General features: G+C 42.0%; 2 protein-coding genes across 5 annotated transcripts; one reads left to right on the top strand and one right to left on the bottom strand.

The window, feature by feature from the left end:
* Positions 1–17,047: 17,047 nt before the first annotated feature.
* GRM3 (glutamate metabotropic receptor 3) lies at positions 17,048–120,838 on the top strand. 3 transcript variants are annotated; one of them, XM_066550955.1, is made up of 7 exons: positions 17,048–17,739; positions 55,889–55,996; positions 75,060–75,663; positions 88,525–89,380; positions 109,736–110,802; positions 114,307–114,481; positions 120,292–120,838. In XM_066550955.1, exons 3-7 carry the CDS (start codon positions 75,166–75,168, stop codon positions 120,363–120,365), a joined length of 2,670 nt encoding a protein of 889 aa, XP_066407052.1. In that variant the 5' UTR covers positions 17,048–17,739; positions 55,889–55,996; positions 75,060–75,165; the 3' UTR covers positions 120,366–120,838. The 3 variants fall into 3 exon arrangements, with proteins under 3 accessions (XP_066407052.1, XP_066407053.1, XP_066407054.1); XM_066550956.1 differs by having other exon boundaries at positions 55,889–55,986; XM_066550957.1 differs by lacking the exon at positions 55,889–55,996.
* Positions 120,839–125,966: 5,128 nt separating this feature from the next.
* Positions 125,967–227,117, bottom strand: ELAPOR2 (endosome-lysosome associated apoptosis and autophagy regulator family member 2). Of its 2 annotated transcripts, none has more exons than XM_066550961.1 (22): positions 226,829–227,117; positions 175,692–175,812; positions 161,089–161,284; positions 159,852–159,999; positions 157,225–157,311; positions 154,780–154,885; positions 153,985–154,137; positions 152,632–152,720; positions 149,195–149,375; positions 148,343–148,471; positions 147,306–147,396; positions 146,276–146,378; positions 145,319–145,456; positions 144,365–144,628; positions 142,410–142,583; positions 140,761–140,950; positions 137,313–137,409; positions 135,485–135,586; positions 133,078–133,204; positions 132,090–132,268; positions 131,208–131,373; positions 125,967–128,489 (listed from the first exon to the last, which is right to left on the bottom strand). In XM_066550961.1, exons 1-22 carry the CDS (start codon positions 226,970–226,972, stop codon positions 128,430–128,432), a joined length of 3,045 nt encoding a protein of 1,014 aa, XP_066407058.1. In that variant the 5' UTR covers positions 226,973–227,117; the 3' UTR covers positions 125,967–128,429. The 2 variants fall into 2 exon arrangements, with proteins under 2 accessions (XP_066407058.1, XP_066407059.1); XM_066550962.1 differs by having other exon boundaries at positions 175,692–175,808; positions 226,829–226,972.
* Between the last annotated feature and the right edge of the window lie 26,615 nt (positions 227,118–253,732).

The raw sequence follows: 253,732 nt of genomic DNA on the forward strand, positions 1-253,732 counted from the left end.
TGTCCCTAATCTGCCAGCAGAGGGACAGGGACAACGCATCCGAGCAACCAGCACTTCTTGCAGCAAGGTGTAATGAAATCCACTGAGTCTAACACACATCTCTCTCTTTTTCTTCTCCTGGTTATAGAGTGAGGAGTTTGCAGGTGTCCCCCTTGCAGGCCAGCATTTTGCTGGAAGTTAAGCTGAACGTCCCTGCTGGACTTTTGTTCCAGCATAACTGACCTTCAAAGGGCAGGGAATCTCATCATATGGAGCACTATAAATCAGACTGGGGAAGGTATCACCTGGACAAAATAGCCTTGGGGGCTGCCTATCTTTCTGTCTTTTCATTCTTTGTGGTCATAAATCAAATTCAGACTTCTACACTTGTCTCTGAATAATATATAAGGACTGGTTTTAAAACATATTAAGCATTTCTATTCATGAAGGGGTTGAAATTTGGCCAATGTAAATTGTGACATCTCCAAGAATATTATTTCCTCTCTCAACTTATTCCTTTATCTCTGAGCAGATTTCATGGCACAGTTCTTTTCAGAGTTCTTTAATTTACATTCCATGAGAAGAATGCATCCTTCCATTCAGTGCATCCTCTGGGTTCAGTGTACCTTGAAAAGTCCAGTCTGTCCGAGCACACAATGTATTTCTCACCATGGTAATGTATTTGTTTATTTAAATGCAATTTAAATTTCTGTCTCCTTTTGGAGTCACCAGATTAGCTTTATCTGAAAAAATGATGAGCTTGCAATGAAGTATTAGTAGCTATCCTGTAGTTAATATAATTTTGTCAATGAAGGAACAGACAGGAATGCTTCTCTTCCAATATCATTCTTATTTCCTCTTTTTTTTAAATTTATTTTGGAAAAATCTCTAATTCAGAATCTCATATCTGAATAATCCTTGGTGCATGGGATGCTAATTTGAAAATGCCACAAATTGAACTCCTTTTGTCCATTTATTGGTTGGCTTGTTACATAACAAGAAAACTGATAAGTTTAATTACTTTTATGAAAATGAAAGGCAACTATTAAAATTTTGCTGAAGTGTTAATAGTAGTGCCACTTTAAACTAAACTAAAGCATGCCACAGGCTAAGTGACACGCTTGGTAGGAAGCATATCAAGCATTGGAAGAAAATTCATATTTATTAGGACAGCATTAGCATTTTATGGTACAGAGATTGATTACCCCACCCTCATTTGTTTGTTTCTCACCTGCCATGCAGTTCTCCTTTAGGCTTTTGCATAATTCTCTATTTCCCAACAGCAATAATAATTATTTGATTCAATGATAGATTGTGTAGTCTGTATGTAATCAAGAGCTGGTAGCAATTAAATTCAAATTTAAAGACTTTTAAAAGAATGTTTACATGGTAGATTGACAATTACATGGATTAAATGTCATGGGTCTCATCCCTGAGGACAGAGAGGGGAATTTTTGTTTGTGTTTTAATTCTGTAAGGAATTAACTATCATTCATATCATGCATATTTTATGGATGAGTTATTAATCAAGCTTCTCCCTTGTTAGTACCACAAATTTCTTTTGCCCTCATTAACACTGCTGTCCAGGTGCAATTTAAGAAGTATTTTTGCCTAGGGTATACTCCCACAGAAATGTAACTTACTTGTGTAGTTCAATTAATTGGCGTAAGGGTTACTTCTGACATCACACCATTAGAAGTTGGAGGGAAATTCATCCCAGAGACTTCTCTGGGAACATCATCTGTCACCAAAATCTCCACTGCTCCTTCACCACAGGTCTAATTTACGCAACAGGTCAAGGGAAAGGGGAATCAACACCATCATATCGCATCCTAAAATAAATTTGAAGGCCATTTTGAATTTGGGTCATGGGAAGCAGTTGGGCTTTTAACTGTCTCTGAACATTTTTAATGGCACAACTATTCTTAGTTGCTGCACAATTTAATTTAGTGCTTGTGGAACTTAAGGTTGAAAGATACAGACGCAGCCATTGTCTTCTTGCTATATTTGAAGTCAATGATCTAGTTAAGCTTTGGGCATTTCCCCATCAAGTCAACTGGCATGAATTCATTGATTTTTGACCAAAGGCACAACAGTTTATATAGCTGAAGATGAAGCCAAGAGTTGGACCTTAGATAGAAAGAGATGGGTAAGACCTTTTCTCCTTTGCTTGCCTGAGATTTTTTTTTGAACAACATCCCGAAACCAAAGCAAAAGCATCTACTCATTTCATTGCTAAGAGAACAGCAGAAATCAATTTTTGTATTTATATAATGGTTCTAATTTGTAGAGGTGTGCACAAGGATTCCTCTTGACTGAGCTCAAGGTGAGTCATATCTGCAGGATAGAGTGAAAATCAACTGAACAAAAAACTGTAGAATCCTGACTGGTTTCTAGCTGCAGCTCCAGAGAGCTGTGGGCCTCTGATAATTCCTGTGTATTGTAGATATGCAATGTTCAGATGCTCTGGGGCATCTGAAAGGTCACTCCATGCCTGCATTTAGGTGACTGACACCCCAGGTGCCTACATTCAGAACACTTATCTAATCTACCCTCCCAATCAAAGGAGGTCATGAAATCAAAATAGCTCATGAAGTCAAGGAAATGAGTCCTCCCATCATTAAGTTCTTCAAATGGTCAGAAAACACCACTTAGGAACTCATCTCCTCCCTATAAACAGGCTGCACAATCAGGTGTAGCCATCCATGCTGGAAACACTGAAAGCTCTCACTCTTCCAGCTTGGGATGCTGCTGACTGCAAGCATAGCAAAAACAGCCTCTGGTAGTACAGTCCATCTCAGGAGTGAAGGACCTGATACAGGTTCATTCTAATGAATGCTCTAGAAAAATGACACTTCAGGCTTTGGAATAAAACTCAGGAAATAAGAGTTTAGGTGCTGGCTTTTTCAGACACCTCCTATGAAACCTCTTGTACAGAACAGGGGATTATTCATACACAAAGCTGTAAAGTCAAAAGTGTCAAGAAGCAATTTTACAGATAAAGTTGTGTGCTGGTATTTGAACACAGTAGTTTTTCTGTTGAGGCCGTGAGGAACAGCTGCCATTAACCATAAACAAAGCAGGGGAAAGGACAAAGTAGAAATATGCTTCAATTTGAACTAACGCAGTTTGTAATCCCAGACTAAGTCAAATTGGTGTGGCCTGTACATTCCAGCAGTAGGATCAGAAAAAGGTCTTAAGATGAGGTGAAGGAGTACAGTAGCCTCCTCCTTATCTTCTTTGTTGATTAGATGTCATTATTAAGTTGCCTGATTTGATTTAAACACAATAGTTCCTGTCTGCAGGCAGAAATAGGAACCAAAAAACTTCTGAGGTCACTTTGGAGCTTATTGTCTGCAGGATGTTTCATGGCTGTATTTCCACTTGCCTTTCATAATAGAAATATTTGGGTAATTGAGTCTTCTTGGGATGCCATCTTGTCCAACTAATTTTTGGGTAATTTAGTCTCCTTGGCTGCCATCTTGTCCAACTTACCACCACACACATTTGTGACTAAAAGGATGAGTTGAAATTTTCTTGCATGTGAAAAATAAACACAGGCTGCTCCAGTGCAGCAGCACACAAAGGCTGTTTACTTACAAAACACCCAAATGTTTTATATCCTTTGAAAGTCTGTTTAGCCTCTGGGCCAGATCTAGGAAAATGTTTACCTGCTTGCATTCCCTCTGAGAGAAATAGAAATCAGGCATGCAAATACTTTGATGTATCCATTGCTGTTTGTGATCCACTGGTTTATATAAAAGAGCCATTTTTTTGTAGTTCTTCCACCTCTTGTACTCCTTACAGGGAAGGCTGAAAAACTATGTTTTCAGGCAATCCAAGGGGATTTGAACAACAAGCATTCAATGCTTAAGTTTAAAGTGCCAGACCTTAAAGGCAAGCCTCAAAATTCTAGGTCAAATTGGATCATCTTGGGACAGACAAGGAAGGAAAGAGGACACCAAGGTCCAAGACATCGAATCAGGCACTGAAATATAGTGGCATCTGAAAATTCAGCAGCTACTGAGTGGCTAAAATATCTGTGCAGTTCTCAGGTGACTCTGAGCAAATTGGAACTACCACACACATCCTAGAATGGTTTGGGCTGGAAGGGGCCTTAAAGATCATCTGGTTCCAACCATGGCTGTGGGCAGGGACAGGTTCCACAGCCTCAGGTTCCTCAGAGCCCCATCCAGCCTGGCCTTGAACACTTCCAGGCTTGGGGCTTCCACAGCTTCCCTGGGCAATCCTGAACACAGGAGAAATGAGCCCATTTCTGGAGAGAGGGGCAGATCTGATCTGCCTGCCTGCCTTTGCAGGAAGCACTGATGCACATGAGTAACCCTGAAAATGTGAGCAGCCCCACAGAGTGACCCACACACAGGAGAAGAGATGGATCCACCTCTCCTAATCCTGCAGGACAGACATTTTCACCTGAGCTGGCTGCCTGAGGCTGCCTTTGGAAGCAGTGGAGAGGAAAAGGCACCCTCAGAAGTCTCTTCACCTCATCCTTAGGCAGACATATAGACAGGAAGATTCAGGTGAGTAGCTCACAAATATGCCTCCATTATAAATATCTGTCTTTAATCAGATGAATCCTGCCTATCCTCACAGTGTCCTCAAGCAGAAGCTCAGACCCAGGGACCCAAGAGAAATCAGATTTTGCACCTCTCAGTGGTGTGGGAGCTGCCATCCCTCTGTCTGCAGGATTTGCAGGAGCAGAGGGAACATGCCACAAGCTCCCTGTAGCATCCATCGGGTGTAAAAAGCCCTGGAGAAATGGATTTGTGAAAGGTCACAGGCAAAGCAGATTTGGATGAGGTTTCACAGCTAAGGCAGGAAATGTTTAGCAAGCAGATAATTATTTTCTTTGGTGCTTCCCCATGAGGTGGAGGCTGGCTTATTCCACGCTGTGCAGCAGCAGGTTCCAGACACATCCAAAATGAGGTGCAGTGAGATGAGATTTTATGAATACCAGAGGAATTTGCATTAGATAACATTTGTATATCTTCAAAGACTTAGTATCTGCTTGCAAATCTCATCCCCAAATCCCCCAAACACACAAAATTAATTTAATTTGAATAAGTCAAGGCCTTTAAAACTTAAATAGTTAGAAGTCTCCTATACTAAAATAGCAGGCAGTGATGCAGTCACCAACCCTGGGGGCTTTTGAAAGATGTGCAGATGTGGCATTTGGGGACATGGCTTAGTGGAGGTCTTGGCATTGCTGGGTTAATGGTTGGACTCTGTGATCTTAGAGGGCTTTTTCAACCTAAATGATTCCATGGAATAGTAAATTTTATCATAATATCATACCATTTTACCATGTTTCCCATGGTAGCAACTTCCATGTTAAAAAAAGATAGTTAAGTATGAAACTGGAAGGACTTGTGCAGGGGAACATGTGTAAATAAACATAAACAGGGTAAAATGGGGCTGTGCTGGATCTTGCTTATTTATGTTTGACAAAACTGTAATTCTGGGAGCAGAGAAATAAGTGAAGAATGCTTATTAAATAGAAAGTCACTTATTTTTGAGAAGAATTCAGTTTTATTTTGCTGTGTTTTCTGTATAAGGAGCATCTCAGAGGTTTACAGTACTGGTGTATGAGAGAAACTTATTAGGAAATAGTGCAAGTGAAAGGCTGCAAAGTTCATTTTCCATGCAGTCACCTGCACCCGATCTCACTCATCTTTTATCACAGATATATATTTAACATAATTATTTGACAGAGTTTTAGCACTGAAAGAAATAACATAAAGAGAATTTATTCACAAAAATATGTTTTTGCTGAGAGAATGGCTGATAGCAACATTAAAATTTGAACATGTGTCAGTCAGAGCAAAACAGTACACAAAAATATTTTCTTCTATTTCTCTAACACTAATAAAACAAAAATAACTCGAAAAAACATTCTATCTGTAGCTTTTATTTCCCATTTCATATTATTATTTCCCATACTTCCTATAGAAACATCTACTATCACATGGAAGTAGATTTTAGATTTTACAAACCCGAACCAGACTTTTTTTTTTTATTCTCCTTTTTTTTTTTAATTAGACTTATAAGTATACAATTCAACTTTACAGTGCAGACTTTTCAACTTCCAGCTGGCACAAAAGGATTAAATACATGACAACAACTAGGATGCCACTCTATAAATCAAGGTGATCCTGGCGTGTCCATTCCTGCAGCCCTCTGCTGCCCCGAGGCAGAAAGCAGTGGGGATTTTCTTTATTCTTTCCTAACCCTCTCAGTTTCAGTGACTGACAGTGCTCCAGCACTGCAGAGGAAAGGAAGGATCCGTGGCTGTGCTGTGGGAGCTGCAGGCTGGGAACCATGGGGCTGCTGAGGTGACATGAGGGGAGGATGGGCATTGCCACAGGGAGCCCTCTGCAGAGCCCTCTGAGCCCTCCACCAGGGGCATTTGGGGCTCAGACACTTTTAGGACTCAGATAGACATCATCAATTGCAACATCTGCAGAGGTGTGCATCAGGCCAAATGTCTGGGGTGCAACCAAGACTCATTTCACAATTAGCAGAGGGAGACAGGCGGCTTGAGGATGTGAATCATCCAACACCCTACATATAAAAAGAGTTGTCAAAAATGGGTAAGAACAATTACAGATCTTAAATTAAAACAAAGAGAAAAAATAATTGTTGCTTCTCTCCGTTGAGTATAGCCAATGATCTGCAAGTGGCCAATCCACTTTGCCTATTTATGCCATAGATATTTCACACTCTTGAGGTCTTATTTTCTGTGCCACAACTCACAGCTGATGTGTCTAAAGGTTTTCAGACCTTTTTCATTCTGTCTCAGTTGCTTTCATCATAATCTACAGCAAGTCAAATCTTTCCTTTGCCTGTCTCATCTGCTTCATCAGTAGCAGGTGTTATCTAGACTAGCAAATTCAGAAAGTTAAAGTTATTCTGACAGCCACCCTCTGAGCGTGGGGCTGTCTCAAGTACTCAGCAATATGTGTTTACATGCTGGGTACAGGTAGTTGGTGTTTGTAATAAATCTGTCAGGCCTTTTGCAAGCACTTGGTGCCAGTTTTCTTCTTTCTCTAGTTGAACTGTCAGCAAGTCCCATTGAGTTGAAACTAGAGGGAAGTGTCTTTTTTTTTGCAGATGTCCTCAAGCCTTTTTACTCTTTAGTATGCAAAAGTTTCCTTTGGGTCTGCCTAGACTGAAGTAAAGAAAGTTAGTTGTAAGCTGAGAAACCACCTAAGCCAACTTCATCTTTCTACTGTAGTTCAAAAAAAGACATATATTGATCAGTCCGGTGTAATAGGTTAGACATTTCACTTCATATTCTCTTGTTTTGCTCCCATAAAAGCAATTCAGGAAATATGAAACAGAGAGAGAATCAAAAAAGGGGGGTTTTACTGCAAGGGTAATATCTCTGACTCTTTTAATATTTAGAAGTATGACCAGAAAGGTGAGGAAGTCAGAAATGAAATTGCCAGTCCAAGAAATAAGAGTTCTTTTGAGCAGTGTCAGCAAAGTATTTCCCATTTACTTCTCCACAAGACTTTCCACAGCAAGCCTTGACAGCCACATAAGAATTGATGAAGTAAAACCTCTGGACTGCTGGAAGAGGTAGCTGCAAGGGTACTTTGATATTCCACTAAACTGAACTTATGAGTTCTGGTACCTACCTCACACTTATACAAGTCACTTCAGATGCCATCCAAATGGCCACAAATATCCCTGTCCTTACAAACATCTGGGAAGTTCATCTTCAGTATAGCTCATTTACATCATTCCCTCTTCTTGCAGTCTTCTGCCTATTGGTCTTAGAGATAGGATTTAGGCAATTGCTTTATGATCTATAAAAGCTTCAGTGTCAAACATTAAACAGGAAGGAGTTTTGAGGTGAAATATGGAAAAAAAAGCACAACTATGAATGGCTTTTTTTTTTTACTTTACTACCTCAGAAGAAAGCTGGCAGAGTTGGAGGAGCAATAAATAGCCCAGGTATAGAAGAAGCACTGAAGGATGTTAAGGCTATAACAGAAAACACAAATTATTTTTTTGCATCAGTGTTCACCATAGCCTTTCTTTAAAGGTGATTTGTCTCAAATCTAGCTGTCAAGAGCAAGAATATATAAAAAAAAGTGATAAAATGAACAATAAAAACTTTGAGTCCCAAGCGATAGAGGCATTCAGATACGAAACTGCTGATCTGTGATCTGTAGCCTCTTTCTTAATTCAGCCCTGTTACCAGAGTAGAATAAGTCAGCTGTTGTTTAATAGTATTTTGAGGGTGATCTGGAGAAAAAGAGATGAATAAGCCTGTCTGTCACACCAGAAAATTGCTAAGAAACTAGTGAGGAATGGCCTTTGGTAATTGAGGGAAAATCTATTGGCAATAGGTTCTCCCTATGGGGAAAGCTGTGCTGCACATGGCTGCAGGAGCACTTTGACCCTATAAGATACACGTGACTTTTAGTTGGATCTTTGCAACATTTCTGACAAATATCCTCATAAAAGAGTCTCAATGAAACTCAGCAAAGACAAGAGCAGGTAGAAGGTTCCTGAAAAATGAGGAAGCAAAGGGAAGGGATTCATATTCTATTTCCATTATAAAGGAAAACCTCCCTCCCCAGTGAGTTCCCCAGTTATCTGTTCTGGGACTGATATTGATTAACACAGTCTAGAAAGATCTGGAAAATGGTTGACTGATGAGACATGAGACTTACTTATACAGAGAGATATTCAGAATAGTAAAAAAACAAACTAGCAGCTACAAGGCACAAAATGTTCTCACAATATTGACTGACTGGACAATAGAATGGCAGATGAAAATCGCTGTCATTGAATGTGAAAAACTGCAGATTAGACAAAAATAAACCCTAGCTCTGCATGTGATACAATGGCCTCTAAATTAACTACCACTCCTTATGACAGTTTCTCTGAAAATGCCAGCTCAGCTTTCCTTTGTCAAAATGACAAAGAAAATGTTAGAACTTTTTAGGAAGGAAGAGGAAAAAAAAAATAGAATGCCAATATCATCATTATGAGACTGTAATAATAGGTATTTCTCCCACACCTGGAGGTCTCCAAATGGTGGTGTGCTGATCTCACAAAAAGGGAATGTAAAGCTCAAAAAGAATAGAGAAGGGCAGAAATGTGGAAAGAAGCAAATCATGAGAAAGGAAAACTGAATAGTCTGAGATTTTTTTTATCTTTTATACAGGGGAAGGGTATGAAAAATGTCTAAAACCCTGAATGGATTGAAGAGAATGAGGAAGGAAAAAGTATTTGTGGTTTCCCAGAACACAGTAGATCAGGGTTCTTGCTGAGGCAGGATTAAAATTAAGAAAAAAATGGAAGTGCTTTTCACACACTGACTATTTTGGTGAGGGAAATCCCCACAGTAGGGTTTTTGTAAAGGCAAACAGAATAATGGGATCAAAAGAAGATTAAAATCCCTAAAGCACAGGTTGCTGGAAGCCATAAGTGGTATATCAAGAGAAAAATGTTCTATTTTGTCCAGTCCCCAAGTTTTTCTAAGTACATGCTACTGACCAGGATTAGACAGAAAATACTCTCCTTGATGGACATTTGATGTGATCACAAAACACTGTTCTGTTCCATGGCCAGGATCTGATAGCTGTCACCACATGAGGTGCTCCTTCTACACCATAAGAGAGCTACCAGGCCAAAATCCACCTAGAATCTCTACTTTGGGGATCTTTTCTTTTTTCTTTTCTTTTCTTTTCTTTTCTTTTCTTTTCTTTTCTTTTCTTTTCTTTTCTTTTCTTTTCTTTTCTTTTCTTTTCTTTTCTTTTCTTTTCTTTTCTTTTCTTTTCTTTTCTTTTCTTTTCTTTTCTTTTCTTTTCTTTTTTCTTTTCTTTTTTCTCTTCTCTTCTCTTCTCTTCTCTTCTCTTCTCTTCTCTTCTCTTCTCTTCTCTTCTCTTCTCTTCTCTTCTCTTCTCTTCTCTTCTCTTCTCTTTTCTCTTCTCTTTTCTCTCTGTTAGAACTCCAGGATTAATACCAAGCAGTAGTCTAATTACTGAGCATTTCCCACGATGAAGCTCAGCTTACAACAGTTTACAGCCCTGCTAAAATTTTGTTGTTGAGATGGACTTTCCCATGTTGATTCTCTGCCTCCCTGCATAATTTCACACAAAAAGATTTAGTTACTTATGAGAATGAGTCTAAGAAAACCATAATGTTCTCCTAAACAAACTCTAGGACCAGATAAAAACCAACAGCTGGGAGAACAAACTTAATATAAGGTGAGCACCAGCCACTGCTTCAAGGTATCATGTAAGCTATTCTGAAAGTGTAGAGCTCCTAAGTGTGAAAAATCAGATACTAAGAAGTCACTAACACTTTTGGGTTTTAATGCATTTGTCTTACCTGGGAAACAGAAAACCAACATACGAGCCCTACCTCAGGAGTGGAGTAAAAACTAAATGAAACAAAAAAGCTTCAAAACACTTGAATGCTTTTTTCTGAAAAGAAATGGACCATTCTCCCTGTAATTCAGAGGAAGATGAGTGCACAGTACACAAAGAGCAAGGCAGAGTCACCGAGCAGTGCAGGGAAATCAAATTATTGACAAAACCCCATTTCTTTAAGTTGTTGAATGTGTCAGGATTTTCTGAAAGAGAAAAAAAGATAGTGTTAAACCAATTGAAGAGTGTATCCACATGCATGAAGGAGCTGAATTAAGATTCCACTATCAATGTTTGTTCTCATTGCTTTGCAACTTTTAAGTTATTCTCTTAACCACATTTAATGGTGTGCAATTTAAATAGAACAAGGTGAAGAAAAACATACAGATCTCACAATCTGCCTGTGTTTCTTGTCTTTTCTTAAATTAGAGAGGACAACAGCATTCTGGAAGGGAAAGAAAAAAAAAAGAAGAGACATTCAATAACAGGCTTTTAAACAGCTCAAGTGCTATTTTTGTTACCATCTGCTCAATTATATTTTGTGTTACTAGCAGTTTTCCAAGGCCAGGTATGTCTTTCCTGTTGGAAAATGGTTTGTCTTTGTTAAGGGAAAGTCAAAATCCTTAGCTTGTGACTGACTTGGATTTCTTGGTTTTTTTGTTCCAGTCTCATTTCCAGGAACTTCATTCCTTTTATTTCAGCTTTCTAATTCTGGACTCACTGTTCCTTCCAGGGGTGCTAGCAAAATTAAATGGTTGGGAAAAAGAATAAAAAAACAACACAATAAAAACCAAAATGCCACTAATAAAAATCTAAGCCAAGATAAACTCTAGAATATCTTTCAGCTGAAAAATACAATAAACTTCCTGTTTATAAATTTATCCATTCATTTTTAACTAGTGGCAAAGCAGAATCTCAGCAGGACACTTTGAAAGTAGTATATCCAGATGGATTCTCAGTGTGAAAGAATTCAGAAATAAACTCACTGACATAATAAAAACAGGGTTTCCAGGCTGGCAAAGCAGTAGTGTAGGGACTGTGAGTAAATTTATTTCACAGGAAGCCTGGATCTTGTGCTAATGGGAAAATGTAGATCTCTTACGTTGCTCTCTGTGTGGTAGGTCATAGATATGATGGGATTATAGAGGAAATGGATCTGTGTGCCACAGCCCCTGACAGCACTGTGCTACATTTCCTGGCCCGTGCCCTAATTCAGAGTCACAAGTAATCCCTTCTGTGAGCCACTCAATGCTTTAAGTGGTTCACAGCTCGACTGTGTCACATCAGCCCCCAGGGGCAAGGCAAACCTGCCAATAATTCCTAAGCACCTTGAACAAAATATGTAAATGCAGTAATTCCTACAGAGAAGAGCTACGGGTGAAGGGAAAGTGTTTCACAGAGAGGAAGTGTTAGGGGATTTTCAGGGAGGAGGAAAAGTAGTTTGAAGAGGCCAGACTGCTAGCAGCTCAGACACTAATAAAGAGAATAATAATGCACAGAAACATAAAGGTGACTTAAAAGCAAAATATGTAGGAAATTCTGGTATCTGGTACCCAGTTATTCACACAGTAAAAGAGATAACAGTCAGTATTCTATAGAATGGAGTCATCTGTTCTATCACTTTAAATATGGCAGATATTGGAATGTGCTACTGTGCCATGCCCTGTCCCCTGCACCACCTGGGAAAGTCTAGAGCATCCTCTCAGAAGACAAATACGACAAGTAAGAAGACAGATAACACCTCCTATATCAGAGACATGGAAGGATGGAGTGAGGAGATGCAGAAGGGTGGTGGACCTTGGAGCCATAGTCATGAGCTGGTGCAGATTTAAAGTGTCCTGCACGTGTCAGGCAGATCCTGTGTTATGTTCATCCCTGCACCTGCACAAACTGCAGCAGGATTTTGGCTAGGGAAGGGCTAGGGAGGATGCAAGTGGAGTCTGTACACTTGTATATCTTGCAGGGACCCGGAGGGACCCTTGCTGCTCATGTATTTTTATGAAGGAGCCCCATTTGGACAACATCTGGATGTCACGTGTGTCTCCAGCAGTATGTTGGGAAACCTGATTTCTGAGAAGGAAGCAGAGGTGGAAAGAGGGCAGCTGGTTCCCACAGTGAAGCCAGAACTTTTTGCCTCTTGTAGCTGATGAAGATGAACAACAGCTGCTGGGTTTTTTCCATCGAAAGAGGTTTCTTTGTGGAAAAAGGGCAAGGAGAACTTGGGGTTAACTGGAGGCATGGGTAATAGGCATGAGCAGGCAGCCAGTTATCTGAAGAGTAAAAGAGAAGAAGGTGAAAAAGGCAGAGGGAGACTGAAGGGAATGGGAAAATTCACTGGAGGAAAGGTGAGGAGAAGAGACAGGTAATGACATTGATGGTCATGGGAGATGGAGGCAGAAGGGAGGATGCTGCTACATGCGCACAGACTGTGAAATGAAGTCTTTCTTCCTTGTGCCAGACCATACCACATGAAGCACAGGTTTTTTATTGTGTTGAGCCTTATAACCAGAGTTGCCACTGTCCTTGGGCATGAGAAAGGCTCAGAATGCCCCAAAAAAGCCTGAGCATGCAATGGTATATTCTTCCTTTTGGTACTAGGCCTGTATCCCTTCAGCCAGCTAAGGAAGACATCACAGGACATCTGACAGGGAATAACAATGTCACTGAAGGCCCAAAGGGATGCCACATGAATCAGCCAAAAGAGGAACAGCACAAGAGGACTTTCTGCACCATGTGTATTGACCGAAAATCTCTTCAAAGCCACTTAACAATGAGAAAGGAAGACATTCCATTTTGATGATGAGCTTCATGACGAAGACCATCAGTGTTGTTTGTTAAGAGAAAAGGAAGAGTCTATTTTTGTTGTATTTTCTACACCCTGCCCAGCTGAGGAAGTAGAGGGGCTTTGTTGGGTGCTGGTGTCCAGCCAGCAACCACAGCAGTGCATAATTTTCCACAGCAATCCATGAGGTCCTGGAGTATGACAGAGCAACACCCCTTACACTCTTCATTGCTGTGGATCTTCCCTAGGGATCCCATATTCCTCTGAAAGCCAGGTGCCACTGGATTGTTCCTTTGGAGTATGCCCATGTCCCTCACAACTGGCAGGTAGGGATGAGTCAGAGAGTGTGGGGTTTTGTAGATCCCTGCATCAACCATTAGGAACATTTTGCCTTTCTGTCTCAGGAGGCAGAGACTGACATGGCTGTAGGGTTGTGGAGACACATCTAGATCCCTAGACTTCTACCATCCAAAGAGGGTTTTGCACCCTGAGACTGGCAGACTCCCAGGAGAACATGGTATCATCTCTAGGTGCTTCTGATGTGTGCCCCAAACCACAGAGGTAAGGACTGGCCCTAGGGTGATGACCTTAGTTCAGGCAGAGCCACAGAACAGGATCCTGCCCACTCACACGTCACTTCCACACAGGAAGGACATGCAGAGCTGTTGGAAATCAGGTGGCAGGGAGCAATTTGCTGGAAAAAGCCTCATTGATCTATGGCCCCATTCCTGCCCATTTCTGTAAGGTCCCCAGGAAGGGAGGAAAGACCAAAAACCTCATGAATTATTCAGGTAGGCTAGGCCCAATCCATAGGTCACTCTCTGGCTGCACAAGCAAATTTGCAATTTTTCTAAAGCTTTGCTTTAGTCTTTAATCAGCAAATAACTGGAGTGTGTCCCAAAACAGATGCTTACAGCAAGTTAGGGAACCCTACAAAGTGTTTTGCTGGAACAGTATCTCCCTATCAAATATAAAATTGGAAAGTTCCCATGCATACAGTCTTGAAGCTCATGCTAAAATTCTGTGCAGGAAAAGACATGCATCTGTTTATTTGTGGTGATAAGCCTGTTAATCACATTCACAAATTTTATAAAAACAAATTCTTCAGCTCATCAAAGCTTTCTATGAACTCAATTTGGTGTTGTGTGAGATCTGAATTTGAAAGAAATAGATCTTTCAGCTAGATATAACTACTATTGCACTAATAGATAATTCACAAAGGCAAAATATTCCTATTTCAGAAAATGTAATGCTGCTTTACCATCTTTGTTTCACAGGCAGGAAGAAAATAAACACATTTCATATTAAAACCCCTTCTTTGGATCCAGGCCATAGACACTGAGGGCTGTTGGTTGTTTTCTCCAAGCTGTCCCCTGGCAGAAGTTACACAGCCTCATTTCTCTGTCTAACCGTGGGTGTATCTACAATTAAGTGTAGCATGAGGGGCTCAGTTTAGCCTGAAATGAATGATTTGCCAGTGGCACCCAAACACAGCTTATCCCAGAGCTTCCCTGAGATCTTTGTATTGCCTTGCACTGTCCCACTGTGTGTACCTGTAATCCTGAACCTCTGACAGACGGAAAGCACACACTCAGTACACGGCTGCATCTTCAGATCACCTTACACAGATGCACCACCTGCTATCCTAAAAGAGAACCGAGGCACAGTTGTGTTCCCTACAAAAATACACATGGTTTTCCAGGGTCATTGTCCTGGTTTGAAAAGGAAGTGAGTTTTTTGGGAGGTCTCCTGAAATCCTGCTTTAGAAAGACAGGGGTAGGGTGTCTTATGGCTAAAAATGAGACCCTATTGTGCCAGGAAAACTGGCCGAGGAAGAACCCTGGAAAAAAGGGGGAATTAAACCCTTCTGCCTTTGCCTACATCTTGTTTGCCTGCTCAGGTTTATTTTCCTGTTTCTCAGTAGCCATGAAGTAGTAAATGCAAGTAGTAGCAACGTTAGGGACTTATACCAGACACTGCACAGCAACAAGGCATGAAAAGGGAGTGAACCATGGGTACCACTGATGTTTTTTGAAGCACAGAACAAATGACTGGGCCACCTCCCCTGCTCTAAGTGACCTGCTGCAAACCAGACAGCACATCTCAGCCAAATTTCACTTGGTGCCTGTGGTAGCCAATTTCATACACAGTGGGTTTTACATCCTACCCAATGAAAAAGTTACTTTCATACTCACTTTGAGACATGATTGCTAGGTACAAAGCAATGCAGAATCAGATCATTCTTTTCCCTTGTCTTTCCTGACAATCAGCCTGCAGGACTGTGAAAAAATTGTATTCTGAACCTATTTGTCAAATTGTGATATGATTCAAAGGACATGAGACTGATTTCCTATTCATTCCAGTTTACCCTTATGTTACAGCAATGTCTCATGTACATTTGGATCTAATCTAAAGTAGGGTAAACCTGAGAGAAACTGCTGTTTTTCATTCTGCTCCCTGCTTAACTTCAGTCCTTAATGAAACAGTTATAACAGGCACATCTCTGCAAATGTCCTTGGCTTCCAAGAGAGAAAAAACTCATAGGATTAGCCAAGTAGCTCAAATATAATGGTAGATCACAAAAGTAAGCAGACGTTAAATAACTAAACATAAAATATTACAAAGAGAAGCAGATTTTATTTTATTTCCTTTCACTTTGGTTTAACTCCTTACTGGAACTGTGGCTGCTGAAACAACAGTGGCCCCATGTGAGCTGCTGGATTGCAGCTCCTGACTGCAGTGTCTCTTTCCTTGCTTTAACTGAGCACTGGGGAGCTGCCTGGGGTTAAGTCCAAAGGTGGAGGGAAACATTCAGGGAGAAGTGGACAATGGGCTTCTACCTGCTAAAGAATGAGACATTCACATTCCATACAACTGGAGCTGTATGGAAAGGAAGGTATTGGGATTTTACAGACATCCTCTCCATACTACACCCAACCACCAGGAAGCAGCTGCTCACTGTCCCCCATAGCAGAGAAAAAGCAATGAAGCCACATATAACACCAGCAATGCCCCATGCAGCATGGCTTAAACTCACCCTCTCTGAAGTCAATGCATCCATCCTCTCTGACTCTTACAGCTCACTCACCTCACCGGGTTTAATTCTTTCTTTAGGACCACAACCTTCTGTTAAAACTCCAGCTGATGTAAACCTATGGTTCTCAAATATATACAAGCCAAAAAGTTGCTTTCTTTTTCCCTCTGCATCCAGCTTTGCTGCACTCTGAAGTGATCTTTTCTCAGTAACTATTTTTCTGCTCTCTTCCCATATAGGAGTCAGAATATAGAGAGATAAGATAAAGACTATGGATAATACATATACATGTATCTGTATATACAAATGCATATGTGTATATAGGTATATTTGTGTGCATATATTGGTATATTTTCTATCTATCTATCTATCTATCTATCTATCTATCTATCTATCTATCCATCCGTCTATCTATGTATCCATCCACAAACATACATATATACATACATACATACATACACACACAAATACATTCTTTTTCTAGGAGATGTAGAGCAGAAGCAAATTGATCAAGCCAGCTGGAAGCGAGAAGGCAGGAGGACGGTGCTACAACGCCCTGAACTGCCTCGGCTCTCCCGGCTGCTCTGTGCTCACCCTGCCCGCTCCCGGCTTTTTGAGGATGCGACAAGTCGCAGTGCCGGGGCGCAGCATCCTCGGAGGAGCGCCCGTGCTCCCCCCGCCCCGGCCCCGTCCAATCAGGGCGCTGGGGGAGGGATGCTCGGGGCAGGGATGCAGGGTTGCCAGGCGACAGCAGCGTCCCCGTGTCCCGTCCCCCCCCAGCCCCGTCCTCCCCCCGGGGCCGGGCTGCGCTCTGCCCGCGCTGCCGGCGCAGTTAAACAGCCGCGGGGAGCCCCGCAGCATGGGGCTCGCCTCCTTCCCAGGGCTCCTGCCACAGCCCCGCTCCCGGCCGTGCCAGGAGCGATAGCCAGCTCCGGAGTGAGAATTAGGAAGGCAGTCAATGAATAAATGGTAGGGATAGGGTTCAGCCGGCCCCTCCGCGCAGCGCCGAGCGCCGGGGGAGGCGGGCTGCGAATGCCAGCCAGCTCCCACTCCGTGTCTTTGCAACTCTAGGTCGCCTCCTAATTTAAAGCTTTGCACCAATCCCCTTTGCCCGGAAAGGAGAGGAAATCTAGAAAGATGCCAGGCTGCGAAAAGGGACCCCAATTGACAGAGCCGGTCCCAGGCGCTGCCGGGCTGAGCAGAGCCAAAGTTGGTCAGAGGAACGGGAAGCGGGTGCTCCAGAGGAGCGGGGAAAGGAAAGGGATCATCGCTTGGTGATCACGACCTCTCCGTCCCGTTGTCCCCTTCTTCTCCTTCCCTCACAGCTTACCTCTGACCACTTAGGAGGCCTTGATGAGTTTCCATCGGGATCCGATCCAAGGCGGGGGGGAGAAAGGGTGATTGTTCCCGGAGGAAGCGGCTCACACAAGTTTGGGGGGTGAGACTCCCCGGTGGATGTTTAACGAGCACATCGGGAAGCCCGCGATGCCCGGGGGCAGCTGGAGACCCTCACCAGGACCTACCCTCATTGCACGGTAAGAAGCTGGGCGCTGCTATCCCGCGTCCTGGTCCCTGCATCCCACATCCCCCCTCTGCATCCTGCGTCTCGAATTCGCGCATCCCGGTCCTCACATCCCCGTATCCCGCATCTCAGTGCTCGCATCCCGCTCCCTGCATCGCACACTTTGCAGCCTGGATCCCTGCATCCCGGGTCCCTGCAGCCCACCCCCGCCCCATTCTGCCCCCTGGACCAGACGCAGCCGCTGCCCCGGGGGCTGCGGGTTGTGCAGCCAGGAAAAAGTTTGGAGCGGCAAAATGCAAGGAGGTTTCCTGACGGGATTTGGGGGGCAGGAGAAACTGGGAAGGGGGGAGCAGGAGGAGAACAAAGGTTTTTACACTTGCAGAGCAAGGGTAGGGTTCAGGGGCACCCCTGTGGTCGACAGCTAGGGGGTCGGAGCAGTGTGCAGAAAGGAGCTGTGTCCAGATGTTGCCCAGAGGTTCCTGTTCCCACAGGCTTTGGGGGTGAAGGGCTGAGATTTTAAGCTTGCCATCCTATGCCCTTTCTTATCCTGGGGTGAAAAGTGCCAAGCCAGCAGCTGGGAAAGCTGTGCTGAGTGCCCAGCTCATCTCCCTCGATCTGCTGCTGGGAGAGAGGGGGAGAGAGGTGGGGAACCCTAAAGAAATTGGAAGTGCTTTGCTCCTCTGGGAATATCCCCTCTGCAGGGACCTGGCTCGCTCCAGAATCCTAAAATTGGATTTTTTCAAAAAGGAAGGAGAGATTAGCAGGGATGATATAGCCATAGTAACTCTTCCTCAGATATACAATCTGTGTGTCCATGTGAGTACACAGGAGCTGTGCAGGGGTGTGTGTGCTTCTGGAGCTGTCTGTGCCTGTGGATGTGCCTTGCCCATGTCCCTGTGTCTCTGGGTGTGCAGGTGTGTCTATCTGTGCCTATGTGTTTGCTTGGATTCATGTGGATGTTTTACATGTCCAGGTTCATGGGAATGTGTTTTTTATTCCCAGATAGGGTTTATCTAAGCCTCTGTAGACCTGTATTCTATAGGTACGTACCTTCCATCTGTGTGTGTGCCAGCCACACATGTGGGTGTGAGAAAGTGAATCTCTGTGCCAGGGTATAGGTAGGATTTTGGGGGGAGAGTTGGATTTTGGGGGCTTTATCCCCCCATGATATCACAGAGATTCAATGGATCATTTTATGTACACATCTGTGTATTTCAGCAATCTTGATAAAACTCAACCAATTGATAAAAAACTAGGCAGGCATCTCACCAATACTGCATTGAACTGAACTAAGGGTTTGCTGGTAGTTTGTGAGTTCTTTGGCTTCTCAGTTTATGCCACCTGCTGAAGATGATTTTAGTTCTTTTTGTTGGTGGTGGTGTTTTTTTTAATTAGTTAAATCAGCTTTAAAAAACATTCAATTGAAAGACTGTGAAACAGAACAGCCTGGGACACAGACTGGTACCTATTTCAGCTTGCATAAGTATATGTCTCATGTTGATTAAATATTCATGAAAACAATTTGAAAATCACACAATCCACCTGATCAAATACATATTTTAGAAAAATTATGGTTTTCATTTTGTTGAAATACACCTAAATCATGCTTCATTCTTCTGCTATTATTTATGTTGATAAATGTATTCTAAGAAAAGGTAACTACTCCAGTTGTATTGGGAAAGATTGCACATTAAGCTAATTTTATTCATAGTTAAGGTAATAGAAAAATTATACTTCTGTAATGTTCATCCTTTGAGTGAAATCAGTAACAATTCATGCAAATCCTTCTTAATGAACTGATTATTTGAAGAGCAATGCAAGCTAATCTTTCCCTACTAGAATATTTCATACTTTAATTTCAGTGAGTTTTTTCTTGTTTGTTTGTTTGTTTGTTTGTTGAGGGTTTGTTTTAAGAATACTGCTCTCCACTACTCTCAATATCTCTAGAGCCCTCCATTATATATAAAACATAAAACACACTCCAAAATAGAAAAAATATTGGTTGCTTTACTGCTCTATAACTTGAAGACAAGTAAAATGGCATTGGTATCAAGTACATTAAAACTAGACTTTCATCATGGAGCCAAGATGCTTTTCTAGTCACTGTTGATGTTTGCCTGGGTTACTTGTGTTGATGACCTACTTATAAGCTTCTACAAATAAAGGAATAAAGTTTTTTTAGGCAAATGTTGACACCTTGTCTAGGAGTAAGATTCTAATTTTATCATTGGAAGACTGGATCTAAAGCAAGATGCAGGGATAAAGTATCTTTCTGGATTCACATAATGTTTCTACAGTTAAATAAATGTGACAAAGCAGAGTACTAAATCAGACTGGAAAGCCAAAATAAAAGAAATACATTACAAACCATGCTATCATTCAGTTCAGTGGTCTGTGTTACATAAGTGGAGCTGAATTTGGAAATGAAGGCAGCGTAGGGGCATGTAGTGGCATTAAAGAAAGAACAATTTGGATGTTCTTTGTGAACACAACTTGCCCATGGCAATGTCCTACAGAACATAAGTTGTCCTGTGGCTCACCGAGTCCTGTATGGAATACTCAAAGACATGAAAGACCTGATTCTAATGTTGCTTCTGCAACGTTATGGGGTCAAATTACAATTTTACCTTTAAAGCCATGGGCTAAATTCTGTTTGCCTACAAGAATTCAGGTGGGTCACATGAGGTGTGCACCCACCAAAAGTCTGGTTTAGCAGTGCAATTTGAGAATCCAGCCTCAAATTTCACAGGGTGTGAGAACCTGTCTTTGAGGCTGCTAAATTTGCCAACAAGACCCTACTGAAGTGACTCCATTCTCTGATCAGTTCTTGAAAGCTGTCTCCAAAGTCCTATAAAGTTTCATCAGGATTGTTGCACCTTGTTTGCTCCAGCTTGTTGTACTATAGTTATTGATCAGTTAGTATGAATTTTTGTCATTGGTAAAGTCACTCTCAGGATGTCCCAGAACACCACCAAGGTGTTTGACACTCTCCAGGGTCAGATAGCATTACTATTCATGTGGGAATGTGTATAACTATGGCAAGCTACATCAGCTGTTGTGAAGATTGTGTAACATTCACTCTTGGGGCATTTTTTCCTGCTTATTGGTATAAAACTGAGAGCTGGTTTAAAGCTTAATCAAGAACTTAGTCCAGGTCAGAGAGTTAAAGAGAAAGTTTCCCTCTTGCTCTCTACTAGTATGGAGAATAGGTCTGTGCTTTAATCCCTGAGTGGGTTGCATTTGCAATGCAGGGGTATCCACAGCCAACAAAATGGGGTGACCAGAGGGAGGATCAGCCACCCTGCCCCTGCAGAGTAAAACCCTGGTGGACCTGGGGTCCAAAGGTGGCAGGAAAGGAGGGCAGTATCCTTCAGTGATACCATCCTCCTAAGTCTCTGCCTGTGAGTGTTTCTTGCTATGAGTTCTAGCTAATAATTCAGCCCTAAACTGGCAGAAAAAATTTTGGAACATATTTCATTTTATGAAAATAAAGATTGACTGAAAATCCTGAGTTTAATTTAGCAGTAAGAGTAAAATGACAAAAAAAATTCCTCCAAGGCACAATGCTGCCTGGGAATAGCCTCAATGCAATTGTCATGTGTTTCCACTGGGACAAAACCACAGTTCATTGTTAGAGTGCTTCAGCTATTGCAGATTAGTGAAATTTCTTCAGGTCTCTTTCTTCAGGTAAGCCCAGAATGCCATATGTGATCTCAATGGATTTGCTGGTTTATCTATTGTCTTAAGAGGTTTTCAGGGATGCAGATTTTAAAAAATACTGCAAGAAATATACAGTCTTGTTTCCAGCTGCTTTTTGAGAGTAATACAGCAAATATTCATAGGGGGGTAAATCACTGTGAACCTATCAAAGCCAAAAAGAAGTTACAAGATCTACAGCAAGTGATACCCAAAAAATGGCTATAGAAATCTATTGCTTTTATCTGATATTGGTCCTCTAATATAAAATGATGCAGTTGGAACAATTATCATGCTTGTTTTCATAGCTATGCTAAGAATATGGGAGTATTTGCATAGTCAGCAGTGATACTGCTTGTGTAGGAAATATGGGCTCCTCCTGCAAATCAACAGGCTTTCCCAAAAATATAAGAGTCAGGTTAGCAGCTTTGCCAAAGTGTCTAAGACCCACATGGAAAAGCATGGCCTTAACCCCAGTTACTGAGGGAGCCTTCCTTCAGAACACTTTAAAGTCTGGCAAGAGGCTTGAACTTGATAGCACTGATGACCCTGACCTTCAAAGTCCCTTTCCCAGTGCATCCAAAGGAATACAGGATGATCACCAAGTATAAAAACTAGATCAAATATGCATCAAGCAAGGTGTGGAGAGAGGGAATCACTGATAAATTTTTCACGGATGAAATGGGAACTTGGGCTTTTGGTGGATGCTGTCAGACCTTGAAATTCTCCGTTAGAAAAGTGAATAGAGGAGGGAAAAAAGTTGTGAAAACATAAAAAAAAAAAAGGTTGAGGAAAATAGCTCTGTACAAGACAAAATGGGAAAAATAAAGAGAAGCAAATTGCTTGCTAGAAAAGGAAAAAAATTATCAGTAGAGACACTCAAATGACTATTCAAGTTGGAAGAGAAGTAAATTAAATGATAAGCCAGTTGTGGGAAGAGATTTTAAGGCAGATGAAGGTGGTGAAGTCAATGGAGACATTGTCAGATTCCAGAGGAAAATCAAGCAAGTCTGCACAAGAGAGAATTAAGTCAAAAGCTAAGGGGGAGACCACAAAGCCAGCAAATTCATTGGAGAGAACTGTAGTAGGAGAAATCATGGGATAATTGGTTTTTCATGTGAAGAAGGATGAACATGTTAGTTTAGAGTACCCTTTAAGGAACAGGGTACCTGAAAGAAGGGTTGCTCAATAGGTGAGGTAGAGTATGCCAGTGAGAAGAAGCAGAAATACTCTTGAGAAAATGAGAAGTGCTTGAGGAGAGAACAAAGGGAAGAATGAAATAGGAAAGCAAAATGAAAGGATTGGGGACTGGCAGGACATCAGAAAAAAAGCACTGACAAAGGCTGGAAGAAGGGATTGACAAAAAAAAGAAGAAAGAAAAGAGTATCAAAGGGTGTGGGAGGTACAGAAAAGTCATCTCCCACTGATTCAGAGGAGGATCTGGGGCCTGGGCTTGCCAGGAAGAAAGAGCTGAAGGGAACCTGAAAACTGAGAAAAGCCTTTGTCTAGAGCATGACATGCTGGTGGAAGACAGGGAGAAGAGAAAATGTGCAGAATGCAGAGAATGACAGCAACCTCAGCTGAGAAATACAGTAAAACATATGTTAGCTTCCACTCCCATGAAAAGCTCCACTACCAAGCCCACACACAAACCAGGGACAGTTTTTGTGTCACCAGAACAGTGCACCTGGAGAAGGGACACACAACTGCACGAGCTGGGGCTCTGCAGAGCCTCGGCCCCAGTGGCTGTGGTGCTGGTCCTCCAAAGGACACATTGCTGAGCTGACAGAGAGCCTGCCCTGTGCTCTGGCAAGGAGGATGCTGCAGGCAGCTCACCGGGTCTGGGACTCAGCAGCTCTGGGATTCTTCTCTGGGATGAGCCCTGCAGAGAAGCTGGCTGAGATAAGTGGGCAACAAGGGGCTGTCTGATTATATTGAGAGATTCTAAACTGCTTCCAGCAAAAATAATGTGTCAGATGCCAAATCTAACACTAAAGGGACATTAACGGCTTGCAACAGGCTTTGAACACTGTGTAGTCAAACACATGGTGAGGTGTAGGATGGGATGCAAGAGGAAAAGGGTTTGAAAATCTTACAAAATATTGTTTCACACCTAAATTCCTAAAATTTATCCCCAAATATATTCCTAAATTTTTTCAGCCCCAAAAGTTCCTAAATATTGTTCCATCAGTGGTGTGACTCCCTGCTCCACAGACGTGTAATAGCAGGGCTACAGAAATTGTCTCTGTTATAGGAATGCAGGTTAAACACACTCCTTCTCCCTGGGGAGGAAAGAAGCCCTGTGGGAAGATACTCTGGGGTTCTCTGAAAACCTCCTAAACCTTTTTGACCTTTTTGACCTTGAGCTGTTAAAAGCACAGCTCACCTGGACATCAGGATGGTTATTTTCCATAGCACAGCTATGATTAAGTGTCCCTAGATCCCAAACTGTCCCCACGTTGTGTGTGCCAGCCCTCCACAATGGGGCACCTGCAGCTGTGCTTGAGGGAACATTTCTACATGTGTGTTTTGTAAGAGATTTTTGGCTGAGGTATTTTTGGATCCAGTACTTACTGCCTTGCAAATCCTGTATTGCTTTATAATCATTATGCATTATATGGTTATTACTAATTAAATTCACATTGATTGCATCATCTAGTGAAGAAATTGCCAGGAAAGCATGAGAAGACATGTTCTGCTAGTGTTTAAAAATATTACATTTGTAATGCTTAGCAGAAATTGGCTGCCCCTACTGTTAGACTCACAGACCAAGAAATGTGATAAAAGTCAAGAAGCAAATTTTGGGGAGATTTCCAGAACTCATAGAATGATTAATTTTTCCCTTTTATTTATCTGTATTTTCATGAGAAGAGAAAGCAGATAAATAGACAAAAGGATGGAGGAAAAACAAAGATAAAAATATTGTGCAGTAACACATGTAGGATTCAGTGCTGAGATATTAAAAGAGTATGTATGGATCAGCTCATGTGGCTAAGAAATGTCAAAAATTATATTTCTCTGCAAGATCATTTAAAAATTGATATTTTTATGCCAAAAGTATAATTGGTCTTGTCATAACAAATCAAAAAGTTTTCAAAAATCTTCCTTAAATTTTTTTGTGATATTATGTGTGCATTTTATTGTTCAGTGTCACTAGTCAAGAATATGACCATGGACTTCTTTGCTTTTTATCATAGATTTTTAGTGGCATTTTTACAAAGCTTTAGTCAGTCAAAAAGACATCTTCACTGTGTATCAACTGAAACTGCATTTGGTTCCTTTGTAAAACTTCCAGATGTTTCTGTAATACCACAAATTGTCTTGATTTTACCTTGTAACATATTTATTTTACCAGTATTTAACTCTGCCTTGAAAAAGCCACCCACATGGGGCATCAATGTAGCAATATTGGGTTAAACTTTGGCAAAATCATGTGAAAAAAATACCTTACAACACCTAATAGGCATTACAGTGCATTATTTGCATAGAGACTATTAAATTTCTTGTTTTCTTTCTTATGAAATACTTGTGTATAAAATAATATTTTACTAGAAAATCTGCAAAGTTCATAAGAATCTTCTTAGATATTTTCCAAGCCCTGTAAGAAGACACTAAAGTATACTTGTTAAATCTATCTTGCAAGCATTTCATTGTGCTCCCTTGGGATCTCTTAATTGTGCTGCTCATTTTGTTCCTTGCAGCCACCATGGCTTTAGAAGAGCCCAGACAATACCAGAGATCAGCAGACAATGTGTTTTATTAAACAGGAGCAGGTTCATCCTGCACTGACTGATGATGAGGTTGAGTTATCAGGAAAGTCTTTGCTTTCAGAAGTTGAGGAAAAGGAGTGTGGGAATGGTAGAGCAACATTCAAGTCTGTTTTAGCAAAATACTCCCAAACCATACAGCTCCCAAACCATAAGCTTCTTTATTGCACCATTATTACAAAATGCATTTACCTTAAAAAAAAAAAAGGCATTTGCTTCATAACCAAGAAAAGAAATAAACTGTCTACCTCAGGTCTTAAAAGCAGAACAAACCCCACTGCTGTTCCAACAAAAGCAACCTGCAGCCCATGTCTTTTTCATCCATTCACTTGACTCTGTAGCTGTCATAAGGTGCATTTACATATGGCAAATCCCACAGCTGATTCATTAAGATGATTTTAAGGGTGAAAAGAGAGCATGACTTAATGGAGTCACTCCAGGAATACAAATAAAATCAGATAATTTTCAGACGATAATAACTTTCCTTTCTGAAGTGGACTTTAAATCTCCAAGAAGAGAATAGCTCTGCTTAAAGCAATCTTTGCTTCTTCTCTCAGAAGTGATCTCCAAATAATTGTGCAGTTTAGCTGAACTTTGCTTTCCTTGGTATCCTAGGAGAAAAGCTCTGACAGACTGGGAATTTTAACTTGTTTATAATGTAAACTCAGTATACTGGTGGTGCTTTTTCAACACTCCAGAAACTGCTTGGGAGGAAAAAGAAATAAATAAAAAGGCTTTGATCCTCTGAGCAAACAAAGAGGGGAGAAGGAGGTTAAAAGAACCATCATTTGTTAAAGGCAGAGAAGGAAAATGTGGGAAAGGTGTTTCTATTTTAACAGTTTCAGAGACTGAAAGAAATATCAGACACTTCAACAGCATTAGAGGGTTCTGAGGAATAAGGTTTGATGCTTTAGTTTTATTGTGTAATTGACATTTTTGAGATTTCTAGGGATTATGAAATTCTCAATAATATCACTCATCTAAACACGATTTTTTTTCCCAGAAGCAGATATCCAGGACAAAGCTTAGTGATTAATGCTAATACCTTGAGTATCAAGCTCAGATAAACATATTCCTAGTGGCATTATTCAGCATGGAGAAAGGATGAGTTTAGTCTGGAAGTAACAGCAGGTCCTGGGAGCTGAGATTTAATTAGTATATCAGGTCTTTGGCCAAAGGGTGGAATGCAAATTGAAGCTTGCAGTAGCAAGGAGGGGTGTGACCCAGCTGTGCCCTGTTGGATGCTTATCTCTGAGAGATGCTTCCACTCCCTAAAACGTAGGTATTTCAGCCAGTAGGTAAGATGAAGTCAAGTCTTACATTACTTCTACTTATCTGCTTGTCTATTTCACATTTTCTTAAGGAAGGAAGCAGACAAATAGTTCCACTTAGACCTAAATACCTTAAATCAATGTCCAGGGAGCAGCTGCAGAGTAATAGGGTTTCTTAGTCCTGTGATTTCCTGGCAAGGGCACAAGGTTCCAATTAGAACTTATCCTGAGAGAGTGCAGTGTCCATTAGGGTAGAAATGGATGGAAAGAAGCCCTTTTTATGTAAGATTCTTCATTTTCAAAGACTGTACACAGTGTTCCCTTTGCCTGAACGCAGCATTTAGAGTTCCACAGATAATGACACCAGTAAGGACCTCATCTGATCCATCTCCCCCTTCAAAGATTGCATAAACTGTCCTTAAGTCTTTATTAACTGATACTTGTTGAATGATTTCCTTAAAATCTGCAATGACAGACATTTCACAGCCTCTTGCAAAAGCAAATGTCTTAAGTGCTTCACTGCTCTTATGGACAGAAGGTCTCCAAAAGTTTAACTGAATCCCACTTTTTGCAACCAAGCCTATCACTCTTATCCTCTCTGCTATGGAAATTTGAAGCAATTCAGTATTTTCTTTTACATTCCAGCCTTTTATACTGCAAAGGGATTAGATTTTGGCTGTTAAATGCTCATTTAGGTAATGTTCCCCTCAGTCATCTCCTCCTGACTCAGTGAAATAACTGGTTTTCTTTTGACATTTGCTTTTTTAAGTAGCTTGTTTTTCTTGCTGTTTTCCTTTTTTGCCTTCTCCAGTAGCTCGTCTGGACCCATACCCAAAAGATGAGTACAGACAATGAAGGGCTTGACTTCCCTTGTCTTGAATACAGCATTTCTCAAAGAAATCTTTTGTACCATTTATTCCTTCTGCTCTCCAAGCCTCACTCCAGCCAGCATTTTGCCCACAGAACCCTCAGGAGCTGCACAGAGACATAGTGATGCCCTTGTCCTGTCCTGTTTCAGTTTGGTATATCTTTTTCTTGACCTTTTGTGGTCATTCCTGGTTTGCAACCACATCCACCTCCAACCAACTGTCAGCCCTCACATGCACTTTAAATATTTCAGAAGAAAACTTTTTAAGGCACTTTGAACAACCTGTTGCTTTGTCTTTGCCAGAAGGGTCTGTGTGGCCTCTCTTGTCTCAGTCACTGCTAAAGAGAGGAGATGCTTGGATGCTCCACTGTCTACCATGTGTCATGTGCAGGAGGGGAAGCCTCCAGACCAACTCCAAGCATAAAATATACTGATGAATATTGCAGAGTGATGGATACAGGTATGTGGTGGGTACTCCTTTGAGTATTCCAGCTGTAGGCCCATGGAAAGGCAGAAGATGCTCAGGTTTCAGGCTCAAAATCACAGAGCCTGGAGGTCTCAAATGAGATGTTCAACCTTGCTGCTGACAAACCCACAGAGTTTATCTACATTAAGCCTGATGAATGTGGCATTAGGCAAGAATCCAAAACTTCATGATGCCTAGACACACTTTGTGCCTCACTTGTTTAATTTCTCTTCTTTTATTAAGACTCAAACTTTTCCCTGGCCTAGAATATTTCCGAAAATGTCCAGGACACGGATAATGTCAGAGAGGTCCTAATGAAGCTGTCACAGGCACTTGCCCCAAAATCTCCTTAGAGAACCCTTTACATCTGTTAGGTTCATGCATAGGAGAGTATTAGTTACCACTAAAAAACAAAACAAAAAAACCAAACAAAAAAAAACACAGAAAAAGAAAAGAAGAAGAAGAAGAAGAAGAAGAAGAAGAAGAAGAAGAAGAAGAAGAAGAAGAAAAAGAAGAAGAAGAAGAAGAAGAAAAAGAAGAAGAAAAAGAAAAAGAAAAAGACTCAGGAAGGAAAAAATAAAAAGCTTATGTATCTGTAGTAATTCATGGACCACCTTAATATTCCAAAAAAAAAAGTTCCCTCTAGCCTTCAAATTAATCAACATGCTGTTTTAATATACCTCAGTGAATTAAAGCACATCCAGTCCAACTCACTTTTTCCTGACCATTAACTTCCAAGCCTTGAATTCCCCCTGAACAGGTAAGCAGCTGCTTTGAAGATTTAACTGGCCTGACTCTACCATAGCACAAGCCACCATTATGTATGAGGGAAGTCCCTTTTCTCTGTCTAACTTGGTCACATTGGACAGCTAAATAATCACTCCTGGGATGCACTGGGTGAAAGGGAAGATTGGTGTCCATGTGAGAGAGAAATGTTTTACAGTCTGGGGTAGAGAGACACAGAGAGGCATATTCAGGCAACCCATGAATGCATCTTGATGGTTTTTTTCCCTCCACTTGAAGTATAGAGAACCCTAAATAATCATCTGATATGTTGGCTCTTGAACCTAGATCATATTAAATAAATCCAGTACCTAAGATACACTGTCTGATCATGGTCAGCAGGGCCTAGCATTGTAGTGGCACTTATTGAATGGCCAACAGTGTGTTCCCAAGGCCTCAAAAACAGTTTCCAGGTAGATTCATCTCTATTTAATCAACAGGACTTATCTCACTGTATTTTAGAGTGCTGCAATTTTTTGCAACACTTTTTTTTAAAGTGCCAGGTAATAGGTCCTCTAGCACGTCCCATTTTTGTCCATTGTCATTTATGAGATGGTTTCCATGCCAATGATTATAACTAAATATTAATATAAATAGTGTTCAAAAATAAAAGCACATTTGGAATGATCCATGTTTATCTTTGGAGACTAAGAGCAGCAAAGACTAATGGATTGAGAGGGATTAAACACAAGGTTAATTGTTCATTAGGCAACCTAAGACCAATTAAGTGTGCTAATCCATTCAATATTTTTTCTAGCTATTTCCATTATTATCCATGTCCAAATTATTTTGCATGTATTAATTCACCTATGCTTATTTATTAATAACAAAACCTCACTTGAAATGCAGGTCTTGCATCCTATAGTACTTTCTCAAGCCAAACTTCCATGATAGCAGTAGCAGAAGGAGTTCAAGATGTGACTGGAACTCTCTGTACTGCTCTTCTCCTAAAATAAAATGTAAATTCTTTCAATAAGATTAATGTGAGTGCATTCTCCATCTGTATTGATTCCAGATACTCCCCATGTTTAATTAAGACATATTTTTATGCAAAATTATGCATAGCTCTATGCAGTGTTCAATGAAAGTGGTCCAGACTGTACCTGACCAAAAGAATTGATCTAAAATTTATTGCTGATTGCTGACTATTATTATGTATTTGTTTTTACACTATTTTGATGTGTAATTGATCATCTGTTTGCCAGATAAGTAGACAGAGAGTTATTGATAGCTAACTTTTGATCATCATGTCTTCCAAGTTTTAAAAAGTAATTTTTTTTTTTTCAGCTCAGTTGCACATTAATATTGTCAGATTCTGGCTCCCAAAATAATCCTTGGAGGAAAACAGACATCATAAAATTATTCACAAAGATGTTACCACAAATATGGGAAATGAGCCACAGGCCAGGTAGCAGTGCAACAGGAATAGGTTTAAAGCTATGGAAGTTCAGAAGCAGAACATGACTCAACACCATGGTATCATATTGCTGTGGAAAAAGGAAATTTTCTGCTAGGATTAATTAACAGGAATATTGTCTTCAAGATACAGAATGTAAACATCAATTTCTACTCAACACTAGTAGGGCCACTTTGAGAGCATAGTGCCCAGTTTTGAGAATTATGTTTTAAGAAAGACTATAAATCTCTTGGAGTGCACAGAATATCAACATGGAGAATTGTGTGGAACAAAGAGATTTGTCACAGGTAAGTAAAAGGCTTAAGCTGTCACACAGAAGACTAGACCCCAGGAAAAGCTTTTAATTGTAAGGAATGGGAAAGACAGAATAAACTGCTGGGAAATCAAGGAAGTTCCTGTCACCAAAAAAAAGTTACCCAAGACATGAGTTAGATTGGACATAAATAAAATTGATCTTGACTTGGGTAATAGCAAAGGAAGATCAGGATCAGGGGTTTCAGGGTCCCTTCTAACCCTCTTCTTCTCTCAGTGACCTGAACATAATTCAGGGCTCCTATCCCAGGGTCTGTGTTTTGCAAACATCTCGTGGTGAGGTGCAGCAGAGGCAGTCAGAGCAGGGACCATCACACTCCTCCTGGGGAAAAGAGGGGAAAAGAGCAAACAAGGTTGTCCTGCAAGAGAGAGGCAAGCTCTGCCATGCAGGGGCAAATCACGTGTATGTGCAGGGCAAGAATGGATCACAAGTCTCTGCTTAGTTCCCCCACAGACTCCTTATGAGTGACTTCAGTAAAGACAGACACATCATGTAAAGACCATGAGGAGCCTCCCCTCTTACTCTAGGGCCTGTGCAGAAGTCCCTGTGTGTCTGCAGAACCAAGCACTAAATGAGTTCTAATATTAGGACAACAGAGAAAGAAGAAAGGAAGGAGCAACATGACTTGTGCTGTCAACTTTAAAGTCTACTCTGCGTGTTCACAGGCTTTGATACCTTCATGTGTAGGCAGCACGCTATAGAAGGTTATAAACTTATCTATGTTTCTGGAATATTTGCATAAGGAAATGAATGCAGTAAATCTGTTGACGTCGTCAATGCAGAACTACCGTAACTCTGAAGCTTTCTGCACTGCAGTGATGATTATGAAACTAGTAGGTAGTTTATGTTATTAACTCAAGGCTTCATCTTTAATAAATACTCATAAAGCACATCAGCAAAAGCATAAACTGCAGGAACATGAGTAGGAAATTTGTGACATGCCCTCTATCATAGCAAAATTGTTAACACTGCTGTTCTGTAATTATTTAATCAAAAGCATACTTAGGGAAAATCTGAAATAACAGAAAGATTTCATTTTTTAGACTAAGAGTCCTATCCTCATGTTATTTACTGAAGCAGGGTTATAGTATATTTTAATAAAAGTGTGAGATGGTATTGAAATTCAAATAACTCCTTTGAGGTTTTATGGCTCATACAAAATGCAAAGAAATTCAGAAAGAAAATTTTTTCCAAATTAATAATTCTTTCTTAAAGAGAGATAAAGAATTAGATGCTGTCTTCTAAAAGGACACTATGTTTCATCGTGAGTTTGTGAAAAAATATTCATGTCATGGATTGGAAAGATATGTCATTTACACTACACTCTTTCTTTTCCATCCTGAAGTTTTCCTTCCATTCTAAAGATACTGTATCTTTCATCATTCAAGGCCTCTCTGCATTGACCCTAGAGAATACTGAAATATTCCTTTTATCTGCCCTAAATCAGGTGAACAACAAAAACATATTGATTTTTCATACAGTATAAATAGTTCACAGATGTAATAAAAATTTAATTCAGAATTCAGTGGGTCAAATACTAGATGGTGATAAATTAGCAAGAAACAGTGGAGCTGGTCTATGTTACAGCAGCTGGCAGTGCTGTTCAATTTGTCAGCAGTGCTGCACTTCCATCATTTAATGGCTTCAACAGATAATAACATCTGCAGTTTTGGGTCTTCAAAGTCAGCTCCTTCCTTCCCTTACTCAAACAGTAGAGAGGACTTTGCAGCAAAATCTTTACACTGTAATAAAACATAAAACATCTCACTTGCCCCTCTCATTGAGAGTGGCTGCTGCACTCTGAGCTTGGCCATCACCAGTAGGAAGCTGCTGGGGAGCTGATGGCATGAGAACATGAGTCATGAACGTGTCCCAATCCCCTAACTAGTGTAAATCAGTGTAACTGCACTGTTACAAGCTCCAAGGACAGAGATAGCTTGTAAATACAGGAAATATAGGGGTTGTGCAACATAAATAAAGCCAGAAGAGACAATTCAATCTCCTGCCCCAAAGCAGAGTCAGTGTTATTGTGTCACTTCTGGAAAAAAGGTTACTTTTTCTTGAAATCTTGTGATGGTAAAGACTCCACATCTCTCCCAGACAGCATGTCCCTGTGCCTCAGTACCTTTATGATGAGAACATTTTCCCCTAGTGTCTAGCCGAAATATTTATTTTTACACTTTAAGTTCATTTCTGCTTTAGCTAATGACTGACACCAAAGTTCTTTCATCCCAATTAATTTCTCACACCCTGAGCTTGATGCAGCTTTGCTTACAATCTGGTCTGGCCACAGCTGTGACGAACCTGAGACTGCTGATTGGATTTGGAAAACTGTGAGTCTCAGGCTGGTGTATCTATGCCTTCTCTAGAGGTCTGAAACTGGCACACTTCTCAGCCTGAAAGATCTTCCAGTCTGCTGAACTGGCCATCAAGCCATGAAACATTCATTGCCTCTGGAAAGAGCCAAAGTAATGCTTCTGAAAAAAAAAAAGAGTCCTAGGATTGTTTTTTTTTCTTTGTCACCTATTACATGAACATTCTGTTAGGGTTTTTAACATAACAAATAGATACAAAGCCATGTTTTAGACTGTGTGATTAGTACAAAGGAAAGTACTATCTCATCAGTGGGATAATGCTTTCTTTCTAAGTTGTAGCACCTCTAATCTTGTGCTCTTTAGTGAGATGACAAACGTCAGCCTGCGCATTAAGTGGTTTTAAATGGCATGGAGTTTTTGTTGCATTATGGTTCCAACTAATGCTTAACATTATTATCTCTTATGCTCATTAAAGGAAATGTTTAGTTTCTATCAAAGTAAAGGACTTAGTGTTAGGTGAAGAAAATAGCATTGGTTTGAAAATGAAATAGAGTATAAGTAAAAGAAAGAGCTATTGCTGGTGAAAAGGGCTTTGATGAAAACATCATTGAGAATGGCAGAAATGTCTTTTTCTCTGATAATTTCTTCTCTATTAATGGCCTATTCTGCTATGATCAGTAAAAACTCCTTCAAGGGTCACAGTGCTTCCTAAGCTGATTACTGCAACAGAAACAAATTGGTTCAAAGCTTTCCTGAGTAAACAGTTACTGATAACACTTTATCCCCCCTGTTCATTGCTCTTCACTGGGGCTTGGTCTTCTCTAGCAAAGCAGCTGGAGACAGCAGCCTTGGCTAAACCTCAGGCTGGGGGGCATTTCCACAATGAGAAGATTCACTGTGGCATTTTCCTGGCCCCTGCTCAACCTCACTTGGTACCAGGATCAATTCACTTCCCTTCTTCTGAGATGGAGGGAAGGAGCTTGGCATTGTCTGGTGGTCAGAGATGACTTTTCCAAGGCTCTCGTCCTCATTGCTGACTATCAGCCATGCTTTAGGGTCTGGAGCTCTTCCTCTGTTTGTTTAATCTTCCCATTCCACTGCAGAACCCAGGAACACAGTTTAACAACATCCTTCTGGTGTCTCTAAGCCACTTTCCTTCCTGAAATTTTCCAAGAGCCTTCAGAGAATGGACAGATTCCCTAGCAAGCTCCTCTTTGCCTCCTGCATCTTTAGGGGATGGTCCTCTTGAACTTCTAAGACCCTTGTTGACTTTTTCAGAGTGGCAGCGGGCAAGAATACCTGTTACAAAACACTGCTATTTTCTCAGCTCAAGCACATTCTTCTGGAGTAAAATTGCAATGTCTCAGAGGACCTCTGGGCCTGTAGGGAGGATCTGGACTGGTGCCTGGCACGTAGGCAGTGATCTCCTCACTCTTGCCCACAAACCTCCTGCTGTCTGCAGGCTGAGAACCTTGTGCCCCGAGCCCTTGGGGTCGTGTGTTTCTCCAGCCCAACAAAGTGTGTGGAGAGCAACTGCAAAGGCTTAGCTGGTTACACAACTATGTTAATCATTTTGCCTCTGAGTCTCTAGTATCTTTTAGTTTTCCTGAGAACTCCTCACAGTTAACCAAATACTTGCAGCTCATCTCAGACACTTCAGACTTACACCACATAAAAACCTTTGCTAAGCAGGCAAGTAATTCTTTCCACTTCAAGGCAACTGAATAGATTTCTGTTGGAGCCTTTTGCTTATGATTAACACCAACAGTGAAAGTAATATTTAATTTGCCTTATGTCCCTCTAAAAGACCAAAACTCTCTTAACTCCCACTCAGATGTTGGGAACAACAAGCAGCCTCTCACCATTGCCCTTTCTATGAGATAATCTTGCTTTTTGAGAAAAAGCTTGTGAGCTTTAAGGGACAGGGGGAGAGAGAAGTATTTGTAGTGACTTCTTGTACTTTTCACCATTTCTGTGACTACCAAGGAATTGGTGCTTCTTTTGGTCATTTCATTCCACAGCCTCATTTTTCCATACAAAACAAGGGGGAAAAAAACATTTGAGGGTGGGATTTATCTCAGCAGACATAACCTGCAGCCACAGTGTGGAGGTCTACATCTTTGGAAAGTCATATTTCATTATGATAAAGAAGAATTACATTTTTAAGGAGGGGTTCAAGTGACCTGTTTAATCATCTAAAACATCTAGGAAGAGAGAAGTAATGTTCAAAAATTGTTGTGGTTTTTTTTTTTTTTTAATTTAAATAAAGTGACTATAAAAGGGCCTTTAAAGAAGCAGATCACATGCATGACCATATAATCTGACTGTTTCATTAAAAGAATCTTACCTAAATGTCTAGGGTGGGACTCCAGCAGTTCAGGCTGTTTTATCCATATTTCTCACAGGACTGGAATTTTAGTCATATCTTTATTCATATCCTGCTCTGTAACTGAACTCAAACAAGGTGCAATGTCAGCAAGAGAGGAAAACATGGTGCTGCTGGTTTTTTCTCTGGTCCTTGCCAAGTTGTCCTCCCTCATTTATTTCCACAAGAGTCTGCTCTGTTTCTGTTCCAAAAAGAGACACTTTTCTCTCTGCAATGCATAAGAAGAAAGCAATATGTGTCTGAGATCCCAAAATGCCATCTTTATTATTTGGAGATAAGTTTGTCTTGTAAAATGAATTTTCTCTCCCAGAATTCAGAGTTTGCCTTTCCACTGAGGTTTGATTTTTTAACCACACATGAAAGCAACAACTTGCTTTTGTTGAGGGGGATCTCTTGCACTGTTTTAACTATGCTTCCTTAGGTGCACACAGATTACCTCTCTCAGAGACTGAATAATGGCAGACATGGGCTACAGGAGCCTTTGTTTTAACCCAGTGCAAAGCTCCCTAAGTTCTTAGTGCTAAACTGTAAGTCTTGAAGTGGGAATTAATACAGGGAGGTCTTTTTGGTTGCATTATACAAGAGGCCAAGCTGGAAAGCCAGTTATGGCCCCTGTGCCTTTAGTTAGTAGATATGTGAATTAGCCATCCATAATCTTCAGGGATGCCAAATTAAAACTCTGTTAAAGTGAGAAGGAAACATATTAGGAAAACCTAGCAAGCATTCAAGTCTAAGCTCACTGTTCATCTTGATCTTGTTGATTTGAAAGATTTGCATTTCAGACCTTTCAGAAAACATTAAGTTATTCTTTCAGTCATCTCATAGTGACAACACACTGGTCCCATATTAAGGTACTCATATATGCAAACTCTTCTCAGTTTATATACTATGCATATGTGATAACTTTCATCTTGGTTATAATAAAGACTGAAGCAACAATTTCCTAAGCCAAAAAATTTAACATTCTTAAACTAAAACACTGTTTCCTGTTCATAAAGTTGATTTGGGCTCAGAGCTTCTGTGGTTTGAGTGTGGAGGAGGTTGCACTGCACAAATTAAAGCAAATACATTTCCTTCCAAGTGATGCTGTCAGAAAGTCACTTCTGCTAGACTGCAGTTTTCATGTAGAGGCGTTTGCAGTATCATAAATACCTGTTCTTCCTCCCCACGTCAAGAGCCCCTGAGACCTCGGGTTCCCTAATTTCCTTTTTGAGCACAGATTCCCTGACAGGGTTCACCAGAGTTTAGTTTAGTTTAAATTTGGTGCCTGGTGGGTTGAGTTCTTTCTTTTCTTTCTTCAGCCTTTGCTGCCTTCTGTTAAATCTGTCATGCATTTGAAGGTCCCAGATTAAAGTCTCAACTTTGCCTTTTCTGCATAAAACAGCAGGAATCTGAGTCCTAAAGCCCCCAGGAGTGGATTCTCATGATTTCCCTCATGTACTCCCTTCTCCTTCTCAAAGCTACCTTTTACTCCTCCTCCTCTGGTGCACTTTGCAGTGTCTCTCATTCTGAAGCTGGCTCAATTAGAGTTAGGAGAACTCATTCCTGGTGTTGTCAAAGCTTCCTGGAGATTCCCATGTACCATAATCTTGGAGAGATTTCCCCACCTGCTGGATTGTCTACTTGTTCACCAAGTCAGCTAACTTTTAGCCCCAAAAGACAGGAAAACTGACAAGATCAGGACAAGGCCTTTATAACATCCATCTTCTGTTCAATGGATGTGATTTTGGCTAAAATAGTTAATTCCTTTACATGTTAAAATTGTCCTGCTGCTTAGTTCAATATGTTCCTCTGGCTTTGTGTGGCTGAACCAGGTAATAGCAACAATTGCAAGGACATTCCTCTGCTGAACCTCAAAAGAACACACCATCTGCTTTGCTCCAGCCTTACCGCCTGGGTGTGTCAAACTTCAGGGTTCAGGGGTTTGGGAAATTTCTCTCCTTGTACCAAGGGTCTATGATCACACACCTTTGCCCCAATATCTGTTAATGTGGCAGAGGACTAATTACAATACAGGCAGCCACTGCACCTACACAGGGACTGCTCTTAGCCCTGACCCTGCTACATTCTGTCCCCAGGACTGACCCACCAGGATGTTGCTGTTGCATTAGTGTTTTTGATCATTTGGTTTTTCCTAATCTAGAATTGAATTACAAGAATTGAAATTTAATATTAACATATTCCTGCTGTGCCCCAGGAATGCCATTTTTTTTTCCTGTTTTTACAGCTGAAAATATATCTCTGGAATGAAATTGAAGGATCTCCACTGATTTTCACTGAATAACTTTTGAGTTAAAGCACCATAAATATCAGGGAAGCAGACCAAGTTATTCTTTTGTACCATTTGAATTCACAAATCCACCAGTACCCGCCCTCTTGTGATCATAGCTGCAGTTAAGTAGACTAAGAGGGCTGTTTTTATTGATAAACCTTTGTTTATGTCTCACCAAGCTTCATATTTACTGCTTAAATCAGTCAAAAAGTACTCACAGAACCAGGAAACAACTCTCCTTATGACTCATATATTACTAGGTTCAAACTGTTCTTAAACTGCTCCAGCCCAGAGTTAACATATTTTTAAAATAAATCCCAACTGTCAGTGGATGACTAGAGGTACAGAATCCAACTCTAAAAATTATTCAGTTCCTAATGTCACGTTGTGTCAAAAAAATTGTGAATTAGGCTAGGCATTTCATAATTCTGGACATCTGTCTTTGACAAATAAATATGTCATAGTCAAGCAAAACAACCCTAGTAGAATATTAAAGATGTTACTATATTTTTAAAAAGAGACTAGCATAACTAATTGAAAGAGTTAAGGCCATGTTTTCCACAAATACAGATGAACAAGCAGCTAAAGATTATTAAGATGACAGCAAAGGCTGTAATTTCAGAAAGTTTTATCTGTAGCTTGTATCATACATCTGAGCTCTGTGATTTCAATGATCCTCCATGTGATTTACCCAAAAATGTGGATTATGCCTCATTGTTCCTGTTGATTGTGTGTTTTATCTGGTCATTTGACACTCTATTTCCTGGATGATTTTTTCTGTAGTTTGGTTTGGTTCTGAGAGCTGAGAAATGCTGCAGATATTAAGCACGGTAGGACTTTGAACTCTATTCCACCTGCTAATTCTCCATTGGATATTCAGCACAAACTTCATCTCAACATGTAGGAAGTGAGGAACAGAGACAACACCGAGGAGAAAGCATTTTCTCTTTTTGTGAACTATTTTTACCTCACAGACTGTTATTCCACGGAGCAAACTCAAGACAGGCAAAAGAAAATGCACTTTGCAGGCTCATCGTGGATCAGCTGGAATCCTCAATATCTTTAATGTGCTCACATTTTTACCACTTGGCTGGTGATATTGTGTCTTGCAGATTGCTGTGGCAAATCCAGCAACATTTCTTCTATAGACCAGCCATCCTGCTGCATAATAAAGAACCCTCAAAATCTGCATTTTACTAAAATAGATGCCATGATTATCTAAGAACAGCCTGCTGGGAACTTGCAGGGTTCAATGCCACTTTTTTATTTTCTGCAATAAAAATGGCAGTCTGACTCCAGTTCAGCACTTTCCTCACTACTCTGTGGACAATGACAGTGTCATTGTTGACATTATCATTGATTATCACCATCTACCTTCTCTGCATTTCAATCTTTCCTTGTACAAGGGTAGGTGATATTCCATTAATCACGGTGTTGTCATTAAAAAAAAAACACCCAGAGGAATCTTTATCAACTTTCTCATATTGAGCTCAAAAACAACCCTTTGTGGTTTTCACTCCTTATTGCCAAAACTTTCCTATTCCTCCCTTTGGAAGCAGAGTCTGCTGAAAATATATTAATAAAATAATTTATTAATAAAATATATTATCATTAGGATTGTGTTTCTCAAAAAAGTAGAAAAGCATAGATATCAGGAAGTTAATCATGGACCCATGAAGAATCACAGACCCACAGGCTGAAAACTGAAATTTTACTGCTATAAAAAAAAAAAAAACCAAATCCAAAACCTTACAAGCAGACTGATAGCAGAGCTATCAGTCACACACTGAAAAACAGCATTTCAGAGGGATTTCTGGCTAATGCTTTGGAAGAACAGACAACTATATGGATTAAGTTTTTCTTCACCTAAATGCTTTTCTGCAGTACTTTCTTCTACATTATCCTATTGAACTGTGATTTTGCACTCTTGGCTCCCTAGGAATGCGCCTCCAGCCAAAGGATTTACCCAATGCCTCTTTATCACTTCAAAAACCACCATCAGCACTATTTATGATGAAGTGTATCAGTAGAAACATATCTCACTACGATTACACACCCTTCCTGTGTTCTTAGCTCAGCAGGTAGCTCCCATCTTTTTCCCATCATCCTGGCAGCTACATCTCCACAATGCCAGTGTCCTGACACAGAATATGGCCTGATTTGGGATTGCTGGGTGGGATGTCCTACACATTTGTCCAGTTGATGCCCCCAAGACTGTGTTCAGTCCTCATTCTGTTTATTACTGGGAAAAAATGAAGTAGATTTCCCTTTCCTCATTAGTGAAAGGATTCCCACATCACTTGACAACTTTTTTCAACCTGTTAAAGCAGAATGATGAAGTGGCATGAGAGGGTAAAACTCCACCAGTTTGTTTGCCTGACTGAAGATCTGTGGCAGGTCTCCTGAAACCCCTCTTGATATCAGCTCACACAGGGAGCTTCCCCTCAGCTCATGCAGGCACACAAAATGTTCACAGAGATGATGTATAGGCTGTTGAACACCTTGATGAGTGTGTGGCTCAGCTTCCAACACCTCAGATCTGGCAGAGGTTTTCCCATGCAACCAGTGGAATCCATCAGCTGCCTCTGTGTAATTAAGCCAAAAGAATTGTTCTTACCTCCTTTTTGGAATACCAGAAACTACAAATAGTTCTGCTAATCTTAGGCTGGCCATAGTGACCTGAGGTCATTTTTCAAAGCAGCTTTGGGAAGGGGGAAGCTCCCAAGTGTAGCTGTTGGAAGGGTTGGACTTCCTGCCTACATAACACCAGATGAATTATCTCCTCCACTTCAGGGAGAGCCAGTGTCCCTGCTTTTTAAGCATTTTTTCTGGGTTGGGATGAACCTGTCTCCCTTAAGGTCTCTGCCGTTCTGCACTGCTGACAGAGGGAGCTCTGTTAATACACATGGCTATGTTCCAGGCCTTTGAATTACTAAGATTAAATAGGATTAAGTTCACCCATTTTGCTTATTTTTTTCACCTATGGTAACAATATACTGGAATTGCTGAAATTACCTAACCCTTTTTCTTCTCACTAGAAGTTTGGAGGTATTAATTTTTTATCACTTTAAAATTTCAGATTTTTTTAGTACAAACTATAATGTATATTACCAGTGGAAATATTTTTATATAGTAGGGACTTTACCACATGCTTCAGTTGTTTTTATATCCATTATTGCTGTGCCATTTTAATGCAATTTTCCGCAGACTCCCGTGTTATTAACCTGCATTCATCATTTATATCCCTCTCCTGAGGCTTATTGTAAGACTCTATAGAAAAAGATAAACAAATTACAGATACAGGAATTAATTGTTGCCTGACTGGAGCACCCCTCCCAAGGAACTTTAGGAACTCTGCTTGGAATGAAGCAGCCCATAGGCCACACTGATGGGAATGGTAGGAAGAAGGTTGAATACAACTGGACAAAACCTTATAAAGGGAAATATTGTAAAACAAAGGCAACTCTAACAAAGGGGAGAGAATGATGCATCTGACTCCACTATCTCAGAAGGTTAATTAATTACTTTATTTTACTATACTACATACATTTCATCTAAACTGAATCTGCCAAGTACTCAACTCTGCACACAACTGCACACACTGCGCAGAATCCTGTGACTGTCAGCCAACAGTCCCAACACACACATTTGGCCCTGATAGGCCAAGGAAACAAAACATCCTCACTGTGGATAAACAATCTCCATATTGCATTCTACTTTGGCACAACACAGGCACAGCAAGTGATAAGAATTGTGTTTTCCCTTTCTGTGTGGTTCAGAGAATGTGAAACCCAGAAACATTCTTGGGAAAAATTGTGCCTTGTTTTTCTCTGTGAAGAGAAATGTGGCAACAGGGAAACACACAGATTAGAGCAGATATGAGAAAATGGAAGGCAATGAAAGTGAACAAAATTACTGCAGACCTCCAAGTTATGAGGCTCTGCAGATCAGACATTAAACACCCCTCCCAGCCAGGTTTGCTCCCCATTGCCCACGCAGCCCTTTTCTACAAGCCATGCCACCTCTGATGAGCTCTGCCTCTCCTTTCTGTTTAGGTCCCTGCCCACTGAGGTTCAGGCATAGGAATCCCTGTTCCCTCAAAAGGGAGAGGAGACAGAGTGGCTCAACTCTTCCTGCAGATCCCGGGTGTCCCCTGGTCCCAGCCCCATCTCCAACCCAGGACAGCTGCCCCAGGCTTGGCAGCACAGCCCTGGAAGAGGGCAAGGGGATTGTGGGGAAAAGGAAGAAGGACTACAGGGCTGAGAAGGAAGACATTGTTAAAAGAACAGTAGAGAGAAGAAGAAGGGACATGAGGGTGAAGTGAGTTCAGAGGAATATGAGGGCACATCAAAGAGATTGTGCCTTTTAAAGAAGCATATGGTGCCTTGAACCTCAGGGGAGCTGTGCTGTGCTACAGTGGGTAATGACAAAGAGTGACAGACTGTCCTTTTCCCTGAGAATCCTGTGGTTGAAACAGATAAAATACACAGGAGGAGAGGTGAATGAGTGGCCCAGTGTCCAGCAGGAGCTCTGCACTGGAGCCACTGGGAGCAGCCAAGCAAAGCCCAGCCAGGTGTGCCAGCACTGCTGCCCTCGAGCACAGGCAAAACCTGGGGGACAGAAAACTGTGAGGAGGCAGAGGGTATGAAAAGGGCAAGGGAAGGGTGCAAAGTTTGGCTCCAGTAAGGTTTGCTAGCCTGACCTCAAGTGTACACAGAGCCCATGAGAGAGTGAGAGCATGACTGAGTTCTTTGCTTGGAGCAAAAATAGCGGCTGTGAAAGGAACGGGAAAGAGGCAGGCAGATACAAAAGAGAAGAAAGCTGGGGAAGAAAGGAAAAGAACATGAAAACACTATCCTCAAAACAAGGCAGACATGCCAACCATATTAATTTCCAGTACAAATGCCCTTCCTCCACTGTAGCTCAATGAGGGATCTGACCACAGTTAAGTTTATGTTGTGTATTTTCAATAATTGTAATAATCACAACAAAAAAGCCAAAGCTCAGAATTAAAAGTCAAAGGCTCAGCTTAATTCTGAAAGAGGAACAGAAGGAACAGCTTTGCATGGAGGTGAATGTGTTTTTCTCTGTCTACAGAAGAGTTTTGTGGGTGGTTTTAAGAAGTTTCAGTGGTGGAGATGATAGTTCTAAGGAACAATCTCTTCTGGTATATTCTACAGTTATTTTTTAGCCACAGCTGTCAATCACACTGCTTTTCAAATAAGGGAAATGTCAGTATCTCTGCTCTGTAGAGACAACACAGAGATGAGAAACAGCTTGCCCAGCATCAGTCAGTACAGTATCTGTGAGGCAGCCAGTACCAATAAGAACCCCACCAAGAATCCCAGCCTGGCCCACACCTCCTCTGTGTCCCCTCTGTGAGGGCTGGGGGAGGTTAGTGTTGATCTGCTGAAAAAGTCCTGCTCCTCACTCAGAACCACTGGGTAGATTCCCATTTGCCTTGACTGCTGTGTGGCCAAAGGAGAATGGTCATTTCCATGCCACATCCCAGATTGTGGGGATCTCTACTGGAAATAGACACTGGAATTACTGAATGCAGGGTTGGGAGTCAGGTTTTTTGGCTTCATTATAGTCATTCAGTGTATGACTGGGAGGAAGCAATTAATGTTTTGGGCAATGATCTCCAAAGCATGAAATAGATACCTCTGTTTAATTTTTGTGCTGTAGAAAGAAAATAAATCTACACATAAAAGCAGCAGCAATAACTGGAAATTAGGGAGATGTTTTCCCCACTTGTGGAAACATGACCTGTTCAGATGCTCTTGTACCTTCTCCTGCAGCATCTGGTGCTGGCCTCTCTCTGACACAAGATGCTGGGCTAGATTGGACTTGGGTGTAGTCCAGCCTGAAAATATCTGTGTTCCTAAAGAAGTTGTGAAGTTTTCTCACATTCTGTTCCTCAATCTGTACAGAAAAGCCCAAATAAAGCATAATCTTCTCCTTTGAGAAATCTCACATTACATACTTTCTTGTATTCTGAAGCAAAATTCCTTTCAATACTCTCTTCAAAGCACTTGTACTCCTGACAGGGGTTTTGTAGTGTGCTTATCAAGGCTCTGTTTTCCCAGTGGAGGGCCACAGCTCATTACTACAGTCACAGAGTCTTTGCATAATGGGTCTTAAAACACCTTGCCATCCTCAAAACTGTCTGGTAGGCTATTTCTTGAAATGACCACCCAAAATAAGAGAATGAGTAGAGATGATCTCTTTACTTAGCAGTTTTTAGTATGAGATTATTTAGCACCTTTCATCCTTCAAATTTGCAGTTTGTTAAACCAGAAAAAGAATTAGGAGATGAAAACATGGCTTTTGAATCTGAATTCAATCATGTCATGGAAAATATTTCTTTTTGTGCTAGAAGTGGAGGATAGATGAAAAACAAGTATTTGTTTAAAAACATGAGAGGCCAAACTGGTGTACGGATGAAATTGTTCATTTTCTCCTAAATTCAGATCAGCGCTCTTTTAATATAGTTTTTACTATTACAAAAGGGATTGTGACTTCTATTACACGCACCTTGCTTTGCAGGAGAAAAATGTTCCTTGATGGATGCCATTTCAAAAAAGCTGTGTGATGAATGTAGAAAATGCACTGTCCCAGGACACTGGCAGACAGAGTCCAGTATCTGAAACACAACATCTACAGGGATAATAGTAAGAGATGTGGCTGGTTTTCTTTGAGGGCCAGACACAAAGGTGATGCTCAATATAAGAAACTGGTAGATAATGGATCCAACATTGCAGACAGTGGTGAGCAGCCTGGGATTTCAGACAATTCTGTGGCAGTGATGAGGGAAAATTCAAACCCACATGACAATAGTTTTAGGCAGAAAAAAATGCCCAAACCTTTAAGAGGACCCTTAAGTTGTGGATTTCCAGAAGCTGGGAAATTTATTAGGAAAAAAAAATTGCTACATGTTTGTATTTTGTGTCATTCCATGCCACTTAGGGAATTATGAAACATACAAAGGAAGGTGACAAAGGAAAACAACCAAACCTCTAAATCCAAGTAATGAGACAAAACAGAGAAAGCAATCAGCCAGATTCATCATCTTCATTTCATCCAATTTACACCCACTGTAGAGTTGACCCCTATAGGAAAAGAAAGACCAGCCAGTTATTGCCCAGTCATGTTGGCTATTACAGTCCCTCCCCACAGACCACTAGTGGCCCATACATTGATTTTGCAATCAGGCCAAAAGCAACATCCTTAACACCACACTGGATTATTGCCCTGACTCTGACTCAGGGAACATTTCCTCTAGCTCTTGTGTTTTCCTTGGAGACCTTTCCATCTAAACATTGACCAAGCTCAACCTGTTTTAGCTTTTGAAATATGACAAGGTAATAAATCAGAGCCACAAGCAAGCAGGGCAGCTATGCTATTGCAGTTAGAGGGAAGGCTGCCATACAGTGCCAGGACAGCTTCCCATTTCACAGTGCCAGCAGCACTGTGTCCAAACCATACCCCAAGGCCAACGGGACCCTTCCTGTGATCCCACACTCCAGGGGGTGGTGGGGAAGGGATACAGGTAGCCAGGCCATGGTTTCAGTGATTTTCAAAATTAACCTTGATGCAACAGCCTTGTCAAACATGCCATAGGACTCTTTAGGTACTACTCTTGCCTCAGATTAGAAACCTGTCCTGTGCCCTGGGATGCTCCAGGCAGGAGGGAGGAGAACAGTAAATCCTGGTGTGCAACAGCACTGCACCACTGGCAAACCTCTGGTCAGTGCACAAGCCCCAGGATATAAATGTTAGATGTTAGGGAGAAATTCTTTATTTGAGTGTCACCCAGAGAATCCGTGGACACCCCATCTTTGGAAGTGTCCAAGCAAGGTTGGATGAGGCTCTGAGCAACCTGGTCTAGTGAAAGGTGCCCCTGTCCTTGGCAGGGCATGGGAAACAGATGAGCTTTAAATTCCATTTCAACCAAAGTCTTTCTGTGATTCTCTGAAGCTGTCCCCATGCTCAAAGATGCTGCAGCAGGTCCATCTCCTGCCCACCACAGCAGCCATTCCCACATAAACCCTGTGCTCCTTCCCACACTCCTCATTCCATTACAGCGCTTTTGAGGAAAAAGAAATTTGGTTGTGGAGGAGCCATTGGGAGACTTCCAGATGAGTTTAGGGAATTTTTATCCAGCACACGAGTATCAGACAGCGGAGCTCTGCTCCACAGCTGCCTCACTGCCAGACTCCTCACGGCAAGGCTGGCAGACCCCAGCTTCCTGCTGGAAAGAGGAATCCTCCTCCAGGCACTTGCAGCCAGCTTACAGCTGCTGCAGCACTTTTCAGGGAAATCTGTCCCTCCACTGCCAGCACCAATTTGTGCACATTTGCAGGTGTGACAAGTTTGCTTCAGATGACCTCTGGGAAGGCAAAAGCGTTGCCTTGAAAGTGTGGCAGTGATACCACTTAGCACATTTTCTACTTCAAAGTGTTCTACCAACACTAATGAAGTGAGCTTAAAAATAAGAGCTGAAAACACCCTAATAACATGAAAATAATGCCCTGGAACAAGTATATAAGCAAGAAGGCAACAAAGCCATTATAAAATGAGGACATTTTTATTTTTTTTCTTTAATGAGCTTTCTTTACCCAATCTAATTTAGAAGTAGCTCATCTGTTTAGCTGAAACCCTCCAGTCATTTTTTGAGAACACTGAGAGGTGGAATATAGCAACTAGAGATGTAAAATTTCAGTTCTGTGACCCTGGTGGCCTGGGAGAATATAGTATTCTATTTAGGAAGCTCTTAAATTACTTCACTTATCACTCCAGACTATTTTTAAGATACATGTAAATGTATGGTACAGAGTCCCTCAAAGAAACAGTCAGCCCCCGTTTTGAAGCTCTGAGACTGAGGGACTCAGCTGAGATTTGACCAGGAGCTGTACACAGTCACAGGTGTAGTTTTGTTCTGAAAGCATCATTAGGACACGTGTAGCTGTGAATAGATCAGAGAGGTTTGAACAAAGCAAGCAAAAATTGCCAAATCCAGGCTTCTCATAAGTTAGTCTCCCATTGCTTTTAATAGGGTTAGGATTTTGCCTGCTGGACTGAATTCCCAGCTCTACACTGAATCCACTGTAGCAGAAATCCCTTAATCTCTCTGTGCATCCTTCTCTCTGTGCTCTTTCCTATCTCCTCATCTGTGGATGAGAATGATACTAAAGTCTGCCTCTATGGGTATTATGAGAACTAATTAACTGAGTTTTCAGGAAAATTTCAGCAGCAAAGGCAAATTTCTCCTCTGGAGATAAAACGCATACATACACACAGATAGATACAGATATTTCTGTGTATTGATAGAGATACACATATAATCTGGTATATATAATATACCTATCACCTGCCAGACCTCTCCTAATGTCAAGGCTCCTCTTTTCTCTGCCTTGTCTTCCTTTTACAGTCCCACTATTTTTAAATGCTGTACTTTATTCAAAGTCAGTGTGGAGATGTCAGGCAGGTAGTTATTAAAAAAAAAAAAAATGAAAGAAAGAAAAAAGAAAAGCAGAAAAGCCTCTGCCTTCTCCTTATTTAATAGCATTTTTGTTCTGCAACCATTGTTCCTGCCAGTCAGAAAAACTGCTTGGTTTTTAATGAAAAATCCTAACAGCAACAAATTGTAGCCCTCCCTTTCAACACAGACATGCCCTTTGAATTTAATTATGCCTCAGGCAATGCATTACAATGAGCGTGTGATAAGTGACACCAAAAATCTTCCAACAAACAGAGCAGATATCCCCCACTGGGCAAAAATAGCTGAATACCAGATTGCCAGGTTTGGTTGGAACTCACTCAGGGCCGGAGTGTGCCCGAGTTCCCCCACCCAGGCTGGTCCCTGATCGGTCCCACTGATCCAGGAGACCTGAGCACTCCCTGCGCAGCCCTGCAGTGTGGGAACCCAGGACACCCCTCTGGCTGTCCAGGATGGCCAGGACCCCTGCCAGGGGGCTCAGAAGCCCTGGCACAGAGCCCAGAACACCTGTGGGTTTGATTATGACCCGTGGAGCAAATTACCAACCTTAGATGAAGATCTGCAAGCCACAACAGTTTAGGTAGAATAATAGTGGCATTATCATGAGGTGGAAAAAGTTGATTTTGGGGTTTCTGGTATGGGGGTTCAGGAGGCAAGATGGAGGGAATTGGGCATATCCAGCCTTTCTCCTTCTTCTTCTTGGCCTCCATCTTCTGCTGTGATGTTGGCACTTTTGGATTGGTTTAGAGTAGAAGCTCACTGTCTAATGTAGGTGATAGGGATTGGAGAGTAATTGTAAATATTGTATATGTAGTTTTAGTATAAAGACATAACACTGCCCTGGGGGCAGGCAGAGTGCCTAGAACTGCCCTGATAGACAGACCTCAGCAAAGCAAGAGAAAATTTTTTTATAGATAAGATACAATAAACAACCTTGAGACCAAGAACTGAAGAGCTCTGACTCATTCTTCAAGTGCCAAGCTGAGAAAAGAGACTTTCTAACTTTTCTCAGAGTCACTCTGACAAGTTAAACATCCCGACACTGCATCCTCTGCATCTCCTGCATCCCGGCTCCAGGAGAGCTCCAGCCTCCAGGGAGGGCTGCAGGACTCTGCCCTGGCAAGGACATTCCTGGAGGGGTAATTCAGAGCCCCCAGCAGGAGCCCAGAGGAGCCGGGGACAAAGGAAGTGGAAAAGTTTGGGAGGTTTCCTTTCCTCCCGGATTAATTTCTCACAAGCTGTGTCAACCATCCACAGTTAAACAAATACTTGAGATATCTATCAACATTTCCCATTTGGAGGGAGAGGCAGCACAGATTACCTTTGGTTTTGTTGTCTTGGGAGCTACCACAGCCAGCAAGAGGAGACTGCCTGGGATTTTTCTGATTGTTCACAGAAGAAAATTTCCTGTGAAAACAAACACCCACAGCCCTGCCTGTAATGCAACACCAGGGTCAAACTCTGTCCTTTTGCATCCTTCTGGATGCTAACTTGGGATAATGCAATGCCCCTGTGTTTCTTAGATATTCTGGGATGGCCAGTGACTCCCAAGAGGCAGCAGATCATAGAATCATAGGATCACTAAAGGCTGGAAAAGATCTCCAAGAGCATCAAGTTCAACCTTTGAGCAAATGCCACCACGTCCACTAAACCATATCACAAACAGACATGTCTACTCCATTTGGCAATATCTGGTAATGCTGGTGGTGCACAATGGTTGGGTCTAATTATTGGGATGCAAAGTATTCATTGCAAAGGGAGAAAAGTCACAGACACCTTCCGACTGCTGGTGGGAAAATATCAGGACAAGTTCTAGTTAACCTCAAAAGCCATATGGATGTAAACATAAAATGAAGCAATTCCAATCCTGCCAGAGGGTTTCGTTATTTCAAAGTAGCTGCATTGGACATGGTCTCTGTCTTCCATTTCCTTTCCTGACAGTACAGGTGCCTTGGCTTACTGATATTTTAAGAGAGTGAGTTTTTATTTTTTATACCAGATATAGCTGCTCTGGGTCTGAAGACCCTCTTGCTCATGTCAGGGAGCTGTTTCCCTGCTGTGGTACAGCTCTCTCGTGAGCTTCTGCAACAGCTGTTTTCATTGAAGTCTTAAAGATGAAAGACAGACAGAGCTTTTAAAAAGAGAGGGCTGGGATTCACAATCAAGTTATTGCAGTTTAATGTGTTTCTGTGCAGCAGCTGAGCCACACCAGCCAGCTGGGTTCACACCCTCAGCTTCAGTGAATGCAGGATTTAAACTGCACATCACCATGCCCTGAGTATGACTCTGGTCAGACATCCACAATAAATCATTCAATTTCTTGAGCACAGTAACACCGTCATGTAACTGAGTTCTCTAGATATTTAAATGCTTAATTCTTCCTTGCACTACTAACTTGCCCTGCAACCATGGGCAATACCACCTCCTTATCTTTCAGACTTCAAGTGTAAAATGAATATGAGGAGTGCTTACACAAAAGGGTAATATAAAAACAGAAATGAGAATCTATGAGGTGCTGAGATATTCTGGACACCTGGCCTAAGGGTCATTTTAAACACCCCATTCTGCTAAGAGGAATTGGAGTGGCAGTGCTTTGCTTTTAGTCACCCTCAGTGCTCCTCGTTATTTATGCAGCTGTGGAGCTGAAAAATGACTTAAAGTCCTGTCTTTTTCCTGCAGTAAACAGAGGCCAACAGGGCTGCACTGCTCTACAGGAGCTGAGGAGCTGCATTGCTTTGTTGCATGTTTTTATGTGAACCTGTGAGTCACAGTTCCTGTACTGAAATATTTCCAAGTGCATCTCCTTTCAAAGATAAAATTTTCGGAGCTGCTGTCATGTGTCACACATAAACAATGTGAAGCATAACATCAAACACTTGGAAAGTGTGCAAGTACACCAAAAGAAAGTCAGGTGATTCACTGAGCTTTAGTTCAATATAACTGCATGAGTTTTACACCTAGAGGACTCGGGTTGCTGTAACTGTTACCTGTGAATAAAGCTTCCTTCTGGCAAGTGATAATTAATTCTTAGATTTTAGAAGTTTCTGAATTTCAGAGACCCCTGAGCACATTTGTATGAAGATTAGACATTGTTTCTTTTCTCCTTTTCTCTTTGAAGTCTTTTCTTCAAAGATTGCAGCTCGCTGTTCAGACTGCATAAATCCTCTCTTGACAGAGCCAGCTTTTCTGTGCATTTACAGAGCTTTGAGTCTGACTCTGCTCTCCCTTACTCTGCTCTGTGCCCCATCAAAGAACAGAGAGATTGTCAGCACCACCTCGCTGCCAGTGGGGAGGAGAATCAAACCCTTTGCCAAGTACATCAAGTGAATTGCTCACCCCCTGTGGGGAAAATTTACCACCTAACAATGCAGTAATTGATATTGATGGTGTGTCTTGTTCACATTTCAATTTTTTAGAAACTTGTTTTCAGGATTGTGAGAAGCCAGGTTACAGTGATCAAAGGTCGAAGCCTTATTTCCCTGTAAAACAACTTCCCTGGGGCTATGCCTGATGTGGGAAGACATTTGTGGTTTTGGAAAGAGATTTATACAAGACACATACTTAAACTAAAAAAAGACCAAAGATACTAAATTACAGGAGTGGGATTTTCTTCTTATTTGCACACCTATGAATTGTAAGCAACTGCTCAGATGCTGGAGAAATGAGCTCATCCACAATTTTAGTAGGAGTAGTAAGTGCTGGGCCCATAGAAATGCAGCTGAATTCTTAATGTTCACACCTTAGTTGAACTTCTCACTTCTCTCTTCTCAAGCTGTGCTCCTCTGACCTTGTCATGAAACAATATTTTGCTACTTCTTTTCTAATGAAAAAAGAAAGGAGAAGTGTTTGCTTTTCTTTTCTATCTTGTTGAACTAATTTTGGGAGGGGAAAATGGAAGAAAAAAAAAAAAGAAAAGGGAAAGAAAAGGCAAATATTCATATAATCCAGGAATTCCTTTTTTTTTTTTACAGTTTGGGATAAATAACCCCCATTAGTGAAAAATTAGAAAACCAGTGTTCCACCTTTATAATTCACAGAATGCTCTAGCTGTGTGCAGAGCTGAATTTCAGGGTCTTGGTGTTAAATAGTACAAATCTTCAAATATTCCTACTGCTGCCTCTGCTCTCAGCTGCCCTCCCTCAGTGACCACTGCTGATAACCTGTGTGTGAGTTAGTGGGTGACTTCCTCACTGCTGAGGTGAATAAAAGTTTTACCATCCAGTCCAATTCTTGTACATTAAGTTTCTATTCAATGTGATCACTGAGATGACCCAAGACAAGCAATGGGATAAGAGGAAACAGTGTTCTACAGTCTGGTCAAAATTGACACCTTTCCATGTGGTAACATCATGGTTTTGGCCAAATCACTGCAAGTCATGGCAGAAGCCTTCACACTGAAAATACATGGCTGTATGTTCAGTGATGCAAATTATATTTTTCACACTTGCTCATTAGCAAGTGCCTTAAAAATACCCCAAACTCTCATAGGAATTGGAAAGTACCAGAGTAGTGAAGTGTCTTGCCCAAGACATCAGGGCAATGACAGAAGAGTAGAGGGTAGAGTTCTCTCTGGAGTAAAGCCTGGAGCACACATTCATCCCACCTTCAAACCACCCTTTATGTTACATTGCTTCCCAGTTTAGTGTCCCAACCGGTCTAGTCGTGCCCTCTTAAGCATTCTTGACTTTTATCTCATATAATTTCACAGAAATTTCCTTTCGTAGCCTGACAAAAGAAATATTTCTAACTCTTGATATGAGTCCTTTCTTTTTTTCCCCCAAAATATTCAATGCACAGACCCAAAATTTTGGGTTTCTTCTTGGAACTGGCCCTCTGAGCCCCGTGTGCCTCCTTCACCCACCTTGAATATTCCCAGCACAGCTCTGTGGTGGCCCAATGTGCCGGATACACAAGTGCAACTGCACCAGCAGAGCTCTCTCCAGGGGCCACAGGCCAGATGACAAGGAGCCAGGGAAGGAGGTTCACAGCTGAATGTCTTTGCCCAAGGGAAAGCAGACCAAAGAATACAAAATGTCGGCAGAGGGCATGCTGCCCTTGATTGAGCCCCGCTGGCTGGAAACCCAGAATTAACAACAGCAACAACAACAAGAAAATTAGTAAGGCTTGCCAGCTGGGGAGAGACATCTGGCTAGCGATCAGAGGGGCATGTGAGTCAATTAATCCATCTCCGAGCTGGATTAGCACATTGAAACATGCTTCCCTTCACTGCTGCAGAGGGACCTGTTGAATGAGCTGTAAAGATGAATGGAACTAAAGAAATTTCATTTAGATGAAGAAAAATGGCTCTGAAGTAGTGAGTGGGTGGTTTTTACATGCCTTATGTGCTGCAAGAATTAAGCACAACTCAGAGAATTTAGGGCATGAAACAGCCATTTGGATACAAAAGCTCTTGCATTTCAGATCTCATTGATTTAAAATTTGTATCTTGATATCTGCCAATTTATTTCTCATGTTTATAGCATATCCAGGAAAAAAAGATACTACAGCTCAGGAAAAATAACTCTTTCAGTTCATTCTTTCACAACTGTGGTAAATCAAGTTACTGTCACCACAGAAGCTATTCCTGGGCTCTTTTGCTATTAAATGGAATGGCAGGACTGTTGCTCAAGGGTATCATGCTGCATTTAGATCTGGAGAGATTGAGACTCAGTCTCCACCTTCTCTGTCATTGCAGATCTATGGGACATGGTCTTAAATACTTTTCAGATTGCCAGAGATAGGACCTGAAGGGATGAGTTTGGTCACTGAGTTCAGTTCTTGCTGTCATGAACCATCAGGTCATATTATCCCTTCTTTGGAATTCTTCAGCTCCCTCATAAATTTTGGGATTTTTTGACTGTTATTCCTGTAGTCAGAAAGCTTTTCCAAAACTTCATTCCTCTGCTGTTTAGAAGCTTCTTTATAATTTCCATTGTCTGTTTATTCAGGACCAGGTTATAGCCATTTGTTCTAATTCCAGAAATGTCTTTTACTCTCCTCCCTTCCGAGTACTCAGACCCCTGAGGTGTCCATGGACAGCTGTCAGAAACTTCAGTTTTCCTTTCACTAAGCTAAACATGTGAAGCCACATTTGTTCTCCCCTAAAACAGCCTCATCAGCCCCCTGTGTTTTGCAGTAGTCCTTCTCTATACCTATACCTACTTCAATTATTATTTTCACAATACATGGATCATAAACAAGTTTCAAATTATATCCTGTGCAATGGCAGAAACACCACCTTGCACCTGCAGAAAATACCATTTCTGTCTCTACTCTGGAAGTTGTATTCACTGACTGGGGAGCTTTCAACTTTAGGAAAGTATGAGGAATTTCTGTTAGCACCTGGAAGTTTATACTTGAGACCTGGTAGGAAGAGGCACATGAGTTTTCTCAGCTGGGGGATGGTGCCCAGGGACAATCTTGATGCAACTATTAGCAAAGCAAATTGAGTGCTAGGATACATCAGGAAAGATTTCTCCAGCAGAAGTGGTGGGGACTTTTTGTATTACTAATGAGCTAAACAGTGCCAGTGAAAAGACATTGACAATATAATCCTGATTTGCCCATACTGAGAAATAGCTTGAATGATCCCTGGAGTTCTTTTGGGATGTGGCATTGTTCTGAATAATTCATTGACATGTGTGGGGACTTAGCACATAGTGGGGACCATTCACCAGATGCATTTCCAGCGTGGGCCCCCTTTTCCAGAGGCTGGCAGAGGCAGCTGGATGAGTGCCCACTACTGTGGCCTAATGATCTCATTGCCTCAGGGTGGTCCCACAGAGGTTTGATTGGTGAGACCAGACACAGCCATACACATGAGGGTGCAGCTCCTCGTGTCAAGGACTGTGCACAGTTCTGTTCATCTGTACTGGTGGCAGAGGAGCTCAAAGAGTGCAGCTACAGCTCCTAAACAGTGACAGACGACAGAATATGATTGTATAATTTAATGGCTAAAACAGTCTTCAGCCACAGAGGTTTGACCAATTTAACTCTCCCAACACAGCTCCTGGGAAGAGGCAGGAGACCATCTTAGCCCCAGTAGTATTCACATCAGATCTGTGGGATGGAACCTTCTAGTTCTGGAGCTCCAGAGATTTTGAAATGGCACAGCACAGCTGTGTCAGATGGTATCCAGATCAGAGTGGTCCATGACCCATCCGATTTGCTAAGATCATTTCAGCCAAACTGGCTCAGATATACTGAAGAACTACCTTGGTGATCAAAAGAATCCAGAATTAACTCTATGAGAGCAGGAAAAACTGATTTTGAATGCTTTTGAAAAATCTCCTTTATACTCAAAGAGAGCTTTATGTACAGAAACTGTCCACAGCCCCTGGGAATTTGGTTCTCAATTCCTTTAACTGGAGCATGTCAAATAATTTCAGCTGTCACATGTCATGTCTGAGAGACCGTGAGCTTTGACACAATATGTGTCAAATACACCTTCAAAGAATGCAGCACTTCTCTGGGAGGTAATGACAATTGCTGAGCATGATTTCCTTCTGAATAAATATGAAAACTTCATGGACATCAGTCAAAAAAATTAACTCTCCTTGAAGCCATTTCATAAGAAATGCCTTCTTTCCTCTGTCTCTGCTACCTCTCTCCTCTCTCATGGAAAATGCCAAAGTGGATAAGTTCAGGACTTACCTCTCAGGAAAACAAGGGGACCTAGAGTACTGAAAGTCAAAACTCACAAATATCTGTACATAACTAGGGTTGTATGAAGCTGACAGACATCCTGTCCCTGTTGCTGCTGTGTCACTCAGTGTCCATTACTGGCTATTGACTGTTCTCCAGGAGACAGTCCCAGAGATAAAGAGGGAAAGACTCCCTCTTGGCAAGTGTATGAAGCCAATTGCAGGGAGCATGTCACCCCTTTAGGACCCCTGCTTACACTTACATATTGCTTACAGTATTTGTCAGACATTCAGTTATCTCCTCAGAGGGACCAGGAAGGAGAAGAGAAGCACTTCTCCCCTTTTTTCTTTAAGCACAATGAAAAGACTCAGACCTGGTCCCCAGTTCAGGACTTGTTCAGATCAGAGATTCAACAAAGCAAACTCCTCTTTGTTAGGGGACCACCAACAGTTCATTCAAAAGGAAATGTAATTTTAAAAGTGATCATAAATAGATATGAGTACTTGAAAATAAGAATTTCAACATGAAATGCCGTTAGATATAAATAGAAGACAATCTAAATTTGTGGACTTAATAAATACATCCAAACTTACGCTCAAAGCCCATGAATGTGGTGAAAGGATTCCAATATTTTTCTCAAAACTAGTGGGGAGTATGGGACTTACAGGGGCAAAAAAATGTCCCTACAATCACACTTGACAGAGAACTATGAATTCTATTGAGATTTCATGATCAGCAGACGATAAGTTAATCATGATGAGAGAAAAGAGTCAATTAGGACAGCTCTAGGAGCATGAAATAGATGTAAATATCCCATTATAGCAATTAAGAAATATTCCTTCAATATGGCACAGCAAGAGGCACAGGGAAAAGACCAAGGAAAGAGAAGCCTGGCCAAGCTGGTTGTCACCTATGCCAAGTGCAATTGTAGAACTGTTTGCTGCCAGCAAACACAAACCACCAGCAGTGGCTATCTCAGAAGTGAGAAGTCCCTGATTCAAGAAGACAAAAACAAATGGGTATTTTAAATTTACCTGCAAACTGTCCTGATTTTACTCATCTCTAAAATAACCTGTGTATTCTAAAAAGAAAGTGCTCTTGAAGAGAGATTTTTAGCCTGCTTGATAGGATATTCAGCAGAAACTCTGGGAATAATAAAGGAGTGTTTAAAGCAGATTGCCTGCCTCATTCAGCTGTGTTATGGAGCTGATCCAAAGACACCCAGGAACTTTAAAAGGTGCTGGAGCTGGCCCATCAGTTTCTAGTACTAATAGGAACTGAGCTGTTGGTGTTTTTGCATGACATCCTGTAAGGAAAATCACTGGCATTTGGCTTACTCGGGAGATTTCACCATCTGTTATTGTAAAGACCCAATAGTGATACAAAACACAAATAAGCAAAAAAAAAAAAAAACCCTAACACTCTGTCAAAGTTAGTGAGGTCTTAAAATATTCCTGCACAGGTAGAGAATTTGCTGGAGGAGAATCAACAGAGCACCGGGCTCAATTACATCCGAGTTTCCTGTGTAAGACCTGTCAAGCAACTCCCATCATCACGTCTGTAAGTGAGTGTGAGTAATGGGTTTTATTTAAATTCATGTGGTGTTTGCTACCTACACCCAGACAGACAATGGACAGATAGCAGAACAATAATCATTAAGAGGCTATCACTTAATTCTTGTTTTATTCTGCAGCTTGCCTGCCTTCATCTGTCTTCCCTTCTGAAGAAGTGAACACGTTCCTTCTGTCTCAGATGGAAATGCAATGGCCTATTATGCATTCATCACAAGTTTTCCATTTTCCATCCAAAATCATGACAGTGATACAAATATGAGAGCCCACAGAATTTGTTTCCAAAAGCATTCAGCTCCACACATATGTGTTTAGCTTTCTGCAATTGAATTTCTTATCCCCCAAAACACACAGTCAACTTCCTTCTAAGTGGCAAATATAACATTTAAGGAGTTTATTTGTCTTACTGAAAACAATAGGTAATAAGTATGGTGATAAGGGCAGAGCATCCTACAAAATATTGAAGAAATCTGTTGGCTCACTGCAGTTCTATTGATTTAAGAAACACAAAGGGAATATGCTGAACAAGATGAAATGGGAAATTAAGTAGCATCATGTGAATGTAGTAAAGCATCCTACATACTCTCATCACTGTCAGCTTCCTGCAGGACAAAAATGTGTGTTCAGCCTTGAAAACTATGTCCTTCCAATGCAAGTATTGGTAAGCATTCATTGCCCTAGCTATCTGAATTCCTTTGGGTTTAAGGAAGCTGTCAAAGCTTTACAAGTTGTGAGTGCTGTTGTGCAAGTAAAATTAATGACTCCTGTTCTGCTTCCCATATTTAAAGCTTTAAATGAGTCTTATTGCTGTGGAAAACATGAGGAGGAGCAGAGGGGCTGTCAGGATGGAATTATAAATCTTTTGGCATTTAAAATCTCAGACCTGATTGACCTCATGACGGTGCTTCAGACCAGTGTTTATCTTGGTGTTGTAAAGCAAGCAAATTACCTTTACCCAGGCATGAATCCCACTTTGCAGTCTGCTGTAACTAACTGGGGTATGAGGCTCAAGTGAAATTCTCCAGTCAAGCAAGTAAACATGGAAAAACAAACGAAAACATTTGCATTTGAGGAAGTATTAAATGTATTCATCATCTGCCCTTTGAGTCTGTGTAAGTGCTGGAGTAAGGAGACAGTAATACGAATAGTTGTAACTCAGTTATTAAATAAAATGGAAATACATGAATAATTAATACAAATAATAACTGGTTCTTGCCCAGCTGCTGTATGCTGAGGTTTTAGCTGGTGCTTGGCAAGGCATGATGGACTAAGGGTTGCTTGGGGAGACGGCTCCCTTGTAGCCCAGGTCCCCAGCACACTGTAGGCTGCAACATGAGCTCGGGGCTGGCTATTTTCAGTGCAGTGAGGAGCTCCCAGCAGCACCCTGCTCGTGGCTGTAGGATGAAGCCTGGCCTCAGAGAGCAGAGTCAGCCTGCCAAGCACTCTGCCTACGGTGTCTGCCTAAGCAGCAGCCCTGGCCCAGGGGAACTCAGACTCAATCAATAGGTGTTATTGACACCCTCATATTTCAGCTGGCTTCCCTGCTCTTCCCCACAGCCATTAGAAAGGCTCTCCAGAAAGCACTTTGGAGCAGCAGCCAAACCCACATTCTCAGAAAATCCCATGGGAGATTCCTAAGGAACATCCATGTGCCCAGAAAGTAGAGGGAACTCCAGAAAAACTGCTAGCTTATGGTTTTCTCTCTATGTGCTTGCAGCAGAGATGACCCCACATGCCCTATTGAATTGTTCTTCCACCAGTCCTTTCAGAAGGGAGCAGGTGATAAAATTCTGCAGAGAGTATCTCCAGTTCTACCAGTATGCCCCTAGTTCCTGCTTTACCCACCAGCATCCTCTCCCACAACCCAGAAGCTACCTTTCCTTGCTATGATATGTCACAGCACTGAAGTTAGGTCTGAGGCATGGTGCCAGCTGAATGGACCTCTCTAAAGCCTGGAGATCTGGGGATTCATCCAATGGGGCCAAATATCTGCTGCCATCAGAGGCACACCTAATTTACCTCCATGCAAAGAGGAACAGAGTGTACTCACTGACCCCGCTGCTGTGCACTGCGGGAGCGTGTAGAGCGTTCCAAGCATTAATCCTTAGGACACAACTGCAAGGTCACAAAGTAATATTATCTTCTATTTTCTATAGGTACAGAGAGGTGAGCCCAAGACAGAGATGAGACTGGAACCAGATTTCAGTGCTCTGGTTTATCTGCTAGACTGAAGCCTTTCCAACAGTTGGAAGGGGATTTTGTGTATTATATTTTGAACACAGAAAAAAATAATCTTGTGTGTTTTAATGAGTGTAGGAAATATGTCATGTACATGAGTTTTTCTGAGATTTGGGGAAGTCAGTTATTAAGTCAGATGATTGTCATACAGTCAAAATTGCTGAAGGGCATCTTCATAGAAAGTTCCAGGGTTTGCTCCTTCTCATCAACAACACAATGAGTATTCAGGGCACTTTAAATTGTTCTGACCTATTATCACAGAGCTCTTTTCTCTTGGTTCTGCTGCTGGCTATGCATTTCCCCACAGAAATTAATTATCTTTATGAACAAATTGCTTCGTAAAGGACTAGCACTGTGGCCATAGCTGTCTAGTTTAAGTGAGGCAGCATAGGTAAAGAGAAATGGGTACTTAGTGAATGTTTTTGAGGGGAAACAAATTAGCTTTGGATGATGAGGACCTGAAAAAGTGTTTTAGTAACCTATATGGTGTTTACTTTTAGCAGCTATATCAGTCTTTTAACAGGAACCATTTCTTCTTGTGTATGGACTGGGCTGCAATGAAGGTAATACCCCACTGCCTGCAGCTTCTTGCTCTCTTCATTGTTCTTAGGCATTCATGATCTCTGAGAGTTTTATGCTGACACTGGAAAGAAGTGATCTTTGCTTCTTCTGCCATTGATTCAGGCCATACTTTGTTTTCTCCACAGTTTCTCATTGCTAAAATACAGGGATGGCATTATACCCTGTAATAAAGGGAGTTGTAATTGTGGAAAAATACAAAATCCTGTTTATTGGTTCAGCTGCTGAAAAGGAGAGAGATGATCATAATTCCATGGGGAAAAAAAAAAAAATTCTGAGTGTGAGGGTTAGGCGTTCAAAACTGGAGAAAATTAGTTGTGTTGCAGGTTTAGCTCCCTGCTGCCTTGCTGATCCATCTGGGACACTCTCAGTCCCTGAGTGAAGATCATGCCATTACTTTGGACTCACTGCACTGAAGCACAGCTAATGCCCTCCTGTAATTGTTTCCTGAATGCTGAAAACAGCAACAAAGCCCACATGCATGCATGCACATATATGCTCACTGCTATGCTTAGCCTGATGGAAATTTTGTAAATTGCTAACCCTGTCTGGAATTGTATCACTTCCAACCAAACCTCAGCACATCGGTTTGGGCAGCAGAGCTAGGAGTCAAAAATGGGTTCTGTGGAACAGCAGGCTTAACAGCTGAAACCATCAAAGCTCTGAGCCTCCATGCTGGCCAGATGATGAGTTTTTAATTTCTTCCCTGTGGGTCCTGAGATGCAATAGACAAAATAGGAAAAAAATCATACGTCAGTTCTGTTGGCCTTTAAATGTAAATGGAGAAAATCTGCAACTTCTATCAGAAAAGAAACTAATCAATTGATATATTTCTGTGGACCTACAAAAGTTATGTAGCTCTCACATGCAGATATCTATCAAAACTCTCTGAATTTCTTAGTACACCTACTCAAATTCCATATACTTTGTACTAGATGCATAAAATCAGAGAGGAAAGGAGGAGGAATTTAATTTTACACTTGAAAAATTATGGATCTTTCATTTCTATGCCTCCCCACATTACACTCATATTTAATTTAAGATCTTAAGTGGTTCTAAATAAGCTTCTAAGATTCAGTTTAAGCACAAAATATCCATTCAGGATGAATGAATAATTCTGAATATCTGGAACAAGAGAACAAAAAGGGTTTTAACATTAACAATGGGACAGATCCATCAACAAGATAACTATGATTGACACAAATGGAGTTTCTTTCACTGGTACTTGATTTGGCCATTGCATTAGGCAGTGTTTTATTCCTTGTGATTAGAGTCCTAGATCAAAACAGTCAGTTCATACAGGAGAAGTTGTAGTTCAAGTCTATAATACCCTTGACCCACTGAACCAGTGGACCAGACAAAAGTCTCATAGTCAGTTGATAACTGACACAACTTCTTGAATTTATCTTGAAAATTGTACAAGTTTTCCCTGACTGTGGTGCCTCAAGGATTTCCCATCATGTGGTTGTCTCAAGCCCTAGGTGAGTGGAAATGTAGAGTGTTTTCTCCTTGAGGCTCAGTGCACCAATAACTTGGGAGAAAGAAGCTGCTGGCATGAAGAGGGGGAAGGCTTGGAAGAGGAACACAAAGAGGTCACAACTGGAAAAAAAGGAGAAGGATACACCTGGGAGCTGCTGAGAGGCTGAGCTGAGCAGTAATCAATGAAAGCAACAGTTCACAGACTGAAGAAATGGAGCTTTCAGCATTTAAAATGCTATTGTAGCAAACAAACTTCCTGCATGCCAACACCCTGACAGCAGAGTGCCAAGTTAACTCACCAAGTTCATGCTGGACTAACTGGGGCATGCTGTGAAGATAATAAGAGCATTTATCTGTCATGAATGCAAGCTTATGGATTGATAGATCATTTGATCTGTATGACTGTATTATGGATTTGCCATTAGCTTTTATCTTTAGCCATGCTGACAGAATCAAAAAACATATTTATTACACTTGGCGGGTTTTAATCGACTTTGCATTTTCCTGTGAGTAGAGTTGGAACACAGATAATCTGCAAAATACACTGACAATCTTCCAGTTTATTCTGGTTTATTCATATTTTTTCCAAAAAAACAACTGAAGAGCATATCACAGATGCATTCTCCTGTAAAAGCTTTACATAAGATTTGAAGGAGAATAAACTAGCATTAGCCACAGAAGGGAGAAAGATGCAGTGCAAAAAAAGCTTATCCTCTGGGCTTGATGAAGAAAACAGCTCAAAGCCAGCAAATCAATGATCCCAGAATGAAACTGAAACACTGCCCACAGAAAAAATGGATTTGCAAAATGTGAGTTCTCCCTATTTCATATGGTATTGCTCCTTTTCACAGAGGAGAGCTTTTAGTGCTATGGCACAAGGTCTGATACCACCAAGGTATATATATATATAACATCCAAATAATGTGACAAAGGGACCAAGCCCCTGCTACACTGAAAATCTGAGAATGAAGGGGAGTCTCTCCCATGGAGATGTCTTTGTTGTTGATGGCTCATGTGAGCTGAGTGACTATATGTGGATTTCATCAATATAGTCAATAGAATGCAGGGTGTCAATCAGCGTAAAATAGAAAGGACCTGGGGCTTCTGGGGCACAGCAAGCTGTCCATGAGCTACAATGTGCCCCAGGAGTCAAGAAAGACAATGATATCCTGGGATGCACTAGGAAAAGCATTGCCAGCAGGTCAAGGGAGGTGATCCTGCCCTTCTACTCACCCCTAGTGAGGCCACATCTGGATGCTGTGCCCAGTTTTGGGCTGCTCAGTATGAGTGAGAGGGTCCAGCAGAGGCCACAAAGATGTTTAAGGGACTGAAGCATCTCTCTTACAAGGACAGGCTGAGGGAGTTGAGCCTGTTCAGCCTTGCAGCAGGACAAGAGGGCAAAGGGCAGAAACTGATGCCCAGGAAGTTCCACCTGAACATGAGGAAGAATTTCTGTCCTGAGCAGTGACCGAGCACTGGAACAGATTTCCCAGAGGGGCTGTGGAGTCTCCCTCACTGGAGATAGTCAAGAACCATCTGGACACAATCCTGTGTTCTGGGATGACCCTGCTTGAGCAGGGAGTTTGGAGCAGGTGACCCACTGGTCCCTTCTAGCCTGACTGATTCTGTGATTCTGTGATTCTGTGAAATGAATTGCATGCCAACAACTTTTGGCCATGTTGGCCTCAGTGACTAAAGGAGAATCTAAAGAGTCCACTCCACCCAGGAAATTCCTTTGCCCAGTTCTACAGAACCTGTTCATTGCCCATGGAGAGAAGTAGATACAATAGTGTGCAATTTATTTCATCCCATTACAGTGTCTACAATATATTTGATGAATCACATTCTATAATTAACAAATTCCAGGAATAAAGCTGTGCTTGCATAACAATAGGGGAGGTTAAAAAGTTAACGCCTGAGACTCTGAAAGGATAGAGGAGTTCTTGCAGCATGCCCTGGTCTTTTGAAGGCTGTTTTCCTAAGGAAATAGGGCTTATGCAATTACATTAACTGTCAATTCCAATGAAGTTTGAATGCTAGCCAGTGTCACCAGAATCATACAAAATACAGACTTTGAAGGCATTAATTTGTTACAGGTTTCCTTTTTTGGGGAAAGGAAGGTGGCTGAATAAAGGAATTAAAAACGTGATTAAAAACCCTTGATAAAGAAAGGCTGAAGAGTGAGCTCAGCCACACAGCAAACACCAAAAACCCCTGCAGGAAACCACAGGAAAAGAGGCTTTCCACAGATAGGCTGTATCACTATTGTAACCTATCTTACATCAGCTGGAAACTGCCAGATGATGTATCTGTCTTGGAAAAAATAAAATGCCCTGGTCTTATCCTATGTCAGAAAGAATACACTCAAACTGGAGCACAAGTGTCACCTGGGGATAGCCTGTGTTTGAGTGACATCAGGGAAAGCTTGCCTCTGAATTCAGTAAACCCTGATTTCACGCCTTGCAGACTTGTTTTAGACAGGGAAGTTACAGGTAGGGCACAGTTAAAGCAGTCAGTACTTTATCCAAAGCAGTGAGAATTCCAGTGGTCAGGAGTATTGGCCATCTTTGACACCTTTTTATTGCAAATGTAGATGTCACTTCCACAACCTACTAGGATGTACCAAAAACGTGCAGCCTGTGATAAGAGTAGGCTGTTACTCAAGTGTTGTCTTCATTTTATATTGGAGAGATGCCATAGGAGTTCCCATTTTAAATCTTGTCACCTGCTTTCACAGGCCTCCCCTGTTTTCCATGTATATTCCTGGGTGGAATAGGGAAAGGCAGATGCTGGCTATGCTGATTTTGCTTTCCTGAGAAAAGGTAGCTGGGCCTGAGCCATGAAGGGAGGGTATTTCACTGCTGACAAACTGAGTGTGATAGCCCCAAAAAGCACATAAGGTCATTCAATTTAAAACTTAGAGAACTGCATTTCTTTCTCCCTGCAAGCTGTCATGTAGCTTCAAGGTCTAGAATTTTGTCAAAGATATCTGCCCTAGAAAATGAATTTCAAAACTTCCCCTCAAGTTCCTTCACTTTTTCCATGCTTTTTATCATTTTGTAATTCCCTTCTTCCCAGTCACTTTTAGTGAGACCCTCAGAACTTGTCCCCACTCTCAGCACACCCTGAGCTGCTGCTCAGCTACTGCTGCAGCACAGCCACATCCAGGGCTGCTGTTTGCTTCCTGATTTTTCTCCTTGCTCAACGTTCCTTCTGCAGTTCATCACTTGGGATGTAGGGCCCTTTGCCTTCCCGAGGCATGACACTGGCATGTGGAGTAACACCACAGTCCCGGGAAAAACAATCTCCAGAGATGGTTCTTCTCCATCATCTTCCTCTCCATGAAACAAGCTGTGGAACTGGAAGAATATGCCCTTGAGGGGAGTGCAGCCTGATTCACAATCTGGCATGTACAATTCCTAACCTACTTTTTTTCCTCATGCACCTGGTCTTGTGGTTTCTCAGCTCTCCTTTTTCAATTGCTGCCTGACAGGAGAATTTGAGGCAATTATCACAGAATGGCTTTTATTGCATGCTTGCTGCCATGAGGATGGCTCTGCCTTCCTGTGGTCAGTAGAAATGTTGGCAATCATGAAGTTTCTCCCCAGTCAAAGCCAGAAAGTGCAAGCAAAGCAATGAAATCCTCACCTCTGGTTCAGTTTTGTTAACAAATACAACTAGTGACTCTTGGCTAGTTCTTGAATTCCTTAATGGGATTATTATTCATTCATGCTGGCCTCGGTGAAATTTGGGATACAAGTATTAATCTTATATTACAATGAGAATTGTAATAACAAGAGAGCTTGTTATTACAAGGCACAGAGGCCACACAGAAAGAATATCCAGTCCTGATCCTCCCAAAATAAATCAGATCTAACTCCTCCTGGAGTGAGGCAGGAGTACATCCTTACTGTGGACTGTGCCTTCCAAGAAATTATAAGCCTCTATACAAACATCCATGCAAAGCAGTTTTAACTCTTCCTTCACCAAAACTCTTTGTCTGCCTCTAGTGAGGGATGAAAGGAGCACAGTTAACAGCTGGGCCCATCCTGCTTAGCTTTATGTTCCAAAGGAGGACCCTCACTTTAGATGGCTAAAATTAGATATGAGCATTTCTCTGAATATTTTTTGCTAATTTCGTGCTTCATCCAAAGCAAAGGATCATCACCACAGAATAACCATAGAATGTTTTGGGTTGGAAGGGACCTTAAAGACCATTTAATTTCAACCCCCCCAGCAAGCCCCAGCAAATTGAATGCTTCTAGCAATAGGGAGTCCTCAGCATCTGTGGGCAACCTGTCCAAGTGCCTCTTCCTCTCACAAGCAATAATTTCTATATCTAATGTAAATCTACTCCCTCTCATGCCCTTCTGAAACGTCCCTCTCCCTGCAGACCTTTGATCTTGGCTTATATAAGGTGTGACCTTATAGAAGAACATAGGACAAATTTTGCACAGGCTTTAGAAAAACAAGTATTCACCAGGAATTGTTGAAGTTATTCATGTTTGTCTTTCCTCTGCTTTGTCGTTATGTCGGAGATTTGGCACCACAGAGCAACTCCTTGCAAGGAGAAGTGTCACAGACATGCACTGTGCTTCATCCAACAACCCAGCTGGGCCTTCCTCAGAGTACTAGCACTGTTCCAGATACTCTAAATAGGGCCTGTGTCCTTCCTTCCCTTCATTAGCAAGGAATTCCCCATCACACTACCAGGCCATGAATTATTCTGGCAGAGGGATTGAGGGCCAAGCTGGGTGGACTGCAAATTCAGTTCTGTGGCCAACCAGATGGCCGAAAGTCCATTTACTGTCAGCACAGAAAAGAATAAAGACAAAGGCAGTGCTAGAGAAAGCTGTTTCCTGGACAGTGCTGGGCAGAAGGTGACAGAATACAAGTGGCAAGGTCCCCAGGGTGTCCCGAAGCAATCAGTGAATGGAGACACAGTGAACCACCAAACCACACATGGCTTTACCCAGTGTCTCATCTCTTCTTTCATAATTTGTGCTAAATGCCTCTCTAAATTTTGAGTTAAGCTGTTGTTGCCATAGCAATGGCCATTTAGAGTGAGAGAATGCAGGGTATGTGTTGGGGGTGTGAGGTTCTGGCTCCTCTCATAAAAATATATGTCTGCATGTACACACACTGCTGTGGAGCTGCACGAAAGGAGCCAAGCAAGCAGTTTGCATCAGATCTGAGGGAGGGACAGGTGGTATGGAAAGAGAAGAGCTTGGTGCAGGTTGGAGCTGTTTGTTCCAGGATGCACCTTCGAAGGGCTGAGTACTAAACTGAAATGAGTCTGGGTGATAACTGACTGACATTTCATTTCTTAGCAGTAGAAGTCACTCCCTTGCTCAGGACAAAGCACACTCGTTGCTGCCTTCATGGGATAAATTTTTGCAGGAACAGGAAAAATTTGCTTTCTCTGGTTTATTTTCATTAAAAATAACTCTTGCTGCTAGCTCTTTATCAGGAAATGCTTTTAAGCAATCTACTCCCACTGTTTATACAAGTTTATTTACCAGGGCACAGGCTGAAAAAAAGTCAATAAATAATGCAGGTAATATATTACCTAATTTTAGATCCACTTCTAAGATTTTTCAACACACTTCTAAGTTTTTTCAACACTCCTAGCACTAGCATTTTTAGTGGTCACAACAGGAGAGATTCAGAACTTGTGAGGTTTATTCCTCACTTTATGCCACCTCTCTGTTGGGTGAGGAAACTTCTTAAATAGTTACAGCTAGGGCAAGATCCTGCCCACATCCCTGAGCCCATTTCCCTGAGGACTTTGGCAGAGTTCCATCTTCCTCCAACTAAATGTGGCTTAGAAGTGGAGTTAAGCATCACCTTGATCAGCAAGTGCAGGCAGGGTCTGAAGTGTTTTGGGAATTCTCATCCTGAGTGAGATTTAGGTACCTGAAGCACTTAACTGATGAAGAGGAGCAGTCCATTTGTTCACTGGCTGGGCCCTCAAGTGTCACATTTGAAGTCCCACATTTGACTGATTGTGAACAGCATTTTTCAAGTCCATAAATTCATAGCAGGGCATCCAAGTTTGATAATGTAGCCATAAACTTCTATGACATATCTTGTCCTTCGATGAGCCCAGATAGGGTCATGAATCAGAATTAACATTCCAGATTCCTGTAAGAATACCTGATTTAAGCTTTGAAAATAATCTGGGGCCCAAAAGAGAGCCATAAATATGAGTATTTTTGAAGTATAGCTCTGTATTTGCCTGTTTCTCAGTAAATAGCAGCCACCAGCTCCTGCTCCCTGTTGGTGACACAAGGACACACCTGGTGCATGGCAGACTGAGCTATTGTTCCCACTTCCAGTGGTACTTTCTGGTGGAGATGAGGCAGTCTTGTGCCTCTGACTGGAAAAGAAAAAGGCAAAGAGGATCTATCAGCCAGCAAACCCTACAGGCTTCAGTAGTTTTCTGATTTACAACAGCTGCAGAACAAATTCTGTAAAATTTTTAGTACAATCCAGTTCCCACAAATAGCTGAGGGCAGCTTTTGTTTCCAGCAAACTTCTGAGACTTTTGTGATTAGAACTATGAAGGCAGTAAGCACAATTCACGATCAATTATGTTTTATTAATGTTTTTTTAATACATGCCACAGCCCAGTAATCATGGAGCTGTTCAACAATGTTGATCTGAAGTCAGCTAATAGCAGGATGTAATTTGTGGCCGTCTCTGCTCACTTACAAAACACTTGCTCTGTTAATTGTGATTTCACACTCTGCTGAATGCTGTTGCCTGGAGGTAACATTCATGTGATGGAAGAGTTACCAGTCTGGGCTCTGGGGGGGAGGGTGCAGGAAAGGATCATTTCAACAGAGGCTACTGTTGTTAAATTTTTAATCCTTTTATATTAAAAAAAAGGAGAGAAAACAACTAAACATCAAAAAGCTACAATCCACTGCTAAATAGGTCTTTAAAACCTGAATATTCCTTCCATGTTTTGATCCCTTTCTATTGCTTTGTGTTGTTACCAGGAACACAACAAAACAAGTGGCCAGTAGGTGAAACCCTGTCAGGGCAATCAGGCACCTACCTTGACCTCATATTGTAGATGCTGGGCAAACCCAAAGAAAAGCCTATATTTTCATTAGAAATGTTTTTGTGCCTTCGGGGGTCCCAGAGACACCTGGTGACTTGCTTAACCAGAATAGGCAGGAGATTCTCCTGGAGAAGGTCAGAAAGGTTGCCACGTTATAGTGAGCAAGTTGAGCAGATGGAATCTCATCACTGAATGGTTGGTCAGGGGTGATGAGACAAGAGCTCAGCCCTGCACAGGCAAGGGCAAGGCAGCAGCTCCTGCTCTAGGTGTCTGCAGTGAATATGTCAGAGGGAGAAATATTGCCTCTATCAAATGAGAAGAACCATCTTAACCTGGAAAATTTCCAGCTGAGTGTTTGGTATGGCTGTGGCAAACTAGGAGATACAGCTCAGACCAGAAAGGGCTGGGAGCACCAGCCTGGGAAGGTTTTTTATTTGACTCATCACTAAATTGGGGCAGTGAGAAGAAGCCACAGAGGGGACTTTGCCCACTGCTTGCCATCACCTCCGCTATCCCGGTTTCTCCCATCCTGCGCAGTGATGTGGAGAGCTCCAAGCCAGGTTTGAGTGCTGCTGCTTGGGGGTACAAGCCAGGACTGGGTCCCATCAGAGCTGGGTGGCAGCAGAAATCACCACACATACAGCCAGAGAGGAAAAAGGGTGCACACTGCTGCCCTGTGAGTCTGGTGTGACTCTGAGGCTGCCTGTGCTGCCAGCCAAAGCCTCAGCAGAAAAAATAGTAGCAAAGGACTCTCTGCCCTCCACATATGCAGAGGCTCAGCCATATTTTCTGTATTGCCAGAATGTGGGGAAAACATCTTGGCACAATAGCAAGAATGAAATCTGGCAGCTCGTTCTGGAGTGAGCCAAGAATGCCCAGGCAGAGCTCCTCAGCTGGAGCACTGATTCAGGGGAGATCCAGGCTCAAGGAAAACCCTGCAGGCATTGCAGAGAGCTGAGAAGTGATTAGGGGCACAAAGCAGCAACGATCTCTGTGTGGGCAGAAAAAAAATAGATGGTTAAGAATCAATTAAGAGGGAAAGGTTAAATACGTGTCTAAAGAGTAAATGCACAGATACTCCTTGGGGGGCTATACTTTGGATGGTGTTAACTTAGTTAAGCCTCACTTGCATTAAGCACAAGTGTTAAAGCTTCTCTTAGCTAAATATTTCATCCCAACATGACACTGAAAACATCATGGTTTACTCTGTGCAAGCTACTCCACACTTGTGCCATCACCTCTCTCACCCAACATTTGACATTGATGACCTTAGCCTGGGGCTGGTGCTCCCACATCCCCCAGGAGGAATAATTGCAGTGACATCCACAGGTCACAGAAGCCAGCTGCTCCTTTGTCCCCAAAGACTTTATACTCCCATTTTTTCCTTCTCCATGCCTTTCTGGGATCACAGGTGAAGGCTGAGACTGAAGCCAACTAACACACAATCAATAAGCACACAGCACTTGCCTGCTCATTGCAGTCTCTGCTGGTGGGCTTTCAGCTGTCACCAGAGCCTGGAAGAAATAAGCAGATGGACAAAAAGCAGTAGGATTCAGCTGATTCCAAAGAAGACAGAAGGGAGGATGGTGGGACTTTCAGAGGTCTAACCCTGCATTACATCAAGATCATTACAGCACAAATTGTCCAGATGGCACAGAGCCTCGGGCTCACGGCTGGACTGCTCAGTGCACTTGAATGTACTCATTGTCAGAGTAGGGAGAAACTCCAGTGATTTAGGAGCCTGCATGGCCTGACCCAGAGCTCTGCCTCTGGTGTCTGCTCATTGTAACTCCTTCTCCTGAGACCAAACTCACTTTGGAAGAACTCAGACAGTGCCAAATGCTCTCATGTATTTTAACAAATAACAAAGACTCATATTTCCACACCATATTAATGTCTGACTATCTTCAGGGGCTCCTTGTTCCTCACCAGGCTAAATTAATACCTCTAGTTCTCATCTATAGAGTTATTTAATATCTGGAAACTTAAAGAGTAACACGTCAAAGACATCTGTTTTCCCCTCTGATTAATATTTTAAATCCTTTTTTTCTGAAACAGGATATCATAGATCTCTGAGGAGAGGGCCAGGCATCTGCTCTGTGTTGACATTGTAGAAAACATAAAGCATCAGATGTTGATGCTAACACAGTGCAAATAGTAACACAGTGTTCTGAATTTTTCTTCTTGTTCTAAAGCAACAGAATATAAGTTTTTATTTTAAGACTGGTGATTTACTCCTACTCTGATGTATTATATCTTGCTTTATATGTCTTTATACTGAAATTTCCCCTAAATTTTTAGGGCTTTTCAAACTCTTTTACAATATACTAGATATGGCATGAATTTGTATGGTTTGTAGCCTCATGCTGCTGCTGGTGCTAATTGCAATAATTAATGTTTTTCATGTACAGGTTTTCAAGATGAAGTGACATTCACAAAAGTACCTAATTGGAAAGCCATTTTTGTCATTTTTCACAAGGCAAGAAAAAAATCTGAGATGTAACAGCCAAAAATTGAAATTTAATGCACTTTGATTAATTTTTAGCAAATTTATATGTCAGTACCTGATTAACATTTCATGAAGGAAATTCTCCATTTCCATAGAAGAAATTTACTTCACCTCATCATGTGTTCTGCAACTTTTCCCTGGTCTGTTTGTTTCTTTGTTTTCTTTTATGTTCTGATTTAAGCTACCAGATTTCAGCCAGCCAGAATCAGGGTGTGAGCAATTTGTGCTTGGCACAGGTCTGTCACTGTAAGCTTTGGATCACTTTACAAATATTTCTCATCCAGAGGTGACAACATCTCTAATTATAATTGGCAAGGAGACTCAAGCTTGTCTGTCACTTTTTTCTGATTAAATAAGACATTATATTTCAGTGCAGTTCTCATCAGGTATTAAGGTCAAGCTCTGCCAGGGCACATATAAATTTATAAATGTGTTGGATGATCTGTGCTACTGTGCAAGTTACCCATGATCTCTGAGAGAAAGAAATCTTGGCATTCAGCTTCTTGTGTCACTCTTGAAAGACACACTGGAATTTTGAGCTGAAATTTGTATTGTTTTAGAAATTTGCTTCCCTAAGATAAAATTTTAGGGCAAAGCAAGGGCTCAGGGAAAGATACTTCTCTGATGGGTGACCTTGGAGAAAGATCTATTGATGAAACTATGAGCTTCAATATTTGTAAAATGCCATGAGAGCGCAGGTGTGCTGGGAAGCTCCTCTGTGACCTTACACTGGGCATGGTTCTCCTCCAAAGAAAGTTTACAAAGGACAGCAGGTGATACCGAGCTGGCATATGGCTCCAGGCACCACAATACCACGTTTTAGCTCTGAATAATGCAGTATAAATCCTCAACTGCCAAGGGGGAGCCACCCACAATAAAGCTAAACATAATCTTCTCCAGCACCCACGTCAGCTCTTGTTGCATCCTTTGTCAGGAAGCTGCATAAACAGATGAGCCCTGCAAAACACTGTGAGGGGGAACAAATGTGGGAAAATTTAAGATAGAGCACATGTTAGGGAGGAGAGGAAACCTCTCCAGAGTTTTAGTCCTGTCATGTATATTGCCCTATTCATTAGTTAATGGTGTTGAAAAATAGCTAGGCAATCTGAAGTGCCTCAGCTCTGTAAGGCTCCCATTCCATCCTCATAAATGGCAGATTGGAAAATGCATGGCTGCTGGGTGCTGGATTGCCAGTACCAAGCACTGGTGCTGGTATGATGGAAGGCGTGGACAAAATTGCCACTGACGTATGAGCAATAATGTTTGATTTATAAGTCATCTGGTTAAATGAAAAACTCTACTGCAATTCTCTTTGAAGTTTGACACCTACAAGACAAATAGGCTGAAAATGCTTAGTCTGATAAGAATTCATCTCTGAACCAACAGCACAGGTGGACCTGCTCTGTGAGCTGCAGACATGTGAATACAGCCCTGGAAGACAAATTTAGTTTTGGAGATTATATCAGTGGGATACTGAACGCAGAAACCCCAGACCCCAAACCCCAAACCTCTTTCTCATTTTTGTTGCTTTCATAGAAAGAAAAATGTGCCCATCCTTAGTAAATAAGCAAATTTACACCAAGAAATAGTAAATCTGTGCAATCAGCTTTTTACACACAGAGAAATAATCCACCAAAGCTGATGATTCAGACCTAGAGGCAAGTGGATTTAGAGTGAGAGCAGCACAGTTGCTATTGTACACAAGTGAGTTGCTTTCAGTAAGGGATGTGTCCCCCAAGGGCAGATGCAGCTTCCCCTTGTGGGCTTCTTGTGGTGGAAAGAGAAGGGGCTCTGGAGTGCCAAATGAAGATGCTTCACAAGCTGAGTGCTTCTGGCTAAAGTTCAGATAGAGCAATGCTGGCAGAAACCCTCTGATGCAGATGTGGAAACTTTTCTCCTTCAGCCTGTTTATTTTCCATGTTGATATTTACATTGCTTCTACACCCAGACTCTACTTCTATTTCCACCAGAGATCCAAAGGCTATAGGGCAGGAATGCAGTACTAACAGAACACCTAGAACAACACAGCCCTGCTGGTAGCTGACATTAAGACTTTAAATATAAACAAAAAATAAAAGAATTTCTCTTGGTCAGCAAGCACTTCTTTTTGAAATATCCCAGAAACATGCTTTAAGAGCTCTGCAAAAGCCAATAAGAGGGGTCAGTATAGTGAAATCACTTCAGGAAGGATATGATCAGTGGTATCTTCACCATGTTTAAGAGGAGGAATATGGGCTGTATCAGCCTGGAATAGGTACAAAATGTTTGTATATATAGTCCTGAGTTACACAAGCTGCAGAGAAAGCATGTGGGAGGTGCACACCAGAGAGAACATGAGAGGAACTAAGCTGCAAGCCCATCTCTGTGATCTGCTTTAAAATAGTCTCCATCCCACCAAGATGCCTGTTCAGAGTCTCCACAGTGACCACCCAAATCTGCCTCACAGCTTCCTCCAGGAGTCCCACCCATGAGAAACCCTGCAGGCACCCATCCCTCACAACCCAAAGGGGAAACCTCCCCTGACAAATCAGCCTTTGCATGAACACCTTCACTCTGAACCTCTGCTCTGCATCCTTGGTGCCCAGCAGGACACTGCAATGCCACTGCATGGACAGAAGTGCTGCCAAGTCTGATGAAGGAGAGAAGCACATTTTATACCACAAGCTGTGGTTTCCTTTAATGTCTCCCATTTATAAAGAGAGGATTTGAACACATAAAATAGGATGCTTTTTCCTGGGAACCAGGACTCTGCATCTGTGGTGTCACTCTGTAGTCTCAAAGCCCCCATGACAAGCTCAGAACTCCACAGGCCCTGGGGAGGGTAAGACAATCAGTGCAGGTGGGTGTTCCCCACCCAGGGAGACACCCATCACCAAGCTCTGTGTCCCCAGATAGAGCAGGACTGTGGGGATCAGTCACCTGTGTTCTCCAACCTGAATGAGGTTCCCACCACCTCCTCCTTTCACATCCCCAGACACCTTCAGACCAGTGCTGTCAGCACAAAGTGGCAAGGAAGAACAAGAGAAATGGTCATTCCCAATCCTCACCTAGTCAGATTGCCCCTTGGGTTCTGCAGGGACTGATCCCATCACTGATTCCAGTTTCCCTCAGCAGTACCACTGTAACAAGCATAGGTGACAGAACACAGAAATCCTTTGCATTCTTTGCTGAGGAAATCAGTTGTCCATGTGCAATTTTGAAATAATTTTTAGTACCTTTCTATCCTTTCTTGCTCATGTATAAGAGACTCACACATTCCTGAGACACAGAGGAGATGCAAGGTGGAAGGTGATGCCATTTACAGAAATTAGCAATTTTGAAGGACTCAAGGGAATGAGAGCATCCTCCCTCCTGTAGCTCTAGGTCTGTCCCAGGGTAGTTTTAGAAAACCTTCTAGAGGACCCCATTATAAAGCCTTTTCTTGGGGAAATTCAGTTGTTCCTGGTTGTGTTGAAGAGCTGTTGAAAGCAGATTGGTTTAATATGACCTTATAAAAGACTCACATAAAAACCAGAGGGAGCAATAGTAGACAAGGGAGGTTTATTGCTAAGGTATCAGAGGAGCACTGGGAAAGATCAAAGTTTGATTCTTGGCTGTGCTGATGATTTTAGGTAAATCACTCAAGAACAGGATTGGAAGAACTTGGTTAGGAAGTTTTTCAGACTCAGGGACTCAGTGGGAACCAGGGGGTTTAGGGCACAGTTGACCTTTCCAAATTTTCATAGTGACTGTGAGTGCCGAGCAAATCAAAATCTGAATTTAGAATCTTCCGAGAATCTCAATTCATCTCTCTGTGTCTCTTTCTCCCGAGTGTGAAACAGGGAAAACAAATATTTTGCCACTGTTATAAAGATTTATGTATGAATGTTTGCTGAGATACAGTGGCAACAGAAGCCACAGAGGTAAATAAAATGGAGATTGCATTAAAAAAATCCCAAGTCTTGTTTTTATCTAAACAGTGGATTAGTGATGAAAACAATGGAACTGAATTATTAACCACACAGCCATTTATGTGACAAGTGTCACCTTTTTGTCTGATAATGATTTCCAATGGGATAGTACCACCATTTTACATGCCCTGTATACACTTGAATAATGCTTGGTAAATTAGAGCAGTTAAGTCTGATACAGAAAACACTGCTGAATACAGTCAACATCATTTCTTCTGTTAAAAATTACCAGAAAATATATTTTCTGGACCTGTGTAATAATCCACATGTGATAAACAAACTAGCTTACTTAAAGATCATTTAGGGATGAGGAGGCCTTTTTTCTATTGACATTTCTGAATGGAAAATTCTGCTCAGACAGTCTGCAGCTCAGACTGTTCAGATAGCAGAGGGAGACCTTTAACAGTGCATCTGACCCATTACTGATTTATGAGAGAACAATGTTGGAGTAAATATGAACGAAAAGCCTATCCTTTCACTCAATTTGGTACAGCAATGTTGAAATTGTACTAGGATAAACAACTGCCTTGCAATATGCATGCTCATTCATTATTCAGTGTTAAATCTTAATTGTTGCTGATTTCAATTTCTTTGTGCTAAGTTTTTCTAAATTATAGATAACCCAGCAACTCTAATAGTATATACTCTGTTAAGGAAAAGGTAAGTACAGAAATAAATTATTAAAGTGTTCTGCTTAACTATTGCCACACAATTCATCTCAGGATTGGGAGATCAAGGCAGCCACTTTGATAAATTTGAAGAGATATTGACAAGGAGTCTATGGACAAGTCACGCATCTGTGTTGCACAAACAGACTGTGCATGTGCGTATTTATTTACAAAATTACTACATTGCAATCTTCACTCTGAGATTTGATTTTTCTCCTTTTCAGGTCATTGGCAAACTGTCCTAACCTTAGTGAGAGTAAAATCATATCCTAAGCACACACATCACTGCTGTGTTCTCCCTTTGATCTGAGCCCTGAGCTGCGATTAATATTAAAGAGAGAAAGTCCAGCCGCAAGCATTTTCATGCCCTGAGCAAGCATCAAACACGAGACTCCTTCTTGTAATGTCTGTCATTCTCCTCTTTCATGTCTCTCTTATTTATTTATGTATTTACCTTAATTTGCTTGGAAGAGTTTTGTTTGCCTCAGGGAGGGATGGTTGTGTGATTAGGGCATCTCACATCCCTGTGTCTCCTTTTGCCTTTTCTAATTCTTTCCATCTCTTCTTTAGAGGTCCAGTGGAAAGACTTGTTGGCTTGCTCTTGACTGGCGTGTGGGACAGCACTTCATATCTGGCAATGGATCAGAAGGACTGAAGAGTGTTTTTGCTCCCACCAATGTTTCTTAGAGCTGCTAAAACAGGACCAATGAAGATGTTCACCAGACTCCAAGTCCTTGCGCTAGCTTTATTTTCCAAAGGAGTTTTCCTTTCCCAAAGTGACCACAGCTTTGTCAGAAAAGAAATTAAGATAGAAGGAGACCTGGTCTTGGGAGGCTTGTTCCCAATCAAGGAAAAAGGCACTGGGATAGAAGAATGTGGGAGAATCAATGAAGACCGAGGCATCCAGCGCTTGGAGGCCATGCTGTTTGCAATTGATGAAATCAACAAAGACAATTACTTGCTGCCGGGAATTAAGCTTGGAGTTCACATCTTGGACACGTGTTCCAGGGATACATATGCCTTAGAACAGTCTTTGGAGTTTGTCAGGGCATCTTTGACTAAAGTGGATGAAACTGAGTACATGTGCCCTGATGGCTCCTATGCCATCCAGGAGAATTTGCCACTGCTCATTGCAGGAGTCATTGGTGGCTCCTACAGCAGCGTCTCTATACAGGTGAGTCACAGCAGCCCCACCAGGTGAGAACTGTTTATCTGCAATTCCAGTGAGAGAACCACTGCTTATTTAAGTTTGCCAAAAAAGCAAGTCTTAGCTTGATTACTTTACCCTAGGGGTCAAGCTAGCATATGATTTTTACTGAATTTATATTAGTTCGATTCACTCTTTAAAATACTTACTGTACTTCAAACCTCCAGCAGCTGTCCACTTCTTCTGAAGTGTATCCTACACTTCCTATGGTGTATCCTGAAGGCCTCTGAAGTTTCCAAAAGTCTTAGTATTTATTTTGAACTTTGCATTTCATGACACTTTTTACAGCTCTAAGTGCAGATATTTGTTCACATCAATCATAAATGATAGCACCTACGTGTCTGAATACATGTGTTCCTGCCATGCTGCACGTTCATAACATTTGTCATTTTAACAACATAGATATTTAAAATTGAAAATAAATCCTTGTCTTACTTCTAGTCACTAGTGGAGTTTCCCAAAGCTCAGTACTGGGGCCAGACCTGTTTAATATCTTTATCAATGACCTGGGTGAGGAGATCAAGTGTCCCCTCAGTCAGTTTGCAGATGACACTCAGTTGGGCAGGAGTGCTGATTGGCTGGAGAGTAGGAAGACTCTGCAGACTGAATCAATGGACTGAGGTCACTGGTATGAGGCTCAATAAGGCCAAGTGCAGGTCCTGCACTTGGGTCACAACAACCCCCTGCAGGACAATAGGCTGGGGGAAGAGTGGCTGGGAAGTGTCCCCCAGCAGAAAAGGACCTGGGGGTGCTGGCTGACAGTGGCTGAACATGAACCAGGTGTGCCCAGGTGGCCAAGCAACCAATGGAATCCTGGCTTGTATCAACAGTGGCATCCTGTGCCCTGTCCTGGGCCACTCATTGCAACATTGAGGTGCTGGAGCACGTCCAGAGAAAGGCAACAGAGATGGTGAAGGGTCTACAGAGAAAGATGGTGAAGAGTCTCCTCCTGAATGAGCTGGGGGTGTTCAGCCTGGAGAAGAGGAGGCTCAGAGGGGACTTTATAGCTACAAATACCTGAAAGGAAGTTAGCCAGATGAGAGGTGCCCTCCTCCCACCAGCAACCCGTGACAGGTTGAGAGAAAATGGCCTCAAGCTGCACTACGTGAGGTTCAGGTTGGACATCAGGAGAATTTCTTCACAGAAAGGGTTGCTAAGCATTGGAACAGATTCCTCAGGGAGGAAGGTGGTGGAGTCACCATCCCTGGATATTTTAAAGAAATTACTGGATGTGGCACTCAGTGCCAAGGTCTGGCTGACATGGTGGTGATCAGTCAAAGGTTGAACTCTGTGATTTTGGAGATATTTTCCAACCTAAATGATTCTGTGATTCTGTGCTCACATTATTTTGGGTCAAACAAAGCAAGCCACTTCACATGACTCATAATCACAAGTGGGTGCTGTCTTAAGCCCAATCTGATGCAGACTAAGACCCTGCATTCTTCATGGTCAGCTGCAGGTTTCCAAAGGCACCAATCTTGACAGTGCAGCATGTTTTTTCAGACTCAGTGTGGGACATTTTTCCAGACTGAGCACAAGCCTTAATGGCTGCACCAGTGTCAACAGCAATAAGAGTTCCTGTGTACTGCAGACTATCCCAGCAGTGACAGAAAGCCCACAGAACCTCATTTGCCTTTACATAAATAGGGCAAGAGTTCATCCAATGTTCATTTCAATCAGAATTACTCTGGGGAGCTGGTTGTTGCTCTTGTGAAGGCATAAAATCCCATCAGTTGGGAGCATGGTCAGATCCCATAGGACATGCAAGAACACGACATGCACACAAAGAATTTAAAGAAATTGTGTTTTATTTCCTTTTGTATTCCAGTGTGTAACTCATCTGTGTATTCAAAGGGGATATAAGGGCAAATCCTTACCCAAACTGCAGAGAACAGTTTTTGCAGGGCAAAATCTCAACCATCTCTTGTAGTAGAAGTGTTTTTTTTTCCCCTCTGTGGACCAGCTAGCAGAGCAGGAATGTATCCTTCACCAGTTATGTGGGTCTGTTCACTTGGAGCACAAAGAGCAAGTTTCAGGCTGAAAAAGAGACATCTGAAGGGGGAAAATGGTAGCTACAGAACCTTGGGCAGCACAAACTGTTAAGGAAATCATTTTTCATTGTCTCTTCCAATCACACAAAGAGTACATCAAATGAAACCAGCAAATAGTAGGTTGTTGTGGATGCTAAAAGCTGAATGAGTTCCAGAAGTGACTAGAAACAAAAAGAAGAAATTCTATAAGATACCTCCTGTTGTTCAGCAGTTCCCAGAGGTACAACTGTCTGAAGGCTGGCAAAGTATTTTGAAGCATCATATGACTGCCCTATCCCACTGGTGGAGGAGTGGGAGGTTTTTTGCTGTACCTTTGGTTTGTGGTCAGTGTATTCCTCTGTCCACCCCAAGTTCAAGTGTGTCCAAAGGACATGAAGATATAAGGTAGCCTAAAAGACATATCTATAAAAGTAGTTACAGCAGAGGAGATGGTGCAGGTATTTAATTCCCTCACAGACACTCACAGGGAGTCAGATCACATTTCTAAAGTACTCTGTGGCCTCTTGCACAACATCTGTCAGCCTGTCCCTTTGAAGCCCATTTCTGGTGATCACTGATCTAAGACTAAATCCATATCTGAGGCAATAGATTGGATGCAGCACACATCAAATATACATTATTTATATATGTATATAAATGTGTGTGTATAGATGAGTGTATATAGATGTTTCATATTCCAAAATCTTAGGTTTGGAGCAGCTGTCCAGTGGAAATTGGAAGTCCTGATTAGAGATTTTCTCAATCAGTACATGTAAAAAATGGTAATATAGGTCTTTGGAAATCAGGAGGTCATCCAATTTTCAAAACCTAAGGAGGATGATGGAACAATACTTATAGTTAATTTTACTCTATGATCTTCCCTAGACTTGTCAATAGTTTTTCAAACGTGAGATCTTTCTTAGCACAGTTCTTCAGAAAAACAAATAATTTCACAAATCATTCAACTTGTCATCAAACATCTTCCATTTTTTCTCCTAGAAAAAAGTGTTCAGTTGTTTATTTTCTCTTTACATGGACTGTGTTGGCCTTCCTTCAGCCTCTCTTTTCTAGCTTTCCTCTAGATCCTACAGCACTGAAAAAAAAATGTAATTAAGCCTAGGAAGACATAATTAAGCCATTGACTCCTGTTGCCCATCCTGTTAAGATAGTCAGTCACAAGTTCTCTTTCAAAAGAAAATCCCTGTCAAGAATAACAGACATTGCAGACTCAAGCCTGAAATTGTAAGGACTTCCAAGTGTTGAAGGCAAGCGTTTTGGTGCCATACCAATTTCAGAGCCAGTCACCTGGACAGAGTAGCTCCAGTAACAACTGGAATCACACCACTGCTGAAAGTCAAAATATTTCACCAGGGGTGTTCATCACCCCCTTTCCCTGAGTTTTCAGGCAGCATCCAGGGTGCTGGATGCTTCCAGCTGTAGCCCTGGCAAGCATTTTCCTTTAGCTGAGAGCTGTAAACACCATAAAGTCCACAGTGCAGTTTCTTAGTCTTAAAATAAAACATGCTGAGTTCTTCAGACAAAAATTATTTCTGGCATTTTTTTCCCCCTCCTGTGAATTTGTCTTTATATTTCAATATTTTTTCTTCCCCTCCCTTCACCCTCCCTCTCCTGCTTTTTTCTGAACAGCTGTCTGCCAAATCACTTCATGATGCTCCTGCTGTCAGATTTGTACTTCTTTCATTACCCTTCCACTAAGGAATAAAAGATTTTGCTGGTAAATCAGCAATGAACACCTTCCCCACTGAGTCAGTATGTGCAATAGGCACTTTTTGCAGAGACTAAAAACAACAAGAGAATGCAGAATGCTTAATTATTTTCTGGTCAGACTAGGCTATTATCGTTAATGATGATCTGGATAATTAGTTTTTTAGATGTTGTGTTTAAATTAGCAGTGAGCCCAATCTGCACAGCATTTGATTCTTCAAAACTCAAGCCAGGATTCTTAGTCAATGGAAAAGCTCATGTCTAAAAAAATTTAAAAAGCTGTTTTCATGAAATAAAATTCTGACTTGCGTTGAATCTAGCATCAGGAAGCGAAGAATTCCAAATTTGGAGGGTTTTCTTTTGGGCTTGTGGTTTTTCATCTGAGCCAGGTTATCCACTCTTTCTTAGTTTACAATAGAATTTTCAAACATACTTTCCTTGGAGAGATTGACACAGTAAAGATAATAAGAAAAAGAGGCAGTATTCATTTGCAGAGGAGCACCTGCATAGCCAATCTCAATTCCATGTTTGAGATACTTAGATCAGCTCTTTTCAGGAATATGCATGTGGAAGCAGGAACACCTTTATTCAAGCGCTGGGTTGGTTCTTCCCTGTTTCTGAAAACTGGATTTTTCTTCTGAAAATGAAGACTAGGGTCCATTCCCTGCAGTCAGCTCTTAGAAAAATTAAAATATTCCTTTAGGTGGGCTGGATTTTTAATGTCTATGTATACTATATTGACATGGATATAAAGATTGTTGACTGGCTGTCACCTGGCTGTCAACCCACAAGACCTCCAGATCAGGACCATGAAAGTTATTTCCAATTTAGACCCTCATCTAGAAAAAATGGCAGAACAGAAACCAGTGCCCTGCTGTCTTCTCTTCAGTTCCTTGCTGTGTCTCAAGTAAACTGTAACAAAACCACTGCAGCAGGTTTAACGGTGCATTACTGCTATCAGAAAAGCTAAAGCCACTCCTGAATGAGTGACCATCTGGCATGAAATTCAAAATATGTACTCATTTACTGGCAATCTTTTCCTGGCTGTCATTTCTCCTTAGCCACAAAAGTCTGCCAAGGGCTCATGGAGCCTGAAAGTTAATCACCTCCATTTCCTTCCTCCAAGAATAAACCATCTTTCAACCAGAGTCTTAACAATAGCTTCTGACTTCCATCACCACTGAAAATAGTGTAAAATCCTTAAATGAACCAAAAAATAAACAAAACATAGCACATGGGGCTCTGTCCCACTGTGCATGGACCCCCCAGGGATATGGGCAGGAGACACGTGCAGGGGATTTCAGAGGTTTGCCAGGCCACACAAGCCATTTGTGCTGTGCACTGACAGCCTCTGGTGATTTTGTGCTTGTGAAAGTAAACCAGATCCTTATTAAAAAATCCATTCTGTGAGATGGACCACCTACCACCAGCATTAAAGCCACACATGCACTTGCCAGCTTCCATGTAAACTCTCTCCTCTTTTATCTCTGTTCTTCCCCTCTTTCCACCACCTCTCAGCCAGACCCTTGCTGTTTGTTCCTCTCTTTGTTTCTATTCCACATTCAGAACCTGAGCAGCCACTGAGCAGAGGTTCTCAGATGCCCAAAGAACACTGAGCATTTCTTTCCTAGAGATTTCAAAGGAATATGGGTACCTCCCTCTGGCTTCTCTGAAAATCCCACAGTAACTGATTACTTTGCAGTCATTTTGATTTGGTTTTGGGCTATAATTTTTATTTCTTAAGTGTGTGCACTTTGTCCTTTTGCTAAGGGGAAGTTGTAAGACTTTACAGGGATAGATAGGAAACCACTGAGCTCACAGGTAAGAAGGAAGGAGCTCTACCATGCGATGAGAGAATCATAGAATTGTTGAGGTTGGAAAAGACCTCTAAGATCATTGAGTGGGTCCTTTAACCCAGCACTGCCAAGCCCAACATTAAACCATGTTCCCAAGTGCCACATCTACGTTTTGTGAGTACTTCCAGAGCTGGTGAATCCATCACATCCCTGGGCAGCCTGTTCCAATTCCTGACCACTGACTCAGTGAATAATTTTTTCTTAGTATCTAATCTAAACCTCCCCTTGCTCGACTTGAGACCCTTTCCTTTAGTCCCATCACTTGTTAGGGGAGAAGAGATCAACCCTCACCTGCTGTAATCTCCTTTCAGGGAGTTGTAGAGAGCAATAAACTGTTCCACGTGGGAAAGGATGTCACTACAAGAGAAAGTGACCAAAAATAAGAATTAGCTAGGGTCACCTAGACATCACCTATACTTACTCTACCCCTTCTGACTACGCCTTACTCTGCACTCATTCTACCCCTTCTGACTAGGATTTACTCATCAGTTAACAAGTCTCAAATTACCATATTTATCACCGATAGCTCTTTTAACTCCAGAAGCAATTCCTTGTTCTTTTAGAACCAACAGCCCCAGTTTTAGTACCTTTTCTGGTCCTGTGTAAACGGGACATGAGTCACAGACAGGTTTATGAAGTCTCAGACGAGAGCTGCACTCTCAGGCAAAGCAAGATCTTCTGCACAAGTCTCTTTTCAGGATGGAGGTTTGGTGCTCAGCTTACTTCACTGCAACAGTAATGCTGTGTGGAGGGAGAGTGCATGTGTAACAGCTCACTGTGCCATCCCCTGCAGGAAAAAAGAAAAAAAAAGATTTCCAAACAATGCCTTCAAAGCACAACATTCCTCTGCATGCCCTCCACGGTTTACTTTTTATTGCACAGGACAGACACAAATACAAAAAGAAATTCCCAAGCCCTGTGCAGAAATCCTAGCTGTTATTCTGACAGTATTCCTTATTTCTGCTGTTCATTTTGTAGATGAAGTTATTTCACAGTTCAAACACTGCTTCTCTCTGTGTGGCAGCTACTGAGTCCACTGCAAACATTTAGCTATATTTTTCCCAGCTTCATTGCTCCTCATTTTCAGGAGAAGAGCAAGACTAAAAATAATGTTTCCTTCACCCCTCTTCCCGCTAACAAAAAATGCCAGACATTTTTTATTTGTTTGATAGTGAATTATCTTTTCCTGAGTTACCTTTTGGAAGCAATTTTGTTAAGGAACAATACCTACAAAGTAGGAAACGGGCTTCTTAATACCAAAGAGTGTGAAAGATGATGGAAACCACTGCTTCAGTCCTGCAGTGCACCAGAAGATTGCACAGGAGAACAAGCCAGGCTGGGAGTCCTAAATAACCTCACCGCATCTGGTTGAGTTCCTTACAAGTGACCTTTAATAATTTAAAGAACTGGGATATTGGCATTCCCAGTGACCTTCTGGGGTCAGTGCTTGGAGTTCTGCTGAAGCCAAATTGGTGCTTTTTGCTGCAGGTTTTGACACAGCCCCTGTGCAGTCACTGCCCTCATTAGTGCTTATTCTGATATCCCAGAGATGGCCTTAGTTTAAACCCTTAGTTTAAAAATGGGCTAGGGAGAGATGATGTTCCAGGCTGATAAAGGTTTTTCAGTCCTGAAAGCACTGAGGCCCTTAAGGTCCTCATTTCTCTTTGAAAACAAATTAGCTTGGAGTAAATTTTTTCTTGGGTCCAAGGTGAGCAGCTGCATTTGCATCACTGAACTCTCCTCCTCCCAAATACTCCCAAATTATGTGAGTATGCCAGAAGTGTCCAGACCGAGTCACTCAGGGTCACACTGTCCCCAGGTAGGAGCCTACTAAATCCCAAGAGAAGAGGGAAAATTATGGTGGAGCCCAGATTTTCAGTATTGCTCATGTTTATTGCCAGGGATGCAGTCTGGCAGCTCAGAGCCTGCTGGGCTGTATCTGCAGAACACAGCCAGTTCATAGATGGAAATAAATATTTCTGTTTATTCTGTTCTCATTGGACCACATTTAGGATGTTAGCTGTAACTTTGGGTCCCTTGTAAAAGGTAAAAGGATGATTCAATAAATACAAATATAATAATGGGGAGGAGAATCTGGAGCACAAACCCTACATGAAGAAATTGAGGGAACTGCATGTGTTTAGCCTGGAGAAGGTTTGGTGGGAAACTAATATCAGCTTTTCAGTGTGTACAGGCTTGCTCTCAGGAACACAAAATAAATGTCTTTATCAATGTGATGCAGGACTAGAGGATAGAAGAAAATACCCATAAATTGGGAAAAGGGGAGATTTTAACCTGAGAAAAAAATGTACATTCCAGGAGTTGAGACCATGGGGAGACTGCACAGGCCAGTGGAGACTGTTGGCTAAAGAGGTACCTCATTTAGTCTCTACCTTAGGTTAATGTCTGCCACCTACCACACACCCACATCACAGCCCATTCAGAACCCGTGTTTCTTTCCTGCCTTTCTAAAATAGCTCTTTCTGCCAAACTTTTGGTGTATTTTTATATTTAAGAAACAAAAAAATTTAAATCAGGAAAAAAACCCCTGTATTATAAATGCTTTAGATGCAGTTTAACTTCCAACTGCCCAAATAGTAACAAAAAGGCAACAAGGTAGATTACCATCATTTAGGAACTGGATAAAACATACTCTAGCTGCAGTCCATGTTTTTTCAAAGCAGGAGCTCAAGCCTGTACGATAGCAATGAAATTAGGAAAAATCTTGGGACATGGCTTTGCCATGGTCTTGCTGTGGGAATCTGGACTTGCAACTTATTCCCAGAAATAGAAAGACTTTCTCAGGAGACCAAAGGCAACAAAAGAATCTCCACTAGGACAGATTGCAGCTCAGAGAGACAGAAATTTTCCCAGTTTCTCAGGAGAGAAAAAACTCCTTTACCTTAATGTTATTCTGTTCCACAGCCTAATTTATTGTCTGTTCAGAGTAGCTCTTCCCTGTCTCAAAGGAGCTCTGTGAAATTAGATTCATTAAGCCATGTTAAGTGCCATGAGACTCTCGCATGGTTAAATTTCAGAAGGGCAGAGAGCACTGTCATCTAACAAGGGGCCTTCTCTGTCCAACAAATGTGCAATACACACTTGTGAGTTGTGGTAAAAACACCCTACTTGTTCTAACACTTTTGAGATTTATCTTTCCTTCTTTTCTCCAAAATATTTTCTGTGTTTTCCAGTCCCATTCACATTAAAAAAAAATCCATGCAATAATCTCAGGGCCATTAAAAAGGGAAATTTTTAACAAAAACATCAGAATAAATCCTACTGCCAGCAAAAATAAAAATCTTATGAATGTTAGAGAAAATGTTTTATGAGATTCAAAAAAATCGTAAGATGGATCAAGGTTACTGAGACATAGGGGTGTTGCCTATCTGTCCCCATTTACCAGCAGGATTCTCGTTCACAAATACACCCAGAAACCAGGTTCATGTGTCTGATAGCTGTATCTAATTCATGACTCCTTGCAGGTGGTTGTTATGAAGCCATTTTCAATGTTGTTTTAAACAACATTGGCAATATCCCACAAGCATTTATCCTGTCTCTGCAGCTCAGAGAAGCAGAAGTGACAGATGTAGAGAGGGAGAGGGACACTGGTCCCCCCTGGCACTGCCACAGCCACTCCATTTGCAGGATTTGCTGGTGCCAGTGTGTCCCTGTGGCTGGCACTGGACTTACTGCCATGCTCAACAAATCACCCACCAAATCACCACCCCAGCAGCTGAGTGAGAGCCAGGTTTGCCTGGGGAGTGGGACCTGACCACAGGAGAGTGGCTGCACTAATAAGCCCAGCAGCATGAGAGCAAATAAGGGTTTCCCATCTCTCTGAATGCAGACTCCATCCACATGCTTTATTCACAGCAAGCTCTGCTAAGTGGCTGGTTTAGTTTGCAGATGCAGAACATCCAGACTTATCTTCAAAGGTGTCTGCAAAACCCACCAGTTTTGACAGTGAAAAAACCTGGCTACTACTGCTGCTTAAGTGCCAACATATGGATTTCAGGCACTAATTGCATGCACCACGGCTTGATTAAATTGCTCCCTGGAGCTTTGCCAGAATAAATTATTTCACTAAGCAAAAGCTGGATCTGCACTGCAATTTTGAAGCTGTTCCACACATGCCAAGGCAGCGTGGAGCTACACTGGAGGTGTGCCTCAGGTGGCTCAATCTCAGTGCACATAACTCTGGTTTACATCCCACTGTCCTCTACTTCCCTGAGCTGACACAGTCTTAGATATCAGCTCCTCTGCAGAACCTGCTAGATTCTTTTAGTCTCTTGACCAGGATAATATTTTCATGATCAAATGCTCAGATCAACATGAAAATGGCTGGAAAAAGGGAGACTGTTCTGAAATCAATTGCATCAGCTAAGTGCCTGAGACTTGAGCTTTTTTGAAAAATAATTCCCTAATATCACAATGTTACAATATTCCAGAAAATCCCCACTTGAGAATTTCAAGAAGAGTGTCCTGATCTGAATTAATAACAGATACAACTTCACTGAACTCCATGAGCAGTAATAGTTCTCAGGGATGATTGAGTCACTATTCTTTATGATTAATCAGACTTCCTTGTATTCTTTTAATTTTTAGTCCATGAAAAATCTACCATCTGGACAGCTTCGTAATGAAGAGCTTTACAGCAAACAGCTGTAAATACATGAAAACTTTCTTCTCCCGGAGCACAGGAATGAGAATTACAGGTGTTTGCAGGGACCCTGGAAGTAGAGTGGTCTCCAAAGCTGAGGGCCCCCATGTAAACCGGGAGAGTAGTTTTATGGATGCTTTTGCTGCTTAGACTAAAAGAAAAAAAATTTTAAAAATTTTTAAAAGGCACAAACAAACAGAAAGGAAAAAGTAAAAAGAAACAAAACTAGCTATAAAGCTGCAATATTTGTCAGGAGCACCCTTCTATGAGCTGAAGGCTTGTCCACTCACTGACCAGCATTACCTGAGCTGCTGAAAATGGACTTTTTCTTTAGCAAATTTGAGGGGGGAAATGCAGAATGGAATGTGTGCATATCTTCATTATGCTTTAGCACAAATGAAATAACTTCTGCTAGAATAAACTGAGACAAGAATAGCAATTCCAGCCCACACAGTTCTGCAGGAAATGTTCCAGAATAGCTACATGGAGTACATTCTCATTACCAAATCAGAGTGCTCTTGAGAGAGGACATGTGAACCAAACCATGTGGATATGTGGGCATGTAATCAAACTTACAAAGCCACAGGGACTTAACCATGCTCAAAGCATCCATTGTACCTTGGTGGCAGAACAAGCCTCTCTGCCCATCCTGTTGCTTTAAAGCTGTTCATTTCCATCACCAGATGCAAATTAAATCCCACACTTCCAGCATAAGGCGGTTTAATGACTGTTACCATCCAGCAGGGAGGTTGAGAACACAACAGCTGCTTTCTGTGGGACAGTAACTCGTTCAGCTGCAGCACTTGCCAGCCTTGTGCCTGTACCCACTGGCAGAACTGCACTGTCAGCTAAAACCCAGGGTACTCCTTCCAAGCGCTGTAAGAAAGGGTTTTTTTGGCTTAAACTAAAATAAACCACTACCAATGGGTGTTTTTTTTGTGAAGACAAACTTCAACTCAAGAGCTACAGCTGAGATGCCAGGACACCTGTTCTTTCCTGGTGTTCCAGAAGAACAGGAGGATAAGAACCTCCTGAGGTCCTCAGTTCCATGTGGTCCAGAAAGTCCCTGTACATGTATGGCTCACAGCAGAGTCTGGCCCAGATGAGATTACACCAGTTTACAAGGGCACTAGTTCAGTGTCTGCAGCACAGAAAAGACAGAATCTAAATCTATAAAATCCTAAGTCATACAGGTTGCTGAAAAGCAATAAAATTCTTATTTGTTTTTTATGGGTTTTTTTCTTTTTTTACCAGACTGTCTAATTTGCTACTGATATCTGAGCCTTCAAAATTTGCCTCTTCTACAGTATTTTTTTCAAAACTTTTCCTTTGCTTTTGAATTCTTACAGACAATCTGTGGTCAAAGAAACATCTGGGGAAGATTAAAAAAATTAAAGGATTGGGCAACTTTTAGTAAGTTTCCCTTGGGAATCTCAAGTACACTACTGCAGAAATCTCAAGCACACTGATGCTTTTAAAACAGTTTTGTCAGGCTGTACTCTAAGATTAGCTTCAAATTTTATTTACTGGACAGAACTTCCAGTCACCAATCTTCTCTTTGTCATTTAAGAAACTAAAATAGGAAAACAATGCCATAACCTTTCCTCATTTCTTGCCAGATGTGATCAAGAGTTGCACTTCTGTGAAAGCAGCAGAGTGGATTTGGAAATATTTAAGTATTGTACATAGCCAAATAATAAAAAAAAGCAGGACTTTGGTCCACATGAATCAAACTGGAAGGACAACTAGAGGTTATTAAAAATTTTTATTTTTTATTAAAAACTGTAGGTCAACATGACATTAGCTCAGTTGGGCAGGGCATGGTGCTTGTAATCCCAAGGTCGTGGGTCTCGTTCCCACATGGCCCGCTCACTTATAAGTTGGATTCAATGATCCTTGAGGGTGTCTTCCAATTAAGACCATTCTATGATTCTGTGGTTCTGTGGCATTGTGAAACACTTGAAGAGTACTAACATGCAACAAATGTGCCAACTCAGCTGGTCTGCAGCCCAAAAAAATGTTTAAATAAGTAAAAAATAGGAGAGGCGAGGATTTACCTTGAATAACTGAGGTAAGAAAGTTCTGCAAAAGGCCTGTATATTTGTGACATTTTTACAAAACAGAAACTTATGTCTTATTAGTGCATTTGGTCATCAAATACAATGAATCTTGGAGAAGATGAATCCCACTATGAGCAGCAAAGGCAGGCAAATCCCCAGGCCTTAGTAAGGAACACAGTCTGAAACTGAAATATATTGTCCATTTGTGTCTAATCATCTGTTGTTTAAACAGGCTGGGTTTCATGAAAATAAAGGTCCATTACAGTCCCAGCAGGACCCAGGGAATTAACTGGGCATCAGAACAGGTTTTGTGCATATGCTCAGTGCAATGCTTTCCCTGGAGTTTGTTATCAACATCCTCTATCAACACCCTCAATCTGTGATCGCCAGAACATCTCATTAAAAAAACACTGTCAGTGCCTTTCCCTAAATATTTCTGCTCCATTTTATAAATACCCCTCTTTAATAACCCGTGCACCCCGCTTTGTCTCTAGGTGGCAAATTTGCTCAGACTCTTCCAGATCCCCCAGATCAGCTACGCCTCCACCAGCGCCAAGCTGAGCGACAAATCCCGCTACGATTACTTCGCACGGACCGTGCCCCCGGACTTCTACCAAGCCAAAGCCATGGCTGAAATCTTGCGGTTCTTCAACTGGACTTACGTGTCCACGGTGGCTTCCGAGGGAGACTACGGCGAGACGGGCATCGAGGCCTTCGAGCAGGAAGCTCGCCTGCGCAACATCTGCATCGCCACCTCCGAGAAGGTGGGGCGGTCCAACATCAGGAAGTCCTATGATGGTGTGATCAGGGAGCTGCTACAGAAGCCCAACGCCAGGGTGGTGGTGCTCTTCATGAGAGGTGACGACTCCCGGGAGCTGATCGCGGCCGCCAACCGCTTCAACGTGTCCTTCACCTGGATCGCCAGCGACGGCTGGGGCGCGCAGGAGAGCATCGTCAAGGGCAACGAGCACATCGCCTCCGGGGCCATCACCTTGGAGCTCGCTTCCCACCCTGTTAAAGAGTTTGACAGGTACTTCCAAAGTCTCAGCCCGTACAACAACAGGCGCAACCCCTGGTTCAAGGACTTCTGGGAGCAAAAATTCCAGTGTAACCTGCAGAACCGGAAACCGCACAGAAAGGCTTGTGAAAAGCACTTCACCATCAACAGCTCTAACTACGAGCAAGAGTCCAAGATCATGTTTGTCGTGAATGCTGTGTATGCAATGGCTCATGCCTTGCATAAAATGCAGAGGACTCTCTGCCCAAACACCACCAAACTCTGTGATGCCATGAAGCATCTGGATGGCAGGAAGCTGTACAAAGATTATCTCCTGAAAGTAAACTTTACAGGTAATAACTCCTCTTTTGGTACCTACAGAATGTAATTAATCAGTGTAATTAAGGAACTGTTCATCAGTTATGGTAACAGCCAGACAAATTCCTGGTAGCAACTATTTACACAGTTCAGACCAGGGTGGTACACAGGCAAGGTCACTCCTGTCACAAGAAGGCAGAAAGGAGAAGGAAGAGGAGCTTGATGAGACTCCTAAATAAAATAGGCCGATGCTCCTCCTGCTTCCAGCAGAAGGAAGAGGTGAAGGTGGCAACAGCTGTTCTTCGCAGTGTTGCACTCCATCCTCTAAAATTCCACACACCAACACCCATTTATTTCACAGCCAGTTTGGGCATGTCTGAAAGCCAATGGTCCCTTCACCACCTGCTACACCAGGCAGCCGCCTGCTAATCCCATGCCAAGACTTGGCCTTCTCTCCCCAGCTTTGCTACAAATTTACATAACTGCTGGACCATGGCCAATGTCCCTGCAATAGTAAAGTAATAATTCCTGTCATAGAACCAGATGCATATAAACTATTTAAATATATGGGATAGAGCCATTACCTGTGTTACAGAACTACAGGCTTAATGGCAAAGTATAAAAAAGTTACATTAAACATGTGCAGGAGATGTGGAGGAAGGCGATCAATCTGGAATGATATAAGCAAACTTCATGGGGACTGGCTGCACAGCACATGGCATCTCTGTGGTTTTGCCACCACATAAAGCTGAGTTTAACTTTTTTATTAATATTATGCCATAACAATATTACACCTCAGCAAAGCTAAATAGATCTACAGAGGAAAGAAGTAAAGCATAGAACACCCTGTCTTTTTGTTTCTTCATGTCTGAGTTTCTTCTGAAGGATCTAGGTTGAACTTGAATTTCTATGTACAATGAAACTGATATTCTCAACTGCCTGAGTTGATAGTAAGGAGCCATCATGCTGTGCTTTGAGTGAGAACCAGCTCCAAGAGGAATTGAAGCATAAACATGTGTAGGATGCAGCATGCTCAATCCCAAGAGACCTTCAGTAATTGTACAATGCTAATAACACTGAAAACTACATAAAACTGTCAAATTGGAGCTTGAACTTTCCCCTCCTTTAGAGATGTTCTCAGCCTTTGACCCAGATCACTTCTAGATTTTACCAACCACATCCCTGGTGCTTCTCCAACTCCCAGAGGGATGCAGCTGCTGTAGCCAAGAACTCAAGTCAGAATGTAACAAACTTCTTGGGTTTAGACCTCTAGAAATTAAGAATAATCCTTTCTCCTTCTCTTCCTCACAGCACTTACAACATAGAAGCTCTTTTCTTGCTTGCCTGCACTTATCCTCAGAGATACTTGAATGTCTTTAAATTGTTGAAATCAATTGGTTTTAGGAGGACAGCACTTCATGGGAGCTGATTCCTGGCATGCTGATCAGGAGGGAAGGCAGGGTGTGCTTCTGTCCCTGCCAGGGAAATACTTCACTACTGTAATGACCACCTAAATGAGTAGGCACTTCAATCTTTTAAACTTCAATTATTTTGAAGATTTTTCTGACACTACAGGTGTTTTTATGAGCTTAAATGAAAACACTATTGAGTCCAGCTTTAAGACTAAGCAACCTTTGTTTAAATATAGGATTCTTAATAATTTTTTGAACATGCAGATATTTTTAAGCTCCCAAGCATTTTCTCACTCAACATCTAGATATAAAATCAAAATAACCCCTATTTTCTTTCACCAAAATCTCAGGAAATTTTTTATTTATCTAGAGCCAGGAAAAATAGCTTTGATTTTGACTGAAATAGCTTTTGTTTTTTTATGAATTGGGAATTGAAGCTGTTCAAGCTGGAAAAAAAATTGAAGCCTGTAAATTTTCAGTTTTGAAAACAGAAAGCTGTTTTTTGAACCAAATTAATTATATTAAAAATCAGCATGGAAATCTTTGAAACTCTGAAGAGCTTTATTTCCCATAAATTTTCATTTCCAATCTAAAATATTAAGAAACCTGTCAAGTTCTTTTCCAATGGCTTTGTTCCATATACATTTTTTAACAGCTTACAACATTATTTGCTCATCTTATTTCTTTATTATTAGTTCTTCCATTATAATGTGAATCCCTTTTTTAATATAAGTTATTTCTAAAGCAGGTGAATGATTTTTATGAAGTGAGTTATTAAGCAAATCTTCCATCCCTTCCTCCTTTCGGAAGAGTTAATACATATGTGAGATTTTAATACATATAAGTCTTGTCATTGATTTTTATGGGACCAAGAATTATTCTTTGCTCTTTCCTGGCTGAAGAAAATCTTTGTGTGTGTTGTTAATGCAATATAAGGACCTTGTTGCATGGTACCTTTGATCAATGATGCTCTCATATTTCCACCTCCAAACCAGAGTATTGTATTTGCGGGGTGCCCCGATGAAGGAAGGAATGGTGAATCTGACTCCATTTTCTCAGGAGGCTAATTTATTATTTTATGATACTATATTACATTAAAGAATACTATACTATACTATACTAAAAAATACAGGAAGGATACTTACAGAAGGCTAAAATGATAATGAAGACTCCTGACTCTCTCCAGCATCCTGACACAGCCTGGCCCTGATAGGCCAATGAGTCAAAACAACTCACAGCAGAATCCAATGAAACAATCACCTGTGGGTAAACAATCTCTAAACACATTCCAGACAAGCACAACACAGGAGAAGCAAATGAGATAAGAATTTTTTCCCTTTTCTCTGAGGCTTCTCAGCTTCCCAGGGAAAAAATCCTGGGCAAAGGGATTTGTCCAGAGAATGTGAATGCCACACCTGAGTGTTTTCCCAGCACAGAGAGAGGGTGGCGTGGAAGTTACCAGGCCTGCAGCTGCACTGCAACCAAGTCAGGCTGTGGGTCTTCTCTCTTCTTTAGCCTGGGTAGCCATCCAGACCCACCACAAGGAAGCAGGCAAGAAACAGAGCACTGATAACCATATTGGCAAACACACAAGCAGATATTTAAGCAATGCCTCCTCTGCTAAAAGGCAGGGGTCCACACGAGCCCTGGAAGCAAAGAAATCAAACAAAGAAATGGTGGAAGAAGCTAAGCAAATGGCTTGATGAATGTCTTGTCCCAGTTTGCTGGCACATGAATTTCACACACACCAGTCTGAGTAAATGATTGGGTGCATTCCTATGACTGGTGTGGGATGGAGCAATTTTAGACATTTACCCTTCACACTCAAATTAGTTTTGATTAGTCTTTGATTACAGTTGATGGAGGGGATCAGCACTTACAGAGAGTGCTCCAGCCCATGTGAGGTATGATTTGCCCCTACATCTCTTGCTACTGACTACATATGGAGCATGGAGTGATTAAGGTTTATTTTCACTTTGCCATTTAGCTGAAAGCCTGAAGTGAGACTCCCAGGAACAGCAATAACGTGATTTACAAGGAAATACTCAGGGACCAGCTAACAGCAGGGTGGTTGTAGGGGACTAGCAGGATTTGTGCATCCTTGTGTTGCCACTGCTGCTGACATGCTGTGTGACAGGTAATTTCACTAATATCTCTGGGTTCCTACTTATTTCTCCTTTTTCATTAAATCGAAATAACTCCACAGAACTGCAGTGTGGGATGAAGACAGGGTGAGATTTCACTCCTTATTGTCTGTGAGATACATCAGGCACATAATTTTCTTGCAAGTCAGTAAGACATATATGACAAATGTTGGGATATTCTGAATCTTTATAGTAAAGGAAAGAGAGACACCTGTGCCTAATTCCAGCTTCCAGCAGCAGGATGTGAGAATGCAAAGTCCAGCCCCTAGATAAATGCACTCTCTCAATCTCAGTGTTTGTTTGGCCTTTCAAAGAGATATAGGCTGGTTCATCTTCTTGATCTTCCCATCCTCTACATTCCCTCCTGAGGGCACAAGGGCAGCACTTGATGTTCTAAATCGTGATGGTTTTCTGCTGGTAAAGAGATGCCAGTTCAAGAGGCTGTTAACTTGTACTACCAGAACAACAAAGAAGTGCTGAACAAAAGTACAGGTCTCCCTGGCAGAGAGCACAGAGTAAACTCAACTTCTCACCATACCCAGCAGTTGCCTGGTGAAGGGCAGCACACAGAGGGGCCCCTGGGAGGGTTAGGAATCCAGGGATGAACCCACACATCCAGAAGCCTTGCTCCCCCACAAGGGTGGAGGGGACAGTGCAGCAAACAGCTTTGCTGACTAATTTAGCTTGTTTAAGCCACCAGCAGGACACAGAAAAGCAGTGTTGTCATTGCCCAGAGCACTACTGCAAGCCTCACGTTTGACAAGTGCCAGGACAGCGTGAGAGGGGTGTCCATCATTTGGGATAAAAAAGTGGCAGGGTCTTGCACAGCTGTGCCCTGCATGTTTCTGTCTGGTGCAGCTGCTCCTCCAGGACATTGGACTGGAAGGGGAGGGTGAGGAAGGGCAGCCATGATAATGAAAGACCAGCATTAGCTCCAGGGTTCCTTATCTGGCTGTGCAGGATAACCCAGGAGTGTAGGGCTGGGCTCCAGCTTTTCCCACTCCATTTAGCAGAGCTGATGCTGTAACAGGACTAACCCTGCCCTCAGTCCAGTGTGGGAGCATATGAGCAGAGGGGGGTTGGATTTTGGCACGTATGCATGTCCACATGTCTCATGCAGATTTCTGAACCTGCACAGCTAATGGTTGGAGGAACTTGGCTAAGGTAGTGGACTTGGAAAAAAAATCATTAAAAATTTTAGGCAATGTGTATTTAAAGTACTCAGTGTCTTTTCCTATGCTTTTCTCCCTCCTGAGTTACCAGAGTCACTGTCATGGACGTTTCTGTCTTGTGTTCAGAAATCCCTCTCCTCTACAGCAAAGCCTATATCATCAAAAATAGCTTATCCTGGGCAAGTCCTCTCCCCTGGCTAACCAGAATGACTACTCCAAATGAGAAAGGAGTTGTAAGTCAGGTCTGATTTGTCCCCTTTCTTCCACTGGACTTTATGACAAAACTTCTATTCTTACCTGATCTTACATTTCTATGTGGTTCATTATTTTCTTTCTCTTCCTCCTCACTCTGCCCCAGTCAACACTGAAATAATATGAAGCAGAAGCACAAACTCACCTTCTCATTTATTCTGGAACACTGGTGACTTCTGTTGTGGGAACACAATTTCACAGACCATTTCCACCGTATCTGTTCCATCCAAGTAAGAAAGAGCTGAAGTCATGGTCTGCAACAAGCAGATGTCACCTTACTTCTGAGCACAGCAGCATCGCATGGTCCCTGCTCTGGGATTTAGCCGTAAATGTTTACTGTCAAAAGTGCACTTCAAAACTCAGTGCTCAGCCAGGCTGCATGGAGAGCAGACCAAAGGAATGCTGCATTTGCTATCACAAGCAGATTACAGCTGAAGAAACTTCAAAGGCTGGCTATGAGTTCACAGCAGGGAGCACCTGTGAGGGCTAAAGCCAGAGCTCAAAGCCCAGGCTCTGCAGCAGATGGCCCTGCTGCTCCATCACCTCACCCAAGGAGCTCCTTCTCATCAGGTCAGATTCCCCTTGCCTTCAGCACTCAGTCAGCAGTGAGGTCCTCGTGGCCTTCCTGGTGATGATTGTTTGTAGAATAAACCAGAACACTCCTTCAGATGAAGGCAAAGCTCACATGGGCAGAAGGCATCCACTTGTTAATCATAAAAGTTGTAAAAGTGTAATATATGATGAATTTGTAGCTAATAAAAGCAAGGAAAATGAGTGAATTCCCCCAGATACTAATTAAAGATGCACATGAAAAAGATGTCTAGGGTTTGTAGGAAAAAATAACTGCCTTTTCCTGGGACCACAAATGTGTCACAGTGTTTAAAACCTTGCAAGCAGCTAAGGGACAGTCTCTGAAAGCACACTTGAGACTTGCTGTTCCAGAGCAGAGGAACAGTTGAACCTCTACAGTATTTTCTCATATTCTCTCTCTATTGGAGTTACATTGGTGTAAATACACAGAGAGCTGCAGTGAGATTTTGATGGCCTGGTAATCCTAATGGCCTCATCTACTTTCTCTTTCCTCCTCTCTTTAGAGGCCTCATGAGATCTGCTGTTCTTTTACTTTGGGTAAATTTACCCTCCAAGAGTAAGTAAGCCAATTTCTCTACTTAGTTGTCCTGAAGATTTTAGTATGTGTATATACTAATATATTTTTATATATTAGTATATATATATATGCATTTCTATAGATTTTGATTGTGCATGCTATAGATTCATAATATATTAAATCATAAAATTAAAGAATGAAGCAGGTTGGGTGGTCTCTAGGCTAACTTCCTGAAAGGTAAGGCAGCTGTGTAGTCAGACTAATTTCCTCAGGCCTTTATAGATGTAAACTGGTTGAAACTAAAATACTCTAGAACCTTTTCAACATCTAGTTTAGGTTTGAGGTCTCATGATGGCAAGCAACTGGTCTGCACTCTGGGTGTGTTGTGTGTCACTCACTGCACCCTGTGAACTGGATACCTGGGCTGGCAGAGGGGCACAGGTGCCATCATCTCTAGGGCACATGTTCCAAACAAAATTTCCATTAAAACTTCTCTCACCAGGATGGCAGGTCAGTGACCTACCTGCTAAAGTTGTCTGCCATCAAGCCAGAGACCATGATAAAAAGCTGCTGTTTCATGCTTTCCTTTGTCACTAAGTCACAGTAATTAGCCCGAGTGAGCAGGAGCAGAGGTTAAATTGTGTTTTCACCCCTTGAGATAAGCTCCAGCAGCTGAGGCCAAGGTGTGCTGGGCCATTGCTCCCCATCCAACTGGGTGTAAGGTACTTTTGCCTGGTGCCACCACTGCTGGCTGCCACTGCTCTCTGCCTGACGTGGGCACTGAGCTCCCATGGACAGAAGGATGGGAAAGGCAGCATTAGCAGGATGCAGAGCAGCAACAGCTTCTCTTCACAGTCCTCAGGAAGTCTCTGGAAGGATGTTGCCTTTGGCCTTTACCCAGCTGGGTGTCATTCCTGGAAAGCCTGAAGAAACCACAGGCCAGCAACAGCCCAAAACTTGTTATAGTGGCATATTTAGGTGAAACTACTTTGGCATCCCTAAAATTGCAACTGGATCTCCATCTCGGTTTCCTCTACTTGAATATTTAAACAACCCACCACTTCAGCTGAGCTATGAAATACTGAACATAAAATTATATAGTCTATGCCTTGTATGTAATTTATAGTCAGCTGCTTATCTCCTATTACTAATGTAGCCTTTAGGCAGCCACAAATCTCTAGATTTCACAGCATCCATGGGAGTGTGTAAATGAGGATGAGATTAGACACCCTGTGTTTGTGGAGAAACACATGACTGGCAAACAACAATGATTTTCTTTCAGAGCACATATTTGGGAGACAGAAGGCTTGGTAACCTAATTTCTCTAAATCACAGGCTCCTGTGTTTGCCTGCTGCTTGTTTTATAATAGTTATTATTTTATCTTTTGTTTTGCCAGAAAATGATATGTGAACCCCTAACACCAAGGGTCAGTGCAAGTCCTCAGAGGAGCAGGAAATGTCATAAAACCTTTTCATCCCCCAACTATGCACATTCCTTTTCCAAATCCTACTGGGTTTTACAGTACGAGGGCAACCCAGGACATACCACAGAATTATATTCTTATTTCTCATGCAGATTTACCTGGGAGAAATGTTTGCACATAAGTAAAGAGATGTCAGGTCTGCTTTTTTCTGTGACCTTGAAGGAAAAGATGTCAGGTGAGAAAGAAAACTTTGGTTCAGGATTCCTATCCCTTACATTTTTGCATCTAATTTGGCTCTGAAAAGCCCATGGAAAGACCAGACTCTTCTCTACCACCTGCTACAGAAGAGCACTTTGTCAATTCCACACCTGATATCAGTTAGTCTCACTTGCATGCAGAGATACTCCAATGGGGGCTGACAAAGGCAAAGGCTGGGCTCAGAACATGAGCACAGAAGTGTTGAGGATGAGGACCACACATGAGAAGGTGATTCCATTTTACTCTTTTGTGTAATCTAGGTTTGCCCTGGACTTCCAGTGAATCTCCAAGAAAACTCATCTTTTCCAAAGGTGATGATGAAAACTACAGAAAGTCACAAATTCAGATGTCTAATCTCAAAGATAACTAAATGTTGTTATTTTTACAAAACCCAGATCCTTGTTGGCAGCTAATAATTATATTACAAGGGCAGTAATGAAAGAATAATCTATAGAAAAGTATCTTTTCTCCTTTAAATAACCTTAATGTCACAACATCCCTGGAAGATAATTACTTCACCCAGTAGAGCACAGTGCAAAGATATTTCCAGGTTAAACAGAAACAGGGACAAGACCAGTAGAGCTGCATTAATGAGACCCTGACACTCAACCCAGCCTGGCACTGCTATCTAGACACAGATCATGGCCTGAATCCTACATCAATCCCACATAGCAAGTTTGCAGACAAACTTGTCCCAAGCCAACTGCTGTATTTGTACTTGTAAACTGCAGCCCAGATGAGCATGTGAATCTATTTCAGCTTTCTGCAAAGCCTGAACTACTCCCTTCAAGTTTGTCTTTTCCATTTCTGATCCTAGACCCCTACCATTCAGTGATACAGGGACAAAGAAACTCAACCCAAACTCACAACAGCCATTGTTTACATTTTCCACCAACATATCTTTCCCGAAATTCTTCCCATTTTTTCAAAAAGCAACCATCTTTACATCTTCATGGAGCAGAAACTCCTTTTACATATGCATGCTTTTCACAAACTGACCTTCTACACAGCTCCCATCAGCTGCAAACTGGATGGATCTGACAGACAAATGTGCATGACTTTCATTTCCTCATTTGTCAGAGCCAAGTTTCTAAACACCTCTAAAAGCATCTCAGAGAATATCTGCCTTGACATCACTGCAATATTTATGGTTATTTAGTTAGCAGATATAGAATATAATGTAAAAAATATATTTCATTGCTGTTATCTGGGTGAGTCATTTCCTTTTGTTTCCTTCTTCCTGCCTTGAAAGTGTATTTGTCTGAGCATATAACAAGTGAAGACAAAGAATATTAAAATTCTTCAAGGCAAGGGGAACAATTCATGCACAGGGATATCAGAGGCAGAGAAACTTCTAACAGAAATGTCCATGAAATTCCAGCTGTAGCATGGCAACAGGAACAATCTTTTGATTTGCTCTTTTGCTTTTTGCTCCATCCATGGACAGCTCACCTGCTCACTGTTGGGATGAAAAGGGGTTCAGCACTACATCAGAAAAGGATGTCTCTATGTCTCCATGTCTCTAAATAGAAATCCTTAAACTTAAGGCATGTATTTTGTAAATAAATTACCAAGATCAGTAATTTGGGGTGTAGGGTCTCCACACAAAAACTCACTGTTTCCTGAATGCATGTGAAGAACAGCTCAGAGCCAGAAGCTGTGGGGATGGGAATGGTTGTTGCAAACACCCAGTAAATGGAAACCAGAGGTTATTGTACCTCACAACCTGAAGGCCCCTGCACTCAGTCTTGCATCTGAATTTCATCTCCTAGAGTTCTGCTTTTCTTGCACAAGCCCATCTTTCTACTTGGCAATATATTGATCACCCCATCTCTTCTAGAATAATGACACATATACATCCAGCACACCTCTTACAAGAGAAATTCAAGACTATTTCTGAAGGCTGGGAGATATTCCCTTTTTAATTGTGTATCTGCAATTGCTCCTCAATTCCATGGAGGTTTCATGCAGTACATTTTTCTACTTGCTGCTATACACAGATTCCAGACAATTTGATGGAATAAGCTAAGGCAACTATTCCTTTGTACATAAGAAATATTTACCAGTTCTCTGGGTGAAATATGAGGCTCAGTGAAGAAAACACCATAGTTTTATTCAGGGAAGGGAAAGCACTGTGCTCAGAGGAAACAGGGAAAGTGCTGGTGTGAGAAAGCTGAGGGAAGCCCAGGCTTGAACAGAGTCCTCACACAGAATTTATGTGCTACAGAAATCCCATGTAATTCTGCAGCTGAGAGAATATGGATTTTCAGGGTGGAATGTGATTCCTAAGGGCTACATCTGAGATCACTTTAATTCTGTGATCCAATTTTAACCACATTTGTTGTATGGAAAACACACAGAGAGGCATGAACGTGCACATTCACAGGAGCACTCACCCACTGTTCTTTAAAATTTTACTTTGCTTAACCCAATTCTCTAATAAGAAATAAAACTTGATGTATGAGTGTTGAGACTGCATTTATAAAGAGTGAGCAGCAAATCCAAAATCAGTGCCCTTTACACACCAAAGGGAAGGGGGTACCTCCTGATGTTCAGTTAGCAACATTGGTGAGTCCCAGCATCCACAATCAGGGGACAGACCCGACCCAGTTCATTTTCTTGGAGAGGCTGTTACTGGCCTTGTACCTTCTTGTTACTGCATTTGTTTACTCACCATTCACAGGATGTTTTGCACATGTTGCAAATATGCTCTTCTTTCTATACTTATGCCTTAAAAAACATCTTCCCTTCTTCCCAAGGTTTTATTTGTGTAGTGATCAGTAGCTAAACTCTTTGTGTGGAGCTCTGGAGCCTCAAGCTTCAGTGTGCTTCTGCTACAGAATTGTCCTGCTCTCTTCCTGTGGGCAACACCTTCTCTGTGCCTCTAACTTTTACAGAAGTAAATCTAAGTCTTAGATTTACTTCAAAACACTAGGGCATGCCTGATCATATGCAGAAATTTATGGGATGGGCTTGCTTGACTTTCCTAGTCTAAGCAGCAATTATACCATTGCCTGTAACACCAAAAGGTTGTGCTTTTGTGGTTCCTTCCCTTGACATAAATAACTATACACCATATGCCCCAAATAATAAATTTTACCTGTGGTTTCTGTAAAAGTAAAATTTTTCCATGACATTTCTCTGTTGCCCTGATGAAAGCAGCAGCTGATCACTGCTCTGAGTGATCAGCTTTGTGTCAAAGATTGGCCTGCTGTACTAGGATTTGTGTCTACCAGAGTGTGGCTAAAAAAAGCTATGAAACTGGTATTGGGAACTGATGAAAATGTGCTGAAAAAGTTTGTTAAACTTCCTCTATTACATCTGCACATCCATTTGAATAAATAGCTAATGGCTAGTTAATGCTCCAGTAACTGAAAGAATAAAAAGCCCATCTTTAAAGGCTCTTTGGAGAAGAAATTATCTCAAGTCAGAGGAAGGTTTGAGGCAGTACTGTTAATGTCTTTTCTAGATCTCTGAAACATTTTATCAGCCTAATTCTATCAATATGTCTCTGCTTCCACCATAAAACAGGCAAATAAATCAACATTTTCATTTTACATTTTCCCCTGAGGTCCGGTGATTGCTGTTGCTGAACTGATTCAGTGGAGAAAAGCATTAGCAAAAATGATTCTGTGCTCTCAGCTTTATCTTTTATCCCTGAGAACAGAAGAATTTGCAAGTATTAATAGGACAGGCAGGTTGTGCATTGTAGCATAACACATGCAAATGAACACTGAAGATGTTGTGAGAGATGACGTGTTACCTTGGCAGCTTGTGTGTGATATTCAGGAATAACCTTAAAAGCCAAGAGTTATCCTTTTTCTGACTCTCTTTTAACTGAAATTCATTGTTGTGAGAAGCCCACTTTCAACTCTCTGGCTGACTCAGCATTTGGTCAGCTGAGATGGACTCTGTTGAATACTGAATTAACTTGCAATTTCAGTAAATGGGCATTTCCAGTCACTGCTTTATTATATGGAAAAGAGTCAAAATAAAATCCAGGCTCATACCTTTACAAGAGAAGATGATCATATTTAATGCGTGTGATGGGCCTTACTGAAAATACTCATTTTATTTCTCCATTGGTGGAGAAATGAAGTATTCCTTGACACACTTTTGTAGTTTAACTGGAGAACTATTGATGGAGGAAGTTACCCACCTCCCTGGTGGCATCTCACATTAGCCAGAGCCCACCTTTGGAGGTGCCAGTTTCTTCCCACTCTCTATAGGAGGTCTGTAAGAAAACTGCATTCCCAAAATAGACACTCCAATTAAACTTCTGATCATGAAATATAGGTCACTTTTTTTCATTCACGTATTATATTCCTAGAGAAAACTGGTCCACTCCAGAATCTTACACCATGTGATGTGTGAAACATTCACCTTTCCAGCTGTACTCCAATTCTTTGTCCTCCACCTGCATGTCAGATGTGCCAAATGCTATAGCTGAGCTGGATAATGTGTCTGAGCCTAAAGGTTCCTGTGTTTCACTATGGTATTGTGTCTTTATTCCAGCCCTGAGGCATTCTACAGCTCCTTTTTTTTCCACAAAATGTTCAATAAATTTGAGCTTCAATTATTTTAAATACATGCACTCCTTAGAATTCGCTACTTAGGGTTTTATTTTCCTACTGCAAATACAATTTCATTTTGCAAATTACCTCATTATTAGCAATTTGTAGGGTGATTGCCGAGAGTTTTCAGTAGCTCCTTAACAAAAATAATAGCAGAGTCATAAGATTTGTAAGAAGAGGTAATACCTTTATTAGACTGCCCACATATCTGCAAAAAAAAGAAGCTTTTGGCATAACATCTCTTTGTCTTATCTTGTCTTGCATCTCGATCAGACCTTCTGTTTCTGAACTCTATACTTCTAAAGAAGTGAACAAAAAGCTTTCAGCAATTACTCTGCAAATGGATAGTAATGAGGCTGTTTGCAGAGGGAAATTGTGTTTCCAGCAGGAAATAAAAACCTGATACACTAAACTCGGAGCAGAGTTGTTCCTTCTAAATAAATGGAGGTCAAATTGACTGAGCAATGGTGCTGGTGACCTAATGGAGTGACCTTGGGCCTGAAAGCTTGTGCACTCCTTCCATCTGTGAGACAAATAAGAAATGCTGCCTTTCTCAGACACTGGAAATTTCTTGTATCTTGGACTGTCACAGATACAATATTACTACTACTAAATAATTGCATTGCAGTATAAGTAATTAAATCTATGTCAGTCCACCTGATTTGGGAGTGTCTTCATATCAAGTCAATTAGGAAATAACAGTCAGAGGGTCTATTTCATGGTTCGTTTGCTTCTGATCTCTAAGGGCAAACTATCTAACTAAATTATTCAGAGCTGTGTCTGGAAACACGTCTCTAATCCTTTAGTCCCCACAGAGGAGAGAATGTTTTAACCAACTTCCTGTAATATCTTAATAACTAAATCTATTCAAATTTCCTTCAGGCTGACAAAGAAGGGCAAAAATATTATTAGATATTTAACACTTCCTTAGACAGCTTTGTATTCAGTCTGGGGGTGGAATTAGCACATCATGGAACAGTGTCTCCAAAAACAGAAACATTCATGTCCCTGTGATATAACCATGTCCCAGACTTAGTCCAAAAAGTAAATTTTAGCAAAATTAAAACACAGCTTCAATCTCTTCCAGCTGCACCTTGGATGTACTGGAAAGAGAGGGGTAAAAGACATGGCACCAGTACCCAGCTCTGAGGTTACATGGGAATGTCCCTCAGCCAAATGTTCAAATTGGACACAGGGCACCCATAACCCCTGAACTGGCAGAAAATCACAATCAAAAAAATCAGTCATGTTCTCTGAGAGCAACATTAATATTCAGCATCTGACAGAGAACTCACCAGCCAACTCAAATTTTCCCTGGATCAAAACATTTCAGAAGCTACCAAAGGCCAGCCCAGAACTCACAGTTCCAGCTCCTGAGCTGTGCTCTCACCCCAAACAGTGGCCATAATTCTTCATAATGGGAGTGGGTTCCCCTTGCTTCTGTGTACAAAATAGGGAGCTGGCCTGAGGGGGGAGTTAGGCAGTTTGAAGTCATGGTTTAATTTCCTTTGTAATTGCAAGTTGATTGCTGGTTTTAATTACATTGCATGCATTTTGCCTCTTGTGACAACCATTTCCTTAAGTGGATAAACTTAAATTAAAAGAATGGTATCAACTGAAAGGCATTTCTATGCTGGAATCTCAGGAATTACTCATATTAATTATCAACTTAGCAGACTTATTAAAAAAAAAAGAAAAACACCTTGGATGATTTTCCATACATATTTGTTTTATTTAAAAGTTAAACTCAAAAACTGCAAGAAACATCCTTAATTTCAGGGGAGATTGTTTGTATTTTTAAGGAGAAATACAATGAGTGCAGAATTTTTACATGATTTTATCTTCTATGTCTCGGAATCCAAATGCTTTAAGAAGAAATCCTTTTTTTAATTCCTTAAATTTCCTTAAAAGGAGTAAGGGCAATTTCATAGTTTTCTTTAAGAAGGTTTGTAACTTAGCATCTATTTCATTCTTGCCACATCCTAAAGACCACACCTATGCCTGAGAGCTGCACAAGCAAGAGGACAACACATACCTGGAAATGTAAAACGTTGTGCTTGAGGCAAGCAATTCACAGGAAAGGTAGCCTGGGAGCTCTGTGCTCAGCCAGGCTGAGGATAATGAGGATAATGACAAGCTGAAGGAATTATTCTCATTTTTCAGATCCTTCTTACCTTATTTTGCAAATGTTCATGGACTGCTCTCTCTGATAGCCCCCACAGCAGGCTGTGCAGGCAGCTTGTGAGACACCTGCTCTCAGGTACTGCAGAGAGCTTGGACATGCTGCACCACTGGGTGCTCCAGCTGTGAGCCTTTCTGTCCCAGACTTTGGTGCTATTCACCTCACTTGACTTCAGATACATAAATAGTGGGGGTATTTCAGATAGTCACACTCCTGGTGGTCAACAGAAAAAGAAAGGTTTGGCTGGGCTATTCTAGACACTACTCTAAAGTGAACCCTAGAAATTGTCAATACTCATTCTCTTTTATAGGGCACAAGTTTGGGATGACTAACTCATCCACATATATCCCCTGATAGATCTTTGCCACAAAAACATTTCTGTCTCTGACTAAGAGCAAAAGTTTGGGGGTCTACAACTAGTTTTAAAACTCCCAACAGCAAGTGTCTAGCCTAAGAGAGAAACCATAGACCTGAATGGAAAATCTGTAGACACAGATAGGAAAATGACATTTTTAGTGGACTAACCTGTCTCATTTGTCTCATTCATTTCTTAAATGAGAAGAAGCAATGCTGCCTATGACCCAAACACATCCAGAGGCAGTGGTGCAGAGGTTAAAAGTGCTGGTCTCTGTGGAAGGTAGTATTTTGTTAATTGTGGAGAGGTACATCTAGTGACACTTCCCTCTGATCTTTCCCCATACTAACTCCTAAATTTCCAAATTTCAATGTGCCTTCTGTCAATCATGTATGAAACCAGCTGTGCTGTGCTGAAGCTGAAACAGGAGTGGGTGCATCAGGTCTCTGTTGCTTGGTCTAAATGTTCAGCCAAGCAGAAATATGTCACTTTGACCTCAACAAGGCATATTGAGCTAAAAATAAAAGAGAATTAAAAGAAATGTGCATTCTCAGGGTCTTTTCTGATACTTTTCAAGATAAGGCATCCTACACACAGATGAGCCTGTTGGACAAACACAACATATCCTGTTATATTATTATCTAGGCTCTCCATTAAAGTGTTTTTAAAAGGCATTGCCCTTGATACGTAACAGGAAGAGTAGGGGAGGATTAAAAGATAGCTATATTTTTCTGTTTCAGAAAAAAATTTCTTATTTTTCAACCTTAAATCAGGAGTTTGGAGTTTTTGCAGCACCACCTAGTGAGACTAAGGAGGTTTTACTCAACTTTTCAGAAACTCCAGCCTGTTCCCTCTTTACTTCTCCCTTTCTATTTAATTAGGATCTCCTCATAGTCTTTGGGGCCAGGATGATGTGGAAGAAGGTACCTTCAGTGCACCCAATAGCCCTTTCTACACCTCTTTACATGAAATCTCCCAGCTGCCAAGCTGAAAAGCTGCAGTGCTCTCATCAAGCCTTGCTAATAATGAATTGCCTCCTAGCTAGGGAGCTGTGCCTCTGTGATCTGTGCCTTGTTTGGAAAGAATGCACTCTGCAAACAAAGAACAGAGGCATGTTTCAGTGGACATGAGGAATGTTCTTAGATGTAGGGATATCTGTCGTCATTCCCACCAGGAAGTGTTAGTGAGGATGTTTTCTACAGGACAGCATCTACACACTCAAATCTGTGCCAGACACATGAGAGACTCTATGCAAAATATCCTTCCTGGCCCAAAGATGTTGCTGACAAACAAAACCCAGTCTGATTCCAAGCCAGTTAAGATGACACACACCTTTCCCTAGGCTGCTCAGCCTCCTAAAAGATTTCCAGTGCCTAATTAGGATGAAAACTGCTTTGTTTTTCTCATCTATTCATTCCTTGTTAAAAATCCTGGAGTGTTTTTCACTCAACTGAGGCATTGTGCAGAATTAGAAGTACTTAAATATATTTCTCATATTGCCTCTTCAAATAAAGGTTTGGCCCAAAAATAAAATAAATCTCCAATTCAGAACTTTCTTTCTGAATTTTTTCATGTCACCAAGAGCTGTACATCACTGACATCAAAATTATTAAAGATTTCTAAATAAAAGAAACTCACCTGCTTCCAACAGTCAGATAATCACATTTTTGCAAGTTATATGAATGTTGGAAAAATTGATCCCACTTAGGAAGATGGAAACAAATGACATAATTCACTACATAAAAGTTATGATGTTATTTTATGTTCTTATCTGTATCTGCTACTAAAACAGTCATAAATCTGCAGTTATTCCCCTCTTATCTGAAGCTGAAGGAGTTTGTCCTCCCCTTGCATAGTGGAATCCTCTCCTCCAGTAGGATTTCTCCAAGGAGCAGAGTTCAGCTGCCTGCACTGGGGTTCCAAAGGTTTCTGCCTTCTGCCCTCCTGCTCTTATAAATGTCACTGCTTCTGCACCTTCATCGCTGAAATGCTGCAAGCTGGAGCACAAAGCATCACTGCTTTAGGTCTTTTCTAATTATCCTTTCTTTTCCTTGATAACTTCTTCTACAAAATTCCTCTTGTATAACTGCTTTACAACAGGACTAATTCATTTCATGAAGTGCAAGGGAAGGAGAAGATTCAAAGGCTCAAAGGAGGCAAAGTTCATATTGTCCCTCAGCCTCTTAGCTAGCAGCTGATGAGATCCAGGGACTCTTGTCCGTCCTCTCCCAAGGGATGAATGTAAAAGAGCTGAGCTACAACTCTGAAATAGACCTGCCAGAAATACCTGCTATAAAAATTGTAGGTTTCTCAGGTCTAAAAATTGAGATATATAAAAGAATTTGCAGAGTGACTTATGACAGCCTGACATCATCTCTGGGAAAACCAATTTGCAAAAACTGTTATTTTTACTCTAAAACATAAGATCCTGCCTTCTTGTGATAAGCATTTCTCTTGTCTATAAGCATCTTAATTTTATGATTATTATTGCATCATATTTTGTGAAAATATTGCTTTTTTGGAAGTGTTCCTACAGGATCTAGAACACGTTGATAAATGATACGTTAAAATGCCTTAGTGATTTTATTTGTAATCAGTGGGTATATTAATTGCTGCCACCCAGTGGGCTCATTTGTAGGCTTTGGCTCACCATACTATAATTTAATACATCATTGTTTGGTTAAATGATTTCATCCTTTCCATCTGAAAGGGGGTGATTTATTTTCCTCTATCAGCAGCCACTAAAAATGAATGTTTCAAGCTGCAAGCTTTGGTTAACTTAGAACATGTTGTCCTACAAAAATCTTTTGTTTCTTGTAGCGTGGGAACAGCCTTATGGAAGGCAATTATACTTGATCTTCAAGCTAACTCTGTGTGAGATTACCTGCTTTGCCTTGTGAACCTACCTGCAAAATCTAAGGAAAATACTTTTCTCTATTTAAATGACAAATATTCTCTCAGAACTTCTATAAGAAGTTGTTAAACATGTTATACAGAGGGAATTCTTTCCTGAAAAGTGCTGGTGTTTCAGACCCTCAGGTAACTTGCACAGGGATGTTTGTGGCCTTCAAGCTATGCACTTGACAGGAGATGTCAAAGTGCTTTGCATTTTGTCTTCCTGACCTGCAGCCCCACTGGTGCCAGCAGCAGTCAGAGGCTCTCAGCCCACCTCAGGACCTGGCCTGGATAACACTGAACTGAATAAACTGGCTCTTAAAGCTGGGCTGCTGTGTTAACAGCTTCTACAATCTATATAAGTGTTATGAATAATGAAATAGGACACTGGTAATGACAGCACATTATTGAGGAGCTGTTAAGTGCTGCATTATGATTTCGTTTTAATGCTGCTCCTGGATGAGGGAGCTTGCATGCCTGTGATGAGGAGGAGGAGGGAGAGGAGGAAAGCTGCTTCATGTTCTTCTTGTTGACCTATATTTTGAATTTATCTACCTGTTTAATTTAGAGCATGTCACTTCCAGCAGGACTGGCCATTTGGGGGAGGATTATGCTGCTCTTAATTTTTGTGCTCTCAGAGGTCTTGTTGGACTACAGAGTGTTACAACTAGATGCCAACAGTGACAAAAAAAAGAGATAAAATAAACTTCTTACAGATTCCTGGGCTACCCAGTCCTAATTTGTACAGTACAAGGAAGACATGGAGCTCCTGGGGCAAGTCCAGCAGAGGGGTATGAAGATGATGAGGGTACTGAATCACCTGTCTTATGGGGAAAGGCTGAGGGAGTTGGGCTTGTTCGGCCTTTAAAGACACATCTGAGAGGGGACCTCTTCAGTGTGTGTGGGTGTCTGAAGGCAGCCAGGCTCTTCTCAATGGCAATAAGACAGAGGCAAAGGCAGAACTGAACACGTGAACATGAGAAGGAACTTCTTTTGTATGCAGTGACTGAGCACTGGCACAGGTTGGCTGAAAGGGTTTGGAGCCTCCCTAACTGGAGATATTCCAGAACTGTCTGGATGAATCCTGTGCCATGTGCTCTGGGATGGCCCTGCTTCAGCAGGAGGGTTGGATCAGAGGGTGGTCCCTTCCTACCTGAATTATTCTGCAATTCCACGACTGTAATCCTGCAAACCAAGGCTTTCCACCACTGTGGCTGACACAGCTGAGGTGGGGAGAGCAGGAGAGGGCAGGGATGAGAACAAGCAGAGTCTTGACTCAGAAAGAGAGTATAGGTGACTGTAAATTATATTCTAACTCTGCCCTACAATAAGCAGAAATCTGGGGGGAAATGCCCTCCAATTGCAGCACCTGAGGATCTGCAGATCGCAATTTCAACCCTCCAGCTGGGGCTTCTGTGCCAACACCCAGTGTCCCTTTTACTGACCTTAGCCAGAGTACTGCAAAATAAGGTAATGCTCTGCAGGAATAAAGGTGAAAGAAGTTGGCCTCAGTGTTTTAAAGAAGCTAAATAAATCTACCAAAAGAAATCCAAAGTATCTGGAGATTGAAGTGGAGGAAGGCATTGCACCCTTATACAATATTGCTCAAGCTCAAGCACAGTATGGACACAGAGGCAGGGAAAGAGATTTATTCCAGCAATGACAGTGGAACCACTTCTATGGCCAAAGACACTGGGAAACAAAATCACCTTTATTGTTCATCAATGGTAAAAAAAGAATCCTTTTTCTTCCTGCCTGTAAAGCTTTTTACCTTTAATGCTACAGCAAATGACCAATAAATCACGTGGTAAATGCAATTTCCTCCCAGATTTTTAATATTTCTTCATTCCCTGGGTAAGCCTCAGCTAGAAGAAAAACAAAACTCTGCAGAGCTTACCAGTTAGGAGTGTTACAATATTGATTTCACTGAAGGTCCCAGATCCAGTTTGTGGTTTTGTCATCTGTTCCCCATACAAGATACAGGACCAAAGCAGCATGTGCTGGGGACCTCAGACCATCCAAGAAATATCAGAAACTGGTAAAACTGAAGCAACATAGAAGGGATTCAAAACTTCCTACCACTTAGGGAGAAGAGAAAAAGACATGGTAAGGAATTGTTGAGGATTTCACAGTTATTTCTCCATCATCTTAAAATTAATCCTCTATTCAACTGCATTCCAGACTGTTGGCATCAAAACTGTCATTTAATGACCCAACTGTTTAATTTTTCTTATATCATGGCAGCCAAGTTTCACCAAAAAATGCTGAGACTCAGGAGCAGACCTCTTTCTTTCAAGAGAAAATGTGAGAGGCAGCAATGATGCATACTGGGAGAAATAATTATGGGACTGCTTCATATCCAAGACAAAAAAGTGAGGACATTGGTCATCTTAGATTTATAAATGTAAAGTGAAATAGAGCTCCATTATCTGAGCTCTCCTTCCAAGTTCAAAACTGAGACAGACACAAACCTCTTGACTTACCTGTTGACAACTGAATTGTATTCTCTAAGCTGTCAGGTGCCTGTGCTTGACAGAGGGATGAAAAAAATATCATATGTAGCTTTGGTAATAACATTTCTCTATTTCTTTCTTTTTTTTGTTTTTCCCCACAGCTCCATTCAACCCTCCCAATGATGCAGACAGTATGGTCAAATTTGATGCCTATGGGGATGGGATAGGACGATACAACGTGTTCAATTTCCAGTTCACTGGAGACAGATACTCCTACGTGAAGGTTGGTCAGTGGGCAGAAACTTTGTCACTGGAGGTAGACTCTATCCACTGGTCCAGGAACTCTGTCCCTGTCTCCCAGTGCAGCGACCCCTGCGCTCCCAATGAGATGAAGAACATGCAACCAGGAGATGTCTGCTGCTGGATTTGTATTCCCTGTGAAACCTATGAGTACCTGGCTGATGAATTCACTTGTGCAGACTGTGGGCCTGGAAAATGGCCCACAGCTGACCTGACTGGCTGCTATGACCTACCAGAAGACTACATCAAGTGGGAAGATGCTTGGGCAATAGGTCCCGTTACCATCGCATGCCTGGGCTTTATTTGCACTTTCATGGTCATTGGAGTGTTCATCAAGCACAACAACACGCCCCTGGTCAAAGCCTCTGGCCGTGAACTGTGCTACATTTTGCTCTTTGGGGTCTTCCTGTCTTACAGCATGACTTTCTTCTTCATAGCCAAGCCCTCTCCAGCCATCTGCACCCTCCGCCGTTTGGGGCTGGGAAGTTCCTTTGCCGTCTGCTACTCCGCCCTCCTGACCAAAACGAACTGCATCGCCAGGATATTTGATGGCGTGAAGAACGGCGCTCAGAGGCCCAAGTTCATCAGCCCCAGCTCTCAGGTGTTCATCTGCCTGAGTCTCATCTTGGTACAGGTGGTGGTGGTGTCCGTGTGGCTGATCCTGGAGGCGCCGGGCACCCGGCGATACACACTTCCCGAGAAGAGGGAGACTGTCATCCTGAAATGCAACGTCAAAGATTCCAGTATGTTAATGTCCTTGACATATGATGTCATCCTCGTGGTTTTATGCACTGTGTATGCCTTCAAAACCAGGAAATGTCCAGAGAACTTCAACGAAGCCAAGTTTATCGGTTTCACAATGTACACAACGTGCATCATTTGGCTGGCCTTTCTCCCCATATTTTATGTGACATCCAGTGACTACAGAGTAAGTCTTTGGACATGTTTCCGTAAATCATATTCAGCACCTTAGAGGACCATGTCAGCATTCACTAAAGGCTTTTTCTCACTTCCTTTGGCCCCTGGGTCCCTTGCAAACAAGTTCTCTTTCTACGTTACCAGATTTTGGCTCACCATACTATAATTTCAAAAATAGTATGTGCAGTCAAAGCTGGAAGGGATTAATACTGTTAGTCTGATTGCAATAGAGGCATAACATATGGATCAAGCATTCATTTGGGTTCATCACTATGTGAAGTCACAGTCCTAGCAGAAAAACCCAGTAAATTACCTAAAATTAGTCATAATGAGTTATTTGACAGAAATTGAGCTTAAAATAAAATCTATATTAACTAGTCTCCCCTGCAAAAGAATCTGCTATTAAAACATGGTATTTCCTTCAAATAAAAATATAAGGATCAAATTTCAAAATTTCCTATGAAACAGGATTGTTTAAAAAAAGTTCAACAAACATTCTATTTAAGTACAGAACTTTTTATTCTTTCTGCACTTTATAAAACACATACCTCACTGAGCAGCAAATATTGGTCAGCCTTCACAAGCAAACTTTAGAAAGACTAAACTGTTTAAATTGTCAGATAGTGTTGCAACGCATCAAGTTCAATAAAATTGTATTTTTGAACAGAAGGAAATTGTCTCCAAAAAAAGATTCAGATCTGCTCCACTGGAAATCTCACAGTTATTACGATGTGAGAAGTGACTGTGGGAGTTGGCCCTTGCAGCAGTTTGCAGAGAATTGGTTCAACTTTCTGCCCAGAAGAAAAGTAGATTACCTTAGGGGGATGTTATTGCCAATAGTGTGTAAATGAAACAGCATATAAAACTGTGGAGTTAATAATGTCACTTAACATATTTTTGATGTGGCCACCCTGGAATAATATATTTAGTACTATTTTACGCATCTGGAAATGTACTGAAATGTACTGAAAACATCTAGAAAACAAGGATAAGTAACAAATGATGCAGTGAGACATGCAGAGTGACAGTAAAAGAGCTAAATATATTTAGTCTAGACAAGAGTAAACCCAGGGAGACGTGATCACAGACCATAAATAATTTCAAGGCAACAAAACGAGAGGAAGGGATTATTCAGTCTCAGGAGAAGTTAGAATAGCAAGTCATGGATTGAAGTTAATGAAGGAAAAGTTTAAGGAAGGCACTAGGGAGCAGCTCTGGACACCCAAAGCAATCAGGAAGACAGACACAAGAGGAGGGAAATATCAGTGCAGACAGTCACATGAGTGGGCAGTACAGACATTAATGGCCAAGAGGAACATGACTTGATTGTTCAAGCAGAATTTTACAGCCTTATCTCCTGAGTGGAGTTTTCAAAACCACTTGTAGGCATTCAATTTATTTATAAGGTTCCAAACAAACCAACTCAAGTACTACAAAAAGAGCAGAAAATGCTTTTAACATCTTTTTGATACTTTCATGACAAGTCTACACTTCTGGGGTTCCTTTGAAAAGCCCATATTTAATTTCCATACAGTGTCACATGTTGACTCTGAATCAGCTTGTGCCATCCTAACACAGCCCTAGCCTGGTAGCATCACAATAAACGGCCTTAGAAACAACCCCACTCTGCAAATTTGGTGAGGATACACTTGATCCCTTCATCTATGTAATTTATGGTGATATTGCATAACACTGGTCCAAATATGGACACCTGAAGGACACCACTTGTCACTGATGCCCATCAGGATTCCGGGGCCATTGTCGTCTGGATGTCACCATCCAACCAATATCTTATTCACCTAACATCAAATCCATATCTGTCCAGTTTAGAGAGAATGGTGCTGGGAGGCACCTATCAAAGGCTTTACAGAATTCCAGATAAATGCCATCTCTGTAGCCCTTGGTGAAGCTGTGCTGGCTGTCCCAAAACCCCTCCCTGTTCTCCATGTGCCTTAGCATAACTCATGGTCTAGTGGGATTCCCTCCACTCTGCCAGCACACCAGCCCAGTCTGTGAGGCCGCGTTACACACTGAACCACCAGAGTGACCTGGATTAAAAGGAACCCTCTGGGATGGAGCTATTTTTAACCCAAATCATTTAATTGATTGAGTGTGTAATTATGCCAGCATAGCTGAGCTGCTCCAGGCAGCACAAACACTAGGAAAAGCAGGGTGGGGGACGAGGGCTTTGACAGTGAAAAAAAGGTAACTTGGAACTAAGGAAAATAAAGGTAGCTTCATTTACTCTTGTTTTATAAGAAAACTCCTTTCTTGTCTTACCCATACAGCACCCTGTTCAACATCCACCTGACCTGACAACATAAATCTGTGGACAAAATGCAGAGAGGTGAAGGAGAATGTGAAGCTAAGGCATTCCTTTATCATGCAGGCTCTGTTGTATCTTCCATATTCACTCACCCTGTGAAAGCTGAGCACATTCCATGGTGCTTGCAACTTCCACAATGTGCAAAGAGCCATTATTAAATGACCACATTAATTATCCTAATTGATGACAAAACACTGGTTGTGCTCAGTATATATAAAAAGCAACAATGTCCATTCCCTACTCTGTTTTCCAATTTGCACCAATTATTTCTGACAAGGAGATATGAGAAGCATTCCCATGGAAGAAAGCTAATCTCAAAGAACTGCTGGAGTATAACTAAGGAAAAATGAGCCATAGATATATAATCGTTCAAATTAAGCAAAAGAGTTTAAAGCAGTTTAATTCAACATCTTAATTAAGGAATCTGCTTGGAAGAAAAGAATATAAACTGAAAATGAGGCAGTAAACTGGCAGCTAGTTATACTATTGAATAAAAAGGATAAAGTATAGACAGTGCCAGCAAAGCTGCACTAACAAATGCCCCAAGGCAACTATTCTAAAATCCTTCAGCTTTACAAACAATTCATTTCTGAGCCCAAAAAGTGATGTCTCAAAATCAGGACACCTTTCAGACCCAGTCTGAAAACAGTCACCAGATATTATGTTTACTCCAAATCACACCTATATTTCTGCAAGGGCTTACTCAAGTTTTCTGATTAGGACTGGAGCTAGAGACTAAACTAGTTTTCAGATGGATGCTTTGCATGAGACAACTGATGTAAACCCACACGATGTACACTCTGTGTGAGCTGGTTCCCACTGCAGCCAACATTGCTCAGATATTGCATGGCAAGCACTACAGAGGGTTCTCTCATCAAGTTAGAGATCAGGGGTAGGAGAAAAAGAGAGCAGATCTATCCTTTCTGTACTAAAACAAGGGAGAACACAATCAATGACTTAAATCCTTGACATGCAGAGACACAGGGCACCACCAGCATCAGCATCTCATTCCCATGATAGTGGGATTGTGCATGATAAGGATGCAACAGAGGCTCACACCAGCCTGGTTTGCACCAATGCAAACCCCCAGGACTGTGGTTCATGCTGTTATGTAGCAATGTTTCTAATATTTGGCATTTCAGAGCTCTCCATACTGAAACCCTGTGCTTTGTGCCCACTCTCTCCTAGGTGCAAACCACCACCATGTGCATCTCTGTGAGTCTCAGTGGCTTTGTTGTGCTGGGCTGCCTGTTTGCACCCAAAGTGCACATCATCCTTTTCCAGCCCCAGAAGAACGTGGTCACTCACAGACTCCACCTCAACAGGTTCAGTGTCAGTGGGACCGGGACCACTTACTCCCAGTGTAAGTAACAAATCTGCCACCTTTCTGTGGGGGTGTGCTGGGTTTGGGCAAAGACAAGGGGGCTCAACTATGTAATATTGTAGTATTTGCAGGGAAAGCCCTGACAAAGGGGAGAGAATGATGAGGAGGACTCCATCTTATCAGAAAGCTAATTAATTAATTTATTATACTATATTATTCTACATTGTATTACACTATACTACATTACATCTAAACTGAATCTGCCAAGCACTCAACTCTGCACACACCTGCACTGAATCTCATGACTGTCACCCAACAGTACCAACACACACACACACACATACTTGGCCCTGATGGGCCAAGGAAACAAAACACCATCACTCTGGGTAAAAAATCTCCATATTGCATTCTACTTTGGCACAAACACAGGCACAGCAAATGAGATAAGAATTGTTTTTCCTTTCTCTGATGTTCAGAGAATGTGAAACCCAGAAATATTCTTGGGAAGAATTGTGCCTTGCTTTTCTCTGTGAAGAGAAATGCGGCGACAATGTAACCTTGTGAAAGCATCATTTCCTTTGTGTCTGGAGAGGAAAACTCATCCCCCTGGCATGGGGGTCAGCTCAGAGCCTGCTCTGGAGCTCACTGAAGTCAGCAGGAAGTTTTTGCAGGCACTGGCTCCAGCCTGATGCACACACCGAGCAGACCCCATGTCCCACTGTGGCTCTGGCAGTGTGACAGGAGCAGATTGCCTTGGAGAATTCCTGTCAGAGCAGCACACTGCCAGGATCTGGGCCACAACACAGCGTGCTCTCAATGGCTCATCACCTGCATTATAAGGAAAGGCTCCAAGTCTGCAGAAATTGCATCCAAGAGATGCCATAAACTGCATCTGTATGCAGAGCGTGATCAATGGCCTTTGTCAGTGCCACAGCCTGGAGAAGCAATCAGTGTTCTGTTGCAAGGACAACTCATTTGCTCTGATTCCCTTCTTCCCTTCATCTTCACTCTCTTCATCACAAGCAGGTTCACAGCTGTGATTTTGTTTTGAGGCTGTCACTGCTTTTTTGGGTGAGTTGCTCAGAGAGTTTTATGGATTACAGAGAGAAAAAAAAAAGGTCTCCTGTATATTTGTTTGGGATTTTTGTCTAGCTTAACTAACTAACTCATCAAAGATGGGAGCACACAGCACCCCATCCACAGAACTCTCTGGACAGCATGTCCCCCCTGGAAATCCAATTGAAAAGCACACTACAACTATAAAGAGGAGGGGAATAAGAAACAGAGGAAAGGGGGGGCACAGAGCAAGGCTTTTCCATCCTTGTTCACAATAACAATAGCCTGAGGTTTTTGAGTGTCACTTAAATTTCAAAATTGTCTCAAAAGCTTTGGCACTTCAGATTTCAAACAGAGCATGGAAGCAACTTGGCACCCTGCTGTGTATCACATTAGCAGGATTAGTAAGTGAAGGGATCCCAGCCATTCCTGGCTCTCCCATCCCAAAACACACTGCAGGAATTCCCAGGGTCCCCTAACAAGACATCAGCCATCTGGCTCTATAGGTCCCCAGGGCCATCAGCCAGGACTGCATCCGGTCCTGACACCAGAGAGCAAACACTCCTTGCTATTTTGGAAAATGTAATGAGATGGCACCAATTGCCTGAAGTGCTGAAGACTCCCAAAAGACCAATCATTTCCCAAAAACTCTTAGGAGCGTGGTCTTTGCTGAAATGGTAAGTCCCATGAGATTCTTTTCATTCCTTATCAATTTTGTGTAAGTGGTCTTTCCAAGTTTTTTAACACTCTCATGCTATGGAATGAGCTTAGTCAGAAAAAAATTTGATTCATAAATACTTTCTACTGGATTCTGGATTGCATTTTGGAATTTAATACTTTTATTTTAATGGCTGAATAACATGTGTGTAAGCGTGCAGGCAACTGAGAGACATCCTCAGTGCACTTCTTCACATTAAAACCTGCATTATCAGGCTTGTGAAGAGCTTGAGAATATTAAGAAAAGCAAAAAAATCCAGAGTTACAATCTCTTACAACTTCATTGTTTGGAAAGGTTGCTGCAGTTATTTACATTTACTGCTTCCATCTAATTGAATCAGGGCTGCTCACCTTGTTGGGCTTTTTAGACCATGGGAAGACATGGAAGTAGGGCTAAAAGGTTCATCACATACAAAGGAAACAGCCCCACAGTTTCCATTTAGGACAATTATTTGGGAAAATAACACTGTCTATCACAGTGACAATATTTTCAAGATGAAAAATCTTCCCTTACTCGCTTGCATTAATTTAAAATTATTTAAAATAAATTTCCATCATTTTTATGAACTATGTAGTCCTTTATAAAAATCCAAAAAGGTTTCTATCCAAATTGGTTCTAATCTTTTTCTAAAACATTCCTCTCATTACTCCTGGGGCAGTCAGCTTGTTTTTATTTTGGTCTTGATGTCATTTTCATCATTCAGAAATTTCTTAATATCAAACTCATCAGAATTAGCTCTAGGGCATTCTAGTAATTTTGAAAAGCCATCCCTTAAACATTATCAGAGCTCTAGAGGTCAGTGCTTTTCCTATCTCCACAGATTGCCACCTCCATTGCATCTCAGGGCTGCCACCACCTCTTCACTCCATTGATCATGAATGCCATGAGCACAGTGGCTCTTGAACAGCAAGTGACACACAGACAGTTTTTAGCACAGCTTCCTGAACCGTGAAATCTGGTCACTCTGAGAAAAGGTGGTGCTTTTGGGTAGTCTAAGTGTTAGTGTTGAGCTTTGATCATTTTGATAGACAAAGTCTGAACTAGAAAAAGGATACAGATTTAAGCCAAACAGAGGCAGGGTAAGAGTGTGCTTGGGTATATGACATGTTTTGAAATGTATGTATTTGTACACATTGTTTTGGTTCTGAAAATTCCCATTATGTGCTGCATGAGTTCTGCTGCCCCAGCAGTGCCTCTCTCATTGGGATGTTCCCCTGTTTTCCTCTTTTATGGGCTTCAGGACCCATAAAACTTAACGGAGAACTCGCCTTCCTGAATTCATAAACACCTTCATGATTCAGACTAAGCTTTTACATGCAGATGTCATTCATCCAAGTTACATCCACATGGAGAGCTGCCTGCAGAGCTGAGCTCCTCCAGGTGACCTGCACAGGGGTCACAAAGGGAATTGAACCTACTGTTTATAGCCAGACTGGCAATTTTATTGCCTCTGAATTTATTTTCCTGGGCCTGGCTCCAAACTAGCCCTGCTAAAACAGAGATTAACTCACAGTTGTCCAGCTGTGAGCATGAGTAGAGACAATGCTCTCAGGCACATGGTGTGGTTCCTGAGGTTGCCCTGTGCACAGAAGGGAATTGGACTCAATGACCCTTGTGGGTCCCTCCAAGACAGGAGATTCTCTGGCTCCATGGCTCCAAGGGGCACACAGGCAGCAAATTCTGATCTGCTTTTCCTGGCTGTGTAGGCAAAGCTGCAAGGTCACCATGGCAGTGCTGGGCTCTTGCATTGTACCTCTGGTTCTTTTCCTTGGATTATCTAAGCAAAATGAGAGACAGCCAGGAAAAGAGAGATCAAAAGCATGAACTTGAGCCAAATCAACTTCTGCTGATGTCACACTTTTGTCCTTGGTCTCAACACAGAATGAAGGTGAAGTGTCTCTTGCATATGCAGCAGTATTCCAGGAAAGCCCTTGGTGGCTGCTATCAGACACGGAGTGGAGCTCAGAGCCCTGCAGGGCCAGTGATTAACACTGCTGGGGTCGGTAATGAAAAGCAAGGTCTTTTGTTCTGTCTCAGGAGAGCTGGATGCTCGGTGTGAGCACTTTACTCCACCCAGCAGAGTTAATAACTGCGTCCCAGCACTGCAAGAGAGCTACATGCTGTGCAGGAAGCCTGGAAACTTAAAAGGCAAGGGCACTCATTTCTCGCCTACCATATATTTCTGTCCAATTTTGATATCCTCCTGACCCAGTTACCATAGTATTTGAGCTATTCATGCTTGTCAGTGTGTTGGACTTCAAAAGAAAAAGCCTGAAGCTAAAAAATTTCTGGTTAAGTGACTGATGTTCATGGAAACAAAATGCTTTTGCCTGTAGCCAAACTGCAGTAGAACAGGAATTTGAATCAGGTTTCCTGAGCAGAACTGATTTTTTTCTATTTTCTAACAAAAAGTAGAAAATAAAAATAACAATTAAAAAAAAGTTTAGCTCATTGTGCTGCCACATTATACACAGTTAGAAACAGAATATAAAACCAGAATACAGAATACAAATTCATTTTTAGAAATCACAGACATGATGCTCTGTGGTCTTTTACATACAACAGCTCCTCCACCCTTTGACTTACAGCACACATCCATGTGGTGAGAGATCAAATTCCATTGACTTAATCCAGAAGAGGTGCTCGTTCTTGGGTCTCCTGTTTCAGGAAGATGTCCTGCCCTCTGAGTAGTAGGTTAGTCCCCTAAATTAGTTATTAGTAGATGCCTCTAAATTTCTTTTGTTAAAGCAATTCTGTTTTCCATGAAATATTTAGTCAGTCAATGAAAGAATGAAAAATACCAGCTGATTTGAAGAAAGAATAAATTTTACTAAAAATTATACTGGGCATCTTTACAGAACCAATATGCAACTGAGAGTGCAGCCAGCAGCAGATGTGGAAGATTGAGCATGCCCTTGTCAGTTGCATAAATTGCTTTTTACACTGGATGATTGAGTTTACTAAGTCATGGCTTGCCATGTGTTTTCTTTGATGAAGGCATCACATTTCTCTGGGTCACTGTTACCATTAACCTAATGTATCTTTCAAAAAGCAGCTTTATGGTGCCCTGAGCAGAGATGTCACAGGGTATCTGAAAACACGTTCCTGATGCCCAATGGATAATTTTAACAAAGATGGGCAAAACAATTTGCTTTTAAATTAAAATCCACAAGACTTAAGCAGAATAGGGTAATTTATTCTCTGCTCAAAATACAAATACATTTGGAAACTGATTGTTATACTCAGATTTAATTGCCACCTAATAACACTAAAGCAATGAAAAACTGATGTGTAAAATGCTATACCATGTATACAAGTTTATCAGAATCTGGTCCTCACCTCTGGATGCATACTGAATCCTGATCCAGAGCTCCTAGAAGTGAATTATAGGCAGAAATTATTCCAGGATTAGGTGAGAAATAATCTTGCTTTTAAATTCAGTTATTAAAACATTTCTTCACTTCACCTAGTATGTTCTTAGAATTCTTCTTATTATTAATTAAAAGGCGATTGACACAGAAATCTAATATGGTAGATGATATCCTGGATTTAAAACTACATCTATTTTCTTCATTAATGTCCGCTCCAATTATGTGAAAGCTCAAAGTATCAGACCTTAACATTTCTTGCCAATAAAACACAAAAAATCCAAAGGTTCACTTTTTTCTACTGAGGTATTTTGATACCATTATAGGTGTATTAATTCACACTACCATGCAAAGTGCTACAAAGTGAGACCCAGTGGCACAGAATCATTGGAGAAAAAATAAAAAATCATGTATTTTATTCCAACACTTCTTGGAGAAGTGTAATCACTTCTGTACTCTGTGCTCCCAATGGGCAGAAAAGTGAAATCAGATTTCTACAGAGGATGCTTCAGCCTGAGGTCTGAGGTGCCATGTAGAGGTGCAAGCAGCACCTCCATCAGCTCTGCTGCTGACACAAAGTGACTTTTCATTAGACACCTTGGTTAAATGGGGTGAGATGGCCCAGACCAGCACAAATTCTAATCCTGTGTGTTGCCCCTTTTTGCTGTGCTGAAGTCAGCTGATTTTGCCCTCTCTTTCTCTTCCAGCATCTGCCAGTATGTACGTGCCAACCGTGTGCAACGGGAGGGAAGTTCTGGACTCCACCACTTCGTCTCTGTGATTGTGGCTCATGGTTCAGTTCTTGAGTTTTTAGACTGTTAGGCAAAATTTTGCACATGTTGTGCACTCCAGAGAACACCAGAAAACGAAAGACATCCAAGCAAAATTAGTACCTTTTTTTAGAAACAGTGTAATAAATTATTTTTGAGGATTGTACAGTATATAGTGATGTTCTGGAACTTTTTAGACTGATTTTAGCCCTTCTGTTGTTAACGGTTGTAAGGGACATGTAAATGACCATGGTTCACAATGTGCATAGTCCTGCAGTAAGGGAGTGATTGTTGCAAGCACAGTTGCAATGTTAGGTGACTTCTTTCCTACGAATTTTTTTTGTAGCTCCTTGTTGTAATTAACTTAGACTGCATTTCTATGTTGTATATTACAGTTACCTTACGTGTAACAGGTTGGTTTTCTCAGCACAAAACAGCAGTATTAATGTAAAGGCACCAATAATAAAAAGATAAAAGTTTTTCAGCATGGTTTCATTTTTGTTTCTTACTCTCTCAAGGTCATTACATTTTTCTAGAGAGGAGGTTAGGTAAAAAAGATAAAAATTCTGGAGTGTGTGTACACAGGTATTTGTGTGTTAGTGGTGCCTGTGTTATAAAATCCATATCAAAATATATGTGCTTATGATTAATGCTTGTTCAAAGTCACATAGAAATTCCCTCTTCTTAAAAAACTCCCACATTATTAAAGCTCCTCAATTTCATTTTCTGTTATTAAAATAGAGGGTAATTTTCAAAAGGGAAATGTCTAATTTCATCTTAATGAGATTCTAGCAAAAAATTTTTGACTCCTGGTTCACTCATTTGGCACAACTAAATGCTGTCATGCACAGAATAGATTGGTAGCATATAAAAACAAAGAGAATTTAGATTAGGTTGGAAGAAAATCTGTCAGAAAATTAGCTAAGACTGTTTAATATCTCCAGCCAAAACAAAGCTGGTTCAGCTTGTCTGCATCAACAGTGCTGTGAAAGGTAATTGGAGCACCACAGAGACCAGAAAGTCAAAAAAGAGAAATGCAGGAGACATTTACACATGTCTCTGGGGTGACCTTTACATTGAAACCAAATGCTTCAAGACATACATACCACCTACTTGACAATTGCAAAATACCTTAAAAGTCTGGCTTTTGAAACTGCACTCTTAAAGCTGCCCTCACTCTATTGAAACAATCTGAAATCCTCCCTTCTGCCAGGTCTAAAAAGTCATTAAGGAAACAAACACACCTTTGATTAATGTGTCTGAGCATATTTACCTAAAGGCTTGTTCCCATTGATCTCATTCCAGATGAGGTCAATAGCAAAATTCTCATTGACTTCAAAGGCAACACCAGCGAGGCTTGAAAGTCAGAGACCATGGACACATGATGTGGGATGTACATGTTCTCTGGAGCCCAATTCTCCTGCCCTTGCACATTTCTGGAAAGCTGCAACTCCTTTAGGGCTGAACTGGCAAAGGGGGTAGCTGTTACTTGGAATGCAAAAATTAAAGACGCAGGTTCTTAAAATTTCTACTTATTGATGGATGCTTGTATTTTCTAAACATCCACATGTCCACCAGCAAAGACCACTTGATGTCAACACTTCCATGACAGAGGCAGCCATTTAAACCTCTGCATCATGGAGCTGTCCAGAACAGGAATCCCTGTGACTTTGCCCAGAATGGGCATAGATCAGCCCACCCTACCTGCAGAGCTCTGCATTCAGCTTCTTCCTCGCCACAACCTCTGGCGTGCCTGATGTTTCAGGCTTGATTCTCACCTTGATGCAGGGCCCAGGGTCAAGTTTTGACAGGCTGGGAGTCTTCCTTTCCAATCCAGACCTCTTAAAGCACCTCAGGTTGGGCAGCTACATTACTTTGACTTTGGTGTGCTCTTTTGTGGACTAAGAGGCTGGTCACATGTGACAAAAAGTCAGAATATCTGACCATAATTCTGACGTCTCATCTTTATGGAGCTCGTAAAAATGCCCAGGCCAATGAGAGTTTCTTCTCAATTTTTATGGAAAGCCACAACCAGGGTCAAATGCACCTCATCTAACACTCACTGTTTACAAGGACTAAGTAAATAGCTACATCTGAGATTTTCAGCCCCTCTCCCTTTGTACTCAGTGGAAGGAAGTAGGCATAATTCCCCTGGCTTCTCTCAGGCAGGGATGAAACTCTCCAAATAAGGGCGAGCACAGCTTGCTCAGATCACAGAGCTTGCACTGAAAATTAAGGCATTGTGTCAGATGAATTCCAGCCCCAGGATCAAAATTGACATTACTGAAGTTAATTTATAGCAGGTGAGGATCTCACTGGGCTGGAGTTTTCTTTCATTTTGATTGCACTACTGAAAAAATGACCCAGTGTCTGCGTTCTGAACACCTGCTATGAATACTTAGTTGGCTTGAAAGCCACTTGCATGTGGGGTTTTCATACAAAAAAACCCAACAACCAAAAGATGCAGAGCTCTGGACTTCCATCCCCACTGAATGCTCCTGACATTCCTGTATTTTATTTGGCTTTGTCTTGAAAGCCTTTTACTACTTTCCATTGGATGTCCACAGATGCAGATTGTTTGGTATTGCCTGATGAAGTAATCCAGTTTCAAAACTCAACAGGACAGAAAAGGAAAATGACAAAGCAGGGGTTTTCCACAACATACAGGCATGGAAACCTTTTGAGAAAGGGAATTTTCATTTTTTTTCCTTTGCTGTTGTCTCACATCACTATTTTAGTTTCTCTTTTTATAACAGTTTATAGTTTTTTTACCCATTTATGTAAAACTTTAATTTAGAGTACAAACTCATTCCAGTATCTTTATTTTCCCATCATTTTAAAGATTTGAGCAATTCACCTCAAAGCAGAAGGGATCCCATCACAGTTCATCCCAAGCACCCTGACTGTGAGCCTTGAGAGTAATCACACTGCTCTGAGCCCTGCACACCAGGGAGTAAAATGCTGAAATCAGAGGAAATGCTGTGAATGAGAACTTAACCCAGCATCTGCAATGCCTAACTGGAAGCTGAAGAAAACTTCAGGTTTTTACTCAGAAGTCATAAGTTCCAAGTACCTCAGCTGTCTGATAAAAATCACAATTGCAGAAAGGTTCGTGAACAACTGATCACTTTTTATTTATTAGCAGAGTAGAAAAATAAGACTCAAAAGATTATTGCAGGCCAATCTAAAATAAACAAGGTTTGTGGGGTTTTTTGTCTTTGTTCATGGGTTTGGGTGTGGTTTTTGGTGGTTTGGTTTGGTTTTTCTAGAAGAGATGTTTGATTTTTAAATCTTCATTGAATTTTGAAAGCAAGACCAAATTCTACTGTGGAAACCCAAAATATTTTATTTTTTCTTCCAGCAACTGTTTTTCCTTAATTAATTGAACACAGATGGTTTCACTCATAGCCAAACCAATTTAAAAATGAATTCTCTTTTCAAATTGAAAAATCAAAAGATATTTAAAATATATTATGTTCCCCCAGAATGGAACAAATTCTGGAAATCAGAAAAAATATGTCCAAAATACCCTGACCACACCCAGAAATTTCAGCTCTGTTTAAGACTTCCACTGCAATCTTTCACCCAATTAGTGCAATTAGAGTAAGGGAGACCAAAGCAAACTCTTAACTCATCACTACATATAGTCTGATGTCCATGGTGCCATTACCTACTCATTAATGCCTGCAAGACAAAGGGCAGAAGGCTCTGTTTATTCAGAGCCATCTCAAAGCTTCTCAGCAACACAAACACAGGCAAAACTGAGCTTTCTGGCTGCAAGAAGAAAAGGCCAGGACCAGGCTGGGCTGGTTCTACAGGAGGAAAAGGATGGGGTAGCAAATACACATCACGAAACCCTGTTGTGGCTTTTAGGTGCTGTTACAGCAGCAGCCTCACAGTACATGGACCTCAGAGAATTCTTCCTCATGAGCTCCTAATATACAGTGATCCTGAGGAATAACCAAAACACAATGGCAGCCTATAATCCCCTCTATCCTTGTGTCTCCCTTGTTCCTGCTGCATGAATTCAGTGTGGGCACACCCAGCCAGGTGACTGGGGATGTCATTGCACACTCTGACACACACTGCATATTCTAGGATGAGCTGACTTCCTTTTATTTCTATTCCTCTCCCCTTACATCTCACCAAAGCAGCACTGTTCCCAAGTCTCCAACAAGAAATAAAAACAAGGGAATTCAGTGAATGAAGCACACAAGGGGAAAGACTAAGAGAGAACACCACCAAAGATAAGGAGAACATCACAAGAGTTCTCTTGAGGTTATCACTGAAAAGAGAAGGCTCTGGGGACACCTCATTGCAGCCTTCCAGTACCTAAGAGGGGCTTATAAAAAGTTACTTTTTATATGGGCAGGCAGCAACAGAACAAGAGTGGATGGTTTTAAACCAAAACAAGGGATATTTAGATTACATGCTAGGAGAAAACACTCTGAGGGTGGTGAGGGACTGGAATGTGCTTCTCAGAGAGTTGTCAAATATTATCTAGAATGGCTATTTAAATCCTTCATGCTTCATGATATGGACCAACCAGCAGCATTCCTTGCTGAAGAGGAAATCCCCACTGGTGTGCCAGCATGAATTGTAGCTGCTTCTACACTTACACTGAAACATCTGTGTTGGTCACTGCTGGAGAAGAGTCAACTACCACTGGCTCCTAAATGGTGACATCTGCTGCTATCAGATTATAATTAAGTACCTGCATTTTACAGGTACTACTGGCTCTGGAAGGACAAAACCTGCAAACTTTCCCCTCTACTATCAAAGAATCCCAGAACCTATTTTTCAAAAGCAAATAGTAAAATCCTTTCTTTGAACAAAGATTATAGATCATTGAAGCTACTCAGTAATTTCCCTCTGTGGCTCTAAGACATAGTTTTCCCCAAACCTTAATCAATTGTATTCAGTATTACAAACACCAACTAACACAGAGCCAAGCCAGAACACATTCTTTGTGCATTTCCCCCCTAGCAAGCACTGTCAAAGCTGAGACAATGACGTTCTGCTAATTTGCCAATAATTTATACAGACACCAGTAAAATGTGCTTAATCCTCAAAGAGATTCAGTTGCTTGACTCCAGATTTCAAAGAAAAGCATGCAAATGCAGCAATAAAATGTATTCCATTTAATCAAGTGAACACATAGCAGACTGATTCACATTGTTTTATGGCATCAAATAACAGTTTTCTAATGTGATTCCATGTGGAAAAAAAGCTGGAGGTTTCTGTAAGTGTATTTTGGCAGAGCACTAGAAGAGGTCACACATAGCTGACTTTTTAGTGAATTCTTAAAGGCTTCCAAAATTTGTCTCTTATGGGAAAATGGAAACTTCCCCTCTCTACTACATCTTTAACAGAAAGAAATGAATAGCAGAAGTCAACTCAAATATTTCAGCTTACGCTTGGTTAATTCTTGGAAAATTCAGTTTTCTTATTTTAAGGTAAATGAAGTCTACAGCATTGGTTTGCTTTCCATTATGTTAGCACTGCACCAGGTACACCATTAGACTGCCTGGGAGAATGTTCAACAACATCATGATAAACAATTTGGAAGCAGAGCTGAGAAGAGTCATACAGCAAAGTCTGTCACAGCTGTCAAAAATTTCCACTCCATTTTATTTGGAAAATATAATGGAAAGAGAAGGGAACCCAACGAAACCTGTGCGGTATTAAGTCAAATTAAATATAGTTCATGAAAATTAAGGCATTTCTGCATTACAGGGATATGGGTCCAGCAATAAAAAAAGAAATGGTGTTCTGGAGAATGAAGTGTAATTATGGCTGAGAAAACATATGGAGAGAGAGATGGGGAAAAATTAAAGGAGATGTAGACAAATGCAACTTGATGGCAGTGAAAAGCTCTACTCATTACTGAAGACCAGCAACGTTCAGGAAAGGTTGCAGTGCCACCAAACATCTCAAGTCCAAAATTTCAAATATATTTTTACTTTATTTTATGAATGTCCATCAGATATATATCTTTGATGCTACAACACACTAGTTGAATAAAAATCAACAACATAAAACCCCTCATCATAAAAGATTCAAGAAGTGAAATCCCAAAGCCATAACCATTTACTCTGTGAGCATATCATCTTTGACAACCATATATAAATGACATCATGACAACAAATACAATGTACAATAATAAGTGTGCAATGGTACAAAATATACAAAAAGGAATGTGTATTTAATATACATTCAACATTACCCCATAAAAATCTTTGTTGGGAAAGTGAAGTGCCTTTTCAAGACCAACAGAAAATGTACACCACTTCAGTTAAGATGCCTGAAGGATTTCCCATCAAAAGAGTAAAGTGTGTGTTCTTTGACTGGAACTATAAAATAACAGAGCTGAATTTTCCCTAACGAAAAAAAAATCTAAACTTCATAAAATTTTTGTTCACATCTAGAGTATAATAAAATATTTAGAGTGCAGAAAATTCAGTTTAATTTAAATTTTACTTAAAAGTGGGCCCTCTTTTATTGATAGACCTAGCTCAGTCATATAAAATCAAAAATCTATATTCCTTATAGTAAAAACACAATTTCTGCCCATGTCTCTTTTCTGGTTTTCATGCATTCCACAATTCACATAAATTTGCTGTAATGGAAATATGAGTCTGATCAGAGGTCAATACAAGAATTGTGGCTCATTTTCTCTGGCTCTGTACAAGTCTTGCATAATTTTACTCAAATATTTTTTGCCTAAGTTTCAGATTCCTTTGAGCTCGACCTCAGAGGGTATTTCAGGAAATTGTTACTGTGGATATTATGAAGATCACATGCTTATAATGTGGCCGATTTTATGGAAATAAAATCACCCAGCCTCCAGTTTCCAAGGCATCACTTTGTGCCTTTCCTCCAGAGCTGCTACTTGCACTGACCCAGGATGCATTTAGATGCTGTGCAAGTACAAAACCCATGCTCAGCTCTGCTGGACATCCATCCATCCACCCATGCATGCATGCATGCATCCATCCATCCATCCATCCATTCCTCATCCATCCATCCATCCATTTCTCATCCATCCCTCCATCCATCCATCCATCCATCCCTCCCTCCCTCCCCCTTTCTCACATGAGTCAGGATTAAAGGAGGCTGGGTGTTTCTAACAAGCCTCCCAACTGACAGAGCTGATGCCTCATTCCCAAAAGTTGAGATTTTTGCTGTACCTCCAGAATTCAGGTTTTGCTGGTTCCCAGCCCTGGGAAAAGTGACATTTACATGGCCCAAGGGAGAACACTGAATCTGCCAAAGACCTCTCTTGAAAGGACAAGCTTCCACAGAGAGGGACAAGTGCCACTTGCACTGTAGGTACCACTTTACACCTCTATAAAGAGTTTGAACCTGCTACTGCCTACAAACTCATGGGCCCAGAACTACAATTCACACAACAGCTGTTACCAAGTTTAAATTTAATAGCACTAGGTTTTACTCCAACCCTGATGGCCATGACTTAGGCACCAGAATGGGTTCAATTTGCAGGTGCAACACAATTCCTTTTGCATTAGAGGTCAACACAGACCAACCAGACCTTCAAAGCATTAAAATCAAAAGTATTTTCCAAAGTTCAAAACTCACCCGAGGCTCATTCCGAGTACCATTCACAATTTTGATTTCAAGAAAGACTCACAGTTGTGCCAGTAAACAACAACACACAACCTTTGCAGGAAGTTGCAGGCCTCTCTGAAAATAATTTCTTAGGAATACGCACAGGAATGAGAAGGAAATGAAAGGTACCTATAAATCATATGGCATGCCTGAGTGTTGCCCAGGTGAATGCAAAAAATTCATGTTATTTGCAGTATGTATATCTCTTCCTGAGTTGAATTTCATTCCCAGTATGGAATCCAAGAATCTGCTTTCTTTTTTGGCAAGGTACTCAATCACATGGTAAGGCAATCCAATTTTCTGGTTTGCTTCCTGTCTTCTTTCCTCCTAAAAGGCCAAGCATTTCTCACCAAGATCACCACTATAATGTGTGCCAGAATATGTTTAAAATATAGTCCTGTAAAAATAGAAATTAGGTTTGTTCCTTTGAAGGCAGCATTAATTCTTCATATATTCTGGGATCTTGAAGATTTCAGCTGAACAGATTCAAAATTATCTTCCTTTTCCTGCAATGGAAAGACAGGTTCCCATCAACTGGATTTCCTCAAAATCTCTCCAGCAGTCAGCACTATCACTTCTTCTCTCAATATCCTTTGCCAAAAACTTCACTTTATTTTTACTACAGTAATAAAGTGCACTGTTTGACCCTTTAATATTTAATAGCATTACTAATTCTGTAAAAATTTGCAAAACCAATAAAATTATGCTATAGCTATTGTTCATGGTACTTATTTTAGAGGGTACAGGGAAAGTCTGCATTTCATATTCACAGAATAGGACAGGTAGCCTGAGTAGAGCAAGGTAATCATCTCTATGATTATTTTCATTTATGAATGTATTTCTTGCAATGTATAAAATGCTTGAAGCACAGCATGTGAATGTGAACACCACTGCCTTGCTCCTGGATTCCAATCTCAACAACTCCTCTGGGAGACCCACAAGACAAAACATCAGTTTCCATCTTAAAAATCAGGGCTAGAGAGTTGAGTTTTCTCTCTGTTTTCATTTGCTGGGTGACAGCCTTGGCCATTTGGCCAGCAGGTATCAGGGTGAGAGAGAAATGTGGACTTAGACACCCAAATAGTCTGCAAACTGTCCTGAACTACCTTCATAATCTGATTTTTAAAGCCCTTTCACACAGTTCAGGACAGCCTGGTACAGACATGAGAAAGAAGGGGAGAAATTGTCCTATGCTAGTCCAATGAAAAATATCTGTTCTGAAGAGCCTGGTATTGTCATGCTGGAGACAACAGACACAGCTAGAACAGCCCCCTATCTGAAACAGGTTTGTAATTATTTGGCTTATATCTTCTCATTAAAAATAAGTCATCCCTTTCTATATTACAGGCCTAGCCCTCAATCCCTTGGGTGCTCAAACCCACTGATATCTTTGTGACAAGCTGGCAGAAATGCCATAGCCTGAGGCTTGAACATATAGTTAGGACACTGCAGATTCTCTTTCTCTCTCATTTTACATTTCTCCTTTTTCTCCCCTGTTTTCCTCCATATATATATATATATTTTTTTTGTATTTAACATGCATACGTAGCAGGACATTAATTTCTTCATCTTTTGCATAAATGAAAAGCAATGCCTATAACATTTGTTTTTGATAAATATATATTACATTTGAGTTATCTGCAGGGGTACAGGACACAGAGCTAAGAAAGCTAATGAGGAACTGGGAGTTGAATTTGGCAGCTATTGTTATCAAGCAGTAAAAAAAGGAACAAGCTTAGAAATATCTGACAAGCTTGTTGAAAAAGGAGAGAACACTCAGGAGGCCTGCTACAGTGGATATAGGAGCATTAAAAAACTCCAAGTAGGCATTCAAGCTGTCTGAATACTGAAGTACTAAAGCTTAATTCTTATTTTAGCAACATCACCAGAAAATTTTATGTGATTTGATTTTATTTACTTCTTCAATATTCTCAATATTGAATTAAGAATTAATATTGAATTTCTGTCCCTTTCCACAAGGAAAAATATTGATTTTGCAGGACAAATAGTCAGGCTGGGGTCAAGGGAAAGTTCTGTATATTATCTATGCAATGGTAACTTCTCCTAGGAGGGATATCTGAGGAGCAGGTAGTGTGGCAAGAGGATACCAGTCAAACAAAAAAAAAGTAAAAGAAAGAAGAGAAGAGAAGAGAAGAGAAGAGAAGAGAAGAGAAGAGAAGAGAAGAGAAGAGAAGAGAAGAGAAGAGAAGAGAAGAGAAGAGAAGAGAAGAGAAGAGAAGAGAAGAGAAGAGAAGAGAAGAGAATAATAAGGGAAAAGAAAGTCAGCACACAAGTTTTAATTATATTGCACTCAATCATAGAAAGAAAAAAAAAGGGATACAAGGAAAAAAATCTCAAAATTCAATATTCTGAGATATTATTTGGAAAATAAACTGCAGTACAACGTTTTAAAATTAATTTTTATTATGATCTTTTAAGAGACTTTCTAAGAAATTGACTTCAACAAAACTGTTTGAAAGGGAAAACGTCATTTGCCTTTATCCTGATCATAACGGATGCCCCCAGTGGAATCTCTTAAAGACACTACCCTTTCCACAGCACAGATTTCAAGGCATTTGGAACAAAGACCAAAGAGCTTTTGGAATCTACCATGATGACCTTCAGAAATGTTCAAAGGACATCCAAGAGTTTGGTGCTGTCAATTCAGACATGCAACAATCCACATCACATCTACTGTAGAAAAAAATGTTTTTTTGGTGCTGCTTCCCACTGAAATGGAAGAGGCTGCTGTGTTGGGCAACAGCATGAAGATGATTTATCTTCAACTGAATCCTACTCAAAATTATGGTTCTCCAGGCAGCCATGAAGCCAGCCCAGGTGAGCTGCAAGCAGCTGGCTGGTGGCTATGTTGCCAGTGTTAATTTTTTGTATCTCTAATAGCTGTGTTTGCCTCAGCAATGGATGTGCCTGGGAGGATTCCAGGCAAAAAGGTTCTCTCTGCCATTAACTGTTTTTTTCTGGTGTCACCCATGCAATAAAAAATGCTGCAGAAATCTCTCTGTGAAGGAAGGAGCATTTACCCAAAAACCCTACAACATTTCTTAATTTTATCCAGACTGTGGATTTCAGCAGATCACTATGGGCTGGATGAGGTGTGCGTGGGAGGCTGCACTGCTGTGAAATTAGCATCAAAGACTCATCACATCCAGTAATAAAAAAAGGTAATAATTATTTTTGTATTAATATTGGTAATTACTGCTCACCTTTGTTGCCAAGGATTTGAGCTTCCCCAGCAGCGACTGCTTATTTGAATACACAATTTCTTCTTCATTATCTTCTCCTTCCATTATAGCACAGCTGTCAGCAGCTGGCAGTTCACACTCTTTTGAGTTCGTTGTCATCACTAATTTGGAATATTTATACTCCAGCCTGAAGATATAAAGCCACACAGGAATAGATTTTTTTTTCTCAAATGTCCCATACTCAGGGGTTTTGTAATTTAGATTGTCTGCAGTCCTCCCACATAGTTACTTCTGAGGTAGTGGAAATTAGATACTTTTCAATCATTAAAAATATGTAACCAAAATAGTATTAACAATACACTGAGCTCTTGCTTTCCTATTAGTCCTCTATCCTTATAAAAGAAGGATATATTTTCCCATAAGACCAAGGGGAGGTCAAGAGGGCTTCCTGCAGGAGGGCTTCCTGAAGAAGTTCTGGTTGGGGCAACAATCAAAATAGAACTAAGCAATATGGTCAAGAACCATATTTATGAACCAAAATTTTTTACCAAGCTGAAAGGGACTGATTAGACTAAAGATACTCTTTTGGTCTTCAGAACTTGAGAAAGCCATGTTGCTTCAGAAACTAAAGTCAACTTCAAACTCCCAAGGGTTAGAAAGACAGTTCCTATTTGGAAATTATGCCATTGCAAATTACTGTGGATGTTCAATACTTTCCTCACTGAAATTTTTTATAGCCACCATTCTGTCTGATGTTGACAGAAGAAACATCAATTTGGTGTGTGAATGGATTGATCCCACAAGGTACTGCTCATCAAGAGTGTCATAAAGTCAGATGCAGGAAAAGTCATTCCATCAAGCTTTTAGCTAACTTTTATATAGAACAAAATTTGCAGTACTTACTTCTGATTCTTCTTCCAAAAGTAGCAAGTCAAGGCTATCAGCAGAACAGCTGTGAAAGCACCAACACCAGCTCCAACTTTAAGCCAAAAATCCACTGTTTCACAAGTGCTGGTCCTTTTTTCTGGCAAGGGAACTCCTTTAATGCAATGCTTTGGCTCATTCCATACATATAAGGTTTCCTTTCAATCAGAAAACACCAAAAAGTGAGCTGCTTGTAGGAAAAGAGAGAACTGTTTAGACTTAGAGAAAACAAGCTGTTCTGAGGTAGAAAGGTCAGATGACTTTTCAGTGAAAGCAAACCAAAACACACCCTTTAGGTTTTCAGACTTCAGGTTTTCAAGTTATTTTGTCTAATCAGTCCTCTCCTTGCTTGTGCCTGCAGGTTCAGGCATAGCAAAAGGATTTCTTCCCCTGTATAGGTCTCCACGTCACACAGTATGGGCTGGACAGCTATTGGGGATAAGTTGTGCCTGCACAGGAGCTGATAATCAACAGGCCAGTTTGAACCTGTGGAAGAACTTCCTAAGAAGAATAGAGAGGAATTCTCTTCCTAGAGAATGCAGCAGCAAAAACATTGCAAGCAAATAGGATGAATTTATGAACTGACTTTTGGAAACATTTCCTAGCCTGCCCCTGATGTTTATGGCCATGAAACAACTGAAGTCTTTTGGGCACTCTATCCTTCAGAAATAGAAGGTTGGAATAGAAACAGAAACTTGTCCTGCAAGTCTGAATGCATTGAGAGCTCACATCCTTACTCACACAGCTGGTCAGCACACACCAGCTGTCCTGCAGGAAGCACACTGCCATTGACACAAACATTCCTGACTCTCAACACAGCTCCTCCCTCAGCTTGCATCCCAGCCAGCTCAGAGCCTGGGCTGAGATCTTCCAACCCACTCACACATCAATTTGCACACCAAATCTCAGCAAGAATCCAAGGTATACCCAAATGAGCCCATCTGACTTAGAGACATGGGTGCTGTACCTGAAATCCTTTTTTGCAGGCTCCCTCAATCTCATGGTAGTCTTGCTCTGTGCAGAGAGGACAAGCTTCTGCACTTTCCCAGAGGAAGTAGAAGGTGCATCCATCACAGGTGCCTGCAGGGCAGGAGCTATGAGGAGAGCAGAGCTCAGTTACCAGTCATGAAAGAAACACTCTGGGGTTTGCATCCTCCTCCACCTTCTGCTGCTGAAGATTGGGAATGGCAAGTATGAGAAATGGGTAAACATCCATCAAGTCAGCAGATGGAAGAATCTGGGGGGAGAATTTTTCCTGGTTTGCAAAGTGTTTTCTCAAGTGAAAACAGGTGTTAGGCTTTCAAAGATCTAAAAGGAGAGGTAAAGGGAGAGGAGAGGGAGAGGGAGAGGGAGAGGGAGAGGGAGAGGGAGAGGGAGAGGGAGAGGGAGAGGGAGAGGGAGAGGGAGAGGGAGAGGGAGAGGGAGAGGGAGAGGGAGAGGGAGAGGGAGAGGGAGAGGGAGAGGAGTTACTGCACCAGCATACACCTCCATCACTGTCCTCCTGCACAGGGTGACTGTTCCACCTGACTGCTGCTATCTGGTTCCTGCCATTGTTCTAATGATGTCTGGGTGATTTAGTCCATGTGGAATGGACTTGTCCTGTCATGGTTAATTACTAGAAGGATGTTCACCGGTTAATGAAGAGATAACAGCTTCTCTTACTCCAAGAAAAACTAATGGCCTATTTTGTATTCAGCCTGCAGAAGGAAGTTGTACTGGCAGTGGCAGGACAGTCACGTAGATTTTTTTTTACTGACAATCATATCAGGTCTAACAGCAGCAATGGCCAAAGGCCCTGCAAGAAGTTTGGTCATATAAATATGAAATATATTCATGCAGAAATAAAAATTATTTTAAGTTGTATTATTCTATATTATCTGGAAACCTGGTGTCCTGATCTGAAGCATTGAAAAATCCCCAGCCCTAAAAGCCCATTCTGGCTTATCCAGATTTGAATACCTGACAACAGGTACATTCCTCTGTGAATTATGGAGCATTTTTCCAACCCACATGGCAAGAGCACTGACAGACCTTTCTTCTCAACTGCTTTCATCTTGTACTGTAGATTCATGTGATACTAAACACCAAGCCTGGAGGATCAAGGAGTTACATTATTTGACATATTTCTGATACCTCCCTGTGTGAAAGCAGCTGACTGCTGAGCTAATCAAAGGGGGATAGGAAAGGAGAAGCCAACATGAACTGAGATAAGGTACTGTGAGCCATTTCTGCCCCTGCTCACACTTTCAAAAGCAAGGTAGGCTGTTCCTTCCTCACTACTGGTGCTTTATCACAGTTCCCATCGTGTTTATCCTGTGGCACTGGAAGAACAACTGAAGAATTTTCATGCAGAAGCTGATAGGGGCTTACTGCCCAGCATATTTTGTAGTAGGACAGGTCCCTCAGAAACTGGGCTAAGCATCTCCAAAGGTGCTCAAACACCAATCATTCATCCATCACCTGTGAAGTAGACTCTACTCTGCCTTCATTCAGCAAGCACAGTTTGTGTGTCACAAGAGGAACAGGGACCAAAGGATCCCACACTTCTCACACTGCTCACTTTTGGGAAGGAGGATGAGTGAGAACTATCAGCAGATTTGTAGCAACATCCAGACAGACTAAAATAGGCCTTGATAACCAAAGAGGAGAATTATCAGAGTTGAAGGAAGCTTCTGAAAAATCACAGTGTGTTGCTAAATAGTAATAGAATTGAGTATTTTACTGTTTTGTTTTTTTTTTTTCTCTGCAGTTTTTCAATCATGCTTATGCCTTAAGTTATGTTTATGCAAGCATAAACAGGATTTTGGAAGCAAGAAGCTTTTTAAAGTCCCTCAAATCAGACTGAAGGGAAAAAAACATCAGGCAAATTAAACACAACTGGTACAAGACAGCCAGGATACAGCAATGAAACACATAAATAAATATATCCCAAAAATAAAATAGACAGAGCTCACACAAGCATTGTAATAGCAGATTTCAAAATTCCTAGAGCAGATTGCCTTTGTCCAAAAAAATAATTTTAACTAGCTACTGCTGTAGCTCAAGGAAGAAAAACTATCTCTCAAAGCCTCAACTAGGCAGTTTAATCAGGAGGCTGAAGATTAAAATAAGGAACTGAAATAAAGGAGAAGTGAAAACAAGCAAACATCACTGCTTTTCCTTTTTGCATTTAAGCTCAGAACAACCTGCCACACAGCCTAAACACAGATCAGTTTGTCTGCTGGAAGCTGATGGACACCTAGGAAAACAAGTGACTGATGAGGGACAGAGCTCTCCTCATTGCTATTATAATATAAAATTACTAATGAGTTTTGTAAAGATTACCTGAGGAGCAAAAGCTTTTTGGGACTAGTAGGACACAAAGAGTGAAATACCTGGGCACAGAAAGCTCTCCTTGGTCTGGTTTGTTGGGGTTGCATCTCATTGTCACAACAGTTGCACGGCCATTTTCACAGGAGGTTGTCACTGTTGAAGACCTAATGTCAAACAAGAGGAGAAAAGCAACATATTTCCACTACATTGAATGGATATTACTGTTTCATAGCTCTGTAGACACTCATGCATCTGCAATGCTAACAAAATACCCTTTACCAAAATGCTTTTGACTTTGCCAGGTGAAAACAAACAAACAAACAAAACAAAAACAAAATAAAAGAGACCAGAATCAGGGTAGGCCTCACCAATTCATTTAACTCTCAAAGAGCTCTGAGATGCTACTCAGGGAACTGCTCTGGTTTTCTAAATCTGCTGCATCAAGGAGTGAACTTTGCCACAAAACAGAACGGAATGATTGCAAAGGAGAATCCCAGGTGCTGTGGTTGTTGTGTTACTCTGCTGGAGAGGCTCTGATGGCTCACTCCCAGCCCAGCAGCCTGAGAACAAAACTGTCCTGGAACAGCACAGGGCAAAGGGTGTGGAAACCCAGGCCACTGGGAATATTTCTCTGTCTATCTGGGGTGCCCTGACCCCCAGGGGAGCACTGACTTTGACCCTCATTCATGGAGAAAGTTTCCAGGCTTCAAGATAGACTAGAATCCACAAAAGTGTGAAACAGATTATAGAGAGTAGTGTAGGTGTATCACTTGGTGAGAAATTTAGATTTTGGGATTTTTAGTATGTTGTGGATGGAAGCAAGATGGAGGGCACAGGATGTCATCCTGGGTTTCTTCTTCAGGCTTCTTCTTCCTCCTTCTTCATGGGTTTGGGTGGCATTTTGTAATTGGGCAGGAAAGTCAGCACTGCAGCTCTTTGGGATCAGTTATTGGGTTAAAAGGGAAAATAATCCAGGTGTCAGTTCTTAATTGGATAGTTTAGTCTTAAAAGACCTTGGAACAAGAGATTGTTGGCCATTTTGTGCCTTCTAATGAAAAGCTGCCGAACTCACAGTAGTGAGACTTTTACTAATAAGAAACAGTAAACAGCTGAGTTTGAACATGAATTACTGTCTCAAGTGCCTTCAATCCAGACACAGAGAAAACAACAACTGGTACCCCCAGTTAAAGGGGATTTAAAAGATCTCATTCCAGCACGATAGACCTTGTAAGCCAAGTTCATAGTATGCTCAAAGTAGGGCCTCTGGTGTGAGGCTCAGTTTGCAGAATCAGACGCATAATTAAAGTATTCACATAAGCATGAAATGCTGATATCCAAAGTCCTATATTCAATTAAGTCCCAGCTTAGAAACACAGCTGACATGAAGACCAGCATGTAGACATCTGAACTGAGCTGATCTTTGAGCTACTTCCTACCCAAACTGAGGCATTCTTTTTATGGAGAAGAGTGAAGAATGGGAAAAGCATACTAGTAACTGTGCATGTTAAATAATCAAGATTATTTTTAATATTGATTAGTCCTTTTTTGTAGCATCAAAGTAAACACAAATGAAAGTGAAAGAAAATATGCAACCAGAAGTGGAGATTTCAAAGTCATATATGAGAAAATATGGAAAATAACAGGACATTGAAAGTGGCATCTGGATGATTCAAAGCTCTGGGATCACTTCCTATGGATCAAGACTAATTTAGATTTGAGTAAAGATTTCTGATTTCATGATATGATCTTCAACATGTCAATCAATATCAGGCAGATACTGATTAAAGTGGCAAAGACTAAAGGTGGGTTATAGATCCCCCTTCACAGTTTTACTTTCCTCTAAACAAATGAAGACATCTGACATAGCAATAAGCAGCATTTTTTACCTACTTGTAAAAGAAATGCACATCTGGTATTTTGCTTGGAGAGGGAGGGAACATATCTGCCTTGATGCTGATATTTTCCAGCATTGTTTCAACAGTAGCTCCTAAAATTTAAGAAATTAAAAAAAAAAAAGAAGCAATCTATTAATGGATTTTTGAGGAGTCCATGTGTAATATTTTCTCAGTCTGAAAGCTGTGGATCTCAATAGCATTTAATGGCATTGCTGTACATTACACTCACTTTTTTCTAACTAAACTTTGCAGATATATATGTTCCTCATACAGTCTGATTTCCTCATGTAGACATAGCAAAAAAACAAAAAATAATGAAACAACTGTGTAAATGCTTATTATTCTTTTATATTAATTTAAAGCAATCACGGGCTATTAAAGAAACATTAAATAATTTAGGCTGGCAAAGGACTGCTGAAGTCCTTTATCTGATGCAACCCCTCAGAGCATTTGCCTTGAGTTTACAACCCTCACACATCAAAACCAGGTAATGACCTAAGCAATTTGCAGTACTTTGATAGATGGAATAACAAGACTCAGAAGGATTATGGAATCATAGGCAAGCCTTGATGGCACATTTTGGAACAAATGACAGGCTGGTGGTGTATGAACTACATGGATTCTGGGCAAAAGCTGAAAAGGAGGAGAATGGAAGTAATCAGAGTTCTTAGAGATCCTTCCAACCCCATGAACCAAAGAAGACAGAAAATATTGGTGCTTCACTGCAACGTTGCAGAAGTTGTACAAAGGGGGCTGCATCATTCCCAGGAGTTAAAAATTGACAGAACAAGAAGTGGTAGTGGTCAGAAACTGGTGAAAAGACTGAAGAAAAGAAGTTTTCCACTTGCTCTTGAAACAGTTCATAGAATCACAGACTCATAGAACAGTTTGGGTCGGGAGTGTCCTTAAAGATCATCGTGTTCCAAACCCCTGCCCTGGGCAGGGACAACTTTCCCTAGACCAGGTTGCTCAAAACCCTCTCCAACCTCTTCTTGAATGCTTCCAGGGATGGGGCAGCCACAACTTCTCTGGGCAACCTGTGCCACTGTCTCACCACCCTCACAGGGAAGAATTTATTCCTAATATCTAATCTAAACCTACTCTCTTTAAGTTGGAAGCCACTCTCCCTTTTTCTGTCACTGCATGCTCTTGTAAAAAATCCCTCTCCAGCTCTCTTGCAGCCCCTTTAGGTACTGGAAGATGCTCTAAAATTGCCTTAAATCCTTCTCCTGTCCAGGCTGAACAATCCCAGCTCTCTCAGCCTGTCACCCAGGAGGGGTGGTCAGCCCCCTGACCATGTTTTGGCCTCCTCTGGACTCACTTCAGCAGGTCCACATCCTTGCTATGCTAGGAAAGGAAAATTTCAACCATTTTAAAATTTAGTAACTGAGATTAAAAAAAAAAGGTGTCAGAAGTGCTTGACATCTTTTCTTTGTATTAGGAAAAAGTCAGGACTATCTCCTTGTTTTTCAAGAAAATAACTTCCCTCCCCTATTCCTCTGGTGGCAGGAGACAATATTGGCATTTCCTGGCATGAATGTTTGTGAACTAGAAACCCATACCTAAGAGTGACCTTTAACAGAGCTTTTGATGACAGTGAATTGTCAAAAGACTCATGGAGGGGGGATATGGTAACCTGAATTACAATGTGTCTCTCACAATGAGACACAATAATGGTGATGGAAAATGGGTTTCAGTTCATGGACAGATGCACAAGGAGAGAAAGTCAACAAGAATTTATGGAGAACCTCTTTTGTTGAACAAATCTGATCTCATTCCTTGAGTGCTGATGAACTTTGTTGCTAAAGAAACTTATGTAAATGTATCAAGTATTTCACTAATTACCACATGAGTTTCTAATTAAAAAGTTAGCAGTGTACTATCAATTAACAGCACACTCTGCATTAAAAACTATTTAGCTAAGTCATTATAAAATTATCTGGCCATGGGAAATTGTCATCAAACATGGGATGTCTCCAGGCTTCTCTAGGCATCAATATTGAAGTGTGAAAATGCAAGATTAACATCAGGGATCTGCAAGTAACTGTATAATCCATGCTGGTAAAGTGTGTAGATGAGACAAAGATTAAGAGGATTAAAAATAAAATACAGAGCAACTTGGTTGCTTGGTTCAATTAGCAAGATGGTCCCAAACTCAATATAAGATATATATATATATAAAATATAATACAAGTGCAGCAAGAATTGAAGGCCAGTCTTAAGAAAGAGAGATTTCCTTTGGAAACTGTGACTTTGACATCAGATCCAAGAAGCCATCATTAAATCCCTTAAGTTTGGAGAAAGAAGGATGCAGGGATTCCAAATACAAAAGTGATTTTTATTGGCATTATAGCAAATTAAATACTGGAATACTATTCCATTCTATGCTTTAAAAAATATAAAATGTTACAGAAGGTGTAGAAAGAGCCTCAAAAGTAATTTAGGTGCTCAAAATAAATACATGATAGCAAGACAATTAGAAGAACTTGGTCTATTTAACTTATCAGAAGGTGTGTGACAATTCCAGTACACAAAATATTTCTTCAAGAAGGAAAACATTGGTGTGATCTGGAGAAAGACTAATAAAAAGCAAGAGCTGGAAACTGAACTCAGGGAAATTCAAATAGGAGACAAGCCTGCTTTAAAAACAGAGAGATGATGTTTGATCAGTGGAAAAAAATACCAGTGACTGTGGCAAAGTTGTTATTCCTGGCAGTCTTAAAAGCCCAGGTTGAATGCTCTTCCAAAGATGTGCTTTTGTCAAACATAAGTTTCTGGACTCAGTGCCAGGGAGAAAGTACAAACACTCAGTGCTTGTAATGGATAGGTGAGCAGAGCAAATGACTTCATTGTCTCATCTGGCCTCAGATTCTGGGAACTTGTGATCTGGACCAATGTAAAACTTAATGATGTGCACAGCCACGTGCTGCCCTAAGCCTCCTGATTCCTTGTCTAATTATGTCCCCACATCAGCTTCTTCTTCTAAAATTGCCCAAGTGGGATCTTGGCAAGGGCAGAAACACTTGGACTGAAGTGAGTATCACAGTCATTGGTCTCACCCTGAGTGAGGTGGGTATAGAACATAAAATAAAACCAGTGCTTTTTAATTACACTCTCCAGATTTTTGTGCTGAAATGCTATGCACTGTGAGACCCACCCAACCAAGCACAAGGAAGAGTGAATAACACAGAAATGGAAAACTAAAAATGTGCACAGCCCTTGCTTTTCTCCTCCAGCCATCAGCTGAACTGAAACATCAGCAAAACACAAAGGCATCTGTGCAGAGCTGCTTCACAGCTCAGGAACCCTCTCAGACTGATCCTGGGCTGCCCCTTCACCCTTCCCTCAAAGCAATGCAGCTGCTGAGCCAGGAAGGATTTACTCTGCAGCCCTAAATACATGAGAGTACATTCACAGCAACAAGGAGAAGACAAATTGTGTACCTAAGAACCTGTCAGCAAGGCTGTTGGACTGCAGAGCCAGGGCTGTTCGGAAGCCCTTGCTGTCTGATGGGATGATGGTGGACTGACAGACAAAAGCTCCCACAAAATTGGAAAAATCTTCTGATTCTGCAACCATGTCCTTCAGAGTAACATCTGTGATATTGTCAGTGCAAATTGCCATCTTCTTCCCCTGTGGACAATCAGGAAAAAAGGGAGAAGCTGTTGGTTGGTGAGAAGATGTGAAAGTTTGGGAAGAGAGAGATTGCAAACTTGCTGATTGCAAACTGGATGAGATTCATTACTTTATCTTGTAACAAGCTGATGTCTCTATGTGTCTGTCATAGGAGGGACAAACCACAACAAACTGTGCCATTGTCAAAGCTCCCATTAAAGCCTTGTACAGACTCAGAAATACAATGTCACCTCTGGCAGGTGACTTATCAGAAATCTGTACTGTGGAGCACTCTTCTTTGTTTATCTTGACAGCACAGTGTTTACTTGCAGAGCGTAGTAAAATGCTTGCAAAGGAAAACCCTATTTCCCTTGCCTTTAAATAACATACTGTAGAATACCTCTTTGTTTGGGATTTAATCCTGATAAAATATTTTCAAAGCACAAATACATGAAATCCCTAAACAGATATATAGCCTTCAAGAGTGCCTTAATGTGGTATGTCAAGATCAGTGCTAAAATCAGAGCAACAGCAATGAAAGACAAATTACCAGACTCAGTTTTCCTAACAAAATGTCAAGCACTCACCACCTAATCACTGGCTGGTTGTACTGTAGTGCCATTGTAGTAGTTTGGGAAAGTGAAGACCAGATCCACAGAGGAGAGAAAATATCTACATTTGTGGACCTAGCTGTCAGCAGCTGTAATCCAGGTGTAGTTAAACACACATAGAATCCTAAAAGTATGCAAAATGCTGTAAAGAAATGTGACTACTCATTTGTCTTAACTCATGCAAATCCTTTGATACATGGCAAAAAGACCTCAGAACTTTACAGGGCTGAGCATTATTGTTAACTACACTGTTGGCTTTCATGGGACAATGCACAACACTGGTACTGCTCTGAAAGTCAATTTATGTGTGTGACAACATGCTCTGCTTCAGTCCAAGCTTCAGGCAGAGCCTGTTTAACTCACAAACTAAAAACATATTTTTCTGCCACTGTCCAAGGCTGCAAAGTCAGCACTGGGCATCTTGGCCACTGGCAGACAGCAGGGTGACCAGGGGCTCTGCATACAGCATCTCCAGTGAAGCAATGAGGGACACATATGGAAAGCAGTTGCCAGCTGAAAGACTCAAACTCTTAATTTGGGCTCCTTGGTGGCAGCACACAAAGGGCAGGGTCATGATGCAAGTGACTTAAAGGCACAGGACAGAAAAAGCAGGGTTGTGACAGGAATTTTCTTCTGAGCTTTATTAATGGCCTATAACACAGTATCTATCTCTGCTCTGGAAAATCACTTGGCTGCTCAAAAGTCCTCTTGCGCTGCAAAGCAAGATCCAAAGGGAAGTGTTTGCACAGTATTGGTAACAGCTCAGCTGACAGGGAGTCTTTGTCCTGTCTCAGTGTCACCCCAGAGCATCAACACAAGCAACAAACTGGTTCACCCTCCCAGCCCTCAAGCCCAGCTGAGCTCACCTCATTCCCACACAGGCTGATGTTAAAGAAGTGGAAGAACTTGGTGCCTCGGGAAGTGAAGCTGGGTCCACTCATCAACGAGCCCACCTGGCTGAGGTTGCTAAAATTGTAATTCAGGCTCTGGTTTTCCTTGACATAGGACACCAGGCAATCACTGAAGCAGGCAGAGTGGTCCTGCAAGGCAGAGGCATCCATTAAAGAGCAGTTATGGACCAGCAGCAAACCATTCACCTCGGAGTTAAAGCATGGGTGCAGACTAGACTGCTTTCCTTGTTAAGGAATGAAGGGGAACTCTGTCCTATTCCTGTAACTGATCTTTCCCTTGGGGTAATTCCCATTCCCATTCCAGTCCCTTGCAATCACATATCAGGACTAAAATGTTCCCTAAGCCTGGTTTTTCTGTTGTCTGCTGCATTAGCCAAGAGAATGCAATTTCTTGCTTTCCTTCGTTCTGGGTACTTTTAGGATCCCAATGTTCCAGTTTAAATCCCTGTAAACAGACCAAAACATGTCCTTGGTTACACTTGCATTTTGTAAAGGAAGCACAAGAAACAGCTCAAGAAACAAGGGCAGGATATGAACATAGCAGAAGACAGGCAGAATACAAACAAACTGGAGCTGTTCTTCCACTACCAGCTCCTTGAACATGATAAATGTTTACTTATGCTTACAGTTTCATGTAAGAGGTTACAGGTTTCTAAAGGCCCAGAAACATTCAGCTGAGGAAGTCCCTGAGTTTAAAAGAGCAGGCATTGGGATAGCTTTGGTGGAACTTGCCCTGTTTGTACAATGTCCACAGTACAGCTTTTTGAAATGAACCTTTTTTGAGCTGAAGTTGTCACTTTTATCTGATTATTTACAAACAGAAATTAGACTAGTGACTGTTGCCATTTTTTTAGTTTTTCTAAGCCTTCTGATGTTTACATTCTTGTAACAAACTTCCTCACATATTTACTTTATGTAAATAATTATTGTTTTGCATTCTTTTATGGAGGCGGAGAAATTTGATGGACTGTTGGTTTGTCCAGTGTCATTGGAGAGGTGGCACTGTCACCCTCCAATCCACTGTCACTTTTGGAAATCTATGAATGTTGGAGTCAGAAATTAAAAGTTCTCTTTTTAGAATCAGAGAGCTGCATGTCTGTGTTGTGTTATTTCGTGTCCTATAGCTGTTGCGTTGTGATTTCAGGATTTACCTTAGAACTTCGGGTCCCTCCCCTGATAATTCCCCTCCCTGAACCCTGCCAAGTACTGTCTGTCAATCCTGGAATTCCAGAAGGGCATTGAGTGATTGGCAGATTCAAAAGATGCCCTCTACCCCTGGGGAGGGCATTGGGCCATCCAGATGTCCTTTGTCCCTTACGACCTCCTCCTATGTACCTGGCTGGTGGCCTCCTACCCCTTCCCTCCCCCTCCTCCCCAGGGTTCAAAGAGCCAGTGACCACATGGTTCAGAGTTCTGTTGGAGCTGTTACTGGATTCAGAGGCCTGTGGGCCAGAATCAAGCTCTAGATTTAAACCCTCTATCTGAACCAACTCCTCTCCTTCACCTTCACCTTAAAGCTTCTCCGGAAGAGGGAAACCCAAGGAATGACCCTCTGTGAGAGGAGCTCCATCCCACCACCCCCAGAGCTCCTGCATGCCTGGACTTGTCTCCACGTGCCCAGCTGCAGCACACAGCTAGCCAAAAGCGTCTCTGGGGTGAAAACACCACAGCTGCCACTATTTGGTTCAGCACCAAGGGCCAGGCAGGCTCAAGCATGTCTGTCCGGCTATATTGGTAATATTCCAATATACAGCAACAAGTGACATCTTTGGTGGGCACATTGGTCATAGCCATGCTCCAGTGCTCACAAGGCACATGCCCTGCAGGAAAGCACTAGAAGCAGCCCCCTGAGAGCTTCCAGCCCCACAAACACTGTCTGCCCATCTCCCAGAAATGCTCAGGCCGAGTACCTTGGTGCTCTTGCTGCCAGGCCCACACGGGATGCAGGCCTCCTTGCCATACACCTGGTGGATGGACAGGAAGGTGTTGTCAGGACACTCCTTGCACTGGCTGCTCTCCTTCTCGATGTAGTGTCCTGGAGGGCAGGGCACGCAGGACGAGCCCAACTGCTCGGAGCCCAGCGCACAGGCCCGGCAAGAGGAGGCCACTCCATCCACTGCGTTGGTCACCGTGATGGAGTAGATCTTGGCCATGTCATTGATGAACTGTCTGCTCTGGAACGAGAGCCAAGGAAACCACCCCGGGTGTCGCCATGTTTCTCTTCACAGAGAAAAGCAAGGCACAATTCTTCCCAAGAATATTTCTGGGTTTCACATTCTCTGAACATCAGAGAAAGAAAACACAATTCTTGTCTCGTTTGCTGTGCCTGTGTTTGTGCCAAAGTAGGATGCAATATGGAGATTGTTTACCCAAAGTGATGGTGTTTTGTTTCCTTGGCCCATCAGGGCCAACTGTGTGTGTGTGTTGGGACTGTTGGCTGGTAGTCATGAGATTCTGTGCAGGTCTGCGCAGAGTTAAGTGCTTGGCAGATTCAGTTTAGATATCATGTAATATAGTGTAATATAGTATAATATAGTATAATAAATTAATTAATTAGCCTTCGGATAAGATGGAGTCCTCCTCATAATTCCTCCCTGCCAAGGGGATCCCTGCAAATACTATACCCAGTGTCATCACACTGGGGACACCACCCACACCTCTGTGCACCAATTCAGGGATCAGCTTATCCATGGCTCTGTCCTTCCTCATGGATTGTTTATGCACAGCTGCCTCCCAGGGGCTGCTTTTGCTGAGAGCCACTCGTCCCTTGTGGGAAACCTGTGAGCTTCAACAGAGGGCTATAGTTCTGGCAGAGAGTGTCCGAAGAATGCTGTTTCGTAAAGCCCCACACATAAAGTACTTACATCTTGGCCTTCATTTATTCTCTGAAAGGCCCAGGTGAATGTGAAGGAAGCATTTTTGGAGATGATGTGAGTGTAGGATTGTCTTTCTTTGCTTTTTTCCCATGATTCCACCACATTGGTATTTTTTCGATTAACATCCTACAAAATGGGCATAATTTAAAAATAAAAAGGAACAGCAAAAAAGCGTGGTCATACTACACTAAGCACCAATGATTTATGATCTAGAGATTAGCATATAAAAAGGACTCTACAACTGCATTTAACATTTAATAAAGCAAATTTATTAAATGTTAATAAATGTAATAATTAAAGCAAAAAATACTTATTTTGTTTTGCACAACTGACAAACTTTCAGCCTGTTCTAAATTGCCATCTAATTTCCACTCAATTCTCTTCAAACTAAGAGCAGGTTCCTTTAAAGAGCCACTAAATACCAAAAAGAACCAGCTTCCCCTTTCAGTGGAAGGGGCAAGAGAGCCATTGCAGATCCATTTGCCTTCCTCAGTTAATGGACATTCAAACAAACATCTGTCTGCTGCTCTACTGATCCTCCAGGTCACTGACAGGATGATCAAGTATAAATTTCCAAACTGTCCTCTTCCCATCCCTCTATCCCAGATCTTGATTTCTCACTCTGTTACTAGATGCTAACTCAACAGCACAAGAGACACTGACAATTTCATCACTCAGTTTAACAGGGGGAAAACTGACTCCTTAGTGTCCAATGATTATTTAGAATAAGCAGATATCCAGGAATGGTTCACAACTCACGTGCTGGATGAATTTCACTAGGTCATTCATTAAATCCCTCCTGAAAGGGCACTGCAGGTATTAAACCAATGCCATGCTTAATCATAATAAACCAAGTACAACTAATCACACCTATGCAGAGGTATTAAAGTGACTTGTGGAATACCAGGCTCAGCCCCCAGTGATGGAGAAAGAGGTCTCACTTACTGCCATAAAGTACAGCACACAATCTGCTGAACAGATGGTCTCAAAAATAAAAGTGATCCGTCCGAGTTCTGACCCAGTTGCTCCCGTCACTGTTGTTGGAGGTCTGTTTAACGGAGAAGGAACAAAATGTTTATACAGTGCTCTCCAGACAGGCAGCAGCCATTCCTTCAAATTCCTTTTTCTACAGTCAAGCCATCAAAGTCTTGTCACAGAAAACCTGTCCTTGCATAGTGGGAGCCTCTGCACTGAGTATTGGGTGCAGCAGGGTCATTCTTTAAGTGTCTAAGTTCTTTATTGTACCTTCCCTCCTTATAATGAACACCCACATTTGACCATATTGGTAGCCTTATTATTAAAACACATTACATATGTCAAGTGATTTACACCAATGTAATTGCATCTACCTCAGCTGGAAAACAGCAGAGGGAGGGTGGGGCTCATCTTCCACACCTTACTGGTCTCAACATTCAGCACCTGGTCTGAGCTAAGAGTTTCATCTCTCTAAGCTCACTTTTTTGACAGAGACACAAGCACCTCAAGCATGTATTTCAGCCTGTCTGAGGGTTCAGGAGTGGTGGCATTCCCATTCTCCTGCAGTGCCTCCATCTCCCCACTGGCTCCAAGGGAAGCACAGGCTGTGGAGGCTGCCTGGAGCCACAGGGCAAAGTAACTTGGGTTTCACTAAAATACTTTTAGGGCAGGCTCCAGTATCCAGCCCATGGCAGGTTTAGCTGGTTACCATGGAATAATTTAGAAACAGAGGGATAGCAATATCTTTTCTCAGCTTCCAGACAGCCAGCTGGCTGCATCTTGGACTGAAGCAAATACTGCTAAAAACCAAGGTCTCACATGTTTGCCTGCCTCAATGGACAAACTGGGGACATGGGAACAAAATTCAAGATTCCTCTTGTCTCTTATTCATTGCATTATTCCACTTCAGAAAGGAAGACTGAGATCATCCCTGTGATAGTGTGTGAAAGAGGTATGAGACAGAAATAACTGAGAAATAGATGAATATCCCATTCCTTACTTAAATCCTGGGATGTGCAGGCTCAAGATAAGATAGTCATTGTCAGAACCTCCAGCCCCACTCTGGATGTGATCACCAGCCACCTCCCAACCTTCACAGAACAGAAAAAGAAAAAAAAATTCAATAAATGGGTGGCAAAGGAAATCTATGTTACCATAATTTTTAAACAATTCAGTATGTCAGTGTATTTTAAAGATGCCTTATCAACTACAGATACAATATCATGATGATTTGAATGTAGAATTTTAGCAATTGTATGAACCACTGATTTTACAGGCAATTTTCACCTTTCAAATCAGCAGAGCAATTGATATTCCCTGATCTGTGCTGTGCAGCTCAAGGGGGAGAATCCATCTGATATCTTTCAGCTTTAAAACAGATGAATCAGTGAATCTGTGTGTTAAATGTTAAGCACATACTTCAGTTCCCCTCTACTCAACACGCATAATTCAAAGCTTGAGTTCCACCAGTCTGACAGGGTGGATCAGGCTGAGGAAAATCTGTCAGAGAAGGCTGGAGGAGTCCCAAACAGGATCATTTTCACCACTGAGCTGTGACTGCTCTCTGCTGCAATTTCAGCACATGTGCAGAGAGAAAGCTCTGAGCACTAAAGGAATAAAATTAAAGACTGTAATTAAGATTTCCAAAAGAATTATTTGTGACCTCGATGGGCATAGTCATCACAAAGCAGAAAATGAGATAAACTAGGGAGAAGACAAAACAATGCTTTTTTCAATGGGGATATGAATGCATCTGTAGATGCATTAAAGCCAGTGTGGGATAGGTCTTTGCAGAGGGAACTTCACATAGGCTGTAGCTCCTGCCCTCCTCTGTTATACAAGAGATTTTTTATTCCTTTATGATACTGTGACATTGCTTCCCACAGGAAACTTCAAGCCTGGTGAAACTAAAGGAAAGGGAGGAAACTGTGCTGTGAGTCAGGCAGCCAAGAGCACACTCTTTTTGGTGGGTGCTCCATAACCACAGGGATCCATGCAGGGGACATGGGATCACACAACACAGCGAGTTTGGCTCACCGTTCATCCCATCACACTTTGAGTTGCCAACATTAAAGCAAGATGTCTTCATGTTTCCTGGCAGGATGTTCCACCACTTGTACTCAAACCCAAGAGCTGGCTCAGTCCCAGCAGGGCAGGCTTTGCACTCTGAGGGTGAGAGGGCAGGAAAGGATATCACACAGCCAAGGCACATGTCAAACAGTGCTTTGAAGAACATAGATACTGCTTTTTTACTCCCTGGTGCAAATAATAAGTAAGGAAAATAATTTATTTCTTTGTAGTTAAACAGTCAAAGACCTATCAGGACCACATTTTGTAAATTGTAGATCATAACATTGTGTTAAGTAATCTGCAACTGGTCCCCCAAGTCACATCTACTTTTTAATAGATTCAGCTGAAAGTTTGATGAACAAGAGTTCCCCCAAAATGCTGCAGGGGACCATTGGGCCAATGCATCTCAGAATCAACAAGCCAGAGTTTAGGCTAGACAATATTGGCAGGGTATTCATCTGACTGGGCTTAAAATGAGGTTTTCATAGGAAAGAATTTGGCATAGATAGGAGAATGGTTGAGGAGGAATTGGTGACTGGAAAATTCTGATTCCCCTCTCAGAATCCCTTAAAATAACTCTCAGGATGTTTATATCAGCCAAGAAATGCATGCAGAACACAGCAGGTCAACTTGGAGCAGTGATCCCTGATAAGAAAGGACTCAGGAGAGAAAACAGATATCCACATCTTACTCTCCCATGTTATTTAACAAGTATGAACAAAATGAGCACTGGCTTATGATGATGTGTCACTAAACTAAGTCACACGCAAGCAGATGACTGCTTTTGGAAACACACAAATTTTTTTTGCAGACTCTTACCCTGTGTCCCATCTGAAAATGTGCCTGGTGGGCAGGGAGTACAGGAAGATGAGGCATTGTTGTAAAAGCCAGGATTGCAGGGTGGACAGTCCTGCCTCTCTCCAGAAGGAGGTAGGGTCAATGCATCAGGGAGATCCTCTCTGCAGATCTTGGGTTCAATCCACTTGTACATGATCTGAGTCTGGAAGGAGGAGACACTGAGTTCACACGAAGTACCATGAAGCTTTAGGACTAAATGCACCAATGAAGGTCCCTCTTGTAAACTAAATTAGGGTGTTCCCATAATTTGAGACCAAAAACAGACCTTGCACACACAGGACAATAAAGGGAAGTGCAGGTAAGGGCAACAGAAATGACCAGGTTCACAAGAGATTCCAAGATATGAGGCTTTAAGGACAAAACAAAAATGTGAAGATTAAAACAATTACTATTTAATTAGTAAATTTCCTATTTAATTAGTCAATTTAATTTCTCTTTAATTAGTAAATTTCCCATGCAAGGGGTTCTGAGGAACATCAGATAAATAATTCTAACTGGATATGCAATCTCTGCATTATAACCCCAGAAACACAAAATATAACTTCTGCCGTGTAAAAGCCCTTAATTTGAATTAGCAGAGAGAACCTCAAGTTCTGCATTTTTAATTCATACTGGCCTGTTCTTTGAAAAGTCCCCAGTTTCTCTCCTGCCATTTTTCACCTATTGAGAAAAATGTCAAAACCATGCAGGAGCTCTCCCCAGGCCCCTCCAATCCCTTCTCATCACATAAAAAGCAGTTTATGAACACCAACTTGACTCAGTCCGTGGTGTTACCATAGTGTGACCTCTTCATCATCACCCCCCTTTGAGGACACAAGTTTCTGTCTTCAGGAGAAGCATTGGGCGAGATGCATCACCCACAAAGTTGTGTTTCAAATTTCATCTGACTTTGTTTCTCTCTCTGAAAGGGTTTTACATCTCAAGAAGAAACTTAGCTGGGTTCCACAGCTGAGAAACCCAACTGGCAAGAGTTTAACCTGTCCACATCTCCCACTCTGGGTACTTCCACCCTTTGGTCCCAGCAGTCAGGGACCTTTGAGGCTGGAGGCTCGGGTAATGGAGATTTCACCTTATGAATTTGATCCAGACCCGCTGTCAGCCTGGGTGTTGAGCTGCTTGCTCTCAGGGTTAGCCCTCTGGTAACACAGAGCACCTGAAGTATTGATCCTTCTTGAAACTGTTCCCCAGAATAAGCTGGAAGAAACCTCAGTTCAGACTTGAGCCCTGGCTCCTGGGAGCTCCAGTGATGCTGAGGCTGTCACTCTCCACCCTTGCCTGTGCTTTGTGGCAGCCATGCCTGTGCCAGGTCATGTTCCCTGGCTGACCCATGGACACAATGTCCCAGGTTCACACTGGTCCTGTGTTTTCTCCAGGGACTTGTCTGGCCACCTCGGCTCAATCTGGTCACTGGCACAGGGTTCTCAAGCACTGAGGGACTGCTCCTGCTGCCAGAGTGGCACCACTTCCTATGGATCAGCCTGTCCTTGCTGCTTCTGAACACCTGGAGGATTTTCTGGAGAATCACCCCAGAAATGCTTCAGCAGCATCGGGGTGCACAGTGTTTAAAATAAAAAGGCTCAGGAGATGGCAAAACACCTGTGTGGCTGCCCAGAGCCCAGACACACTGCCCACCACAGGAATCCTCCTGCATCTGAGCAGGGAGAAGTGAGCCAGATGGTGCCTGTGGCCATGGGGTGAGGGGTTTCTCAGACTGGGGCTGAAGCATTCAACTTGGGGTTTTTAAATCAGCAGGTAGATGACAAGTCAAGAGTAAAGTGCATAAATCTCCAGAGGCTCCTTCTACACATGGGGTGGGACAGCAGAAAGGAGACAATTTATTGTTCAGTGAAAACCTGGCTTATTTTAGCAAGCATGGATCAATAGGCTGGTCCTTTACAGCCACTGTTCTCCTGCAGATGGCCTGCAGAGTCAGGCCCTCTCATTGAGCTGCATCACATGGAGAGATGTGGAGTACAGCAAAGCTGAACCAATTTCCAGACTTGCAGAGCAGTGAAACCAGTCCTGAAAACTCAGCCAGTATCTGTGTGCCTGTGACACCTGCTGCTGTCATTGCAACTGGGCAGGGAAGGCTGTCTGCAGAAAAACCTACTTTGCACTCTAATGATATCCATCAGTAAAGGGAAAGGCCAGTGGAAAAGGGTCAAATAACAGGAACTTGTTAGTGTCAGGGAGACTTGGACCACACAGAGCAGTGGCAGAACAATCCACAGGAGGCTGCAATTAGAGCTGTACCTGAGGGGGTAGCCATCAACGCTGCTGCTGATTTCTTGAGCCATTAGAGACAGTTAACAGAGCAGAAATCAGCGAGTCAAGACCAGGTTGCAGAGCCTGACAGCTCTGGGGCTAAACTCACTGATGCTTCATTAGCAAAGCATGCAAGCTCTCAGCTGCATTTAGAACTCACTGATCAGGAGACTCCAAAATACCCAATCCTGCCAGCAAATATTAGACCAGCAACATACAGGTGTTAGGGAATTTGACTATGCAATTCCATCTGAGAGATGGGATCTAAGAGAGATGGGAAAGGAAAGACATGAAACAGGCCTGACCATGTGTCCACACCTCTGTGGGCTTCCTATAGCAGCAAACAGCTGTTTCTTTTCCAAATTCCTCCCAAAATTCCACTTGACTGCTAGGGACAAAGCAAGGCTGCTCCACCAGCAGGTCCCTCTATGAGAGACCAAGTGAATCTCGGGTCTCTGGGTGAAACAATGACCTGAGAGTCCAGGTGATTTGAGGCATCCCATGGGACAAGCACATTACCAGCAGCTAAGCTGACACACATGAACACTCCAGACTATGTATATACCATTATTTTACCTGACCACAGGCAAGACTTTAACCTGTCCTTTGATGCTTAAACCAAGGGCCACGACACATTCACACCTATGCAGCCAAACACTCCTCCACCTGAAATAGAGATGGTTGTATCCAGTGCTCCTGGGCCATGGTGTCACCTGAATTATGCCTGGGTGCTGCAGGGACAGTCATCACAAGCCCAAAGTATGCCAGAAAGATTATTAACAACTAAAGAGATGGGTTTATGCTGGGACAGTGCTTCACCCTGTGTTCCAGCAGCATGGAAGTATGGAAGCAGCCCCAGTGACCCCATCAGACCCTTCACAAGTGCAAGGAGCTTATCATCTCACCAAAACACATCCCTTAAGCAGACCCATTATCTGGCAGATTCTTACAGAGGGATAAAGGCTGCAGAGAGGGCAGGCAAAGGACAAACCTAAAGCCACAGATTCTACACTGGAAGCAAAATTGGGAAAGTAATTGGGAAGTGGATTCCTAAAAAGAACTACCTTGCTTTCAAATGAAGAGATAGTAATAAGGTCAGTGAGCTTAAAAATAGTATCTTGCCTTCTACTTACTTTTCCCTCCTTATCACATGGGGTATGGATCTGGAAAAAGTCTTTGCTTGTGCATGGAGGTCGCTCTATGCATGCACTGGATCCCTCCTCTAAAAGAAAAGGTGAGAAACAGGATATTAAATTATCAAATGGTCCCTGGAAACAACTATAATGAGCTCGAAATCTGGAGGTTAAAATGAGTCAGCAGAAAAATATAAAACAAAAATGAGAAATCAAGCTCTTAATGGTGTCTGCATGAACCTTCCCCTGAAATGAAGCAGGGGAACAGGGGAAATACCAGCTGTGAAATACTGTCACACTGAAATTCACTGATTCAGTGTATGCAGGGACAATTATTAGGAAAAAGTATTTTACTTTGAAGATGGTGACTCACTGGAACAGGTCACCCAGAAAAGTTGTGAATATCCCATCCCTGGAAAGAGGTTAAGGCCTGGTTGGATAGGGCTTTGAGCAAACTTTGAGGAAAATTCCCTGCCCATGGCACAGGGGCTGGAATGAGATGATTTCTAAGGTCCTTTCCAACCCAAACCACTCTATGATTCCATCAAACTCTCCCCACTTCAAACAAAAATTTATAAAATTTACCAAGCATGGAAATATTTTCTCACTTGATAAGGAACAAAACCACTCTAATCCTGTAGGAACTTCCTTACAACACTGGCCCAATTATTTCTCTTGCCAGATAATTTTGCAATATTTCCATTCCCACTGTGAGCAGAGGCACAGGTCCCCAGGCATTTGCAATCAGGGTGATAGCAGGTGCTATGGTCAGTAACCGATTCTTCAAGCACTTTCTAAAACTACTACAAGGAAGAAATCTAAAGACCTTTTGCTTATGAAGAATAGATTAGGACCATGTCATTTGAAGATCACCACCTAACCATAGCTGGAAACACAGAGGACTTTGGGACTAGGTTTTGCAACTAGATCACCCCATTTTCCAACTCCACAGGAGGCATGGGCAAGGCAGGAGAGAGTTTAGAAAGGACAATCCTCCAAATCTGTTAAGGCTGAAGGCAATGATGAAGCAAATTCCTGTCACTACCAACTCATAACACAAATTACCACGAGAGGGCACAGCACCACTGCTCCATCCTTCAGAAGAACTCTCCCCTTCCTGCTCATAAGGGTCTGCATCCCTTCACATTAACACTGATGGTACTAACAATGCTTGACTGTGGCCCATCATGTATCTATGTGCCCTCTGCATATTTTGGGAAGTCAATCTTTTCCCCTTTACCTATCAGCTGGAGACTGTCACTACTGGATACAACCACACTCAGATCTGAAACAGCCCGTGACTGCACATACTCAGACTTTCCTGGTTTTGCTTGCCCCACTTGGTTTATGTACCTGCATAATACATTTCTTCTTTACATTTGGTGCACTCTTTAGCCCCTTTCTCAGAGTAAGTGTCTCGTGGGCACACCTGGCAGCCAGAGGCACCTGGCTTGTCACTGAAGGTACCGGGCTTGCACGCGAAGCATTCAGATGTGTACGCAACTCCTGTAAGAAAAATTCTGGGTAAAGCACTGAAAGAGACCCAGCTGTAACTGCTGCCTACCTGGGCTTATGGCTGAGAGCAAACCAGCTGTATGAAACAGCATAAAAATCACACTCAGTTTCACCACTCACTTAAGACACTTTGGCTTCGCTGACCCATAATTTAGGTCTTTAATCTTGATACCTCAATTAAAGTCTGACCCGTCTAAGAACCTTATATGACACTCCCAGTTTTATTACTCTTAGCCCAGGACCAAAAGAGCAACTCCAGGAGAAAAAAGATCATTTGACTATTAATTCAACTGTCACTGTTATGACTTATATGATATTTATCACTTTTGAGAGGCTTACCAATAACTACCTTCTTTCTATCCTACAATAAAGAAAACCTATTTATTCCTTTCTCTCTTTATTTGCTAATCTAGTCTTTTCCAGTAGATGGCAACATTTTCCAGATAAACTAATTTTTCAGCCTTTCCTCACTGTGACGTTTTGCTGTTCTGTTTCTACTCTTCAGAGGAGGAAGCAGGGGGGAAGGGGCTAAAAAAAGCCACTTCAGTGTTCTAGGCACAGCAGTAGAAAAACCACTTGGCAAACATTGCTACAAAAGAGTGAGATAAAACCTCAAAGACAAATTCTACTTACCTTCAATTGTGATGTTCTTCACTAAAACTGGTTTTACAACTTTGGAGCCCATGAGAATCCCTGTTGTTCTCCAGTATAATATATTGCTACCTGATTTCAGAGTTACCTGCAACAACACATGTGAGTTAGCAAACATCCCCTTGCCAAGACATTGTTTTATTTCCTACTTCCATTGAAACTTCTTGCATCCTAGCAGCTTTTCCCGTGCTGTTTAGTGGGTCAAGAGGTAATGGTAAGACAATAGACAGATGTTGTACAGACATATCTGAGGAGTGCCAAAATGTGCTTTATGAAAATGTTTCTCAACACCCCAGTTGGAAAAACACCAAGAGCTGTTTCTGACCTTGTTGTAAGCAGAATTTGGAAAAAGCTGTTCCTGTCTTTATCCAATTACCCCTGGCACTCAAGAGCTTTTATCTCCAGCCTTATGTTCAGATATAGTCAATCAGTTTGTTTTTAAAGCCTTGAGATACACATTCATAAAGAAACTCGACATGACCCAGAGTTTGAAAATCTAGTTCACAAGTGAGTTTTGTTTATAGGTTTTAAAAATCAAGTTCTGTCTGCATGTAACACCACAGTATCATGACCAGTAAGCCAGGCACAAACCATGGCTATCTCCAGCAGCAGTCTCATCCCTCCTGCTCACTTCTGACTGCAAACAGCAAATGAGATGCAGAAAACAACCTGGTTTCTGACTGCCCTGACCCACTTGTGTTCATGGCATGGTGCAGCAAGTGCCTGCACAACCCCTGTGGAAGGGTGGTGGGTTGGTGGCATTGTGGCTGAGGTAAGGGGCAGTAGGAAGGCAGGAAAACTCCTCCAGCTGCAGTTTTGGTGCCTTCTGCCTTCAACTCACTTGTGTAACTATGGTATCACTCTCATCACTAAAAGCAGCAGGTTCACCAAGCCCCTGCCTGGCCTGGTATTCCATATCTACTAGCCCAGTACAAGATGTTTAGTCCAATAGCAGGATAATGGCCTGAAAGTGCTATATTTTCACACAAGAAGAGGGATAAACTCTACCAGCAAAAGGGCCTAGGATAATGTGATTTACAGCAGGCCTGTCAGGACCACAGTTTTTGTTCACCCAGGATAAAGAGTTGAAAAATTTAGCAAAGGGGAAGTACAGCATATTGTATCTCCCACATCCAAACATCTGCTACCCACGGGGCAGAGGAGAGCTGAGCTATCATGGGTAACAGGGGAACTGGGACCATACTGAAACAGGCATCAGGTTGTGTGAGGTGATGGACCCAACATCAGCTCCAGTGCAGCAGGACCCACCTGCTGAGAGCAGAGACTGCAGCACCTGGAAAATTGTGCTCACAGAAGACACCTTGACAGGATTTACAGAAAAAGCCCTTCAGGACAGCCAGAATCATCATCTCACCTAGCTCATATGTCTACATTTCAGCCAGCCATCCCAACAACTTTTATAGACAGTGAGCACACTTGCACACCCCAGATGAGGAGCTCAGATGGCACCATCTCCCATGCAGAATGCCAGCATCCCTCAGCTCACCCAAGTCAGTGCCCTGGCCTTGGATCTACCTCTCAGCTCATGCCACTCATCCCTCCTCAGCCAGATTTCCAGCCTCCCACTGTAACCTGCACTGGCCTTGCACCTGACCTAACAGGCATTTCAACCAGAGCTGGCTCAGGAGCACAGTTTCTCCTCCAGCAGGAAAAACACACCATGAAAAACAGAGTGTGCTGCTGCCTATGCCCACAAAAGCCTTTTTCTTCTGGCACAATGTCCCCTGTGCTGCACCTTTGCTGATATGGCTCTGGGGACAAGGGTGTGATGGTGTAGTGGGAGCTGGTCTGCACATGATCCTGTGAATGTGATGCTCACAGGGCAAACTCAGCCAGCTGGGTCACAGGCCAGCCAAAAGGCTCCTACCCCCAATGTGGACAGGCTCATATCCCTGCTGCAGAGCCACCCTGGTGCTGCCAGCTGGTTTTTCACACAAGCCCCCATGGAGCAGAAGTTGGGTGCAGTCCAGCTCTTCTGCACACACTTGAGAATGAAATGCCCATCCTGCTTGTCTCCACATACACACCCCACTCCCACTGCTCTGCCAAGGCATGGAGAATAAACTTGTGCTCTCATGAGCAAACAACTGCTGTACAAGATTTCAATTACAATCATGCAGAGTGATCGTGGCATGCAGATTTGCATAAATACATTCAACCTCATAAAACACTTAATTCAAAGCCCAGGGAAATCAATACAAAGTCTTGCATCTATATAATTTCCTTTGGGATCAGCCCCTTAGGGATCTCCATGACTTTTCCCCTCAGTGCTAGGAAAGCCCTGCTTCTTCAAATGCATTCACAGGAGCTGGCCCATGTTTGGTGTCTGGACAGAGGAAATTGCAGACATTTGGAAAAAAACACAAATGGAAAAAAACTTCATGAAGGAATTTTTCACACACTTACAGAATGAGAGCCCCATTCCCCGTTGTCTGTGAGCTTCACCCATTTGTCTGCTGTGGACTCCATTTCTTTGCACTGGTCATTTTGTATCTGTTAATAAAAACACAAGATCAGTGACTACAATCAGGTGCATCTCTCTGTCAGCATAATGACTTCTAGGAATGGTAAGATTTGGCTCTGTTCCTCTTGTCTACATATTTAGACAGCTGCCTTACTTGTGGCAAGATAAACCCCCAACTTTCAACATCTGCAACAGCTTAACAGTGCCTCCACCAGCCCCCCCTGACACAGATGGTAAAAAAAGAGCAGGATGAGATGATCTCAGGCTTGCCCTCACCCTGTGTGATCAGACAAGGATGCTGAGCATCTTGTCTTGCTGCTTCCTCCTTCTCCTGAGCCTACCAAGATTTAATTCTCTAAAACCCAGAGGTTTCTAAGTCATAGGGGAAGGAGGAACAGATGGGCCAAAGCTGGAAGACAAAGTGTTTTCTCTACAGCCAATATGTGCTTTGCCTTTGGCCTGCTGCCAGCTGACCTAGGGATGAGAGTAAAGCTATCAAGGCAGAGGCAACATGCCATGGGGAGTCTGTCCTGGCAGGACTGGGAGGCTGGCTGTCCCTTGCCTGGGTCCAGGGCAGCTCAGAGCATTTCCTTACAGCAGGGTTTGGTGCAGCTCTTTCTTCTTATACCTTTTCAGATGAAAAATATCAAGTCCCTTTGAGGCACAAGATCACATACTCAGCTTTTATTGCACCAGGGAGAAAGGCCACTTCAACATTTTCACACACTTGACCTGGAGTCAAGGATCCTCCTTCAAGCTGCTCGAAATCAAATCTGATATAAGCTATGCAACTCCATATCCTCCAAAGCATCTCTACACTCAATTCTCAGCTAAACCAACTGCATTGAGGAAAAAAAGTGTGAAGAAGCACCTGTATAGAAGGTAGATCCCTAATTATCTTGTGCAACCTGAGCTACAGCACCCTTTTGTCTTGGTTCCCAGCTACAAAGAGGAGGTAAGAATATATAGCCTCTTCTCAGCATATGTAAAGGGTTTCACTATGTAAATAGAGCCAAAGAAGGGCAGATAAAACATCTCACCATTTCCCAGCAACCTGCCACTGAAATGCCACTGTCCAGAGCTAAAGTGTCATTGTTAAATATATTTAAGCACAAATGCATGCTGGAGGGAAAAAAAATTACTTTTACAGAAGAATTAAATATGGTTTCCCTGAAATACTGAGGCTGACTAGGAATTTATGGGCATTTCTATAAAGGGCTGCAGCACTCATTGCTTCTTGAACAGGGGATGATAAATTCAGAGAAGGTGAATGAGTGGGATATGGACAAAAGCAATAATCAAGAAGCCATTTTCAAAGCCAGTGCTCATAGAAACAATATATTTGCAGATCTGCCAGTCAGTCAAGCAACTGGAGCTGGGATTCATAATCCTGGCACACTCACCTGACAGCAGAAAGCATAGCTGCTGCTTTCTTCCCATGAAGAAAGCAGGGTAGTCTAATACAAAACAAAATGGCTAAATAACATTGCCTGCATGGTCTGTTATCCAAGTGCAGCAGCAATCTATCACACTGATGTAGCAGCATGAAGGTGCCTCCAACAGGTAATTTTTGTCTTCCTTTCCCAGCCTACTAAGGATAAGATACTTGGCACTTTTTCCCAAACTTCAATCAATATTCACCAACACCAGCTAAGAGTTCTCCCTCCTGTGAGGTGCCATGAGCTGTGTTTTTCTGATGAAAAACAGTTTGTCAGACAGGTAAAGGGGCAGTAAGAGAGGAGACTGAAAGTTTCCAGTCATCTGCCTCTCTGAGTCACCCTCCCATCACATTTTTTTCCGTCCCAAATGGCAGGTTCAACATGACAAGGACAGTGGAACCTTCCAAAGCACCTCAGTAATGCAAGGCATTTACACCCCACTGCAAATCCTGGTGCTGGGAACCCTCCAGCTCACTGGGCAGCAGCCATTCCATCCAGGTGGGCAGAGAAGGGCTGCCTTTCCCATTCTGCTCACTGCTGACCAGACACTTTCAGCAATTTGAGAACACCATGGTGCAAACCCAGCCAGGCTGTTCCCATGTCAGAGCTAATGATCCCCAGCCCCTCCTCTTCACAGCACGGACACACCCTCAGAGACTAATTCCTACTGAAAGTCACCTGAATTTTTCCTGCTTTTCTTTTCATCTTAATTACTAAATTACTAGGACACAAACTGACCTAAAAACAAAGGTTTCCACATAGTACTACCTTGGAAGAAGTCTTTTTAAATGTCAAGTCCCTTCAAAGACATCTCCAATCAGACACCTCTAAATAGGAGCATCTACCACCAACTCCTGTCTTGCAAAAGGCTGGACTAACTGGGGCAGTCATGATCCCTAATGGCAAAATCCCAGTGCATAGCAGACAGAATCAGTTCAGACTGAGTTCTGAAGATTAAATAAATGCCACAAGACACTACAAGTGACAGAAAGAGAAGAATAATTATTTATGTTGTTCAGCAATAACAAGTTATGGGCATGCAGGGAACTTAAAAGGGGGAAAGCTGCTGTTAATGATCGGGGGTGAATTCTTACAAAATAAGGTTGGATTCACCATTTTAAAGGCCTTACAAAAAATTCAAAGAAGATGTTGTTGTCAATATACTGATACTCAAAGAAGACAGAGCCAGATTTCTTCAGGTGCACAGCGTAGATGAGAGAAACGGTACAGTCATCCCTGTTTGACTCGATGTAATTCCCTCGAGGTGTCCATGAAGAGCTGGTGAAAATAAACAAAACAAGCCTCAACTGAGATCACAGATACTGAGGAGATTTTTGTACACTACTACACAACAACATGTTACATAATAAGGACCCCAGAATCCCAAAACAGCTAACTGCCGTGAATTTTTAAATTTATGACAGGATCTCCATTTATTTTTTCAGATACAGTAAATATAATAATTTTATTTTATATCTTTATATATCATTTTATATAATAATATATGATTTTATATAATATATATCTATTTATTTTTATATATAAAAATACACATATATAAATTATATTTAAATTATATATAAATTATTTCTATATAATTAATATAGAAAATAATGATTAATAATCAATATATAAAAATCAATATATAAATTTTATAAATACTTATATAAAAATTATATATACGTATGTAAAAATAATATGAATTTACATAATTAATATAAATAATAAATCTTTATAATAGTATAAATAATAAATTAATAATAAACAATATAAATTGTTTACATATAAAAATTATTTTATATATTTGTATATAGTATAAATTTATATATTTATATATAAATTTTTATATATTTATATATAGTATATAATAATATATAATACTTTTATTTTATATCTTTATATATTTTTATATGTTACATGAATAATATAAAACATAATACTTTCCATTGAAACTGTGCATGGGAAAGGATATGGTATGAAAAATTTAGGACTCAGCCTATATAGAAAGATTTATAATCCACAGGTTCAATATACCTTCAATTACTCTCAGAAACAGCCTTCTGCAAGCACCACAGATCTCTAAATAGGCTATAAAGGTCCTTTTAGCCACATTCACTATACCATGACCCAAATAAGAGCAGCTCCAGGCTGGCCTTAAACTCAGTGGCTGCTGATGAGCCCAAGGAGACCAAGCTGACAGCAAAGAGATGGGGCTACAGATTTCACCTCCCAGCCACCCTTGTTTGCCATTAGCAGGGCTGGCTGCTCTCTGCAGAGCTTAGGTGAGTCATTAAGCAGCTTTGTGCTGCTGAGCTGTCTCAGGTTTGCCCCCAGCTGCCCAGGCCAGGTGCAAGCAGAGCTCCTCACTTGTTGCAGCTGTCGGCTTTGCTCTCGGAGGAGCCGAGCGCCGTGTCCATGAAAGTCGCCACGTTGGAGAATCCTGCTGGCAGCTCATCCCACTCGTCAAACTTGATCCCACTGCCCAGTGAGTAGGTCCCCTCTGCACATTTGCTGCACACCTGGTTCTTCATCTCCAGGTACTCACCAGAGGCACAGGAGAAAGCTGGGGAGACAATAATTTACAATATAGGAATGAATTCATCAATCCTTGTTAATTTCCTTTTTTTTTTTTTATGACACTTAATTAATTAAGATTGAACTGCCACTAAAGGGAACCAAACAGAATGTCCCAGTCCCAGGAAGACAACAGCAGAACTACCAACATCACCAGCAAAATTGAGATGTTCACCTGGGTTTTCATTGGAGTGGCAGCACTCAAATGAAACCCCAGTGACAGCTCCTGATTGCAGCTCGCCTCCATTGGCAAAAGAAGATTTTTAGAAATAAAATCTCTATTGACAGATTGTGTCAAAAAGCAATTTGTGAAAATGAGTATCTATAATAAAGTTCTCCTTGCCCTTGTTCACCCAAGTGTTGCGCTTTGAACTCAATTAAAACCACCAGTACTTGAGAGCCAGAACAGACTTGTCTCACTCACCTAAGCTAAGAAGGGCACACAGCAGCAGGCTGACAGTCATATAACACTACAAACCTTGGCTGAGGCTAGCAGACATAATCCAAAGGCTTCTCTGTGTTTCTCCTCACATGAACTACCTACAAATCCTCAAACATCATGCCTAATAGACCATGTGGTCTTGGAAAAGGTCACCCACAGGGTTGTGACTAGAAGATGAGGATCTTTGATTAGGGTGACATTAACATGCTGAGAAAATAACCACTGGTTGTCAGCACAGCGCAGGCATTATTCAAAATCTGTGTAATTAAGGGAAGTACAATTAGGAGGTATATTCACAAAGTGCTTTTTTTTTTCTGATGTCTCTAAAATTATTTCCTCCAAACAGCTGTATGCTGCTTGTCCCCCTGTCACATCTCTGGCTGTTAAGGGAAGATTATTTCCATTACGAAAGAGACACCTGAACAGTAGCTGAAGTCCTGCATGCCCACAGAGCCCCATGCCTGTGTCAGGAATCATAATTCCTGCCTGGACACTCATTTCAATGGCAGGCCATCCCACTTTCCCTCAGTACTATGCTGCATCCTGTCCTCTTTGAGACTGAACATCCTGAATGGAAAACAAATGAGAACTTTCTGCAGCCCATAGTACTTCCTACAATGTTTGCAGATTTTTTAACTATGCCAGTCAAGCCAAAGCAGGATCCAGAGCAATGCACACAACTCACATCCCAAGAAATGATGGGATTTTCTTCTGTTTCACACATGCCACATTGCACAGTGACAGATCTTTCATACACTCTTTGACAGACAAAAACTCATTAGCCTGAGAAACTGCAGGATGAGACCAGACTGGCAGCCGAAGTGGTGAAACTGGCCCAAAACAATGACGTCGGCTGAAGTCCCAGAAAATGTGGTTCCACAGATGTGCCAGTGTTTATCTAAGCTGCAGAAAAACTTGCTTTATTGTAAGCACTTTGATTAACTCATGGCTGCATAAGATGAATCTCCATCTGAATCCAACTAACAGTTCTGGCTCCCATTTCTGTCCCAGTACCAGCAGGATTTCTTTCTGTAATTGTCCTTTGTGCATGGCACTGGAAAGCAGATTAAAGGTCTGTTTTGATGGAGTGATCTGCCAAAGGGTCATTTTTCCTTCTTGGTCCTATCAGCATACTCTGAATTTGAGACAGATTTCTAACCCTGTTGCTCACTGGTGATGGATCAAGAAGGAAAGTGGGCAGGATCCAGGCAGAGATGGGTGTGGGGTGGGAATAAACAAGGAAATCCTGCCATGATGGATTTCTGTGAAAGACTGACAGACAGACAGAAAATCCACCCTCAGTGAGGGCCAGTGACACACAAGGTAGAGCTAACACCCCATCTGACTGACTGCGTGACCTCAGCTCAAGCCACAGGATCTCCCTGCACCTGGGGTGGGAAACAGCTTCCTTCAGAGATTTGGGCAAAAGCAGTAAACACATCCCTGTGTGTCTGAACTGTGACCACACTTTGTACAGCTTTTGCACCTTAAATATATAAAGACATCCTGACTCACTGCTTTAGCATTATTAATAAATCTTGCTTTATTTTTTCCTTTTGAAGGGTGCAGAGAGAAGCTATCAGGAAGGGAAGCAGAAAAGTAAGCTCCCTCGTGACATCTTTGAATTCTTTAACAGTTTCTGTTTCAACAGTTGAAACAGAAACTGTTGAAACTGTTTCTTTTTTAAAGAAAGCTAAATACCAAGAAATTGAGTGTGTTGCTTAACCATTCCAGAACCATGAAATTCAACTAAGGAGTCAAGAACCGTGAGCAATTCATTGCTATAATGAAGATGCTGAGGGCAGCAGAGCCTCCTCTTCCATCACAGTGAGGCTGAGCAGAGATTTTTACTTTAGGTGAACTAATATATTTTAACCCCTTGCAAACTGATCATTTGAGAGAAATAAAAGAGTACAAGAGATCAGGCCAGCTGCTGTGCAAGACACATCACACATCTCTCACCTTCCAGAAAATAGGTGAGCCTTTATTTTATTTTGGTGGGGAATTAGCTTCTTTCCTTATAAGAATTGTATTTAAAAGGCAGCAGCATTTCCCATCAAAACACATTCCCCTGCAAGCAAACTGGCTCTGAGCATGCCAGCTGCTTGCCAGGTTCAATTTGGGGCTGGATGTGGCTAATGGCAACATGAAGCACTTTCAACATTGGAACAGATGCAACATTTGGTCTCGTTCCAGCTGGAGAAGGGTGGGGAGGAAATCCAGTGTGTGGTGAGCATGAAGATGGTCTCCTCTCCTAGAGTCCCACAGCTTGGTCTTTCATCAAGGGGGAGACCAAAAACAGGGCAAACTTTCTTTAGTCTAAATTGCATCAGTTCAAGAGTTCATCCCAGCTGGAGACAGGGAGATCAGTCATTTGTGGAGGGACAGAGCACAGACAGATGATCCATCCCAGGGGCATCCCAGGACCTTCTCCTTCCTCGTGGCTGCTCCAATCACTAAGACATAGCTGAGCACAGATGCAGCAATTCCCAGCAGCCACAGAAACAGCTGGAATTACTGCAGCTGTGTTTGTGAGGGTGACACACACAAGATGCTGCCAACAAGAAGGGCTGCATCACAACTTAGGAAGTTAAAGAGTGATGCAAAGTTTTGGGAACACAAATTCTGTATTTTAGGTGTGTGCTCTGATTTGTCCTCCACTAAACCCTCCCTCTTCAGAATCCAGAGGAAAAATTATTCTTCCACATTAGAGGAAGATTCTGTGAACACCCCTGACGCCAGAGTCCATTTGTTTAGGCATTTGATTTAATTTTCAGAGAAACCATCTCTACTGAATAACTGGACATCACTATTTTCTGTCCCTCTCTAACTGCAAACTCTACTATTATACCTCTCAAATATCAGTTTGGGTGTTACACCCCAACTTACATAGAGCAATGCACATTGTGAAGACTCAATGTGATCTTGCTTTCTGTGAAGAAAACTGTGAAATGCATGAAAAGATTTCATTATTTGCCCCATCATGGGCATTTTAAAACTGGGAGAACATTTCCAGAGGCAGTTAGGAACAGCATGACACTCTGTGGTGCTGGATACACTGCTGCCTTTGGAGCTGATACAATTATTGGTGATTTGAAGCTGTAGCTTTCCTAAATAACTACAGAAGCATGAAAAAAAGAAAATATGTTGTGGTTTGTGCAGGTGACTAGTTTTTCTCCCAAAAAGATGTTGTAAAGTACAGTTTAAGTAGACATTGCCACAGGCAGCCACACACATTCCTACACACATGCAATAAAGCTGACAGCATATGCACTTAATAAAAAATTGACATGAGATCCAGTGCTAATAGCCACCACTGTACAAGTCTTGTCAAAGAGACCTCATGTCATTCTTTAAAAGGCTTACAAGCCACTTGATGAAGATGATAGAGTGGATGTGGCATTCACATACTGTGGAAAAATCCCTTTGCCCAGGATTTTTCTCCTGGGAAACTGAGAAGCCTTAGAGAAAAAGGAAAACAATAATTATCTGATTTGCTTCTCCTGTGTTGTGCTCACATGTGGAATGTGTTTGGAGATTGTTCACCCACAGGTGATTGTTTCATTGGATTCTGCTGTGAGCTGTTTTAACTCTTTGGCCAATCAGGACTCTGGAGAGAGTCAGGAGTTTTCATTATTATCTTTTTAGCCTTTTGTAAGTATCCTTTCTGTATTCTTTAGTATAGTTTAGTATAGCATTCTTTAATATAATATAGTATAATAAAGTAATAAATTAGCCTTCTGAGAACATGGAGTCAGATTCATCATTCCTCCCTGCCATGAGGGACCCCACAAATACAATAGAGTGGATGTCATGGATTTAGGGTTCCTAACACAGTTAGCTTAGTTTTGCATGCAACTCGGATGAAGAAAGGTGGGGAACACCTTAAAGGGATTGAGAACTGCCTGAGTAATAGACCTCAGGTGGGGCTGTTAGAAACCATCCTTGAGCAGGGAGGAAGGGTGCAGTTCTGCCTGCCCAGGACTGAGTCTGATGGCTGCCTACATTTTTCTCAATGATCTGCAGGCAAAAAGAAAAGGAATGGTATCAGGATTGGCAGGGGAGAGACTGTTACCAAGCCTGAGCCCACTCAGTGTGCTTTAGCAGAGTCAGAGCTAAAGACAAGCTGCTGAGGGCCAGGAGTGCCAGCCCTGCCTGCAGAGGGCTGAAATGTATCCCAGAGAGCAGCAAGCTGAGGATGACAGCAGACCCACCATTCATCAAGAGCTTCCACTGTCAAGGCATCCAAAAAAGTCACTAGTGAGATCTGGATAAATTCAGAAGGTGCAGGCAGAGATATGGAGGATGAAACATGGATTACAGGGAAGAAGATTGTTATAATGCTGCATATAGATATGACTTGGCATTTTTATGAGGTCAGTACAAAACAAAAGGACTTAAAATGGTTTTAAAATTAGAGGTAATGTCCTCCAGTGAGAGATCTGAAGTACTTAATCTAGTTAGTTTATCACAAGAAGATTGAAAGTCAACTTGATTAATATATAAGCATCTCCAGGGGGAGAAAACACAAGATCCTGCTGCACTTTTTAATCAAGCAGACAAATGCATGAGAAGAGCTACCTTCTGGAAGCTGAACCCAAACAAACTCAAATTGGAAATAAGGCACAGATTTTTAATAGGAGGAATGACTGACTGTTGGAACAATCTGTCATGGCATGTGATGGACCCTTTGTCTCTCAAGTGGTCCATGCCATAACTGGATACCATATGGAAGAAAAGCTCATGCCAAATACCCATTATCAGCCCCACCATCAGCCTGGCTGGGTGTATTTCAATGGTCTGTGAGGGTCAGACCAGCAAACCTAATCAAACCCCTCACTCTTAAACTCTGTGAGTCAAGATCAGTGGTGCCCTGCCTCCCTCCTAGGACGCACCATGAGGACTGGGGCATCCTGAAGCAGGAGCCCTGCCCACGGTGTAACCACTTCCAAGGAGTGCTTGCAGTCCAACCCTTGGCAGATCTGATTGCACTTTACAATCACTTTGCTGACATGAAAACAACTCCCCAGAGGGCAAAACAGACCATAAACAAGCTTGTCTCATTTGCCCTTTGACTGCAAGTCTCCAGGGTCACATTCTGTCTTTTAGTACTGTGGTGGCCCTCCTGGTGATTTTGGTGGACTAGGATCAATATTAGTTGGCAAATATCTCTTGTATTAAGTGACCCTAACATTCTCACATTGCTTAACTCTCTGAAGCTGGGGATCAGGACAGGATTAGCATGAACAAAGATTGACAAACAGAGTAGATCCTCACATGTATTCAGCTATTCAGCTTTTCCTGTGCTCTGAAACTTTCCTCTGGAGTGTTTTCTCATGTCAAGTATCTTTCAGATTCTGCCACACTGTGAGAGGGATCAGAATATTTAAGATTTCACCAGAAGATTAACCAAAGCTGTCTCAATACCCTACATCCTCCACCACCAAACTCTAATGTAATTATATGCTTTCCTCCCTTATGCAGCCCTGGCCTCTAAGTCTTCCCTCTTTCCTCATCCAGCTTCCAATCCCATTTGGACCCACTACTTCTACCTCCACCACTCTTCTCAGCAGACTTTTACTTCCAGACATTTCTTATTTAAAACTAAAACTAAACTATCTCAGGTCTTCTGTTTATTCTGTTGCCACTGAACATGTGCACAGTCATGTGTTTTCTTCTGTGTCTCCCTGTCTCTCAATAATTAGGATTAAAAAAAAAACAAACACAGGACTGGATTTTACCAGGTTGTACAATATCAGAAAGGGATAGCAATTGAGCAGTTCTGCACAAATCAATGAAAATACAAAGCAAAGATAATCTCAAACACTGGTTTTCCATCTCTCCCCTCTCCATTCCTGTGTTGTTCATCCAAAGCCCCATGATCTGGGATTCAGGTGATGTGCTGCCATCTCTTGCAGGCAGAGTCAGGCCTGAACTGTCTCAGCCTCCCATGGGCAGAGGTGGAAATGTGAGGTTGGCAGCATCAGGCAGCTGTGTCCCAGAACAGCTGCTGTTTTCAGCAGACACATGCCACAAGCCTGGAGGGGAAGATGTGGCCAAGGACAAGCACATGGAGGCTTTTCAGTGATACCCTGGGGCCTCGGGGTCTACACAACATGGAACCAAGGATCAACCTAAACACAGGATGAGGAGGGAAAAAAAGAGGAAGACAAAGGATGAGAGGAAATCATTGCTTTATTATTAATGTTTCCTATAATCTTGCCAGCTTCAGAATGTCTTCTGTGAATAATTTATACAAGGCTTCTCCAATAGACTGTGAATAATTGATGTTCATTTTCTTCAGTCATTTTTTCCCAATGTGTTACCAGGAACTAGACTGAATCTTAATTAAAAAAAAAAAAGTCTGTCTAGGCTGTTTAGTGTTGAAATGTGATCATACTGAAACCTGATACAACTTGGGGAAGAGTACCTTCTGTGGAATACCTTTGCATTTCATAGGAATACATAAGTTTTCCTTTTATCCAAAAAATAATGAAATACAGCAAAGTTTTTTTCAGTTCGCCTCTTTTCCCCAGCTGGCCTGGCACATAGGACACTTTATTATCACTTTGTTGCATCACTTGGACACTGAGAGGTGTGGGTTTGGAATGGAAATAATCAATTCACAGCAGTGTGGTGTAGAGAGCAGGAATGCAGCGATCACCAAGAGGTTAGGAAGCACATTTCCTACCAGGGTTTGAACAGCCATCCCAGTGGAGATGGCAAGAAACAGATCTGGAGGTGAGTGAGCAACTCTCCAGCCCCTACTGACTCCATCAGGCATATTTTGATTGCTCATCAACCAAAGTGGTTCTAGTGCCATTTGATGTTCTCTGCACAAACACACAGTTCTTGCCTCTCATCCCTCTACCAAGCCATAACAAATCTCAAGGTCTTGCCAGCTGCTTTCCTCTTGAAAGAGAAATTAGTGACTCAGAGGAATTTCTTTTTAACTTTTTTAATTACATAGTGTACACAACCAAGGTGAAGAATTCATCAAAAGACACCAAGGCCAATCTTTCTCCTCATAAACTCAGTACACACATCAACATGCAGTTCCCAGTAACTCTTCCCCAGAGAAGAGAATTAAATTCTGAGGGTTCAGTGCAAACTTTTCAGCTTTTTAAACTATTTACCTATTTTGTTTTGAATCTCTGCTTCAAAAAGCCAACAATGTGACTCACTCTGCAAAGACAGAGTCTTGCTCATGCACAAAGTAAAAATTCTAGAAAAAATACTTGTAAAACTGGGGAGATACCAGTAAAACATGGAAATGCCATGAAGTCTAGCCTCAAGCTTCAGCCCAGGTGAGAAACCTAATAGCATCAGTAAGACTCACAAACCTGACTGGAGTCAGGAACACGAATTAGCAGGGATGCTCAAAGAGGAGCAGGAATAATCATCTGCTCAAGTGCTTTGCTAAATCACAGCCTTTCAGTAGCAACTCCCAAACTGTGCTGGGCACACCCCTGCTAGCTGAACAGCTTTGCTCCATGGCAGCCCTGCATTAATATGTGTATGCACACAAAATTTGCAGATGCCCACTGACTTCAGGGGAGGTAGAAGCAGGCCCAGTTCTTACCTGGCATATCCAACTTAACCAAAGACTGAGAGAACATCAAACTCAAAACCTTCATTTAAGTTTTCTGTTCTGAAAGAAAAATGCTAAAACTCCTGCTGTTCACTTAAATTGCCCTAAAGTGTTATAAAGTGTACAGCCTTAAAAAGGTCATTTTGCCTAATTGAGTCTGCAATTAGCAGGAAGATCCGTATCTCCTCCTGTGGTATCCTGGGAGCAGATTACACAAGTTAGAATACACTCAACAAACACAGCTCTGTAGCAACAAATCAGGTCACATTCTGCTCTCAGACTCTAGTAAAGCCCATTGTAATTGAGGACAGTCTATTTTCTGAAGTTGCTGGAGCTTTTCACATTTCTCATTTGGTACAGGCTCACACGACTCTCTTCAAAACTGAAGGACATTTCTGATTTCAAAGAAGATGCTCCCACCTTAGTGGCACCAGGTGAAGGTGCACTTTGCTAAGCAGAGCCACAGAATCACAGAATCATTAAGGTTGGAAAAGACCTAAAAGCATCTAGAAAAAAAGATGTAAAAGCATCAAGTCCAACCATTAACCCAACACTACCAACTCCACCAATAAACCATGTCCCCAGGTGCCACATCTACATTTTTTTTAACACTTGCAAGGATGGTGATTCCACCTCCTCCCTGGGCATCCTGTTCCAATAATATGATCAAATTCTTCTATATTATCAACTTTTTTTTTTGGTCTCTTTTCTTAAGAAATCTTCCTGATTACAACTGGCATTTTGATGCTGACTATAATAATGACCCTATCAGCTCTTGAACACAGCATATCCAACTCCTTTAAAAATGCTCTATTATTTTCACTATAATTTCTTTATTATGCTCACAGCACTACAAAATGAGCAGACATTTATGAGATGAGGTACAACCTATTCTTGCCTAGGATGGCAAAAAAGAACTAATATTCTGTGGAATAAGAGAGAATCCTTAATAACATATTAACATGGTATTAGCTCAAAATGTGAACCCTTTAAGCTCTTTTTTGGCAAAAATTCTGCTCAGAGATGAGAATATCAGTGCAGCTTGGCACATGCTATAAACGGAGGGAAGTGGCGGAAGGAAGGAAGTGGCGGAAGTGGCAGAAGGAAGGAAGTGGCAGAAGGAAGGAAGTGGCGGAAGGAAGGAAGGAAGTGGCGGAAGGAAGGAAGTGGCGGAAGTGGCAGAAGGAAGGAAGTGGCAGAAGGAAGGAAGTGGCGGAAGGAAGGAAGGAAGTGGCGGAAGGAAGGAAGGAAGTGGCAGAAGGAAGTGGCGGAAGGAAGTGGCGGAAGGAAGGAAGTGGCGGAAGGAAGGAAGTGGCGGAAGGAAGTGGCGGAAGGAAGGAAGTGGCGGAAGGAAGGAAGTGGAGGAAGGAAGGAAGTGGCGGAAGTGGCGGAAGTGGCGGAAGTGGCGGAAGGAAGGAAGGAAGTGGCGGAAGGAAGGAAGTGGCGGAAGGAAGTGGCGGAAGGAAGTGGCGGAAGGAAGTGGCGGAAGTGGCGGAAGTGGCGGAAGTGGCGGAAGTGGCGGAAGTGGCGGAAGGAAGGAAGGAAGGAAGGAAGGAAGGAAGGAAGGAAGGAAGGAAGGAAGGAAGGAAGGAAGGAAGGAAGGAAGGAAGGAAGGAAGGCTGGCTCAGAATTCGGACTCTGGAGTGTAAAACATACAGCATATGGTCAGGCTGGCAGAAGAGCCTGATGGTGGCCACAAAAACAGACTGCAGTGCAGTGTCAGCAGGAGCACCATGCCAAGTGCTGTTCCCACTGCCAAATCTTAAAAAGTCCCCTTTAAACACTGCCTACAGCCCCACAACAAAGCAAAGGGTTCCCAGAGATCCCAGCCATCAAGGGGTGCAGGAAAGGGCTTCGCCCTAAAGGAAGCTGCTCCCGGGGACTGCTATCAATATTTTCCATTTAAAAAGCCAAGCAACTGCCCTGATGGCAGTGATCCTTATCAGCTAAACTCCCTTCCTGCTATCAGACTCATGAAGAGATCAGAGGGAGTTCTGCGGTAATTAAAAATGAAGGAGATCAAATTAGTAAAGCACATTCTCAACTGTCAGGAGTGATTCAGATGTCTGGATTCTGCTGAAGGAGGATCTCTGTCTGCCACTGCCACCTTCCTGTATGTACCCGACCTCCAGAACAGTATTGGGAAGATGCCCAGAGGGGATACCTTAAATGGGAAGCAGAGGAGAGCCAGAATAGCTCTAGGAGTAATAAATATTACCTTTTCCCTGGCCAAAATCTTTCTGGACTTTTAATGCATCTCTTCACAGGAACCCTTGCAACCATGATGTGGCAGCATCAAAAATGTGACTCAGCTCTGAACAAACAGAAACCTGAGAGAGGTGCCCAAGCGGTCTGGTGTGGCCATGACACAGGTGACACAGGTGTGGCCAGCCCCACAGGGTGATCACTGAGGTACCACACCATGCTGAATGGGAAAACACAGGCTGCAGGGTCTGAAAGTGGTGATGACTAGAGCCCCACGGAGCTGGGAGAACAGAAAAAAATAGAGGGGAGTGAAGTACAGAACAGGGCACGTTGCAACTGCAGAGCTGCTACTGCAGCATCCCTCACATATCTGGGTCACTGCATAGCAGGACTTCCTACAGCACCACAAAAATCTCTCATGTGAGCCTCCTCCTTCCTTCCCAGCTACATGGGAGAGGTGTGGAGGGCGGGAGTGCAGCAGGAGGGGAAGGTGGATCATTGTGCTGCTCTGTGCTCATGGAAAGGAAAAAGCATTAAAATGCTTCTCCTGGTAACCAGGTCACAAAGCAGTCAAAATATGACAGCCCTGTCTGCTGACGACACTGTCTTCTCTGCAGGTAAGCTGTGCTGATGAAGTTTCTGAAGACTCAAAAATGGGGTAGAATCCTGGCAGGTTTTGGAGCCTACAGCAGTTTCAGGGAATGTTGAGGCTGTGCTCAGCAGGACACAGTCAGCTGTGATTTGCAGGTTACTGTGTGCTTCAAAATGCAGCAGAGCACAGAGACATCCAGCCTATTTTTAAATGGTTTCATCCAAATGAGAAGCAGTAAAACACAACATCCTGAACACAAGCACATCTCAGGACACCGACTGAGCTCTGATGCCACAGTCCAATTGCTCCAGATATGGGAAGCACCTGAACTAACAAATTTTTACCAATCTCCAGTGTCTTTCCACTCCACTGGAGGCCACAGTCTAGACATATTTACAAAGCAGGAGACATTTAACATATTGTTATGCCATCTTTCAAATTTCTAGCTCAGGCACAATTTAAAGAGAGCGACTGCTGAGCATTTGGAAGAAGGAGAGGTTGGCACAGTATTCTCAGGATTCAAAATTAATGACAGCCTGCACATCACTTCTCTTTTCAGGGAGCAGTAAAGATCAGTGGCAGATATTCTCAAGGAGCAGCATTTCTGAGTAGAGGGAAACAACCGCAAACATTGTGAAGTCAGCAGTGATGGCAGATGTGTTCCAAAAAAATCACTTTCTCATACAGATTCCCTCATACTATTGTGTCCACTGAGGGCTCTACCAGCCTCAAGGAAACAAAAAAAAAGCCCTAAGAACTCATGCTATTTCACAACTGCAACTGCTATACAAGTGCAATCCTCTCTTAAAAGCAGATACATAGTTGGCCACAGGATATCTCAGGACTAATGGATGCTGAACACAACTTCTGAAGATAGCAGACCTCTGGAAGGGGGAAACTGGAAGCTGGAAATTGTCCTACCCAGAGTGATTTTACTGTAGGCCCTGATTTTGCAGGTTGAAAGACCAAAGAGAAACCCAAGGGGACTCCAGGATTCTGCCAAATGCCTGAACGAGCCCCAGTTCCTATGTCCTGGCATAGGCTAGGACCTGTGAGATGAAGAAGAATCAGAATTAATTTTTAGAATATCCAGAAAGACTCAGCTCAGAGGATATGGCATAGTTCTGGCATTTCTTCATAGACCTTGGGATAAAATAGCACCATGCCTGAGAGAAGGAAGGCATCTCAAGGAGCCATTAAAGTGAGTTGTGTGCAAACCCTGGCCAAGCCTGCAGCACAAATCTCACTCTGCACACAATCCACAAAGAATACGACTTTAGAAGCCTCAGATACAGAACCTTTTGTTTTCTTTGGGCTGCAGAAACTCATGCTTTTGATGTAAGATGTCCTTGGTACAGCTGCTGCATTGTCAGATGAGACAGAAGCCACCAGCTTAGAGAATGTGACAATCTGTCAGCATCTTCAACACAACTCATCATCAACAACAGACCCCACGTGCAAACTCCAGAGATTTGTGGGGCAGTCGCTTTTCAAAAGATGCCTCTCCCAGTTTATCCCACCCACTGGAGAATGGACTGTCAGCCAAACTCTATGCTGGTTGAAATATTTTACAGCAAAACCCACTACATTAACCAGGCTGAATGTGAAAGGTGTTCCCTACACATTCCCACAGTGACTGACTGCTGTTGACAGATTCATGTTTTCAGGCTGAAAGATTGGTTGTTCTTTAAGCAAAAGGTGAAAGACTAAGAGATAAGAAAACCTAAAATTACTTTTGCCATCAGAACATAGTCAGACAGCCCCTGCTGCCAGTTAATTTACTACACACAGAAAGAAAAGATAGAACTCCAAGAGCCCAGGGAGATGGGATCTGAGGGGTTCAGTAAAAAAGTCAAATATCCGATTGCTTCTCAAACCAGCTGAATTGCCATGGGATTTAACAGCAGCACTACAAGAAGGAGTTGAGTTTTCCAGTGTATTTAACAGAATCCTGTATTTTGGTGTATAATATCAGAGCCCATCTCCTGGGAAAAGTTTTTACCTTGTCTAGCAGGGGCCAGATATTGAAAAGCCAGATTCATCTATTGTTATAAACCAGCTGAATTCTCATTGGAATTGATTTAAGACCAAACACAGACACAAACAACAGAAGATGGAGAAGGAAGAGAACCATTTGTCAAAGTCTGTAGCATAAAGTTGAGGATAGTGTGATATTTCTGGATTTAAACCATTTATCACAAGATTTAAGAAGAAATAATGTACAACACAAAAAAAATAGCTATACCTATGTCCTCTAGGGTACACCAAAAGTGGTTGTGCAGCAGAAGAAATAAAACTATCTGCTCCTTTATAGAGCAGGCAGAAAAAAGTGATAGGCTTGAAGTATAACAAGGGAGATTCAACAGCAGAAAAATCTTTAACAGGAGGGAAAATGAAAAGGACTAAATATATGAGCAAATATCTGGAGAGCTTCTGGGCTCTTCATCACAAGAGGTCCCTGAAAACAGCCCAGCCAAATATCAGCCATGAATGACAGTCATTTCTACTACAGCTATTTGGGCTGGAGGGTGAATTATGGGATCACCTGAGGTGTTTCTCAGGTCTGTATTTCTGTAATTGAAAAAGCCCATCCTAAGGATATGCAGAGACTCCACATTTAAAACCCTGGAAACTAAATCCAAATATCAGGAATGACACATTCTCAAATGATGCTTGCAAGCAGTCAGAAACCTTCCAGTGATCAACACTGCTACAGAAAATATTTATGTACCTCACATTGGAACATAGAAAAATGAAAATAAACCTTTAGAGAAGCAGAGTCAGAAGCGAGTAAATCTGACATCTGCTGCAATAGAACTGAAAAGACACAGCCATTGCTCATCCTGTTTGTCAGATACAATAATTTATACCCTCTGGTAGAAATTACTGCTAGGATCTTTTGTGGAGAGAATTGCTGGAGCAAGGAAGTGTGATGGGAAAGAGCATTCAGACTGGGGAGCTGTGAAACAGTGAGGGCTGTGTTTGAAGAGCAGCAGTTTGTTTAAATCCCCCAGATGCAAAAAGATTAAAAAAAATGCAGAACCAAGTGATATGAAAACATTCCAAACTGTTAAAAAAATAAATGCATAAATAAATAAATTGCAGGAGCTTCATCATGAAAATAATTCAGGCAAATAAGACATTTACCATTCCTTATGCATTCAGTTTATGAATTATCTAAATAATGGAAATAATGAGAATGTGGGCACTATATAGCTTGAACAATATATAGCAAATATAGCCTGACCACTGGTGGTCACCATTTTGACTGGAGAGCTGCAGAACTGGAGAGCAGGGCAGCTCAAGACAAGCAACCACAGCTCTTCAGGGGACGCTGTCAGAGATGTGCCCTGTCTGTGAATCAGCATTAAAGGGTACCTGCAGCCAACAGTGACTTTCATGGAGACACTGCACAGACAATCCCTGCTCCACATCTCCAGCAGACAGAAAGCTGGGCTGGAGGGGAAGGACAACTCAGGGAAACTCAGGACATCAGTGACAGCCCTACAAATGTACATAGCACAAAAAAGCAGTAACAGTCTGTAAAATGAGAAGTCACAACATACTGCATTCCTTCCCTCTCACGGGGTCAGGTAGTCCAGAGCACTCCACGGCCGGGTTGGGGACAGCCACCCTCCACCTGGAGCCACTGCTGTCGCACTCCGTGTACTCAAAGTGGTAATCTGTCTGCAAGCAATTACAAAGAGGTTCAGTTTCATCATAACATTTGCATATTAAGCTCATTAATCAAGGCTGGGATTAGCAAGCTGGGTTGTAATTAAACCAGAGAGGAAGTGGCTGTTGTGGAACACACAGTGCAGCTTTGATGATTGCCGTGTCTCATCCCAGAGCAAGCGCGGCTCCTGTCAGGTGCTGTGCAGCACAAATGCTGGGGCAGAAGGTTGGATTTGCAAAAGCACTTGATAGACAGGAGGTAGATTCCACTAGAATGTTTTTTCCCCAGTCTCTTAGAGCAGGATTGATGGAAAATTTCTGTCCATCACAGTATCTGATCTACAGCAGCCAAGGAGGCTTCCTCTTTGATCAATGGAGCAAGCCACGCTTGAGCTCAAGTCATCCCATGATAGGCTGGATGTGTGAAATGGACGGAATGATTCCTCCTGCAAGAGCCTTTCCCTCTTGGTCAGTTTCAGAGGAATCCCAGGAAAATTAGGGCAGATAAACCCAGTATTGGGATACCTGAAAATGTCATCCAGAGTCAGCTCTGAGGAGCACCTCAAGGCAGAATTGTGGTGTGGGGGGAGATCAGTCCCCTGGTCTCTGGGGCTGAGATAAGCCCTGGGTACACGCAGTGAAAAAGAGTAAGAAACCTCCTAGCATTAGCTAGGAAAGAATATTAGCTATTTGTCTTATTAATAGTATTGATTCAGATCCCACATAAATTCTAGACTCACATTTAATTACATCTTTATTTTTGTGTTTATAGCTCTGTTTTCAAATTCATAGCCCAGAAGTTTGTGATTAAAATAAACCTCAGCAACATCTCATTTTTCAGTCAGTCTGGGTGGAGCTGGCAGAAATGGCGAATAACCTTCTTCAGAGGGAACAGACCCATGTTCAAATAACACTCCCTGGCAAGCTCCATAAGATGGTTCCATATGGGTAAAGCCACCTTCAGCTCTCTCTGCAGTTAATCAACACTGCTACAGAAAACATTTATGTACCTGACACTGGAACACAAGGACATTTTGGGGGCAATCTTCTCCTGTTCCTTTCCTTGCAACTAACATTGTACATGATAGAGCAGAAGAAAGGGGAGAAGGTGGATAAGAGTGGATCTGTGCTGGCTCTGATATAGATTAGTTAATTCCTGCAAATCAAGGTAAAATATTGGTATTTGTCCTGGTTCAGGGCAAATTTGAAAAATGTACCAAATTTGGATTCATATGCCTATTTTAGACACCTGTTGCAGAGGGGACAAGGAGATAACACATCCTAGAAACACTTCTTTCTCCCCAGTGGCTACAGATGAAAACTAGCCACTTAATTTGGATGGAGTCTTCTCCATTTCCTATGGGGAACCCCACCTCCAACACTGCACATCCCTTCCTGGCCCATGAAAGCACCACCAAAAAGCATGGTAACAAGGAAAATTTAGCCACAGGCTTGATGTTTGAGAAGCTTTGGGGCAGCCTGGTGTGGTGATCCATAAAGTCTGGTGGGCTCCTTTCAATTTATCTGTCTTCTGCAGGCAAGACTGGCCATGAGCCAAGGAGGGGAGGCCGTGGCTGTGTCTGCAGCCCAAGGCACAAGAGCTTTGGGCTGCAGACACAGAGCTCTTCAACAAGAGCTCTTCAGCTGCTGCAGCTCACTCTGATTGCAGCAATCCCCACCCAAGGGGCAGCAGAAATCTGCCTTCCTGCCATGACTGCAGGCCCTAATTCCACTGCCCAAGGAGGAGCTACTCTGTGCACACAGGGATTATCCTGGGGGCAATCTTCTCCTGTTCCTTTCCTTGCAACTGACATTGTACATGATGGAGCAGAAGAAGGGGGAGCAGGTGGATAAGAGTGGATCTGTGCTGGCTCTGATATAGATTGGTTAATTCCTGCAAATATTCAGCTGACTCACATGGAGAAGACTTGCAATGTTGCTGGACTTAAACCATTTATCACAAGACTTAAGAAATAATGTACGTCACAAAAAAATAGTTATACCTATGTCCTCCAGGGTACACCAAAAGTGGTTGTGCAGCAGAAGAAATAACACATTCTCAAATGATGCTTGCAAGCAGTCAGAAACCTTCCAGTGATCAACACTGCTACAGAAAACATTTATGTACCTGACACTGGAACACAAGGACATTTTGGGGGCAATCTTCTCCTGTTCCTTTCCTTGCAACTAACATTGTACATGATAGAGCAGAAGAAAGGGGAGAAGGTGGATAAGAGTGGATCTGTGCTGGCTCTGATATAGATTAGTTAATTCCTGCAAATATTCAGCTGACTCACATGGAGAAGACTTGCAATTCTCCTCATTTACTTGCAGAAAAACAAACAATACTGAGTTTAATACTTCTCCTACTGTTACCATAGCTCTCCAGAGATATTCAGATGTTAATAAAGTTCTACCTAAACATCATTAAAGCCTTTGCTATTTTGCATCCAGGTGCAAATAATAATCTGATTTCTCTGGAATTAATATTTTCATGGCTGAATAATTATCTTTGTAGTTTAACCAATGGTTTAAAATCCTAACTCGCAGCACAGTGAAAAGGAAAAGTATTTGTCTCAAAAAAACCAAACCCATACTAACACAGGAAATATGATAAAACACACTGCCAACTCTACAAATATACTCAATTATAATATGTATTTTCCCCCCTTCATCTCATTATGCAATCTTTCAGGAATACTTAAAAAAATATTCCTGAATCATCTCAGTATAAAATCTGCCATAAGGCAAGCAGAATACACAAATGTAATAGATTCATCTCCTAGTTCATATGACATAAGAAAAAATGTATCTATTAAATTAAATATGCAAGACTGGAGTGAAGCAAAGAAAAGGATATTGAAGTGCTCTCACTTACTTTCAGATCCATTTTCTATTTAATATCAGATTTTAAAAAAATTACAGTGAGCAGTTTGGTGTCAACAATCCAGGTTGCTCTCACAGCCACCTTCTCAAAGCATACTTCAGTGACATTGAGCCAGCAATGCAATCCCTCTGCAGCCAAAGCAGGTCCCAAAAATGGGGCAGCTGTGAGAGACACATCATGCAGTGCAGAAATATCCCCTCCAATGGCTGGATAACTGTCAACTATCAACAGGGATTCAAAATTCAGGACACTAACAAAAATTATAAAGAATAAAAGGCATCTGCTCTGCTTCCATGTTCAGGCAGATAAATTAAGTTTTCATCCCTCCATGGAAAACTCTTCAGCTTTAACCAGTCAGGGGAGGTTCCTGCAGAGATAGACCCAACACATTATTCCCTCTGATCATCCCATCCCTGTGTGTAGCTGTGCCCACAGAGGAGTCACAAGACTAAAAAGGTTTGTATAGCAGAACAAGAGGTCTGTGTGGTCTCTTTGCATTACTTTTCCCTGTACTATGCTCAGGTCCCTTGTGGATGAGTGGTTGGGGTGGGATTTTTTGTTTGTTTGTTTTCTAACTGACTTTCAACTCAGCTTTGTGTCTGAAAACACCTCTATGGACACAGCATTTATCTCATAAATGACTGTATGAGGACTCTTAAAATTCACTTTTGTCTTTGGGTGGACACACATGCATAGCTTCAAAAATCTCTGCCAGCTACTAATGCTACTCTCTTAAAATCAGAGAACCACAGAATGGTCTAGGTTGGAACATTAAAGATCATCTAGTTCCAACCTTCCTGCAATTAATCTGCAAAAAAAGATTGCCCAGCGAAACTGTGGATACCTCATCCATGGAAGTGTTTGAGGCCAGGCTGGATGGGGCTTTGAGCAGCCTGAATAGTGGAAGATGTCCCTGCCCATGGCACAGGGTTTGGCATGAGATCTTTAAGGTCCCTTCCCAATACAAACCATTCTGTGATTCAATGATTCTATGAAGCAAAAACTGAGGACCCAGCTGTATCCATCTTTAATAACCAAAATACACTTGTGCTGCCTCACAGGCACGGCAGCAGCTCACAACTTCAGCTTTAAATTCACCACCCTGGCTCCTCATGGTGGGTGAATGTGACTGCAGGAGCCCCTGGTTCAGCTGCATGATCCAGCACCTCCAACTGCTTCAGCAGCCATGGTGATGTCCTCATCCCCCAGCACAGCCCAGGTCCATCCCTGTGAGCTGGAAGCACAGCTTGGCTGCAGCACCCACAGCTTCCATCACACACAGTGTTTGCAGGAATATTTATGGGGAATTGCCCTTTAATGCTGCTTACAAAGCTCAGAGCTTCTAATCTTCCTCAGGAATTTGAGCTCCCAAATATAGAAGGCTGACCATGGAGCCACCACAGCACCATGGGACATTTACACCTTTGTTCCTCATGGAAAAAGTTGTGTTGGGATTTCCTCACAGAAATTGAGGAAATCATTGCCATTATGTTGGGATTTCCTCACGGAATCATAGAATGGCTTCTACTGAAAGGAACATTAAAGATTGCCTACTTCCAACCCCATAACAGAAAAATTTCTTCACCCACCAGGTCTCTGAAGTGAATTTCATGGCAAATCCATTGCCAGATGTTATCTGTTGCCAGCTACTACTCTGACTTTGCTTTCAATATTTTTTCCCACTATCATCCACTCACACAGTATCTTTACATTTGGCCACAGGCCTGTTTTAATTTTAACTGTAATTCTGACTCTGTTTTATTACTTTTCTGCACTTGGCCTTCATCTTCCAAATATGTCACTCCTCCAGTTCAACTATAATTTCCTATATAGCATTTCCTATTTTATTATCTTAATTCCTAGGATTTGGCAAAACCTGCTTGAATTTCAGACCCAAAGAGGAAGTTTCCATCGCAAAGTGTCTCTCAGGAAAAAAATAACAGCATCCCACACAGGGTTAAACTTGGAAAAAATGCAATTGTCTAAATGGAAAATTGATACTGTTCCAAGAAACTGCTCAGGATCAATGTGTAGTCCTCAGCATTAAATTTCAAATGAAAGGTTAATAGCAACCTGAAAAATGCTACCAAAAATAGGCATCTGCATTTGCTTTACCCTGTGCTGAATTTTGCTTTATTGTTTTTGGAGAATTAGTGAAATCACATCAGCAGTACCATGCAAAGCTGTAATGAGAAACTCTCTGACCTACACGTGCTCTCTTTGAAGGACACCCTGCACGAAAAAGAAGCCCTTGTGCATGCACATGACGTCAAAGAGATGGTGCACTGGTCACAGCCCTGCCAGGGGGAGGAAAACAGGACAGAATGTTTCCAGCACCCTCTGCTCAAAGCCCATCAATATGGGATCGATGGTGTAGGCCTGGCATCCCTGCACCCATCCTGTGAGAGCTCCAGCAGAGATCTCCTGGCTCCCTGGGGCACCCACACCTCCTGCCCTGCAGCTCTTCCCCAGGTCCCAGCCCACCAGGAGCTGCCTGAGCAACCCTTCAGCAAGGTGTGTCCCACCCTGTGTCCCCTGCAGCCCCACTGCCCCCATCTCATACAATTCTTGTCTTTAAGTGGTACCAAGTGTCCCTCTGTGTCCAGATCCCCAGGCCCAGTGCTTGTAATGTTAGATGTTTCCAGACCTCTACATCTGAGCTAGACATCTCAAAAGAGACGAGCTAGTCCTCCACAAGAGTTGACTGACACAGGCATTTCCAGGGCACAGATCCTCTGTCTTAAAGTAAAAGCCTATTTCAGGGCATTTCTGAAACTCTACAAGTATTGTTTTCATCTCCACTGACTGAAGAGCTTTCTTCCAGACAAGAAGCTTTCTTCCCCCCATAGCAATGAGCTTTCTCCATGACAAAGAGCAACACCTCTTCAGTGCCCTTCCTATTTTTCTGCACCAATTTCTTCATTCCTGCCTTTCACATAGATGGGAGATGCCTTGCACTCCTTCCACTTAATTAGAAATGATGAGCAGAGAGGGCACAAGCCCTTACAACCAGTTCCCAATGCACTGAACCCTCAGTCTGGGCAGAAAGCACTGGAGGAAGCCCAGGAGCAAAGAGCATTTGCCATATCTGTTATGAAACACAATAGCAAAAAGCTCCTGCAATTTAACATCTTGCTCTACTCCTGCTGTTTTCCAACCACAGACATCACTGAGTCAAATAAAAAACAAAACAAAGAGAAGAGAAGAGAAGAGAAGAGAAGAGAAGAGAAGAGAAGAGAAGAGAAGAGAAGAGAAGAGAAGAGAAGAGAAGATTCTTCTATGTTACCTGACCAATATCACCAACCAAAACCTCTCAAGAGGTTGTTACTCCTTCCCTGAACGTGGACTTCTTGTTCCACTGATACTTTTGCTTAACCCGATTAACTGCACACAATGCTATTAAAAGATACTGCCTGCAAAAAGGGGCATCCATAATCTTTACAGACCTCTGTGCTGTCTATATTTACATGTACAATAGGGATTAGTTGGGTATTTATTTAAAAAAAACCTCAACCCTCCTCCCCTCCTCACAAATAAAAGCCTCTTTTAAGGAAAGAATGGCTACAGGCAGAGATAAGAAGGAAACCAAACCTCACTGAGCACTGCAGTGATTCCCCCAGACTAATCTCAATGAAAATGAGTCAACATTTTCACTTCCCTGCTACACCAAGAAATGTCACCCCAAAAGACAGCAGATGCAGAGACGTGGCATTCTCCCTGTGTGGCTGTTTCCCAAGTCTGGCATCCATAGCGTTAGCACACTCAGGGATGATGCTTTCAACACTCTGAGACTACTCCAGAGCTTTCAAGGGCTGCTTATCAGTCACTTCCAACTCAGGCCTTGAAAAGGAGAAGCAAGTTCCCATTTCTTGTTAGTTTTGAGTTTCTAGCCCTTCCTCCTCTTTTACCATGCTCATTATTTGGAATTCTATCCCAAATATCCCTGCTGCCCCTCTGTGCTCCTATCACCCAGCTCATGAGGAAGCAACAGACCCCTCAGCCAGCAGGGCTGTCACATCACTCCTCCAGACCTAATGTCCAGCTCTACACCTCCCCAACATGAGCACATTCCCCTTTAATCTCCTTTGAAATTACTTATATCAGTGATTTTCAGCTAAAAATTTGAGTCAGGTTTTCAATTACTCCTAAATCCCCAAATTCCTAAAGACATTTATGTGTATTCCACCACATTTCTCTTTTCTGGACCCCTAATTCATTTGAGGCTGTTTTGGCAGTAAGAATCCCAGACTTAATTGCATTACTTAGAACTTCACAAGGCAGCTGCACATATGCAGACTTTCTCAAAATCAGGCTATTTCCATCTTGAATCTAATTCATGCACCAGGTTTCAATCACCAGAATCTGAAGTTGGAACACTGCCAAAGCCATCTACAAATTAAAGATGAACTGAAGAGGTTTACTGAATGAAAGCCAGAATTCAGCAAAAATATATCATCAATATTTGCAAGGAATTATAATAAGTGACATTTTTACTAAGCTTTTATATAACCTATTTGAATGTAAACCAGAATTCTAACCCAAATGTTTTTAAATAAATGTCCAGTTGTCCTAGGCCAGTGAGCAGAGTGACCTACAGTGGTAAGATGTCTGCAGAATGATGGGTGAAGTTCAGAGAGCCATGAGCAGCTCTGTCAGCAGGAGGAAGACAGGGACAACCCTTAGCAATGTTTACAAACAACAACTGATAAAAAAGTGTTTAGAAGAATAAAGTGTCCTGTAGGGGGATAGAACATAGGTAAATAAAGGTGGTATAGAAAGTAATCTTGCCCCCTAAAGAGTTGCAGCTGGGTTAATTATTAAGGATTAGCAGCAGGCCTGATGTTAACAGGCTGCAGCTGTAGCCAGTAAGAAGAGTGTTATAAAAGAGTGGATTGGTTAGTTGAGGGGAGCTGGAGTCAGTTTGCTGCTGTGAGGATAAGGAAGAGTCAGTGCCTGGAGGAGCTGCCTACAAGAAACATCAAGGTGGTGTGAAACTCTAGCAATATGGAACCCTTGCAATGTAATGATAATAGAACTCTTGCACTGTAATGACAACAGTGTCCCACTGGAAATGAAAAAGGCATTGAGCTCTCACACTAACCAGGCCAAAGGACTTTCTTTGCTCTTGGTGAACCTGCTGCAGCATGGGATGAAGATCACCAGGGAGATAACCAGGAGGTGGTTCCAGCATATCCCAGATATTCAGAGTAGGACACAGGAACTGCATCCATTTCTCCCTCCACAGCTGCAGAGTTTGTACAGACTCCTTTCCACACAGGTACCTGAGGTTAGATGGGACAAGTCCTTGCTGTTCCCACCTGCTGCACCCAGCTGGCACCTGCTGGCCTGCCAAGGACATTCTGAATGTGCTGGTGCAGCCTCTGAACGGCTCCCAGTCCACCTCTCACCTGAGCCGCCCAGAGATGCTTGTCACAGAAATCATGTGCTATTATACAGCAGGGTTTTAAATTAAGAGATTGCAGCGTTAGAAGGACATTTCAGAAACTATTTAGTCCATGTTCTTTTCCCCCCACACCTAAACCGTTCCTGACAGAAGCTTGCCTAACCTTTTAGAAACCTCCCAGTGATGGATATCGCACAGCTCTGCAGCGTGAAGCTCACAGTTATTGGCTCAATCAAACGATGCTAATGCACTCAGACCATTCATCAGGCAGCTAATGAAGCAGATATCATCAGCCAGGGAGCTGAGCAGAATAGCTGGGAGAAATACCTAGAGGTGAAGAGTTTGTTTGTTGAAAAGTGCAGCCCAAAAGATACCATTTCAGCATATAAAGAGATTCAGAGAGCATGGCTGGCCCCAAAGGCTGGCTTCATCCCTCCAAGAAATCCCATTTACCATGCTATATACTTATATATATATTTAGTACATGATTAGCTGAAGATATTTTTTTAAGGACAGTGCATTCCCATGTAACACAGCATCAGCTGCAAGAAACTGCAGGGCTGTGCTCTGAGCAGTTCTCTTGGCTGCCAGGGACCCTCCCTCTGGCTGGAAATGGTTGGAGATTTCTCCAGCCTCACAGGGCACCAGCCAGGTCAGAGATTGTCATCTTCCAGCAGAGATGGTGCTTCCTCACCCTGACACTCCTTCAGCCTTTGCCAAATCCCTTTCAACAGCAGTCTAGTAATGGCTAGGAGAGTTTTTATTATCATTACCTTATTTTTCTTTTCAGGGACCGTTTTCGGTCTGAAAAGGTCAGGTCAGCCAGCAGCCCTTTGACTATGAGAAATTTATTTTTCTTTTAGATAAAACTTCACCAAAAAGCAGCCCAACCCCAGCCATCTTTGAAAGTGTCTGGGATTATTTATTTTTGCAACCTGCAGAAACAAGTAGCCTCTAGTAAAACACTGTCTCTTTCATCCAGGGCCTTATCTGTTGCCCAGTTATGTCAATAAAAGATACTCATTCACTTCAAAGGACAACAGGATGAGCCACAGTTAACCAGCTCATGTACTCATCACCCTGATGTTGTTTAAATAACAGGTAATGGTCATTGCCATCCTTGCAAGTGAAGCTCTAGAGAAGGCAAAAGCCTTCCTCCCTTTTAAAATAATCCCACTGAATTTCATGGAAGGAGATACCAAACAGAGAATTCTACAGGATGACACAAAATGGCCCTCAAAAAGTTTATTTTCAGCCAAACTGCATTTGCAGAGTCATATCCAGTGATGGCTTAACAAGCTAATAAGAAGTGTTGAGCAGTTTGCCTGCCCCAAACCACGTTTTTCTTTTCTCTTGTGTCAGCACCACATCTAAAAAGAACCTGATCCATCATAAAGTCATTTTTTCTCCTAGTTTTCAGCAGAACAGCTCCCTGCAGACTGTGTCAGCACTGCTGTGGACACAGGAAGGAGTGGCAATGGGTGGCTAAGGCAGAAAGATGGACAGAGGAAAGAAAGCATTTCCAGTCAGGAACAGGACTGACCTATTGGTCACACAGACTTAGACTGGATTAAATTGGTGGTGAAACTACTCCTTGATCCTGATGTCTTCTTTCCCAGCTTCCACAGCTTTATTATTCAAGGGTTTGGGTCTCTCAGGCACCACAGAACATTTTAATGAATATGGAAATTAATACAGTCTCTAGGGATACACATCTCCAAAGCCACTCAATAGAATTTCCAAATGCATATTCTGGTTCTTAGCAACAAAGCCTTACAAATCCTCATCAAAGAGAGACTTTTTAATGCCAGTCAGACCATAGAAAATTGAGAGTTAAGAGAATAAGCTTTGTGCTTTAACTGCATCTTTGGTGAAATGCTGCTTCCTGTTTCAAAACCTCCTATCCCCGCTTTGCAGAAAGCAACTTGCAGGAAAGCCATCAAGAAGAAATTCAGACATGATGATACACATTTGCATTGTATCTTAAGACCTAAAATATTCTTTTCCTAAAGGAGAAAGGAGGAGTTAAACCTCCCACCCTACTCCATTGTCCCCCCCTAGCTTGACTTGGGTGGTTTGGAGATGGGGGAGTGAGGCTGTAACACATCTCAGATAAAGCATGAGGTGGATGTAGCAAATGGCACCTTGTAAAAATGGCAGGAGACATCAAATCCCCTGGCAAACAGGGCTGGGTCTCCTTTACAGTGCACAGGAAGGTCATCATGGGCCAGAGGTGTAAATCCTACTTCTTCATCAGCTGCTGGCTTGCTGGAGGAGTCTCAGAGAAGTCTTCACTCACCTGCCTTTCAAGTATAATCTCATTTGGCACACCTGGAGATGATACAGTTTTCCACAAATTATTCTGGAACCCAGACTACTTTATATTGTCTTACCTAATGCCAAATACTGAGACAGGTCAGGAGTGGAATCCAGAAGCGGAGTCCTTAAACAGATAATAAATGTCTTATCCACAGGCAAGGGGCAAAACCACAAAACAGATTTGAATTTACTAATGCAATTCCACAGTATTTTGTCCACTGTCTACATGGCTTCTGGGAAATGGAAAGCTTGGAGCACTTATTTTCTTTACATTTAAGACTCTGTAATAGGCCAGTCACAAGTGCAATAAAGAGGATGCTTCTGCCAGGAGAAAGCTTGTAAAAACAGCAGGTCAATAACATTGTTCTCTGTCTCTGGCAGGTCATTCCACATACAAGAGCCACCAAAAACACCTACCAGAAAGAGGGAATAAGAAGGGAAATAGTATGGCACAGAAAGCAGCAGAAGTTTCCCACTCCAGTTTCCTACCATCACATCCCTGTCATCATCTGTCACAAGAAGTCCCATCCCTAGGCTGAAGGGATACTCCCTGCAGGAAGCATTGGCTTTTGGCTTCCACTGCTCAGGACTATGGAAAACAGTGCTGGTTAATGTCTTTGGAGTATGTTTGGTTTAGAATAGGATGCCAGTCAAACAAGAGCAGTTCAAGCATCAGAAAAAACACTTCAACTCAGGTGGGACCTGCTGCCAGGAGTGGATTGAGGAGTTCCACCTCATCAGAAAACTTTTTATAATATCCATACCTGTATCTCCTAAAATACCACCAAACCTTTTAGCTGAAAGTTAAAAAGTTAGCGGTCTCAAGGGCAACACAACTTTCTCAGGTCACAAATAAATTTAAATGATGGTATAAAACTGTCTGGCTTGTTTCCAACAGAGAGGATAGAAGAGAAATGAGAGAGACATGTCCAATACCCAGCGATTCCGCTGGGAGGAAAATCTGCTAGACGTGATCAATTAATTCATTGTAATGAAGAGCACTGTAACCTGCTATCAATCATTTTTGTCCTGTGCTTTGTATCACATGGATTTCTAATATATGCACATGCCAGGGGACCTGGAGGAATGTTACTCAGCGCGTCTTTCAACTGGCTTTTTTAGCTGTAAATCATGGGATTATTTGTTAACAAGTTGGAGATGTGTTAACAATCTGATGACATTTCATTTATGACTCTTGTCTAGGTAGAGCCTCCAAGGTGCACTAAATACAAGCAAATAAAAAAAACAGTCACCTTTAATGAGTGTGTGGGCACGTACACACCTGCTTGTGCATTACTGTATGCACACATAGCAACTCACACAAGGATAATTCTGTCATCATTTAACCCACGAGCTCCATCTCCCCTTGGCTGATAAAACTTGGTACAGCTCTGCTGCCTGCAGAGCCACACTGATTTACACCCACGGAGACTCCAGCTTCTTGTTTATCTTTTAACAGAACGACAAAAGGTTGTTAAAGTAATACACAGGCCTTGGGAGAAGTTTGGGGTACCTGACCATTGCTCCATGAGACCCCCTGATGGTGCAGCCACAACCAAAACATCTTGGCTCTGCTTTCAAACCCTTCTAGCAATGACAGCTAATTAGGTGCTGCAGAATTAATTTTCATCTTCCACCTGTGTGCTGGTGGTGACTAATTGCATTCACAGAATGAATCAGTTCACCATTGCAAATACACCAGTAAATCCCAGCATGGACAAGCATGAGAAGATGCTATAAGGATGGGATTGACCTCACTAGGACACAAATGGCAAGGATGACAGAGCAAGGGCTTGATGTCTTTCCCCCCATTTGAACCAAAAACTGCTCTGAGAAAGAGCTCCTTTCATGGCACAATACCTTGCTGCAGGTGGAGCACGGGGCACAGATGCTGCTCCCTTCCAGGATCGCACCACAGCTCCTCAGGGTCTGTGGCACGAGCATGTCAAGGCAATGCCCCAGTGCAGTGAAGGAAGATAGCAGCTAACTTCTGCCTTCTCTGCTTGCTAACACCCACTGAAATCTTGTGGCTAAATGCATGGCTGTATTTCCTCACGGGATTCAAAAAACCTATTTATTTTATCCCTTCCTCCCCAGATGCTTTTAAGTTGTGTTACATATCACTGGAGTGCTGGTGCTCTGGGAGGAATATTAACATCAAATATAAATATAGGCATTACAACCAAAGCCATCTGTTCCTTTCTGTTGATTACAAATCTATTCTCCTCTCCCAGAGCTACTCCAGCCTCGTGATCTCTCCTGCAGCCTCTGTCTCTGCAGCACCCCAACAAACGTGCAAATACACAGGCTCCAGTCCAGTTAACCTCTACACAGGTTCAGACCAGCCACAAGGGATTGTCAGGAGCAAGGAAACAAGCATCTAGAGCTGGATAGAAAATATCCCCGTGGATCCTGAGAGGGAAACACATCATGGGGGCAATGCAATTGCCCATTCGTAGCACCGTGAGTGCTTCAGTGCTTCACCTCAGCTGCTGGAGACGAACCTGTGGCTCTGGTAAGATAAAAATCACAGTTCAGGAAAAGCACAGTTGCCAGCAGACCACCCTAACCTGGCCTGAGACAAGCGCAGGGTCGGATACAGATGCCCCAGGAATACAGGAGGAACAATCTAGAACTTGGGACAAAGCATGAAGGCATTCACACCCACATGACAAACCAGGAACAACCAAAGGCTCCTCCCTTTCCTTTAAGGACTGTGGCCTAAAGCTCCAGCTAAAACAGCTGCAGTAATATTTCCCCACAAGCTCCACATAATCCCTTTCTCCCCTTTCATTATTTCTATTTCCTATTTCTATGCATAACTCCCATGGGAAAAGGTCACAAAAGATTTGGATGGAAATACCCTTCAGCAAGCAGAGCAGGAAACACAATTTACAACCCTTTTCCTGGGGCAATGACAACCCTCTTCCCTCTCTCGTGACATCAGAGATTCCAGTGAGAATTTTCCTTGCATCCTTGCCAAGCCAGCTCAGCCTGATCCTTCCAGCAAGGAGCAGATGCCAGACTCCCCTCTTGTCCCAGTTCCCTTGGCCAGCCCCCAGGACGGCAGCGTGGGGCGGTCAGGCTGTTTGGAGCTGCCCCAGGCAGTAACAATAGCTCAGGAAAGCTGTTTGCTCCCTCGGTTCCTTTGCAGGTAGCGTGGAGAAATGGAGCCAAAAGCCAGCAAACAGAAGTTCAATCAATTTAGGCTCAAAATAGAAACAAGACCGTGCTGACCGCCACGACAGAGCACAGCGAGGGCTGCGAGGGCTCGAGTGCACACAGAGCTGAGAGAGGTGTCATGTTTGCTCCTGGGGCTGCAGGATTTGCATGTGCCTCCCTCTGAGTTTATCAGCAGTTGCATTGCATAAGGAAGTAAATAATCAGGGATTTACAGAACAGAAGGCTCAGGCTTGCTGCCCTGCTCCAAGACAGATCCACAGTCAGGCTCCACATCCCTGCCATGCAGCAGGGAGGGAGTTGCACACCCTAATATCAAAATCTACAAGAACCAACCAAAAGCACCAAAGGCAAAATTCAAAGCAATTTTGAAATTGTAAGACTAGAACAAACCTATGCCTCTCCCCAAAGCATCACCTGAGGCCAGTCTATGAGGGAAGACTATTCCCTACTCAAGTCAGTCTCCATTAAGCAAAAGTTTTCCCAGCATGCTGCAAGTTCAGCACATGAGCTCTGAACCAGCTTCACTAAGCTTGCTGCAAATTCATGTCCAAAGCAGGATCTGTCTGCAGGGGTGTCATATTCCTACCCTAACTGGAAAATCTGAAACTCTGAGGTAGTGTTGACACCCCGTGAAATGGGTGAGAACAGCCCTGATGTCCACACCTGCTCTGTAGTGCTCTTCTCAACTCTAGATCTAAGATCTGAAATCAGAATCTATTAAAAAATCTGATAATTCAGTGTTTAACTTACATCTGCTTCCTTATGACACAGAACATTGAAGCACAGCTTGGGTGCTCTGGTAACTTTATCCTTTCCAACACAGAGCATCTTTCCAACACAGAACCACAAAATCATTTGGATTGGAAATGACCTTAGAAATCATCTACTTCCAACCTCCCTGCCATGGGCAGGGATACCACACATTAGACCACGTTGCTCAAAGCCCCATCCCATCTGCCCTTGAACACTTCCAGTGAAAACAAGTGTTCTTATCCCAAATGTAATTCTGCCCAGGAGCTAAAAGCCAGGACATTTAGGTCCTTATTTGTAAAAGGGACAAAAGAGCTTTGCTCCTGTCCAGGCACTTGTTACAACAGCAGCTGGGCTCTTCACCACCTTGGAATCATGTCCCAAGTGCTGTGCCAAGTGGCACACAAGAAGATCCAATGCAGGTCTGCTGAGGGTCAAAAGACTGGATCAAACTCTTTGTTAAGAGCTTTCTAAATCTGCATTGTTGATCCTGCCTGAGGCGCTGCTGGAAGGGAGCTGCGGGAGGAAATCTTGCAGCAGCCCTGCCCCGGCAATTCCAGAGAGCACTTCTGCAGAGCTCCAAAAAGCAACAAAATAGCAACATTTAGCCCCACTTTTACAATTCTGCAAAGCTTTCTTGATAATCCATCTGTTTTCTTGCCAAGGAATGCTCATCACATAAGGGCAGGGGCACAGGGTTCTCCAGCCAGTTAGGCAGGCAGTGCTGCCCAAGGTGCCTTCCCTGAGCGAACAGGCTGGACAGGCTTCCCCTCTGCAGGCACCAGCCTGTGGTGCTGTGCCAGGCCACCAACACCATCCATCTTGTGTCAGCCAGCCCCACAGAGCCAGCACAAGGTTAATGGAGTCAAGGAAGGTGCAAAAAAAAAAAAAATAAAGGGAAGAAAATAATAATAATACACTGATGAAAGGCAATGTGCATATAGAGCAGCTAATTTCCAAATACTGTGAACTCTGCATTTCCTCAGGCTAGTGCTGGCACAGGTTCCCACAGCCTCCTCCCACCACTGACCACAGTGTACTTTGTAAGCTCTTAAGTTTTAAGCAAGGTTCAACACTGAAGGAAGAGCAGTGGAAATTAAGAGATGTTATATGGCCATGACATGCTTATATTTTGACATGGCAACCAAACATATTTTTAATTGGCTTTGAAAATCAGAATTAAGCACAGCTATAGCATAATTACATTTCCATTTTTCTCCACAAACTGTTCCTATTTCAACAGTATCAAATCTGTCCTGAGCTGGGAGTCTGGAAGTTTGCTATCCTCCTTTAAAAGAGTCTAAATGTCTCTTTTGGTTTTCCAAGGAGAGAGGTGGGGCCTCCAGAGGATGGTAGGTGTCATCTCAGAGGAGTCCCTGCCACCTGAGAGTTTTTAAGCTGAAACCACTCAGGATGTCAAAGCCATTCACTCTGAAGGCTGGAAGGAAGGAGGGGAGGAGGGAGAAGAGTTTGAGCTGTGGGGTTTGCTCAGTTGAAAAGCAAAGGATGTTTCATTCTGAAATACTCATGCAACAGGAGATAGCCTGCTCTGCAGCTAAAAGTGTGCTTGTCAAAATGCATTAGAAAACATTTCCTTCAATGTGGAAGACTGCAAATCCCACCCAGAATAACATATGCTTCTAAGGCAAAAAAAAAAAATAAAAAGAAATAAAAAGGCACAAAACCAACTCAGTGGACATTTTCCTTCATTTGAAATAATGCAGACATCAAATTTTTTCAGGACTCAGAATACAACCACAGCACAAGCCACAGAACCCAGCCAAAGCTTTATCACATCAGATGGAGACAGCCTCAGCACTAATTCATAGTAACACCCAATGCAGAGATAACCCCAATCAATGTGTGTTAAGGGTCTCCTGCAGCACTCAGGGAGACTCCAGGGATAAAGCAGCCCTGACAAAGCCACTCCATCCCTTCCCAACATACTGCCTTCCCTGTGCCTATCTCCCTGCAATGTCCTATTGTCACTGTCATATTTTCTGGAAAAATCCCTTTGCCAGCATTTCTTCTCCTGGGAAGCTGAGAAGCCTCAGAGAAAAATGAAAACAATAATTATCTGATTGCTGCTCCTGTGTTTGCTGCTTTGGAATGTGGTCTGGAGATTGTTTACCAACTGGTCATTGCTTGATTGGTTTCATGTGAATTGTTTTTACTCAATGACCAATCACCATCAGCTGTGTCGGACTCTGAGGAGTCAGTCATGAGTTTTTCATTATCATTCTTGTTAAGCCTTCTGTCTGCATCCTTCCTCTTTCTTTGGTATAGTTTTAGTATAGTAGGATAGGATAGGATAGGATAGGTAGGATAGGATAGGATAGGATAGAATAGAATAGAATAGAATAGAATAGAATAGAATAGAATAGAATAGAATAGAATAGAATAGAATAGAATAGAATAGAATAGAATAATAAATCACCCTTCTGAGAATATGGAGTCAGATTCTCATCTCTCACCTCATCCTGGGGACCTCTGCAAACTCAACATCCTATCATATTTATTCTCAACCTGTCACACACCAAACAACTGGCTGCCTAATGCCATAATTCAAGGTTCGTAATGAAACATCGTAATTGTCTGCTCATCTCAACTACAGCAAATCAATATATACAACTGTGCACCACCAGGCACAGAGACAGGGAAATCATTATGAATCTTCCACCACTGGCTGAGTATTTCACACATATACAGACAGGCACAGAACCAAAGGCAGCAAATCTCAGTTACAGCCTTTGTACCCGACGCCTCCAGCAGCACTGGAAAATCCAACACAAGGGATGGCAAAGTCAGCGAGGCATTCTGGGGGTTTCCTGAAGGAAATAACCTGGGGGGTTCTGCAGGAAACCCCCAGTGAAGAATCCTGTGGATTTCCTCAAGAAGTATTACCTTTACATCCATGAAATCCATAAAGAGGAGGAAATAACTGCTTAATCAAATCCCTAATGAGCAATGCCAGAGTCCCTGACTCACAACTGCCTCCATGTCAGTCTCCTGTGAAGATCTGTGACCATTTTAAGCTGTTTTGCTTCTGTAGGCTTTTACCTCCAGCCTCTACAAAAGCTTTCCAATTTAAAGGCTGAAATATATTTTTAAAAATACATAAACACAAGTGATAAGCAAAAAGTCACATGTTGGTGGGTTATCTCAACAGGAATGAGGTTGCTTCCCTTTCCAAAAAAGTCATTCTCTCTTCTGTGTGGTCCTTTTCTGTGAGAGATGCCCGAGTGAAGCAAACTGCTACAGCCAAGTATCATATCCCAGGAAAACTGTTCTCTCTGATGGAGGACCCTGAGAAGCAGTGAGCCACAGCTGCTCTGTCAGGAGCCATTATGATGAAGGATTACCAGCACAGGCCATCTGCCCGAGCTTGGGGGTTTGCTCTGCTTTTTGGGTTGTTTTTTACTGTAGGATGCTGCAGTAAATCAGGACAAAATTAAACCCAGGAGAGGCTGATCCCATTGGGGCTGAGTTGCCCCTGGAGCACCACTATCACCACTCCACCATCCAAGGATATTAAAATACAAAACACCCCTAAGCAATGATTCAGCACGATATGAACTGATTGGCCAGCGTTTCTTTGTTAAAAACACAGTGCCAAACTGAAAGGGGGACTAAATCAATAGCCACAATTCAGGCTACATTAATTCCAAATCCCTTTCACTGTGCAAATACATTACAGTGATTCACAGAGACAGCCTCAAAGAGACAAGTGCCTCTGTGTTATTACACAGCAGAATGTAAGGTGCTTGGGAGTCACGTGGCAGGCAAATGATGGCATTAGGGATTTAATTGGCTCTTATGGATGAAAAAGCAAATGAGGAAGGGCAGAGCTGTCAGCAAGCAGCAGAAGCCAGGCCACAGGAGTAGCTCTGAGATGTTTTCCCCATGCTGGCAGAGCAATAGGGCTGCTTGCTGGGTGTGAAAGCCATGGTCAGGAAGCAGAATCCCTGAGGGATGCAGGGGTCAGGTCCTCCTCCTGGAGACCAAAGGGCCATAGGATACCAAAGGTGGGTGATGGGTGCCCTGCAGAGTGAAGGAGGAGGGTGTAATCCGAGGATTATCTTTACATTTAAAGCCAGGAAGCACTTTAGGGTACCTGGTGAAGAGGCACAACCTGACAGGACAGAGGTGCAACCAACAGCAACCCTCTATCAGTGCAACAGAGTGGGAGATGTGCTCATCCCACTCACAGAGAGGACAGAGAAAATGCTGTTCATTGCCTGAGACCAGTGATAAATGCACACTGGAGGACAGTGTTGCACATCCTGATGCCTTTTCCTTTCTTGTTGGGAAGGATGAAAGTTTGACAAGAAAGTCTCACAGATATGTGTGCTTAGCAGAAAGATTTTTAAATGTTGAGTCTGATGAAGGAATAGAGATGGAAGCAAGTTTTGATATAGAAGAAAAGAATTGCTGAGCCAGTCTTACTGGATAACCAAGGAGGCAAAGGGTGTGTTAGTTAGAAGGGGTTCTTATGACTTAGAGCAAAGGATGAACCCACCTCAAACAAGAAGATGTTTTTACCAAGCAGAAAGAGAGCACAGGCAAACAACTCAGCAAATGGTGCAAGTAGAAAAAAGGTCTCAGAATTTTCCACTGCAAGAAAACTGAAAAACAACTTCTAGCTTAAACTGTAATGTACTAACTTTTAGTGATTGGAGAACAGTAACATGAATATGGTAATTACAGTAGTTATGATAGGCTATAGATAAAAGTTAAGGTATAGATTGGTTCTGCTGTATTAAGATGCTCAGCAAAGTAAAGTATATAATGCACTGTAACCAAAACCAAAGGGTCTGGAGCTGACAGCTGTAGGCACAGCTCTGTCACCCACAACCCTGGACTGCTGTAACTCTTGGATGGAATAAACTGCATTTTGGAGAGCCCCTGGAGTCCCACTTCCCTCAATTTGGCTCTTACACTTTTCTGCCATTCACTACAGCTGTGCAACTCTGGAACCCAGAGCACTGCAGACACACAGACAATTCCCATCCTCACCTTCTGCTGCCCAGAAGAAATTTATAAGCACCAATGGTTGGTCCTGCCTGCAGCCCCTCAGCTCCCAGGAGCTGCACACCAGCTCTCACTGCAAGTAATCCCAAACAGGGAACACTCTGAAGAGCCAGGACCTACATTTTCTAGACAGAAGTGAGTGTAACAGGACCATGAAACACCATGCTCACATCCTGCACAGAGAATAATTCCCAGTATTTTGGAATAGTAATGATTAGGCTGACCACCAGCTGTTTGCACAGGGCCATTGCACTTACACAGAGTAGCTTCTAAAGAAGGAAAAATGGTGCAGATGCTGCTACCAGACACATAATCAAGTTCTAATTACCTTTTTCTTCTACCACCACATGCTACCCAAACCATATGCTGCACCATGTTAGATGATGGTAGACAGAAGCAGGAAAGCAGCTTTTTAGAGCCTTTTTTGCCCATGGGAAGCTCTTAGCCAAACAAGGTCCCACCTCTTGGTTAGTGGTGAAAAATCTGCAGCCTGCAAGGCACAGCTGACCATTCAGGTGATTTAGGATATTTCCCATCACAAATATTTCACCCAGCTGGGTAACAGAGGTAAATCTGAAGATACCCCATATAGTACAGAATATGAACTAGCAGCTAAACACCTAAATCTCTGCTGCTAATTAGCAACAAACAGAGAACACCTTGCTTAGGAAAGCCAAGCTTAACTGATCTTCCCTGCCTGGGGAAGGTGACCTGCAAGGCTGCATGCAGAACTGAAGATGTGCCCACAGGGCTGTATTGGGGTCACAGAGGACTGTAGGACTATACAGGCTCTCCAGGACAATTGGAGTGTTTGCAGTGTAATTATCTGTGTCTGGAGATCATGGATTTAGTACAACCCTAGTTGGGTAGCTTGGAAAGGAAAATTTCTAATATAATTTAGTAGTTATAAAAGCACAAAGGTTTTCTAGGACTAACATGCAAGTAAATTTTGTCTTTGTACCTAAGAGGATCTCATACATAATCCTTTTCTTTAAAATCATCTCATTATTCAATATTGCAGCTCACAGAGCATTTCACTTTCATCCTAAGGGGGGGAAAAGTGCTCCTTTATGATCACATTCAGTCACAGGCTCCCCCTAAAGTCCTGATGAACCAGAGTGAGTTCATGGAAATGAATGTGAGCCCAAACAGCTAAAAAGCTATTTTTCATGAGCAGAATTTAGGAAAGGAAGAAAGGGATGCACAGATTTATTGGCATCTCAAACCCTACTAAAAATCACAGAATGCACAATAGTTCTTAACCCTTGGAGCTCAGGTTGGGGGGCTGCTGCAGGAACATTGGGCAGGGGAATCTGTGCTCCCTGTCTTAGAGAAAGGAAATCTCTAATTTCCAGCAATTAAACAATTTACTTGTCCAAAGTTAAGACAGAGATTAAATCTAAAGAGGTTATTATATAATCAGAAATCACAATGATGAGGAAAATGTTAAAGAGCCCAGCTTTGGTGGCCTCTTCCTTAGGTGAATAATGTGCTTTCCTTAGCAAAGGCCATGAGTTTCTGAAGAAAACTCTCCTGGATTTACACCAAGCTTTCATGAATACCCACATATGTGAGGGAGAAAAGGCTTGTCTTAGAAAGGATTAACTCCTCAGGCTAAGCAAGCTTTAACACATGACTAAGGATTCTCTGAAGATTTATGTAGCCAGGAGGAAAGGGGAAATAATAAAATAAAAAAAACCAACCAAGAACTGGCTTTTGCAGGCCAGTAAGCACCACAGCTGAATTAGATCTGCCTAATGCTTGGTTAAGATCTGTAGCCTCAGGCAATCATTCTCTATTAAACAGATTATATTCAGCACAAACACAGGACATTTGTAAGCTTAAAGCTAAGAGGCTACACATGAAAAGACAGAAAATAAATTGTTCTGGGAATAGGAGCAGGAGGAAAATTAGAGGTAAAAAAACCCTGTTTTTAAACTTAGGAAAGGAGGTGATTAGTGTTTACCAGAGAAATGATCACCCCCAAAAAACATCTTCTTACCCCATGAATACATCCAGCATATACAGATCCCCTCCTGTCCCCTACTGAAGCAGGGAATGCAATGATGGCAGGTCTCTGGAAGATGCTCTCCCAGGGCTCCAGCATCCCCCAAAGCTCCTGCTGCTGCCAAAATGCTCCAGACACAGCAGGGCACATTTCCCATTCCCCATCCAGGGGGACCTCAGCTGGCCTCACACCATGGCAGAGGCTCTGGCTCAGTCAGATCAGTACTTGTGGACAGGAACTGGCTGGGAGTTTCTGGTTGAAAAATTGCTCTCTGGAAAAGCATCAGTTTCCTGAGAAATTCTGTGGGAAGTGACCACATCATTGTACAATTTTCAAACTGGACCATTTTAGAAAATCTTTATGGCCCACATATTCTCACTGGTCATTTTATATAGGGATGATCCACTTTTTCATTCAAATGGTACAGAATACTTTGACCTCCAAGTAGACAAACTTTTAACATCTAGCCTTGTCTTTTTCAGATTTCTTTTTCATTTTTTGTTTTAAAAATGAAGCTTGACTTCTATATGAATAGGAGTGTGCTTGTTCTGAGTTTTGCTGAGCAGAGAAACAGCTGGTTCCAGAGAAGCTCAGCTTTTAACTGACTCAGAAAAGGGCCACCATCCAAATCCACCAAATCAGTAACTATCTTTCAACTAGTTTCAAGCAGGAAAATAAAAAAAAGTCTTACTCAGGACCAAACCCTGCAATACACCATACTGTGTTCACTTCCACAGCATAATAAAGCTGCAGCCTTTAAAGAATGAACCTCTGAAAGGGCACCTAGGATTTGATCCACAAAGTCCTCCTGCCACTGGGGATTTGGTACTCCCATCAACTGATAAGAAAAAAATGTAATATGATCTGTCAGCAGAAAAACTGGGTGATAAAACTTGTGTTATTTGTTTCTGAAGTGGCTGGAAGAGTCCCCTGCTTTGCTGGAGAAACAGCTCCCACTTTGGTTTGTTCTGACTGCATTTGCCACATTTCTGGAGTCCCAAGTAAGCCAAACTGAGCAGAGCAAAGCTGACAGCAGGACCCTCACTCTGTGAACCAAGAAATCTAGTGTGGATAAAGAAATTAAATGAGAGAAGGAAAAACCTCTTTTAAAATGAAAATACTCCACACAGAAAAAACTATTTTAAAAGGGACCACTGAGACACACCGGTCCCCACCTCAACCCAGAAGAAATCCCTCTGGGGCAGGAATGAGCTCCAAGGGGAATCACACAGCTGAAGTAAGAGAAAGAGAAAAAGCCCCATTGCCATTCACTATTTCCAAAATGCCCTGGTGAAAAAGTTTAATAACAACATGGCCTTCATTGATGTCACTCACTGTATTTTTGTTATCCAAATTATAAAAATCTTCAGGTCCATCCCCCAACCTCACTCCTTTAACCATGTGTGTTTTTAGCATGACTAGACATCAAGGACAGACTGAGGATGAGGTTTGATATAGACTGGAGCTGCTTATAGATCCTTATATCTTTAATGTATTTTAGTCTTACAGCATCCTATGACACTGTTGCTAATCCAACTATAAAAAGAGCAGCTCTGTGTTTTCATTGTGAAGAAGCTAAAACACAGAAGGAAGAGCACAGGCTCTAAGTGAGAAATGGATGGGAGGGAAGGACACAAAGCAGTTAAAGAAACCCCTGAATTCAGAGGGAAAACTTCCCCTGCCTTCAGCACCTTTGAATCCACCCTCCTTCAGGAGATTTGCATTTCAGACTTTTTTCAAATAAAAACCCAACAATATTTGCTTCAGAGCTAAAAATTGTCCTGGAGTTCAGCTGAGGAGAGAAGCTTTCTCATCTCTTATCGACTTCAAGGACAACTTCAATGCTTTTCAGGATTGCCACATTGCAATTTGCAAATATCTATGAATTTCCAGGCTCCTACGCCAACTTGGCTTCACTGGAGGTTTCTTATCAGTTTCCTGTTAGTAGTAAGAGTTTCCTTCCTTGAATTTCCCTAATATGATTTCTTTTCAACTCCAAAGTATGATTCAATAACCAAATGATAATTCCTTTCCTTTAGCTTGACATAAATAAAGTCTTGTAAAAGTTAGAGGGAAAATTATAAATTCAATACAATTCCCAACTTGTAGCATGTCAGACAGGAGATATTATTTAGACTGGTGAGAAGTGTTCTCTAAACCATGAGTTATTTTTTTAATTGAAATCAAGGGTATCTATATATAGCACATTTGTGTATTAAAAAAATAAATTAAGTCAGTGCTCTGTGAATGTAATGCCCCAAGAAAGCAATGAGAGATTCCAACATATTTCATACCTTCAGTATAAATGTAAAGGTTTCACCCCACATCTAGAAACCACTTTTCATTTAAATCTTTGGTATTATTACCAATTTATCTTTCAGCACAACAGAATTGGTTGCCAACATTTGTCTTTATCTTTGCTGCCTATGTTCTCTTTCTTTAAACAAACAACTTGCTCTATTTTGATAACTCCTATCTACACTAAAATGACCCCTCGTGCATTTACATCCAATTTCACAGAACTGAATTTCTGCCCCAGAGAGCAAGCTGTGAAAAATGCAAATCACAAAGATTTCTACAATTCTCTTGATTAAAAGAAATTTCTTTAGTCCAAAGTCACCCTGTTATATCTTTACTGAAGTTACAACTTGTCCCAGTGCTTTTTTTCCTAGAACATGCATTCTTCAAAGGAAACTACTGAGACAAACTCAGTATCAAAATGTAATTTCATTTGCACCATTGAAGTCAATGGAGTTTCTTTACAGCTTGATCCAATAGCACATTTCAAAGAAAAGAGGGAAAAGAAAAAGCACCATAGGCTTATGAGTAGCAGAAATCTTCCCCAGCTTCCTTCAGGATTGATTCTCAAGGTTAATTGGTCTTTTATGTACAGATGACTTACACGAGCTGGCTCTTTATCTCTGTTATTTCAGTTCATAAAACCATTTCTAAACCTGCCTGTGCTATAGTAGGGGGAAAAGCACAAGCCTAGTAGGGAAAGAACATAAATTAAAGGATTATAAGGAGAAGGAAGAAATAAAACTTAAGATGGAGGCAGTAGGCAAGGTCATGGCTGCCAAATAGGAAATAGGGGGCTGTTTTAACTGTAAGGGATACATTAGAAAGAAATATATCAGCTATCATGTTATACATTCACAGAGTAAACCAGGTAAATGGTAAACATGCAGATAATATTGCAGCATGGTTACATGTAGTCAATAGAACATCCCACATTCTGGGCTGTTTTCATCTTACAATAATGAACATTAAGCTGGTTCTTTTTCCAGCAGGATATCTTTTCCCTTTTTTTCAGCTTTTCTTGCCGTTTCTGGGCAGTGGACAAAGGCAGCAGGTAGAACACAGTGTCATCAGCTACAAAACACAACATCCTCACAGGAACTAGGCTGCATTTTCCTGATTAATTTAATGATCCTGAAACCCAAACACCACCTGTAATTGGCCCTGGGTCTCGGCCACTGTGAGAGGCTCATTAAAGGCTTCAGCACTGCTGGGAGCTGCAAGTCAGGAGGGGACAAACCTTCCAGCCCTCAAGCAGCCTCAGCAACATGGGGTGGGTGCCACCAGAGCTGTTCCTAAAAGGATGCACAGCCCATCCCAGCCAGGACAGGCTGCTGGATCCCAGGGTCCACCACGGCTCACACGGGTGCTCCGGGAAGGGAGCGGGGAAGGGGCAGAAGCTGTGTCAAGATTGTCTTGGTAATCATCTTACCTGCATTTCCAAGGGTCTTTAAAGCCAGCAGTTCCATCAATGCTGTCATTCAGGATACCTGTATTTGATTTTAAAAGGCTAAATCCACCCCAGTTTCCCAGGAAAATGCTTTTACACCACATCTTTGCTCCCCAGTGAAAAAGAAGGGCCCTGGAAATCCTCCACTGCTGCCACCACTGGATGCAGGGATGGACCCAGGAGTCCAGGAGCCAGCCCCAGCAGCCCCAGACATCCCAAATTGTTCACCCTGTCAGCAGTGAGATGTCCTCATCTCATCCTGGTGGTATTCCAGACAGCTCAGCTTCAACTCAGTGCTCAGGGGTCATAAACAAGAGAATAAAACAGAATAAAACTAATGACAGATTTTCCCACTCCATTACAACCACTTACAATCCATTTGAATTTGAATTGAACTTTTGAATTTAATTTGAATTGAGTTTGAATCAAATTAGAATTTTAATTGGATTTTTCCATAAGCTGTTTATTTACACCCTTCATCACTGGTATCTTCTATTATTTCTTCAGGGAAAGCCTCCACAAGACAGACTAGCACTTTTTGTCACCAAACTGATCTTCCTCACTACTCTGAATTTCATCTGTTAGGCTGACACCCTTTATCCCTGTGTCTATTTAGAATTTCCTATTTACAGGTTTCTACTTTCCACTAATCATGTCTTTTAGACTATTTTTACTACAGATACTTTAATTATTCAGTGGAAGTAATTTTTACTGGTTAATATAATTCTCCTCTAAAGAGTCATTAGAAAGTAATTTTTTTAATTATCCCTAGATATCAGCTATCAGACAGACACTGAATCATCTGGGAGTGAATTTCTACTTGCAGCTAAACAGTAGAGTATTCCAGCATGTGAATCCATCATTTAAACCCAAAATACTGAGTATTTTCATACCCAGCCCAACCTCAGCACTAAGCAGGTATCTGTAGAGGGCTGATAGATCAGGGGCCAGGATCCATATTCTCTCCTGTCAGTTGCATTCCCTGCTGCTGTGTGTTGTGTTCAATGATTTACAGGAGAGACGGAACTTTTAAAATTAAAATTAAAAAACATGCATGTGGACAAAAAGCTGCCTACAGGTGCAGGAACAGCCCTTAAAGGAGATGTAAGACAGAATTGGATTACCATTGCAAATTTGGGCAAATTTGGCACAGTGTCCTTCTGAGCAAAGCACTGCAAATCTGCTCTTGAGTGGATTCACTGCATATGGCCAACCCTTTCTCCTGCATAGAAACAAGGGAGAGCTTCATGTCATCTTTTTTTTTGTTGTTTTTTTGTGTACACTTAAAATACTGAAGAAAAAATAAAGCTGACCCTGAGGATGTAAAAATAATTTATTGGATACTTTGTCACTAAGTTACACCTGTAGCAAATTTCCAATTTTCTCCATGCCATGAATTTTTCCTTTTTCCTCAGTGTTTCCTGTGCCTGCCAGTTTAGAACTATCTACACAGTTAAAACATGCCCTCATCAAAGGAAATGCTAAATGAAAGTGCTTTTTGCTCTGTGGATAAATTCCCTGCTATGAATCTCTGTCTGGACATGCCACTGCTTTGTTTTTAGTTCTTTGGTCACTTATCAGTGTGGTGGGGTTCAAAGAACAGGCTGAATTTCCTTTATGAGGTTTTTTCAATGCAATCTGATAGCAAGTGCAAAAATGCAATGAAATTTGTCTGGCATTATTTGTTCCAGTGAAATGCATGATTTTTTTATTTGCAAGATAATGGTTTTCTCTCCCCTGTTATTTGTTACACTGTTTCAATCAGGTTTATGGGCCAGTCATAGCTGAGGGTGTCTTTTTTTTAGAGAAACACTAAGAATTATTTTTTTATATTTCTCAGATTTTTCTGTTACTCATTATCATACCAAACTCTTCATATACATTAATTGAATATTTGTTCTCTAGATTCCAATCATCCTTCCAGTTATTGTACAAGCTCTTTACTACTAATTATTTTCCATAAAGGTATTTAATGAGTCTGTATCCTTTCATAATAAAATACTTAAGATATTATCAGTAATGGAGTTAGTGTGAAGTAAACATTATTCTCTCTTCCCTAAGAGTCTAAAATCTCTCTCCATTTCTTTGATATATTTTAGCCCAACATCACCTATTTTATATAATATGTATTAATCTTCATTTCTGTTTGCTATTTTTCCTGTATTACACAAAGATGCCTTGTTTTTTGTTGACCTGGTTGTTTACCTTTCTCAGAGCAAGTATCTTTATCCCCACTGCTTTTATAATACCATCACTTTCATCATAAGCAGGATGATTAGTGGATCAGTTAGTGCTTCTGCAGTCTAGTTTTGATAGTTTTGATCTCTTCAAGCTTTTGGGGGTTTGGTTGGTTGGTTTTTTGTTTGTTTTTTGTTTTCTGTGGGGTTTTCTGTTGTTGGTTGTTTTTTCTGTTTGGTTGGTTTTGATTTCTTTTTTGTAATACCACTACCACTACCAATACCAATACTACTACTACGACTACTACTACTACTACTACTACTACTACTACTACTACTACTAATACTAATAATAATAATAATAATAATAATAATAATAATAATAATAAATTTCCAAGTCTTGCTGCATACCTAGCTCGTTGGGAAGCAGCTTTTGATGCTATGAGCTGCATGTTGCAACACCCCACATCAAAAGTTCATTGAATCAGATCACTAGAGAGAAAAAAAACACTAAATGATAAAACCAGCCCAATTGAGGCTGCAAACTTTTCCTGCCATTCCTACCCTACACCACACCATGGAAAATGCATGGCAACAATATGAAGAACCTTCATATGCAGCTGTCTGGGAACATTTAGAAACAACATCACTTGAGGTGAGCAGCTTTCATAGTCAGGGTTTTGCTTTTAAACACCTTTAGGTAACAGTTTCACAATATCCCAGTCTATCTGCGTTCTTTTAACCTGATGAAGAAATTATGACTATTAAAGTCATCCAAGTTAGGCAATCAAATCCATCAAAGCCCTCATCACTGGCTTACAAATGATTACAGCAGGGATTGCTATTTGTGGCTAGAGGTGTTATTTGTGGCACAGCTTCTAGCCTAGTGGAGACTCTTCTCTTCCTGCTGACCCCATGGCATCTAACCTAACCTAACTCAAAACATACTGGGAATTCTTGAAGGAAACTATTTCTTTAGTCATGCTTCCTAAAGTGATGAAACTACAGACAGGGATGATTGCCTGCATCATCTACTCAGTAAGGCTGGACCTGTGCCTTCCTCTGAGAAGCAGCATCCTTCCTTCAGTGCCACACACTTCATTAGGGCTGTGCAGGAGCTGTGACTGATGGCTTCTGCTCAAGCAAGCCATCCCACTGACTCCAGAGAAATTGCCCACGTGAGCCAGAGTTACCAAAGACACCATTTGTCACAGACTGATGCTTTCAAACACATTAATCTTCCTACAGCTGCTCCTTTTTAAAAAGGACTAGAAGATTTAGTGCTGATGAAGATGAGTTATTTAGCAAAGTCTGGCAACCCAAAGGCTGTGGACTCCCCTTTTAGCCACATTAAAAGATGGGAAGCCATGTGGAAAGGTCTGTCTGTAGCACAGGGGGACTGAGCATGCCCAGGTTAATCTGAATGGGCAGATCTCTCCCTGAGTGACCTGGTGCCCAGGTGGTATTGAACACTAAAAACTGGATCATTGAACTGGCATTGAACTGGCATTGAACACTAAAAACAGGATCCCCTTTGTTAGCACCCTGCTCCAGCACTTCTGTCATGGGCCTGAATATACAATATCCACAGCACCCACCCTCCCAGAGCCACACTGCCTGGAGACAGGGAATGGAAACCATATCCCACAAACAGATGCCTTTTCCATGAATTCAAGACTGTTTTTATTAAGAAGTGTTTTTATTTCTGTTGGACTGGCAGGACTTACCCTTACCTCACTGCACTTCCCTCCTCAAATCCTTCTGCTACAGACAATTGACAGCTTTTTGCATGTGCTGCCTTGCTTTTCTCTGCACCATCCAAGAAGACACAGGAGGAGCACTGTTCACTGCCACAGCTGCCCAGAAATTGAATTTGCTGCTGAGAATTTAATTACAGAGAGCAATCAAGGCAGCAGACTGAGAAGTGACCAAATGTGAAATGGGCTAAGTGCAGAGCAGAGGTGTGGTACAGCAGGGCCTCTCATCTTACATTTTACACTTCATGTGCATCCACCATCAAAAGGCTTTGTAACAAATGGGGATGATATTAACCATATAGAAAGAATGGTTGGCCAAAAATAGTGGGGCTTTTTATCAAATTTCATCATCTTCTCCAAAACACTGTTTCTACAAAGCTCGTACTGCAGTACAGTAGCTTTAACATGATGTTCACTAAATGGAAATGTATTAACATTTTCCAAGCACACATAATCCTTTATGTACAAGAGCCATTTCTAGTCCCAGAAAAGATCATTTTACTTTGACATTTCTAATTAAAAGAAAAACATTGCTCACAGATAAATAATAAATGAGAGTGCAGATGCTCTTATCTGCATGGCAGAAGGGAACAGGGAATTACTCATGAGTATGTATCCAAATGGAACTACCAGACCTGTCCATAACACGCACATCTGGGTACCACAACAACTACAGTCACTGACTCATTTTCCACCCACTTTTTCCCAATATCCCATCTAATTAATAATATGCTTTTTTTCTTTCTTCCTGAGGAGTACTGTGATGACTAAGTACAATGAAAATGTACATGTAAGAATGAATGCAGTCACCCTTTGAGCTGTGGGTAGTTTTAGCAGTTACCCTAAGCTGGGCACTCGTTGTCTGCTTTCTCCTGAACCCGAGAAACTGTTATTTATAACTGTAATCAGAGATTAACATAATTTTACCACCATTATTACTCATAATGGTATAGAAGAGTGAGTCAGAACTGTGCATTAAACGCCTGGGAGGTTGAAGATAACTGGCTTATAAGCATCCTAAGTTTCACTCTCCTGGATATTTCACAACACAGACTTTAGGCTTTGGCTTTGCATTAAGAAAACAGTTCATTAGTGTTTAGAGCAAACACTGGGAATAAGACTTATAGCTCCTGTTCCTCCTTCTGCCACCAGCTTGAGCTGTTCTGTGGCTTTGAGAGTGCCACTGGGCCACCCACTTAAATCTCTGCATCTCTAATACCTTAAAAGCATGCTCTGATAAAGCCCTTCTCCAGAAGAAATGGGTATTACCAGATATGATCATTCATGAACACACAGGCTTGTAAATGTCCCACTATGCAATGGTCAAGGGCTGCAGCGTACTGGGTGATGCCTCACTGCTGGCAACATGGAAAACTCAGAAGCAAGGCACATTTAGGGGCTGTTTAACTTCCAGGCAGCAAAGCAGGTCTCATAATAGCTGAGACAAATAGCTGCAAAACCTAAACCATGCACTGATAATAAAAAAATTCAGATGCAGATCCAAATTTTTCTGACTGCACCGGGACCTCAGGTTCCCCTGGACATCTGATGGTCTGAACTGACCCTGCTGTTCTTGGAATGATGACAGCAGCTTGTGCACACCCCACCTGCCCATTGCACAATCTGCTCCCACTCCCATGGGCAAGCACCTCCCTGATGGCATCAGAGAGAGTGGGAGCAGAGCAGAAAATGGCTCAGTGTGCTTCTCGTGGAAAATTAACAGAGAGGTCTTGCTCCTAAGAAATGTCAGTGGAAAACACTAACATTATTTAACACCATTTCATCCAGCCTTACTGATTGGGAAGTTGTTAAGGCAGCAATTTAGGCTTAGTCACAAAAGGACATAATTAAAACTTCACTATGGATTCACCTAAACACCCAAAGCATTTCTCATCTGAATTTTCATTCCTATTCAGATTACGGAGCTGAGCGCTCCTATCAGTAATTCCACCTCCTTAATTTACTCAGACAGGGTCAGGGTTTATATCCGACTTTGTGTAAGTCCTTCCCCTCCTCAAAGGCCATGCCAGCATGGGGGAAGGGAGGCAACACTTACACATCCTCATGTGTTCTCAAAATAATTAGTTCAAAGACCTAGAGATTAATTCAAAAGGCAACATCCAGCAATGGAGAGAGAATGAGCCACCATTAAGTCTCCAGTTTCAGCAGCACATCACTCAATCCTCAAGCCAACATGGCAACAAACAAAAAACCCAATTTCCTCTATAATTTTATTTTTATTACTTCTCCAGTAACAGAGAACAGGACCAGATTTTACCACTGCTAACTCTGTTACTCTGGGAATAAAAGGCAAACGCTGTGTTACCCTGTGTAGGAGGCTGAGAAACTGAGATGTCAATTTTTCTCTTTTGTAGAATTAGAGCAAGGAATTATATCAGGCCATAACACTGAGTGAAAAATAACAGCTTTGACAGTCAAATTGCCCAAAAGGCAGGAAAATGCTGCCCAATTCTAGAGGTGAAACACTTGAGACAAAATAGATTATAATAATTAGAGACAAAGACCTCAGGACTGTCAATATATCTTAAAAAGCACACCTAATTAATCCCCTAATGAGGAGCTGAGAGGTACAAAGTTACTACTTATCCTCTTAGAGGGCTCAGGGGTACAAGGAATATTTTATGGTAAATATTCCAAATGTCTGAGGAGACTTTCCAGCACCTTCCACTTCCTAAAGGAGATCTGCAGGTGAGGTGGAGAGGAGCTTTTCACAAGGGCACGTAATGACAGGATGAAGGGGCAATGGTTTTAAATGAAAGAGGGCAGGTTTAGATTAGATATTAAGAAGAAATTCTTTACTCTGAGGGTGGTGAGATACTGGAACTGGCTGCCCAGAGAAGCTGTGGATGCTCCTTCACTGGAAGTGTTCAAGGGCAGGTTGGATGGGGCCTGGAGCAACCTGGTCTAGTGAATGATGGAAGTTGGGACTGGATAAGCATTAAGGTCCTTACCAACACAAACCATTCTGTAATTCTATGATCTCCCCATGCAAGTGAGGTTTTTCAGTAGCCCTCAAACACACAAAGCCTCACATGCTTTGCTTAATTAACCACTGCCATGCAATGATGGGGCTGCCCAAACCTCAGGCACCGAGGGGTACTGGCACAAAACTTCTTTGTGGCTCAGAGGTGATGATGCCTGGGGCACAATACATCTCTGGACAGGCAGAAACCATGGCACAGCACCCAGGGTGGGGGGAGATTCCCTTTCCAGCCAGTACAGCTTCAGCTTGAAGCTTCAAGCTTGTCATGACACCTCCTGTGATAACCAGTGCTTGTAATCCAGCAGCATTTATTGGATTAACACAGAGAAACTTTAGGAGCAGGAAAACATAAGAAACTGCCTAGTTAGGAGACCATATTATATAGAATCTGGTTTAGTTTGTAATGTAGATTTATATAATTCTGGTGCAAAAAACAGCACAGACAATGTCCAAACAACTTCCACAAGGAGGGAGCATTCCCACCACCCATCCACACCTCCTCCTGCTCTGCAGCCCCTGCTCCTGCCAGGACACCATGCATGTCAGTAGTTCTCACCTGCCACTGTTTCACCACACATTTAGCAATTGTTCTTCCCAGCCCCTGGGATACATCTAAGGTTTTGCTAGCCCATGTGTTGATTTGCCTTTCAGGATTCTCAGCAGCAACCCTCTGCTTTTCTGATACACACTCATCCAGTTATAATGCTTAAACCACCCAGGGTCTTGCTCTTTCTGATCCAGAGGACCTTGCTCAAAAGGTTTTACAGTCTAAACACCTTGGACTTGATTATAAGGCCTAATTTTACCATTTCTGCCCTTAATAACAGCTGCTTTGGAGGAGGTCAGCTGCTTTAACACCAGCATTGTCTTTGGTGTGGAGAAAAGAAATTTCTGCAACCATTTTCTCCCAGTTCTTCCTCGAAATTCTTTAAAACACTTTACCCTTTGTAAAAAGATGTCGAATGCAATAAGCCACAGTCAGACCTCACTGGTAATAGACTTGTCAGAGGCACATTGGCTTTCTGCAGGGTAGCAGCATGTCACTGCAGTCTGTGAGAACTGTCACACTGAGCACTCACAGCCTTTCATGCTCACAAAGCTCTACAAATGTCAAAAGAGACCAACAGATAGTTCAGAGCCTTCCCTCTTGAAAATTAACCTCTGTGAAGATGAATTACCTGTGACTAAGCTCCCTCCCTTCTCCATTTTCTTCCCCAGGAGTGTGCAGGTGAAAGTCCCTTGTACCAGTAAAGGAAATACCAAATTATTTTGTGGTCAACAAGCACAGGTGGAGGAGGGACTGGTGCAGGCAGGACAGGGGGGGATGCAGGTTGAAGAGGGCAGTGCTGCCCACTGGAGAAGCACCACTCAGAGAGATGAATTCCACTCAATTTCACACACTGAGAGAAGCCCAACCCATTAAAATAAAAACCACCAAGCATGCTGTTACACTTGAGAATTCAAACTGGGGGTTTATTCAACAGAGAACTTGACCATTACTTTGTGACCAGGCAGAAGGCGTTGACCCTTTCAAATACTCTTTTGAAAGCTTGCTTCACACCCTAATTACTCCATAAACACTGAGGTTTCATCACAATTTACCAGCCTACCTTCTCAGGGAGTTCTCCAGTGTCCTTTACACAGGATGGAGTTAAATGCACAACCAAAGCAAAAATCCCAATGATTCCTTTTATGCCATCAGATTTTGGGTTATGGGGTTTTTAACCCTTCAGTCTTGAAACCTAACAAATTCATCTGCAAATCTCTATTGCTTCTCAAACAGGTTTTAGACAAGACAGATTGGAAAATCATAATTTTTACATGAGCTTCTACATTTTCTAAAACAAAAACAGGCTAAAGAGAAAGCTGAAGTAAAGAATATGATCATAAAGGATGTTGACACATAAGTTGATCTTCATTGTTCTAATATTATTGAGTCATCTAGTCTTTTAGTCACCCAGCAGTAATTTGGACAGCTTTAATCCAGTTCCACAAACTGAATATTTTTCCATTAACTGCAACAAGCTTTCTATGAGTTTTTGTATTTTTCCTCAGATTTTTACAACCAAATAAATGTAGTTTATCAAACTGAGAATGACTTTTATTATCACCTATGCATTAATAGAGAAAACTCTTCTTTAATATTCATGACATGAAAATCTTACAATTTAAAATTTATACATCATGGCTTGTTTTTTGTGGGCTTTATTTTCTTTTTATTACACACATTTTAATGCACACATAATCATATTTTAATAAATGCACACCACTTCCTACATGGCTGAACATTTTCAGTGATAGTTTCACTATATATGGTGATTTTACACAATCCTACAGATGTTCGCCCCACTGCCTTGTTTCACTTTGCTTTCACACAGCAAGAATCAGCATTTTCAGGAGGTCCAGGCTTTTCAGTGATTTTCCTGTCTCTCTTCCAAAGCAGTAATACCTATTCCAATACTCAAGAAAAGCATTTTAAAAATAACACCTTTTTCACTTGTTCTTGTTTGTGACAAGAGGTTTTCAGGTCACTGCAAGTGCAGGTTTGTGGTGTCACACAAATCAATGGTGTCACAACGGTGCAGGGCACACCTTGACAACAACCCCAAAAGACCAATCCCTAAAACCCCCTGCTGAAGTAGGTTCTTAGGGCTTAAATCTGTAATTATTGAAGTCAACTAGATTGAAAGATCATGCATTAACAGAAATGTTATGCTTAAGAAAAAACTGTCAGCTTTAATGCCAATATTCACAATCTCATGAGGGCCCATCAAAGTAGCATTAATGGGCTAAAACTTTTTAACTCTCAATATTTAGGCATCCTATGCATGGCTTAAGTAGTTGCTTTGTTAACTACTACCCTTATACACTCTTTTAAAACAATTTTAAAAAGGCAAAAAGAGGTGTAGAGGTGTAATTTTATAGTATTTCCCCTCGCCTATTGTATTTGCAGGGATCCCCATGGCAGGGAAGAATATGAATCTGACTCCATGTTCTCAGAAGGCTAATTTATTATTTTATGATGCTATATTATATTAAAGAATACTATACTATACTAAAGAATACAGAGAAGATACTTACTGAATGCTAAAAAGAATAATGAAAACTCCTGACTCTTTTCAGAACCCCGACACAGCCTGGCCCTGATTGGCCAATGAGTGAAAACAGCTCACAGCAGAGTCCAATGGAACAATCACCTGTGGGTAAACAATCTCCAAACACATTCCACATATGAGCACAGCACAGGAGAAGCAAATGAGATAAGAATTGTTTTCCTTTTCTCTGAGGCTTCTCAGCTTCCCAGGAGAAAAATCCTGGGTGAAGGGATTTTCCAGAGAATGTGAATGCCACGCCTGCCCACTGCAATAAATTTCTACCTACAAAACTATAAAGGAGAAAGCTCACTAAATGCTGTTTTGTCATTTGGTATTCACCAGTCAGAGCACAAAGCAAAGTGCCCTGCAGAGGGGACAATGACAATGTGGCACCAGTGGTTTTCCCCACAGTGCTGGGGCCGAGTGCTGCAGTGCAGGACAGATGGACAGTCCCCAGCTGGCTGGGTGTCCCTCCCTGCTCCCTGCCACACAAACAGAGCAGCATCCAGACAGGCTGGCAGAGATCTGTTTGCACAAGGTCACTTCCATACACATAAACCCAGCTTTTCTCTTCAGGAAAGTAAATATTAGTGCCTGTTATTCCCAACCATCGAGTATACAGCACGCCTTATGCAAACGCTGCGTGCATATGGACACCAGATAAGCCACCCACAAGCTGTATCTCACATCCACACACCCTGGCACTGTGCAATCAGCCAAAATGTTCTCCTAGAACAAGATTCATGTTTCACTACCAATATGGTGAAGCTTTTTATTCAGAGCTACTCTGTTATTACAGTCGAACAGGCCTGACAGTATCAAACTTGATCGCAGTTCTAATTATAACTTTTAATATGTTGGATTTTATTCATTCCTCCTCCTTTTAAACCTTGATGTTTTATTCCCAGCTATTCAGGGCTTAAGACTCATAAATGAAAAGAGAAGCTTCTGGTTTTTTGAGCATGGATGTTGCTGACTGTTGCCTATTCAGAAGGCAATCTGCACAGAAAGGGTTCAGGGAATAACTATTTAATACCTCAGAAGCAAATCCCAAGAAAGCAATTACCCAAGGTACCTGCAGTATCCCAAGTGGCTCTAATTAAGCCACTGCAAAAAATTGCTGAGCTTTAGTTTCTGAAGGATTCAAGGCCATCAAGGCCTGGCTGGGAGGGGGCCCTTAGCAGCCTGGTCTAATGAAAGGTGTCCCTGCTCATGGCAGAGATGGAACCAGAGGATCTTTAAGGTCCCTTCCAACCCAAATCATTTTGTGCTTCAATGATGCCAGGCCTGAGATGGACAGCAAGCTGCTCCAAGGTGAGCCAGCAGACCCAGGCAGTCTCTACTCAACAGATGCACAAGCTTCCACCAGGTTTCCCCTGGGCTCTGAGTTTTCCATGTCCCAAGACAACTTTTTCCTTTTTATTTCTGCTCCTTGCTCTCCTTCTGAACACCAACACAGTGGCAAATTTCACTGCTTCCTGAAGCACCAGCCAAATGAACTCACTTCTTTTCATGCCTTATCATGGCCTTTCTTTACCAGATGCAAGATAAGATGATAAATTGGGGTCCCTTTTTACAATCTCAAAATAAAGGACATGGGCAAACCCTTACTTTGGGTGCTCCTGAGATGTGTAGAATTCACAAACTAGAACTACATCAGATATAAAACAGCTGAGTAAGACAAAATAACTTACTTCAGATGAGGACCTGAGCTGATAACTTCAGTGGGGAAATTATATCCATGAACTTGAGAAAAATTAACCAGATGGAGCAAATGGTTAAGACAAATTCTATAGCATATGTATCTACAAGGCTCCTCCAATCTGAGTGAACCATTTAGCTCAAAATTAATATTTCTGGGCATGTGCAAGTGCATCCAGGAGCTTGTGCTTCTCCTTCTGTACAGCCACTTCCTGACTAAGCTACTGCTCTGAACCAGGTTTAACTTCTGCAATTACAGTGTCCATAGGGAAAATCCATCTCTGATGATTCAGTTCACTACTGCCAAACTGCCTCATCCTCACAGGGCTCCCAGGGGGTTCATGTGGAGGAGGATAAAGGTAACAATATTTTACAAGTTGCCAACTTTAATCCTGTGAGGACCTGAACTATGGCCAGATTTAATCATCTGAGGCATCAACACAGCCCATTTCATTGCAGTTCCCCTCCTGCAGCAGCCCCACAGCATCATCCTGTCCAATCTGCTACACAAATTCCATTTTAAAAAGCTTATGAGAGGACATCATTAGTTAGTCTTAAAATATCTGCAGAATATATACAGAAGAAAAATTTCTATGAAAACCCACAAAAGAGCATGAAATTAAACCAAACTGACTTAACATTTAAATATTCTTAACACCAATCAATTTTTTTTCTTTTCAACACTGAACCTAAAGCAAAATCCTCAACTTACTGGAGGCAAAAGATTTAAATTCAATAATATATCTCAGTTATGTCAGAGCATTGACTCTGTAATACACAGAATTCCCTGACTTTAATACAGGATGGTATTTAACATCAACTTCATCTTAAATAAGGCAGTCATTTTCAAACTTCAGAGGAATTATTCATGTGCTTAAAAGCAGGCACATGCACGAGTATTTTGCAAAGCTTCCTCCCCTGTCCCTCTGCTGTTGGTTATCACTTTCCATTAGGTGTAAGAAATTTTCACAGCAGGCACCAGAAAATTATTAGAAAAGGAACAACCCAGTTATTAGAGGGAAGCCTGGGTGATGTGATGCTCACTTGTCTGATCTTGTATCATTTTTCTGCCCTGCCACCTCCTCCACAATTTCCTCCCAAATGCGTTTGCTCCACGTTTCCCTTTCTCCTGAGAGATGTTGCTACATGAAAAAATGCCCATGAGGTACTTGGCCTGCCCAGGGCAGGGTGTGACAAACCCACACCTCATTCCCTCATCATGGTGACCCACATCCCTGAGCTCCTGGTGTGCTCCTTCCTCTCTCCATGGGGATATGAGCCTGGCTTACTCTTGGGCTCAGCTTGTCCCATTCACACTTTGACTTTCTCAGGGGCTGATTTTAGGTACACCCAGGGAGAGAATCAGTGAAATAAACCTTCAATGTCCAAGGGAATATTGCCTCAATCCACAGTCTCCTCTACTCATACATACAGTCCCCAAAAGGAAGAGCTCTAAGTATCGGTCAGTTTTGTGTCAAAACAAGTGATTTGCACTCAAACTCACACAATTTTAAGCAAAGTGGTCACATTGACAGCAAACATGTTTCTAGACAGGACTTGGTTACACTTCTATACAATATTACTTATTATATTACACTAATATATAATATTGCATTTACATGTAACACTACAAAGTAAGCACTTTGAAAATTAAGGAAAGGCATGCTTCTTTTGCCAAACCTAATTAATCCTCGTGGGGAAGTAAAAATAAAAATAACTTCATTGACTTTAGGTTTTGCCAAAGCTGCATTTACTTATAGGAAGATTATTAGCAGGTTCTGCATTTTACAAATACAAATTTTATCCAAGAGTCTTCTCTGTGGAAAAAGAAAAAAAACAATGCAAAACCAAAACCCACCAGGCTACAGAAAGACTGTGAACTGTTTCCTTCTCCCATTCATTGTTTTTCAGTGGATGTTTTGCTGCCAATATCCTTCAGCATTTTATTTGTTTGCTGACCAGATGGCTGAGTATTTTCAAACAGGAAAGAAAAAAAAAAACCAACCCCATTACAAATAATACAATTTTTTCTTTATAAATTTTAGCTGAATCTTTATCAATATTCAAGTTTGGAAATGCTGTATGTTTTTATGAATATTCCATTCTGAGGGGGGTGGAAAAGAGAGACAAAATAGAGACTGATGACACCTGTAACACTAGAGGGACATCATGTTTGGGATGTTTAGCTTGGGAACTTCTGCCTGACTTGCAGCCACTCATCCCAGGATAGGAGCAGCCCTTGTGAGCACTTAACTGCCTTATGTGAAACAACCTTGTTCATTGAACAAAGCAATATCTTAAATCACAGCCTGACAAAGAGAAATAGGTAACATTGTACATTATGAGCAGCCTCATCCGATATTGCCCTCCTGGGCTGTCTCCAAGCCCACAGAGCCCATTTCCACTGCAAGAGTAACTAATAAATAAATAAAACCAAGGAGAAACTAGCAGCCCAAGGCAGCCTGAGCTAAGTAAACAGTGGAGAAAACACATCTTAGATTTAACTTGGCCATCAGCTACATTCAGCTTCTGGACTTCTTTCTGTGTCTGTGCTGCTGACTCCAGGTAAAATGACCTCCAGTAGCAGGGTCTAGCCAAGCCTTGCACTATTCCTCTGAAGTCCAGATTTACCCACAGGGCTAAGGAAGCTTAGGCAGCTACAAATCCAAATTTGTTAGCATTTCTAACAGCTAGAGAGTGCCCAGAGCTGCAAGATTCCCTCTTGCATCCAGGCAGGGCCTGGTGAGGGATGAGCTTGGCGTGACAGCAGAAGGCAGAGCTTTGTCCCTAACCCCATGAAACCCTGTTCCAGGGCAGGGTAGTGTGTTATCAAAAGGGCTGCATCAGTCAAATCAATCAGCAGTGACTCATCAGGCAAAGGCAGGAGGGAGAGATCAGGGTTTTGCTCAGGCACAGTTCCACAGCTGTCCCTCGCTGCTGATTGTGCCCACGAGCTATGAGCCAGTCTGGAACACAAAGAGAGAAATGCATTCACAGCTGCTTTACCTGCCTGGGCAATGCAGCCAGCCTGTAACCACACACATGGGGAGCCATGAAAAACCCTGCAGCTGCCTTTTTGCAGTGGGAAATTAAACACAGATACAAGGTCTAGCCCATTTGACAAATTACAAGCTAATCGTTACAGGCAAGCTTAAGTGTGTGTCTAGAGATAGATAGACAGACAGACACTGGTATATCCTGCATGTATAATACAGAAATTTGCCCTGGCATTAGCCTGATGTTAATTATTTCCTGGAGAGGAAGGGACTCTGCTGTCAGATAATGCACCTTTGGTAGGAAGCTGCTACAAGGCAAAGCAATAAAGCCTCTTGGCTCACAAACAGCTCTCCAGAACTAGGGACCAAGACTATGCTCCTGCTGTGTTTCCCTTCTAATTCAGCAGTTCAGAGGCAAAGATTTAGATCCCTTCTCCAGTATAATTAGGTCACTGCAGAGACCTAGCTGCACTGCTGTGATGTCCCAGCTTATCAAAACACCCTCACCCCTGCAGCTTACAGAGTGCTGCAAAGTGACCTTGGGGCTTGTGTAACAGCCAATGCCACTCACAGTGGGGACTGATTCCACTGATGGCTCCTCATTTTGCTTCAGGTAACTAAAAGCTGAGCATCTACCTGGCAAAAGCCAGCATCCCTCTGTAGCCAGTGGAAAAAAAATGGGCACATTCAGCAGAAAAATCACTTTCAGGATGATAAATATTAATCTTTAATGGTGAATGTCTCTGCCAGATACTAAAGTCAAGCTAGGTGCTCAACTTGTGCAATTAAAAGCTGGGTAAGTTCTTTTTATGGTAGAAATGCTGGTTCTGCCTTGTGTTACTTCCACACCATCAGGATCTCATGCTTGGAATATGCAGGGATCACTGGGGCAAGGTCTCTGCATGCTGATTTTCTGCTGTCCTGAAGAACAATGAGGGTGCTACGTGCTTTCCTAACATCTAACAAGTACCCAGTTATCATCATCCCATCACCAAACTGCCTCTACTCATCTTTACTGCCTAACTGCAGGGTTCCAGAATTCATCCAGAGCTTCTACTGCAGTGTCCCATGCTGTGCCAGCTGCCATGGGCAAATCCATGCCAGGGGGGGCACATTGACACCTCAGGGACCAGAGCTCTTTGGGTCTGTGAAAAATGCTAATCACTTGCTTTTAAAATTTTAGAAGTTTAATAATAATAAAATGGTAAATAATAAAATGGCAAATAATAAAAATAAAATAATAATAATAAAAATAGTAATATAATTAGAATAATAAAAATTTGGGCAATTAGGATTAGGACAATATGAGACAATAGAGACAAAGAGTTATGGACATCCAGGTACCTTTTCTGGGCAACATAAGCCTGAAAAAGGACCCACCTTAACAGAGGATTAACCCTTAAAAACAACAGCCTGTTGCATATTCATACACTTCATACATGATGCATAAATTCCATTCAAATAAAGGATTCTGTCTGGTCAGTGTCAGCTTCTTCCTCTGAATCCTAACGGTGTTTTCATGGCTGAGTGAGGCAGGAAGAAGTTCATCAGAAGTTTCTTCTGATAAGAGAGCAATAAATTCACTTTCTCTGAAGATTTAGGTGTCCTGTGGCTGCTTTCTCACTTCAAGTCCTTTCTTTAAAGTATCTTACATAGCATAGTTTCTATTTTAACATTATGTTATAACCTAAAACTATATTTAACACACCACTTAAGAGAATTAATACAGCATAACTTTCTAACATGACACATATAATATTCATTTTAATATTTGTGAAAAGCCCATCATAAAACACACATTTTTCACAGGTCTGTCCTGTTCAGCAGGCTAGAGACTGCCTATGAGAGCAGATCATTGTCCCAATAATTTATTCCTGTTTCTAGCATGTGTGGTGCCCAATGAGGCACTACTGTGTCTTCCCATCAGACAATCTACAGTGTAAATGCTAAATTTAAATCATGTCAAAGTTTGTTAATCAAATTGTACTTTCGGTAACAGTCACATAAAGCCTCCCAAAACCTTGAGTCAGGCATCATTGCTTCCACCCCATCAAATTCATATAACCTATTTAAGTGCCACAGGATCTTAAAACACTATGCAACTTAGCTCCACCTCATTTAACTTTACAGACTTTCAAAGTTCACATTTTCAACTCTTCAATACTGAGAAGCCAACTTAACTTTTCTTTTCTCCCACCTTTTTCAATGAAAGCTGTGATTCCTGCATGAGCACATGACGAGGCTTTGAGGAAATCTTTTTCCCTTGTTTAGCAAAGCAGTTCAAGAGATTTGCAGGTCAGTATCACAATGGGCAATGCAGCAAACCAGCTGGTTTGTTTGGATTTTTTTAATTTAAATGCTGGAACTGCAAAGCAACGACTTTTCAGAGGAGCCAGCAAACATTTAAGTAGAGTTGGCTTTAAGTGCCATTAAAAATACTGCAAAACAAAAAGATACAGGAATTGATTGGTTTTGGCATTTTGCCTCCTCTTAGCTGGGGTGAATGGGAGTGTGATCATTGATCACAGCTATTTCAGCAGCAGTTCAGGGCTCAGTGTTGAACTATTTGTGATACCTGGTCAGTGCCTCCCTGAAAGGATGGTTTAACTCTAACAGGATGTGCTCCTTTGGTGCAGGATAGAGCAATGCCTCTGGATCTACTGCCTCACTGTGCAGAGGCTAACACAGAGAACAGTGGGCTTCTAGCTAAAAAAGGGGAATTCAGAGCACATGTGTATCCTATATTCAGCATCAAAACCAGGCATTAATTGACAGTCATCCTGTCAGATCTTCTGGAAAAGCAAAGAGTTGGCCTGGGTTCAGCTGTTACTTGAGCAGCTCTAGGAGAGAGCCACTCTCTTACTAATCAGGACACTTGACATTCATCACAAGGAAGACAAGCTGCTCATCAGCAGGTCTGCAGGGCAGGTGCTTGTGAGGAAGGTGCAGCATCATAAGCTGACTCATTTCCCACTCCAATTCCATCATGCAGCCTGGCCCCAGCATCCCTGATGAACATCAGCTCGTAGTCCCTCCATGCAAGCATGAATCCTGCCATAAAGAAAGCCTGGTTACAGCCCCTCATGCTTGCCTTTCAAGAGAAGTCTGAATTTTTTAAAAATTGGATTAAATAAGAGCAAACAGAATAGAGAAGAAAAGAACTGTCTTGGGAAATCTTTCTTTTCTTCATTTGCTTCAGGGAGCCACAGAGCTGGAGATAAAAAGCAGCTTAACCAGAAACAAGCAGCATTTGATCAGCACCGTTGACCTGCCAGCAGGAGGGAGCCATGGATATAAAAGCCTGAGGAAAACCAGCCATCATCCATTTCTGCTGTACATCTCTCCAAAGACACAGCACCACCCCTTGTGTGTATAAAACACCACCAGCCTGTGTGAAGGCTTTCCTTTAAGAAACTTCAGAGAGCAAGTACAAAACCTGGAGGATTTCATACACCACAGGAAACACCGTGGGAAATTAACACTTGAAGAGTCAATAGCCCAGGTCTAAATCACCTTTACCCTTCAGTTTGCTGCTAGAGTCACCACCTGGTACACTTCTGTTTTCTGTGACAGTACAATCAATTTAGACACTGATTTCTCCACCATTAAATGTGTCCTGTATTTTATCAAGCCAGCAGCAATTATGTTAATGGCATCTCCAGGTTTTGCACTCCCCATCTCTCCTCCCTCTGGCTTGGCTATCTAATGAATTTCAATTTTCTGACCATATTCATTACATCAAAAACACCTCTAAGCATGTTCAGGTCAGTTCCACCCTCAGAGGGAAAGCTCACCCTCTCCCTAAAGCAGGGGTTTTTTTCAACAAATTGGATTATAAGATTAGCACTAGTAACCCACATTGGTAATTATCATATAGAAAATAGCTCTTTTGACTGGGTCAACCCTGCTAACTAGAAAAGGGCCAGGGATCTGCCCACACTCATGGACTTGCTCATCTTGTTTACAGGAATATCTTCTCCTGATGCTCCTGTTCTTGGCAGGGTGGGCACAGCCTTTTAACCAATCCCAAAGACCCTCAGCCACTTTCCTGCGGATTATCCCTGGAAAATATTTGTACCTCTAAGGTGGAACAAAATCTAACCAAATGAAACTTGAGCTACCCAGCATTTTCACCACCAGATAACAGTTCCTATCACTTTTTGTAGGTACTTTCCAACAAATACCATAAATCACCTCTGTTGTGTGTTGTATTTCTTGACCACAAAACACTAACAGGTAAGAGAGGTTAATTCCATATCAATGGGATGAACAATTTGTCTTCTCTTTGTAGCAGTAAAAACTCAATGCCAAAGAAATTTTCCAGTTGGGAATACGCCATCATCTGGAACTATTATTTTTTTTATTGAAAACATGTCTTGCAGCCAGCAAATACCTTTCCTTGCAGGGACAGCACTTGTGTCTCTTAAGTCAAAGCACAACAGAGAGCAACAACCCAGTTCTTTCACACCTTTAACACACAGCTCTCATTTTCTTCTTCCTACATGACAAAATACAATCCCCTTGCCATTATCTCAGTGTAAATCCAGGCTAGCTCTATTCCACCAAAACTTTATGTTCTAGAAATAAAAGAAGACCTGACTTGTGCCCTGGAGTAGGTCCCAAAGCCACCTGTATCCCTTCTATCACCCCCGAACCTAAACCCTGATTGAATCATCTCTGACATTCTCCCAGCTAAACTCTCACCCTTTTTTTTTTTTTTTTGTCTTCTTTTAGGTTTTTTTCCCTTGTGGCAGGTGAGTTTGCAGCCAAATCAGCATTAGTTCTGACTCAGCACAGTGACAGGATCATCAGCACCAACACAGCAGAGCCAGCAGCTCAGCTGCACACGTCGTCCTAGATCACCTTAAATCAGCTCTGAGCCCATGTCCCAAGTGCACAGTGATTACTGTCTGGCACTATTTATCACAGAGAGTATCACAATGCTGGTGAAACAAGGTCATGATGAGATTTAGACAATGTTTTGTACTTGAAAGGGTCTTGTTTGTTTGTTTGCTTTAAAAGATGGTTGTTAAAATAAAAAACAAAAAGGGGGGGTTGTCCATTTCTCTCCTTCAAAACCAGAGGTTTTTGTTTTCCAAAGACAAAACCAAAATGTTCCCAGTACTAGCAACCAAAATCTAAACACACTTTCCGGTCCAGGGCAAGACCCAAAGTATTAACAAGGGCTAGTGAGCAGGACACTCTTTTCCAAGTAGGTGTAAGAGTTAGGGAAGATGTGGCCATGCTGGATAATAACATTGGACCTTCACAGCAGCAGCCCCTAGAAAAACCTTGGCACCATCTGGGAGACATGTGGGACCTGTTCCCAAACACTGTTTCTTTCCTGTTTCAAGCATGAGGCACTCAAGGCTGCTTTTCCTTTTACCAACCATTATCTGTTCTTCTCTAATCTTTTTATTTCTACTCAGTTGATGCTCACTACTTCCTTCAGCAGGCGTTGACAGCAGCCTACCATATGACACAGGGAAGCCTGCAGTGATGGCATCTCCCTGCTGCCCCCAGCCTGAGCCCTGCAGCTCTGAGAGCCCCTGGCTCTGCCCCAGGGTGGCTGCAGTCAGTGGGAGCCCTGCCAACACCTTCATTGACACATGGTCAGGCTCATGGAAAAGGTTCCCTTCAAGTGATTCCAGCATTTCTGACCTGGCATAAAGCAACACACAGTACTGCCAAAGCCTTCCCAACCAACACCTGGTGGAAAACATGGCCTGGAAAAGGCAGCTGAGAGCCCAAATCCCTGCAAAAACCCATCCTGGCCCCTGGCTGGCTGCTAGTCCTGATGCATGGATGTGTCAGGTGTCCCAGCACAGCTCCCATTCTTACTCAGCCTCAACCTATGAGGAAAAAGAGAAAATAAAATCATGGCCTTCTTTATAAATTATAAACCTCACCCTGAATGATCCAGTGATATTTGATGGTGGAAGAAATGCAATCTTGTGTTGGTTTAATGGCTAGTACTCTTTTGAGTTTATGGTCTGTTACAGCAGTTTCCACTATGACTAATTCTCTTACCCTTGAATCATTACAGCCATGGCTCACTATCCAGTTTTTATGCCAGCATCTGTCTTCCTTGCCAGGTTTTCATTTCTGACACCTCACCAATCTCCCTGTGCTTCCCCCATCTTGATCTGCTCCTGTGCTTTCTGCTGTGGTACCTGTGTTTTAGCATCTCTCTCCTCACCTTTTGTGCACGTGTTTCCACTCCATCAGCTTCACTGTCAGCAGTTTTGTAGCCTGTTTTTTGCTCCTCTTTCCTCATCTTTATGACCCTTCATCACCATGGAAAATGGAAGCTGTACATTTCTCTTTCCCCCCCAAAGGCAAAATCTGCGTAGCAAGACGTGAAAGAAATAAAATGGTCTGTGAAGAAATCTTTCCCCAGCCTCTTCTGCTGGCTATGAATCAATCACAGGTTAAGTGTCTAATATAATATCTCTCAAGGTGGTTAGAAATTAGGGAATACAACATTGGATCATCCCAGGAGCTGGTATAGGTAGCACCTGCTCTGTTGCCAAAATGGCAAATGCAGATGCTTCAGAGAAATGGACGAGGGTACCAATAAGAGGCAGCAAGGCAACCAACTTAGAAGGAGAATTCCTTCCTAAATAAGCTAATCCCTTCAAAGATTTTCAAGCCAACAGAGACTAAATGAATCTCAGAAATCAAATAGTTGCATTTGATCAATCCAAAGGTTTTCTATGGTCACATAAAATGAAAAAAATTATTACCTTTTAATAATAAAAGCATGTAGCCTTTCAAGTGCACAAAAATCATTTTTATTTCTACCTTATCCCATAGATTTGCATCTCATTAATTTTCTCTATCCCATACATTTATGCATGGAATAATTCTTTTTCTTGCTCTGTTAAGTTACTCCCTCCTCACCAAGACAGCCCCACCCTCTGCTGTGATCAGTGTGTGCTCATTAACCAGCTGCAGAACAAACACAGCATTCACGGTTCCTGACTACTAATGACAGGGCACACAACCCCTCTGACAGGTTTTATTCTTTTCTTTTCCTTTTACTCACCCACCCAAATTGTTTCACCACCAGCACGTGCACTGCCTCCACAGAGCCTTCTGCAATGACTCCAGACCTCTTCCCGAGCAGGTCCAGCTCACTCACAGCACAGGAGTGTTTCAGATTCCAATGTTCCTGCCAGCACACATCCCTGTCGCTCCTGCCATGTGTACTTGGTGACAGGCATGCTGGCTTATGTGACACCTTTCCAGGACTGACACATCTCCTCTCCATCCTTTACATGCAAAGACAGAATTTCACCTTGCTTCCCACACTGCTTAGCTCAGTACCTAATATCCTGATTTAACATACTGATATACTTAAAATACTTCACACTTAGCTTAGACATACTCAATTTTTTTAACCTTTTCTCCTTGTGAGAATTGGCACTATTTCAGCACACCAAATCCCCCTTACTTGCCCTAAGTTTAATTTCCCTTTATTCTTAAGATGCCTTTGCCTTCAAGTGATTTTATAAGACTCATTTTCCAGGAAAACTTCTTATATTGTTTTTGTCTTTTCCATAAGGATTCTAGCAGACTAGTGCAAAAATACATTCCCTTAAAGAGAGCATTTAGCATTACCCTTTAATTTACCTGTCTACTAAAACAGCAGGTAAACTATGCAATGTATCAGAATCACATTTATTATCAATGTCAAAGGCACTTCTCAATCTGCATAATAACTGAGAGTTGCACAGGAGTATGAAAGAAAACATCTTTGCCAGCAGGATACTCTGTATCTCTCTTTGAAAGCAATTTGGCTGAATGGGAATCAAGAGAAGAGTCACTCAGGGAGTTCAATTTTTTTATTATTACTGCAAAAAACAACACAGGGAAAGATGAAATGAAGAAAAGACCCATTTAGGCTGAGTATCAAATGTCCTAAAAGCAAAATCTGCTGAGATTTGGGTGAATGTCTAAGGGGAAGCTGAAGAAGACCCATTCATTTGAAAAGTTCAGAAAAGAAAAAGCACAAAACACTAGAATATAAGATGTAACAACCATTGTCCCTGCAGCAGCATGGGGACTGGCATGAATACCTCATCATTTCCAACATAACAGCTTAATGTGTATTTAATGGCAGTGAAAAGCATGGGTGTCATCAATTCCACTCAAAGTCATAATTTATGCAACACATTAAATATTTGCATGAGTACCCTGATCATCACTGGCACAGCAGAAAGAATTCACCAGTGCAAAGACAGAATCTGCATTTGTTCTTCGACCACTGTCCTAATTCGAGCTGCCAGGTCACCAGAGGCACAGGGCACAGAAATGGGTCTCCCCAGGTGCTGTACCCCAGAGGTACCCCAGCCATCCAAGCTGAGCCTGACTCCATTTCTTGGAGATGCACAAATCACCTTGAAATTTGCTGCTGGCACTGGTGAGCTCAGGGAGGGCTCTCAATGTGAATGACCATCACAGCCTGGACTGAGCACTGCTGTGAACAGAAGCTCATGGCTGTATCAATTTGCTCCAAGAACTCCCAAGAGCATTCACTGAAGCTGCTTGTACCTTTGGTTTGCAGCACAAACACACCTCTCCTAAATCCTGTGTGCTGAACTACTACAGTCCCTGGCCAATGGAGTCAATGACAAAAAGGTTTCTGGAAAGTGACATTGCTAGACATTATTATTTTACTATCTATGTAATGAGAGCACCACAGAGCCTCAGGCACAGCCAGAGATCCCACTGCTCCAAATGTTGTGCCAGCACAGAAATCTCACAAACCAGCAGATATCTGTGTTTGTCATAAGTGAGGGAACCAGAAACAAGTAGCCAAGGAAGGAGTGGGGAAAGTGCTGCTAAAGAAGGATCTCCTATAGACTGAAAATGAACTACCTGTCAGTACATTAAGCCTTGTGCTTCTCAGACTTTTTGGGTATAAAACAAAAGACATTTACCAAGTCTTTAAAGGACTGCAATACCCTCTGACAGGCTGTGCTTTGTCATGGCATAACTTCATCCCTGTCTGAGTCTGCCCAAATCAGAGTCAATCTCATCAGGTTGTTAATGGCAATACACCCAGATCACTCAAATTGGACTGAATTAGGGAAAATGGCAATCTTTTGAGACAAAAAGTATTAACTTCTGTTCTTTCCTTTTGTAAAGCAGTTCATCTGCCATCCTGGTTCTTCATAAGTTCCCTTTTCTTTCCTCCCCTCTCTCTCCATCCAGACATGCTTGTAATTACATTTCCTGGGACACACACTTTCATGGCTGCACACACCCCAACACAAGCAACACACAGCTTTTTAACCATGTGAGTGAGGGCTGTCTCTGTTTCAAAGAGCACTCAACTCAAGCAAAATAACATTTCCAGCCTCTCTGAAAAGAAAGCAAAAGCCCACAGGTCCAGGTCCACAGGTGTACAGGAGTAGGGCTCTAGAGAGAATTTGCACACCTAAAGCCCAATGCAAGATGCTTAAAATACCAGCTCTACACTTCTGGTACCACTGCACAGGTTCAGCTCTCACCTTTAACCGTCTGCAGAGGTTTTCCTTTTTTTTGATGCAAAGACTTTAGGATGAAAACAGCTCTAAAAGTACCTGTTTCCCTTCACTAGCTGAAAAGGCAGATAGGTAATTTAAAGCAGGTGGCTGCATAAATTCCTCTCTCTGAGAATGACTAACATTTAGGAAAAACATGCCCTAAGAATGATCAACATTTAGGAGAAACAAGCCCAAAACAGACACTGATTTGCCAGACATCACCTCTCCCTACTGCAAGATTTCCCACGCTAGGCTAGCGCTGAGCTCTGCCACTTGGAAGGCAACAAGGAAATTTCATAGGCAAAGAGAGAATATTCCTCAGGTCAGAAATGCTCTCCTTCACCACAGGAAGGTCTTCTGCACCTCCAGCCAAGGAGGTCCCATGCTGCAGTAACCTCCAAGCATGGATCAGGACCCTTCACCAGCCGAGTGCTCCCCTCTGGCTGCAGTCACCCACCCCCAGCCCACCCTGAGAATGGACAAATTCACTCTTGCTAAAAGGTGCAACTGCAAGAGGTAACCTGGGGAAGCTCTTGGTCCCAGAGCATCCTCAGATAGGAGGGGGTTAGAAGAAAGGGGACTGACTGTTGTTAATGCACTTACAGGTTTCTGCTTGCCTGAGCAGAGCTCCGGCCACCTAGACCTGTTTGGGATGCTGGTACCCAGGCTCCTCACCCCTAGTGCTGGCTTAAAACACAGCAAAGACCGACTTGCTGTTTAACAGCAGCAGAGAGGACTTCCCTGCATGTAGAAGTGAGGCTGGAAACCCTGGAAAATAGCTTCATGAAGCCCAGGTTCCTTCCCCGGAAAACCTCAGGGGCCACCGGGGGCAGCGCATCCCTGTCCGGCCGCCTCATCCCCGCATCCCGCAGAGCCGTGCGGAGCGTCCCCGCTCCGAGCACACCGACTCCCTCCAGGTTCGGGTTCCTACAGCAGTAGAGAGCCAGAAAGTTTCCCTCGCCATGGCACACGCACGGCTCAGTCCCGGACACACCGAGCTGGCACCGGGCGGGCGGGACAGCTTCCCGCACCATCCCTCCCTTACTCTCCACCTTTGCGCTGATCCAAGACGGTATTTTAGAAAAACAGCGAGGCCGGCCGAGCCCCCTTGGTTTGGAGGGGGACTCTGCTATTTCCATGTACCGAAGGGAGCAGGGATCACCACGGGCAAGGGGAGTGGGGAGTGCGGATCGCGACCGACGGCCAGGGAGCCGCTCTGCTCGTGATGCGGGGGGGCTCGGCCGCCCCAGAGCCGCCCCAGAGCCGCGGCTGAGGGTCCTTTCCCGTGGGTCTGAGCCCTCTGCCATCCCCCGAACAGCTCTGGGGAGCCAGCAGCACCCCCTGGCTGGGATACCACCCTCCTCCCCAGCCGGTGCGTACCCCCCAGCCGCCCTTACGGATGGGGAAAACCCAAAGAGGACTCGGAAAACCTCACCTCTTCGCAGGGCGGCAGCTGCAGGGCGGCCGCCTGCCAGCCCAGCAGCCAGCAGCACAGCCAGGCGCTGCCCGGGTACCCCCGCTCCGCTCCGGCCCGCCGCATCCTCAGCATCCTCAGCAGCAGCAGCAGCAGCAGCAGCATCCTCCTCCACCTCCTCCTCCCCCGCTCACCCCTTCCCGGGGCCGGGGGTGCTGCTGGGGCTCAGCGCCCCCCGCTCCTGCCGGACACCTGCGAGCCCCGGCCGCGGGCTGCCCCTGGCCCTGCGCCCCGCCCGCAGCCGCGCATAACCCCGGGGCTCCCGGACACCGCGGCCCCGCCGGCCCCGGCAGCCGGCACCCGAGAGCCGGGAGGAGGGGCCGGCAGCGGGGGGAGGAGGAGGAGCAGCAGCAGCAGCGGGAGGGGGAGGAAGGCTGGCAGCGCAGGCGCACGCTGCTGAGGCTGGTCCAGCCCCGGCGTGGCGAAGGGAGCGCGGAGCATCCTCCGGCTGCATCTCGCCAGCCCCAAAACCCCCGCAGGCAGCGCCGGCAGCCCGGATCTTACTGGGGAGCACGGCGGCAGCCCCCGCTGGAACCGCTGCTTTCGATAGGCTCCGGGATGGGAGCGGCGCCGTGGGATGGAATGCCCCCTTCCCCAGCCCTGCCCGGGGATGCTGGCCTGCATCCCCCGCCTGGCTGCTGGCACCCCTGTCCCTGGCAGCTCCAGGCGGCGCGGGGTTTGTAATTGTTGTGCAGTATGCGAGACGAAGGTAAAAGAACAGGCTTAGCAGGGACAGGAGGGAGCTAAGTGTGGCTGCGGGGGCTATGTCTTGCTTAGTCAGTTCTTGAATGGTAAGTTATTTGGGCAGGAATCCTGTCAGGGGAGGGTCCTGCGAGAGAGAGTAGGGTTAGGAGTAGTACTGTGTTCAGAGACAGAATTTTGGTCCATGCAGTTATTGGGGTAGATAGCTTTAGGACTTTGATTTTGTTTAGGGTGAGGAAAATGGTCACAGTTATTATAGCGGGTAGGTAGAAGCTGAGGAGGGTGAGTTTAGGGTTGTAGATGATAACGATTGCTATTCAGCCTAGGTGGGAGATGGAAGAAAAGGCTAGGATTTTTCAGATTTGTGTTTGGTTGAGTCCTATTCATCCTCCCAGGGCTGCTGAGAGGACAGCCAGGATAGTTAGCAGTGTAGGGTGGCCTGCATCCACCTCCCTGCTCCCTGGACTGCTAAGGATGCCCCGTGTCCAGGTGGGATCCCCCTGGGCAGGATGTGCTCTGCACCACTCAGCTCATGGCCAGAGCAGGGCAGCCACCTGCTCAGCGAGATGGGAAAGCAGCTTACTCGTGGCCTGACCCAAACTGTTCTTATCCTCCAGAATTATGCACATTTCTCCCTCAGTGGTTGCCTTTCAGTCTGAACTTTGTCTCCTGTTCCCCAGCAATGTCCAACTATTCATTCCTAATGAAGTGTGTGACTGCCTCAGGCACTGATCATCCTCTGCTTCCCTGGCATCTCTAGGGTTGGCCCTGCTCTCTTTCCTGCTCCCTCCTGGGTCTTCCTTTCTGCCTCCTCTTATCTAAGTAGCAAACCCCAGCACAGAGCTTCCTATGGCTAGCACAAGATGTTCCTGTCCTTATTGATCCACTTTTCAGACTCCAATAGATAGCCCTTTTTTTTTTCTCTTTCTTTCAATTCATTGAGTGACTTTTTTTCAGTAATTTTACTGCAGTTCCTGCTCACCATGATTCAGGTTTGACTCAGCTTTTATTCACCTCATGAAAAGAGATGCAAGTATAAGGGCAGAGTCAGATCTTTGCATCATGCAAGCTCTCTGTCCACCCCTGGCTGGTTTCATTGCTGTGACTGTATCCTAACACAAAAATGGTTCAATTTGCTCATTTTATGTCACTGGAGACCCTTGCTGGAGCAGTCAGGAAAGGAGCTCTGTGATGCTCTGCTAACAGAGACAGGTTTGCAATTTCCCTTTGTTCTTGTACAGAGCCTTGCTCTGATTTGAGCTCCAGCTGGAGGAAGGAAAGTGGGTTATGGTGCTTCCATCAAAGGCCCCACTGCTCACCAGGGTGCCAAACAAAGCACCTTGTGTAATCAGTTACATGAAAAAAATAAAATTATCTTTCCAGAAAAAGTGGAAAACAGGATAGAAACCCTGCTGCTGCTTTATGCTTTGTGCTTCTGCACTGGGTAGGTCACAAGATTGGTCCCAAGGATTTGTTGCTCACCTTAACTGCAGGATAAAATCCAGTGTCTGAGGAGCACTGATTTCAGCTGGAGCAGCATTTCTCTTCACCTTTGGTAAAATAAAACACACACAACTGCAGGCACTCCCAGGAATTTCAGCAATGCTGAAAGTATATGGGAAAAAATATATTGGTTGGATACAGCATGGCTTTCACACAAGGAAAATGAGTGTAGGCACACAGTTTGTAGTGATTGGGATGGGCTGTGGCTGAGCCTCATCCCCAATGGGTACAGCTGTGAAAATTAGGTGAGCAGCATTGAAGGTGATGAGACTGGGAGTGCCCAGGTGTGCTACCAACCAGCAAAGGGAGCAGAGGGCACACAGGTGCAATGCATCAACAGGAGGGTTATAAAAGGATGGGCTGAAGAGCAATAAAGAGCAGGTGTTTGAAGCCTTCTGAAGTGGTGTTAGTCTGTATGGGTTGGTGTTTAAAGCCTTCTGAAATGGTGTTTCTCTGTGTATTGTGGCCATCTCAACTGTGGCACGTGCTCCAGCACAAGGTTACCTCGCAGAAAAGTGAACTTGTTGCTGCAGGGGCTGACCTGCAGTGAGAATGCAGATCTGGGGGGCTGCTGGCAGAATGGCTCTCTGCAGTGTGGGGCTACTGCTGCTGATGGCCAGGGACCCTCCAGGAGGAATCAGGGCTAGCAGAGTTACTTCAGGTGAGCAGAACTTCCATATAGCCCAGGAACAGGTGAGGAAGGGGAGACCAGAGTGTGCTTTGTCAGCTGCTTTGTCACCCTTTTGCATCACTAAATTATTTAACCTTAAAACTCAGAGTAGGGCTAAGTCAATTTACAAATAAAAGGCTACATACTCTTCTTCAGAACTTGCTGCATGTTACCAAAGCTTTTCTACTGTCCTCTGTGGGACTTGCTGTCTTCCTAGCAAGAAAAATCACTAGGATCTGAGATATTTTTTTGTCCTACTTTATGTTTCCAAATGACACAAGGTCCAGAAATTACTCAATCTTTAAAAGCAATATAATCACTATGGTTGCTGTGCTATTTGAACAGGATCTGAAATGCCTCTGATACTAAATCCTGAAGATCTTACCTGAAAGCAGGATGGCAAAAATTTTGCAGAGCATAATAATCATGTGGCCAGTAGAAAATAAAAAGTTTAAAAAATTAATGAGCTTAGATAGACATGAACAAATGAAGTAGAGAAAAGCAGTGTGGTATTTGAGACATATTGTGTAGCTTTCATACAAAAAAGAGTAGCACCTATATATAAGGTAGCAGAGATAAAGGAATTTAAAATCTAGTAAGAACAGAGACTGAAACAGTTTTGAGATCTGTATCTGAAATCTTGACCTAATATTTTGAGTCAAGTGAAAAGATACAAAAGTAATTCAGAAGATTTATGCAATCTCACTTATAAACAATTGCTCAGCTCAACTACATTAAAGTGAAAAAGAAAGGAAAAAAGCAAAGTAGCAAGTAATAATTTATACTGTAATGTGTTTCAAACTACATCTCCCCTATTACCTGAATTTTATTGTGCATCAGCCTGGTATAAGTTAAAGATCTAAAAGTGTACCTTTATACTGCTATTCTAAGTTGTGCCCAGGAAATAAAACCCAGCAGCTTGCAGGCATTTAGGATCCAGATCTGTAAACAGTTCTTCCTGACACCAGCAAGATGCTGAAAGTTAATCATGCACTTTTATGTTTGCAGAGCTCAAGCCATAGGTTTCCCTGGTAGCCCCTGAGCTGGGGCAGGGAAAGAGCCATATGTCACCACTGTTAATGACACCAAGTGAAAGGGAAAATTAAATGGCTGCCAGCTACTGTTTGGATGACAGCAATTAGTAACCACACTGGGGATTAGTCAGGTCTGTAGGCTGACAGAGCCTTTCGTGAGAATACATCACACAGTAAATGAAGCTGTTAACCCTTTTCTGCTCTGCCTCTTTCTGGTGAAATTGCCTTAAAAACCTTGCCTGCACACACATTTCACTACAACTTTTTGGAAAAAGCTGACCAACATAAAGGCATTTCGTGGAATTTCTTCACTGAAACTCGTTTTCTACCATTGTTGACTATCCATGTGGTTAAATTTTGTGATTGCTCTGCCAGCATAACTGCTTTCCCACAGAAGGTACCATTCTTTTAGCTTGCTAACACATCCATCTGAGCTCCACCACAGTATGTCCTGCTTTGACTTCTTCTTTTTCTTGTAAACCATATATTTTCCCATATAACCTGGTCATCTGTGTACCTTCCACGAGGGAATACTTTATCAGAGACCAAACTTAACACTCTTTCAAGACCTTGTGTCATCCTGGTGCTTTACTGAGTGCAGTTCAAGAAAACCTTAAAATATGTGCTTGCTCCTACAAATGTTTTTACTTATGGACTTCCAAGTTTTGGAAATTGAAGATACAAAACAATACTAAAAGAATGGTTATACCCAGGCCTCTGACCCACTTTAAACATCACTTATGCTGTCAAATCTTTCAAGGACCATTGTGACTCCATGCTGGAATAATCTGGAGAACCCAGCTGAGAAAGCTGATGTGATGGCTAAGCAGTCACTGTAAAAAATGGGGGGCATTTGCAGTGAGATCTCTCTCAGGTTCTCCTGTAGCCCATGGAAGAACCCAATGCTGGGATCCACCTCATTTAATTTTGTCACCCACAGCTTGTGGGGCTCTGGGAGTATTATTCACCTTCCCCTAAAAAATAAGTTATAAACACATCAGAAACCTTTTCCTAAAGGGTACCTGACAGCATCCAGAGCTGAAGGTGAAGGGAGCCTTCATCAGACATTGTTTTAATCATCTATTTGAGGAGGAGTTGAATGTCTTTTCTCTCCATTAACTTCACAGGTAGTTCTGATATAGACACCTATACATGGTGCAACGAAGCCACCCTCAATAATTTTCTGCTGTCTAGAGAGTGTCTCCTCTTTAAACAAGGTTCACATCCTCCAGCCTTAGGGTGTATTAACTGGTACATGTCTGACTGGTTTATACCCTGCCCTCAGCCCCACCTGCTTCCAAACCAGAGCCCAGCACAGGGGAATTGATGTTGTACAGGGGTTGCTGGGCTGTGAGATGCAATTGTGAAGCTTCATCACACAGCCATAGCCTCCTGATGTAAACCCACACCTGAAAAACAAGGCTTCCTGGATAGAGGAAAGCCAGGATCAGCTTGTACACCCTTTTCATGATTCCCACTCCTAGATGTAACATTTGGGATTTATGCCTTTCTCTCCTTTGCTGCTCAATGCTGTATTTTTGCCTCTTCTCCCTAGAGATGTTTAGAGTGCCTGTATTCTGCTTTTCTAGCAAACTTCATCCTTTGGATCCACTTTAAACTCTCAAAGCCTTCTATTTGTGATTTCTTTGTTCATCCTTTTTCTTATTGTGACTTTAGTTGAATTTTCCTGCAAATCTTGGTCTTGGCTTGGCACCAGAACAGCTCCTTGAATACATACAATTTAATATGAGCTGTGCAAAGGTTAGACATAAAGAACCCAAAGCACTTCTGTACCACTTCTATCCACAGGCCTGGAGAAGGGAGGTTAAGAGACATAATGTACCTTGCTTGAATCTGAATCACAAGAAATTCAGCTCTAAGAGAGAAAGTTCTCTGCTTTTGAGATTGCCAATATGATTTGACAGCTCTTTCTTTGCTTTCTAAACTAAGGGAAAAATACTAATTCTCAGTTTTATATAGTGTATAAATATATATATAGTGTATATACCATCTCATTCTCTTCCCTATCATATATAGGATAAAAAGAGATGATCACTGCATTAAAATCAGTTAGCATGTTTGTTTTGATTAAGAAGGAATAGCAAGGGTAAATATTTCCAAAAGAAGTGGGGACAACCATCAGGCTCAGCATCCAAAGCCTTTTACTGCTGCTTTTGGGGTTTCTCAGCCAATCATCCACAGGCATCTTTTCCCAGCAAACCTATTTGTCTGCTACTGGGTAGCAAGAGGGTTTTGAGTAATAATGATTCTCTTGACTTTGTGTGCAAAATCCAGCCTTGTTAGAGGACTCTCAGGGACCCCTGGTGACATGGTTATGTCCAAAGAGGACATGCCATTTGAGGGTGGGGGGTAGGGTTAGCAATCTGAAAGGTAATGCAGTGTAAACTATCAGAAAGCTAAAATCTACATGTTCTGCCTGTGTTGATTCAGTGTGTGAACTAAGGAGGAGTGACACGGACTAAATTTCTTTCTGCAGAGGAGAACAGTTATTTTGTGTAACTTTGTACTCATCTCAGTAGTGATGCCAGGTGTGTTGAGGCTGATCACATCCACCCTAGGCTGGCAAGGGCTCTGCAGATGCAGTCTTGGCTCTAGGAAGGAGCAGAAGGCAGAGCAGCCTCCCTGCAGTGCTGTATTTCTGACCACGGGGTCCCCCATGTTGCCCAACTTCTCCAGCCACCATTTGTCCCTTGTTCCATCACCAAAGTGCCAGAAGCCACTATCCCACAGTGTAGTGAGGAGAACTCCCTCTCCTACCTACCCTATCAGAAACATCTTGCTTTTCAAGGAAAAGAAAAATCAAAACATCACAAGACTTTCACACAGTTTGACCAGATGACCTTTAAAGGTCCCTTCCAACCCAAACATTTTATAATTTTATGATACTGTTCTCTGGAAGGAAACAGGGCTCATATTTTCTATTGACCTGCCTGATCTTGATGGAAGTTTTGTGATTAAAACACTGCATTTTCAATGGTCTCTCAAAGGTCTTTCTGCATCCTCTGAATCAATGACAATATCTCCTCACTCTTCAAAAGCTTCAAACAAAACAATACCAGGCACTCCCAGGGATACCAATGGGAGCCATCCTGAGCCAACATTAAAATGCTCTGAAAGTCCCACCTGTTTGATAAACAGGAATTTTTGTAGATAGGACATATTTTATCACCTTATTATTGCTGTGGTTGGTAGCAAAAATGAATTGAGCTGACACTTCTGATAGCACTGACACATGCAATGGCAGCAAATGACTGCAACTCAGTACTAACAACAGTATTGATTTTCTGCTCCCAAGCAAGCATTTGTAAACTTTCAAAACCCAGTTTTTCCAAATAAAAAGCACACAACTAAATGTCAGAGATTGTAATAAAGTCATTTTAGTGGAAGCCAGAGGTGTAATTCATCGTGTGAGAAGACTGACTCTGATCTCACATATCTGGGTGTGAAATTGTGCTGGCCCTACACAAGCACGTGACAGAAATACAAATTTTCAAGGTGATTTCAAGGTGATGCTGTGACCAAGCAGCCTGATCTACCTCAAAAGGCTGATCTACATGTCAGTTCAGAGTCCCATCTCCATTTCTGGGGCTTCAGCTGTAAGAAGGCTGAAGGAGCAACACAAAATATTCCCTTGACTCCTAATCATAGAATGGTTTGGGTTGGAAAGATCACCCAGTTCCAGCCCCCTGCCATGGGCAGGGATGTCACCCACTAGATCAAGCTGCTCCTGTGGGTAAGGATGCAAGGCAAAGCAAGGCATGTGCTCTTAGATGATTTTGCAGCTATGACAGGGAAAGCTTAAAATGCTGAGTGCTCTTAGCAGCTTTCTTGGCACCTGGGAGCCTTTTGTCCATCCTCAGCAGTCCTGGAAGCAATAAATACCCTGAAACGTGTGTGCTAATGCAAAAACCTTCATAACAAGCTCCTCTTCTCTGTGCCAGTTACTGCAATTAGATGAGCACATCCAAGTGTCACATGCATCATCTGTTTGAGAAGTTATTTTATCCCAGCACAGTGACAGTCACCGTGCAGGCTCTCTGTGGTTCAGCTCTGGATGAGTCATGGTGCATTTACCCAGAGCATCAGGCTCAATTATGATTAATTTCTGAAAAGAATTTCTGCAGCCATTCAGGTGCCACAGGCAGATGCCTGCGTGCTCAAAAATAAACATTGTGTAAACTCTTTGCCTGTCTTGCTGAGTTTACAGCCTCCCTCTCCTAAAACCCCCACATGTTTTCATTCATTAGACCCTGCTCCCTCTATGGATCTTCATGGAAAAAGAGCAAGGTTTGGGGCCAAACCCATCAGAGGAGCAGTATTGTAAATGCACAGTGGGCCCTGTGGAAGGGAAGAAATGATGCATCTGATTCCGTGTTGTCAAAAGGCTAATTTATTACTTTGTTATACTATATTATATTATATTATACTATACTATACTAAAGAATACAGAAAAGATAATTATCCAATGCTAAAACAATAATAATGAAAACTCCCAAGTCTCTCCAGAGCCCTGACACAGCTTGGCCCTGATTGGCCAATGAGTGAAAACAACTCACAGCAGAATCCAATGAAACAACCACCTGTGGGTAAACAATCTCCAAACACATTCCACATGAGCAAAACACAGGAGAAGCAAATGAGATAAGAACTGTTTTCCTTTTTCTCTGAGGCTTCTCTCACTGCCCTTCAGCTTGCCAGGAGAAAACCCTGGGTGAAGGAATCATGTTCAGGGAGTGTGAATGCCACAGAGCAGCACCCCCCCCATCCTGGGGGCTTTTACCCCTTGCCCAGAGGGAGGACCACTTGTCTGTGGAAAAGGATGCACAGATCTGGGGGACAGCTGGGCTTTGCATGGTTTTCTGCAGGAGGAGGCAGCTGACCTGTACATTTCACATCATCCCTGTCCCCACCTCCAGGAGATGCCTCAGAGCCAGCCTAGGTTGCTCCCCGTGTCATTTCAGAGTAAATTGTCTCTTAAAGCAGGTGCTCTGAGTCCTATAAAGAGTATTATAGGATCTTTAGGAGTATAACCTGTTTCCCTTACAAGGAATATTCACAAGGAATAATGCAGTATTTATAAAGGAATGTACCTTTCTCTGCACGTTTGTTTCTCCAGCTCCCTCAGGATGATGTTGTTTTGACACAAAGTCTCAGTTTGATTTGCTCCACAAAAATACTGATTGCTCTGTCAGCACTTTTAAATTTGGTAACATACCTCAGCCTTCAAAATCCACAAAGGTAAATGTGCAATTTAAGGGATGAGGTGATTTATTTCACTGAAAATAGCTCACTGCATTAACATGCTAGTGTTCGAGTGGCACTAAGCTAAGTAGAATTCTTGTAAATGTAGTTTTTATGCTTTATTAATTGTTCCCTCATGAGTTTGCTTTCCTTGCTGGGATTATGCTGGTGTCTGAATTTCTCCCCCTCTTTAAAACCACTGCTTACCTACTACCTTACCCAAAGGTAGTAATTCCATTTTCCCCAACATCTTTTCCAATGCCCCCTTTCCCTACAACTTCAGCTGAAATAAAATGTTTTGAATTAAAAGTCTGTGAGGCACTCTGGTTCATCTTAAACCCAGCCTTCTGAATAGAGATTCCACTCATCTGCCAGCCCACTGCTTATGAAGATGCAGAGCAGCACAGCAAGGGTGAGTCCCTGAGAGACAGCTGAGTGTGGTGGTAAAACAAGAGCTCCAGGGAGGTCTTTCCACCCACATCAGCGCCACTGATTCATCCCAGATAAAATTATAAAATTTATTCTTTTGCAGAACATCACCTCAAAACTTACACCTTTGTCAAAGGCTTACTGTGGATTCTGTTGTCTCAAGAAAGCCACTTTTTATTTCTTTAATTCAGTGTCTTTCTCTGTAAATTAGTATTTAATCAGCCTTTGAGATGTTTGGATGAAAAGGACTTACAGCAGGACAGGAGGAGTTTGTCTGCCAGCTGATCATATCCAAAAAAGTGCAGTGTCTGGCAAGTAGACTGCAAATCTCCTTGATCCAAGCTTCTATAGAGCCATGGATGCTCGTGCTGGAGCATTTGTGTTTGTCCTTGGCACACGGATGCTCATTGCAGCCTAGACCTGCCCAAGATGAGGTAGAGGATGATCCATGAGGAGCCTGATCCTGGCACAATTAATTACAGGTGGGTTTTAGCCAGGTCTCCCGGGCCATGAGGAGGATCAGACATCTCAGGATGGGACCAAAACAGCCCATCCCAGACCAAAAAGATGACAGATCTCTTCCCCTGCTGAGGGATGGAAAGATTGTTTAAACACCTCATGAAACTATGCATTAACTCATCCCTAGATATTACTGAGATACAGTGAAGGTGAGGGCAAGGTGAATCTTTAGTACCTCTGGCTGTAAAAAATACAAACACTGGCGTCATTAGAAAGCCACAGACCTGCAAGAGATCAGAGGGAGTGAATTTGAAAATAACTTTGCAAAGTGAATAGTGTGTTTGAATTAATCTCTAAAAAATGGGCTTTGCCATGGAGGTAAGGTAGAATGTCAGCCTGAGGTTAAAAGCTTTGTGAAAGCAATCTCTGTTTTAAGACTTAAAGTGACCCTTGATATTTATCAGAGTAATGAAATTACAGGCCCTTCCAAAAGGATGATGAGAGGTTGTGCTCAGCCCACCCATCATAACAACTGGGTGGTTTTGCTGCAGCTGAACAACTTGCTTCTCTATCACTTTCCCACATGCAGAGACAAGTTCTGCAGACTGAATTTTGGTATTTCCAGACATATTTCTGCCAAACTTCAGTGTTAATTAAATGTAGACATATATTGTATTTGTGGGGTTCCCAGACGAAGGAAGGAATGATGAATCTGACTCCATGTTGTTAGAAGGCTAATTTATTATTTTATTATACTATATTATATTAAAGAATACTATACTAAAGAATACAGAAAGGATACTTACAGAAGGCTAGAAAGATAATAATGAAACTCATGACTCTTTCCAGACTCCCGATGCAGCTTGGCCCTGATTGGCCAATGAGTGAAAACAACTCACATGAAACCAATGAAACAATCACCTGTGAGTAAACTATTTCCAAACACATTCCAAAGCAGCAAAACACAGGAGAAGCAAATGAGATAAGAATTGTTTTCCTTTTTCTCTGAGGCTTCTCAACTTCCCAGGAGAAGAATCCTAGGCAAAGGGATTTTTCCAGAAAATATGACAGTGACAGACATATACATAGATAGATATAGATGTTTATTTTTTATTCTTATTTAATTAACGTATTTATATCTAGTATCTAACATAATACAAACATACATACATAAGATAGATAGATATATAGATTTTTTTTTCTGCTGACTGAAGTGGCGAATCAGAGGACACCCAGCTGACCACAGGCAAAGATGCTGCAGGCAGCAGGGATAACAAAGGTGACTCAGCCCCCTCCTTGCTGTGTCACACCCAGCTGGACAGAGGCAGAGTCACTCCACAGGCACAGGCACAGCCATGCACTGCCCAGCTGGGTGTGCAGGCTGCTGCCCTATTGGTAATCCATGGATGCCTGAGGCTGATGCTAAAACAGGTCTTTAATTTGCTAAACACGAGACAAACATAGAAGAGTAAAACTCGTGAAGCCAAGGCACAAAGAAGTCCTGTGTCAGAAATATCATATGAGTAAACTATAATTTTTTTTCTAAGTACAAACTTCCCTGTCTAGTCAATGCAGGTATTTTATACTGCCACCTTCCCTTTTTTTTCCCAGAAAGAAAACATTCAAACTTTGGAGAGAAATGAGAACCAACAACCTTTGTCCCTGAGGGTGAGGCAAAATTTAGACATTTTGTGAGCACTTGTGTAAGATGAATTGGGTGCTTCATCCTGTTCCAGTTGCAGCTGACGTCTCTCCATGGGGGCCAACATGAGATCCAGCTTCCCAAAAAGCTGCTTTCCATGGGTACCCCTGTGTGTGTCTCCAGCAAACACAGGCAAATGGGATTCCATGAATAAAATATCAACCAAAATCAAGTTTCTGAAGCAGTGGAAGCACACAGGGTCAAGAATCATTCAAATCCTGAAGGTTTAAAAGTAGCACAGCCATTTGTGGTATTTTCTGAGACCCCCGTCAAAGGAAGGAAATGGTGAATCTGACTCTATGTTCTTAGAAGGTTAATTTATTATTGTATGATCTTTATTATATTGAAGAATGCCATACTAAAACTATACCAAACTATACTAAAGAATAGAGAAAGGATACTAACAGAAGGCTAAAAGATACTGAAGAAAAACTCATGACTCCTTCCAGAGTCCCAACACAGCCTGACTGATTGGTTATTAAGTCAAAACAATTCACTCATAACTGACACACTTTAAGTCAAAACAATCCACATGTTGGATAAACAATCTCCAAACACATTCCAAAGCAGCAAAACACAGGAGAAGCAAATGAGACAATATTGTTTTCCTTTTTCTCTGAGGCTTCTCAGCTTCCCAGGAGAAGAATCCTGGGCAAGAGTATTTTTCAGAAAATATGATGGTGACAACTGTCGCAGACATCTTTTCATGAAAATCTTTTCCTTAGGATTTTTTTTCTCCTGAGAAGCTGAGAGGCATCAAAAACAAAATGTAAACAATGATTGTCTGCTGCTGTGGAATGCAACAGGTGGATCTGTGATTGGTCTCATGTAGATGTTTAGAATTAATGGCCAATCACAGCCCAGCTAGCTCAGACTCTGTCCGAGCCACAAACCTTTGTTATTCATTCTTTTCTATTCTTAGCTTAGCTAGCCTTCTGAGATGAAACTTTTTCTTCTATTCTTTTAGTATAGTTTTAATGTAATATATATCATAAAACAATAAATCAAACCTTCTGAAATATGGAGTCAGATCCTCCTCTCTTCCTTCAACATAAGACCCCTGTGAACAATGTCACAGACAACCATTGTCAAGTCTGATTCCACTTTTTATCACCCAGCATGCTCAGGCTTTTGTGCTGATGGACTGCAAACCTGGCCAGGACCTTCTCCATCTGTAATACATTCACCCCATCGTTTTTAGACATCCCATTGCCAGCACAGGGGAACTGTACGGAATATCATCACTTATCTTTCAATATGTCACTTTGAAACTAATAACTGATTTCATATTTTGCTTTTTATTAAGTGATGCTCATTTTACCTTAAAGATTTCTTAGTCATTTCAGAGATTTAAAAAGTTCTTGGCAGAGTGACAGCCAAGGAAGAGCAACATTAAAACAGTCAGCCTGCTGTGCCAAACATCCTGAAGTGGTGTCAGGAATTCCCAAAGCTGACAACTGAGTTTATGGAGAAGGGACTTGCAAACATCAACCAAAGCTGCTGTAATATCCAACAAGACTGTGTGGAGAGAGGTTGTGGGGTCTCCACACAACTGTAGCACTGAGTCTATAATATATATTTAGTACGTGAGCTAACAATAAGTGTGTTTTGTACCAACTGCAGTTTTGATTGAAAAAGACTGTGGGATGATTGTTATCTATTGAATAATTGAAGGATTTTGTCCTGTTGCACTGATTTGCTAAAAATAGCCTAAAGCTCTCTCTGATTTTTAAGGTGGAGCTGTTGGAATATCAAACATTTCAGAGCCATCTGCTGTGCATTTGGATTCACATGGCTTATTTCAGACATCTGCACTAGAATAGGATGAATGACATCCAACAGACACCTATTTCTTTCTGGCCAGGATAGTCCTAGGAACCTGTTGAAATGCAGGTATCTGTGCTGTAGACACACCTTTGCTCAGGAGCATCCCAAACTACCTGCCTTCAGAGAATAGTTAAGAGTCACTGCCATTGCTAAGAATATTTCCACTTGTTCCAGTGAGGATTAAAAGTGACCCTACAAAGTGACCCTACAAAGCTCCTACAAGGCATTTAAATTACTCAAGCCCATACCAAGCCTGTTGTTTTCACCAAGACTGTACCCAAACATGAAGCTATTTCTCCACATTAGGGTCCACAAGTAACAGCAGGGATTGATTATTCACAGTTGGTAATGCTGAACTGCCCTGTTTGGAATTCCTTATTCTCAAAAACTGTCAAACCCCACAAGGAAACTGAATTTTAAGTGCTTTACAAGTTTCACAGTGCTTTGAATTTTGGACAGGGAAAAGGGTCTGTTTTGTTTTGGTTTGGTTTTTGGGTTTTTTTTTGTTTTGTGCAGAAATGCAAAGTTATCATGTGCAATTTATATTAAATTAACATGCCCTCAGTGGTATGATACCACTATGCAGGATAACTGAAAGCAGAGCCCTTCCTAATCTTAGAAACACAGGTCTGGAAGCAATCTCCAGGGCAGGGGATACCTCATCCACATTCCAGGCACTGAAGCTCGTGGCCTCGTGCAGCAATCCTGGGAGCTGCTTTTATAAAGGTCATTATCTTTCTTAACCTCTATGCAAAATTCATGGTGCTGGGAGCCAGGATTCACTTTCTATCAGTCATGGTAATAGTCTGACACTCCTGAAGTCCTTATTATCCCATACAGCAAAGCAATATGTATATATTCAGTTTTCTTTGTGATTTAGACCAGGCAGGACAAATTCCGGCTTATAGAACCAGTTCTGCCTGCTTAATTCATAAAATCATCCCCTGAAAATCCACTTTTGCCACCCAAAGAACATCTGCTTTTAATCACATCATTAGGAGAATCACCTCTCAGATCTGCTGTAATGCAGAACTGTCCTGGATTGCCTCAGGGACTAGCTTGGGACAGAAAATAGCATAAACTGCTCTCTTAGTCTTCCCTGTAAACTTGGAGCCTAATAACAACATTTCTTCATCAAATACAGCAGAGTCAAACCTGCAGATTTACAGAGTAAATGAGTTGTAATTCTGGGACAAGGAATAAATAGATAAAGCAGAAGCAAAGCTGATGGAGAGGGAGCAATGTCCCACTTGTGTTTGTTTGATAAATGACTGTTTTTCAGGAGGAAAATGCAGGAAATTGATCTGAGACCCTTTCACAGCCAGCTGATTACATGGGCAGAGCTTTAAATTTGGGTGGAGCCCCACCACTGTTTCTATGGGGGATTTCACATGTTATTTCAGGTTATTATTACAATTATGAGAGAAAGGACTACAGTGTGACCCTGATACCTGGGATTTTTTTTTTCTTCCTAGCTAATCTCTGTTAATAGTGACGCTTAAGGACCTTCATCATTTCTTGTTCAAATTTTATTGACAGAGGAACATTAATGCACAAAAAATATAAATCACACAAAACCTGTTTGCATGCTTAAGTTTTAATCATGGAGGATCTGGGGCTTCCAAATTCTGTTTTGGAAAGTGCAATAAAGACTGATATAGAGATGGAGAATTTACCTCATTAGGAAAAGTTGCATGTATGATGCTAGCTTTTTTACATATTTGGGCTTTTTGGTTTTAAGAATTACCTAAGAATTCACAGGAATAGTACTCCCCCTGGAAAAAAACTGAGAGAAAGGAAATCTCAATGCTGTCACACAGTAAAATACCATCTGCTTCTATTTAAGAAATCCACGATAATGGCACCCAAAACACTTTGATCAGATGTTTAATGTGAGTTTTGAATTAGTATTCCAGATCAGCCTCATAAAAAGTTGGCAGCTCCAAAATTGCTTCTCAGCTCCTTTCCATGACGACCAAGAAAGCAAAAACAATATTTCATTCTCTGAGAACAATAAAATAGACTTCCCCACCAATTTGATGAGTTTGTTACAGCACAGAAGAAAACCCTGGCGTGTACTCAGACTGTATGCAGTGATAAACAGCAGATTTGGGTCAGACCAAATGAAATAGCTCTTACTCTGAATCATCTAATTACAGAGCATTTAAGAGCCTTTTTCTATATATGTAAATGGGACTTGAATATTCTAACACGCTAAGATTGCAGAGTGAATACTGTACAAAATGAAGATTGAGTAGAAAAGTGAAATGGCAGAAAGATGCCTCTTCTACCCCCAAAGATTAGGAACCTCAGAAACAATTTCATGCATGTCAAAATAAATGTCTATGCCTGACTGCAGAGACACCACATGACCTTGGAGGGGTCTCTTTAATCATGGTAGGACATGGCCAGGGCAATGGAACAAGAGGCAGGGGGAGACCTTATGATGGCCTTCAACATCCTCATGGGGGGGAGCAGAGGGACAGGCACTGATGTTTTCCCTGGTAATCAGTGACAGGACCCGAGGGAATGGCCTGAAGTTGTGTCAGGGGAGGTTTAAGCTGGATATCAGGAAAAGTTTCTTCATCCAGAGGGTGGTTGGGAACTGGGACAGGCTCCTCAGGGCAGTGGTCACAGCACTGAGCCTGACAGAGCTCAAGGAGCATTTGGACAATGCTCTCAGGCACAAGGTGTGACTCTTGGGGCGTCCTGTGCATGACCAGGAGCTGGACTCAATGATCCTTGTGTGCTCCTTCCAACTCAGGATATTCTGTGATCCTATGAGTTCCTAATGCGATGCTTATGAGCTTGCAAAAGCCAAAAATTCCTCTCCAGCTGCTATAGCATTTAATACACAGATGCCAGAATATAAAAGATCAGACCAGTCTGGGTTTATTCCAATTATTTCTGACTTTCCTGTTTAATTTGCATGTTTGGGATTTGGTATTGCCCATTTTGCCACTTGTTTGTACAGGAAAAATTACCCAAGGTGTGCATAGCAGTGAACAGAGGTGCCTGGATGGGAGACACCTGAACTTTTGACATGACAAGTAAAGCTGAGCAGATGTAATCATTAGGAGATTTTTAAGAATGTCATATTTCCTGTGAAATATACCTTTAGGTTCCCCAAAACACTGAATGCCTTCATGTAAAAGCCTCAAGGAGCAAACAGAAAATGCTGTGGTTATTTCAGTCTGTAAATGACTGCAGCCTCATGAAGACAAACTCATTATTTTCCTTTGCACCAATTGCAGAATTGCTTCCAAATCTGCCTAGAACCTAATAAATCATTCACATCACCCTTTCTTCTAAGGGATGAATATTCATGGTGAAGGTTTGCAATTATCATTTGTAGGATGCTAAATTTCTGGCAAAATTTGCACAGAAATAACCAGTTCCTTTTTTAATTTTAGTGATCACACATCTTTAAGGCACTTGTTGAAGCTGCCTCTAGGAATTCAGATGAGTACTGCCAATCAGTGAAACTCAAAGTTTGCAGAGTGTATTGCTAATAAAGACACAGGTGAAAGCTTTGATGGAAGAAGTCTGTCTTGAGTTCCTGGCTTATTTTTATCTTTCCCTTTGGATGTCCACAAAAACTGGTGCAAGTGAAGTTTGGAAACAGGAGATGAATTGTCACCTCTGGTTTTTCCCTGTGTCTTACTGGCACTCCTGGCTGTGGAAGCTTTCACTCATTTGGTAAAATAAAGCCTGAGCTGTTTTCTTCTCTAGGAATAAAGCACAAAGCTGAACACCAGGACTGAAAGAGCTTCACACCAGGCAGGAAATTTCTCTTTGGTATCACAGCTCATCTGTGTGGAGGGAGCATCTATTCAAAGAGCAGCTCTGTCCATCCTGGCTCATTCAGGCACTGGTGATGGGAGCTGGGTGACTCAGTCCTGTGCACAGGAGATCTCCAGTGCCTCTGCAGGTGACCCAAAGCTTCTTCCAGGCCAGCTCTGCTTCAACCCTGCCCGAGTTAGTGCAGATGCACAACATTGACTCTGGCCCTCTGACACAACCATCCTGAGGAGCTCACCTGTTCCCATATTGTTCCTATGCAGTCTTATTTTAGTGCAGTTACATTTTTTTATGCTGGAAACTTTCTCATTAAAAATTTAAACGATGTTGTGGCAGAAAACAGCACGCGTGCTTTTATTCCAGGCTGCCTTCCAAACATCAGAGCTCCTTTCAGAGCTCAAGTAACACAGGGATTGTCACATCAGCAATTTTCTGAAGGCTAGGTACTAAGATTTTATTAATATTTTGACTCTGTAAAACATCCCAATAGTATTAAAACACCCATGAAACTTAAACACAAGTAGCAAGGGAGTTTTCCTCCATGTATCCAGTATTGTACTTTCAGGTGTGTCAGGGCTGTTGCAGGGTCCAGATGGCATGGACTCAAAGATCAGGTTCAAACACAGACCTGCCCTTTCCTTTCCCCTTTTTTCCTTCCCCCTCCCTTCTCCTTCTCCTTCCTTCCAAATCTCAAATATTTAAATATAGTTATAGGATATAAACACCTGGACTGTAAGTGTGGGTTCACTTCAGGGTTTGACAGAAAATTAAACTATTTTGTCTGCTAGCAATAGAGTGACAATTCAGGTATTTTTTTACAAATATCTGTACCAGTGCTATGTACTGACCCCATCTCCTTCCCTTTGAACCAGCTCTGCTGCTCTCACAGCCCTGCCTGACCCAGGCAGCACCCACAGCACAGCTCAGATAAACCAGGAAGGGAAGAAAAGGAAAGGCAAGGCAAAGAAAGGTAAGGCATGGCAAGGGGGCATTGTGCAATTAACACTCAGCAGCATCCAGTTGGCCTGGAAAGTGTTTTTTAATGCCTGAAACTTAGAAAGTTGAAGGAAGATGACACACTACCACAAAAGCAGCTTTCAGGGCTCATCACTGCCTTTGTTCCAGATTCATGTGAAAAGATTTAGTATTTTTAAGAGAACTTCTTGCTGGATGTGCCCTGGAAAAGGAAACAAAATTTGTGTCCTTTAGCCAGCAGGTAGGACTGGCTGGGTCAGGATTGCTGTGGTAGCTGTGAGTGAAAGATGCCAGGGCAGAAATTAGCAGGGTGCAGCCAAAGTGCTTTGGAGGCTTTGTGACTCCTTATATCCCTGTTCTTTTTTCTTGACTATTTAGTACTTTTCTGAAATCCTGCACTGACAGCACATTAAACTATTTAGCTGTTAACTGTTCACTTGTCACTGTCATATTTTCTGAAAAATCCCTTTGCCAGGATTTCTCCTCCTGGGAAGCTGAGAAGCCTCAGAGAAAAAGGAAAATAATAATTATTTCATTGCTTCTCCTGTGTTTGCTGCTTTGGAATGTGATTGGAGATTGTCTATCCAACAGGTGGTTGTTTGATTGATTTCATGTGAATTGTTTCTAATTAATGATCAATCACCATCCAGCTCTGTCAGGACTCTGGAAGCAGTCACGAGTTTTCATTATCATTCCTTGTAACCTTTTGTCTGCATCCTTTCTCTATTCTTTAGTATAGTTTTAGTATAATATAATATAATATAATATAATATAATATAATATAATATAATATAATATAATATAATATAATATAATATAATATAATATAATATAATATAATATAATATAATATAATATAATATAATATAATATAATATAATATAATATAATATATTTATTATATATCATAAAATAATAAATTAGACTTCTAAGAATATGGAGTCAGATTCTCAATTCCTCCTTCATCCTGGGGACCCTGAAAATACCACATTCACTGGACACATGTGTTGACTTAATATGTCCTAAGTCAAACAATGGGAGGAAAAAAGATCCTGCAGATCTCCTCAGATCAGTTGAAGAAAATGGAAATGTGCAACTATATTTTAGCAAGGATATTCCTGATGATGTTCATTTCCCTATGTACAATTAACAGAATTCTGATAAAACAGGAGTGGCTTTCTCCAGAAACTTCAGCTCTTCAAGTTAATTCTGACTCAGCAGGGAGAGCCTTTCCTTGATCAAGATGATCACCACTTCATTCAGTGCATGGAGCTGCAGTCCTGAGTGTTCCCAATTCCTAATGGCTATAAAATATGTGAATGGTTTGTGCCTTTTCACAGGCTATTTATAGGGTGAGACTCTAAGCTCAGCCATTGGCAGGTATTTTCTGAGGCAATGAAATGGTAGAACCAAAATGCAGACACCTAAACCCCCCTAATCCAATCTGCAATTGAAAAAAAAATAGACACATAATTAATCTAAGTAAGTCTGGGAAGCTCAGCTTGCAGCAAAAGGGAAAAGATACCCCTTTTCCTCCATTTATTGAAGAATGTTAAAAGGTGCTTTGTCCACGAGTGCCTTTTCACAGCTTGTATAAGAAACATATTTTGGATTCTAGGTGGTTCCTTCCCCTCCCCAAAGAGACATAATGAGAATTATATCCAGCTGGAAACTGATGCTAAATAATTTCATATTAAAAAAAAAAAAAAAAAAACAAAAGATAAGATATAGAATGGTAACAGGAAAGGCAAGTCATGTATAGGGTTGTGTGGGTTATATGTTACCAGAAATCTTTAAATCATGGTCAGATTTATTCTGAAAGGACCACTAGAGCTGAAACAGAATTTCCCATTCCATGAAGAAATTATTATGTTGGATTTGGAGGTCTGTGCTATACAAGAGGTGAGTTAGTTAAAGGTGATTACCAACATCCACTTGAAAAATCAAGAAATTCTTTCTGTCTAACCATCTCTCTGAGCTCTGTGGAAAGGGGAAGGTTTTAACTTCCCCTTTCCACAGAGCTCAGAGAGATAGGAAGATAAAACCACCATTGTAGCCATAACAGAAAAAGATCCAAAGAGAGCCAAAGCAAACAGCAGCTGGCTCAACAAATATAAATTTCAGGTAATGGTCATAAACAACAGGCTGGAACTGTGGATGCTAATGAAGTGAGAGCAAAGGTCAAATCTTGCTCTTAAATGACCTGGTTGGTTCAAAATAACAAATAAAATGGAAGTGTCATTCACAAAAAAGCCCATTTGTTTGAGCAGTGCAAATAGCTGCTCCCCACCCCAGCAGGGCCTCAGCTCCTACAGCAGGCACAGAAGTGGTGCCTCCAAACCACTGAAAAGGCACCTGGGAGACTGAAATTGCTGCTGATCCTGCTGACCAAACTCCCTGTTCCTGGTATTCCTCAAGCTCTTGATTTGCCCCTCTCTGCCATCTCTTCTCTGAGAAACACATTGTAAAGAGCTTGGGGGCAAACCCACTTTTCTATTGTTTCTTTTTCTACTGGGTCACACAAGGGGCTTCAGGTCTTGGCTTTGACACTTTGGGTCTATGGAAGCAGTTGGAACAGCTACAAATATTTCATCCTTTAATCACTGCAGAGCCTGCAGAGCCCCTGGAAATAAACAGAACTCACACTGGTACTCAAGTACTGATGTTTAGGGAAGAGATTCAGCATTTACAGAGACTCTGAGGATATTAATTCATAGCAGGTCAAAACCCAGAGAAGTTTGGTCTTGATGAGGTCATTGCTGGAGCTGGTTTCTTTCCCATCTGCCTGTGTGAGATTTTGGATGCAGCTGTGCAGACACAACAGGGGCAGGATGCTGAGCCACAGGGATGTGGAGACTGATCCAGATTCTCAGTTCCTGTGAGAAGCATTAGCCCTCAGATAGCTGTAAGTAATAATCAGATTTTTATGCTTGTCACAAGAAAAACCCCATAATTGTCCTAATAAGTCTATGAACAATTTATCCCATTATTTATTTCTTTGTTTGCCAGTGCAGTAACCTGAACACAGATGGCCAGGAAATACTTTTTTCCATCATGTGACCTTTGGGCTCTATTGTCATCTTGCTTTCTGCACCATGGAGCAAGCTCATTTGTGAAAAGATAGAGAAAAAAAAATAGAATAGCCAAAACCTTTGTATTAAATGTATTTACTTGGGCTGGGGGATGCACCTCTGAGTCCAAACTATCCTGAAACCAGCTATTTCCAAGGCAGAGAAATCTCTGGCTGACCCAAAGTTTATTTAAATGATTAAAGAAAGTGTAAAAAACCTCACAGGAGAAACTAAGAATCATGCCATGGAGCCAAGGGGGTATTCTGGAGGTACACTGAGGTCTGGGTCACTGCCCTGGGCCAGAATCCAATCCCAAATCCTCCATCAGGCATGAATCCTCCATTTACCATGTTTGTCCTGCCTCTGCTACAGGGACATTTCCCTTTTGAAACTCAGAGACAAAGACAGATGGAGGTCAAAAAAGCTCTTCTTTAGCTCCCCATTCTCTAATGAGGATTGTGGTTCACAAATTGTGATGGGGAAATGATGGAAGAGTCCCACAGCCTCTGCACAGTAACCATTCAGCACTGAAAATTATCTCACACTGGAATGGGCTAAGTGGCCAAGCTAGGAGGAAAAATTAGAGAGAGGATTTCAAACTCAAAGAATAAATGAATATAAATGTTTGCTAGTTATGTAGCTCCAGGATATTATATCAATATTAATCAAACTTCATGTCATTTTAAGTCATTAAATAACGTTTTCCTTTTCTCAAAAAACAAAAAACCTGCCAGGTTGACAATGATGAGATAAAGGGAAAGAGGTGCTAAAACACTCAGATTTAAAATGCACAGTGCTTGGACTCTCACTGAAAACCAGCCTTGTCCATCTGAGTGGAACTAAAGTGTGTTATAACCATGTTATGAAACCATGAAAACCTATATAGGAGCCCAAACTGGGATATGTCAGCCATAGAAACAGAAATGGACAGATGATGCTCCAAAAGTTAATCAATTTTAAAAGAACAGCTCAGACATTTTCTTCATAGAGAAAGGAAAAAAAAATTTAAGACTTTGGGTTAGGGTTGTCTAGATGAAAAGAGATCTTAAAACTTTTTTTTTTTTTTTTAATGAAATCCAAATATTATTAACAATAAGGGTTTAATCAAAACCTTTTTTTACTGAAAGGCCCCAGTTTTGCAAAAAGGGTGAACTAAAAATTGAGTAGTTCTTATTTTCAACCAGGACAAGGCAATACTTCATGCAAGGCTAGGCAGCAACACAAAGGCAAAGTGAGGAGATAACTCAGGTTTGCCTGCTCTGTGTGCAGCTTCACCACTATATCACACTTCTTTCCATTTCCTATTTGCAGAAGCAGAGCAAAACAAATTTGCACAGAGCTGTCCAAATCAAAAAGCAATGATTACCTGCAATGAGCAAATAGAAAACAGTCATTTTTATAGAAAGCTGTCTGACTCTCATATATGCTGCTGAACTGTTGGTGAATTGGCTTTTTTCAGAGTTTTTTCTTTCTGATATATTTGACTCCCATCTCTTATTGGCAAAGCACATAATAGATATTATTGTTAATTTACTGGGAAGATAGTTCTCTGCAATTTTTTTGTGACTAAACAATGCAATGAACTTGCACAGAAATAACATCTGGGAAAATACATCATATTTTTGTCACTTCATTGAGATATTCACCTCTCTCTGGGCTCTTCATGCACATAATGGAGCTATCACACACAAGGTTAAAAAATAGCTGCAGAGAAAAAATGAACTTGACTGGCAGATTCTGTGAAGGTCACAGAGCAAGAGAGACTTCACACAAATTCACGTGGCACTCAGAAAATATCTTATTCTACTGAATTCTGACAGGGGCCATATCCACACACCTTCATCTGAATGCTGTGAAAACTGGATGCAGACATAATCTCTACAAGTGACCTTTGCTGCCTTGGCTGCAGACATAAGCAGCTCCACATTTAGAAGATATTCAGAGATGAATTCACATTGGAAATCTGCACCTGAAACCTGCTTTTTAATGCTGGAGCCTGACTTGCTGCCACCAATGATCAGAGTGAAGGCAACTCCACCAGCCTGAAAGAGCAGGGTGTAAAAGTTTAGAGCACCTCTACTGTCAATTAGAAGAACTTCTATGGTCAAACCATCATTAAAAGGGGAAAGAGAGAGGAAAAAAAAACAGGAATCTGTGCAGCATCCTGCACCAGACCTAATAGATGGACCTAATAGACTGGCCTGATCCTCAGATGCTGCTGCAGGCAGATTCAGACACTTGGCTCTCAGCTCTGAGATCAAAAGCATAGTACTGATAAGCAAAAAAGAAAATAAAGACAAAAAAAACAAAAAGCCAAAGCCAAAGCAACAAATTCAGTCAAGGATTTCAGCCACACCACTGCACATATACATACATACATCTCAACAGTATTTATTCGTTCTCTCACCAAATTGATAAGTTCAATATTCACTGTAATTGCAGTGTACTTGGCTTTTTTCCATTTTTTTTGATATTTTCCCATTCACTCCTCACAACTGCCTGTGGTATCTAATACATACTACAGAGAAACATCAATTATTAAAAATGTCAATTATTGTCTTTTCAAGAGGGCTGAGATGTTTATATACATTTTTTCATATATGCAACCAAAACTATATTTTTCCAAAATAATTTTGAATTTCTAGGACTTCTAATCATTGACTGTTTGCCAGGAGCTGGCAGTTATTCTGATATTATATATGGCAATTAATTCTATTTGATACAGCCTACAGTATTTCTCAGCAGGGAATTTGCAAAAAGACTAAAAGGGATCTGCAGCTCTTGTACACAGACCTCAAATTCTTCCTTTCAGGAAAGGGAATGAAATTTTGAAATCAGAGGATAGAGTTGAACAAACACTCCCAAAAGGGGATATGATCAATCAAAAATGAAATTGAAAAATCCAGAAAATTTGAAATGTGGCGACTACAACCAATTGTACTGAGATGAAATTGGGTGTAGCGAAATAGACCAAAAGTTGCCAAAATTATTCCCTTGGAAATCCCTAAAATCAGGGAAGAAAGATAAACAAAGAGACAGATGAGAAACAGAAGAATAGAAAATTCTTTAAAAAAGAAAAAAAACGACCAGGTAGGACATGAAAACAAGAAAAGTCAATGGGATGACATGAAGTGCAGAAATATGGACCAAAGCTTCCCCAGTTGATCCTCATTGAAATTACAAGATTGAATCTTGAAATTGGAGGACAGAGTTGAACAAACCCTCCCAAAAGGAGTTAATCAAAAATGAAATTTAAAAATCCAGAAAATATTTTTTTTTTCCTTTCAGGAAATTCTTTCTTTCCCTTCAGACTCTTTAACTTGTATCACTCCCTGCATTTCAGCCATTCTGATTTGGCTCTAAATACCCAAATAGAAATTTAAGAATTTTTATTGCTTGAGATCCCATAATATATATTCCTGATCTAAATTCATAGAACTACTCATGATTGAAATTAGGGATATACTGAGGTATTTACACAGTGAGAATGCTAAGGACTGACTTCTTCAATTCCTGCTGCTTGTATGGATGTTCCCATTGTCTCAAAGGGAAGAAAATGTAAGAAGCAGATCTCAAGAATATCATCTCAACATCAATGTCTTTACATTTTCTTTCCAAAATAGCTGATTGATGACAGAGTATTTTAATTGGGATATTGTTCATTTGAGGTGGGAATACAAAGGGATTTTGTAATTTCTTGTTCTTTTTGTCAGTCCCAAAAGCAGAGATGCCTTTTTTTTCCCTTGAACACAGAGTTTTCTGATCACCAGTGACATATCTCATCAGCTGCAGAGATGAAGATGATTTCCTAGACAATTAACTCAGAATCACCTGTTAGAGATAGTCCAGGGATGCTTTGACTGTTCCTTACACTGATGGGTGAAGCTGGCTGGTTTATTTTATAATGCCTCATTTCCTGGCTGTAGCTTTGCCTTGTATCAACATTTGAAAAAGTTGTATTTCCAAGCTGTGGAAACATTTCAGGTTAAGTGAGAGAAGGAGATGGAAATACAGGTTCTCCATCCAGATGAAATATCCCTCATAATTTTTTTTGCCACCCAGTGACCTCCATCATCATCAGCATCTTCTTATCCTGCCTCCTGCTCCTTCTAGATACTGAGCTGCAGTGAAAGGTGCCCTGCCAACTACTACATGCCATAGCTAAGGATTTGTGCTGATTTAATTTGAGAACAAATTCATTTTAAAAAGATTGAACAGATGAAAACACAAATTACAACAGAAAGCAGGATGCAGTTTGTAGTATAGCACTGAACTGCTACAATGCAGGAATGTGGCCATATGTTTGGGAGTGTAACATTTTGTACTTTATTTTAATTCTGGTTGGTTCAAGATGGTTAGGAAGCTTTTACAAATGAGTGGAGGAAATGAGTCTGACAGTTGAAACATTCTGATCACTTCACTAGTAAAAGTGATTTTACTGGTTAACTACATCAGTTTAGACTGAAAATCTATTAGAGAACATTAGAGAACAGTGGACAGATTCTGACAAGAGTCATCCAGGTAGGATAAATCCAGATTTACAGCTGTATAAATGAGGAGGATATGACCCATCTGGCATGAATAAAAAAATACATAACCACAAGATCTTCCAGACACTTTCAAATCCCTAGGAGGATCACTCCTTTTCTCTCATAAGAGTCCTGTACAGAGAAACCTGCACTCTCAAAATTACCATAATGAAGACACTCACAAATCATTTGCAAGCTCAAAGCAAAGTTTTCTGCTTGGACACGATCCAATCCCCAGTGCAGCAGCACTCTGACATTTACTCAGGGATTAGCACATCCTCCAGCATCACATCCCAAACACCACAGCACTGCAACTCCTGGCCCCACACATAGGGCTGCTGTTTGACATCCATGAGATTTGCACAAATGCTGCAGCTGTGCTGGCCCCAGGTGAGCTGACATTTGTGTAATAGCTGTCAGAGGAGAAAGCTGCCCTGTAACTCAGACCTGGGGAAAGAGGGAATCTCAGCCAATCATGATAACAAGTCTAGAATTTCTTAGTTCAATCCCTTTTTGAGCTGGTTATGGATTGAATCCTGCAGCTCCTAGCTGGGCATCAATTTGTCATGCTCCCCTGTATTGCAGCCCCCAGGAAGGCATTTTAGCTTTTGCCCAGCACTTGCTCCTGGTCTGACCCCACTCAGAGGTGGATGGTGACTGCATGGCTTTGGGAACTTTCCCAAGTTCCCAAATTGTTTAAAAGAACCACCCAAACCCTGTAGGGCCAGGGTGCTCCAAGGGAAGCACAGCCACACACTGCTCTACAGGTACTGACCAGTGGATGGAGGATAAGCTGTGATTAGGACGGCCCTTGGGGAGGATGTCACACACCTGAGTGGAACAGGAGGAGGGGGTGAGGTTGGAGTATCCACCTGTGAATCATCCACTTGATGCCCAAAGT

This window comes from Molothrus aeneus, chromosome 5, assembly GCF_037042795.1.
Source record: "Molothrus aeneus isolate 106 chromosome 5, BPBGC_Maene_1.0, whole genome shotgun sequence".
In the NCBI taxonomy this organism is placed as follows: Eukaryota; Metazoa; Chordata; class Aves; order Passeriformes; family Icteridae; genus Molothrus; species Molothrus aeneus.

What these genes read in the sequence shown, in the direction of transcription:
- ELAPOR2 (XM_066550961.1), bottom strand. Translation starts at nt 226,972, where the DNA reads ATGCTGCTGCTGCTGCTGCTGCTGCTGAGGATGCTGAGGATGCGGCGG. An exon ending in ATTTTCAGATGGGACACAGG is followed by an intron (nt 148,472 to 149,194) that starts GTAAGAGTCTGC and finishes TCTCACCCTCAG; the next exon opens with AGTGCAAAGCCTGCCCTGCT. An exon ending in TTTTGGAAGAAGAATCAGAA is followed by an intron (nt 131,374 to 132,089) that starts GTAAGTACTGCA and finishes TTATATCTTCAG; the next exon opens with GCTGGAGTATAAATATTCCA.
- GRM3 (XM_066550955.1), top strand. Translation starts at nt 75,166, where the DNA reads ATGTTTCTTAGAGCTGCTAAAACAGGACCAATGAAGATGTTCACCAGA. An exon ending in CCTGAAAGTAAACTTTACAG is followed by an intron (nt 89,381 to 109,735) that starts GTAATAACTCCT and finishes TTTTCCCCACAG; the next exon opens with CTCCATTCAACCCTCCCAAT. An exon ending in CGGGACCACTTACTCCCAGT is followed by an intron (nt 114,482 to 120,291) that starts GTAAGTAACAAA and finishes TTTCTCTTCCAG; the next exon opens with CATCTGCCAGTATGTACGTG.